At 32.4% G+C, this 241,436-nt stretch overlaps 7 protein-coding genes across 16 annotated transcripts in view; 4 read left to right on the forward strand and 3 right to left on the reverse strand.

Annotated features, from left to right (window-relative positions):
• Positions 1-15,535, reverse strand: part of LOC140040580 (von Willebrand factor D and EGF domain-containing protein-like) — a 20,221-nt gene extending 4,686 nt beyond the window's left edge. The window contains exons 1-15 of the mRNA XM_072086627.1: positions 15,451-15,535; positions 13,317-13,550; positions 12,572-12,604; positions 11,888-11,944; positions 11,233-11,492; positions 11,043-11,129; positions 10,254-10,622; positions 9,611-9,684; positions 8,230-8,293; positions 7,708-7,968; positions 7,103-7,344; positions 5,598-5,871; positions 4,866-5,030; positions 889-1,263; positions 488-745 (exon numbers count right to left, since the gene is read on the reverse strand). Of these exons, the coding sequence (XP_071942728.1) occupies positions 488-745; positions 889-1,263; positions 4,866-5,030; positions 5,598-5,871; positions 7,103-7,344; positions 7,708-7,968; positions 8,230-8,293; positions 9,611-9,684; positions 10,254-10,622; positions 11,043-11,129; positions 11,233-11,492; positions 11,888-11,944; positions 12,572-12,604; positions 13,317-13,550; positions 15,451-15,535 (2,838 nt within the window). The remainder of the gene's footprint in view (positions 1-487; positions 746-888; positions 1,264-4,865; positions 5,031-5,597; positions 5,872-7,102; positions 7,345-7,707; positions 7,969-8,229; positions 8,294-9,610; positions 9,685-10,253; positions 10,623-11,042; positions 11,130-11,232; positions 11,493-11,887; positions 11,945-12,571; positions 12,605-13,316; positions 13,551-15,450) is intronic.
• Positions 15,536-49,492: 33,957 nt separating this feature from the next.
• LOC140054716 (ubiquitin carboxyl-terminal hydrolase 40-like) lies at positions 49,493-70,282 on the forward strand. Its single transcript, XM_072099798.1, has 27 exons — positions 49,493-49,855; positions 50,100-50,167; positions 50,570-50,683; positions 50,815-50,940; positions 51,219-51,257; positions 51,372-51,518; positions 52,308-52,451; positions 53,044-53,169; positions 53,763-53,912; positions 54,330-54,398; positions 58,187-58,392; positions 58,669-58,817; positions 59,301-59,554; positions 60,130-60,291; positions 61,226-61,524; positions 62,147-62,282; positions 62,623-62,740; positions 63,407-63,495; positions 63,836-63,925; positions 64,290-64,391; positions 64,698-64,875; positions 65,035-65,269; positions 65,625-65,690; positions 66,671-66,887; positions 67,242-67,352; positions 67,636-67,736; positions 68,100-70,282. The coding sequence occupies exons 1-27, from the start codon at positions 49,633-49,635 to the stop codon at positions 68,212-68,214; spliced, it is 3,834 nt and encodes a 1,277-aa protein (XP_071955899.1). The 5' UTR covers positions 49,493-49,632; the 3' UTR covers positions 68,215-70,282.
• A 305-nt stretch (positions 70,283-70,587) lies between these two features.
• LOC140054728 (insulin-like growth factor 2 mRNA-binding protein 3) lies at positions 70,588-85,085 on the forward strand. Its single transcript, XM_072099807.1, has 12 exons — positions 70,588-70,938; positions 75,158-75,218; positions 76,156-76,316; positions 77,663-77,775; positions 78,557-78,663; positions 79,379-79,603; positions 79,966-80,085; positions 80,223-80,475; positions 80,885-80,971; positions 81,794-81,904; positions 82,342-82,692; positions 83,127-85,085. The coding sequence occupies exons 1-12, from the start codon at positions 70,743-70,745 to the stop codon at positions 83,262-83,264; spliced, it is 1,923 nt and encodes a 640-aa protein (XP_071955908.1). The 5' UTR covers positions 70,588-70,742; the 3' UTR covers positions 83,265-85,085.
• Positions 85,086-86,403: 1,318 nt separating this feature from the next.
• LOC140054739 (unconventional myosin-X-like) lies at positions 86,404-188,189 on the forward strand. 9 transcript variants are annotated; one of them, XM_072099818.1, is made up of 48 exons: positions 86,404-86,492; positions 99,548-99,745; positions 101,412-101,599; positions 116,038-116,166; positions 121,774-121,898; positions 129,291-129,304; positions 132,080-132,164; positions 132,850-132,953; positions 136,876-137,005; positions 138,515-138,633; positions 139,190-139,336; positions 140,589-140,756; positions 141,499-141,591; positions 142,129-142,280; positions 142,843-143,026; positions 143,208-143,332; positions 143,762-143,983; positions 148,178-148,232; positions 151,394-151,566; positions 158,430-158,490; positions 160,641-160,781; positions 161,556-161,593; positions 163,216-163,372; positions 164,820-164,867; positions 166,965-167,079; positions 167,491-167,626; positions 168,137-168,247; positions 168,603-168,701; positions 168,911-169,146; positions 169,962-170,213; positions 172,274-172,444; positions 173,902-174,018; positions 175,106-175,192; positions 176,570-176,727; positions 177,245-177,374; positions 177,743-177,843; positions 178,214-178,407; positions 178,708-178,828; positions 179,022-179,108; positions 179,358-179,494; positions 179,888-179,926; positions 181,337-181,460; positions 182,099-182,211; positions 182,878-182,983; positions 183,339-183,479; positions 183,590-183,792; positions 184,165-184,252; positions 184,377-188,189. In XM_072099818.1, exons 2-48 carry the CDS (start codon positions 99,617-99,619, stop codon positions 184,449-184,451), a joined length of 5,928 nt encoding a protein of 1,975 aa, XP_071955919.1. In that variant the 5' UTR covers positions 86,404-86,492; positions 99,548-99,616; the 3' UTR covers positions 184,452-188,189. The 9 variants fall into 9 exon arrangements, with proteins under 9 accessions (XP_071955919.1, XP_071955927.1, XP_071955950.1 ...); XM_072099826.1 differs by lacking the exon at positions 179,888-179,926; XM_072099849.1 differs by lacking the exon at positions 175,106-175,192.
• A 2,641-nt stretch (positions 188,190-190,830) lies between these two features.
• On the reverse strand, positions 190,831-193,666 carry LOC140046113 (galactosylceramide sulfotransferase-like). The gene is made up of 2 exons (XM_072090645.1): positions 193,552-193,666; positions 190,831-191,997 (listed from the first exon to the last, which is right to left on the reverse strand). The coding sequence occupies exons 1-2, from the start codon at positions 193,648-193,650 to the stop codon at positions 190,987-190,989; spliced, it is 1,110 nt and encodes a 369-aa protein (XP_071946746.1). The 5' UTR covers positions 193,651-193,666; the 3' UTR covers positions 190,831-190,986.
• Positions 193,667-195,360: 1,694 nt separating this feature from the next.
• LOC140054795 (uncharacterized) lies at positions 195,361-207,985 on the forward strand. 2 transcript variants are annotated; one of them, XM_072099890.1, is made up of 17 exons: positions 195,361-195,474; positions 195,970-196,067; positions 196,848-197,171; positions 199,249-199,338; positions 199,708-199,822; positions 200,567-200,708; positions 201,119-201,273; positions 201,822-202,036; positions 202,464-202,608; positions 203,081-203,165; positions 203,388-203,420; positions 203,704-203,952; positions 204,509-204,553; positions 205,035-205,193; positions 205,600-205,679; positions 206,178-206,352; positions 206,610-207,985. In XM_072099890.1, the coding sequence occupies exons 1-17, from the start codon at positions 195,383-195,385 to the stop codon at positions 206,670-206,672; spliced, it is 2,265 nt and encodes a 754-aa protein (XP_071955991.1). In that variant the 5' UTR covers positions 195,361-195,382; the 3' UTR covers positions 206,673-207,985. The 2 variants fall into 2 exon arrangements, with proteins under 2 accessions (XP_071955991.1, XP_071955999.1); XM_072099898.1 differs by having other exon boundaries at positions 201,831-202,036.
• Positions 207,986-211,929: 3,944 nt separating this feature from the next.
• On the reverse strand, positions 211,930-234,001 carry LOC140054809 (DNA mismatch repair protein Mlh1-like). Its single transcript, XM_072099907.1, has 18 exons — positions 233,877-234,001; positions 233,238-233,328; positions 232,991-233,089; positions 232,078-232,151; positions 231,902-231,974; positions 231,651-231,785; positions 231,264-231,352; positions 230,445-230,557; positions 228,728-228,821; positions 227,930-228,083; positions 227,301-227,593; positions 226,530-226,732; positions 224,455-224,563; positions 224,286-224,349; positions 218,417-218,581; positions 217,662-217,754; positions 217,255-217,344; positions 211,930-217,163 (listed from the first exon to the last, which is right to left on the reverse strand). Exons 1-18 carry the CDS (start codon positions 233,981-233,983, stop codon positions 216,984-216,986), a joined length of 2,226 nt encoding a protein of 741 aa, XP_071956008.1. The 5' UTR covers positions 233,984-234,001; the 3' UTR covers positions 211,930-216,983.
• Between the last annotated feature and the right edge of the window lie 7,435 nt (positions 234,002-241,436).

A 241,436-nucleotide genomic window follows, 5' to 3' on the forward strand; every position in this document is an offset into this window, starting at 1 on the left:
GCGTACTCATGGTTTGAAATCTTTGTTTACTTTCGCTCGTGACGATTTTCCAGATGAAATGTAATCAAACTAATTTACCTGTTAATTACGTAAACTTGTTGTTTTTGGCTCAAATTTTCGACTTAAAGTGAATAACTTTAATATTAATTTGATATGGCCACTTTAAATTTAGAATATTTTGACCTTCATTTTTTTGTGTTTCAAGGGACAATACATCTTTAAGTTTTTGAGAATATTAAATCTGATTTAGGCCTATTTTTAATAAATATTGAAACATTGGTTTTTATCGTATTTCAATAAAACGTATTTTGAAAGCAAAGTTGGTGTAAAGTTTTATATTCTAAAATATCTTAGAAGTTAGTTATTTCGAGATACGTTGGGATTACATAATTACAAAACAATTCTTTCAATAAGACATCTTAATGATATCTCTGTTTCTATTATTAGATTAATACATAGCTTTTCTAAATATAAAAAAACAATAAACCTTTAAGTGGCAGTCTCCTTCTGATGCGTTACATACTTGACAGACAGAATCGTATACAATCAGTATTGCCATTTCTTCACTTTTCAGTTCACCATCGTTACTAATTGATATCAGATAACCACTCGCTACAACACCTTCTCCTTGTGAATCTGGTTGCACTGCAGGTTCCGGCAATGGGCATTTTACTTCTTGATCAGTTCTGAAGATTCCTGATACTATGGAAGTTTCTTGAAGCAACGTTACTCCAATGTCACTCACCTAAATTGTTGAAATTATATTTACGTTATAAACTTAAAATAATAGAATACATGATTTGTACTATATTTGGCCTAATTCACTAATACGAATAAAAACGACCAATGCGTATTGCTTACTTTATAACTAAACAATACGAAACTTACATTAATGTTTTGGATGTGACAGGTAATATTTCCTCTTTCATCAAAATTGTCTCCATACACTTTAGCCGATCTACATGGTCTGCTACGAACATCACAAAGACCATCGCCAAGAACAGCAAATACTAAGGGTGGTTCAGCGAGTGAGATGGAGCAATCGCTTCCGCCAAAACCTTCGATACATTCACACGTCCCGTTTATACATTCTCCCTTATTGTTACAATCGTTCACACAGAGTTGTCCTAGCAATTCCACTGATGGCGCAAAAGTTCCATTTTCTGACACTTCCCAGTATTGTGGATTTGTTGTTAGTTCTAACTGACATTTATCTTGAAGATCTGTCACTGTTTCTTTAGCAATATATTCATCGTCTGTTACCTAATAAGAACACAAATCAAGGAAGAGTCTAAATAACAGTCGTCAGGGCACCTATTTAGTTTACGCATCTTACGTAAATCCACAGAAAAGCATAGGTCTAAAGAAAAAGCACATCTTAATTTTGGCGTTCTAAATGCACGTTCACTGCGTAACAAGTGTGATGAATTTGTGGACTTAGTTGTTAGCTATAATCTAGATGTAGTGGCGGTGTCTGAAACCTGGTTAAGACCAGACGATGATCTTGTGATTGGAGATTTAACTCCACTAGGATATCACTTTATGCATGTCCCTAGGGTGGACAAAACTGGGGGTGGTGTTGGAATTCTGTCTAAGTCAAGCTTAGTTGTTAACTTGAAAACGGATGTACATACATATGCATCATTTGAGGCTATACATGTGCATATTACGTCTAACTCGAAATCTCTTCGTTTAGTTAACATATATCGACCACCAACCTTGTCTGTTACAGAGTTCCTAAATGATTTTGAAAAAATGTTGTTTGACTTTATTCTCTTTTCGTCTGAAATTGTTTTCTGCGGAGACTTTAATATCCATATGGATAATAAAAAAAATGTGGCAGCGGATAGATTTAAAACACTGCTTAGATCGTTTGGTCTCCAGCAGCATATAAATGAACCCACACACTGTAGTGGGCACTGCCTCGACCTTATCATCACTAGAGATGATCTACTGGTCTCGGATGTAAAGATACACCCTGGCCTGTCAGATCATTTTGCCATATTTTGCAAGTTTGATCTTAAACGGCCCACAACACACAAAACTGTAAGAAAAAGTCGCAACCTAAAACAAATTGATATTGAGAAATTCACAAATGACATTAAAGCCTGTGTGTCTAATATAACCGATGTAAGTGTAATTCTTGAAGACAGTGTAGAAAGCTATTTTGATCTCAGAGCTGTACTTGATTTACATGCGCCAGTTCAGAACAAAACAATTAGGCAAAAAGAAGCTAAACCGTGGTATACCGATGAAATTCGATCTGAAAGGAAAGTACGTCGTCAACTTGAACGTAAATGGATGAAATCAAAGCTTCTTAAGGATAGACAGGAATACTGTGTTCAAAGATGCGTTGTAAATGGACTGATTGAAAAGGCCAAGACGCGGTATTACTCTAGTCTGGTTAGTGACTGCACAGGTGATCAAAAGAAACTTTTCAATATAGTAAATAAACTTTTACATCACTCCAAGTCATTGGTCCTTCCTTCGTCTGTCTCCGATGAAGCTCTTGCTGAAAGATTTTCTGTGTTTTTTGTAAATAAAAAAATAAAATTAAATCAATTCGTGATTCACTAGAAAATGAAAATACTGCCGAAGTTATAACTGCTTCTGATAAATGTAATATATCTTATGGTTTAACTAGGTCTATACGGTTTTCTCAGTTCGAACCTGCAAGTGATGAGGAAATTTTAAAAATTGTCAAAAATTCTCCCTCTAAATCGTGTGCACTTGACCCGGTACCAACTTCACTGATTAAGAAATGTACTTCTGCATTTATTCCATTAATCACACATATTGTTAATAAGTCTCTTGAAAGTGGTTCTTTCCCAGAGTCTCTAAAAGTCACCCATGTTCGACCCACATTGAAAAAAACAGGTCTAGATCCCGAGATTCTGAAAAACTACAGACCTATCTCGAATCTTAGTTTTTTAGGAAAAAATAATTGAGAAGGTTGTTTCTAAACGGATTTTGTCGCATGTACAAAAACATGGCCTACTTGATCCGTATCAATCTGCCTACAAAGCGCATCACAGTACTGAAACGGCATTACTTCGTGTAAATAATGACATCCTACGTGGGATGGATGATGGAAAGCTAACTGCTCTAGTATTATTAGATTTAAGTGCAGCATTTGATACGGTTGATCATTCTGTGTTGCTAAATAGACTCAGTACTTATATTGGTATTGAAGGAAATGCACTTGATTGGTGTCGGTCATATTTGGAAAAACGACCTCAACACGTATGTATTGGTGATGCTATTTCAAAAGCTTCTTTTCTAAACTTTTCGGTACCACAAGGATCTGTTCTTGGGCCGCAATGGTTTACTATTTATTTACACCCGATACGGGATATCATAAGTAAATATGATCTGTGCTATCATGTTTATGCTGATGATACTCAGATTTATATTTCTTTTAAACCTACTATGAAACACAGTGACATTTCTTTGGAATTGCTCCAACATTGTATCTATGAATTGCGTGTCTGGATGAAAAACAACTTTCTTAAATTAAATGATGAAAAAACAGAATTTGTTCTCTTTGGATCAAAACAGCAGTTGGAAAAACTGCCACCACGCTTTATTCACATTGGTGAAACCCAAATTGACCCGGCTAGGCAGGTTAGAAATCTTGGGGTTGAAATGGATGTGGGTATGACTATGATTTCTCATATCTCAAAAACTATTTCTGCGTCGTCTTTTCACTTGCGAAACATTCGAAGGATTCGCAAGTTTATAAATGAGACAGCAGCTAAACAACTTGTTCATGCTTTTGTCACTTCACGACTAGATATGGGAAGCTCTTTGCTATACGGGCTACCACAAAAACAACTCCACAGGCTCCAACTGATTCAAAATACAGCGGCACAAGTTGTTAAAAAATTACCAAGATATGGACACATATCAAATACTTTGGAAATATTGCATTGGCTCCCTGTTAGGTACCGCATTGTTTTTAAAATATTACTCTTTGTTTTTAAGTCTATAAATGGCATGGCTCCTGAGTATATTTCTGACATGCTTAGGCTGTATGTTCCCGGACGTAATCTGCGTTCTAGTGACTCGCTGCTTCTACATCAGCCTAAGTCTCACCACTCATGGGGTGACAGAGCATTCTCCGTTACTGCTCCTCGTCTGTGGAATGCTCTACCGAGCTCTATAAGATTTTGCAAAACTGTTGATACTTTTTAAAAATTATTAAAACACATTTATTCAATAAGGCATATGGAAATCATGAGGTTTCTTAAAGTTTTTTAGACTTAGAATTGTTTTGTATACCTTTTCCTGGCCAGCATTATCTTTGGAATGCCTCTGTCTTGGTTGTTGTCTCTGAACACCCGGTCGTCTGTGGCAAGGCAAATGTGTATCCTGCTCCTTTGTTTGGTCACCTAGGTAGGGGTCCGGGACCGCGACAGAACGACAACGGATGGGGACCCTCCAAAAAAATTGCATTTTATTTGTCAGGAATTTGTATGATTTATTTCTTTTTTATTTTTAAATGCGCCTTGAGCACTCTGGAGTGGTATGTGCGCTTAAAAAATCTTATTATTATTATATTAATTCATGGCATGGATGGACCGCAATTTATGGATCATATAATAATCTGGTTATCGTTAGTAATTTTATTGTGTCACGACACCTAGTTAACACTGAGTTAGCATACGTCGTCTTATCATTATACCACATGGTTATAAGTAATTCACTATGAAATTGGGAGTGCCCTGACGGATGATAGTTATTAAAGTCCGTCCGTCAGGTGTCGATTCACGATCTACGTGTATAATAATAATAATCCATCATAATAATTTATTTTAATTTATATTACTTTTATTTATCTAATAAGTTGCCCCATAAAAAATTACCATAATATCAACAATACATCCGTCAATAATGTCATCAATAGTAATAGATCCGTTGTTTATTGCCTTCGAGCAAACTTCATAAGTAGTCGAGTTCGACAAAGTTTCTGTGCAAAGTTTCCTTACGTATTCTTCAGTCAATCCACTAGGAGTAGGAAATGTCGGGACCTAAATCGTTAAAAACAAAACTGATAATCATAAAACCATAATTGATTCAACGTTTCGTTATCAAAGATCCATTCAATCAAATAAATAATAATTCGGTGAAAGCTGGGACAACAATCAAATGTTTGGATTGTTGTCTCGGGTAAAAGAAAAACTATGTGTACCATTTGCACTAATAAACATTCATTATTTGTAAAATGTTTCTAGAATATACTAGAATATACATAGTATAAGTATAATTTGGTAGTGGTCTTACAGAACATGCCTATTGAATTTTGTTAATCAGTTTATTGATAAAACAAATAAAAAAGGAAAAATCTGTATTCTCAGTGATACATACTGATGAATAAAGATCTCATTATACAATAGTCTCGCGTCAATGCCTGCACAAAATCCATCTAAGTTTTCAACATTTTATAGTATACACTTGTGTAAGAATGGAAGAAAGATATTGTAAATCAGTTTTGGTTTCGTTCTTTATGAATACATTTTCATATAAGGCCCTTTTCTCAAATGCAATATTCATTTTTACAGGTAAATGATCGGTCGATACCAAAACTAAAAGCCTACCTGTGGCACAAAATTAGGATCACCGTTGAATGGAGTGAATTCGTAATTTCCTGCTACATCATCAAGATCTATATCCTCTACTTCTCTCTTTTTTCTTCCTACATCGTTGTCCTCATCATTTTTAGTACCACATTCTAGATTATTGTCTTTGGCGTCAAGTCCATTGCAGTAACCACAATCAAAACCATTCTCTCCACATGTACAGTAACTTTCTATTGGATATGAAGTGTCAGTGTACAGCTTGCCTAGGAATATATTTTCTTCGTCACTAACTCTAAGAAAAATAAATACCATTATTAATAGACCTACTCAGTTGCATAAACATGATTCATTATTCTCAATAGTACCGGTACCATGAATTGTAAAATTACGCTTCTAAAATCTTAATTCTTTTTTACATTCTTTCTTGGAGATCCAAGAAACATTTATTATATATGGCCTTTGGCCCAAATAATATACAATGTAATACAATATTAAATAAATATCAGTTGAGTGCGTTTAAAAATTCTGTTCTACGTTTAAATGAAAAAAATAAATATTTTCCAAGTTTAACAATAAGATCAGTATTTGTGGCAGACATAAGATAAATATATTTTAATTTAGTTGGGTTGTTTGTATAAAAGGAAAACATATATTTAGTTCTAATATCTGAATAAAATGGACAAACTAAAGTGAAATGATATTCATCTTCAATTGATTGTAAAGCACATAATTTGCATAATCTTTCATTTCTATTTATACAATTCCATCTTCCTTTTTCAATTTCTAATTCTAAAATTCCTAGTCGTATCTTAGTCATAATTTGTCTATGTTTGTAATTTGTTACTTTTGTTAGATATTCTTCAATCCCAAACTTATATTTAACGTGCTTGTAATATTGGAGCTTAGAGTGTAGCCTAGTATCTTCGTAGAATTTCTGTCGTTCAATGTCTGTAAGCCTTTGTTTAAAATTTGAAATAAAAGTATATATATTATTAACCTGTTGTGAGTACCATATGTTACCAAATCCATTTATGCATAGTATTTGTTTTACGTCATTGGCCCAACATTGCTCATTTCTTTGAGCTTTTCTATATTGAAAATCATAACATTGTTTAATAAATTTGTCATTATCCATTTGGATTTAATAGAATTCACTATAATAATATTTAACTGCAAAAAAACGTGTTTGTACGTGATTGGAGACACAATCAAAATTACACTAATTCCGTGGCGAACATATCGTGATTCATCAGCGACCCAAGTAATCTACAATCACAATTTTGGCACACTTTTAAGTTGATTAATTTAACTAAGAAGCCCCATGTGTCTCAAGGAATCATCAATATGTTTCCTTACCTCCAACTATCGTAAAATTCACTCGGAGTATTTCAACTATTCGTAGTCTGTTCGCATTTTTCTAAATTTGTACATGTATAATTGGGAACACCGGGATGTCCGTGCTGTCCATCGTTTGTTTTGTCGTTTATTACATTTCACAAAATAAGACTTATGAGTTTACTTACTTCCAACTATTATAAAATGTCGATGAAACCCCATCTGTGTTTGTAATAGGTGGTTCGCATTCTGTGTTTCCACATTCATAGTCAGGATCAGGACCGTAGTGACCATCGTTTGTTTTTTCGTTATCAAAGTTACCGCACAAACCTTTGACGTTATCAAAATCATCCCATGATCCGGTTAAATATACGTTTAAATAGTTTCTCCAAAGACTAATTTTTATGATGGATCCCGTTGGAAGAAATACCTATAAAATAAAACATAAAAATATATTTTTTTTAATTTAGTGTATAAATAGAGGTACCAAATGATCTAATTAGATATGAAGAACAAATTGGCTTTTGAAAGTGCGCGGCCGTTAAGGGAGGTGGCCGCTTACGGGAGGTGGCCGTTCACAGAGGTTCAACTGTAGTAATACATACAAATAGAGTTGCGCATTCTAGAAATATACGATTCTATAAAGTACCAATTTATTAGTAATGAATTTAATAAAGATCACTGTAAATTATAAATGCCAAAATTGCAATGCAATACTGAAAACAAACTGAAAATAAAGCCTGATGGTCTCAATAATGAGAATAGCTAACAAAACAAGTAACAAGTATCTTACCTTGTAATGCTTATCTGTATATACAAGAGATGTGCCCGGAGTTCTTTCGCCATCTTTTAAGATGTCAGCAATAGTCACTTTCCTGTTGGCAGGAGTTCGTATCTCTTTCACCACTCCATCATGAGTTGCTTTAAATATTGTAAAAGTGTTATCGTGATCTGTGCATCGATCAACAATTAAATGAGTGTGACCAACTTGAACAGCAACTCCACATGTGCACGATACAGGTCGTCGTCCGCACTCTTTCAATCTAGTCTGAACCTGAGAAAATAACATTTCAGTAGAACTATTGGTATCGTTGCTGTTGCTACTGTGTTGGTATTGTTGCTACTGCTGTTGCAGCTGCCGATATTGTCACTGTTCTGCTTCTGTCGCTGCTGCCGTTGCTTTTCAAATAATGTTACTTATGACAGGCCCTGGGCCTAGGAATGAGGATTTAGTTTGAGAATGCGATGTTTTAGTGGCATTATTAGTATTGACCTTTTGATTTCAATTATTTAAATTAGTTTAAATTGTAGTTACCTTTATAGGCAAACTGTTATGCTCGTAAAATATGAAGTCTCCAATTCCATAAAGGTGATAATACCTGTATACAAAGTGGCATGAAATTAAGATAAAATAAATTTAAATGGGTTTAATAGTTAAATATATTCACATATTAAGTATTAGCTATACAGTAATAGTATATTTGCTTATTGTTTGGTTTCCACATACAGTACTTCTTTTACATATTAATACCAGGTTTATTCATCAGATCTATATCACAATTACCATTTAGGTATGAAAGAGAACGCCTTTAAAGTAAAAGTTGATTCTAACGAACAATTTTATTAAACAATGAATTCGTCCCTTTGACGAAAAATAAGTGATAATATATTCGTTATTAAAGATATTTTTCAGAAAATTAGGAGGATATTAAGAGGATTGAGCTGGAGAGCTTTAACAAGACATCATGATGGACCAATCAAGTGGCGGTCGTATGTCGTTATTTGACATTTAAGGGTTATGAAAATAAGAGGAATTTATGAAGAACAAATATCAACGAGTTTGAGTTCAGATTCTCGCGCAAAAAGAAACATTAGATAATTTTGAAATTTGAAGATCATTGAAATTGAAAAATTTAAGGTATACAATCGACACCCACAAACATATATAGAAATATTAAAGAAGAAAAAAAAATATCAAAGATTTTGTTCTATAAAAATAGAGGATAGTCAACATTATTATTATTAAATTAATTATTTAAGAAAAACAACGTTGAAATGTGTTTATTAAATAAAGGGAATGTATTATAGAATAAACTCTCCAGTGAACTTACAGACGCCACAAATGTTTATATGTTCACGAAAGTTAACAGCAATGTCTACTAGAAAATTATATAAACATTTAAAAATGTGTAAACCCATTATCAAAAAGGAGAAATAATTAAATGGTTTATTCTGTAGATAAATCATTGTTAGTTAAAGATTGAAAAAAATATTCATCGACAAAATACCATGTCGCGGCGCCTATGCTAATACACTGTGGTGTTTTTTCGGTGGTCTTTAAAAGGTGGAAAAAATGTTTTCAATCATACAGTTATGTAGTCCAATATTTTAAGAAAATTTTACCGTAACTTATTTTCTCATACGATCCTCTGTTCAGGAGGTACGTTTTTAAATTAACATGGTGTCCTGAAATCTCCTGAAAACGCTGTTATTTTTGTTTTTTTACGCTCGTCTGGTCACGACTGTTTGTCATCTCTGCAAGATGGCTTCCGTAGCACGAATATCTTGACATAGAACATTATTTTCAGAGGACAATATCTCTCAAGATAATATTATATCAATAATTATTAACATCAACAAATGCTAATAGACACTAATTATAACACGAAGAATAAATTATTGATAGAAAAACCTACCATCCGTCAAACGTTGTGTAATGTGGATCTCCCGTTGCAACACACCGCTTCGGTTCCACGCCTTTTGCAATTATCTTTTTTAAAATGTATAGATGAAGTGTGTTATATAATAGACAACATATAGTACAAGTAAGCTTGTAGAATTTATAAGGTCAAACCACAGCAGAATTAATTAACCAAAAATATAATGGTGACAATCCATCTGTAAGGTGAGATGAATGATGATGACCTGAACATTCAAGAATCACTCTTAACATTAAAGATGTAAAATACATGAAAAAATGAATATTATTAAAATCAAATTTTGAATAGGCCATTTTGTAGTTTTTATAAAGTTTTATCACTTCCGCAGAAAACAAAATTTATTTTAACTTTTAAAAAGACAAAACAAACATTAACCCATTGACTGGCAGCCAATTTGACTAATTTTTTTTATTTGCTTTAAATTTCGGTTTTTTCTATTATAGAACATAAAAATTGCATATTCAACAAAAACAATTTGAAAAAAAAAGTATTTGTTCAGATGGACATTATATCTTTAACAACAATAACATACTTAACGTTTTTGTGATAAAGTTAAAACAAATAATGTTCTTGAGTGAGTTAAACCACCTTGTTACAGCCAGGCCTGCTTTGTACATACTTTGAAAGTTGGGAAGTTTGTTGTGCCAGATTTCCATATATTGCTGACCATATTAAACGTGGTTACATCACCCTCAAATTTGATGTAGTTAGCTCTGTTTAAGTAATTGATGACAATATCCTTAGTTCCTGAGATACTAAAAGTTGCTGGAAAATCATTGGTTATTTTCTTATGACATGATGCTCTTACAGTTGCACCTTCCCCATTTGTTTCAGCTTTTATTACTACGTTGACCTCAGGGCAATAACCATTTCGCTGGCAAAATATATGATATGAACTTCCTCCAACAATCGGGATTGTTGACGACACTTTGAATTCAATTACTTCATTTACACCGATTACAAATTCAACTGTGTTATTTGGTTCAATCTTTAGAAGAAAACAAATCAATTTTCTTTTTGATACAAATTGAATTGATTATCAACTAAAATTGTTTTAATTTATATCTTTCGTAAAAGCAAAAATGAAATGAATGAAAAATAATTGATATGATATAGGTAAATAGTAAAAGTATCATTGACTCCAAAAGATCATCCCACCCCCCCCCCCCCACCTCTTATTTATTTATACTATAAACTTTAGTTATCGTAGGGCAGAATTAATTTAATTATGTTGCATAGTGAACAAAGCCATCTTTTGCTTTCTGTCCTATAATACTGTCAGCAATGACAATGACAAATTATGTCCTGTGCCTTATTCTCTGCTAGTTTTTGCAAAAATTAACAGAATAAAGAAACATGCTCATTCACAACAATAATTTAAAAACAGTTGTAAGAACAATATACTCACCATCAAACCCGCATAGAACGTAGTACTTCTTACGGGAGGTGAAAACGCGTCTTGATATTTGAATCTGAGACTAACCTCACATTGGATCTAATGAACAAAGAAACCCGTGCATTAAGAATTATACATTGGAAGTAAGTTCATATATGTCGTATTAAGGCATATGTTATACATTTTCTAGTTCAATACTTACGTATGAACCAAGTTTGTTGTTAAGGATACACTGATGAGGTTGGCCTCCTCCTGAGCATCCTGTCGTGCCTACGTCATACTCGTCACTAATTCTATGTTGGTTTATTTGTTCGTAAACCTTTTCGTCGTTTATATACCACCGTACGAAGAAATCAATCATATCGAGGGATTCCTCGTGGTTTATGTTGCAGAGTGCTGAAACACCTCTGTCCTCGGCTTTAAAAGTCACTATCGGCTCATCGTTAAATGTTGGAAAAACATCTGATTTGTAATGTTAACATATATTCTTGTGAGATTAGTCAAAATAAATAAACCTTTCAATAAGACTCTTACATAGCAGAATTACGTGGATTGCAAATTATGATGAAATAGAAAACATTTACTACGAAACTGAAGAAGCGGAATTGCAAATTAACTTCTCAGAAAGATTGTATAATTATTTTTCATATTTTATAATTTAAAAAATGGCTGCAGCGTAGATTTAAGAATTGATAAAGATAAGAAATTCTACCAGAGGAGAAATTGGATTCTTCTGTGTGATATGCTTACATTTAGGCCTACAGTTCGGCCATTCCAGGACATGTTTGGTAAGGTTTGATACAAATATAAATTAGCTGTAGCTTTGCATGTCTCGCCTAAAAGGAGGTAAAACTTACCATCACATGGTGGAAAACCAGTTGATGTCAAATTATTAGCACATGGTAAAAGAGAATCTTAAAATAAACAAGAAATATTACTTACAAAAAACGACTTTTTGACTTAACAGATTTAATTATTGTTCTTTCTTCAGTAAATGATCTATTATTCTCTAGGTTCTAAGGTTTTGTAGTGACCCACACAATAAACAACATACATTTTAGACTTTCCCCGAGAACGTTCGTCGTATAGACGCCGACAAACGTACTCACTTTATCTACCTAACTATTGCCAAAATAAAATAGTGACACCAATAGAGGAATTAGATTGTTTTAACCATTATTCGTCGATATTTTCTGACGATATTATACCCGACCTCCGTTGACAGCCAAAACGAAGTAATTGTTTATTGAACATGGTCTTACAAACATCTCATAGACTATCTTGTCCAAGGAGTGCGTTGAGTGTGCGTTTGAGTTTAAAAATTCCTATTTAAACTCTCTCCCCAGTCGTGCTTTTTTTCTGTTCTCTTTTTTCAGTCTTATAAACTATAAGTTTCCGCGTGATACAGTTTCCTAATGATTCCGTTCTCATGAGTATACCTGCCTATCGGCGCGGCGCGAAAAAAACGAGAATTATTTATAATATCAAAGCGTTTTTATTGGCTTTGTTCACATTTTGTTTAGTATTTCATAAGCTCTTACCTGTGCAGTATGCCATTGAAGTTCCCGGCGTATCTGTGAGATAATGAACAAAATATAATTCTGATTCCATAGAACAAGCTTTAATGCAAAGATCAATCAAATATTTACAATCCTCTTCGAATGTATGTACACAGCCAGTGACACTTTTTACGTCGTCTCCAAGTTCTGGATATATACCTATAGAATTTGATAAATTAGATATGGTTACTATCTCTCTACAGTTGACAGGACACCCCGTCGTCAGCCGATATAGGGACGCATTTCATCGGAGTTCTCAATACAAGGTAATTCTCTATTTTTCAGGCACTAAAGTTTGTTTCACTAAATCGTTTAAGATCAAAACTTGAAGACTATATTTTGTTTTCTTTTAGAAAATAACTCAAATTAAGAAACTTTGTTAAAGAACTAGTATGTTATTACAGTTTTACTCAATACTAAATTACGGTAGGCGTAATCCATAACTTTAAGCCAGAAAAATTAAATTTAGCAAAACGATTTGCATTATTACATTTCATTCCCATATGCACAATTTTATGAGTAACATTTTTCGAACTCAAAATACTCCCAGCTAAGGTGCATGCCTAGAATATTATAAGATGTTATTACCTTATGTAATGAATATTCATGTTTCCCAACCCTAACATTTAATTTCTCTCGTAGTTTACGACACTAACCCTCTAACTATCTCTCCAAAACAATGATATTAATATTATGATTAATAAATGTGTCTCATTAAATAACAAACCATCAATCCATACTGGATATAAAGTTCCACATTTAAACAATCCTGGTGAAGAGGTTGGCATTCTAATATCTAGCCTATCACCCTCATTTCTAATCTTGTACCAGCCGTCCTGTATAAAGTCATCAGATATTATGATTTCCGATCCTGTATCATACAGCTTACTGCGATGCCAGTCTGTAAGCACAAGGGGAGTATCACATGGTTCACCCTCAGTTGCCCGACAGTTTTCGTTCCCTATGAATATAAAATATAATGACAAGCTTACCCGAAAGATTTTTTAATTGAAATAAATTATTAGGTTCTTCATAATCCTCACAGCTCAATAACTTATGTAATAACACTATAACAAAATAACAATAGTCTTAAAACAATTAAAATTACCCAGTATAAATAAATAACAAAACAAGTGTCCGCTTAGCGGTTAACAATGATTTGATTTGAATTTATTAGGAAAATCATCATAAAAAATACATACAAAGTGATAACATAAATTACTGACATTACAAATAATACTTTTATAAGAGATTTTCCAGGATAACAATGTCAACTAATTAAAAAATGATATTAGAACATTACTATACCGTTTGCGGAAATAACAATTGATAAAATCCAAATAAACTTTATAAACAATTTCATTTTGTAAACAATTCGGTATAATTGTTATAAACAACAAATAAAACTAATGTCGTTTTCTCGAGTTCAAATTGTGTGTAACTATAAATTTTGCAAACGTCCAGTTATATACATACAAGTGACGCATGCGTAGTAAGAGTTATTCATTGTCACGTTAACTCAAAACTGGATACCGCTTCTAAAAGCACGATCAACAATTTTAAATCTATAAACAATTATTGTTATGCACTTCACTTTAGCTTGTTGTTTATGTCTGTTTCTTAGAAACGATTTCCTTCAAACATTATCAACAATACCGATAACGATGGAAAACAATTATCATTGCTAAATTGATTGATTCCCGTTTATAACTAATAATATAAACTAAAAATTGCTTAAATGTCACACTTGTATACTCGATGGTAGATTTACAAAAACCATTAGAATATAACAATAATCTAAGATAATAAACCAGCAAATTTTGCTTAAGTTCAAATTTACATAGTTATATATCTTTGTTTGTTTTTTTGTTGGTGACAAAAACAAAATCAGGGTAATTTGTTTTACTTATGACAACATACTCTAATAAGGTGGTTTTTGGAATCTGTTTGCAGATATACAATAATTATTAAAATTAAACATAACATACTAATCTTTTAAACTTCTAGACTTTTTATTCGATAAAATCTTCCAAGAAATTATAATTTATATATTTTTCTTGATCTAAAGTTACATCAGTAAATACAATTCCCTTCGTAATTCTTATTGTTATCAACAATAGCTTTGTTCATTTAAAGTATATTTGTTCTGCCTACCGTATATTGGTTAACAATGTACCCGTGTGCGTAATTGTTGTCTTAAAGATGTTGTTTTCTATAAGCATCAAATAACTTTTGTTATCATTTAAACGAAGTGTCATTCACCGGTGGAATGACATAATTCTACTAATTTGGGAAATTCTTCCTTTTCTACCACATCTAATCCGTTGAGAAAAACAACACGAAACGTTTTTGTTACGGTTCATTATAGTTTACCAATAAACTACTGAAAAACTGTAGGCTATCTATTTGACTCGATTAGATGAATATCTTAGTGCAAATAAATATGTACCCAGTGAGGTGTTTTTCTATTCTTCATGCCACTTTCTTGTGTCAAACTGTAGTACATGTAAAATATATTTGTTGGCGCAGTTAGGAGAATTGAAATAATAAGTGAATAGATATATAATAATGTACAAGTCTATCTTGACTTCGAAGAATTAGGAAAAAACTGTATTTATTTGTAGGCCCTGAATCTCTTATTTATCTTTTCATATTGTTGTCTGATGAATTGCCTACATCATATTATTTTGTGTAATGCCAATTTTGATTAACTTATTTACCTGAAAATAAGGTAATACTGCTTGTTAGTACATTCTAGATGTTCACAGCAATTAGACTGGTCCAAACCAGATCATTACTACCAACACTTTTTTACCCAAATCGGCGCCAAGATGTCGGCCACACAATCCTCTCACACTAACATTCACTTGATGTACCAAACGCTTTCCAACATAAGCATTTAGAATGCACGGAGAAATTAGTGTCCTCGAATGATTCGTGGGCCATTTTAGTTTTAGATGTTTATATTCAACATTTCTTCGCATAGTATAAAATACATGGTTTAAAATTATTCTAGCTCACTATATGTATCATGGTATAGGCCCGAACTGTTTAAAACTCTAGGTAAGCACAGTCGTATGCCTAAATGAAAAAAATATGTTATGTGAAAAAAAAATTGCTATACTAGACTGTAGATTATCGCATCCCATCAGTTATCTTGTAAATAGGTTTTGTTCATTAAGTAAATATTTGTACGCAAAGATATTTACCATCTTACCTTACACTAGTTTTCGTTGTAAGAATTGACATCAACAATACTTTTTCATTTGTTAAAAGTAAATATTAGTGTACTGGGAATTACATATATAGTGCTATATGTGTCTAATAATGTTTTGGGGAATTACCGCATCTATACCAGATATAATACATAAGAGGAAAACATGGACACGTTTATTACTATGTATTGGTTTACAAATAAAGCACTAACAATAGTTGTTGTGTAGGTCTTTGTTTAACATGGAACATATTGTTGTGTTATTAAAGTGTATTAACTGCTAGCAGCCAGCAGCTAGTTGAACACAGATATTAAGAAACAGTAAGTAACCAAGTAACCCAATATTGTTATGCAATTAAAAGAATATTATTATGAATTGGTAAAACTGGCATGAAGATATGAAAGCAAAATATTCACTTACTCAATATTCTATGTGTGAAAGTCGCTGGCAAAGGGAAATTAAGTTATTGACTATAGATTACCTTTAATGAAATATATATTCCAAGAAAACACATGATTTACTTTATATACGGTTACACAGTACATATAATTTCTTAGTCATTGTTATCAACATTAGTTGTTCATTAAAAAGTAAAAGTTTGCTGGTTCACATTGGTGATATTACTTTACAGATTTCCTAATAAGTGTCATCAACAACAGCTATTGTTCGTCATTTATAAGTAAATGTTAATCTACTTGGAATTAATTGTTATTTCGTATTGAGTTGATATATCGTAGCCGGAGACCTTATGAAAGTCAAAACAAAGTAGAAATACCGGTACATATATAATAGGTAACCGTTTATTTTGTTACTATTGTAATTCAAAGCTTGTACACAAATTAATTTTTCTTATTTATAGGAATTCCAGCAACATGATGTACAGGAGTTAAATCAGATCCTTTTTTGGGTTATAGACGCTTCACTTGTCGGAATTTTAAATCAAAGGATCCATTGTAAACAAAGTATGTATTAATGTTAAGGCTTAAAAAAATATTTATAAAAAAACAGAATTTGTTCAAAAGACTATCAGCATGCTGATATAATACAGTGGACTGTGGACTAGGAACATTAACATTACATGTCTACAGTGCCAATAGAAAATAAATTGCATACACAGCAGTTCTCCAATAATAAACTCCTGATAGAAGATGATAATATATCGGACTAGCATGTGATAGGCATGGGTTCAAGCAAGATGTTTTACTCTCATTACCATGTCCTTCGGTTAGGACGTACATCCAGGATAGTTCTTGCTAGATATGTAATTGCCCTAATACATTGGTTTTTATTAGCTTATACATAACATATATGTGTTACATCTGTGTATATATGTTACATTCCAACTAATATTTCGTATACGGTAACTTAACATAATGTATAAAAAGTGAAACTATACAGTTAGGTATTTTAGCGCCATATTTACGTTGTTTGGGTCATGGTAATAGTATATTTAAATCATTATATATTAGAGTATCACAATCAGAACATTAATAATTAATTGTAAATAATATAATTATTAACTAGTAATATAACAAAAATGTTGTTTGTGATCATCATAATCAGCATATATAAGCAAAACTTGAAGCTTCCAAAATTTCCTCACCACATTTTCAATCGATATAAGCATAAGTGAGATTCTCTATGTCCACGCTATCTTAAAGTTTGATTCCAGCTCAAGGAATTTACTTCTGTAATGATCATAACCATAAGCATGTATAATACGTTCACAAGTTAGAAAAACAAAAATAATGTAGTAAGAACAAAACCCATTACAAATATGTACTACATAATTATGGTTGGTTAAAATCAAGTATAAATAACATAACAATTATAAGTATTTTACTCAACTGCATAGTTGTAAGTACTGTATATAAAACATACATTTATTATTTATATAATATCAAAGTAAATTGGTATCTGAGTATAAATGAATTAAATTATCTTCTTCTAAGCCATATTTTAAGAAAGACGACATTTTCATATAGTTGATTAGCGTTCCTACTGTAGTTTGTTCAGACAAACTCACAACGTGCCTTTATAATTGAGTCATATTTGTTGACTCAATGTTCTGTTTAGTAATATTTGCAATGTGCAATGTTTCATTGCAGCTTTTTATGTACTAATTAAAGTTTTGATATCATACAGTAGTTGACATAAAAGAAAATTCACTTGTTTTTAAAGAAAATATAGCCTTTGGAAGACATTTTGATAACGACTTAGTTAACACTTTTCCTTAGTTGGTGTCGGTGGTACCGTCGGACTTCCTGCCAAACTTGATGCAATGAACAAACTTCCAAAGGAATCTATTGTTTAAATAAAATTGATATTAGGTATACTTGTAACTGTAGATTGATTTAAGAATGCATAACATGGGCATTCAATATTATGCTTAATTTATATTATCTTAATAACCCTCAATGTTGTCGAAGTGTTTGATGTTGTAATGATGAATATTTTTTGTTTACCAACTCCAACTCGGGAATATGTTTGTACACGTTGTATATTTAGGCCTATATATTTTGTTTTAATTTAATTTCATGTTGTGGTGGTTAATTTTATACTATAATATTTGGTGCGAATGGATAAATGAGATATGCAAATTGGCAGGCAGAGAAGTAATTGTTAGAGTGGTTATTAAGGTAGAGAAGATGGTTGGTGAGTGCCATAGGTCGGTAGAGTGGTTGTCACGACTGATTGAATGTATCTTGGATGGCGAAAGCCACACAATTAGGTCTATACAACATGCAGTGAAATGTTGCAAATACACTTCACAACAGAATCATTATTTGGACTACCAAAGTGCGACTCAAAATGTGGTAAAACGACAAATGAAATATTTCGGACACATAATTAAGAAGGAGAGGAAAAGGCTGTTGACACTATGAGGAAAAGTAGAAAGAAGTAATCGTGGACATTCCTCTCTGTGATCATGAACACCGACAATAGACATGATAAGAGGTTAAGCAATGTAATCTTTCTTATTGCATAATTTCTATATACAGTACCTACCTGATGAAATTGATTTTGGATCATCAGCGTCATTTGTTGTAGCGGAAGGAGGAAACGGAGTGCAAACAACCTTGTTTTTTATTTGGCCTGGTCGATGATGCCTTAATTAATGAAAATATCAATAGTTTGCAATCAACGGTTTATGAATGGTTTTCTATCAAGAACGTTTGACAAAAAATATAATACCTACCATTTGTATATTCCAAAAACACAAAAAACAATGAAAACTGCAAAAGAGCAAACTGCAATGACTATGAATACAGTAGATGATTGTGTATCATCAGCAGGACTTTCGTCTTCTTTATTAGAATAAATGGAGACATCTGTAATTTCCATCTGAATAGCAGTTTCAATGCTCTTTTTTTCTTGATCAATCGACGATTTCACAACTTCAGAAGGAATATATTCTAAAATAATGTTATTTAATAATGATTAAAAATCGACATTATTACTACTAATAAATAAATAATGATACAAAAAAAAAATGTGTCACTATCTCTCCTACAGTAATTCCCTCACTCAATTAATTTATTCACAGTAATTTAGCTAGTGTGCTCAATAGCGTTTAGCTTACCATTGATATCAGTATTTCTGCGGGAAATATGTCTGAGCGATTGCTCTTTGTGTTCAACTCTCTTACGTCTATTGACAGTGTTCTCAGAACATGTTTTAATATAGTCTTTATATTCAACTGCTAGAACGATGTTACTCTGGTTTTCTTCGGTGTCTTCGATCAGCATTACATTATTGGATGTTGTAATATTGCTATGTAAGCCATTTCTTATGGTAAAACAGAATAGTGTATTAGTAATACTGCTGTGATTTTTTTTTGACCATGTGGAAATATGTGCATATATGCACATTACTTGATCTTGATATACAGGTATGTAAGATCCTCGTGTTATGGTGGATTTTAAGAATGATACTAAAGGTGGATTTTATGATCTGTGTTTACATGAATTTTCATTAACTCACTTGTTTACATCTGTCCACAAACAGCAAAGAGCTGCATTTGAATTACAGTAGGTATTCACGGCATTCGAAACGCTTGATTGAAATTTTTCTTTTACAGCAATCCACTATGAATTAAAAAAAATAATTGAATATGAATGAGATTCTAATTTGAAGATTTAGCACTTTTTTGAATCTGTAATAATTATGTTGGAAGTCACAATTTAAAATAGTTAATGATAATTTTAATATGAGATTACTAATCCATTACCTTTAGAAGACTTTTATTCTTATGACATAGAAATAGACATAACTGTATTGGTCATAAAACATATTAAGAGGTACATTTTTTTCTTCCTCGGCATAACATAAGATAGAAAATAATAAAGTACATGTAAAATACCTATATATTACAATATTGCAATATTTAAATTACGATATTATTATTACTCTTACGCTTTATCCTATCAATTCTGTTTTTTTACATACCTGATTTTGTTGAGTAATTACTACTAATGAAACGGCTTCTTTATAGATTTCGATGGTGTCTATAAGAAAATAGGCACGTTCATAATTATAAACTACCGTGACTAATTATATCATGATCTATTATCGTGGTCAGCTTAGGACGATAAAGATAAGCCGTTCACATAGCAATTATATCTTGATCCATTTATGCTAATGAGCTGTTTTTTGTGTTTATAAAATCTGCACAAATATAGGCCCTACTTCAAAATCTGGTTGATTCTATCTTAAGAATAAGTTAGACCTGTTTATATCCGGTGTGGTCCATGATTAAGCTGATCACGTTATTTGATATTGAAGATTCACATACAATATGGCTGGCTTGATCATGAAACTATGATTGTAAACCTCCTAATGACATTTGTTATTTGGTGTGGGTCTTTTTTTGTTGGCCATCTTGAATTATGAAAATTCATCGCCGGGTTGATTTAATGTTCCTACAATTGTCTATAATCGTCGGTAATATCTCTTAACATTATTATAAACAGTACTACTTACTATAAACAGTTGTTGATGATCCAGCCTCTGTTTTCATCACTGAGTAAGTTGTTTCGACGGGCTTGTTGGTAAAATTAGGTTCATTAGAAACATATGTTTGATCAGTTTCTAATTTAATCATTGGTTCCGTTGCTACGCTGGGTGCAGTAGAATCTTGGTCTTCAGACCTACTGTCTGATTGTGGTGTCGATATCAATGTAGTATCTTGTTTATTATCATTCGTTGTAAATTCATAACTATAGCTTCCAACCAGTGTAGTTATTTCTTCTTTTGGAACTAAAGGTTCACTACTCAATGACGTACTATGTTCAGTTTGAATTTGTTTATAGTCTGTGGATGTTTGAACGTTGTTTGATACACTAATCTTTCGAGACGTACTTTCATGTGTGGTTGAAAATTGCACTTCTTCAGACACAGACAAAGTTGATTCAATTCCTGACAATGTAGGCCTAGTCTTAACATCATCTGTGGTTGCTGTAATGTCCGATGTACTTGATGTTGGCACCGCTGGAGATTTGCTATATTCGTTTGTTGAATCTGATATGGTAACTCCAATATTGTCTGGAGATGTAGTACTGATTGTAAGTGAATCTGTAGCTCCGTTGGAAGTCAAATGAGTCACTTCAGTTACTGAAAATATATACAAGAAGAACGTCATTATGCAAATATACTGTACTGACAAAAACGTAGTTTAAAGGTTACATTTTGGTAAATTGGTGATTTTACACATTAATAACATTATTTGCTAGGGGGAAAATCAGCTGTTGTTGAGTTATTTACGTTTTGTTATAATTATTATAGCATGCTGCTTACCATCCAAAGGTAGATCACACTCATATAAACTGGATCCGTTTACAAAAGCGCAAATTTCACCATGTTCGCATTTGCAAACATCAACGCTGAAATTTACAGTTGCAGTAAATCCACACGTGTCTTGCATAATGATTTCAAACACTGATTCATGATGTGACATTGAAGTTACAGGTGTCCAACTAAACTCTCCGGACAAAGAAAGTGTTGCATTTTCGTCTCCAGATATCTTACTCCATGTCACGTCACAATCTTCTGGATCACTTATGTCGAATGTAAATGTGATTGGCATTTGGTAGATTGCTGGATATGGGTTAGACGTGAAAATGGTGGGAGGAACATCATCTATATTTTTAAAGATACGCAAACATCAATAATACACACATCAATAACAAATCAGTTTAACTACGTTTCGTTCATTTATGTTAGGTATAGTGTATGATGCGATTTCATGTTTTATTTATATTCTAACCTTGGCGAGTTAACCAGCTGTCTACAGACAAGTCTGGTAAACATTGTTGACAACAATCCTCTGTATTTACATCAAATTCAGCGTAACAATGTCCATTAATGATACACGAATTATTCTAAAAAGCAACATTATTATAAATTCGATGACACAGAAACGTCCATATAGTATATAAATTATTTAAGTAGTTAAAGAAAAACTTCCTATTGATAGGCTAAGTGATCTGATTTGTATTTTTCTTTACTCTATCTTTATATTGATATTATACTGTAAATACTCAACCTTTAGGTAACATTCTCCTTCCGATGCATTGCATACTTGACAGACAGAATCGTATACAATCAATATTGCCATTTCTTTACTTTTCAATTCACCATCATTACTAATTGATATCAGATAACCACTCGCCACAACACCTTCTCCTGGTGAGTCTGGTTGAACTGCAGGTTCCGGTAATGGACATTTGACTTCTTGATCAGTTCTGAAGATTCCTGATACTATGGAAGTTTCTGGAAGCAATGTTATGCCAATGTCACTCACCTAGTTGAATCAATATTTGTACAATAGGCTTAAATCACTATTGCGAATATAATAACCTTATTTTATACTGCTTGCTGTAAAAATAAAATAATGCGAAACTTACATTAATGTTTTGAATATGACAGGTAATATTTCCTCTTTCATCAAAATTTTCTCCATACACTTTAGCCGATCTACAAGGTCTGCTACGGATATCACAAAGACCATTGCCAAGAACAGCAAATACTGTTGGTGGTTCAGCGAGTGAGATGGAGCAATCGCTTCCGCCAAAACCTTTGATGCATTCACACGATCCATTTATACATTCTCCATTTTTGTTGCATTCGTTCACACAGAGTTTGCCTAACATTTCTGTTGGTAGCGCAATAGTTCCATTTTCTGACACTTCCCAGTATTGTGGATTTGTTGTTAGTTCCAATTCGCATCTATGTTGTAGTCCTGTCACTGTTTGTTTAGCAATAGTCTCATCATCTGCAACCTAAAAGTAATGCAAAACTGTATACCGTCAAAAATAAATCCATTTTGTGAACGAGAGAAAAACATTTACATAAAGTGTTGGAAACTTGGGCATTCACCATTCTCCTGCATTTCCCTTGTTTTTTTTTATTATTTTTGTTTTAATTTTTTATAAATTATCCAAAACCAAACTGTAACGAACTGTTAATAAATAGAATAGACAAACATCACCAAAATGTCAATAATGCATCCATCAATGATGTCATCAATAGTGATCGATCCATTATTGATTGCATTCAAACAAACTTCATAAGTAGTCGAGTTCAGCAATGTTTCTGTACAAAGTGTCCTTGTATATGCTTCTGTCAATCCATTTGGAGTTGGAAATGTTGGAACCTAAAACATGATTAGTACATTATTAGTGTATTTTGATTTGGTAAATTAAGAAACAAAGAAAAAAAAAGAAAATATACTCAAATACATATACTGTAGGCCTATGATTTAAGCTTTGTTTTTAAATCAAAGCATAAGATGATCATGTCTATATTTAAATAATAAGACATTATGAATATAACAAATGCTTGTGTTAATACTTGTGGCTCAAAATCAGGATCCTCGTTGAATTCAGTAAATTCATAATTTCCAGCCAGGTCATCAAGATCTATCTCCTCTACTTCTCTCTTTCTTCTTTCTGCATCATTGGTCTCGCCACAGCCTAGCTTATTATTTTTGGCATTAAGTCCATTGCAGTAACCACATTCAAAACCATTAGCTCCACATGTACATTTACTTTCAATTGGATACGTATCACCATCGTATAGCTTCCCCATAAATATATTTTCATTGTTATTAACTCTGATTGATATAAAACAAATTGCAATAATGATTAATCTTATTATAAACTTCACTACTAAGATTGTATTTTTCCTCCGTCATTCTTTAAGAAATAGGACATTAATAATAATTACATTTATAAGGTAACTTACTTCCAACTATCATGGAATTTCGGTGAAACCTCTCCACTGTGAGTAGTCGGTTCGCATTCTGTGTTTCCACATTTATAATCAGGATCAGGACCGTAGTGACCATCGTTTGTTATGTTGTTATCAAAGTTACCACACAAACCTTTGACATTCTCAAAATCATCCCAAGATCCGGTTAGAAATATGTTTATATAATGGCGTCCGTGTTCAGTAATCTTTATGACGGATCCCGTTGGAAGGAAAATCTATGTTATAAATTATATACTATTTTGTTAGAAATCAGCAATACTGATACAAATCAAGATTACGTGTAATAGATAATAAAATTAATGTTTTCTTCTGCCTTTCAGTGTCACAAAATACGATTAAATAAACACTACAGTATTTTCCACCTACTTTGAATTCTTTATTACTATATCTGAGCTCTGTGCCAGGAGTTCTTTCACCATCTTTTAATATTTCAGCCGTTGACACTTTCGTATTATCAGGAGTCCGCACCTCTTTTACTAATCCGTCGTGTGTAGCTTTAAATATTGTGTAAGTGTTACCTGCTTTACATCGATCAACAATTAAGTGAGTATGGCCAACTTGAACGGCAACTCCACATGCACACGATACGGTACCACACTTGGCCAAACGAGTTTGAATCTAAGGAAGTAGCTTTGTTTTAGTTTATTATTTTTATTTTATAACATTGATCTTTAGATGTCGAGTAGTCGTTGGAACTAGTTGAAATCAGTAGGCATATGTATGAGTAATTGATGAATGAAAAATTGTTGAAAAAATTGAAAAAAAAAACCATTAAAAACAAAATATATAATTGAATGCCTTCAACAGTTGCTAAACAACCATGCTAACATAAAATACAGTGATGTTAACGAGCAGAATTATACTACACGTGACACACCAAACACGTCAGATGGACTGTCTGTTTCAGGTAAGCCCACTGATAATTTAACCTTACCGTCATAAGTCATTCCTCACATTCAAAATCTATTCTTTTAATTAACAAACATTTCCTTTTTCTACATTCTATACTACTTTTTCATATTCTACCATATTATATACCTATGTTATATTTTCGATCTTCTACTACTATATACGATACACTTATAAACATACACTATTGTACAACTCTGCATCGCGCACATCGTACGCACGCATTTCATTCTATTACGCACACGCACTAATATCGAACATAGAGTATTTTAAACTAAAACCATACAACAACAAGACATCCACCGGTTCAGTTCAAAACCATTTTAAGGTAAATTTTTAATTAATTAATTTCTATCCACTCTACCATTTTCATATAAAGATACCATGGAACCACGTCAGGTCAAGTTCAATATTGAATATCGAAACGTGGCAGGCTATATGGCGCTTGACCTTTGACAAGATCGCCTAAAATTTATAATTTAAATCTACGATACTTTAGTATTGTATATTCAGGAATAGCCGCTCCATAGTCTCTTTGCTTTTCTTCCTTATATCTTATTCTTATTAACTCAAAATTATTTTTACTAACAAACATTACTATTTGTATGCCTAGTGTGTAAACATTATTGACATAATTTCATAAACATCTTCATGTCGTACAACTACTCGTAACATTTTTTCTCAACTTCCTATCATCTAAAGTCGTAGTTAGTCATGCCTCGGGTCACATTCTATGGTCTCCATACAGGTAGGCTACTACATCAGTACTTCTATGAATGGATGACTAGCCGGTGACAATAACGCTAGTTGGTCATACACAGTACCGTTTTTGATTTTACGATCATTCGGGAAACCACCTCACGACGATTATACAGGCCTAGGAGCCGACATAGATCTCTAGTGGGATCTAACCGTCATAAGTCATTCCTCACATTCAAAATCTATTCTTTTAATTAACAAACATTTCCTTTTTCTACATTCTATACTACTTTTTCATATTCTACCATATTATATACCTATGTTATATTTTCGATCTTCTACTACTATATACGATACACTTATAAACATACACTATTGTACAACTCTGCATCGCGCACATCGTACGCACGCATTTCATTCTATTACGCACACGCACTAATATCAAACATAGAGTATTTTAAACTAAAACCATACAACAACAAGACATCCACCGGTTCAGTTCAAAACCATTTTAAGGTAAATTTTTAATTAATTAATTTCTATCCACTCTACCATTTTCATATAAAGATACCATGGAACCACGTCAGGTCAAGTTCAATATTGAATATCGAAACGTGGCAGGCTATATGGCGCTTGACCTTTGACAAGATCGCCTAAAATTTATAATTTAAATCTACGATACTTTAGTATTGTATATTCAGGAATAGCCGCTCCATAGTCTCTTTGCTTTTCTTCCTTATATCTTATTCTTATTAACTCAAAATTATTTTTACTAACAAACATTACTATTTGTATGCCTAGTGTGTAAACATTATTGACATAATTTCATAAACATCTTCATGTCGTACAACTACTCGTAACATTTTTTCTCAACTTCCTATCATCTAAAGTCGTAGTTAGTCATGCCTCGGGTCACATTCTATGGTCTCCGTACAGGTAGGCTACTACATCAGTACTTCTATGAATGGATGACTAGCCGGTGACAATAACGCTAGTTGGTCATACACAGTACCGTTTTTGATTTTACGATCATTCGGGAAACCACCTCACGACGATTATACAGGCCTAGGAGCCGACATAGATCTCTAGTGGGATCTAACCGTCATAAGTCATTCCTCACATTCAAAATCTATTCTTTTAATTAACAAACATTTCCTTTTTCTACATTCTATACTACTTTTTCATATTCTACCATATTATATACCTATGTTATATTTTCGATCTTCTACTACTATATACGATACACTTATAAACATACACTATTGTACAACTCTGCATCGCGCACATCGTACGCACGCATTTCATTCTATTACGCACACGCACTAATATCGAACATAGAGTATTTTAAACTAAAACCATACAACAACAAGACATCCACCGGTTCAGTTCAAAACCATTTTAAGGTAAATTTTTAATTAATTAATTTCTATCCACTCTACCATTTTCATATAAAGATACCATGGAACCACGTCAGGTCAAGTTCAATATTGAATATCGAAACGTGGCAGGCTATATGGCGCTTGACCTTTGACAAGATCGCCTAAAATTTATAATTTAAATCTACGATACTTTAGTATTGTATATTCAGGAATAGCCGCTCCATAGTCTCTTTGCTTTTCTTCCTTATATCTTATTCTTATTAACTCAAAATTATTTTTACTAACAAACATTACTATTTGTATGCCTAGTGTGTAAACATTATTGACATAATTTCATAAACATCTTCATGTCGTACAACTACTCGTAACATTTTTTCTCAACTTCCTATCATCTAAAGTCGTAGTTAGTCATGCCTCGGGTCACATTCTATGGTCTCCGTACAGGTAGGCTACTACATCAGTACTTCTATGAATGGATGACTAGCCGGTGACAATAACGCTAGTTGGTCATACACAGTACCGTTTTTGATTTTACGATCATTCGGGAAACCACCTCACGACGATTATACAGGCCTAGGAGCCGACATAGATCTCTAGTGGGATCTAACCGTCATAAGTCATTCCTCACATTCAAAATCTATTCTTTTAATTAACAAACATTTCCTTTTTCTACATTCTATACTACTTTTTCATATTCTACCATATTATATACCTATGTTATATTTTCGATCTTCTACTACTATATACGATACACTTATAAACATACACTATTGTACAACTCTGCATCGCGCACATCGTACGCACGCATTTCATTCTATTACGCACACGCACTAATATCGAACATAGAGTATTTTAAACTAAAACCATACAACAACAAGACATCCACCGGTTCAGTTCAAAACCATTTTAAGGTAAATTTTTAATTAATTAATTTCTATCCACTCTACCATTTTCATATAAAGATACCATGGAACCACGTCAGGTCAAGTTCAATATTGAATATCGAAACGTGGCAGGCTATATGGCGCTTGACCTTTGACAAGATCGCCTAAAATTTATAATTTAAATCTACGATACTTTAGTATTGTATATTCAGGAATAGCCGCTCCATAGTCTCTTTGCTTTTCTTCCTTATATCTTATTCTTATTAACTCAAAATTATTTTTACTAACAAACATTACTATTTGTATGCCTAGTGTGTAAACATTATTGACATAATTTCATAAACATCTTCATGTCGTACAACTACTCGTAACATTTTTTCTCAACTTCCTATCATCTAAAGTCGTAGTTAGTCATGCCTCGGGTCACATTCTATGGTCTCCGTACAGGTAGGCTACTACATCAGTACTTCTATGAATGGATGACTAGCCGGTGACAATAACGCTAGTTGGTCATACACAGTACCGTTTTTGATTTTACGATCATTCGGGAAACCACCTCACGACGATTATACAGGCCTAGGAGCCGACATAGATCTCTAGTGGGATCTAACCGTCATAAGTCATTCCTCACATTCAAAATCTATTCTTTTAATTAACAAACATTTCCTTTTTCTACATTCTATACTACTTTTTCATATTCTACCATATTATATACCTATGTTATATTTTCGATCTTCTACTACTATATACGATACACTTATAAACATACACTATTGTACAACTCTGCATCGCGCACATCGTACGCACGCATTTCATTCTATTACGCACACGCACTAATATCGAACATAGAGTATTTTAAACTAAAACCATACAACAACAAGACATCCACCGGTTCAGTTCAAAACCATTTTAAGGTAAATTTTTAATTAATTAATTTCTATCCACTCTACCATTTTCATATAAAGATACCATGGAACCACGTCAGGTCAAGTTCAATATTGAATATCGAAACGTGGCAGGCTATATGGCGCTTGACCTTTGACAAGATCGCCTAAAATTTATAATTTAAATCTACGATACTTTAGTATTGTATATTCAGGAATAGCCGCTCCATAGTCTCTTTGCTTTTCTTCCTTATATCTTATTCTTATTAACTCAAAATTATTTTTACTAACAAACATTACTATTTGTATGCCTAGTGTGTAAACATTATTGACATAATTTCATAAACATCTTCATGTCGTACAACTACTCGTAACATTTTTTCTCAACTTCCTATCATCTAAAGTCGTAGTTAGTCATGCCTCGGGTCACATTCTATGGTCTCCGTACAGGTAGGCTACTACATCAGTACTTCTATGAATGGATGACTAGCCGGTGACAATAACGCTAGTTGGTCATACACAGTACCGTTTTTGATTTTACGATCATTCGGGAAACCACCTCACGACGATTATACAGGCCTAGGAGCCGACATAGATCTCTAGTGGGATCTAACCGTCATAAGTCATTCCTCACATTCAAAATCTATTCTTTTAATTAACAAACATTTCCTTTTTCTACATTCTATACTACTTTTTCATATTCTACCATATTATATACCTATGTTATATTTTCGATCTTCTACTACTATATACGATACACTTATAAACATACACTATTGTACAACTCTGCATCGCGCACATCGTACGCACGCATTTCATTCTATTACGCACACGCACTAATATCGAACATAGAGTATTTTAAACTAAAACCATACAACAACAAGACATCCACCGGTTCAGTTCAAAACCATTTTAAGGTAAATTTTTAATTAATTAATTTCTATCCACTCTACCATTTTCATATAAAGATACCATGGAACCACGTCAGGTCAAGTTCAATATTGAATATCGAAACGTGGCAGGCTATATGGCGCTTGACCTTTGACAAGATCGCCTAAAATTTATAATTTAAATCTACGATACTTTAGTATTGTATATTCAGGAATAGCCGCTCCATAGTCTCTTTGCTTTTCTTCCTTATATCTTATTCTTATTAACTCAAAATTATTTTTACTAACAAACATTACTATTTGTATGCCTAGTGTGTAAACATTATTGACATAATTTCATAAACATCTTCATGTCGTACAACTACTCGTAACATTTTTTCTCAACTTCCTATCATCTAAAGTCGTAGTTAGTCATGCCTCGGGTCACATTCTATGGTCTCCGTACAGGTAGGCTACTACATCAGTACTTCTATGAATGGATGACTAGCCGGTGACAATAACGCTAGTTGGTCATACACAGTACCGTTTTTGATTTTACGATCATTCGGGAAACCACCTCACGATGACTGAAACGCACTGCACATCGGAGATTCAATTTTAGAGATATAAATCCAAGAGGACTAGGATAATACAAAAGCATGCCTACGAAGTGCCAAGGTAAATGACATTGTAAAAGATATTGTAAAGAAAGCCAAAGACAATGAAATACAACAGTCCAACAATATTCATTAGAGGTGCCATTTAGTATTATATGTATTGTATGTATTACATAGTATTATGTGGAATATTTACCTTAATGGGCAAAGTATTATGCTCGTAAAATAAAAAGGAACCGACTGCGTAAATGTGATAATACCTGTAAGACAATAAAATAAAATATAAAAATGAATTATAAATTGTTTTATTATTAATTAATTTATAAACAAAAAGAGAAAACTCAAATTTAAAATAAATATCAAAACAAAATAAGTGGCACACACACAAAATCAGACATAGGTTGGACTTTTCAAAATTGAGATTTTCACAAATACTGAAACTACATAATCCAAGATTTAAAATACTGAAAAAATATCTTAATACCATATTTACTTCCAGAGATAATCACAGTCTAAAGTTTTGGTTATTACGATCAGTGTTTTGAGAAAAATGCTTTTAATGTTAACCAACAATGATGACAAGTACAAACAAAAAAAACATGGCATTTAAGTTTACGCCTTAATAAAGGGGTATTTCAATTAAACTTCGCACCTTTGTTTCATTATGTTGAAGTATTAAACCTGATTTTGATGATGAACGACTGCGATGAATAATAAATACATACGAATGTGATAAATGTACCATAACAACTTACCATCCATCAAACGTTGTGTAATGAGGATCACCCCATCCAGAACACTCCCTCGGTTTCGGGGCTTTTGTATTTACCTATGTATATAAAATTAGTATTTTATAACATATGTATTATTATTATTATTGGAATCATATAATCATAGACCAATAAAATGTGTTCCCTGTTTATTGCATATCCTGTGTGCGATATTGGCTGTAGGAACTTGTTTTCCAACAGATCGTTCACTAGATAATGATTTATTTTTGTTACAGAAAGTGGCCTCAATGAATCTATTGAATAATTTCAAGATTAGAGAGTAGGATTGGATATGATGTAATGAAGACACGTTGGAAGACGCTGTCTGTTAAATATACTGTTTCTTTCCATGAGGAGCGAAAACCATTCGATCAGCTCTTCTATTCTTATTATCTGCTGATAATTTTTTTTAATACCTACTTTGAAAGTTGGAAAACGCGGTGATTGTCCTTTCCATATATTACTAGCTCTGTTAAACGTGGTGCTCTCACGCTCAAATGTAATGTAACTTGCTTTATTTAAGAAATTGATCATAGTGTCCTTAGTTTCTGAGATCATAAACGTTGCTGGTGAAGCATTGGTTATTGATTTTTGACATGAATTCCCTACAATCACGCCTTCACCAGTATTTGCTACATTTATCTTTACTTCCTCTTCAAAGCAAAATGATGGGTAAGTTTGGCAATTGTCTTGATATGTTTTTCCATAAACAATTGGGATTGTCGATGAAACATGAAATTCAATAACTTCATTTACACCGATTACAAAATCAATTGTGTTATTTGGTTCAATCTTGAAAAATACAACAATTATTATTATCAACAAATTTGAACAGAATATAACAATGTTCAATTACCAATATTTTAAGGATGCGCTGTCTCTCCTAAATAATGTGGAATCCTAGTATTGTAATTATTGGGGTATATCTCCGCATAAAGAAACACACACAATAAGATTGTTGCATAAAACTAAAATATGTTCGCGTTTACCTTTTATAAGTGCACATGTATAGTTCTCGGAAACTGTAATAATGCCTCGGGTAAACTTGCCATATGTACCATTAATAATAATAATTAATTAATAACATTGAATCTACACTACACTACATTTACACTCTGTCAATTAATAATAAAATAGTAACAACCACGTACGTATTTATTACATTTTAACAATTTAGGCACTTTTCGATTTATACGTTCACTATGTCAATGATATCCTATGACGTAATATTTATGAAAGGCGCATGCGCAATTCAATTGGCACGTCCACTGCCAAAATTGAGAACTTTTATTTTGTTTCTCCCTGCTCTGACTGAGTACACATGGACGTATGACGTAATGACACTGTTAAAGAGAATTACGATTAAAAAGAAAAATATAATTCACGTTGTGGAGGATATCACATTTAGTGACGTCAGACCTGACACTACAATTTGTTCGATCCTCGAAACGATAGTCACGTGATGCCATTTCGACCTATCACATCGACCTATGTCATAAGCTATAATAACAATTATCTCACCGTCAAACCTGCATAGAATGTGTTACTCCTTACAGCGGGTGACAACGCAGCTTGATCCTTGAATCGAAGGCTCACGTCACATTGAATCTACATAGAGAATCAAGCGTCTCAGAAATTATTTAAACGAACGTATTTTTATATAAGGATGTTGTGCAGCTTTGGAAAAACAGATTTTTAGGGAATTGTTTTAAAATGTATGAACAATCTAATATTGTCAGGGCTATAAACTAAGGGAATGTTAACTATAATCCTCCTTTTTTCGCAAAGAAAATAAAAGTAGAAAATAGGATTATTAAGAACGATAGGATGGATTGATAATACTTAATGATAACCATAATAATAATAATAATAATAATAAGCTTTATTTAATCACGGATACTTAACTCAACTGAAAGTTGTTTTTCAGTAAGACCGTGTTTAAAGAAAAACACCAACAAAAATAAATGTAAAAAGACCTTAATTACTATCAAAACAGATAATAAAACAATTACAATTAAATAAAATGAAACAAGGATACACTTACTAACTATAAAATTAAATAATACACTACATTTAAATAAAGCTACATGAAATTAGCAGTTAACAGTTTCTTTAAAAGAGAGACAGTGTTCACATTTTTAATATCTTCATTCCAAACCTTGGCACCTCTAGCCTATATGATAAGCTACGTTTTTTGTAGTTTGTTTTTGGTTTTGGTACTATTAAATTTGGCTTAGTTCTAATATTATAGTAATTGTTTTTGATATTGAACTTATTTATTAAATATGGAGGTGCAAGGTTGTTCATAATCTTAAACATAACAATAGCTTCAATTATATATAATCTTTCATCTAAGTTCATCAAATTTAGACTTTGTAGAGCTTGAGTACTAGAGTCGGTTTGAGATTTGTTTGTAATAACTTTTGCTGTGCGATTTTGAAGAACTTGTAGTGTTTTACTTATATTTGAACGTCCCCAAACAACATGGCAATACTCAAGATGAGGAGCCATAAGTGATTTGTATAATTTGCATTGAATTTCTTTTGGAAATATATTATTAGTCTTTTTTAAGTAGTACAAGCTCTACAAAGCCTTAGATTTAACATTATCGATTTGTGAGCACCAAGAAAGATTACTATCTAATATCACACCAAGGTGTTTACATTTATTTACACGAGAGATTGGTTCTCCATCTACGTTAATGTTGACTTGTAAGTCAGATAGCTTATTTAACCTCTGCCTCGTTCCAATTAACATAAATTCAGTTTTTTTAACATTGAGGCTAATAAGAGTCCAAACAATCTACAAGTCCAAGATACAGTTCAGATATCAACTTATTAAGAAAAATGAAACTGAAATGAATGGGGTTGTTATGAGAACATAAACAAAGGTCACTGTTAATTTCTTTCCATGATATGTTTTAATAAGTTTTATCGCTAATGTAGAAAATATGATTATTAAAATATTATTATTATTATTATTATTATTGTTGGTGGTGTTATTATTATTATTATTATTATTATTATTATTATGTAGTATGTCAAGTTTAATTATCGCTATTTCTATATATGATTATCAGAAGATACGAATCACAATCAAATATCTACTGCTTCAAGGCACAGTGAACAATAAAGGATAATAGTTTGAACATTAAAAATGAACAAAGAATGTATCGAGTGTGTTGGAGTGCAGCTGCCACTCCAATACTTACATAAGACCCAAGTCTTCTGCTGAGAATACACTGATGAGGTTCGCCTTTTTTGCAATTTATATTGTTATCTTTATCAACTCCATCTACATCATATTCGTCACTGATTTCGTTTTCGCTAACATTTTTAGGCTTATAGACCATTTCATCGTCTATATACCATCGGACATAGAATTCTATGTCATCAGGTGCTTCAGTTGTGTTTATGTTGCAGACTGCTGACACACCGAATTCCTTGGTCTTAAACGTTATCATGGGCTCCTCTTTATGTGTAGGAAATATGTCTGGTTTTTAGATTAAAATAAATGTTATGGTCATTAATTAATTTTATTTAAACATTTTATAATAATAATCGAAGACTATATGGATTACACAGTGGACCCTCAGATGCGGCATTTACTTACCATCACATGGTGGGAAACCGGTTGATGAAGTAGTGTTACCCTCACAAAGTAAAAGAGAATCTGATCAAAAACAATATATTTATTTAGTAGAACATCTTAACCTAGCAAGAACATTTAGAATGATCATTTTCTAAAAGTATTCAAATAAATAATTTTATTTATAAACAATTTGGTATCAATAATTTGTTTACTCCTAATACATAGGTGTTTTAGATCCGACAAGCTTCCGATATGCTACTAGTATAATTTCTTCTTAACTAGATGGTACGCTCGCTTCGCTCGCGTACCATCTAGGTCGTGCCCACCATCTAGGTCATGCCCACAGATGGTTCTTGAATACATAATAATTTCAGCAATTCTAATAATTTCAGTACAATAATACATGTCGTTTACTGGAACGAAAAAAATAGACACTGATTTATGTACTCAACTAAAATTAGCACCCTGGGAATTACTTCCGAAAGAGAAACTTGTCACATAATGAGACCAATTGTTTAAGTCAAATTTAAACAAACTTAATTTGTGTTTTGTATGTAACATTAGGGTTGAGGGATGGGGAAGAGGATGGGTGCAAAGAGGAACAATTTTTAAATATATTCTTTATCCATTTAGTAACGAAATATTAATTGTTTTCATGTTTTACAAATAATATACCACTAAACACAGTAAAACATTGCGATGTAATACTTTGTTGAAACTATCACCGTCCTAGTCGATTGAAATAGTACATGATACATCACTACGACATGTTTATATAATGTAAAACAATTTGTGAAAACCACTTCTATTCGGGGAAAATCATAAATTCGATTTAATCGTCAATAAATATTAAATTATCTAACTCAACTTAATTAGTAGGCCTAATGGTTTTCAATTGTTTTTTAGAGCCAATTCATACTTAAGTTGGTTCCTACCCTACCCACCAAAGTTGTTCTGCGTTTATGGCATGTGATGCACCGTAGGCCTATCCTCTACTGGCTTTAAAACGCTACTCATGCCAGTGAGGGAAGGGTGATGATGTGGGTGGTTTAACTGCAATAATAAAGATTGGAACATAATATACGGCAACTGAAAACGCTAGCTCATTATCCGTTAAAAAAAAATGTATATCCAACCTCTGCAGCTGCACAGATTGAAAAAGAAAATGGATCGAATTTCTGTTATATGAGTCATAGGGCCCGTTCGGACGGGACTGAAACTACCGTGTACTTCCAACTGTGAGGTCGCGTGTGGCAATTAACTTACGCCTCTGGCTATAAAAAATTAGAAAACCATCTGGACGAAAAATCCACCAACTTTACTGGTTATTTCAATCCCATTCCAATTACACGCTGCCTCGGGGTATAATTAATCAAGCGTTAACGGGATCATGTCAAATCGCGACCTCAAATAAGCTTTCTGATTGTTTAACAATTATTGTTTAAAATGTTCTTTTTCGTTAATGCGAATGTATATCTATTGTTTTGTAAAATTATATATAAATAATCAACTCGTTGGTTTTTTTCCGGTGACCTGAACTTGCGAATCGGTGGCTTATAATGTACATGTAACGGCAGGGAGTTCTGTATTGTGGTAGCCTGGTGTCTGTGAATTACCACATCAACCGTTCGGCTCGCACGATAAGAGGGGTACAGTGCGTGTTAAATGGAATTTTTACAACAATAGTTCGGCTCGCACGATGAATACACGTGGTGATTTTTACAAAAGGGGTACAGTGCGTGTACATTAAATGGAATTTTCACAACAATAGTTCGGCTCGCACGATAAATACACGTGGTGATTTTTACAAGAGGGGTACAGTGCGTGTACATTAAATGGAATTTCCACAACAATAGTTCGGCTCGCACGATAAATACACGTGGTGATTTTTACAAGAGGGGTACAGTGCGTGTACATTAAATGGAATTTCCATAACAATAGTTCGGCTCACACGATAAATACACGTGGTCAACAAACAACATACGTTAGCAGGATTTTCGATCAATATTTATTTAAAAAGTAAATTGTATTCGATGTATTATAAATATATAGGTCTGGTTGTCGATTGAAAAATAATAATTGAACGATTCGCGCGCGAAACGACATGCAATATCCAGTTGAATTTGTCAACACGCCATGTCAATTGATATGGGTCGACGCACAGAGGGCGCTTTTTGACCTAAGAATTCCGATCTTAATTGGTTTCGTGTCAGCTTACCGGTACTTTAATTATTCGTACGAACGTCGTATGGGTTTTACCCCAAGGGTAAAAACCAAATAAACGTGTATTTCAATCGCCGTACGAACACGGTCATACAGTACTTGCCTTTACGACGCCTGAGGGAATAGACACTTGTGGAACAGAGATTGGAATGTTCCATTCATCGCAAATCAATACATTTGTATAAACGTATATTAAATCTATCAAAATAGAATTTTTAAAAGAAAATCGGCCTGTCTTCAACATTATGATGCTGTACTCGAGCTGTTCAGCCGGTTTTCAGCCATTAAAAACAACTATCGTAGGAGGAGATAGGAAAATGCGAAGCATCCTTGTATTATTGTCTGCGGGTATTTTTCAAGACGGACATCCATTAGACAGTGTATACCACGATCTAAAAACACCCCTATTTGGGGCAAATCGTTGAACCTAAATTCGTTTTAATCGTCAATAACTAATTATCGAACTCAATTAAATTAGTAAACAGGGTTACATCAGCTGGTTAAAATCAGTACCGAAAGTACGAACCAACTTTACATACCATCGAGTAAACATTCTAGAAATAACGCGCGATTTATAGAATTTTGCCCTTACGTAAATTTATATATAGATTATAGTCTCAGTGGTTTTAAATTGAAATAATGATACTGTTTAGTTTCAATATGGCACATTCTAGCTTAATTTTTTTTTTATAGTTTCAGTGATTTTTGATAAATTATTCTTGTAATTTGTTTTTCTACTTGATGCAGGCGTTTACCTGTACAGTAACTCATTTGTGTTCCTGGAGTGTCTGTGAGATAATGAACAAAATACAACTCTTCGGGGTCTCCACATGCTTTGATGCAAAGATCTATTGAATATTCACACGTCGATGCGAAGGTATGTACGCAGCCAATAACAGTTTCTACATCGTCTTCAAGTGCTGGATATGCACCTGTACAATAAAATCAAGATTGAATACCTCTATCTGTCTATTGAAATATGTGTAGGTGTTCAATTTACACATTTAGAAAAAACATCGATATTCGTAGACTTGTCTAATAAGTAGTGAAATATATGGAAGGCAATATATGGAAGGCAATCGCCGCCAAAAAAAGTAAAACAAAGAACGTACTTTCACAAACGAACAACGTACTTTCACAAACGAACGATCTAAATTTAAACAAAGAACGTACTTTCACAAACGAACAACCTACTTTTACGCGAACAACATATTTTTTACAAACGGACAACGTACATTGGTAAACGAACAACGTGCTTTACCAAACGATGTAGACTCGTTCATTTTTTATTTTTGTATTGTTGGCGGAGATTGCCTTCCATAGTGGTGATATTCACAATGTCGTGCATGTCGCACAATTGTAAATACCCTCGAGTGCGCCGCATATCCACTAACGCACTCTGACTATAATAAAGCTCTATCTACACTATCAAACTTTGTGTGACAACAAAAAACGTGATGTGTCCAAATTTGGTAGTCATATGATGCTATCGTGTCCATATAACATGGGCACATCAAAGCTTAGGAAACCATCATTGTATACACAATATACACAAGTATGTTCATGGAATAATTTGAACTTTAGCTTTAATTATCTCGCTCTTCAATGTTATTAGAAATATTCCTACTATTATTATTGGTTTCATCCCTGGAAGATCGTGTCAGACCAACCTCGCATTGCTTCTTTCTACAGCATGCAATGCTTTGAATAACAAGAAGCAATGTGATGTGGTCTGCACTGATTTTTCTAAAGCATTTGACTCAGTCCCTTATGATTTACTTGTATTTAAGATTTCAAAGTTTGGTTTAAAAGGCAATCTTCTTAAATGGTTTTCAGATTATTTGAAATTGATAGGAATCAGAGGGTAGTCATCATTGGAAACTGTTCTGAGTGGATTCTTGTACTTTCTGGGGTTTGGCCCCTTGCTTTTTAATTTGTATATTAATTCTTCCTTCTGTTTTAAGTTTTCACAATCACTTCTGTTTACTGATGACCTTAAGTTGTTTAAAGTAATCTCTTCAACTGACGACGCTCTTCTGCTGCAAGAGGATCTGGGCTGAGACATGGAAACTTTCTTTAACAAGGCCATATAGATGGCTGCAGTCGCGTGCTCAAGTTAGTGTTTACCGACCGACCGACCAACCAACCGACCAACCGACCGAAATTGCTGAACATGTTTAAAAATGTGCGTAGCCTGTCACTTTTGACGTGCTCGTATAACGTAATTTCGAGTTGAAAAGTAAGTCAAGAAAACAGAAATCTGGCAAAAAGAGTGCGTATTAACATTTAACGCGCAAAAATTGCCTAAAACGTACTCTTATTTCATCGAAAATAAATTTTGAAAATTTTAAGCGCGCGTCTGCATGCGTTACATGCGCTACGCACGAAATTTATGAGTACCAAATTTTATTTAATTGTGATTCATGCTTGTGCTTGTGCTTATTTTTCAGCGGTTCCTAACACATTTAATAGTGTGCTTGTTACTTGTTTGAATATTGATTTATTTTATGATAGTTTAAATGTATTTAAGGGTAAAATTGTTATTGTTGCTTATTTGAATTTATTATAATAGTTTATTATGTTTAGATTCAACCTGTTAGTGGCGGTTTCATCGCTGTTGGTTGTGAACTCAATAAAATAAAATAATCAAAGAATAGTTATTAGTATTCTTAATATAAATATAATTATTTAAACAAACCATTAATCCAAACTGGGAATAAAGTTCCACATTTAAACAACCCTGGCGAAGAGGTTGGCATTGTAATATTTATCCTATCACCCTCATTTCTCAGCGTGTACCAGCCATCTACTATAAAATCATCAGATATTATAAACCCAGGCTCTGTGTCATATCGAATGCTACGATGCCAGTCTGTAAGCACAAGGTCAGTATCACATGGGTCACCCTCAGTTGCAAGGCAGTCTTCATTCCCTATAATATATTTATGAACGTTATTACAAATGTAAGTTTTATTTAAAAACTGTCCTTAAGTAAGGTTTATAACAAATATAGCCATATAACATATCATTAGCAATATTTGTAGGCAATGATTGAATGTTTAAACATTATAGGCCTACTACTTACAATTATCCACGAACTTTAACTAAAATTAATATTTTATTCTAGTGAAATAGTCTCCGACGAAAAGGAAGTGAACCAAATAGCCCTTGATTACTGGGAAACATTAGGTAAAACTAATTTGGCCGAAACTGATGAACGAAGTAAACAAATTAATACCCTTATTAATAACATTAAAACCACAAAAATGCCCACGACGACAATGATGAATTTCTCTCAGACATTGAATTAAATTTAGATATTGTTGAAACCGCAATTTTAAGGTCAAAGAACAATAAATCACATGGAATTGACACGATCACATTTTTAAAAACAGTGGTAAATGTTTAAATATGTCAATTCTTTCTTTATTTAATAGAATCATTGATTTAGGAAAAGTTCCAAATGACTGGAATAAACTAAACTACAGGGGGATTTCCCTTACTCCATGTATCTCGAAAATATTTAACCGAATCATTGCAAATAATATTTATGACTTCCTGGAAGATAAAAATGTGTTGTCAGAAGTATAGGGAGGGTTTAGACCTTCACAACGATGTGAGGATCACATATTTACCCTCAAAAGCATAGCTTCCTGTCGTCTGCTTGAGGACAAAAAAACTTCATGGCCGACTTAGATTTTACAAAAGCATTCGATACGGGTTGGAGGGAAGGAATACTAATGACAGCATGGAATATTGGGATTAGAGGTCGTCTATGAAAATTAATCAATAGTTTATATCACGATGTGCAAGGTAAAGTAAGATTTGGTAAAATAGACACTAAATTCTTTAATATTGATGGAGGAGTTAAACAGGGATCTTCCTACAATAAATTATGCTTGTTAAGTGTGGGTCAGCCAAAGCAGGAAAGATATTGATAAAATTGAGTCACTTCAATTACAAATGGCGCGGTACATTTTAAAAGGCCTTGTATGGGGATTCAATTCAATTCAATTCAATTTTGCTGTAAGCCCAACAGGTTACTCGAACTTCCCGCCTGTTTCTAAACGCAGACCCGTGGTAGACGGGGTGGGAAAAGAGCTAGACACAGGAGAAGACGATATAGTCTACCCTTACCAAATATTGTTATAGGGAATGTTAGATCTCTTCCCAACAAAATGGAAGAATTACGCGAATGTGTAAGATATTTGTACGAGTATCGGGAAGCCAATGTTATTTGTCTGTCCGAAACCTGGGTAAATGAAAACATTCCAGATGAAATAGTTAATATTGAGAACTTTGATTTATTTAGAGGTGATAGAACAGCAGAGTCCGGTAAAACAAAAGGAGGTGGTGCGTGTATATTTATAAATACATTATGGTGTACTAATTCGTTCCTAAAAGAACGTATGTGTAATAAGAATATGGAGCTAATTACAATCGGTCTAAGACCGTTTTATCTTCCCCGAGAATTTAATAAGATATATGTTATAGTGACATACGTTCATGACAAAGCAAACAACAAAGATGCTGCAAAGGAGATTTCAATGAGGGTACGTGAAATCGAAAATGAATTCCCAGATGCACCTGTTTTTATTGTCGGAGACCTAAACTCATGTTGTTTGGAAAAATATCTACCAACGTTTAAACAGTTTGTCGACAAGCCACCAGACAAAACAACATTCTTGACAAATGTTATGCAAAGTCCTGGTGTAAATATTCAACAAAAATCTGTTCGCAGCTTGGAGGTTCTGACCATAATATGGTAATGATGATTCCTGAATATAAACAAAGAATTAAACGAATTAAACCTGTTACCAAACAAACAATGATTTGGTTGAACGATTCTATTGAAAAGCTACGCGGTGCATTCGAGTGCACCGATTGGTCAGTGTTTGAAAATGACCGTGGTGATATAAATGAAACTGTGGAAGCTATCAGTGAATATATCAAGTTCTGTACAGACTCTATTATTCCAAGAAAATTAAAAGTGATTTACCCAAATAATAAAAAATGGTTTACGAAAGATCTTAAAGCACTGCTTTCTGAAAGGAAATACGCTTTCTCAAAGGGACATACTGATATAGTGAAAGAAAAGCAAAAACAGATTGCGTTAGAAATAGAAAAGAATAAGGCAAAGTACAAAAGAAAGTTAGAACGAAGTTTTAAAGAAAACGATGTTAAAGCGGCTTGGCAAACCATGCACTGGCTATGGTAGTCAAAATAAAAGGAAGTCGTCACAGCCAAAAAATGAGTCGAATACTACAGATGATCTTAACACATTTTTTTGCCGTTTTGATCAGCATGACTTTTCAAAAAAGATAGATGATTTAAAGGAACAATTAAATAAGGAAAAGGCGGTGAGAGGAAAAATCGTAATAAATGAAGGAGAGGTTCGATCGAGTTTTAAGAAAGTTAAAATAAATAAGGCGACAGGTCCAGACTATGTTCCAAATCGGGTTCTAAAGTCATGCTGTGACCAACTGTCGGGAGTTTTCTGCGATATTTTTAATACATCAATGGAATGTGGAAAAATTCCAAAGATCTGGAAAACTTCAGAAATTAGACCGATTCCGAAAATAAAATATCCAGTAACCCCAAAACGATCACCGACCAGTCGCAATCACTTCAAATGTTATGAAGTGTTTTGAACGCATTATTTTGAATCGTATACTTGACCAAGAGGGCGTATCGATTGATCCTACTCAATTTGCCTACCGACCCAAGAGAGGAACTGATGACGCTATTATTCTTTTCTTGCATAATATTTTTCAGCATATTGACACTAGGAATACGTTTGTCAGGGCACTCTTCGTTGACTTTTCGAGCGCTTTTAATTGCTTACAACCGCATTTGTTGATTAGAAAATTACGAGGGATGGATATTAATCCCAACCTTTCACTTCTGACCATGGACTTTCTGCAACAGAGACCTCAATACGTTCGCATGGACAGCAACGTTTCCAGCACAACGCTCTGCAATACGGGAGCACTACAGGGATGCGTCCTTTCGCCGTTTTTGTTTTCACTATATACTTCCGACTATGAAACGTTAGGCAGTACAACCTCAATGATAAAATACGCGGATGATACTGTAATCTCCGGTTATCTTGGTGGAGCAGATGCGTCACCGTACACAAATGAGGTTGACAAATTTGTGGACTGGTGTGATAAAAACTACCTACAACTAAATAAAAACAAAACTAAAGAAATAGTATTTGATACAAGACGAAAAATGTTTGGACATGATAAGTTAATTATTAAAGGTGTAGAAATAGATCAAGTAGACGAACAAAAATACTTAGGAACCACTATTGACAAAGGTCTCAAATTTAATACTCAAATAAATACCGTGTTTAAAAAAGCAAATCAAAGGCTATATTTCTTAAGAAAACTAAAACTATATAAAATTCATAATACTATATTAACGTTATTTTATAGGGCTATAGTGCAAAGTGTTTTAACTATTAGTTTAATATCGTTGTTTTTTGATCTTACAAATGAGAACAAAGAAAAATTAGAACGAGTCAGGAAGCGTGCAGGCAAAATTATTGGCTCTGACCTACCAACTATTCAACAAATATATGAAAAAAGAGTATTACACCCACTAAATAAATACTATGTTTTAAACAGATCTGGTATCAGGCTACGTCCACTAAGAGGAGATTATGATCGTCTTCGAAAGTCATTTGTTCCAAATTCTTGCCATTTATATAACGCAACTATTAAAAGATAGATTGAATATGTAATTTGTATGTAATCTGTATATAATACTGCTAATATATATATATATATATATATATATATATATTTATATATCTTATATGTTACGATATATATTTTTTATATTCTTGTCTTTTTGATGTTTATTCGTATTTTTATAAGATCTTGTATTTTTGTATTCATGACTTTTTATATATTTTTAATTAATTGTTTGAAAGCTTGTTTAACGAAACGAATTTCCTTTTGGACCAATAAATTTCTGTATTCTGTATTCTGTATTCTAACTTTATGCTTAATACGTGTCTAAGTTCAACTACAAATGTAGAACCACGCTATAAACTGATCCCCAGTTTTGTTGAGACGTCTATTAATATGGACATCGACTCGATTTTCGAAACTTCCCACCTTGGCAATGACCCTAGTCATTGGTTTAAGAGATTTATGCCTAAAGAGGTGATGTATGACACAAACATTGCATTTTGGAAAAGTGAAATGCTAAGAAAATCGTCACTTCAGACATATTCTCTTATTAAGTCTAATCCCTGCCTTGAAAATATTTATTGGATTGTATTGTACAAACTTTCTAGGATTGAAGAATATACAAAATTAGAATATATGTTAATCGTTGTTAATCAGATGTATGGGAAGATTTATCTCTGATGACCTGAACACCAAATTAAATCTTGTATTAGGTGGAACTGATAACTACTATTATATGATTGACGTCGATTCCATATCAAATGTCTTTGGTCGTTACTGTAAGCACTATGTTAAAAGAGCATGGGCACACAGATGTGTTGTTCTATGCGAGTAATGTTCATATCAATTAAACCAAATGATTGATATCTATCTCATTATAGGGTTAGGTCTACATTGTTGTTGCCCAATTCATTTTATATTGTACAGTTCCTAACTTACCGTATTCTATATGTTTATTACTTGTACTTTTGTATTTTTAGGTGTCAGTGGATTTCCTGCTGCTGTAGTGATAATTATCAATGGTATTGTTGTTACTGTAATCGAATTGTTTTGAAATGTTGACCTACATCGTTTTTTTATTGTAATTGTTGTTTACTATATCATGTTTTTTTGTGTATATTTCTTATGGATGCACCTTCCATTTGGTCGATAACAATATTAAATACAACATTTTACACTTTATTTTAAATACACTTGCAAGTAATCTGAAGTTCAGAAAGAAAGTCAACTGTTATTTACGAATTCGAAAGTACTGTATTGCTAGAATATATTGAAAGAATTTTGAAAATTTACAACTGTGGCACTCGACAATCCCGAATACGATGATACAATAGGTATCCGTCATGCAAACTGATGTAAGCACTTCAAAGTAAAATGAAAATGCATTATTATATACTTGTTGATTACAAATTAGGAAATCAAAAAGTAGCCGTAATTGTAATTAAGATTTTGTACCAAACGATAAGCTGGTAATTATTCGGCGGATTAGTAGAATAATGAAGAATACTACATTCAAACCTCAGGTATAACATAGGATTGTGTAGGGACGGTCAGAGTGTTTTATTTATATATATAGATTTTATGTATGGCAAATGAGCATACAGCAATGAAAAACTAAACACATCTGTTTCTATATACTCCTAATAATAATAATGAAAAATACTGTACCGTTTGTACAAATAGCAAGTGATAAAATCCAAGTAAATATAAACAGTTTCATTTTGTATTTCATCATATGCAGTACCCACTGTCCAGGCAACTCATACAAGTGAAGTAAATTTGTCTGTGCTTATGTATATGTATAAACTACGCATGCGTTAAACATTTTACCGATCGTAACACTTCAAAGTGCCTCGTACTATGTGCGATAATATTCAACATTGTATACATCAGCTAATTATTGTTATATAGATTTTTAAAAATACCTGTAGTTTGTTGTTCATGTTTTGAGCATATTACATAGCGGAGAACTGGAGAACAGTGACTTAGTTGAATCTGGTAGAATATTCTTGTAGTGTACTGTTGTTCAGTTTAATGTCTTGATTTATGGTGGTAAGAATGTTTGGTGGTTTGTCTTTAAGATGAACGATAATTAATGTATGTTTTCTAGTGGTGTAGGTCTAATTAGAAAGTGGTAAATATGATTGTAACTTCATCCTCCTTGTTTGTACCTCCTACACCTCTTGAAAATAAATTACATAAAACGAACAATTAAAAATCCCCCAAAAATAACAAACATAATGTTAGCATAATAATGTATTTCACAATATTTCATATCTCTGAAAATGGAATTTACTTTTCTGAAATATCATGCAAACTGGCAAACAAATTAGTACAAACGGCAATTATCACCTCTGCAAAAATGTAAATGCGCGTTTATACAGCAGTGTCTATCTAGCAATTTGTTGTCGACAAGATTAAAAAGTAATCAATGGTCTACCTTAATAACTCTCTTTTTAAAAAACGGGGGAAATCCCTGTACAAGTACCAGTGTATATCTATATGCGGTTGCGTCAAATTTGACTCAACTGTCAATGGGCATCTCATTCTGGTGGAATTAGTTAGTACCAATTAGTACATTTCAGGGCCCAATGTCTATATCCATTTTTACTGACAATTCAGATTACCCTTACGCACATGATGAGCAATCAAGTATGAACAAAATCATCTGGATAGTTCAAATTACAATTCACAAAACAACTATATTTATTGTTTTAAATGTTTACATGGCGAAATCAAATGTTGATATAAAGTTTGCTGAAAAGAACTGTTGAGTTTCTCGACGTTTCGATCAACATATCGCAAACTTTTTTTTTGTTTATGTAAAAAATGTATTGTATGTGCAGGTATGCATTCTCGTAGCGTATATTATTATTTCCACTACAGTACGTGCTTCGCTCATCCCGTAACAATAATACTGGTGTGGTATATCCTATTGTTTTAAATAAACATATTTGTAGCATTATTTTAAATGGTTTTATAGTCTTTCAATTGCATAATATTATATTTAATAAATAAAAATTACAGATTGAAATAATTTTAATTAAAATATCCACTAAACCTTCTTTCGAAATGAAAGCACTATTTGAATTTGTAACAACACATGTTTCCTACTTGGTATCAAACTTTAGGTACACTTAAATATGTTATGATGTTCTTTTGAAAATTCCTAATGCCAGTGAGATTAAAATCACTACTGACTCTGATCCACCAACACCGGTTTTGAAACGCGTTTTATATCTCTTCTTTTTCTTTTATTGATGACTCTTCATTACATTAAGTCATAATGTGAGTAATTGTTTAGATTGTATTAGTTTTTAGTTTAGTTTAGGCTTTTTCGAAATATCATGTACATTGGTAAATATAGAAATATACAGAGTGAAAACATTAGTAATCTCCTACCGCGAAGGTAGTTTACAAGTGTTTGAACGAAAGTGTTTTATTATGTTGTTAACACTAATGCAATTAATGAATTTCAATATATTGTATTAATAAAATCAGTTTGTTTAAAAAACGGGGAAATCCCGGTATAGGTACCGATATACATAGGTTGATATTCATTCGTATGTATAGGCGTAATTGCCTCCTGTGTCAATATTACCCAGAACAAATATGCCATCAGTACCGGAGAAATACGTGATACCGTAGAGTAAAACAACAATTGCTTAAAAAATATTTTAGTTAAGGCGGATAATAGTGTTTAATAACAACTGAAATTTATGAAACATAGACATTTTCTGGATGGAGATCCACCTTAACACCTTCGACGTGTCAATTCTTTTATTAGTTTCCAGTTTGCAAAGATGCAGCAAAGGGGATGTCCCTTGGACAAACAATAGGCCTAAAGTCATAATAATATTATACAATGGTTTGAAGTAAATAGACAAATGTCAGTAAATCAACAAAGCCATAATAATAATAATAATATACTAATAATATCCTGGCGTTATAGCGCCTAATGTTGTAAAACATCTAAGCGCTGAACATTATTCATTTTTTAAACACGTATGTAAATATACTCCCATAATGCAGCCTAGTAATCAGCGCAAAGTTGTGTCTTGATCTAATAATATCTATATTAAGTAAATAAATATTAATCGATACTGTACGCTAAAAGGCAACATGATTTAGTACCAATGATTCTGTAAGTGTTAGTAATCAAACGTTATGCAGCAAAATTACAGGGAAATCCCTATTATTTTTTTTAAGAGTCTGTAATTTATATGTAACTTTTAACGCTATTATGGAAAAGAACGCCCAGCGTCACTGGTTACTTATACTTATCGTAGTCAACTACACAAACAACTGAGCTAGAAAACGTTAATCCATGTTTTTTTTTTCAACAGAGATTATCTTCCTACCCAGTGGAATACAGAAACATACAGTATATTGTTTTATTGATGAAAATCATATTGCTGGTAATAAGGGAAATAGTATCGTTGTTCTTTAATTACTAGACCTATTTTATAAAACAATACAATTTTGTTTTGTTTCGCAATCATATGTCTTCCGTCCTAATCTTATTCACATGAAATAATTATACAGCCATACAAAAGAAAACTATAATAACACATTTTTTTACTTACATATTTTTGTTGAACGTCCAGCAGAGGCAAAAAATAGATGCACTCGTAATTCAATTGGACATTAGTATTCATTGCTGCATGTATCATTGTTTCATTTTATTAGGCCTACACTATAAAATCCCATTTAACAGCACTTCACAGACAATGGACTTATCAGACAATGCCCTTTTTTGAGGTTGACGAAATTGTAAGTACGTATGTTTATTGGATAGGCCTACTTGGTGAGTAGAGAATATCAATAACTTGAATGTTAATGATACCACACAATTTAAAATCATACAATATAATCATCTTGTTTATTTACATATCATTTCAAGTGTAGGCTAGATAGTAGGCCTACTCAGAAAAGTGAAAATAAGTAAACTTTTGCATACAAATTCTATATTTAAACACGTATTAGTATTAGGCCTACACATTATATATGATATAATTCATCTAAATAGGCCTAAGTGTTTATTAATTTATTTTATTTTTCCCAACCAACAGTAAATTCAAAGTTCACCACTTACAGGAAGGAACACAATTAAAACTATAAGGAAAAACGATTGCGGAGAATCCGAAGATAGCAAACCCGTCTGTGTCTTTTTAGAAATGATGATACAATCCGTAAGGTGACAGTGAAAAATCTATTAGGCCTATCGATGCTACCCTAAAACAATGGATAACAACAAAACTCCCGGGACAAATAGTCTTCCCGCTGAACTTAGATACAGTATTTTGAATAAACATTCAAGATTCGCTAATTAAACATTTTCAATTTTTCTAGCCTGGAATAAACGAGGCGTGTTTCGATAAAATGGAATTTGAAATTGAACGCAAAAAGCTGAAATCTATGAAGAAAAACATAATATTTCTGTTCTATTTGAGTAGACCTATTGTAAATGTTTGCATGTAATGTAGTAGTGAAGCACGATGGAGATCTAGAAACATTGAGCATTTGACGGGGCAGCATTTGATTTGAATACGGTAGTTTTGCGCAATGCAACAAAACATCTTATTAATTTAGCAAGATCATGATGTTTAGTATTTATATTTGTATCCTACGGTTTCTCATTATCGTGTTAAACTTATCATAATAGATTATTAGTCACGATGTTTTATTAACTTGGTTGCCTGGCCTATTGAAATAATAATATGGTTCTGTTTTCACAAAGATTTTATAGTCGAAGCTCATAACAACTCACTGTTTTTTTCATCAGATTTCATTAACGAGGAGCGCCGCGGCATTCAGAAACGGACGCGGCGCGCCGCCACCGTTTCCGAATTTCTTGATTTCTATAAGATGAGTGAGGGCGCAAATACAAACATGGCGACTTCCATTAATGTAAAGTATTATTTTTATAAAACAGCTAAATCAGACGGAAATCAACTTTTACAAAGGTGACCAGCTCTTTATTTTAAGCATATGACTAATTAAAGTTATGAAATAATAGTTATACCCTAAGATGTTTGGGATTGATAGATTGTTTGAAGAGGAAGACGATTCTTCACAAAATGGACCGTCAACATCATCGAGCAACAAGAAGAAGACTCAACAGCATCACGGCAGTGACTGTGGACCTCCATCTGCTAGGCCTACGACTGGGCTGTGTGGTATCAAGAATCAGGGAGCAACGTGCTACCTTAACGCATTGATACAAACATTGCTTTACACGCCTGAATTCAGAGGTAAATTTATCTGTAAAACAAAACAATTCACTCCTCCGTGTTTTCTCTGATCTTCAATCAACAGTACAGTAGGCCTGGCTAGGCTAGGCTAGTACTAGGCCTAGGCGGCCTACAGTAGTAGTAGATACTACTACTGCCTAGGCCTAGATAGCCTAGTCTAAGTACTTGTAGTAGGCCTAAAGGCCTAGGCCCTAGTTGTAAGTAATAAAATGTAACATGCCTATATTTTATAACCTATTTACAGAGGCACTGTTCAGACTTGATGCCCAGCAGCTAGGATGTTTAGAAGATCGAGAAAAACCAGGTTCAAAGGTATGTACTCAGAATGTCTGCTTTTCCTAGATTTCCAAGGGAAAAAAAAGTTGGGTTTGCAAATCTTGTTATTTTGTGTTTGATATTTCAAGATGAAAGTGTCAAACTTAACAAAAAACAGATCTTGTTCGTGTATTTAATCTAGTCATGCACCCTCTAGAAAAATGGATATACTTTAGGCTCACTGATTTGTGTATATTGCATTGTGTTCTAATTCGTAATTGACTTCAAAAGAAACATCAAAAGACTAGGCTACAGAACATCTATTAAATTAACCAATTGAATTCTCTAAATTACAGATCATGGTATCTAGCAACTTTAAAATGTCTAATCTAGTTTAAGATTATTTCATAAACTAAAATGTAATTCTATAATTTTCATTTGGTAAATTTAATATTGCAGGTTCGGGTAATACCAATCCAGCTTCAGAACTTATTCAGCCGCCTTTTATTACTGGATCAAGCCTCCGTCAGTACCACACAATTAACTGATAGCTTTGGATGGACAGGCTCTGAGGTAATGCTAAGATTACTAAAAGCAATAGAGCCCATATTAATTTGGTTCCCAATTTGTTTTATAGGTAAATGTCCCAAAGGAGGTGGTCATATTTATTATTTATTAACTTTAATTATATTTCTTATTAATAGGAATTTCAGCAACATGATGTACAGGAGTTAAATAGGATCCTTTTTAGTGCTATAGAAGATTCACTTGTCGGAACTTCGGGAGAACAATTAATTCAGAATCTTTACAAAGGATCCATTGTAAACAAGGTATGTATTAATGTTAAGGCTACCAATCATATCACAAAAAAATATACTGCTGCTATAAAGTGGGCACATTATCAGCCTCTGAGAACACTTTACATTACACGCCTACAGTGCCAATAGAAAATAAATTGCATACACAGCAGTTGTCCGATTTGATAATAAACTTCTGTTAGGCGTTTATATGAAGCATCTAATATCATTTTGAAAGTGGAGTCAATGAAATAAACTTCTTAAGTATTAATAAGATTAAAATTACTTATATTTTGTATCCTTGCATACAGATTACTTGTGAAGAATGTGGAAGAATTAGTGAACGAATGGTAAGTTAATAGCGCTGGTGAAAAATTATGATCATTTTGGTCACCTTTTTTTTTGTCTCATGTCAATTAAGATCAATTTTTAATCATTTTTCTGTCATTTTTTCACTTTGGTAGGAAGATTTCTTTGATTTGACAGCAGCAGTCGCAAATTACAGTGGGTTAGAAGACTTCTTGACGAGTTGCTACCTAGAAACTGAAAGGTTTGAAGGGCGAAATAAATACAGATGTGAAGAGTGCAATAAGCTAGTTAATGCTACAAAGGTACTAATATGTGTGTGGCTATTTTCATTCAAGTTAACATTTATTTCTTTCAAAACAAAATAACAATAAAAAAAGAACATTTCTTTTAATTTACAAATATTTTATGAAATTAAAACAGACTGGAAAAGAAAGAAGTGTCATGATCACAAGTGTAGCTAAACATGTGGAACTGTAATCCATAACAAGTTCAAGGCTCACTCGCTCCATGTTTCTGATGGTAGAACAAGTCTTCTCGGATAACACCTATAATTAAACCGTATGCTTGTGTGTACTTTAAACAACCTAGTACATCCTTCGAGACATGTAGGGGATGTACTAGCTCACACAGCCACTGTTATGGACAGACGAGAGCACTACAATTGGCAGCACCGACATCAACATGATCCTTGGCCCGGTTGTGTTCTAGGTGGGAAACCATCTGAGTGCTATATATACTGTAGAGTGATGGTGTAATGATAATATCGGACTAGCATGACCTTCAGATGGGACGTAAAGCCGTTCGTTCTGTGTACATATGATGCATGTTATAGAACTTGGTACACTATTCGAAAAGAGTAGGGGGACCATCTCCCTGTGTGCAGATCTGGAAGACACTGCACTGATGGCTGTTGTGGGTCTGTAGAGAGCCTAATCTGAATTTCCTCAGTTTCCAGTTAAACTTGAGGATGACAATATATACCCTTTTCTTTAAATGCTTGTCCCAACTTATTACTGCGAGTCATGTGTCTTTTGACTGTGGTATCCGAGTGCACATTGTGTTTCTTATGATGCGTTTGTTTATTCTTGCAGGGTGCCAAGCTACGGTCATTACCACAAATTCTATCTATTTCACTTCTAAGGTTTAGTTTCGATTATGAGAAAATGCAACGTTATAAGGAGACCAGCAAGTATAACTTTCCCCTACAACTTGATCTCAGCTTGTTCTGTGAAAAGGTAAATCAATATTATTTTACGATCATTCGGGAAACCACCTCACGGCATCAATTTTATTTTTGGCAGTAATTAAACTCGTCGGTAAGTCACTCGTGGTAATGTGCAAAATGCAAGCAAATTACGTGATTTTTATAATTTCGGGTTAAGTTGTTTAAGAATAAATATTCTTTCTATGGAAAATCAACTTTAATACTTTAATTAACAATAAGAAATCATGATGAAACATTTTTTCTTATTAGAAATAATAAAACCCCCTCCATTGAAAAGGTGGTTCCTTTGGGACAGGACAACTTGTGGGGTTTCTGTATTTCTAATTGTAGGGTTGTTAGCCCATTATGGTGATGAATGAAGTGGCTGATATAGACCATCACTGGCGTGCACCCCCTACAGACGCAGATGCACTGGACCTGGACCACAGATTTTAAGTTCTTTATACGAGAAAACCTGTTCTACCAGCTCACCGAGGGAGTGTCTGGAACCTGTGCTGTTATTTTAGCTGTGGTTTGGCTCAGCCACTAAACATTACCTCAATTTGAATACAACTATTTAATTTCGTTTTATAAAAACCTTTTATCTATCTATATTTTAATAGGAAGAGTCAGAAGAAACCACACTTTATGAATTGTATTCTGTTGTCATCCATCGTGGTAGTTGCTATGGAGGTCATTACCATGCCTACATCAAGGATGTTGACGGGTTGGGTCATTGGAATCCACCAGTGAGTATAAGAGGGAGTTTATCAAATTAGTTTGGTTGTCTCTTAATCCTCAGATTTATTTGCTTTTGTTGTTTATTTATTTTTTCTGTCCCCCTGAACAGCTTCCTAATATCAAACACCTGAACCTAACCCTTTCAATATCCCGGCCAGTGTTACACATAAAAAACTAATACATCAAGCCAGACTTAAACGAGGGATACATCGTATCAAACACATGGCATTATTCCACCCTGTAACACTGCCCTGTAACACCCTAGGCTAAAGCTGTGATGTATATGGACACAATGATGTCATATCTCTACCATATCTGAGCATATCGCTACCATATTTGGGCACATTACCTTTTTTTGTCACATTCACTTTGATGGTGTAGACAGAGCTTAACATGCTAGAAGCATGTTGCCTTGTTCTTTATTGTTTTGCATCTACAATCTCTTGATTCATGAATAATTCACGAGGCAAAAACAAATTGTGAAGTAAACATTTGCCAACCAATTTTAGTCACCGAAATCATTCCCTGTAGTGACCTTTGAACCATGTGCTGTAGAAATATTAAATATTATCAATTTGATTTCAAATGTTTTTACTATTAGATTGAAGAGTATTCTGTTATACCACCAAAGTCCACTACAGAGAAAGAGAATGATAAAATGATATTTGGATCACCAATGGAGTGTCTATCTATGATTCTTGCCGAACAAGGTGGGCCTGGCTTCAGTATGGCTGTGGATAAACTGTGCCAGGTATGGCATCAATGTAATTACTTGCTGAGATTAGCAGATAAGATATAAATTATAAAGTTTTTGTTCAAGCTCATCCCCTCTGCTCAAGTACAACCATTTTGGTATTTAAAGTAATTGTGGTGGTGCAGCACATACAATACCTACCCTTCCCGATTCCCTCTCTCTCTCTCTCTCACCTATAAGGTACATATTAACCCCTCTTTCTGATGAAAGGGAAAAAAGGGGATAATGATATTAAAATTATCATTGAATTGTAAATAATTAGAATTTTTAAATTGTTTTTTCTATTATGTATTTATATTGTTTTGTCCGGTTTTTTGGATTTTTGTCCTTGATGGCATCAGTAACGTATAAAATTGAAAATTACAATATAACTAGGATATAAAATGTTAAGTTATAAAACGTTTTTGTTTGTAGGCACTGATTCAGACGACTGGTGTTTCATGGAACAAGCAATTCAAGAAGCAACATGGAACACTCACCAAGGTCAGCCAAACACAATTTTTAATCACTTTTAACATCTTTTCTTGCCATTTTATTTGTTGTGGAGTGGTCCTTGACCACATATCTATAATAATAATAATAAATAACATTTATAAAGCGCAAGAGACAAAGGTTTCAAAGCGCTGTGTTTTCCAAGATCAGTGCAAGTAGTAGCGTGCGATTATGCTTCTCTGAAGAGATGAGTTTTGAGTTTAGTTTTAAATGTGAAAACAGATTTTGATGAGCGTATTTCGAGTGGTAGAGTGTTCCAGAGTTTTGGGGCTGCGACAGCGAAAAGCACGATCACCGTAAAACCGAGTTCTGGAACGGGGTCAAGGTTTTAGAAGAAGTCTGCTGGATGAACGAAGCGAAGAGTTGGTTGACGGAGTAATGATGTCACATATGTAGGCTGGAGCACATCCGTTGATGGCCTTATATGTCAGCAACAGGATTTTAAAACGAATGCGCTGATCAACAGGCAACCAGTGTAAGTCACGTAAAACGGGAGAAATATGTTCATGTCGTTTAGTGCCAGTGATAAGTCTTGCGGCGGAATTTTGGATTCGTTGAAGAGGAGACAGATAAGAAGTTGGTAGGCCGTACAGAAGCGAGTTATTACAGTCCAGACGAGATGAAACAAAAGCATGAACAAGACGTTCAGTTGATGTTTTGTCAAGGTACTTACGAATCTGGCCGATCTGGTAAATTCCAAAGGAAGCACCACGGCAAACATTACGAATGTGTTCTTTTAAACCGAGGCTGTTGTCTAGTTGGACGCCTAGATTTCTGGCTGAGCTGGAGGTAGAGACACTAGTATCTCCGATATGGACCAAAGGAAATGATGATGCCTCACGGAACTTTGAATGAAAATGGAACATTTCAGTCTTGGAGTCGTTGAGCATGAGTTTATTTTGAATGGCCCATGAGCGAACATCTGCAATGCATGATTCAAGGCTGTTAACAGATTCAGAGTGATGTGTAGGTTTCATGATTAAATATAGTTGAGTGTCATCTGCATAGATCATATGACGAACTTCCGGGTGGGAATCAATGATGTTGCTGAGTGGTCCAGTGTATAAGATGAAATCGAGTGGACCTTTTACGGATCCCTGTGGTACACCCCAGGGTAGAGCGAACTCATCAGACATCGAATCACCCACAATGATTGCTTGTCTACGATTCTCAAAATATGAAATAAACCATTTCAATGCGGTTCCGCTTATGCCGTATCTTTTATGAAGACGTTGAAATAATAAATCATGATTGATAGTGTCAAATGCAGCGGAGTAGTCGAGTAGAATAAGTACCGCTTCATTACCTTTGTCTAAAGCAAGTAGTAGATCGTTGGTAACACGTAATAAAGCGGTTTCAGTTGAGTGGAAGCGGCGGTAGGCTGATTGGACTTTTGAAAACAGGAAATGTTCATCCATATATGCTTTTATCTGAGCAGTTGCAATTCTTTCCAAGACTTTAAAAAGGAAGGGAAGATTTGCTATTGGTCTATAATTTTGTAGGACGTTGGAGTCGAGATTTTGCTTTTTCAACAGTGGCATAACGAGGGACAATTTAAATGCAGATGGTACAGTACCTGATGACAGCGACATGTTGACGATTTTAGTGATATGCGGTAGTAGAGCGTCAATGCAGTTTTTTAGTAACCGTGTTGGAATTGGGTCAAGTCTACTGGACTTAGATGCGCTTTCAGCGATGACTTTGCGTACCGTATCTCTCGTCGACATTGACAGTTATTAGTGGAGTGTTTATGGAGTTAAGTTTCTTGCAAATTTTCAGAATCTTTTCATTAAAGAAACAGCCAAACTGGTTTGCGAGATCCATTGAAGATGTGTGTTTTGGCAGAACAGGAGAAGAATCGACCGAGTACAGTTTACTTATGATGCGGAAAAGGTTCTTGTCATCCGCATTAGCGATTTCATTGCGATGATAATTGCATTTTGCTAGATCTAGCATATCTTTATATGCTTTGCATTCCAACTTGTACCTCTGTTTGTCGATATCCAAACCAGATTTCAACATTCTGCGTTCTGATCTCCGTTTGACGCACTTCGCTTCACGGAGTTCATTCGTGTACCATGGTGCCCGTGGTCTAATGGTGACCAGTTTAGTTGTTAACGGAGCATGTTGGTCAAGGATGTACTGCAATACATTATTGTATTGGTCAGCGAGATCGGAGACATTATCTTCCGGTGCGCAGACGAGCGGGGAATTCATTATATCTTCCACAAAACAATTTAGATCAATGTTACGAAGTTTGCGGTAAGAGGTTGTCCGCGTTGGTTGTTTAGGATGTGATAAATCCACAAAGCTGATGACAGCCATATGGTCGGATGGTAGTCCTTGTTTGACAGTGGTTTGTTTTATTATGTTGTCGTTTTTTCGAGAGATTAGAAGGTCCAGTGTGTGCCCGCTAACGTGAGTGGGGCCTTGGACGTGTTGATGAAGACAACTCGTGTAAAGCAGTTCATCAAATCGCTTGGTGTGGTTGTCCAAGAGGTCATCTGTGTGAATATTGAAATCACCAACTATCAGAAGGTTTTTGGTGCAAGAGACTGATTCAAGAAGTGATGAGAATTCAGTGATGAACAAGTCAAAGGTAAGTTTGTTTTTGGTCGATGGTGGTGGTCTGTAAATTGAAATCAAGTTAATTACAGATGAATTGGAAGTGATCTTGATATCCATATGTTCGAAAGACCGGAAACTTGTTGAAACATTTGGTGTTATTTGAAGTCCACGGTGCGAAATGATGCATATTCCACCTCCGCGTCCACCTGTAGGGCGTGGCTCATGTGACACCACGAAATTTGGGAGGGTGTTACTCACGTCCGCAATAAAGTGGTTGTCACTTGCATCACCTTTCAACCAACTTTCGGTAATTACTAAAATGTCTAATTCAACATCCAAAATAAAATCACAAACGTGAACAGTTTTATTTCTTATAGAACGCGCATTCCACAGTCCAAAACAGATGGAACTCGAACTACGAGATTGTTCAGTATCCACGGAAACAGGTCTGCGAGGTTGAGAGATGTGTTCAGTGGCGGCAGAGATAAGCTTGCTTCGTCGTCGACCAGCCTTCTTTCCTCTATGTGTTTTTCGAGTTGAGAATGCTCGGCATGTGGTAAAGGCATTGATATTCAAACGATTTATAGTGTCAATTTCTGATGGAGTCAACGATGACTTTAAGTTTCCTGATAATCTGAGAAGTTGATCACGATCGTAGTAAATCATAGACGCAATAGATGAACTGACAGGTTGAATTAAAGTCAATGAACACCCGTTATGATAAGACGATTCGGTTCTGTGAAGTAAGCCGACTACTACAATCCTAGGCCTACCGTAGTTGACAAATCCGGCAAAGAATGTTGAATGAACCGTGGATACGGCTGACCGCGAAGGCTGACTGCACAGGAATGTGAGTAGACAGGCAAACGAAACTGGCCTAGGAAAACGGAACATTAGTTTCGCTAGTAGACCAACGATGTTATCTTCACAAATACATACAACGGTCAGTAATAACCAGGAAAAGTTCGATGTGGCATTAAACACACAGATTTCAGTATACAGAAACTGTAATTTTACAGAAACTTGGAGAACAGATCAGACTGGCCGCTTGTAAGGCGCACACGTCTATCAATATTTTCATTTTGGGAAAGATCTTGTAATTACTTATTGAGTAATCCTGCTAACAAACAAATGAACAGACACATGTGATCGACTACATATGTACCTCCTTGGCTGAGTTAAATAATTAATTATTTATCATTTATTTTCAGTTTCTGAGGAAGTACAATGATCTGTTTACACTGGATTCAAGTAGCAATATTGTGTCATTACAAAAGAATCATACACAGTCACAGGACACAACTGATGTTAAGTCACATGATGTAAAATCACATGATCATAGTGATTTAAGCAATACCAAACGGAGCAATAAAAAAGATCTCAACTCTGTGAAAGAAAAAGGAGTCTTGAACAAACAGTAAGTGGTTTTCAGATTCAGAGTATATAAATGGCGTTGATAATTTAGAGTTTGTTGCGTAGTGGTTTCTATGAGTGTACTGGTACTGGTAACCGTCTACATCTGGTAGCCATTGACATAAAGTTGTCATTTAGATTAATGCTACTTTTAATTGTACACAATATTTTTGTTACCAAACTAAATTAAGGTTAAAAAGCCTAAAAAATATTCTTTGCAGTGTTAGTAAAATAAAAGTATAACTATTTAAGTTGTTCATATTAATACATTATTTTGTAGGCCAAACTTAAAAACTAAAAATTGGTTTGACTTTAATGACTCGTATGTGAGGCCAATAAACGAAAAGGAAATACATAACCAATTTTCTGGACGGGAGAGTGCATACATGTTATTCTACAGAAGGAAATCGCTACAGAGGCCTAAAGAAGGTAACACATTTCATAAACATTTGTTTGAATGGCAAAGAAACGCTAGTAAAATTAGGTTTTCCGTACACCATGGAATTACAAAAAAAGGAATTCAAGTTGACATTTCAGCCAATATCCGGAAAAGTAATTTTGTCAAATTTATATAGTTCTTTTAACAATGTGCAGATTGTACAACATATATCGGCTGTACAACAAAAAAAAGGTTAAACATCACATAGTGTAATGTACAGCAAACCTTACTTACTTACTAGTGTTTCATAAATTATTCAGCATTTTATATGTATGTATATTGAAAATCTATTTTTTTTTTATATACACTTCTGATTCAAAGTTTTTTAACAACCTGCATAGGAAACACTATTCATTCAAACATGACTAATTTGTATGTGGATCGAATTGTAATTAGATGTTCTTAACAATTTGATGCCAAAAACACCAAGCAAAGTAACTAATATAAAACTGTCGTTATTTTACTTTTTCTAGCTTTTGGTAACCCTGATTATGGTCTTCCAATGTCTATCATTCAGCAAATAGCCAAGTTGAACTCTGAACTTTCAATCCAGCGAATAGAACATGATGTTGAGCTTAATACAATAGCAGTTTCTATACATCAGAGCCAGCACTATGAGTACAGGTTTGGAAGACTGAACTTGAAGAATGATGTTAATAGTTATACAACAACACTGAATATAGACAGAAGGAAAGAGGTTACCGATCTTATAATTGCAGTACAAGAGGTAGTGTATCTTGGATGTACTGGCCGTTCTTTTTTACTATTAAAAACATATTCAGAATACCAGACTTTACAGAAACCCATTTTAAGTTGGGCTAATGGTGTCTGGTATTGGGAGATCTGATTTGTGATATGCAAGGGGATTGTTGACTGACTGCTTGATTTATTTATTTTTGCATCAAATGTCACAGAACATGAACATTTACAATTAAAAGTTATAAACATTCAAGAAAAAAACAGAACAAAAGATGTCAAGGATAACCCATAAACGCCCTCAAGATGAGCCAGACTGGAGTCATAGGGAGAATTTACTAAACATCGCCAATTTAATAACATGTGCTGTGCAGAATTGCTGGATAGTTGGCTTAATAATTACTGTATTATAAATTATTATTTTATTGATAAACATTTACTGCACAGTAAAGTACAACATTTGTTTTTGTTTTACTCTTTCCATTCTTTGAAAGATTAAATTATACAATATTCTTTGCCTTTAATCTTACAAACATTCATTACTTGTTATATATTTCACACTTTTTGTACCTTTAAGTTTTAACACTTTTTTGTTTATTTTGCTAGGTACTAGGTGAAGCCTTTCTTGAAGGTAGTCATTTGAGTATTGTAAAGGAACTACCAGCTGGGCTGCATCTATATGACATGATAAGTCGGAACCCTTCTTGCACTGTCAGTGATGCAGGAATTGTTGAAGGCTCACAACTTTTCCTATGGGATGGAAATGCTGTACGTATAATAACAATCGTCTATATCCAAATATAAGGATTTTATTTTTAAAATAGAACATTCCTTTATTGCAACTTTTGTTAATACAATATTTGTATTTTAAAAATGTTAGTTTTTCAAAACTAATTATAGATTTAACAAAACGTTTATAGCTTAATTACTTTAAAAGTACATTTTTGCAATTTAAATATCAGAAATCAAAATCTTTAAAGACTGCTGTTTACTATGTCATTTGACTTTTTTGCTCCAGGGACCATGGGCTTAGCCAGTGACAGCTCATAGCCATTACGACACTGAGTTACTTCCTGCCAATAGTTTTATAGTTGCTGGCTTAAAGATGTATTGTCCCTTGAAACACAAAAAATAAGATAAAAATATTCTAAATTTAAACTAGCCATATCAAAGTAATATTAAAGTTATTCACTTTAAGTCGAAAAATCGAGCCAAAAACAACAAGTTTACGTAATTAACAGGTAAATTAATTAGATTACATTTCGTCTGGGAAATCGTTGCAAGCGAAAGTAAACAAAGATTTCAAACCATGAGTATGCATTATGCATGATGCTAATTAGGATTGTTTACAACTCGTCACGGTTGAGAAGGTGTTTTCACACAGATCGCGAAGAAGTTTTATGATTATGCATACAGAGTAGCCAAACAAGCGCGTTGCATTATGGGATATGTTTTGATATAAAACTTTGACTGTATTTCGGTTAAATTATTTTTTTTTTTCGACTAATTTTTTGTGAAAGTTAATAACTATTATGATACTTCAAAATGACCCCTTTTTTTTCAAAATTTAAAAAAAAAAGTTTTGGAATTAGTCAAAGGGACAATACATCTTTAAATATATGATTATAGAAAATACCATGAAGTATGGATCTTTTTCTTTTGTTTACCAATCACAAGAACTCACAAATTATTGCTTTTACAGGTAGATGGACATGAAATGAAGACTGGTGAGAACGCTGAATCAATCCTATTAAACATCACCTTTGTGGATGCAAATGGCAAAAAACAGCAAATCTCACATGCTTTTCCTAAACATTCCAAGTTCAGAGAAGTGCGATTAATAATCAGCCGTCTGACTGAAGTACAACCAGACTTTTTACTGATTACTAGAATAATCTCCAAACCTGTTGCCATGTCTACTTCTGATGATGCGCTGTCATTATTGGAGCTAAAGCTACTGAACTGTGACACTATTTCTGCTGAGGCTAAATCCAGAGTAGGGTAAGATATAAATTCACCTGACTTGCTTGATTGTCACTGCTGGGAATAGTTTCGCCAGTGTAGCATAGCAAAAAGCTATACAAAACAACCTTATTGCTACACATTTCTAAAATTATGTAGCAAAAAATACAATAGAATACTATGTTTCTCGACTCAAAAATCAGTTTGATTAGCAATTGCTAAATAAAATTTTAAAATGAAATGTTTCCCTTCACTGTGTGCATTGTGTATTGTGCTAATTTATAGCTCCATGGTTCAACTGTGAGTACCACGATGGATAATAAAAACATATGGTAGAATCGGCAGACCATTTCATTTTTTTTTAATAATGAAGAATATAATGTGAAGTACAAAATAAGTATACGGAAAAATTCAGTATATGATTGCTTCACCTATGTTTTGCACACGTAACATATGGCGCTCACATTTGTGAGCCAGACGTAGAACTTCTGCCTCAGTTCGATGGTGCACACCATTCCCCTATCCATGCTCCTGCCATCCTAATCACACGTCATTGCCAACAGCTTTTGTGTATTTACATGAGTTCAGGTTAAAAAAAACTATTCAGTTCTCTTGGCTACATGTAGAAGCCTCTGATTTTAAATCTATTTTTATTTTTTAGAAAACCAGTTATTGTAGAATCTACATTGAAAACGAAGGAGAAACTTGTCAAAGTTCATATTGAGAATCGATGTACTGAAAATAAAGAGCAAGAAGATGATTGGCCAGTAATAGAAGTTGAAACAGAATCTAGTCAAGTTAGTTTAAGCCTTGTGATGTGCCCATATATGGACATGATGATGTCATATCACTACCATATTTAGGCATACCACTACCATGTTTGGGCACATCATACCTTTTTTGTAAAACTAGTTTAATAGTGTAGACCGAGCTTTACTCTTAAGCTCCTTTCCCACATTCTCGAATTTGGCTACGAATGAACACGAAATTTACAAGAACAAGTCTATTATTAATTAAGGCACGATTTTTGTTTTACATTTAAAAGTGACGTTAATATCATAATGTACTTAGCATGATAATTTAATTTGTATTTAATATTAGTTTAGTAAATTTTTTAATAACATTTTCAATTCACAGACAATAGAAAAACTTAAGTCTGTAATATTAAAGAAAATTGGCTTAACTGGCAACAAAAAGCCCGAGGGAGGTGGACGACTCCGTAGATGTAGTGAAACAGCTGGATGTCAACCACCCTGTAAGTTCAACATTCTCTATTAATTTTTACTTTTGACCAAGTACACGTAAAGAATACAAACTTGTATGTATTGTATTTGAACTTGTCAAATACCTCAAATTTCAACCATGTACTGTAATGTGTGTTTGAGTGGAATAATAATAAATGAAATGTGCCCATGTAGGTATATTTGCCCAAAGTTATTCCTATGTTTTTAGTATTCCTTTACGGGCCCAACCAGCTGATTTTTGTCCATGACTACAGCCTCTTGTTAAATAAAATGTCAAATGTGTAGTTGAATGTGTCATGTATGATTAGCATGGCATATTTGGCTAATTTTAATGAGAGTGAGTGAATAGCCGAGTAGTTAAGACAGTGGAACCATAATTACGTAGCCATAACATTGGCAAGGGTTCGAGGCTCACTCGCTCCATGGTTCTGGTGGTAGAACGAGTCTATATAAACCGTAGGTCTAGTGTACACATCATGTACACTTTAAAGAACCTGTACTTCTCTTGAGATGAGTAGGGGGTTACGCCGGTGTACTAGTGCACACACACAGCCACTGTTCATAACTGGGCTCATTGTGCAATTGGGACTGGTTTACCACCTGTTGGTCCCATCCTTCACTAATAAAGATCTTAGTGAGAAGTTGAATAAATAAAAAAAAATGATTTTTTGTTTCAGTATTTGAACAGCAGAGTGTTGGTGCTGCTGAGATAAAGCACAATTCTTGCCTTACATTAGAACCTGGTGCTCCACCAAAACACAATCAGGTATTCACCAAACAATTACCTCTGTCAAAAGTTTTAGGTCAATAGCCTATTTAAATAATTGTTATTATCCACTGTCTACTTGTTTATAATGCATTGCTCCTAAAAAATATCTAATAATTATAAAAAAATTATTATTATTGCCCATATAGAATCTGTATCTATTAGCAGGTTTCCCCTCAACAGCTGGTCTGGTCTGGTCTGCCCTGCGTTTTGTGTAAATGATCATAAGAAATAACATAGATTCCTTTTTTTTTTACCGCTTACAACTCGACTATAAATTGGTCTTAATTGTGAAAGAGTAAAACTCTTTGAGTATCTCATGCTCTATTTGTCATTCTAGATAACAGTAACTTTCAGCCTGGGTAACCAACCTGCAAAATCAGATGGTAGGAAGGAGATAATAGTCAATAAAACAATTACAGTTGAAAAGGTAATTTTGACGTAAGAAATTTTCCCCCTTTTTTTTTTGTTCTCTTTATTAAGTAATCAATGTATAATAATGATTACAGCAACCTAAACAAATAACATTTATAAAATAAAAAGTTAAAGATGGTGCGCACAACAAGTTCATTTCCAAACACAAACATTCTCAAAATGTTTACAGAAAGCTGAACATGCATTAGATCACATTAATTATCCCTATTAGATATCACTTTTTCGTTAGATAGGGCTAATTCCAAATGTCACGTGATCCGTAATTGACTAATCAAATTGCAAGAATACAATCAGTTGTGTTATATGTTTAATAAAAACATTATCATCAGGAATGTTTCACCTTTCTTTTTTATATTCAGTGTTTAAATACAATGTTGACAAACCTTGATCTGAAGGGTCAACTGTATCACTTGCAGAAAACAAATTGGCTTGGAGAGACAGCAGACGTTATGGATGATTTGGTAAAACATTATTTTTTCATAAAGATTTGACAATTCCTACAGATTATCTACTGTAATGCAAAGAATAATAATCATATATAATAATAATATAATAATAATCAATCATAACCACTTTTGATGCCCACTGAACTAGTATTAATAATAATATTGTTATATTAATGTTCTAATAATGTTTTCGTTATGTGTATTAAGGCTTTTTTCCAGTTGAATTTTCAAATTTCACATCAATTTTTTTGGCTTTGTACTTTCATTGGGCTCCATATTAATACTAATAATTGCTTATATTGTTGTTATTCTGCTATTAAGGATGCCTCTCTCGATCAAGAAAATGTAAAAGATGGAGATCATCTTCTAGTGCAGGCGGGTAAAGTACCTCCAAGAGGCTTTCTATGCTTACCTGTTTGGATGTACCCACCACCATACATTCCAGATACTGAAACTGAAGAACCTAGTCTACTGAATTGGATTTCAACCGTTATGAAAGGTACAGTATTTTTTCTGAAAGTGTTTTAAAGAGTAGAAAAAAAAATGTTGTTGTAAGTAACGCTAATTTCACAGATGATTTTTATCCCTAGAACAATGCTTCATTCAAATGAAAATCATTTTTGAGTCCCACTGTCCAATCACTACTTTTAATTGATAGGACTCTTCAACAACACAGACGAAGATGAAGCAATGTCTGAAATGGACCAAACAAATGTTTTTCTTGATAACGTTGAGATATCACAAGATTTGACCGTAGACACCTTAAAGACATCGATCTTGAAGCAGATCAATTCTCTTGACATGAAAGTGCCTTCTACACACCACATACGATTACGTCAGGTGGAGAACTCAATGATGACCAAAGTTTTCAGAAGTAATGAGCAAACACTCAGGTAGTTTACCAATGGAGTACTGTACACTCCCATAAGAACTCACAGAATTTGAAGCTTATTACACTGTGGGTGTATCACAGAAGAAAGTGGGTGAATCACAGAAGAATAACGAAAATATTAATCCGCGCGCAATTCATGTTGGGATTTATAGCTTAAATTATTAGAATCAACTTATTTTTAAACGTTGAAAGACGAAAAAAGTTATCGCAATAGGACCATGTAGTATTTATTTTTACAATTAATGTAGTTTAATTATGACCTTAAATTAGAGCTAAAAAACATTAGGAATGGGACTTTTTTACTTTAACGCATAACTCTTTTTGTCAATAATGAACTTTTCTTTTTATTTTAATAGACGACAAAAAATCAACTCTGCGACAAAACTTGCTGTGCAAGTTTTACAAGAAGAAGAAAATCTAAAGTAAATATATAAAAATAATTTATATCTTGTTTAATCACTTTCTCTATCATTGTTTTTTTAATATAAGTTTTCCATGTTTCTATTCAATATTTAGATTTTACTGTATTTATTTTGAATATGTGTTTAAGTAAATTGAGAAAGAGAAAGTTTTCATTGGTTGTTACTATTTCATGTTTGCCTTCTAATCCTAAGGTCAAGGTTCAATCCTAAGGTCAAGGTTCAATCCTAAGGTCAAGGTTCAATCCTGATCAGTCCTAGTCAAATGTGTTTATTATATTCACATGCTGTAATTGGCGAGTTTACTGTGCATTTTTAAAAGATCTAAGTTTTGCCTCATACACTTATAAAACTTATTTTAAAGCTCAGGTACAGGCATGAATTTTAAATATAATATCTGGTTAATTGTACATTAATCAAATATTTGTAACAGAAATCAAGACGAAAAAACATGAATTTCCCTTAATATGGTCAAATACAAAATTTGGCAAAATTCTGCCATAAAAACCAGGGAGACTTTTTTTCAGTAGTTAGGTAGTTTAACCTAATGTAAAAACATGTCTGGTGACTCCCTAGAAGGTGAAAAAAGTTGGTGGATAATTTTTGCTACAGCATGAAAATAAAAATCTGAAGTTGAATAAAATTACCAGAAAAAGAAAATTCAAGTTATTATATTTAGTCATCTGATAACATTTTTTACCACACCGTTTATTTTTCATAGCTTTTTAAAATGCCTCTCTATTTACAAAATTTGTGTACAAAAGAATAGAGATTTTACTGTGTAATTTGAACTATCCCCCCCCACTGATAAGAAAGTGCCTATTTTCAACAAGCTCGTGTAACACAAATAAAATCAAATAAATTATGAAACATAATAATGAGAAACTATAGATCGATAATTATTGGAATGTATGATCAATAGAAATGTTTTGCCTGCACCAGTCCTTTAAATAAAATTATATTTTTTTAATTCCATTATAAAGGCAAAACACTATAGTACTAGTTATCCAAAGGCGTAATGTTATATCTAGAAGTTACAACAGAAGTGAGGAATTGATTTGGGACACAACTCGGTCACAGACCCCAGAGTCATTAAAGCAAGCTGTTAGTGACAGACTTAAGATTCCTGTAGACAGATTAATGATTGCTAAACATCATTTAGACAAATTCAACTGGACAGTAATTCCAAGTAGTTCACAAGTAAGTTTTGATCAAATCAAAAATTGTATTAATTGGTCAATAACAGAATAGATATTATTATATTCAAACTTTATTTGACCATGATATAAATAATATGTTTAAGTCCTGCATGCATGTACACAAAATAGAAAATAATATATATAATAAAAATAATTCAAACCAACATTTTCTGTTAAAAGAATTAATTTTAATTTAGGGTTTTTAATAATTATTGTGCCGTCGTCTATGTAACAAGTGAATAAGAAATTTAAAGCGTTAAGTTGAAATGTGTTCTTTCAATTTTTCTGCCTTACCATGTTGGGAATATTTTTTAAATGTTGCCTGACATACAGTTTCTATGTATTTCTTTCACAGTGGCAGAAAACTAGTGGTCAAAAAGGAAAGAAAAAGGGTGGACAGAACCAAAAACTGAACCTGAAACAGGCCCCTTACCAACTCAAAGATGGTGATGTGATTGGTGTAAAGGTAAGAATTAAGTTTTACAGCAAGATTACTTATCAATCACAGGTATTACCTTTAATTAACGCCTAGTAGATCCAAGGCAATCTAATAACTAGAGCTTTGTTAGATCAAAGGTTTTATGTGTGGCTGCGACACGATCAGTTCCACGCCCTAAACAGAAACTGGAGAATGATGTACTTAGTACTGTAACCACAATTAGTTTGAATTTGTTGCAGCCAGACATAAGATCAAAGGATGGTTAAAAATGAATAATTTTGATTTATTTGTTTTTTCTTTATTTTTTAAGGACATTCAGGATGATCCGGAGAACAAAGATGATTTTTCTACTCAAGAAGATGATATTGGGAAAGAGAAATTAAGACAAATTGCTGAAGCAAAACGAAAAATGTAAGTGATTTGCAATATGTGGTAATTCATTTTTGTTGGAAGGATTCTTATTTAATTTGTTATTTGTTGGCATTATTGTAGTCTATAACTTTTGTATTGATAAAGTATGTTGTGGTTTAACTCAACCTGTAGTCAGGATTCAGGATCGTTGCAAATAACTAGCCAGCCTGATGATGTGTGGTCACCTCGTCTAAATTGTTCTGTCTAGCATGCGACTGCAACACATACCCAGTATAATAATAGAATTTGTATAGAGTTATAGAGCCCTTTTACAATATGTCTTTCCATTATTCAATGCATTTTTTTCTTCGATTTATAATTCTTATACCTGTAAATAATCTAAATAGTAAACTTATTTTATAGGCGAAAAGAAACAAAAGACAGGAATGTTGAAGATCCACCTTGGGAAAAAAAGAAACACAAAAAGGAACGAAGAAAAGAAGTCGCATTAGTTATCAAAGTGGACGACTTTAAATGATAATTTAGTCCACCTATCTTTCATAACATTTTTAAGGTTTTTTTTTTTAACATTTTTACAAAATAGTCATTTTAAATAGATATTATATTTGATTATTCAAGATTAATACTTAATTATGTAGAGAGAAATTATAATTGTATTGTATTCAAAGTATTATTATGAAATGATATGTTTCTTTCATATTATACAGAATGTTTTATATTCATACAATGGTACAAATAATGAATGTTTTATATTCATTCAATGGTACAAATAATGAATCTTTTATATTCATACAATGGTACAAATAATGAATCTTTTATATTCATACAATGGTACAAATAATGAATGTTTTATATTCATACAATGGTACAAATAATGAATGTTTTATATTCATACAATGGTACAAATAATGAATGTTTTATATTCATTCAATGGTACAAATAATATCAAGGCGAAGTGAAAGATGAAAATATAACCAATTTTTATCTTTCCCTGAATGAAATTGTAAGAATTTATAAAAAATTAATTCATGAACGTGCAAACCGAACTTGCAGTACTCGCATAACGTCATTGTACACTCGAAGTAATTAAGAGTGCAATAGAAAATTTATTTAATATGTGATACAAAATCTTCCAATCAAATGACAAGAATTATCATAGATAATGCAATGTAGGTATGAACACAATTCTAATTAATTCAAATTGCAATAGTATGCTGACAGCATTTGTTTTGTCACAAACCACAAATGATGGTCTGTGCTACATCTGGTAATTCAAAATCATGATGAGTGCATATGATAATCACCATTTAATAATAACCAGATATTTTTCGCTAACCAAATTATATTTTTTTTATGAAAGCTGCTTTGTGCCACTATTAACTATAAATTATTGAATTACTATGTTGAAATTTTAAACTGAAACAAAGTAAAAATGTTGACTGTAGTAAGTAACAAATTTAATTTGCAAAAGATTTTATTTGTTTGCCCATCATTTCCAAAACAATTAAGTCCCTAAGTACACTTTTCTTTTAAAAAAAATGAAGTTTTGTGATGTAGGTCATATCCTATCAGATATTGGTTTTTTTTCACCTAACAAAACAACTCTACTCAGAAAGCAAAGGTTTTGCTTATCTAGATCATTTTGTGTGTATGTTGACATTGTGAATAGAGTCACCTGTATATCGAGACAGTGAACAAATGATAGTCCGAGGCAATGTCCCTAAATAAGAAGAAAAATAATAAAGTAAATTTAGTTAAAGAAGAAATTAAAACCTAATAAACTGTCTTGCTGTCAACCAACAGACACCCTAACTCCTTAAAAATAATTGTTCACATACTACACAATTTCCTATTTTTTAAATGTTTAAATAAACCCCTTTTCAGACTAGCATTCTGCATTATATTTGTATTCATATTGTCCACATACTGCACAATTTTCATTTTTTTTTATTTTCAAATAAACCCCTTTTCACACTAGCATTCTGCATTATATTTGTATACATATTGGCCATTTAATTGTTTTTAAAAAATCTGTTTTTTTGTTATTTTTATGATGCAAAAATGGTTACTATATGTGATCAATTGTTCCACAGTGAAGGGAGACAATAAAATCACAGAATCATTATTTTATTATTAAAAAATAATAAAATTTACATAACAGTGACCTGTAGGTGTTTTGCATTTATTTGTTTCTGCTTGTTAAGATCAACGTGCTAATTTTACATATTTTCCAAGGAACCAAAGATACAAGATACAATCAAAGTACAGTACAGAGTTTTTGGAATAAATATAATATGAGGCTTGATATAATTAAAGATTGTAAGGTCCATACACAATTGTACATATATTCCTTTGACATTCAAATATATCTTGAAAAGAATACCATCTTGAAATGAAGCCCAGTGGGCTTTTTTTTTTTCGAGATTACCTTTGCAAACCACAGAGGGGCTTCTTTTGAGATGGGCTTCTTTTCGAGGTTTACAATATGTTTGAAACATCAAAATGAACATTAAAATATAATGCTTTTGATATATTTATCTTTGTTTACTGTTATTTTCCTAATGAATTTACAGATTAGTTTTTATCAGTGGATTAGAATGTTTTATTTTCACATCTGCTCATGTATCTTTGTTTCTACTTTTTTGTATGAAAACACTCACGAATAAATTAAATCCTAAGAACATAAAAGCTCATTCAATATTCATCATCTTAGTTGTGATTCACGCTTATTACCAATAGTCGACTGTGATTGGCTATAATATATTAAGGCGGAGCTAATAGTTATCGATTCGCGAATTAGGAGACAAGGTTTTTAGTTTTTAATAAGATCGCGTCAATCATCGGTCACATGACTAGCCCACGTGTCCAAGGCAGAATTCGAGGTATTTACTGTCTTTTTAGAAGGCGGTGCTCCAATCAATCGCATCACACTCACAATCAGACTCTCTCAGTCCGGCAATTTTGCCTCTTTTCACCCCCAAATAACGCCTCTTAGGCTCATATTTCATCTGATAACTAAGCCGGGATACTTTTAAAACCCTCATAATGAACAAGATTTTTGTTGGAAATGTCAGTAACGAAGTTACAGAAGATAACCTACGCCGAATTTTCGAAGAAAATGGCGTTCCCCCAACAAGCGTGCTGATAAAGACACCAGTACAAGGAAAATCGGATAAAACCTTTGCATTCGTAGATGTAGATAGCCAAGAATTGGCTGATAAAGCTATTGAAAAATTAGATGGTAAGTAGTCAAGCGAACACATTGACGACTGAGCTTATTTTAATGTATCTATGTTGGCAATTTACGATCCTGTAACTGTACTCTGTATGTAGGCCCTAGTGTATTTTATATGAAACATGTGGTGCCAAATGCGGCAATGAAAATCGTTCCTGGAGCATTGTTGTATTGTTGTATAGGCCTATTGTACAATGAATGAATGAAATCACATGTGTATTGTTTGCATTATGCCTAGGCTAGTATATTAGGCCTATCTTCTATTCTAAAATGTCCATGTAGATCTAGGCCTAGAGATGACTATGGGTAAAATATCCCAATATTTTAAGCAAGTAGGCTAAATCAGTTTCAATTAATAGAGTTTTGTTGTATAGCCTACTAAGCTAGGCCTAAATGATGCATAATAATTAATATTATTACTAGGCCTATTTAATAATTAGCCATGTGTAAAAGAGGCCCAGAGAATAGGTTAAGCCTATTTTATTAGATTATTTATATACTACCTAGGTCTAGACCCTATTTTTCTGTCTTAATATGCTAAGCTAACGACACACTGTATCATTCATAATTGATTATAATCAAAATAGAATGTGACCAATCTTACTGTACCATATCTGTTACTCTGGCTGCTAAAAGTATGGTATTGAGAATCCAGCCTCTCTAAGCAATGGTGAGAAAAGGGATGATGGTGGCCTAGTGAGTAAAAGAAAATAAATTTAGGTACTGACGAGTTTAGAACTCCTACACCGTGCGATCATGCAGCTGGCTTGCAGAATACCATTGGCATAATTTTTATTTATGCTTGCATAGCGCCCCCTATAATTACCGTACCTTTAGTAGCAAATGGATACGATACCATAGTTCAAGTACAGTCAACTCTCCCAATACCGGACACCCTTGGGCGGGCATATATTTTCCGGTTTTTCGAAAGTCTGGTTTCCTGAAAACATATTTTTAAAGTCATCACGTTGTCACTGAAAATGCTTTGAATCACCGGTCCGAATGCTGCCCGGTACGGTCTAGCGTAGGGAAGGCCTAGGCTATGATTGTGTCAAGCTAGTTTTAATTAAATAAATACTGATAGGCCTAGGCCTACTTTATTAGTATTACTAAATAAATTTACCTTTTTTAAAAGTTACATTATTTACTGTACCAATAAAACATGTTACAGTAGTAAATTATTGTTTCTCAATGTGTTTTTAGCGGCAAAAAGGCTAGGCCTACGTACGTACGGTGAACATAATTTTGGTTGTTTATTGTTTATCGCGAGCAAGCAGCAGCATGGGTGATAAAAATAGCATCAATGCGCATGTGCAGAGGTGTCATAATCAAAAAACACCCACACTTAGACCACATGTTTTTTAAGCTCCTTTATTTTGACGTAATTTGATAGCAATAAACGAGCCAAGCAATAATGACACAATAATTAATTGGTAACATTTCAAAGTTTATTAACACTAGTCAAGTTCATTCCGTTTACGTTTTGCCATAATGATTTCCAAATTTATAATGATGCACATTTTTAGTGAAACATTCCTTTTTAAAGTCCTATTGCAAATTGTGAAATTAACAATAATTTAAACAAAACAAAGACACAAAGTGGAATGTAAATTGAACTTTATTAAAAAACAATTCATATGCTAAAAACAATAGACATTAAGACATAGCGCTTCACCGCAGTTCGATACGCAACAAAGCAATTGCCACCTCATGGGTTAACAATGAACTGACCTGTCAATCACAGTGTAGCGCTCCATGGCAACATTATTTGATCGTACCGCGAAACGTTGCGCACTTCATGCAAGGTCCGGTCCAGGGTATGGTTAAAAGCTTTTGTACATTGTGAATGTATTGAATCCGAGTCGGCGACGACGATGTTGCGTTGTTTTTGTAAATATTTGGAGTTTTTTAACTGTCAGTCCTGTTTTCAGACGCTAATTTTCGTGTTTTGTACTTCATAATTTGTCCGGATTCCGGAATTGGGTATTCCGGTTTTCATAATAAATTACAGTACATTTAGAATAGGGACAAATTGGGCCCTCCAAAAAAGTCCGGTTTTCCGTGAATTCCGATTTTGAGAGAGTCCGGTATTGGGAGAGTTGACTGTATAGGAAACTGATAAATTTGTAGTTTTCCAGTCAGTGAGGCAATTTTGTTGCTCACCATAGTCAGCACTGCCAATTAAAGACCCCTTCCCTGCAATTTTGGACGTTTTTTTGAAAATAATACATATATATCACTTTAAACACATTAAACCATGTCATTCCTTGTCTTAAATGTACGTTTTATGGTAAATTATGATAAAAAGTGAGAAACAATGCACTACCTAAGTAGCTCGCGGCAATCGACCTCTCATGGACGGTCTTAGGCCTAGCCTAGCTAGGCTTAGTTTTGTAGACAAACATCGTACGCTAGCTACAGGCCTTGTCTTTTAAGGCGAGTGAGAGTGATCACTCACCTAACACACTCCTATTCCTAAACTGCGCTTGAGGAGTGCGATTTACAACACGCCTAAATTTGGTAAACTTCTACACACCAAAGTACAAACAGCACAATTACAGCACCCCTGAATGTGATGAGGAGTGCAATTTGTAGCACACCTACAATTTTGAAAATACAAGGCCTGTAGCTACATACCTAGCCTGACGTTGTATAGTTGCTGCATTAATTGTCTTTCTATTTTTGCCAGACTCGGTTGATACCAATTGGGGAAAACCCGGTATTTTCGCTGAAAAGTTAGTCTTCCATTTGTTTTGGGCCTCACGATCGATCGAAAAGTGGGCGAATTACAGGTGAAAAACAAAAATATCAATCCGCGCGCAATGCATTTTGGCATTTATAGCGGGCCGCTATAATTATTAGAATCGACTTATTTTCCACAATTTTAACCGTTTAAAGACGAAAAAAGTTATCGCAATAGGACCATATAGTATATTTTTACATTAAATATAGTTTGTGATCTTAAATTAGATCTAAAAAACGTAGGGAAGGGGCTTTTTTAAGTAAGATTAGAATTTGAGATAGCTGTGTTATGTAGACAACAAGAAAATAATTTTGCTGGTTTCAGAATGTATTAAATCATTGTCTCAATAATGAGTTTTTATGGAAGATGACTCAAAACTCAAATTGATAGTAAGGAGTTATTACTGTAAAATATTATTCACATGAGATCTTTTGTAAACAATTATTTATTATAATTTATGAATGGCTTAATAAGAATACTCTGATCATATGAGCCTTCGTCGTAAAGCTAATTACTGTATATTAAAATCAAAGTGTAGCATTGAGAAATAATTCTCCATACTGTAGGGTTTTAAAGTCATACAGTAATTATGGTTTACAGTAAGTAGTACTACAGTAGTACTAGTAGTGATGAAGTCAACAGTACACTATCCTATTCAGGAGAGGAATCCATACAATGTATAGTTATTTACGTGGTTTTAATTTAGTGGCCTGTGAAATAAGAAAAAGAAATGGTACCCTGCTGTTCAATGTATTATCCAGTCACTAAGCTACAGTACTTATTGTATGACCTTTATTTTACCTTTTCTCCAAGGAATTGTATGATAAAAATAAATGGAATTAACATGTTTGAGAACATCCTATACCAAAATACAGTAGAAGCTTCGTTTTTATATCCCCGGATTTTATGTACGCACAAAATGACCGATTTTAGTATTTAACCATAATAATGTCTTATTTTCTTGCATTGAGGACACAATTTAACAACAAAATTGTGGGACCAAAATTTTTACAAAGGTGATGATGGGGCTACAGTACATTGATTGAATGATTGATTGAAATTTATTATTATACTGGGTAACCTCTTCAGTCAAAGACTGGTTTCCCAGAGGGCCCAGTTAGTGATCAGTGGCTGTGATGTACTAATTAATACACCGTGGTAACTCCCTACTCGTCTCGAAAGATGTACTATTGTACAGTAGGTCCTTTAAAGTGCACACAAGCTTCAATAAATATTTTTAAAGTGTAGCATGTCACTGTATGTGGACCAGGCATACAGTAATACTAATAGAATAGTACATTAATCTAAGCATAAATAAAGTAATTCTAATAATTGGCAGGTTGGTGGCAAATGCACAGCAATACCAGACTAATTGCCTCTATTACAACATCTAGTGATGATAATGCCAGTGCTTGTGAAAACATTTTCAGTTTTTGCCAACTACATGCAGCTTTGAAATCATTCTTTGTCTTCCTTGTCTAGGTTATAATCTTCTTGGATCTGTAATCGCTGTTGAGCACTCGGTTCCCAAAAGAGGAAGAAAGTAAGTAAACAATTTGTATTATAAAGCATGTGAAACTAACTGTGTATCCAGTAGTTTCTACTGTAATTGTGTGGGATTTTCTATCTGAAAATTAACTATAAAAAGATGAAATAAACAAACAGCATTCCAATAATTAAGTAACAAGTAATAAATATTTATTACAATTTTTATGGATCATTTACTTTGATGTACTTTGTAACCCCAAAAAATATCCCACCATTGAAGAAATATATATCAAATGAGGGTTTTAAAGTATGTTATAGAATTAACTGCAAGGTTTTGCAGTTATAATTGATATGGATAGACATATAGATTGTTTTACATACTGAAAGGGTCAAAAGGTCAGACATACTGAGAACAGGAAAAGGGTTGGATGTAAAATGTAGGCTGCAGCCTGCTACTCATCCTGGCAGACTGCCTTTAAACATGTTGCCTATTCAGTCACAAAAGGGTGAATCTGTGACTAACCCATCTTGACTAAAATACCACTAAACAAAAATCAATAAAATATAATAATGCATAAATAAATGTAGATTTAATTTAATTCTAGTGAGGAAGATAAGTGATCTTGCAAAATAATGATTTTTTATGAACAATTGAATTATATCATTTACAGTATAAAATAATATAAAATTTGTCTAAATATGGTACAACATTTAAGAGGATGTCTCATCATTTGTCATTAGCAATCAACCATGAAAGTCTACGGATAGTACACCACTACAAAACTGATGGAGAGGAGAGCATAGTAATATCTTTGTTCAATGCATAATATGATTAAATATTTAACAAATGTTTATTGATCACCTCATTGTGTTATTTTGTTTTTTCTGCCTTTATTTTATATGTTCAGCATGTGCTATTAGGTCAGTCACCATCAATCAACAAGGTTCAATAAAATAATAATTAAAAAAAACAATTCTTGTTGCTTATACAGTAGTCAAGCTGGTAACAACGGTGGTGGACAAAACGCTCAGAATGGTGTCCCACGTAAACCAACCATGGAGGTTAGACTTCACAACATCCCTCTACAAGTATCTGTGCAAGATGTTGAAAGGTTACTAAACACTTTTGGATCCGTTTCTAAATGCGACAAAGGTAACTATAATGTAATGCCATCCCCCCCCCCCCTCCCCCCCCCAGAATGTAGGTAGATCCACAAAGTGTAGCATAGCCAAATACTATACACAAACTGCTAAACAGAATTGTGCTTCCTACTCCAAATTCGGATGTATCAGCAGGCTAATCAAATTGAAAAGGTTCCCCGATGCATTTAGTATGTAACACAGATTAAAACATTAAATGCTAATTATAATGAAATGATGGTGACCTTTTGCTGAATAACCAACCAGGAAAACTTGATTCATTGTAATAGGCCTAGCCATGAATATAGTAGGCCTACCAATGTAATAAGCCAATGCATTGTTGCACTGATGGCTGGGTGGCCGACCACTCATTTATAGAAATGTTGATTATTTTGTGAATATACAGTATTGAACTGTTTAAAAACAATTGTATAATGTACTGTGGGTGTTATTCAAATACCAGTTGTTTGTAAAATAATCAGTATTTGAAAACATGTTTTTTTCTTATTAGATTCTAATGCCTCTTTAAGTCTATACTAATCTGAACACTTGATCTGTTTACCAGAAACAAAATTGTGATTTACATATAAATATTTAATTTAAACTTATTTGCACTGTTTATTATATTCACTTTATAACCTTTTTTTTTTGCGTAGTACTACTAGTAGTATTGGCATACATAAAATATTGTTAAATGTCAAGAAGCTTGAATGATACGAAGCATAATATGTTAATGTGCCTGATTCTCCTCGTTAAGCATGCTTATGTATGGATAAGAGCTGTTCTGCATGGCAGCCATTGTGCTTAAACATAAAATATGTTACACAAGTCTACTTTACTTGGCTAACATAAAATATTTTGCACTAAGTCTACTTTACTTGGCTTATAGATAATTTGTTTAAACTTTGCCCTATTACAGTACATTCAGTACTCAATGATTATATTAAACATTTTTTTGTGTAAAATAATCTATTTTAGTGATTTTGTATAAATCATGTCATTTTTAATGTAAAGCCAATTTAACAGGTTGTGAAGTAGGTAACAATAACATTAGATTAGAACCAGTTTTTTGCTTCCAGCTCATTAAACACAGTCTAGACAAAATTAGTTGGTGAAATTTAAATCTATTTTATGTCACAACATTTATTGCTTGCAACATTGCTTGAAAATTATTTTGAGAAAGCTAGTTTCTATCTGATTATCAAATTTTTCCAATTTCTACTGCCAAGAAAAAAAAAGATAATTTATTCGCACATTATTGAAGCAGGCCCTTATAATTAATACACAATCAAATTGGTTAAATAAGCCCAATATTAGAATTTCTGGTTCTTATTTGCTTATTGTTTTATTCATTTTTAGGGGCAGAAGGTAAAAATGGCTACACAGTATATGCTACATACAAGGCCCCAGAACAAGCACAACAAGCTGTTCACCAACTAAATGGTTATGAATATGAAGGCTCAAATCTTAAGGTATGTTTTCTTTGTTGTGTATTTACTGTAGTATGAGAAATGTGAAACCAGATTGGGAATTTGTAAGAGAAAAAACTTGTACTAGCTTGAAGACATTGTCTAGCTTATACATCACAACTAATATACAAATGGTTGCCGATCATGTTAACTACTGTATTAATGATCTCTTTTTAATTTCCTGTTTGTAATGGCTTTCTAGTCCACAAGAATAATGCCTTGCCACATCACCATTGACACCTGACTTAACAACATTATAAAGATGTTTAAGCAGTCATTTAGCCATAGCAACTATCGCCAACAAGACTTGTTTCTTGTATTATTACTGTGGTAATTTTATTTTGGAAAATAAAAATATGGCCATGGGAAAACTGTCTTGGCTTGTCTTGAAACATAATGCAAGATTCTCGTCGTTCTTTGCGTCGTAAAATGATCCGGTTATTAATTTGAAAATGCATCGCTTCAGTTGATTTTTTTCATCAAATTTTCTACTTAAAGCAATAATTCATGTGCGATGTTCCATCATTGTACTCTCCTCATTTAGATGTTTACTCTTGGGTTTTAGATTGTGGAAAAAAGGAATTCTAATAATTCATTTGAATATGTTTATATGTATACAAATAAGAACTGTAATATCAAATTGTAACCTGAAGCATTTTATTCAATTCAAATTTACAATTAGTTGCAAAAAATGCATGTTTTCATCTGTCTTGTTTTTATGGCCAGCTAAATCATACATAATAATTGTTTCATCGAATGGCATGTATTTTTTTTATCTTCGTAGGTAAGATATCACAATGGCCCTCGTGGACAACGACGCTACCGTAACCAATCTGGATTTATGAATAACCAACGTGGTTCAGGACGCAGTAAACCAGACTTTTTAATTAGGTATATCTTTAGTTTTATCTATTTTAATTTTACATAATACAATTAACTAGTGCAATCAGAAATGCTGTTAAAATCAAATGAGGTTATCGACAATACTGCCAGTAGTCAATATATATTGGCTCAGTCAATGTAATTGGTCCTATCAACACGATAACCTCGCCATCTAATACCTTTGTTTTCTATCAGTAAAGTTGACTTTACATTAGATGTCCACCGTGCCATAAAATCATTCGACAATCTGTAAATATTATTTCCTTTAAACGTGAACTTAAAGAATTTATTTCCAGTTAATATTGTTTGTACTGTGTATATATATTTTTTTATCTGTCAACGATTTTAACTTCTATATGAATTTTATATAATCATTGTAAATTTATTGGCCTATATTATGTCATTTGAATATTTAATTTAATTTAATATTTTATGTGTTGTACTGTATGTATGTTTTATCGAGGGCCCTAAATGATCAGTTCTATTAGGAACTGGATAGGCTACCCTCGGTAAAGATGGAAATAAATAAATAAATAAAACTTGTCAATTTGTGCATTATATAAACTGTATACCTAGCCACAAGGCTATAGTAGATAAGCAATTTGAATTAAGCAGTGTATGAATTGGTTTGAACATCCTGTAACATCAGGATCTCTGCTTCTTTTAAGTGTGCATAATCAGTGTGTCTTAGCATTATTATTATTATTTCATGCTTTCTATTCAGGATGCTCGTCCCAAGTGAACTAGTTGGCGCCATCATTGGTAAAGGAGGTGCTAAAATACAAGAAACCTCAAACACAACCAGTACAAGAATCGATGTACACCGTAAGGAGAACCCTGGCTCTGCTGAGAAGGCTGTCACTATATTTGGGCTGCCAGAAAACTGTGCTAAGGCTAGCTCAAAGATACACACAACAATGGTAACAGAGAGCCAGAGTAACAACAAAGGGTAACATGCATTTTATTTTTACATACATTCATTGATTGCCAGAACATTAACAGCACAAATACATTCATCAAAAACAAAAGTAGAGGAGGAAACTGGTACAAGCTCACTGCCTTTTTAAATCACTAAAGGTACTAATTATACCATGAGAACGCTCAGTATAAGCCATGCTAGTTGCTGGATCTTATGCAGTAAACATACTGTTGTTTGGTATGTTACTATGTGAACTGGACTTGTGTAAAGCCACCATCGGCTTTTAAAAAACAAATTGTCCACTTTTAATTAAACAAAGCTGGCGTGTTCGAAAAGAATTGATATAATATTGTCCAACATAAAATTATTTACTTTTTTTTCCTTACCTTTAGAACGGATGTTCCACTTAAACTATTAGTACACAATGCCCTCGTAGGGAGACTGATCGGTGTTGGTGGACGAACATTGAAAAAAATAATCGATGACACAAAGGCTACCATCAGAATCTCCCCGTAAGTATTGTGTGAATCGACAAATCATTTATTAATTTCAACAGAGAATATGCATTCAATCCGCATACAGTTTAAATAGTAACGGCTCATAAAGGCAGCATTTTTGCACCATTATAACAGGAGTTTATTTCCAATAGAATATATGAAATGACCTATATCAAACCAGAGAGGACAGTCTTTATTCGTGGCTCAGATGAACAATGTGAAGCCGCAGTGAAAGAAGTGACACAGAAGCTGTTTGAGATATATCAGAACCATGTACAGAATGTGCAGCAGCAACAACAGCATAATCTCTTCCCTGGCCTAGATCACATGGCGTTGTTCTCTGGAATGGGCAATATGCCACAATACAACAATATGTACAACGGTGGATTTAACATGAATGATATGGTAAGCTAAGCACAGTGCTTCAATCACACAATATCCTTGAGTTTGGGTCTCTCTCTTCATTGTAAACACAAAGTTCACATGGAAATAGTTTTGTGTATGTTGGGCTGCCCGACATTTCAATAGACATTTTACTTGTATTATGCATTTCATAACAATTTTCAAACGTGGTTTTACTGTGGATAACTGTATGATGAATACATTGAGCCAATCCTGTGAGAGAATCGGTGATATAAAAAACAATGTTTTTCCTGATGGCTATCCACCACTGTTTTTGTGTTTATTATTGCAGTAAATAAATGTTTAAATCAATTAAATTATAAGCGAAAGCAACTATTATTGCACATCCAGCATTTAAATTTTAATTGAATATAATAGTAATTGATTTTAATGTGTGCATTTGTATTTTCAGGCTCCAAATCAAGGTGGTATTTTACCAGGGTTATACTACCCACAAGGTGGCCAGAATAACCAGAGTCAACAACATCCACAAGTTAGTGTAAGTAATGCAACCACTATCGGTGGTGTCATGTTTAGCCTGCTGCAGCTATTTTTGAGAACCTGGGGAAAATCTAGGGACCAGCCTAGCACTTCAGACCAATGAGCATTATATTGTTACTTCCCCTAGGCCTAATTAATATTAATAATGTATGATTTTTTTTTTGCTACTGATCGAATAAATAATATTCATTGTGTAACCACTGTGCACAGTGATACAAATTTGATGAAAAGAATCCCACAAAATTGTAACTATAATAATGAACAAAAAAATGTCATTCTATGCATTTCGACAAGTTTATGAATTCATTTTGAATTATGTGCACTTTAGTAATGCTTGGATAACTGAATGATGAATACATTGAGCCAATCCTGTGAGAGAACCAGTGATGTAAAAAACAATGTTTATCCTGACTGTTATCACGGTTTGATGCAGTGCACTATAACAATCTGATACTAGCAGCTGCACAAGTATGGCAATCCCACTTGTGGATGCCTTGAGATGTTTCTATGCAGCGTTCACAATAACACTGGTCCACCGGCCAATGTCATTGAAATCGAAGACGAAATATCAATATTTTTACTCAATTCACCTTTTCACAATTTCCTTGCAAAACATTTCACAACTAGACTTGAATTTATTTAGTATAGTTTTTAATTGGAACTTGTGTGTTATGTTTACACTAAGCTAACTGAATGACCTTAAAATAAGCTTTCTGGGTGGGTGGAAGATTTTTAAAGGATCCCGCCCACCTCCACCCACAATTAATTACATGCGTGTTGTTGCAGTATCTTTTATTTGAAGTCTTTTTCTTTTGCACAGTCAAATGAGACCGCTTTCCTGTACATTCCCAAAGATTCAGTAGGTGCTCTAATTGGTGTCAAGGGTAAACACATTCAGGAAATTGCACGCAAGTCTAGTGCATCCATCAAGGTAAGATGCCTTCCACATGCTATTGTTGAATTTGTTCAACCTTTATTGAGATTACCCAAAATTACCTTGAATGTGCCAAACATATTTATTGCAAGCCTTGCATATCTGTTTACCAGATCCAAAAAATAATTGAAATTGCAAAGCCTAGTTATTTTTTTAACTGAACCCTCTTTCAGATATTTATCTTAAATGTTATAATAGTAAAACTGAAGCTTTTTATTTATCTTCCACTCCATGCATAATGTGCGGTCTTTGTAGACTGTTCCATTTTGATTGCAGAACTATATAAATGTACATTAAAGCAGGATGTTGGGATTGCCCTAACTAATCTCAATGCAATGTAAATTAATCATAAACCTCGTTTTAACTTTATTAAAACCTTTCTCATAAATATAGTGTACATATAGTCATAGTTTTTGATCCAAATTTTTTTTAAGATTGCCCCAGCTGATGATGATACAAACATGGAACGAAAAGTGACAGTCATCGGCAGCCCAGAAGCACAATGGAAGGCACAATTCTACATCTATGACAAAATCAGGCGAGAAGGATTCTTCGGCAGTGACGAGGTTCGCCTGGCCTCCGAGGTTGCTGTTCCTGGACGTTTCGTTGGACATATCATTGGCAAGAAAGGACGCAATGTTCGTGAATTGCAGCGTGTGACAAGTGCTCGTGTTGAGGTGCCAAAGAACGATGTGAATAATGGTAGTGGAGATGCTGAGGAGACAACAGATGAGACAGAAAAGGAAGTGTGTGTTCGTATCTTTGGACACTTCTACTCAGCCCAAGTAAGTTAAACAGGAAGACATTTTAGTTCCAATAACCACTGTTCTGTAGTATGAAAATTTCCTTATACCATTAATGTAATTACGACCTAGTCATAAATGTAGCACCGAATGTTATTACAACAATCTATCAACCTGTATATGGGGTGGTATGACATTTGATGCAAATAACTAATGTATTAAGGCATAAATTTGCTGTAAACGAGCTGAATGCTCTATGCTTAGGCTCCTGCAAGGTTATGCCAGGAACCCTTTAATGTATTTTTTTCGATGAGTTGTGACAGTTGTCTTCAGTTGCTCGCCATTGATTGGTGCACTCGATAGATCGTTGAAAAGATAATTGTAAGATGTAAATAGCAGTTTAATGGCGCATGTTCTTACCTGTCAGTGTGGGAATACTATATGGCATAAAATCTGAATTGTTTTTCTTCTTCTAGGCCGCACAACGGCGTATCCGAAGAATGCTGCAGGACTTCTACATGAAATCATCTAGCTACCCACAGTATACTCCACGCCGAAATGCTGGACAAGGACCAGGACCAGGTCCAGTACCAGAGCAACCAGTCGAAGCTTAAACAACTGTCAAATGATTAAAATACAAAAACAAAATGTTTAAAAAATAAATTTAAAAAAGTTTTAAAAAAATAGCAAAATATAAAAAATACAAAAAAAAAGTAAAATACAAAAGGAGAACACATTAAGTAGTTCTAAGAGTCTGGACAGAGACTAATGGAACTTGCGATTTGTACTGCTTGTTTTTTAATGAACACGAGGCATCAATTCCCTGAAAGACAAAGAGACGAGAAAAAAAACAAAACCTTTTTTGGAACTTTTTTTTTTAACGAGAAGTATAAGAATTTTATTGTGTTCATTTGTATATGAGGCATATGCTTTTTGATAGTCTGAATTAAATTTTTATTTTTGATATCAAAAAGAAAAAAAAGGAAATTTGATTTTTGAATTTGGAGTAAGCAAAATATAAATACTTTACATTTAAATATGTAACTCTTTAAAAGTTACAATAAGATGCCGAACATTAGGAACACGATTTGGTGAATTCAAATTTAGCCAAATTTTTCCATATACTACCTTCTGGAATTGTATCCCAAAAAACCCAAACATTGCGCCATTTTTGACATGCTTAGAAATGACATCAAAGATGTGTTGACCCGTTTTAGCGTGTTCCGTAAAACCCAAATCATGTGTTTAAAACAAGCAGATAAATCTATAAAAAGAAAGGAAAAGCTGAAATATCTTCGGCAAGAGTTTCAACAACGATGACGAGGATCCTTGCCACGGACGTTTGTTGCTTTTCCTTTCCAAGAGAAATAAAACTGATAATTTACAAAGCAAATTTATGTTAACAAACATGCAAAAGAAGGTACGGTACTCGGAAATAGTAGTTTCTTGTGATGATAAATTAAAAATTCAAATGTATTAACAATAATAATTACAATAATAATTACATTAATTGAAGCATCTTGCCTGTAACATCAGAATATTTGAATTTTTTAAAGGTTGTCTTGAGCTAGCACACAAAACATCAATCATTTCCAAAGAACGAATATGTTAGGTTTTCAGCGGTAGCGGCATGTATTACTACTCAATGCAACTGGTTTCTCAAGGCGATAATCTGTACTGTTGCTAGGAATGCAAACGGGCTTTTCATCATAGTTGGACTATAAACACTTTAGCCATTTGTAGTCTTTTAGATCATGCATATATTAGTGGCGATATAACTGTTGTATTTTATCTTTATATGCATGTATTAAATTTAAAACAATTATTTCAGTTGAGAGAATTTATCAATGACATTACATAGCAATGTGGTTAGTCAATGAATTTTTTTTTTTTTGCATGTTGGTTTTCTAAAAAATATTAGTTATTAATTAAGCTTAAATCATTCTTTTTAATTAAAAAATGTTAATTTACATTTCGCGTTAATGTGATTTGTACTATGTAGGTGTAGAATTTTTGGCTGGTCTATCTTTAAACGCATTTTTGACTTTTCGGTTTAGAAAAGAAATTCTTTTTCTATCCTTAATCTTTAATATGCGTCATCTGCGTAAGATAACCATAATAGGTAATAGTCGTACAGTAATTAAGGTATATATAAGGTTTTTTTCGCAAAAAGTGCTAGCTCTCGACTTGTCAATCCCCACAAGAAACTACTCCTTCATATATTAAAACTGCCATAAATATATCAAAACTTGATTTCGGTTTGGTGCTTAAAATCGGATTATTAACGAATCCGATTACCGATCTTCTTTATATGCGTGTTTGCCGACTCTCATCGTCATCACATTATTGTTTACCGCCCGTTTGCAGTCTGAGAACACCGCATTTCACCGCATATCTTTCAGCGAAATAAAACAAGTATTTCTGTGAAATTCAAAGTGATTCAATTGTTTCTTTTTATTGTGTTATGTTCTGTTTAGTTGTGAATTAGTACCATCAACAAATGATTATTCTGGAACCTGTTGTATCACCAGTACAGTATTTCCAAATGAGTAGTGAATTTAGTAATGTTCTGTATTTATTTCAATACTTCCATAATTTCTGACTAGCCTATTGTAGTTCATAGAATAAAAAATTAATAAAATCGTGACACAATGTAAAATCCTTCCAAAAATGGATTCCTCCCATAATATGGTCCAATTTTCCCAATAGCAGACTAAATGCTTCAAACTCTCGCAAGGTTAAATGGTCCCAAACCAAATCGCAGTACAGTACACCACTTTGATGAAAACCAGACATAATATTAGGCGCGCCAGTCCAAAGGTGTCTTGTACTTAGAGAGTTAATCTTTAATTTATTCATCCACCAGGTCCAATCAGCAGCTGTATTTATTCATTTCCATCACAAACATTGTTGCATAATGGTGGTAGTTGTAACTCGTAAGCATATTGCCCATGACTAACATTTTTATTTCAATGATAATTCTTCATTATAGCAGTTGCTACACAGTTATCCTCCATAGAGATAGCTTAGTAGTTAGTTGAGTTTGTTCTCATACCTTTCAGAGTGATACGTCAAACACAAAATACTGTACAAGCAAACTCTATAAATAAAATAAACTAATAGTCCTGTATGTTTCTTTTTTTTTTCAATTATTTTATTAATTTATTTGGAATTACACCTTCAGATCAGTGGCACACTTAGCACAAAGGTGCCTCTTTTTATAATAACAATTATAAAATATAACCATTAATTTACATTAAAAGTATAAAAGGCAAAAACAACTGTCAAGCCCTACCTTATCCCCCACCCCTTCGCACAACCCCAACCAATGTAACGGATACATACAGTAGATCATTACTCTACGTAAAAATACAAAATTATTATTTTTTTATCATTTTTGCCTTTTGGAACAAAAGTGTAGGCTTATGTGGATTTGAATAAATACAAATCTGAAGACATAAATCACAATAAATAAACATAAATCGCAACAAAATGCAGTTAAATGCAGTATTCCCAAAAGGAAGATGAAATACAATACAGCCATAATGACTTACCTCACTTTTTTCGGAGTTATTAGATTGATCATCGATAAAATAGGTAGTACATTTAATAGTATTTTATCAATTTGGTAAAGTACGTACTTTACTGTGCTGTAGAGGGCGTAATTAAGTTAAAAGAGGAGGCAGTGGTTTTTTGCTATAGTCCAATCAAGTGGAAGTATTTTTTTCCCGAAGTGATGCTTGACTGAGCAAGATTTAACAAACGGAGTGGTTGTGTATTTTCTGGATGTTCTAATGATATATACAATTGTTGAGATGAGGATTTAATAATACTTTTCTAAGGTAAATTTATTTAATTTGTATGTAATAAATGAATGTATACTATGATCAATGATATAATTTAGTACTTTCTGTAAGCGAAAGTTGATGCGGCTGAAAAATATCGTTCCAAAGATGAGCACACACCGGGGATAAGCAAGTGTGATCAGCTGTGGAGACCACTAGGCCGGAAGCAGAAACGGTATATTCCAGGGCGGGGCACAAAGGCTTTTTCTGGTAGTGATTTAAACAGTAGGTGGTTATTCCAGGCCTACCCTGGGGCCTGGCCTTTTTCTTACATTATTTCTAATTAGTATATGTTTCAACATCAAATATGATACTTAAGTATTTTCCTGCTACCAGATAAGGCCAGAACATATTTTAGCATTTACTTTAGTAAAAATGATTTTATTTTGTATAATTATTAATATAAACATGATCATGCTGGCAGCAACCACCCCTGAACTGTATGAGATTTTAAAGTTCTTGGATACTTTTTTAAATTTCAAATTAGTGAGTCTAGATAATGTTCACAATGTATACCTACTTCTGGTCTAAAAAAATGGGTTTTACAATTTTTTATTTTTATTTTTTAATATGATGTTTAATGTTGGTTATTGTTGCCCTCCTCCTCCTCCTCCTAGTATTGATATGTGATATAGTCTAAAGGTATGACACTTGCATTTAGATAGATTAGTGGTTCAAATCCTGTCCTGTGATCTGTATTTTTATTATGTACAGGTACCTCTATGAAGTATCTAAAATAAACAATCAGAAGGTTTTTCCCTTCCAACAAGCGACATTTATGAAATACAGTATTTAATCCATAGAGTACAGCTGGTGACCCATTATACATTTAACAGATAAAAGTCTGCTCTATATAGAATAAAAGACCACCACTATCTCATTGGTCTTTTAATGGAGAGAAAGTTGTTTAAAAAAATGTGTTTCTAGTAGGCCTAATAATTTGATATTTATATCTGGCAAGCAATCTCATAGTTTGTCGGACTGTTGGCATTATGAACAGTCCAGTTAACGTGTCAGATGCATTCATTTGGAATCAATCAATGTTTAGTGATTGTGAATGGGAAATGATCTAATATACACCATTGCCTTTTACTATAGAACCATTACAACAGTGGTAATCATGTACCATTAAATTATCAGTTGTTATTTTTAAGAAATAGTTATCTGCCAATTTTATAGGAAGAATTATTTTAATTTCAATTTTAGCAAACTACAGTACTCCATGAATATGAATACTGATGAGTTTATAGAATGAAAAACTTGATTGTTATTTTATAGAAGTCAGCATTACACATTTTATTCCTCTAAATTTTAAATGTATATAGTATAGTTACTGTAGTGCAGTAAAGACAACTGTTTTGTAATTCATTTACAAACAAAACTGCTGTATTATTGAAACTCTACAATGTATTTCAGATATTATCCTTGCCTTTGCTTTCTGGGTTCCTTTCTAACTGCAAGCAATGATAATGTGATTAAAAGCCATCTTTCAACATTCATCCATACATACTGTACAGTCATCTGAAGTTGAAAAACAATTTAGAACTGTATGGCACAGTACATCAAGACCAAGCGAGAATTGCATTTTTTTTTAAAGTATACTGTAGATTATGACCCTAATATAAACCTGGGAGAAAATATGATAAAACTGCAAGCATGGTGTCAGGCCAGAGGACAAGTAAATAAATTGGAATCTCTCGGCCAAAAGAGAAAGTTGGCATGTATGTTACTATCATTGAAAATACAGTACCTGTAGTAGTAGTTTTTTTTTCTTGAAACTTTCGTTTTTAACTCAAATTGTTAACTGTACTTCTTGAACTGCTATGTCTGAGCACTTGACTTGATTCAAAACTGTAACTCCATCTTAAAGTGCCTACTTATAGTTCTAATAGAAAGTACATGGTTTTTAAGCATATCCTGTAATGTGTACACCGCTCATCAAAGCTCATGAATGTTTGTCAATACAATATACACCGTTATTGCTGTCAGTAACTGCAGCAGAGTGCGTGTTTGTCTAATTACTTGTTGTTGAATCTAAGAAGGTAATCATTGCCAATAATGAGTGGGTGTTTGATAATTACTGATACAGTATGTGAATCATGAAATGATTTCTTTTCTGTGATGAAACAGTTGTCAAGAAAGAGATAATTGTCCTTGTGGTGTTTTGATTCATTAGTAGAAACCACAGTTGGAGATGTTGACACCAGTGTTATAGGCCTACAGCACTGCAGAATTAACTTTTTATTGTCCAACTTCTGAAATCCTGCTATTACTGCCCAAGGCTAGGAACGTTTTAATAAAGGTCTTTAAAGAGAATCTTTGTTCAATAATCAAAATGGAATGTGCTCAGGTTATATTCATTGTTCTTATTTTTAAAAAAAATAAAGGTTATATCAGTAAACGTGTTTGTGACATCACTTTTTTAATTCATTGTCAATTGTTGCAATGTCGGATTTCTTATGTTATTGAATACTGCAATGTTAATGACCAGTTTTCATTACAGTTTAAGTTTAAGCATTGTCGTTGAGTTTCAAAGCAAATTTACTAAATAATTTTAGCTAAATGCCCAATGCCAATTAGTCTATAAAATATACATTTGTGTAATTAATGTAAATAGGCATGTTACATATCTGATGATAATCAGATGAATATTGTACTTATCATGTTTTGATATGTACTTTATAGTACAACCTGATATCATTATGAGTCACTAGTTGGAATACAGTGAACTCATGGGAGAATCATCAAAGTTTTAGTTAATTATTTTTATACCATCTTTGTTAGTAAAGGTCAGATATTATCTGGTAATAGTGTACAACTCAGTGTATCCTTACCATTTGATTGATTCATTTTGTCTGCATGTAATATTTTGTTTTTCAACTGTTCAGATGGAGCTCTCACGGCGTACAGTACACGACTACACCATGAGGGTCCCTAATGATCAGCTTATGCTGGATGGATCACCCTCATTAAATATTGTTCAAAATAAAATAAAAAAATACATAGGTCTGAAATAGAAATTTAAGTGGAAGCAACCTCTAACTGAATTTTGTTTGTTTAAAGGTTAAAGTCAATGTATGAGGCTTATGATACATAACCCCAAATTCATTTTAACCCCAACCAACCAAACTCAATAACGGATTTCTTCCTCCCTCTTCCTTTCTGCAGTTTATATGAAAGCTAGCGTCATTGATTTACTTTGCTGTATGATATTATGACCTTGCTTTACGATATAAAATGAAAGCATACTGAACTCCATACGTACTGTGTACAGACAGTACTGTACAGTACCTACTGATGATTTCATCTCACATGTGTTGCACCCCTGTATGCTTGTTTACCTGTCAATCACAAAATCAGTAATGCATGGAAAGGAAATAATTAATAATCATTCAAATTTAGGTGAAAATTGAATTAGGAATAGTACTAACTGTAGCTACATTTCACTGGTGGTTGTTGTAGTGCAATTGTTTTCCACCAGGTTTAATAATAACCATTGGTCTACACCTATGGGTTACACAGATTGTATCATGGTATGTCCATGGTTCTGGTCAAACTGGACATCCAGTGTACACATGTGCATCTTTCGATAGAGTATATACTTCAGAATACTGGACTATCTCAGTCCCTGTCGCTGCGGTAAAATGAGTGACGAATAACAGCTGTATGATACAGTACATCATCCACACATCTGTGTACAGTACAATTCAGCCCAGTTAGAACGGGATTTTCCCAATCCCACATCAGCAGTTTACATTTTTTAAATCAATTATTTGTTGTGGAATTCTCCTTGGATATATAAGGCCAATCTTTGTTTATCCAGGTAAACGAAATCATACTTTGGGGTTTGTAATGGAAAAATACTGTACAATACATTGTACTGTATGTCTGCATAGTACTTGATTACTTTATTGATGTGTAGAAGATGTGTCCAAAATTTGTCCATTATACTGTAGTATTATTGTTATTTCAACACAATTGTCCCTAGGGTTACACATGTGTTGAAAATATAAAATCATTTGTGACAAAACAGCAGTTGTTCTATGTGGGTTAGTATTGTTTCATTAAAATAAATAATCTTTAAAAAAGTTTTTAAAGGATCCAGATCTATGTCATGTCACAGTTGTTTGCACTAGCCTGATTGTGTACAAAGCCATGTGATCTGATGTTTTTAATAAACAAAAGTCCCCCCTTTTTTAGCTTCACTTATAAAGTAAACATTGGCCCAATTATAATATTTTAATTCCGCATTCTTGTAATCCTGTAAAATAAGCAACCAAAACAAGACGTTTATAGAATCTCTGAAAGGTACAACACAATGCTGTGCTGAATAAGGTAGGGTCTATTATAAAATTATAATCATTGTCAGAAACACTGTAATTTGTGAATTAGTTTCACTACTGTAGTAGTTTACTAACAAGGGCATGAAAAAACAGTGTGCCAATGTATAGTTAAGCATTCTGTGTTATTTTACTTACCAGGAATAACAGTAGAACTACAGTAATTTTCCTGAGGACAGAAAGACTTTATAATTATCAAGCTTTACTGAATTGCTCGACAAGACCTATTAAGATATTGAGTTGAAAAGAAATATGCAATCTTTCCATGATTGTCGTGAAACTAAGAAAATTGATTTTGATGTATGAGTGGTGTTTGCCTTTTTAGGTCGGAGACAAAAGAGGTCCAATAATTAAATAAAGAGAATCATGAAATAGTAATGGACTATGTGTAAAAACCTTATCTTTTGAATCCATGCATTATCCTACAGTATGCCTTGTGTATAGCCACGCCAGTCTTATGCTATACATGTTCATCAACCTTTATTTTAGAAAGTATTAAAAAATGAAACACCAAAGTGTTTATTTATTCTTTTACAATTCTGTGTACATTGTATGTTGTTTTCACAATACAATTTCAATATTCTTTCATTAAGTGTTATTATAAACAGCTATCAAGATCTATTTTGCCTTTGGGAATCTGACTTTTTAAGACCCCTTTTAAGTCTTTAGGCACAAACTTATCTGTGTATTAAAATACCTGTAGTCAACATCAATGACTGCCTGTACTTTGTGACACTTTGAGCTAGAAAAACACTAAAACCAGCTTAAGGCTACAGTATTTATAGTGCCATCAGTTTCCAGGCTAGCTTTTTGACATTTAACTGTGATTTCTACCAGCAACTTCGATGTTATAATCACGTATCATGATTAAAATTTCACTAATTTATTAAGTAACTACTATTATATGATAGGGAATGGGTATTTTCTACAGAGATTAAATGATATTTCCAATATCATTAATTTTAATTTCATTCATTTTAACATTCATGTTGTGTCTTTTGTATGTATAATTTCATTTGCAACTTCCTTTTATGGATAAACAACCAATAGATTAAAACCAATTTTTGTTTTGTCTAAACATTATTTATCAATTGTTTCTCAGTCTCAATGTATACAGTTCTTGGAAATATAGGAAAAACTGTTGAACTATACGAATGACATTAATAATACGTTCCAATATTTATATATGTACATACCGGTAAATATTAACCAATTTGATAGTGCTTTTATTTTTGTCTATCAATGATTGCATTGTTTCTCAGTCTCAATGTATACAGTACTTGGAAATATAGGAAAAACTGTTGAACTATAGAAATGACGTTAATACATTTCAAAGTTATTTATACCGGTATATTAACCAATCTGTTTTTTAAATTTAAATATCGATTGTTTCTCATTTTCAATTCTTAGTATACTTGGAAATACAGTATAGGAAAAATGTCAATATAAAAAAAAAAAAACAATGATAATTATATCATTTTTAATATATTATTTCCTTTTGAATTCCAAGCTGTTAAAATTCTTCCTTTCATGAAGGTTAAAACGATTGCTAAAAAATTAAATCAGGTCATATTAAATTTGTAAGAGTATTACACCTATACAGTACTGTACATCTGTGTTTTCTATTCACAATACCGTATTTATTTGAATAAACTCCCTGCTTTTTAATCAATTTTCCCTCAAATAAACACCTCCCATAGAAAATTATTTAGAATAAATGCTCCAGGATGTTGTTTTTTTTCAAACGATCATGTTTATATAATTTTTACTGTATTTTATTACTTTTTGATATGATTGGTGTTGTATCTCTAGGGGGCATTTATGGAGCTTTATGTGATTACATGTACAGTATGTTACCATTTTACACCCAAAAAAATACCTAAAATATTTTATGCTTACCTCCCTATGATTCTACCATGTTATAAACTTTGTATTATTATAGAGGTGTCTGTTAGCTTTTGTTCCCTTTGTTTTTAATTGTTTACCACGTCCAAAATGTCCTGCCAATTCAACAATTACTATTTTAGTCCAAGCTAAATATTTGAACTTAAACTTCCCTTATTAAAAAATTAGAACAGATTTAATATTTAAAATATTTCAGTTGTCGTGTTAAATCCAAATGTTTTCAACAAGATTTGTTTAGTTGTTAATTTGTTCTTCACACTATAATTAAAAGTGTGAAAAAAATCAACCAAGAATTAATCAAACTTAAAGTCTTCTGATCGTGATCGTATAGAAACCTATCCATTATATTACATTAATTAGCAACACATTTTCTTAGTATAGATTAAAATAATCTTCTGAATTTATAGCTAAAAGTTAAACTTGTATTACAAACCAAATGTTCAAATGGTTTTTAAAGCCTCTAAAGCAGTCTGTGGTAGAAGTCAAGCCCTTGGATTACTATGTTGTGTGGATCTATTTCTTCCTGTCTAAGTTCCGGGTTACAAGTAATATCCATAAAAGTCAGTAAAAGGTGCAACACAGGGCAAGGGCAATGTCCTGCTTACATTATTTGGTATTTTCTAGTTACCAGCTAGATTAAAGATGTGTACTGTAAATCAAGGATTTAGAGAATAGGGTCCTTGTAGAGGGCCACTGGACTGGAACCTATTACCTCTTACATTATTTTGCAACAGTGACACTCAACTTCACTCTCTATGTCTAACATAGTATTATATAGAGGAAGAAGTGAAATGCTGTAGAATCTTGACGTGGGGCTCAAACTACAGTAATTTAGGTCAATAGACCTACTTTTGATAATAGGTTGGAGGTTGAAAGTATACTGTATATGTTCTTCATGTACAGTATGACGTACGGTTGTAAATTGCCAAACAAACTCCTTCTTTGAACCAACTTACTCTTGCTACTTTGATCAAAACCGGATGGTACTAAAGCCTGTTACATTAGTACAGATCTATTGTATGCTTTTAGAAATGGGAAAATTTATCCATAAGAGAGACAAGTTCATTTTCTTTTGAAAGATGGGAGGCAACCTAAAAGACATCAACAACACTGTCCATGGTTATCCAAGTAGAGAATGTATGCATCGCATACCTCGTGGTACTAAATTGTGAATGAAAAAATGAGTGTTTCTTAACCATTACCAGCCTACATATTCAGACGTTCCAACACCCAACAATTTCGGGGGTTTAAATTGTTAACCAGATTTGGCACGTTTTTAACAGATTTAATGCGTCTTCACATATTCTAGCAACTAATTAAATGTAATTATTTATAAAACAATAATTTTTCTAAAAAACAGAATTCAGGGTTTGAAAAATTTGTTTAAGCTAAAACCAAAATTTTGAGGATATTAGATGAAAATTAGGGAGACTGCTGGAGAAATCGAGATAGTTGGAAGTTTATAGTATGAATTTTGTACAGTTTAGAAAGCATGATGTACCCTTTTGCATGGTGATGTTTAAGAAAATAAAAAAGTAGAGTTGTTTATAGAGTGATGTACAGTAGTGATAGTGTAAAGTAAGTAGCTTTAAATACTATTACTAGCACTGTAGGCCTGTGCTGCTCTTGAAAGATAAATTAATATTTGAGTATTTTCATACGATGACTCACTGTGTAACATTTGCATCCAATGTTATTATGATTCATGATATAATTATGTATCCAGAAATTCCTTCACTGAACATACATCAATCATATTTTAATAGAATTCTACACTAAACTACTTATGTACTGAGTGTTGTATATTTCCTGAATTATATAACAAAGCTAGTCAGGTAGAATATTTAATCAACAGCAAATTAAATTCTATGCCTACTTTTCATATATGCTTGTTTGTTACTTGCTAAATAAACATACATCACATTGGATGTTGTTGCCCTATTTAGTGGGGTGTTTACTCAATCATACAGTAGTACCTGATGCTTTTGTATTGAAAATTGTTAAGTTTCAAGTCCATTTTTTTGTTGCAAATTTTATTATTAGGGGAGCCTTTAATACTGTGGTATAGCTAATTTTGATATACCAACAGGATAATAATAGTCTAATAAAGGCCAATTGGTCAGTGATTGAGTGGCTGAGCGGTTAAAACACTGGAACCGTAATTACGTAGCCATAACATCGGTAGGGGTTCGAGGCTCACTCACTCCATGGTTCTGGTGGTAGAACGAGTCTTCTCGGAGAAGGACTATAAACCGTAGGTCCAGTGTACACATCTAGCTCGTGTGCACTTTAAAGAACCTAGTACATCTTTTGAGACGAGTAGGGGGTTACCCCGGTGTATTAGTACATTACAGCCACTGATCACCAACTGATATAATTGTAACGCTAATAACAATATACTGTAGAATAAGTTATTCCTTATGAACATTTACACAAAGCGCGGAGCAGACAAGCTGAGGATAGATACAGATCCTACGTGGGATATGCTTTTTTCCACATACCTTTACCGCTCGTCTGTGTAAATTAATCGTCGTTAAGATGACTCAACATGGAATACTTGACAAGAACCATTGTGAAAATTTAGTTATATATAATTTATTGTGAAACTTTCAAATAAAGATTGGTCAGTTATCTACCTCTGAATTCACTTTTTTAGAAGATTCGACAGTTAGTTTTGAAAAAACAGAATAAGTCACAAACCTTCAAGGGATTACTTTTTCCAATATCTCATAGATTTAAGAAATTTAGAGTATTACAGGTTCTGTAATAATTATTTATGGATTGATGATTTGATACTACAGTACGCCCACTAGGTTACTAACTGTTACTCCCACTCCTGAAAACATTAATTAGTCATGTTGTATCTTGGAGTAATTACAGTAGGCCTAAGTTGCTTAATGGTTGTACTCATCAGTTCTCATCAATGGAAATCTATTCCTATGCATTGAATATAAATTTTGTCAAATTGTTTGGTTTTATTTATTTTTTTTAAATTATTTTATTAGAGAGAAACAGCCAATTAGATGTGCCACTCCAATAAAAAAGTAAAACGTACAGAAATGAAAATAAATTCATAATAAAATTATATAATTCTTAAATAATTTCTTTAAATATCTTTAAAATGTATCCAACTTTTGCCTAGAAGAAATGAATTTCTAATATCAGCAGTTATGGTAGACAATTATTACATTGCATTCAGGGAAGGATCCAGAATCCATAATGATGAGAGTCTGTCAAAAATTGAGCAGCCGTTCACATATTAAATGGACCACTTATTTTAGCCAATCAACAGATCAGTAGCTACCCAAGACATGTGAATGTGCTGTATGAGTGTTGTTTTACAACAGTGTACAAACTTTTGATATTTGTGTTTATTCAGTGAATCACTCTAAATTCATTGATAAGCTACAATAATACAACAAATCAAATATTACTGTACATTTTAATTGTTTAAATATTGTATTGAACTCCTGATACATTGTTCTCTTAAGTTTATGATTATATTTATAATATTTTTGCCTTTCCTATCGCCTTTCACTATCACAAACAACTAAATAAAATGTCGAGAAATAAAACAAAACAAAATACCAATGAAACCAAGATGTGATTAGAATATTCTAAAGATCTACAAGGATAAACATTTCCTCACCTACTGTACAAAATCTTTCCCTAACAGAACAAACTGGAGAATAGTCGAAAGCATATGTCGTAAAAGGTATTAACAAATCTTTCTGGTGAAACTGATACGCTCAACAAAAATAAAATTCAGAGAACAACCAAATAAATAAAACTAATAATACTACTGCTTTACTTTTGATTATGTTATGAATGTTATGTTGCAATCTGTATGTATTTGTTGGTCAATGTTGGTTTATACAGATAGACACGATTTCTATTCCTTGTTAGCATCTCTTCATTCAGAACCATGTCTGCAAAACTTATGGTTGTGTGTTGAGATGCTCCCTCCAGGGTTCATTGAATGTACTATTGTGTGATAGGGATGTTTATGTATAGTAATTGGGTTGTTGGGAGTTCAGAGAAATAGGCCAATGTCGGTTTATCCAGGTAAAGCAGACTACCAACACCACTTTAGACAGATGAATACCCTGATAATGATGTTTTGAAATTGAGAAAACCTACAGTAGAGAACCAGGTGAAGTGAGATGATTTGAAGATAGACACATTTTGATTCTATTAAAGTTATATATAAACTATAAGCGTCTAATTTTAGTAATATAATAACTACATTTATATGTTTGAGTGAAAGTAATTGATTACATTCATCTATGTTAAAGTTCATTCTGCAACAGGAACAACTGGAGACTATGAGTTCATTAATGTATTATAAATGTTTATATTAAAACGTTTAATGGTATCAAATGTTAAAAGAGGAAAATGTAAATTTAATAGGACAAAATTAATTTGTATAATACACAAAAAACAATTGGCACTCATGTTCCAGGTGGTCACATGCAGACATTTCCATATAGAGTATAAGGTTAAGGCCAATAACCCTTAAAAAAAATGTTCAAAAAGAATAGGGAATTACCCTCATGTTTTTCCCCTAACCCAACCATCAGATTTAACCTCTGAACGTGCAGGTTTCTAAGACATGAAATAACCCCAGCTAGAGCCTACAGTATCCTTTTTCATTCAACTGATGTAATATAATCATTTTCATTTACTGCAACACTGTACACTTCAGTTTAAACCCTTTCTCACAGATGTGCTTGCAACATGATGGTATACAGTAGATGCCTCAGTGCATTGTTACTGGATATTCACATAGGACTTTAGATGCTAGAAATAAACCAGTATATATACTGACTATCTGTGAAAACAAGTTGATGTACCCGGTCAATAAAATGTGTCCGCAAACATCTCTTTATTGAGAGCATCCTTGTTTATTAAAAAAATGACAATGAATTCAACTGTACATGCATTGTACTTGCCCACTATGCATTTAAGGCTACTACCAGTATAGTACTTTGTTTGTATGTACGTTTATAATAATCTTTGTGTAATATTATGTGTAGATATGCTAGGAATGCAGTAAGTACAGCAGGAGGTATACCCTGTTATTTCCTAGACAGATACAGTACAATCAACAAGTTGTAATGTTTGAAAACAATGCATTATCAGTTTGCAAACATGTGTGATATAAATAAAACAATGCCACTAGTTAATTGACATAAATAGTAATTTTTTTTATCATTCAAGACAACATTGTAAATGTGTATAAATCATAATAGTAACAAATGTAAAATTGTATGTATACTTATTTTTAATTCCACTGTGGAAATACCTTAAATTATATTAAAGTCTTTTAAATATTCATTGTACACTAATTTTCCCTGTGTATGGCAAGAGATTCCTAATTACTGTATATTAGAGAACATTCTTGATTTAGTTTTAACACATTTGTGACAGCTCTCCAGTCTTATGTCAGGCAACTTTAAACTTTTTTTTTTTTATCTTTAAACAATCATTTTTATCTGTATATTTAATAATATTTATATATATATATATTTTTTAGATTGAATTTTAATGATTGTTCAATTTGATGCCTCGCAATTTTTTAATTTTTATATCTTTGTATTTTGATTGTTCAAGTGCAGTCATGGCAATCCTCAGGGTATGCACCGCTGTCTTGTTGTCAGGTATTTTTGTGCCTGAAAATTGAATAAAATAAAATAAAAAATAAAATAAGTGTAAATTTAAGGCATAAACTATGTTTGTATTCAGCGAGCAAACAATTATTTCTAATTTAATAAATATAATAAAATATCAATGAAACTGAACTACAATCATTATACTGACTGATGTTTTTTTTTATATTTGTTCTAGTATTAGATAAATTAAATCATAGTAAAAATTGAGTAAGAAATTCCTTCTCAATTAGTATACAGTAGAACCATTCAGAAAATAAATTCTATATAGTCTTTATCTCTCTGTTTCAAGCCTGGGGTATGAAATGCTGGCTGTCTAGTGATTTCTGGTCAATTTTAATAGAATGAATTGTCTGTGTTTATATAAATATTAATACGAATATTAATTAATGTAGATCCAGGAAATCCTTTGTGTATAAAACCACTAACCAATTTAACTCAATTAAATCAGATTATAATACTTTATGTAATTTTCTTTTGAATTATGTCTATTTTTTTTCTGTGTTATTAGTACACAAACGTCATGCCCATGATGGACTGACGCGATCTTGTTGCAGTATTTACTTTAAAATACTTTATTTTTCAAACACTAAAAAAATGCCAATGTAAATGATTTGCGAAAGTTTTATGTTACAAAAGTTTCTGGTTGTACTGTACAGTACAAGCCAGGACTAGAAACCTGTTGAAAACACCTGCAATATTTAAATATCTTCTTATTATAAATGTCCGAGTTCCTTGGGCCTTAATGATTCTAAGGTTTTGCTTAATAGCAGGCATTCATACTGTAGCAAAAGGATGTAGGCATAGCTTATAGATGTGAGGGTAACTGGGTTGAGAAAAATAAAACGGTACAAAACTAAGATACTCGGAGGTTTCAGAGTGTGTGCTATGTTGAAAATTATACAATCTAACCAGTGGCGCAATGCAGAGGCCTGAGGCCCTCGTTTAGTCACTCTAAATGACCTTTTAATGCTGAAGGCTTCTGCAATTTTTACCCTTTTAATCTTTTTTCTCCTTTCTTAGGGGCCCCTATAAGTTCCGGGGCCCCTAGCCAGTGAGCACTCTCATAGCCATAATTTAAATAATTACATTTAATAATTATGTTATTAATAACAAACTTTTAAATTATTTCTTTCAGATACATGACGGAATATTATAACTACATTCCATTTTCTGCTTCGAAGTGACTTGCATTTCCTAAATCAAAATGGCCGAAACTGTAAAAATATTGCAGGCGCCACAGGCAGGCCTGTCGGATATGGCCAAACTACAAGACCTCAATGTTGAAAGCATTCTGGAAAATATCCGGCAACGATTTGAAGCAGATCAGATTTATGTAAGTGAAACTGGTTTACTTTGATGGTCTAGGAGTATGGTTTAGTTCTGTGATCTGGAGATAGTAGGTTCGATATTCCACTGGGTGGTTTAAATATTAATTATGGATATTTTTTAATATTAATTACTGGAGATCCAGGAAATTCTTTGTGTATAATTAAAACCGCCATCTAATTTAACTCAACATTCTACAATTAAATTAGAATCTGCATAATACTTTATGTAATTTTCTTTTGAATTATGTCTGTATTTTTTTTTCATGTGTTACTAGTAGGTTTGATACACTTTTCGAGTTCAATTTAACTTCAGATAAAATGGTATCAGCAACATTCATAATTGTATTGTTATGACTATTATGATGAAGAAATATAATACAGTGTTGTTTAAATCTTGCTTAACAAATACAATACATTGTCACAATTAATGTACTGTATTTGATCAAAATTCACGGATTTTCTCTCTTCTTTATTAAATTATAATACTATGCTTAAACAGCAATCATATTTATTTACCATCATCTACATCATTATCAATGGCATCAGTATTGTAAGCATCATTACAGAATCTCCATTTCGATTTAAACGTAACCTCAAGTGTCCTCAGTAACTGATCCAGGATTTTAAAATAAGGGGACTAGGGTCTAAAAATGGTGAAATGAAGGGCTGAGCTTAACTTGATGTCCTTGTACTTGGTTATATAGTACAGCAGGAAGATTGCATAAAGTCTACCATATTTGGTCTTATTTGCACAGATTTTCTTAATTTATACTGTTCCACATCTTCATGACATGAGAAGAATTGTAATTCCACACATCTCATTCATAAATGCAATAACCACTTTTGAGGCATTTGTAAATTTATGCTGAAAGATTTAGCCTTGGTATCAGAGATAATGGAATGCAATCAATTTACAAGGCTTTTGGCCATTAAACCCAGCATAGGTGAAAGCAAATCAATTTTCTTTCAATTATTGTCACTAATGAAAAGTCTAGGATTATGGTGTAATTGATTATTATAAACATGGTACAAAAGTAAACGACTTTAAATATTGTATCTGTACATGTGATTGTGTTGGATTGAGATGTGCGGGGACACCCACATTTCACCCACCTTAACCTAGCTTAATAAACTGGTGGGTCAAACCTGAATTCTTCCTGGATGCCATCTGAATATCCAGGTCTACATAATCCTTAAATTTTCTCTTGAAGTACTAGTACACTACAACACCATTTGTATCCATTATTTTCTTTTTCCATTGAAATGGCTGCTAAATTGTGAATGAACAATTTCTTGGCAACTCTTGGGGTGCCTTATACAAGCTTCGTTTTGGGCTGCCTTATACAAGCTTCGCTTTGGGCTGCCTTATACAAGCTTCGCTTTGGGCTGCCTTATACAAGCTTTGCTTTTTTGGAATGTTGCCCCTCTTATTTTAATCATATTTACTGTTAATTTTTATATTCTATGAAAGAGAAGAAGAGAAATAAATGTTACTTTGATTGATTGATTGATTGAAACAGGACAAATTTTCAATAACTGATAACCAAAAACTATTGACTTAGCAGTTAGGATATCAACAAAAATTTAACCAAGCTATAATGACCAAACAACCAAAACATAGATTAGGCCTAACAAATGTCAAATGTATTTATATTTATTTTTTTTTTTCAGACATACATTGGTTCCATATTGGCAGCAGTTAATCCATACAAGACCATTCCAAACCTGTATGATTTTGAAGTAATGGAAGCGTACGATAAACGACACATTGGTGATCTACCTCCGCACATCTACGCCATAGCAAACGACGCATATTATTCAATGTGGAAACAAACAGCAAATCAGTGTGTTCTTATCAGGTGAGTTCCGCATTTCCTTTATACTGAAGAAGGCACACCTATAACCATTTAATTTAGCACACACTTCCAAATAACATTAAAATGATATAAGCCATTATGTGAATTTGTCTTTTTTGTGTCTAGCTTACCATACCAGAATATAGGATTGTTATCCTACAGTAGGGAAGAGCTGTCTAAAAAAAAACCTGTGTTTTGCAGTTGTTTGCAATTTCCGCCTTCCCTTTATTTTGAGCTGCCATGAATGAATGGATTGGGTGTGTGGTTGAGTGGCAGTGTTTATAGGCCATACCATCTATTCTTAGGGTGTTCTCATTCATAATTGTTTTCCTTTGTTGAAATAACACCAATGTCAGGATGAAGTTTAGCAGTCAGACGAATAAAACCATCTATCACTTACCGTATTTATTCAAATAAACGCCTCCCCAATAAAAGAAAATCTAAAACAAAAACAATAAAAATAAAATAAATACAATATAAGCATGATAAAAAGATGATTAAGTACAGTATTCAGATGGATAGTGAGTAGTATTTTACTAATGTTTTAAAAGTAACAGAAAGTTTTATTTTTGTAGAGAAGTCATTCCATAGTTTGGGTCCCTTAATCTAGTGAGTACTTTAGTCGATATCCATGTCTACAAATACTTTAACACGCCCTAATGTGATGAATGAAAAATTATTACATTTCCAATATTGTCTCAAAGGAGCATGCTTTGCATTTGCCCAAATTAGACAGCCATGCAGATAATGAGGCATTTACTTAATTAACTGATGTTGATATGGATGAATGCACAAAGCCTTGCTCTGATTTATCAACCAATCATCTTTAAACTATTTAAATTTAGCATTTCTGTTTTAATGATCAGTCTCAGATTTGTAGATTTGTTCGAAATTAAAATAGAAACTATAATGATAGTAAGTTAATAAAAAGATGATGGATACTAGTTAATTTAGTTAATTTAGATATTTAAAGGAAACACTGTACAGTATTGCTAAGTATTAGATTTTAATTAGCATCTAATTATATATAAAATAATGAACTTTCGCTTTCTCATTCAAGGAGTGGCAAAGAAAATTAACCATTCTTATAATACTGTTTCAGTAGAGTCAATGGCCGAGCAGTTTAGGCAGGTGCGCCGTTTACCGTACTTTAAGAGCCAACAATATCGGCAGAGTTCGACTTGCGCCTAGTTCTGGTGGTGGAACAAGTCTTCTCAGATAAGGACTATAAACTGTAGGTCCGGTGTACAGATATAACCTGTGTGGTTCACAAATAGCCCCTGTATCATGAGGTTTACCTACCTATCTAATGATTAATTTAATACTATTGGTAGTCCTTGGCCACATGCCCCTAGACATAAAAAAAAAAAATTTAGTTTTTACCAGCTAAGTGAGAGTGGACCATTAAATAACGACGATCATTGATATCATATTTTGTTTCACACTAAAAGTAAAACACTAAAAATATCCTGATTCAGACCTATGCATATTATATGACAGTAAAGAAACTAGTATAATATCAATACAAGTTTTTTCATAGAGCATGGTACTGTATTTCCATATACTGTACTACCTGGAATCAAAACCACAAGCACTAATTGACTGCAGTGGTTTCCTACAATAACAGCAAATCGTCTTTAATTGTTAAAGTTGATACAGAGTGTGTGGTCAGTGTATCATTAGTATGGGCCCGTTTCTGCTGCCAACCCAAAATATACCGTATAAATATACCGTATAAATATACCGTATATGAAATTCGTGCACCGTTTCCGCTGCACATACTTCGTGGGTGGGTTGTAAAAAAGTTGGCTTTCATTACCCAAAATGCATTTCGTGAGACGGAAGTATGGATTGACCTAGAGTCTCGTGTAGTGAGGTTACATGACAGCATTGCTTTCTATTTTAAATCTAATGAGCAGAAGTGGCAACGAATTTACACCGCACATACAAGCACAATCTAGAAATGTCACTATAAATAAACTCTGTTATTCAAATTGAGTTTATATTATGCTATATTATCCTATATTGCCGTTTTAATTTCCATTTTCTATTATACAGTATTTTACCATGATTTTACATCACGTTGTTGTCGTGTAAGAACATTCGATTTATGGTAATTAAAATCTCGGTATCTCTTCTGTTGCCATGCAGTCTCCCCCCCAACCTTCGCTTCCCCCCACAATTGAATTGCAAAAATAGTGATTTGTTCGGTCCACAGTGACATTTTGATCTGTTGCTTGCTTTTACACGTGTGTTTCAACTTTCAATGCAGCAGAAAAACCAAAACAAACGCGTCGCGCTCTGTTAGTTTTTGACCTCGTGTCACGAGTCGGGTCACATTTACGGTATATTTTGAGTGCAGCAGAAATGGGGTACGAAATATACGGTATATTTTGGAATATACCGTATAATATCCACAAACGATGGGGATATTTATACGGTATATATACCGCATATATATACGGTATATTTTTTATGAGACCCATTTCTGCTGCCAAAAAATATACCGTATATAAAATATACCGTATATATACGGTATATTTTTGGCAGCAGAAACGGGGCCTATGTTCATGTTTACCACCCACAAAGAAGGAAACAAAATACTAATTATGATAAGATAGATCAATTCATGGTCATTTATTCATTAGCAACTGACTGATGTTTCTCTGATACAAGGAAAAGCAGATTATGAAATAATTATAGATCTGAAACTGTCTTTAACAAAATCAAATGTTTTGTTAAATTGTAATGTCCATATGTCTGTTGTTTTTAATTACAAGTTTGACTTCGATGACATGAAATGGCAACTTTATATGATTTGACAACAATTTAACAAAAACAACAAACAAGGAAACAACATAATAATAATACTAGTAGAAGGCCTCTAAACTTAAATTATTACAAAATTGTCAAACTTCAGAGTTGTCTAAAGGTTAATTTATTTATAAATGATATATTCTTCAAAAAAAACAATTGTATGAATGGCATTTCTAGAATAAAACAGGAAAGCAACAGGAGAGCAAAGAAGTACATTAATCCAGGGAAGAGTTAAATTACATTGTAATTTAACTCTTCCCTGATTAATCATACCTAGCCAGGTCTATGCCATAAATAATCTTTTCTTTATTAACTCCCTTTGTCCATAGTGCTGCCTTTGTCTTAACTTTAAGGCAAACCCCACCCAGTTCTTCTTCCTTAATTATTCAGTTACAACAAGATAAGCAACCGAAAATATGACTTCACCAAACTGGCAACCCCCTTTCCTTTCAAAATCCTGGCTTCAGTGAAGAAGGCCAAAATGTATTAACTGTACTTGTTAAAAGTACTATACATAATATAGATCATCGACATTGATTTATGCTACCATTTTGAATTTGAAATAAACTGACTTCAAAAACATCAACAAATGAATCTTTACATTCATTCTCAACTTCAAGAAAACCACACTGTACATTTATAGGCCTAAACCTACGAAACGAATGTTACGATTTTATCGGAATATTTTTTTTTTGTCATTTGTAAAAAATTTAGAAAAAAATAGAGGAGGCTCGGAAATCAGGAGAAGGCCTAGAAACTTAGCAACTATATACTTTTTACTACATTTCTCCATGCATAAGTAACCAATTGTTTTGTTGTGAAGAAGAAATGAGTTCAATATACCATGTGTCATGTGTGACACACTAAATACATCTAGTTTAATCAAACACAGATAAATGATAACACACAAATATTTATCTTCAGTAGAACAATGTGATACAATCCATCTGTAATGTATTGAATCTGTAAATTTATCCAAAGTGACATTCCAATTGACAGTTGGATATAAAGTGGTAATGATGGTAAACACACATGAACATGATGTCACTGGATAATGTCAACACCTTATGTTGTTAATGTAAACAAAATAATGTTGTAAGTGAGATGTAAAGATTTAAGTTATGTCATTAGGAAATGTGTAGACATGATGTAATTAGCACTACTAAAGGTATGTTCAGACTCACGGAGTCACGGTGGAGTTATCTACGCAAGGCGTACGGTAATCCGTGGCGTTAAAAGCCAAGGTGTTTAGACACAACGATCAACATTCCAATGCCTAGTCTGTGTTCCAGACGGAGTTTTGTCTTAATATTAGTAAAAAGATATTTATTTTGGCACATATGGCGTTTCATACGTATACTACTTGATTTTGGATACTCCGGCTGGGGAAACACGCACAAGTCATGTGGTTTGACACCAAGAATTCTTGGTGCATACGATTATCCGGTTTACTTGTTTCAGCTGCATGCGATTGGCTACTCACTCGTACACCGTTTTAATATTCATATTTTAGAATTTCAAAGACTCAACAACTAAGATGATGCGCATGCGCTATGTTACGTACGGTACTTGGGTACATTGATGAAAGTTTCTGAAGGCTAGAAATTATTTTATATGCCTAGTAGTCTGGTAAACATTTGATGGGATTTTTCCCAAGAACATGAAAACTCGTCTTGATATGATAGGCTAGCTTCTCCGCAAATCAAACATTGAATGGATCATTTATTACGCGGAGATAATTTTGATTTAATTCCCACCCAGACCCTGTCCTGTTCTGTGTGGTGGTGTAGCCCTGTTGTGTGCCGGTGGTGGTATGTAGGCCTACTTTATTGGCTCTTTTATTTGGCAGGTCATACGTTCGAGTTGAGTAGGACCTACGAGGGAGGCCTAGGCCAAGGACTAAACAATTAATAAACAAAAAACTTGGCATTACGATTTTATATTTCAACAGTCTCGATCAGCACTGTACGTACTCGATCTTTTTCATTTTGAAACAAAATGATAATTGCTTGATTTGAAATCCATATTTACATACCGCCCACCCCATATAGCCAAATACGGTATGATAACCTACGTCATTCTTATCAGATGTTTGCGGTCTGCAAATCGATTTCTATACGTGTTTCACAGGTCTGTATTTTCAGACAAAAATCGCGGTCGAAATAAAAACAAATAAATAAAAAAAAAAGATAATACAGACTTGGGGCAAGTCTACCCAATGCCTTGTGTTTTAAAACACTCTGATCAGGTCAAAGCAGATAGAACTATATGTATACATTCATAAAAATGCATAAAAGTTTACATCGTTTACATTGGTTTTTTTTAAATTTTTATTTATATAATGTTTACCTTCAATTATACTGATTTGTTCTTACTACTTGTAGAATTGCATTTTAATTCAAAATAATTTAAAACGTAATTGTTACACGGACAATTATCTGATTAATTGATTTAATTTATGAGATATCATATTACTGACGCCAACTTTAATGTTCTTAAAAATCAGAACCCGAAAATACATTTGACATAACAATTTCGCTGTCATATCATAGGGTACGGGTATGTAGTGGTTGTCTGCTAATCGTGGTCGTGTATTTTCATTAGATAAGGTTAAAATCACTGATGCATCACTGGATTAGCGTTATGAAATCTACCCTCTTCCGCTAGAGTTATTAACGCCACTGGCGCGGAGTAACAGCTTCATAATGCTAATCCGCGGCATGGTTCAGACACAAAAATATGTACGCCGCTTACATAACTCCACCGTAACTCCGTGAGTCCGAACATACCCTAAGATTTACTACTTCATCAAAGTCCTTTATTTTAGCACAATCTTAGATTTTCACAAATTTTAATAAAAAATGATTCAGTTACAGATTTAAAGAATGTTATTATTTATTTTTTTATTCTTTATACTGGGTAGCCTCTTCAGTATAAAACTGTTCTCCCAAAGAAAAAACATTAAATTTACTTGATCAGAATGAATGCATAGAAATGGAATAAAGTCCCAAAGTTGTCTATGCATTGTCAATTGGAAAATAGTAAACATCAACCAGATCCTTGCTGTTGTATGAATGAATTCTGTATATTGTAGCGCCATTCCAATGAGAGATTGTTTGTGGCAAGATACAGTAGGCCCAAAACAGAATACATTGATAACATACCGGTACGTAAGAGGGTGCGAGAATATCCCAGTACAAGTAGAGCATGCAGTACAATGACATGATGTGAGAGCATACTTTACCAGACTTAAATGGTGCAAGCATAGTATGCAGTAGGATAACATACAATATGAGGGCAAAAGATATGAGAACATGCAATATGGGCGCTTGAGGTCCGAGAGCATACAGTTTGAATGCATACAATTGGGGGCTTTATGTATACAGTAAATAGATGTATATGGTACAAAGGCATGCTGGCTACAGAGGACATTATTAATAATTATAGTATAGTGGATACGATGTGAAGGCATACTGCGAGAGAACATAGTACAATGGACATTAGTGCTTACAGTAGGATGTGTGCAACAAGGAATATGTTGTAGGGCATATACAATAACAGGCAATGCGATGGCATATGGTTGAGGGAATACAGTAAAGTGCTAGTAGTATGAGGCTGTGCAATATGTATCGGAATCTGAAAATCTTAATTCAAAAATTTATTGGAATTCACCAGCATCGGTTATCAGGGCTGATAGTAGGATGGTTGCTACTTTCTTAACATCACATTAATGCAACACCTTGTCAATCATAAGTTTTAGTGCGATTGTCGGCTTGTAATTAAAGAGACATAGAACGTGTACATCACTCTCATTTTAATACTAATCTCCATGATGACATGACACATGTTGTTTAATCATGGAGTAATATTGTTGGTTTAAAACTTAATGGACAGTGTAAACACTTTGAAATGTCATTTGTTATTATTAGGATGTGGACTATTAAACACATCAAGTGCTATGTCATTTTAAGCTGTGTGGCTATTCACTTTGTCATTATCTTGATATTTACAATCACTTAAATGTAATATATATCTCACTTTAGGTCAGATTAAGTATGCTTTATTATATGTTTATATATTCAATAAAGATGTTTGATTGATTGATTTGATTGAATGTCATGTTAAAATATCAAAGGATACATGGGAGGAGTCTCTTTCTGTTGCCATTACCAGAATCTATAGGTATAGTATATTGTTAAGATTACAATCAAGAAATCATTATTGCAATTTTCATAATCAGTGCATTTGAATAGATATTATGTCAATCCTTTGTTTTGAATTGGGATGGTTTCACACTGGAATCCTTTTAGTCAAATTAACCAGTCGCTGACTAAATTGAAAAAAAAAATGTCGAATTTAAACACTGGCTACAAATCCATCAGGGTGCAGTAGAATTATCATGGTCTCGATAAAACTAAACATGCTGACTAAAACGTCCACTCGGGTAAACTGCAGGACAGGACTTTTACCATTTTAAATTTGGTCAAACCAATGGTAAACTAAAACTAACATTGTGAAGTTTTCCAAGTGTGAACAATGGGCAAATTTATTAATGGCCTTGGGTAAAGTTACCATGGTTAAATTTACAATTTTCCACATCCAGTGCGAACAAGCCTTTAAATTATACTCCTTTATTTTAGGATATTATAGATAAAGATCCATTTTGTCTTATAATTAAATAGCCAAGGCAGTTGTTCTTGATTTCACTCATTACCGTAAATAGAAGGTTAAGCATCAGTACTTATGATGATGAGAATCCATGGTCAACTTTGTAAAAAACATTATTAGTTGATGATGCATTGGGACAGAAATACCTTTTCCACAGCTACCAATATATAATGGAAAAACATCACCACGACCAGCTGAATGAATGTTTACCAACTCCCTTGTACTATAGGTGGCAAATAACACTCCCTCTCATTCATAATGAGTGGAAAACATCAACAAGAACAATTGATATTTTAGGATTTTCTTATTCTTTAATGTGAATTATATGCACACAGGACCAACAAATTTACATTCCATCTGAACGACGAGGAAATGAGAGTAAAGCATCTTGCCTATATATAAAATTAGTATGGTACATATAGGCACGAACCCATGCCTATCACATGCTAGTCTGATATTATTAATTACACCATTCTTTCTGGTATATACAGCACCCCACATGATCCCAGATGATCTCCCATCCAGAACGCAACTGGGTCCAACGTTGCTTAACTTCAGTAACAAGAACCAGTGTTTCAACGCAGTATGGCCGTATATGAACAAATATTGTTTTGTTTGTATAATATTAATACATACATGCTTTTTAAAAGATAATATTCATAGTAGACACATGGTATAAAGCCTATGTTGAAACGCTTTGTTTACAACATTACACCATCACCAAAGACAAAGAATAATCTTTTAATCATCTGTGATTGGTCTAAACCTGTGAAGAACTACCATTCTTACTTCCACAGATTGTACATGATAGTATTAATGAATAATATACAATGCAGTATCACAGGTTAAGTATGTACTAAAACAAAGACACCTAAAATATTAATAACACGTTTTCATACGTTCTTAAATATGTTGTTTTTCCACAAAAAAATTGTATACGCTGCAAATAAAAAATTATTATTATTTTATATGATCCATTTTAACTAGAAACTAATTGGGATTTTAGCGAGCTTTACAGATGAAGAAGACAGTTTTGGAAAATGTTCGATATTATTATTTATTATGGATTGTTTGCTGCAGTGAAATTTATTTTGCACAACAACAACAACAGCAATTTCAAACCTGTTTTCTGTAAAATAATATTATCCTATTAAGTAGAGTGGAGTAGGTTTGTACAGTTTTGCACAGTTTAGAAATACTTGTTTTCTCTATGCTGTATAAAAAGTATTTCATAATGTATATGCTCACACAATAATTGACAGTTCAGAAAAATGGATTTGTGTCCAAGGTTGGCCAGAAATATTGAAAAGAGGAGATTGATTTTGCCTCAACCTGTGCTACAGATGGGATGGGTGATCACACCGATCGTGTCATCTTTTACGCTTCCATGATCACCCAGATCATCATAATTCATAATATCTATCCATGCTTAGGTAAACTTTGTATTGTTAACCACAGTGGTCAATTGAGTACAACTTTACATCTACTACAGTAGACAGACATCAAATGTGGGTCATAGTCCAATCCACAGAAAATGGACATTTGTCCTGTCTTCATGTATTTTGTAATGTACTGTACTATGGGTGACCGGTAAATAAGCTTTGTACTTGCGGTCATCCATTTGTTGTTATCATTTATAATGTAATAACAAAAAAAAAAATTGAAACTTTGTAGTTCTACACACTATCAAGTATAACTATTTGTGAGGCATCAAATATCAAAAATTAAGTTTAAACAAAAATCACACTAAAAATTGCTTAACATCAACATTTATAGTGTTAGTTGTCTGTAATGTAATGTAATGATCGCCTGTGCTTCCGACATCAAGCATCAAGGACACAGGCTTTTTTCCATTCTATTGCAATCAGGTTACCCCGTGTCTGGGTCCAGCTTCCCAGACCGTTGACTGATCCTAGAAAGCCCATCAGCCTTCATTAGAAAAGTTCATATTCATTTTGATTCGCTGTAACTGTATTTTGTCTTTTGTCTTTTATCTGGAAACTGACTGACGGCTCAGCTACAGTTCACTTAGGTTGACCCTGGTCTCCCCAATTTCAGTTTTTTTTTGTTATCAAATAGACCAAATAAATAATGAAATGAAATGAAATGTGCTTTGAAATGTTTTGATGCAAGGCGCAATATAAATGGTTTATGTATGGTATGTATCAAGAGAGGAACAACATTTGAAATAAAATGTTTCTCCCACAGCTGAAGTTAAAAAAGCATAAATACAATAAACTGAACATGGAAGGTTTAAGAAAGGAATGACAAAATCATTTCACATAGTTAGGGATCATGTCAAATTCTACTGCAGTTACTGCAGTAAACTTAATTAATCAATTTATTTAGCAAGTAATCACTGTTATTAGAGTGAATGCTTCATAAACTTCTACATTGAAACAGACTAAACCATACATTATTGCAAGGAATAAATGTAGTTAAGCCTACTGCAGTGAAACAGTAGAATAATTTCGACATTAAATATTTATTATTATTTTGACATTAATTTTGATCAAATAATGAAACAATTATGCTTATTTTAACTATAAAAACAAAAAAGGGATAGGAAGCTGGGGAGTGGCAAGTTATCTAGACATATTTAACATGTTGAATTTGTTTTGTAGAAATAGACAATTCTCGATGAAAATCCTACTTCTGTTATTATTCCTATATAATGGACAGTAAAATATAAAAAACTATATTAATCATATCCAGCTCGTGTCCACACTTTAATTTATATATTCACTTTCTATAATGTATTAATCAATTTAGATAAGCATGCATAATTAATTACAACATTCATTATGTTAATTACCAAATAAAAATCAAACATATCAAGTGTTTCTACAATAAATCACTACCTAAATGTTATGACATTTTTCTTATAAATGTTAATATGAAAGTTATTTAATATTGTGAAGACAAAAATATAGGAATTCAAAGTATTTTATTTCTTAATGTTCAGAATGTAAAATTCTCCTGAGAGAGTCTTGTTTATTCCTGGAATGCAAACTTGTATTGAATCTTAATGAATAAGAATTATGATAATGTTTATGATGACAATATGATATTTGATCTGACTGAAGCAAGGATATATAGAGTTTAAATGCATTAGCATATTCAAGGATAGATGAAAAGGGTGTGTGACATGATCTTTAAACAGTAGAAAGAGGTAGCAACTAAAGGCTGTGATTTATACAATATAAACACAATTATATATTTAATGCTATGTGTGTTGCAGGTCCACTTTTTATTAAAAAATCTCAAAAGAACTGTTTTCCGTTTTTGGTTGTTCGATCAGACTGCACTCAACATTTTAAAATAGAAGGGTGAAATTGCCAAAACCAGGGCCTAAACAAGTTTTTTTTTTAAATATTAAATGAAGTGCTGAACTAGCCTACTACTATATTTTGCATTGTATTACTGCCTCTCCCCTTTTTAGTTTTTATCCAACTAGGAAAATTATAATAAAAGTTTTAGTTTTCTCTGCACTTAATTTATTACTTACTTTAGGAAAGAATAATATTTCAAAATTTAATGAAGTGTAATTTTGTAATTGTTCTTGATTGAATTAACAAAATAATATCAATCAAAATGCATTATATACAGCAATAATGCTGCTACACATTACTGGATGAGCTAACCATAACTATGTTTATGGACATTAACCAATCAAATTATTTTGATGTTTATTGTTTTGGGACCAGTTGACCATATTTACTGCATACATCAAATAGACTGCCAATCAAGTCACTGTTTAACCAAGCTGCAGTTATTGACTCAATTACCTTGATTTAATTTAAGCTGGTTCAATATTGACACAATAAAATGGCTTCTGCCTGTAGTTGTTCTTAAAGTTGTTTCTCAGAATTGTAAATATTTTGTTTTAGACCTATTTACTTTTGGAATATTTGTATACTTACTGGGCTACCTTGCAGAATATAGTGAAGGACCATGGTCCATTGTAATTTGCCAAAACATTAGAAAACAAATATAAATGATTCTAAAGTAATATATTGTAAAATCACTCAAGAAAAAAAACCACCACGAGGTATGAACAAAAACAACAAAGATACTCTACTATTCTCAAAATAATTTTTTCTAAAACTTACAATTTAAAAGTTTTAGGTTTAAAAAAATAAATCTTTCACATATTTCATAACAGTTTACCATATTTAAAAAATATAAATATATTTTATTTTAATATGCAAATATTTTCTTGAATTTTAAAAGGGTCAAAAGAACAATTATTGATAACTATTGCTCATTTCGATTGAATTTTTCCTTTCACAAATTTACAGAATTCGTAGTAGAATATTCACTGTCAACGTTTTATATGGGAAAATGCATCGCAGCATGTGCATTAAAATTCTACACTAATGGTTTGATTTAATATTGTCTGTGATTGTGAATTATATATCGTCTTTGAATGATAATTATTGATTTGATACTTCATGGATTATTCATAACTAAAAAAATAATAGTATCTGAAAATATAACATTCCTGTTACAGTGTTGTTTTGCAGACAAATTTCAAACAATTTTGTATTTATTATATTAGACTACAGTAGAACCCCTATTAAGGGGACACTTTTGGGACCAAAAATAGTGTACCTTTATGGCTGTATTTGTAAGCGATTTGTTTGTAGAATTACTTTAGAATTTTGAAATGGGCCTATACCTTTGAGTTTGTATACTTCACCCATGGAGGAAAAAATAAATAAATATTTTTTCTTCCATGCTTAACCTCTCTAAATTATCAAACTTGTTGTGACAATAAAATGTGATGTGTCCATATATGGACATGATGATGTCATATCACTACCATATTTAGGCACATGACACTTTTTTTGTCAAACTAGTTTGATATGACATAACCATCCAGTTACTAAACAGAGCAGAGTCGGCTAGTAATGTTTTATTTTTAAATTTTTGTTGTGGGTATTTACTTCAGATATGTGATTATACAGGAAACAATCCATTAGTCTTGATATTTGTAACTGTTATTTAAGCTAATTTTACCATGACAACACAAACAATAAACCCCCAAGGTCTAGGTCCTTAGTAGCAATGTCAGTACTAACCACATTCATAACACATACAATGAGATCATACACAGGTGGACCACTCACCTTACCACAGGTGTGACTGACCACAATGGACAATTGACCTGGACAATCAACTGTATTCACTCAACAATTAGTCATGCTGTTATTCTGATACCTAGATAAATCCTGCTAATGTATTTCTTTGGGATTGTTTGTCAAACAGTTTGTGAATAAATTACCTAAATGTTCTGCTATACAATTTGCCGAATCCCAATTTGCCCAGTCCTGTTACTTTCCCACTTACAATGGTCTTTTAGTAAAGCATGCCTTTACTCGCCATCACTTAGAGATTTGTTTAAATAACATACTTAATAGTTATGCCATCATGCTATATTATATTATTAATTGCATGAAATAAAGTAAAATTGTTTTAGAAGTTGATTGTATTATATTTATTAAAAGTTTCAAACTTCTTAGTCAGCAAAGTGGACTTAGCAAATTAAGATTTATTATTAAAAATTGTCTTAGCACCAAACAGGACAAATTTCAAATGATTTGTTTTTTATAAGCTATTTAACTGGTAAATTGTTTGCAGCACAACAGGACTTTCATTCTTTATGATAATTGTTATAGCAGTACTTTACTGTTGTATGGAAAGGTGGAAGTAGGGTTTTAACAAGAGGGATTCACGTTAATGAGAATAACAGAAATTATAATAACAATAAGTATTTGATGTTATTCTTATTAGTCATAAATGTATACCGCAAATTATATTTTTACCTTCTGGTTCTTTGGGTCAAAGGTTACACAATCAAGTCAGCAGTGGAAACACTGTTTTATCCCAATCAAGACATTAGTAATGTTTGTACCATTTATCATTAGGTCAAATACAAATTTAAAGTTAAGCGGCTCTCCCTCCCCTGATTTTCGAGCCGCCTACTGTATGTTTTTTTTTTATTACATTTTTTTTTAAATTACAAAAAAAACGTAACATTCCTTCTTCTTAAGCATACATAAACAATTGTAGCATAAATCAATGTTGATGACCTATTAAAATACAGTAATAACAAAAAAATACAGTCCCCAAAAATGTATCCTGGGTCCCTGGGTTTAGCCAGTGAGCGCTCATGCTGTTACACCACTGTAGGAAATACACAATAATTGGTATGCTAGTCAACTTACATTATATATATTATTGATGCAGGGTTTTCTTCATATACAGTGCAGACATTGTAATCATTGTTAACAAATTTGTATCTACATTGTAATGAACTATTTATTAGTATTACCCTAGACATAAAGGCTCCAGATTCGTTGACAATTATTAATCCACACACATTTAAATGTTTATGTCAATGTTATGGTAGACACTGTAATTACACAACTTGTAAAGTTTCATCATCTAGTTCTATCCTGGTTTATCATTTAACTTCTACTGTACCGTAGTATTTGTTATAATACTGAAATTAGTGGTCAAATGTTAATTCATTGTATGATATATACACTGTATAGAAATTAATATAAATAAATATTTTATGCAATTCCTGTCTGGGAAGGTGTTTCTGAATGTGTTAATAAAACAGTCTTGGCATTCACAAAATTGTGTATAGAACTAGCTAATTCTATGTGTTTTAAATTTATTTTTTTAATAGGTTGAAAGCCTTTAAAAGTGTTGAGTTGTATAAATAGTTTTATTATTAAGTCTTGGTAAACAAATTCTACTTTATTATAATGGAATTGAAGTCAACAATTCAATAAGCAACTTTGTGTTTACCAGGCTTCATCAAAATCAATTTTGTTCACCATGTATCATTACACTATTAAATTCTTTACCAAGTTTACAATTCTTTGTGTTTAGTTATATCTTTATAACATAGCTAATTTTCACTATTGCTTTTATCTTCATAGCGGTGAAAGCGGTGCTGGTAAGACAGAGAGTACCAAGTTTATCCTGAATTATTTATCCAAGATGAGTCAAGCCTCTGCAGTTGAGACGGGCAATGATGTATCAGTTGAGAAATGCATTCTTCAAAGCAGGTATAGTTACAGAGTCGACTTATATAAGCCTAAACAATTTGTTTACTAAAATGTTATATCTCAAATATTATTAAACCGAAATTATTCCAAAAAAAGACAATGCTTGGGTATCAGTCACTGGATCTCAACAGAGATAGAAATGAAGTAAGCAAAAACGATAAAGTAAAACAGCCAGAAAGTGCCCAGCTTTTGATAAATGCTATTCCTTCCATCCTTAAAATTTATATTTTTAAATACATCACCGAAGAGATAAAAGGCTTTTTTTGACTTTGGTGCTATTGGTTTACTTTAATCCAACTTTTGTAGCATATATAGTCAGTCGCATTTTTCACTCAAGCTCACTATGTTCTTCTCCAGTGATCTATCAATTAGTAGATATAATTTAGAGCTGAAACGAGAAAGTGGTTCCTCTAGATCTTCGTTATTCGTTCATTTTATGATTACTTCATTCTTTTTTAGTGTGAACCACACTTGGAAATTCAATAAAGACAAACATCATTAATTTAATCTATGTAATTATAATTCAATCTAATTAAATGATAATATTAAATGCAAATAATTTAAGGTAATCAATGTTTACCTCAATAACAAAATATGGACAATGTTTTACAATTTGTCTGCAATATTTACAAATTTTCCAATTTAAATATAAGAATTGTAGAAATCTTCTTCGAAGCTAATGCGACCCGAAGGGTTAACAATCGGAAACTATCTTAATGATATGTGACTACGTAGACAAAGGTTTTTTTGCAATTATTCGTTCAGAATTCGTCCAAATCTATCTCATTCTACGTACGATTACCCCATTTAGCTATGCTGTGTACTAATCCTGTCTCTCCATCCATCACAGGGTTCAGTGAATGAAGTTCATTGAAGCATGACTAACGTCTCTTGTCAGCTGGGTTGTTGTTGAGTGGTTAGTTGAAATTATGTGCTGACTTTTCTGTAATTCAACTGCTCCCATCCTTTTGTTTATTTCTAATATTTCACACCTTTTCTGACACAATTAAATATAATACTTGGTAAACATGGGAATTTAGAGGGAAGAATCTGTGATCTTGTATGATGTCTCGATTACAAAGTTTTGCCATATTTTCAGTCGTTTTTTCATATATTATCTAAAATTATGCTTAATGGATAATGCAAATTTTTTTGTGAAAATAGATAGAGATTTTATGCTGTGTATGTTATTATACCAACCATATGTCCTTCTTTAGCAATATTTCCAGCGACGCCCTTTTAGATCACAAACAATTGGAGGCAATGATTAGAGAGAGTTTTTAATTAGTCAATTAATGGAAGACTTTAATGGAGTATTATTGTTTATAGTTAAATACATCTTTGTTTATTCAGATGGTATTGCAATTTCTTAAGTACCTCATTTGATGCATAAAATACCGCATATACTTACAACTCCACTGCTCCATGAAATTAATTTTAATCTGTAATCACAAACTCAAATGCATTATTTGAATAATTACGTTTATTTGTGGGATATGAACAATTCATTATTGCATAAGAAATCTATTAGGTGCTTTTGTTCGGCTGATTAAATGACTTATCCTAGTTGATCCGTTGGGAATTTATCCATGTCTGTTATTTTTGACATTTTACCATAAGGCCTCTTTATACTGCAAGAAAATAACCCATTAAATCTGTTTTCTTGGCGTCAGAACTTGGACATAATAACCAGTTAAATAGTATTCTCAAAATAGCGGTTAAAAAAAGCCAAGCGTGTGGTGGAACGCCATTTAAAACATTTATCGCTGTGAATAATGAAGTAGCAACAAATACTTTCTCCGGAGATATTGCAAGTTTCGTTTTGCGATGAAAATAGGTAATAAATCTGGACAATCTATGCAGTGTGAAAAGGGTATTAAGCCTACCTTGGAGATATTTAGCAGAAACGATTTTTTGTTTCATAAACATGGCTCACACATAGTTTATAATATAAGTGTCAATATTCCTTTTTTATGTAAACCATTTTAACTAAATTGGGATAAATTGAAAATGTGAATACAGGTAATTATATTATAGAACATATGGATAGAAGAATTTGCAGATGATCAATAAATATTGATATACTACCTGTACAGATACTGTACTAGGATTCTCCATATTGCTGTTCACTTAGAATAGTATAATTTACGATCCTCCAGTTTCATTCATAAATACACTATGATGCCATTAAATATCAATTCCCTGCAGTACTCCCAATAAAGCATCTGACCAATCAGATTTCAGTATGTGCTATGTATATCCATCATTGTTAAAGAGATGAGCATTGTTGTAAATAGCTTATTATTTTGTTCTGAATACATGTAGTATTTTGATTATTAATGTTTATAAAAAGATTTCTTGCTGCTTAAAAATAGTTGATACCTTTTCAATGCAATGCCTGTAAGTGCATCTTTGAAATCCTACATCAATATTGTCAGCTTTATATATAAATCTAATATGGTAAAAGAAGGATGGTCACTCATCATTTATAATTAAAATATTTTAGTTGAAACATGTTTATGTTACAATATAAACTTACAGACATAGAGAAATCCTAAACCACCCTAGATATACTGGAAATGAATATATTAATTTGTAAACCGTGAAACTGAGGAAATCTGCGAGAATGAGAAAATCTGCCTCAACTGAGATTCAAACCTGGTAGTTTAGACCACCAAGTTGAGTACCCCAGAAAAGAGTAAAATTACACTCTTTCCTGGCATTGATGCATGGAGGTAGAAATATATCTACATCTATAGAGACTCAGTTGTTTTGAGAGCTGTGTATGATATTAATAGTCGACCATAGATGTGTAAGATCTTGAATTGTACAGTATAGTAAGGTCTGTTTAGGAAAATGTGGAAGGTAGAGCTTACATACCCAATCAATACATTGTATTGTGGAAAAATATTTATACCTTTAATATATTTCTAATAAACAGTTTGTTGTGGAAGATGTGGGTAGGTACCTTATTACCTATTAAATATTTAATAAGTTAATAAAAGATTATTATGTAGATGTTATGTTAATTTAATATTTTATTAATGATCTTATAAGGTTATATGAAAATATTTCCTTGAAGAGATGAGTACACATTGTATATATATATTGTATATTACAATACTCGGGCTGAAAGCACCAAAAGAAGTAGTGTTTCATAAAAAAAATTGTTGTAATTAATAATAACCTTATTTGTGCGTTCCGACTTCCATAAAGACAGCCCATGTAGTTAATATTACCGTCACGATCTGGTCTGCTCTGTATTACCTGCTTATGCAGTGAAGCTTATTAAAATATGTTTGAAACATCCTATCAACAATTGTTCGTACCCTCTATTCGGTAAAGACACCTTTTATTGAACCCTGGTAATTACATTCTGTTTAAAGTCAGCCAGCTTGGGTCTAACTTTGGGAAAAATTACAGTTATAGTTATAGTGAATAGCATTTTCCAACATATTTTTGAAAATGAACATTTTTCAAATGAGTTCATATAATTTTAAGACACAATGACCAAAAGTCATCATCAGCTACTGTAAGGTAGGCCTCTTTCACTGCCTCTAGTTTCAAAAGAGCACTTCTGAATGAAAGGGGTGCGGTTGGGTATTTCAAACCCTCAAACAACATGACAGTGATCCCAAACAGTATTAGAAGCTAATGTACGCCAATTTAAATTAGTCTCGGCATTCTGTTTCTCATCACTCATGAAATTATGCATTCATTTGTGATTCAGCATCTCTCATATTGAGATACTGATTATTTGTGGTTGATAATGAGCTATCTATTGATGCATGGAATGTGTTTTGGTGTATCCATAAGGTTGTTAGGCTATCAAAAAGAAGATGAGTCAACATTTTGAAATCTTATATATTCATTCTTCATTAAAAATATTATCCTAGCCTCATAACAATAGTGACCTTGTATGCATATGCTATTATTCAATGACAGACTTTATGGAAATGAGTAAAGATTTTATAATTTGATAAATGATCTCAATAGTTATCATATCTACTGATTGTTTATTCTTATATATTCTCTCTTTTGTTTCTCTATCATCTTTCTTTTCTTCCTCAATCATCTCTCTTTCCTTTCTCTTTTATCTTCTCTCTTTCCTCAATAATATCTCCTTCTATTATCATCTCTCTTTCCTTCCTCTACCATCATTTCTCTGTCCTTCCTCTACCATCTCTCTTTCTTTCCTCAATCATCTTTCTCCTTTCTCTATCATCATCTCTCTTTCTCCTTTCTCTATCATCATCTCTCTTTCTCCTTTCTCTATCATATCTCTTTCTCCTTTCTCTATCATCATCTCTCTTTCTCCTTTCTCTATCATCATCTCTCTTTCTCCTTTCTCTATCATCTCTCTTTCTCCTTTCTCTATCATCATCTCTCTTTCTCCTTTCTCTATCATCATCTCTCTTTCTCCTTTCTCTATCATCATCTCTCTTTCTCCTTTCTCTATCATCATCTCTCTTTCTCTATCATCATCTCTCTTTCTCCTTTCTCTATCATCTCTCTTTCTCCTTTCTCTATCATCTCTCTTTCTCCTTTCTCTATCATCTCTCTTTCTCCTTTCTCTATCATCTCTCTTTCTCCTTTCTCTATCATCTCTCTTTCTCCTTTCTCTATCATCTCTCTTTCTCCTTTCTCTATCATCATCTCTCTTTCTTCTTTCTCTATCATCTCTCTTTCTCCTTTCTCTATCATCTCTCTTTCTCCTTTCTCTATCATCTCTCTTCCTCCTTTATATATCATCTTCTCTTTTATTTTCTGTATCACCATCTCTCTTTCTGCTTTCTCTATCATCTTCTCTCGTTTCTTTTTCTAACATCTTCACTCTTTCCTTTCTCTATCATCTCTCTTTCATTTTGCAATCACCATAATGTAATTTTCCTTAAACATGCTTTGCGGCTCTTTTTTGTTGTTACTCTGTTGTTTACTTTTCTTTCTATTGTACTTTCTTTTCTTCTTTATTATGCTTTAATGTTGTATCTATGTAATTTTGTTTGTCTTCTTCATTGTATACTTTTTTCATTTCACAATCTACTTTTCTTTTTATCATTATAATTGGCTAGCTTTCCCTTTCTCCATCATCTTCTATTGCTAACAGTATTATATTTCAACATTGAATATTGATTATTTGTATTTGGTATATTTCATTTTTTTATGAAAGTACAAAGCTGTAAACAAACAAAGAACATAAGAAAAGAGTTTGAAATAAATCACAGTCCACTATCTCACCAAAGTGGAAGAAGATAAGAGATTAAAAAATAATTTTTTTAATACAATATATTCGTAAACAAACTATAATCAATGAATAGTTTAAATTCTAAAATAATGTCTTGAGCTTCTAAAAATTATTACATTAAAAAAAATCCATGAATAAAAATCCAATTTTTATGCATATTTTCTAGATGTTTCTCTTTCATTTTCCTTTCTCCCATTCTTCCTTCCTTAGCATTGTTTCGTCTACCTCACAGAAACAATAAAATCAAATTTAAATTCTGCTCATTGGCAACACATTGAGAGCATATTACAGTCAATTTACCCATTAGCTAGTTGAAAGATGAAGACTAAATTACCTTAATATAAATGTCTTTATTATTTCAGTCCCATCTTAGAAGCTTTTGGAAATGCCAAGACTGTTTACAACAACAACTCAAGTCGATTTGGAAAGTTCATTCAACTAGCTTTCTCAAGTAGAGGTGTTATCGAAGGTGGAAAAGTACAAGACTGTATCCTTTTATTCATAGAGGTTTAGGTTCGAAGCGTGTAAATAGTTTGTTCTAATTGTCATAAAATATGGTACGGAAAAAGGACAAGTATATCAGTTGTGTCGGTTAGTATGTCAGGAACATACCGTATATTTCGGTGTATAAGTCGCACCTGTGTATAAGACGCACCCCCTAACTGAGAGTAAAATATCGGTATTTTTTATATCGTCGATGTATAAGACGCACCTTATATTTCATCAAAACAATGTTTTTTATATATTGTAATCAATCTTATTGTAATATATTTTGTTATATCTACAACGGCGTTTTTTATTTAGGTTTTTTCTTACCTAGGCTCGGCCGCGGCCAGCCTCAACAAGTTGTTTCTAACTTGTTGTTCATGAGTTTCGCACCCGTAACATCGAGTGCATGACCGTGTGTGTAACACGCACGTGTGTGGGCTAGCCTCGCTCGATCATTTCAAGAGGGCGCACGTTTTCACAGACAATCATATTCGATTAGTATCTATGTATCCGAGAAGTGTGTACGCTAGGTCCATGCTATAATCACCTGGAGAATATACTAGTCGAATACCGTACACCATGTGGCCGCCAAGAAGGGCTTGCGCTGGGGGTACGGCGATCGTGCGTATAACTACTGTATAAATAAATACTATTCCAATCGTACGTAAACGTCTACAAATGAAATTTTATCGCCATAATGAACAAATCTTTTCATCATATTTAGTATAACATCATGCTAAAATGCCTTGAAAACTAGGCAGAAGCAGGTTGCCGTTACGTTAGTTACTGTAGCTAGGCCTAGCCTACTCAGGCATAGCAAATGAGGTGACGATAGCCTAGGCTTAGGCTATGTACAATCTGTGTGGTGAGGCATTTATGTTCGGTGTATAAGACGCACCCTTAATTTAGAGGTCAAATTTGCTTGTGAAAAGTGCGACTTATACACCGAAATATACGGTACCTTCTAACTCACTTATACTCTAAACCTCTTCTGTATTACTTACATATCCTCTAGTATAGGTGTGATACGAGAGATATTTATTATGTTGGTTATTATTATAGATGGTACATTTTCCTGGGTCCTGGAGATTTCCCCCCTTCTACTGTATTGATATCAAGATTTTAACTAGAAAGAAATTGATGAATATGTTTTGATGGCTATTTACTTCATAATGAAATACATAATACAGAACTCAATATCAATTTTAATTATCCAGCATTATAATGAATAGAACAGCAAGTCTGTAAGGAAACCCAACGATCTAGTGAGTCATTCTGATGAGTGGAAATCATTGTAGAAATAGCTATTCTGATAAGAAAATCAATTTAAATATTCATGACTGTAATGATTACCTGATGTTGACGTTTTCTCATGAATATTCTAAAAAGTATACTAATAAATTCTACTAATGATAATAAATTATGTTTTGTTTTGTCTTTAATAATTAACTATTTAATACCACTGGGTTTTTAGGAATTAAGAATTTCTAATTTACTTATAAATTTGCTCATTAACTACTAATGACTCATATCAGGTTGCTTGTTTACTAGGTTTCCATAATTCAATTTAGGAGATATTGTGAAAAGATGGGTTTTATAGCTAATTTGCATATTCATGCTCATTTGCATATGAAGGTGGTGGTTGATGGAGTGTTGATTTGTTTTTAGTGATCAGGACAACATATACATGCTAGATTCAGTAGCCTATAATGACTCATATCAGATTGCTTGTTTACTAGGTTGCTTGTTTACTAGGTTTCTATTATTGAATTAGACCAATTGAACCAAGTTTTAAAACCAGGTTATTTATTATAAGTACCAACTAGGTTTACTCTTAACTAGGTTGCTATAAATGATACTGTGGGTATGTTCAGACTCACGGAGTTACGGTGGAGTTATGTACGCGGCGTACATATTTTTGTGTCTGAACCATGCCGCGGATTAGCGTTAGGGAGCTGTTACTCCGCGCCAGTGGCGTTAATAACTCCAGCGGAAGAGGGTAGATTTCATAAGGCTAATCCATTGATGCATCAGTGATTTCAACCTCCGGTCAACGTCAGCCAATGAAAAGACACGGCCGCAATTAGCAGCAGTCTATTCGCGAGGTTTTTTTTTAATAGCAAAACAATATACTATTCCTCGAGCTAGCCTAGATCAACAACAACATTCGAATTAAAATGAAACGTGTTACATGGAAAAGTACAGAAGTGGCTGATTTGATTTCATTATGGGGCAGCCCTGAATTTATAGACAAGATAGAAATTAGGAATTGGAAAGCTAGCGCCGGCAACAAGATGGCTGTTTTTAAAGAAATTGCATCTAAACTGCAAAATTCTTCCTGACGGTGACGAAGTTGGCGTCGGCGACATGATTTCACAAAATTAATTAAAATCATACAAATAATGGCAAAGTCATTGTCCGTGTAATAATTATGTTCGAAATTACTATCTTCTGTAAGGATTTGCAAAAAAATCGGCAAAAAAACCATTACATTTGAAGGTAACATTGTATTATATTGCTAGGCCTAGCTAGTGTTGTAAACTTTCGCGCGTTTCACTCTCAGCTCTCTGTTGTTGTTATTGTGTATGTATCCCATCGGCCGTTTCGGTATGACAGAACTTCCGCTTTAAACGCAAGACGTTTGGAATGCTAATCGTTGTGTCTGAACACCTTGACTTTTAACGCCACGGATTACCGTACGCCTTGCGTAGATAACTCCACCGTAACTCCGTGAGTCTGAACATACCCTGTGTTGATTTTTGCCATGGAGTAAAGAGTTTACTGGTCTTTATAGGACTTTTCCAGATTAAAATGGTTTTGTTCATTTCTGATTTAAGTTTAGCAACTTAACTAATAACTTAAATGGGTTATCTATGATATAATAGTTTGCTAGACTAGGTTTGTCCATCAACCATGTTTGAAATTAGGTTTACTTATACCAGGTTGGTTTTTAGTTTAGGCTAGGTTTTCTGTATTAATACTGTGCATGTATTTATTTTCATACAGTAGGTTTGCTAATATATTGTACCATCTTTCAACATCTTATTATCAAATATTTGATAAATGATCAAATTGTCAGGTTCAACTCATGTCCTTTGAATAATACCAGGTTTTTCTTTGGATTAGACCCTGTTTATATCTTAAAAATAGGTTTATTTAGATGTTTCATAACAATTTTTTATGTATGGTATTTGACAAGTTAAATTCACAATTCAAAATTAATTTATTATATATTAATTTATCATGAAAGTGGTGTTTCTACATTCTACAGAATGCATTATACAGTATTACCTACATAATTGTGGATGCAACATATTATTAAATATGGTCATACTGGTCATATCATATCTAATGTGATTCTGGACATGTCCTATTGAGCTTGATGACTAAGATGGTAGTTGATTTAACAGCTTACAATATGTCATTATTATTGACTGTTAACTTGCAAGTCGCATTTAGTTTAATTTGATTGCTGACAATACATTATAAGATAGATGGATTTAAGATGGAGATTAAATGTGGGAATGTTTTTATTTCTAAAATAGAATTTCCAGTTTATTCAGGAATATGCCCAGAAATATTGAAACTGGTCATTTTGAGAAATTGTTTTTCAATGACTGGACAGCAATTCCAGATTACAGTTGCATGCTTTTAAGCCGGAAATGTTTAGTAACAGGCATAGCCAAATAGCACCAGCCAGCTTGGGCAAATTTGAATTTAACAAACGGCAAACATACTTTTTTTTATATTACACACATAAATTACAAAATTATTTCGCCATGTTTTTTTTTTGTTTTTTGTTTTTTTTTTTAAACCATATTTAATGAGGGTGATCCATCCAGCTATTGCTGATCATTAGGGACCCTCAGAGGTTCACAAGACAAACATATACACAAGATGCTCTACATAAACAAAGTCTTATTACAAGTCTTTAGGAGTGGAGTAATTTGGTCCTTAGAAAAAATCCTGACATGTGACGGGACTTGAACCAAGGACCCTTGGAGTGGTAGCCAAATCAAACTCTGATTTTTATGTTTTACTTCATTTTCTGTAACTGGAGTTCTTATCTATTTTAAATTATATTCAGATTTAAAACCCTCTATTACAGATAAAATAAATCAAATTTTTTTCAATGTTTTTAAAATTTATATTTTTTATGTAAATCAAATTTGTTAAATTGTTCAGTGCTTTGATCTTTCTTTGGAAAGGCCATTTTATAAATAATGAATAATAAACAAATAATTAATATTACTAAAAACTATAAATGTTATCCTGTAACCAGAGCTGGTGTTATTTATGCCCAATGATAAAGATCACGTAAAGATAATTGTATCTACTATATCCGGTTTGCTTGTACCTGCTTATTGTTGGCGTCCACTAATTAAACTTAATTCATTCTCACTGGAGTACAAGTCATTGCACGCATAGACTAATCACCAATGATTCAAAAGTAGGAAGAAAACATTTCTATTCTCTCAGCTTTTTTTTTAACTATTTGAAGTAACATAATCTACATGAATGTTTAAAAATAGCATTTTTATAATAAAATAGCAGTTTGATTTTGAATTCATGCTAAAGGTGTTATTGATGAGTATAATTATGATGAAATAGAGGGATTCAAATGTATATTTCATCCGTTTTTTCCGTGGCAGTCCCTGTAAGGTACAAATATGTAATTTTTATGTCGCTATGGTCAATATTACACATGACCTTACCTAATTACATCATTAGTTTTCTTGTTTTTTTAGTATACCTTTTTTTGACGGTGTTACATATAGTGTTATGATAGTATGTCAACTGCTATACTTTAAATACTGTAGACTTCCAAGAAATTTGTCGTTACTTTCCAAAGTTTCCCGATATTAAGGGTTTCCCCAATTTTGATAACACATCCCTACCCAAGTACAATATGTCAAGCAACCATTTTACAATAGAAGTACAGTAAGTACAATAAAAATAATTTTAAATTATTACTAAAAGCAACAAAAATATACAAAATATTTGAAAGAATCCTGTTAAGCCGAACCCAGTTTTGTCGTTCAAGGTTTTCTATTGTGTTTGATTACCCGTGCCATTATTTTCCAAAATCATTATCATTTTATTACAATAAGAAATAATAGACTTGGAATTAAAGTTTTAGACTATCATTGATTTTTGTCTATAGTTTTAATATAGGATTGACCAGAGTCAAGGGTTAACTTTAATGTTTGTGGGTATTTTATCCTCTTTTCTACGAATGCTTGCGGTGTCATAGAATGAGTCACAAATAGAGCTGGTTTAACATTACAGTGCCCTATATTGGTAACAGAATTCTAGGTTCAATTCCAAGTATAACATGTTTATGGTACGATGAAAAAAGAAAAGAATATAGATTTTAATTAGTGAGATATTCAATAGCATTTATCAAACCACCAGTCTAGTGATATAAGTCCATCATTTGGTTAGTACTATATGATCTACCAACATAGAAATTTAAACTTTTTACATATATACTTGCAATGAATGACAAATGTGATGATGCAATTTCGATGGAAAAGTCTTTCAAACTTTTATTTATGGATTACACACATTTTAAAAATAAAATTAAAAGAATAGAATAGTTAAAGAAGATTTATTCATCTCCAAAATATTATTAGGGATACCGTAGGTGAAACTAATGGTCTTTTCAATTGGCCTTAAAACTATTGGTAAAATACTCGGTTAACTAAATACCAAACGGGAAAATAACAGGAGAACTAATGAAATGTGCAATCAAATATGGCAACAATTTGATTAGTTTTAAATTCCTTCAATCTGTTGATCAATTTAAAACATTTGCTCAGAAATCTGGATAATAATGTGAATATTTCTGACAGTTAATCAATCAATTAGCTACATTCATAATTCAAAATGTAGATTTTCTTTCTATAAATAACTAAAATTGAAAGTGATATATTTTGGTGGTTCAACTATAAAGTTATGAATACAGCATTTGTTGAAACTTATTTCTTGGTTTTGCTTTGATGTTTTTATGCCATATTAATAATTTCACAGAAATTGAAAGTAATGAAATAAAAGGACTATAGTAATTTATATATACATGAATGGTAATAAGGAAGTTAATGAAATGATATCAAATATATAGATTACTATTACACATAATGAATGTATGAGTGAAAATGGTAGAAATAATTCTATGAGGTGAAAACAAATTTTCATCTTTTTAAATGTAATTATATGTACCATTGTCACAAATGGCGGGTTATACGTTTAATAGAGTTGGAAACATCTAGATTATAGACAAAAATCTAAACACTGACAGGTGAACAACTTACAAAATACAATAACTAGAAACTTAAGGAAAGTGGCCACTGCCTGGTTTGGAAAAAGTGTTTACTTAAAGAGATGTGCCCAAGTCCATCTGATAAAAGGGCAAGCCAGTTTTGCAGAAATACAGCCTACAGTGTACAGTAGAGAGCCTCTCAAATTTTTAAGCATTGTAATTTATCGATATACATATCTTACTCTTTATCGTTGTTAGATATGGCGAGTTCTATTTCGTGCCATTCATTCCTGTCGTGGGTGGGGTTGAAGCAAGTGGGCCTAAATACATTTTTTTTTAAATCATTTTGTATTATTTTAGTTATTTTCTTTCGTCTTTGAATGAGTCTCTGTACTTCCTAGTTTGGACGGTATATTATTTGGAGGGCTTATTAGATGGCTGTACAAAATGGAATGATAAATAACTAATGAATAATTTAATTATATATCTTTACATTTTTGTTAAATTTGTTATAATTCAGTAAGAAAATGTATAATAGTCATAATAAATTAACAACATTCCAACCAATACATCAATCACTACATTTAGAGCAGTTGTCTGTAATTTATTCAACCATTTCATAATCATATTTGAAATTATTGAATAGCAAAATATTTTAATGGTCATCATTATTATCATCACTTACCGTGTCATCAAAATAAATTAAAATTCATTATTATATATAATATTTTTATTATCGTCAACATCATCAACATTATTAAAATACATAAATAATAAATAATAATAAAGAAATAGTAATAAATATAGTAAATAATAATAAAAAATAAATAATAATAAATTACACAGCATTCTCTTTCATTAATAATTATACTTGAAGCAAACCCATATAAATTTAAATAAATAAATAATTAAGGTATTTAGGTAAGTTTAATTAAAATGATGGTGACAATAAATAAAAACATTAATAATTCATGATTATGATGCTCCAATAAAGATTGAAATGTTGACATATATCTCATTATTTGGATTAAGTTTCGTACTTTTTATCTATTTATAACAGTTAAATATGTATTAAGTTTGTACAGATATCATCCATTTTCCTTAGCTTTCATTTTCTTCAACTACCAGACCTGCTTGAAAAGGTAAGAAAACATTAAGTTATCCTTGATTTCTTTGCTCTGTATAAAAATTATAATTCAGTGATGATAATAATTTAATTAACAAATGCATTATATGTACCAAAATTAAAGGACATCTTCGGCTTCTTTGAAAGGTCTATTTTCATTATAAATATATAAACCTTTGAAAGAATATTGATATTTAGAAACTGAGTGAGGGTGAGTGTTCAATTTACACAGAAGAGCATTAACGGAAAAACGCATAGATTGTCCTACATAGAATCTGTATCTATCCTGAGCAAAAACCGCCTGTCCTTTCCGTGTTGTGTGTAAATGGTCATAAGGAATAACATTACTAGTACTACTACTATTGTCTGTGTAAATTGATCCTAATTCTTAACACTCGTTGTGCTTCACCGCTGTCAAAAAATAAATGGTACCTTTGATATTTATGGATATTTTTTCAGTCAATTGAAAACAAATTCTGGAGTTTGGATTTTGAATTGTCTGTAAATCTGACTACGTTTTTCTTTTAATGAGCAATTAACATTTGCATATTTTCCAGATAAGGAAAGTACACGAGCATCTTTCAACTACATTGTATGCAATGTGTGCACGCACATTATTATAATGTGCATAATTTCATATCTTTAAAAGTTACAATATTTTGTAATAAACACTACTTTCCTGTTTTAAGTATTATTTCCTTTGTTGTTGCCATATATTTTTTGTTTCAATCAATAAATGCATTAACTGATCGCAGAGTGAAAAAAAAAGCTATAGTAGTGTATTACAATGTTACCATCCATTGAAAACAGTATATTAGTTGCATATGAGTCATCATCAACAACAAAGTAGTCATTTATAGTGTACTGGTAACTAAGTGTTGTATTATTTATATAGACATGTATTATAATTTATATTTGTAGCCTTTGTCTGCGATATCTGTAATTAAATTATTTCTTTTGATAACCATGTACACACTGGTATAACATAATTTATTATTTGTATAATAATCAGGCCCTGGGATATAGCCCATCGTCCTCTAATGTTGATTTCATGCTGTGTGAAATTTCTCCTTTCATTTCATTTATTTTGTCTCATACCTTTATTATAGGTATTGCAACTCTTCCCAATAAAACTAAACATAAAATGATTTTGTCATTCTATGGGATTCAATCAATCAATCAATCAATCAAAGTAACATTTATTTCTCTTCTTGTCTTTCATAGAAAATAAAAATGAACAGGTCGGATCGTTTATGGCCAAAATCGCCTGCAAGATTTTTAAAATTAAAAACCTAACTTATAGATAATCAACCGAAGACCACCTACATAATTAAACTACCAAGCGTATCAACTTAACCTTTTATATGCAACATAACCATATTTTAAGAAAATTAAAAAATCTGAATAATCTTATCATCAAAATTGTACGATCATGGTTCCATCTTGTGGACTGATTATAAATATAAAGACAATTGTTTTATTAAACAACTGTTTACCTAATTTCATATTTCAACCTGATTGAACTTTCACCAGATTTAGTAGATGCATACAAAGAACATAAGTTATACTTTGGTTCTAAATTAAAGTAATTCTAATTAATAATATCACGTTTGTATTCGTAAATAAGAGATCTAATGTTAAACAAGACAAAGAAAGAATTAAATCATTTATGCTTAAATTCATATATTTATGAATAGTGTATAGTATTAGTATCTTAACAAAGACTCTAATATTTTATTAAATAAATTCATTTATACTTAATTTCATATAAATTAATAATTTATGCTAATATTAAACAAAATAAACATAAACAGGCAGATGAAATAATAAATTTCAGGTAAATACATTTAAACTCATGGAACATTTTAATTATCTAAAAATCTAGTACATGACCTAAATTCTTGACCTTTCTTTCAGAATGTTCTCTCTTATGTTAATATATTTTTTAATGTAAATATTGAATTAATGTGTTTTCTCATAAATATTAACTTTATTATGCATATAATATTACATTTTACGAAGTAATCAGGTTTTCTTTGTACTTTGTTCGACAACAAAAGATATAGAAAGACTTGTTTTTCCAATTCCTTATAATTTATTCTACAGTAGCATGGAGAATATAGTTCTCCTAATTAAACCCCACTTTTTCAAAAAAACTTTTTATTGATTACATGAAATAAAATTTGAGGTTTTTCAGCATTTAGTCTGATTTATTATTAAACACAATTAAGTCCCCACTTTATAAGATAACCTTTTAGTTGTCTTAAAAAAATACAAGAAAGAAAATTGACTTCCATTGGCACAATTAAGTGACAATTCTTCCGTTCATTTCCAAGATGGCATGGGAACAATTGTTTGACATCCAATGATACCTTAGTTCATTTTCTTCTTTGTTGGAAAGAAGGGTTGTACCATTTAACCTCCAACCAATTTCCCAAGCGTTACCTAGTATTCAATCAAGGCAATCTAACAACAGGACACTGAGCTTTCCTTGCCAAGATAGGAACTCATAACAGTCCTTTGACCTTTTGTCTGGCTGTAACAAATACCAACAGTACTGTACTATACATTATTCGCCACGGCGCGATGTCTGTTATAGGCCATGGAACTGATCTTGTCGCAGCCACAGATAAACCCTTTGATCTCTGGAGCTCAGCATCCTGTTATTAGATTGCCTTGATTAAATTACCAATTCAGTTTTTGCACTCAATTCCTCTTATATAAGTTTTGGCAAATAAAATCATATTTATTAATTTTCCAATTAATTAATAAATCTTTCTTTCTTATTTAGAATCGAGTAGTTGGTCAGAACCCAGGCGAAAGAAATTACCACATCTTCTATGCATTAATACTAGGGGCTCCAGACGAAATGAAACGTAATTTGCTATCATTATTTATTATTTTGTATTGTTTTAATAGACACACTATATCATCATCATTAGTATAACATTGAATGAAGTATGTCACGTACAGAAAGTCTGCAATAAAATTTGGTGTTGAATATAGTTTATTGTTGTATGATAGAACAGAGTAGAGAAAGCTTTGCTTCCTAAATGAAATTTGTAGATGTACCTTGAATTTAGAAACGTATGAAGTCGTAGCTTCCGACTCTTTTCAAAACATTGTTCGATGTTTGGAGCAAACTTTTAGGTTAGGTTTAATATACAATTCTCCAGTTATACAGAAGATGTTTTGGCAGATTCTTTAAAACATTACCATCTCCTAATATATTAACTCTGGTTGTTAAATATTCAGCCAAAAGAAAAAGGAAATCAAAATTAATACATACTAAATTTGTTTAGGATTGTCAAAATTGTTACTTAAAGCATGATGGGGGAGTATTTGATTAAACTGAGTTTTACAGTGGTTATTCGATTCTTTAGATTTTTATATTATACTCCGCAAGCTAAAATATGCATTCATTTATCACAGTACAGTATATCATACAGATAACAAAATTGACTTCAAATATACAATTTTTTTTTGAATTCCAACTAATTATTGATGACCGCTTATATAAATTTCATAAACAATATCAAATATTGACTTTTATTTTTTTAGAAAAACTTGGACTAGGTGCACCAGAGAAATACAAATATATAAACCAGAGTGGATGTATAAAGGATCCAAATATCAATGATCAACAAATATACTCAGATGTTAACGTGAGTATTCAAATTGATGTTTTTGTATTATTATACACCAGTATACACTGGTGTGGATCGAGATCTCTCTTGAATAGGTAGGGTTATAAAAGGAAGCCTTCACCTCTGTTAGGGTGGAGGTAAGAACAGTGTTCACACACATACAAACAAATAACATTTTCAATACAAAAACTAGATTTGAACTTTGCATGGCAAAATCAATATATGGCCATGATGCACATCAATATCTGAGTGAGACTTCATTACCAATACTCCTCTCATGTTGTAGTTACAATTATGTGATATTTTTTCTTACAAATAATCTTCAAATTAACATGAAGATCATGTTAATAAAGTTAACTTCTAATAAATCAAATTACAATTTTCATGCGTTGTAAAATTTTACGAGGTTAAAACATTGTCACGTTTAAAGCGTTAAGTCCGGCATGACTCAACATAAATTTCATCATGATTTATACACGGTACAATAACATTTAACAGAAAAAAAAACATAAGTGCTAGAATTTAGTATCGTATTCTCAAAGCATCCATTTGAATCGTAAAATCACATGAGTTGGATTTCAGACTAGCGGTGTACATTAAAACAAGTGATTTTCATTGGTAGAAAGAATATAAATAACACTTTGTAGGAAGCTTTTAAACAAGTATCTCTTTAACGCAAACATTGTTAACATTATAGTGACTGTCGGATACATTAAACTAAAGTGTTGCAATCACACTAACACATTGTAAATAATGTAAAAATGTTCTAACAAGAAAAACACAATAACACATCTTAAGGTATGCGTAGCAGCGTACCACAACAGTTAGAAATGGTGACCTTGGTGAAATTTTATACAAAATCGGATAGTTTTTGTTTAAAAGATATTTGAAAAAAAAAACATAAAAATAACCGTAAGAAAATAATTACCTCTTATATTTCTTGTAGTACAGGTAAATTTAAATACATTTTTATAGACAATTTTATTAACTGAAAACGTAAATAAAGAGTGTCTTTTTGCCTACAAGAACAGAAGTACTAGGCCTAGCTGTGAGATTCCACTGTGGCTAAAATCTCTCACACACATTTGGCCTATTATACACTACACTGGTTTTTCATTGTTTTCTTCACTCCTTTCCCTAATCTGCCATATCCTATTAGTTATTTTGTTTAAAATTTAACTTGTGTTTTAAGTTATATTCTGTATTCGCCAGGAACTTAGCTTTACAACATAAACATTGAGAACGTTCCATGTGTAAACATTGGAAATTTAACATCCTCAGCGATTTATTACATTTACTAACATTTGTTCTCCCTCCTTTGATACTAAAGCTATTATGAAACATTCTTAATACAATATACAACATTACTTTGACACGAAATGTAATATTTTTTGTGCTATATTATACAGATTTCTGATAAAACACAGACACATTATTGAAAACATCAATTATCGCTTTGATACAAACATTGTAAATAACATACGCGAGATGAAATGGCAAACAGGCTGTAGAATTCACAGGCAGACTGAAAACTTCATTGTAAGAACAGAGACACAATGCATGATATCAATGGTCTCATTGGCATGTTGTAAATAACCGGAGAGAGGTGAAATGTCCAACACGCCATTGATGAGAGCAATAAGACACTCGTTTAAGCGCAAGAGTCCTCTGGTTACAAAAGTGATACTAACAACTTCTAGCAATTTCTAATTCAACTTATCCATTAGTAAAAGTGCTTTAAGCTATCACAATCTACCTTACTAGATTTTCTATGCATAGATTTAATATAAGCTCTTAGGCTGACAACAAAACTATATAAAAAATGAAGTTTTTTAATTAAAAAAAAAATATTATTATAATCAAGTAAGCCGGTGTTGACGATTTTAAAGTATTTAGTTTATGAGATTATGGTGCTTCTTCCTTATTTACAAAATTATTGAACAAGTATCATTGCCCTGTCCATTTATGTGCGCTTATCAAACTGTGCCACTTATTCAAGTTCACACAATTATATGCATTTTAGCAAATTTTAAATTCACATTAATTGGTTGTTTCGTCATCAACTAGTATCAATTAGGTAAAAAATTATTGTAATTTAATTGTTTGCATATACATATCCTGTTTTCACTGTTTTAATTATTAGGCATTTTTAAATTTAACTATGTGTTATATTATTGTAGTTAATATTTAAATATATAGTTTGTGTTAGTAAGTAGTAGGTGGAGGTTCATATCACTGTTGGGCTGGTAATGTTACCGGAGGGAATAAAGGACGCCTTGAAACTTTCATCCGTCGGGCTGGTAAAATGATTGGTCTGGAACTGCTTTCCTTTACCGATGTGCACCTAGAACACCTCCAGAAAGATTTCGAACGCATTGAGTCGGATGCCTCTCATCCTCTCCACAAAGTGATCATAGACCAACTTAATCCAAGTGGTAGATTGAGGCTCCTCAGTGTGAAAACAAATCAATTTGCTAAATCCTTTATTCCCTCCAGTATCATCCAGTACAACAGGAAGTCAAGAAGATAATTTTATCTTGTAATTTTTTAGATGTTTTTATATGAATGGTTTTATGCTATATTGTTTTTATTGTGTTTTCTTTGTTATTATGACGAGCAATGAATTTCCTTTTTGAGGATCAATAAAAGTTATCTTATCTTATCTTGTTGATAATAATGGCTCTTGTACTGAATCTTCCTATGGACTGCTATTTATCTGTTTTTGTATGACTTGTAATTGTTTTTCCTGAATAAATAATAAAAATGGAATAAAACAGATACAGCTGAACCTACCATAAACAGACATGCTTAAAATGAAATCTATAAACTAAACACTATGTTTTAACAAAAATAATTTTCGAATTTATTACTACTACTACTTACTTTATACAGTAGCATAACATAAATAGTTTAAACTCTAGTTTGTTTACGTTTTGTTTTTAGTCAAATTATTACTGCATCTGCAAGTCTGATATTTTTTATTTTCTGTATCAATGCTATGTTGATATTTTTTTCGCACCTTTAAAATACACACCTGTAAAATGACCTTGGTCATTCCATTTAATTTATTCAAAATAAAAAATCAATAGTGTATTATTTTATTCATTTTGTTGTAATATTTATAGATGTTTACCATTTTACAAGGGTAATCCAGTACCTGGAGGGATGCTGGAAAGAGAATAAGCATTGCTTAGTGCGAGATTTCTAGTAACACCCACAATCATGTCATACACATGTAAATTGAGTAATGAAAGCATAGAAAACCGAATATTTAATTATGTTTTACATCAAATAGAGTGTGGAAATTGTTTGTATGTGAGGTTTATAAATTATATTGTGATAAAAAAAAGTGTATGAATCACAATCATTATCATGTATAAAAGATGGCTGACGTAAACTACATTTATTGGAAAATATAATATACATATACGATAGTTTTTTCAAATGAATTTTTGCATAAGGGAATATACGACCCTAATGAATACATATACAGTACACTGTATTTATAGAATATGGTTTCTTCTGTGTGTTGAATAGAAGGAAAATCCTCCATGCACACACAGAGCCTTCATGGAACAATTAGCGCTAACTCTGGTTGGTGGATCACCAACAATATCCGGGAACACATCATGACATCACATAATTCAAAGGCATTTACTGATATTTTAAATGTATATATAGGTTTAATTTCTTCATGAGAAAAGATTTTTTTTTAAAGAACCTAGTACATCTTTCGAGACGAGTAGGGGTTACCCCGCTGTACTATACTAGTTCACACACAGCCACTGTCACAAACTCATCATATATATACACTGTGCCCTCTGGGAGAATAGTCTTAGACTGAAGAGGCTACCCAGTATAAAGAATGAATAGAAAGAACATTTGTTTGTGTCAATAAATATTTTATTTCTAAAAAATGTTTATTTCTGTATATTTTTAGGAAGCATTAAAAGACATGAAGTTAAATGATGAGCAGGTTTCAGATATGTTTGAGCTTCTAGGAGCCATCTTGCATATTGGTAACCTAGACTTTATCACGGCCGGTGGAGCACAAGTGTCATCTATGTCAGGTAAATATATATATACAAATAATGAATGTTTATCAGCGAAATGGTACAAATAATTTCATGAGGTGAAAGATGGAAGGTTATATTTTCACGAAACGGAAGCAGTACTCCATTGTATATAACGTCGAGTGTGCTATAGACCCACAATCGTCTTATAGTGTGTTATAAAATATACATCTGCTGTTAGTAATTTAACACCAACATTATGAATCGAGAACAATTGGCGCACATTTACTTGACAGTTAATACTGTCAAAATAATATGTTTGCAGAAATGCAGTCGATATATTGTATTAAATCTATTTAGAAATAAACGGTTTATTTGGTGCTGTGCCGCAAAAACAGATCTATACAAGTTTTGATTTCTAATTGTTTACACATTTCAAACCAGTTAGGATATTGGATGATTGTAATAAGATGCTCATGTATGTATGTTACCATGGCAATCAACATAAATAAATCCATGTACTAAATTTCATAGGTTTCTGATATCAAAGGTGTATGTACAGTTTTGAAATCGACTAACAAGAACCAAATTTAAATGTCAAAATTTGCTTTATTGTTCAAAGGTTTGCATGGTGAATAAACACTAGTAAAGTAAGGTTTGTGGTACACCATGTATTTCCAAAAGTCTCATGGCACAAGAAGCTAGGCGCAGGCCTAAACCATTCAAAAAGGCAGCACTCAAATTTTGGATGCAGAGTAGAACAATTATAGACAGCCACACTACTGCCTGATTTTCAAACGCGCTCAATCAACAGCCTAGCCATGTGTTGCGCATTTCTGTTTCTCACTGTGTAACAAAAATTGCACTCATATACCGAAATGGCATATTTGATGATGTAAGAGTTCAATGGAGTAATTATTTAATATCATCCAACCCACAACCCACAATTCAAATAACAAGAATCTACTCAGGTCTGTTTAAAACAAAATATACCACATTTCCTGATAAATATTTTATATTATAAAATTAAGAATTTAATTATGTAATATACTATAATATACTGTAAATAAAATGTTTGTCTATACCACCTATTAAAATAAGGAAGCTAACAAAGATGTAGACTTCCTCCCTAAAGTTTATCTTATTCACACCTTAATTTACATAACAATAAATAATGTATAGCATTACTACAGACTGGATCATCGCCAACTTAGTGGCTCCTCCAATCATGATACTGAGGACCGAGTTTTAAAAAAACTCCAAACTTAACACCAAATAAAGTGTTACCAATTGTAGGTCACATGTTTTTATGCTTTCTTCCATGAGAGAAACATATTTATGGAATATAGAACCTTTTATTTTTCAATAAATTTGTACACTTAATATTGCAACAAATTCTCTTTAATAGTAATATTGTTTTCAATCCATTTTAAACTTTTTTGAAGGATTTTATAAATTCTTATATAATGCCTGTTATGTTTGTATATTGCAGTACTGTATATTCCTATTTTTTCTATTAGTTGTTCTTGACTGATTTACTTTAATTAAAAATATTTCTATTTGCAGTGCTAAAGCAAGCAGCAGATTTACTAAGCGTTGATGAATATCAATTAGCCAATGCTCTCACAGAGAAGACTCGTCTACTCAGGGGAGAGCTTATTAGTACTCCACTTGATGAACATCAGGTAATTTATGAAATATTTGGTAGGCCTACTAGAGGTTTTTTAAAAAAACAAATTGGATTCTTTTGGATTGGTAATAGGGTATGTGAAGTGTAGAAAGTGGACTTCAGCGAGGGTCTCCATACTAAATTTTAAAATTTACAATGCAAAAGATATTTTCAGTTCTGGCACTTCATTTTCGGGTTTTTTTATATAAAAAAACGTATGGAAATATTCTTTCTGCAGCCAGTAATCAGCCTAACCAGGTACCCATTTGTACATCTGGGTACAGTGGAGAGAGGCAAATATAAGTAAAGTGTCTTGTCTAAGGAAACTGGCAATGCAACAAGCACACATTAAACTCAAACTCACAATCGCTCGATCACACACTACACCACACGCTCTCAGTATATACAGCACTCTATGCGATATTTCCAGATGGTCTTCTATCCTAACTTTGGTGATCTGACAAAGTTTCCATAATATAATGTCATTATATCATCAAAAACCTACTCAAATTATGTAAATATAATTAATGTTATTTAACAATTTAATCACTCTAATTTTTTATATTTTACAGGCACGTGACTCACGAGATTCGCTAGCAATGAATTTATATGCCAGATGCTTTCATTGGATTATTAGCAGAATTAATGTGAGAATTCGGACCAAACCTACATTCCATTCTGTTGGAGTTCTCGACATTTTTGGATTTGAGAATTTTGAGGTAAAAAATTATAATTCTGTTTACATTTATTAGTTATACATTTTAACTGAATTAATAATCAAGTTAAAATATGTAACAAAATTTATTAACAAATTTATTTAGAGAGCTATAATTAAATATATTACCAAAAGAGATGTTTCTTCCTTATATACATATTTGAAGGTTTTAAACTACTTTTGAAAATTATCCGCCATCGTAAATCCAACATAGGTTGTGTTTTGCTTATACAAAACATAAACTGACTATTTATCTCATATAAATATTTAATAGCAGAAATAGTTTTTGTCAGTAGTAGAATTTTGGAATTTGAGTAAAGAAAAAAAACATGGCTGAATCACTTATTCCTAATCACTTCCTATTAAAAATCTCATTTGTTTAATCATAATAAATGATTATAGATTAATTACTATTTGCTATGCAAACATTGATCTAGATCAACTTCCTTGTGGTAATCTCATGCATAGCGTACTGTCAGTCGTGAATTTCAATTTATTTCAAGCTTACAAGCAATTTTGTATTTTACAAATATTCAATATATTCCAATTTAAAATATAAGGAAATAAATAAATAAACTTTAAAAAAGTAAATAGACCCAATAAATAAATTGTTGCTCTGAAGATGTTGCCATTATTTGCACCCCTGACAACATAGTAGGTACAAAAACTAGATTTCAGGGGTGGGGGAATTTAAATACAATTCAAGGTTTTGATGGAATAAGAGACAATGTAATTTTACAGATTGACATATTGACATATTGTATGTACATGAAGGGTAACTCAAATAACATATACATTAATTGCTTACAAGTTCACACACACATTATATCTTTTGTCAATCTTTTCTTTTTTTCTTTTTTTTGGGTAAATTATACAAAATGAAAATCCTAGTAAGTATGGCAATAAATTATAAGGAATGAAAGAGGAAACCCAAGATGTAATATCAATTGCCAAATTCCAATTGTGAATAATAATAATAATAATTAAATACACATTATACTAATTCTAACACTACAAGAACACACACATCATATCAAACATTCATAGTGACTAACTATCACTTATGTACTTCTTATTGAAATAATCTAATACACTATCAGTATTTGAATAATGTGAATCGATTTGAGCAGTTTAACATCAACTTTGTCCATGAGAAGATCAAAATCATATTGACCAAGAGTATATTGACCAAGGGCTATCACTTGCCTACTTTATTTACATATTCTAACATAATATCAATATTTGAATATACACAGGTGAATCGATTTGAGCAGTTCAACATCAACTTTGCCAATGAGAAGCTGCAAGAGTATTTCAACAAACACATCTTCTCTCTTGAACAACATGAATACAACGCAGAAGGCCTAGATTGGGTTGACATTGATTGGCAAGACAATGGAGAATGTCTTGATCTTATTGTTAGGGTAAGAGCTTATCAATGTAGTGTACATCATTAAACACAAAAACACAAAACCATTCTGCCACAGCATAGGAAAATAACACAACATAGTGAAAAACATCATGTTGCGATATGAGAGATGTAACTGATAATAATACTTCATTCATCATTGTTTAAAAGTTTAAATTTGTTTTTAAAATTCACCTTTTTGACTATTTTACTTTTTGTGCTGTGCTGTGAAACCTTTTGGTAAAGAGCACCTTTTAAATATTCAGATTTTTATTATTATTTAGTTACTATTCTTGTAGCCGTCTTCTTCTGAAGACACATGGTCGTCATTGAAAGATACATATATTGGATGAGAATAAATTAAGAATCCTGCATATCTAAATTAACAAATTCTTTTTCAATTTCTACTAATGTAATTAAAAACCAATAATGAAAACAAACCAAAACAAGGAAATAAAATCCAATTTCTGAGAAAATATATTACAACCATTTCAATGGACAGCCTGTCTCACATATCAGCCAAGTGCCACTTGCTTACCTTTTCATGGCAGGGCAGTGCCACTCATACATATTCATGAAGTACCTCTCTATGTTACTGAGTGTAGTTTACATCCGGTTTTGTTTGAGAAACTGATTTCACAGTTTATTCCAAATCCAGACAGATAATAATGAACAACAGTTCTTAGTAAGTTTTAGGCACATTCAATCTACCATTCTTAATAAAATATTTTAAATAACAATCTTTGTCTTGCACACAGAAACTTGGATTGTTATCCTTGATAGATGAAGAAAGTCGATTTCCCAAAGGAACTGATGGAACCATGTTGGACAAGCTTCATAGCAACCATGCTGTATGTATTTACTCTCTTCTCTAGATATACCATGCTTTGAAATACAGACAATTACTGAATGAAAAACTTTTTTATATGCTACCCCAGTATATACATTTCTGTGACATTCACTTAATTCGGATTTTCTTTGTCTACATTTGAATTCTGAATCTGGGCCACTGTTGCCCATCTTTCTTTTCTGAAGTATTAATTACAATTAGGTATACATGATTGTCACAAAAAATCAATCTTCTTCCAAGCTAATGATATGTAGTGACTTCATACTTAAACTTCATAATGATAACAAAATGTGATGTGCCCATATATGGACATGATGATGTCATATCACTACCATATTTAAGCATATCATTACCATATTTGGGCATATTTTTTGTTGTCAAACTGGTTTAATATTATACAGAGCTTTAGAGTTGTGCAATGAGACTGATAAGAAACTTTATTTTATTTGAAGTTTTTGTGAACTGAAAAATAGAAGAAAACGATGGTTTAAGTAGATTTGAGTTAATTTTTATGAAAATGTATTCTGTATCTCCACAGAAAAATGGGTTCTATATCAAGCCCCGTGTGAACAATTCTAAGTTTGGGATCAAGCATTATGCTGGTGATGTATTTTATGAGACAACCGGCTTCCTAGAGAAAAACAGAGATACATTCAGAGATGAGATGCTGACAACAATAAAAGAAAGCAGGTTTGTATATTGTTTAATCATGGGCATTTTGAAATACACTGTGAATATAATCGAATCTTCAGGACCCAGAATTGGCATTGGTGGTAGTGGTAATACATGACATCATTTCTACAGTACTGCAAAGGGAATTCATGTGTGCCATTAACTCTCCCAAGTCTAAACTTTCATTCGTCCACAACCTTACAATTGTGTTGTTAACATTGTATTTTTGTTTAATAAAAAAATGTTAAATAAAATAAGTTGATCTGGCTCTATGGTTAAATTAAGTTGAATTAAATTGAACTCCCTGAAAATCTTTAATTTCAATTTCTATTTATTTCCACAATATAACAACAAGTATATAATATAAATAGCATTATGAGAAAATAGTAAATAGATAAATGTGAATAAAAATACAATGAAAAAGTAGCTCAGTGATGTGGAGGGAGAGTTAGAAATAATTCTAACTTACTATATATGACCAGTTCAAGGTGCTGACTGTAATGTGCAAGGACCCGCTAGAATAATATATTTATGTTGTTTTCAAAAAATAAATCAAATATTCTTTATATATTTTTTATAGGTCTGACTTCATATATGACTTGTTTGAAGACATGCAGGAATCATCTCAACCAAATGCCGCAAAGAAGAACAGAAAGAAACCAACCGTTAGCTCACAATTTCAAGAATCTCTCCACTCCCTCATGTCCACACTGAGTGCTTGCAATCCTTACTTTGTACGCTGCATTAAACCAAATTCCACAAAGGTATGTAAGTTTATTGAGTTGCTTTCTAGTCAAAAATCAAACAGGATTTTCGATGGTCGGATTCCTGCTTGATCCCGGCGCAATCCCACTTTATCGTTCCAGAAATCCCGGCGGTCAGGGTTCTATAAATAGTAATTGTGCCATATAACTTTAGTTTTTTATGGTATGTTTCTATCTTCAGGCTCCTAATGCATTTGAAAAAACTTTAACTCTCAATCAACTGCGATATTCTGGTATGTTAGAAACGGTCAAGATCAGACGGGCAGGCTTTCCTGTTAGAAGGTTATTTGATGACTTTGTTAGAAGGTAAGAGGAATAGATTTTGGTAAATGTTAATGTTCTTTATGTTTCATTCACAAATACCTACTTTCCTATGATAATGCGTTTCCATGATGCTCAAGCAAGTAGTAGTTAGTTATAAACTATTTTAAATGCTGCACAGGATGGTGTTATTGCTTTCAATTCTCTGAATTCGTGACTGATTAAAATTCTTTATTTTACTCTGAAAAACAATAAATATCAATTGTCATCTATGTAGTCTGGTTTCTGAGAGTATAGGCAGGATAGGAATTTGTGATCATGCTTTGAATGCTCAATTTGTAACAGTCACGGTTTTAGTTACTGGGTCGGTAAAATTGATCCTAAATTTAATTTCTAACGGTTTCCATTAGACTGTTATTTAAATTTATTTTAACATATTTTAACCAATGTTTAACCACTTTTCTTGTTCATTAGGTACCGACCATTATTAGGCAAAGATACACAATCATCGCACTCTCAACACAAATGTATTTCCTTACTGTCATCATACGAATCCACAAACCAGAAATGGCAAATAGGTCGCACTAAGGTCTTTCTGAAGGAGGACTTGGAGATCAAACTAGAGCGGGATCGTGCTGAGAGGGTGGAGACCCTTGTTACAAAAGCAAAGGCATGCTTTAAAGGCTACAGAGCAAGGTACGTTTAAACATTTAAAAAATGAATTATGATTTTATTCAATCTATTTTTTTTCTTTTATACACATCCAGCAGCAAGTAACTCAGTATTACAAGATGAATGAACCATATCCATCATGCTTTTAAATCTCATTTGAGGTTAAAGTTAGGTTCCCACAATAAAAACTATCAATAAGTATTATTATTAAAATATCAGTAATTATGTTATATGACATTATAGCATTGTTATAGCATCTTAATGGATTGACAAAAAACTTGAGCAATTGAGAAGTGAGCCCTCTATCACATTGCAAATATTGATATATATATATTTTGCAAAGAACGCTCGTTGAGCTTGTGCACTCTTTGTGTTCATAATCAGTGTACCATGTCCCGCATACCTGGCTCAGCCTATATATTGTGCCAGTTCTGCGGTACATTTCATTTCGAAACCTGAGCTGCACTGACGAGATCTAATAAGATCGAAACAGTACTGTCTGCAGATTGGCTATATATCTATATATAAATTTACGTAAGGGCAAAATTCGGTAAATCGCGCCTTACTTCTAGAATTTTTACTCGATGGTATATACAGTTGGTTCGTACTTTCGGTACTGATTTTAACCACCTGATGTAACCCTGTTTACTAATTAAATTAAGTTAGATAATTAGTTATTGACGATTAAAACGAATTTAGGTTCAACGATTTGCCCCAAATAGGGGTGTTTTCCGATCGTGGTATACACTGTCTAATGAATGTCCATGGAAAAATACCCGCATACAATAATACGAGGATGATTCGCATTTTCCTATCTCCTCCTACAATAATTGTTTTTAATGGCTGAAAACGGGTTGAACAGCTCGAGTACAGTATCATAATGTTGAAGACAGGCCGATTTTCTTAAAAAAATAATATTTTGATAGATTTAATATACGTTTATACAAATGTATTGATTTGCGATGAATGGAACATTCCAATCTCTGTTCGACAAGTTTCTCTCTGTTCCACAAGTGTCTATTCCCTCATGCGTCGTAAAGGCAAGTACTGTATACTCATAACAGAAATTCGATCCATTTTTTTTTCAATCTGTACTGCAGAGGTTGGATATAGATTTTTTTAAACGAATAATGAGCTAGCGTTTTCAGTCGCCGTATATTATGTACAAATCTTTATTATTGCAGTTAAACCACCCGCATCATCACCCTTCCCTCACTGGCATGAGTAGTAGTAGTAACTAATTAAGTTGAGTTAGATAATTTAATATTTATTGACGATCTTAAATCGAATTTATAATTTGCCCCGAATAGAGGTGGTTTTCACAAATTGTTTTACATTATATAAACATATACACGTCGTAGTGATGTATCGTTACATGTACTGTACACTTTCAATCGACTAGGACGGTGATAGTTTCAACAAAGTATTACATCGCAATGGTTTACTGTGTTTAGTGGTATATTATTTGTAAAACATGAAAACAATTAATATTTCCTTACTAAATGGGATAAAGAATATATTTAAAAATTTTTCCTCCTTGCACCCATCCTCTTCCCCATCCCTCAACACTAATGTTACATACAAAACACAACTTATTAAGTTTTAAACAGTTTCTCTTGCGGAAGGAATTCCCAGGGTGCTAATTTTAGTTGAGTACATAAATCAAAGTGTCTATTTATTCGTTCCTGCAATACGTACATTTGAAATCGCCAGTGTTTTAACGCTGAAATTATTATGTATTCAAGAACCATCTGTGGGCACGACCTAGATGGTACGCGAGCGAAGCGATATATATATATATATTTAATATTGAAGATAATCAATTACTAAGCAAAAAGCGCATGTTCCACACTTAATGTGGATGTATCTTTTAAACTAGGGTGCATGATGTGTGCATGCAAGGTTATTATGACATGTTTCCTCCCTCCCCACCTCGATCCATTTTGATGCTTTAGAGGCAAAAATCGATGACACATCGATTGACCTGACCTGGGTAGGTCGTTGGTCTTTGCAAAACAAATCTCCATATTCTTTGTGGTTCTTGACCTTTGGCTTTCATTAGAGGTTGCCTACATTTTGAATGATTTACATTAATATAATAAAACCTATTATCATCATCGTACATGCTAAATGTATCTGGCATTAAGTTTATCTGTTGTATTATGATCTGACCCTTGCAGCCTCATGGTTAAGTTCTGTGTGATAGTTTCTATGTTCAATTCAAGCCAGAGGTCATTTTAGCATCCACGTGTATTGAATATTTATGAACAAGATTGTTACACTTTTATTTACAATGATTTATGAAATAATGAATGCATTTATCAATACGACTAGCTTTTATCAAAGCCCTAGTGGCTTAATGGAAAGACTATATTCTAATTATATTTAATAAAGTTGAAGTTCAATCTCCTTTAAGTTTCTGAGCCATTGGGAGTTTGTGAATCCTCAGGAAGTTTCTGACATCCTTAGATTTCTAGTCCCCTCACTTGTAAACTGCATTAGGAACTCACAATTTTTGACCACTGGGAGTTTAAACATCCTCAGGAAGTTTCTGATATCTTAAGTTTAGTGTAATGATCCCCACATTTGTACACTGCATTTGTACTAAACTCACCATTCTGTTTTTGGCCAATGGGAGTTTAAAATCCTCAGTAGGTTTTTGATATCTTAAGTTTAGTGTAGCCCCTACATGTGTACCCTGCATTATAGGTACTGAACTCACCATTCAAGTTTGTGATATTCTGTGTAGTCCTCACATTTGTATACTGTACCATTATAGGTAATACAGTACTGCACTCCCCATTCTGTTTCTGACCCACTGGGGAGTAAGAATCCTCGGGACGTTTGTGATATCCTAAGATTTGTAGTCTCTCCTTATAGTTCTATACTGAACTCATCTTTCTGTTTCTGATATCTTAAGTTTATTGTAGTCACCAAATTTGTACACTGTATGTACCTGGTACTGCACTCACCATTCTGTTTTCTATGGACCATGAGAGTTTATAAATCATGAGGAAGTTTAAAATGTGAAATGTCCTGACCCAATGGGGATTTAAAGAATCTTTAGGAAGTTTGTGATATCCTGTGTAGTCCCCACATTCTATTACTAAAAAGATTAAAGATATATTGTCTCCCTGAATTTTTTTTTATGTTTTTGTTGAATATGACATTTTAATGTCACATAAATAGTAATTAACTTTGACCAAAAATTGAATCACAAAAAGAATTTACAGAATGACACCACAAGTTTAATCTAGCTGCGATTTTCTTTTTCCATGCGTGTTTGCTTTATTTCTTTGATTCGCATGAGTGCTCATTTCCTGAGCTTTGATTGGTTGCGCAAACTCTACTAATTTTCGCTGAAAAACTCAGAGAACTAAGATTCAGGGTTGGGAAGATGGAAATATGAATAAACAGGCATATACTGACACTTTCAAATTTGACTAGTGCAAAACAGGTTTGAGGTTTCAATCTCACCACATCATAGAATCTGTGGTTTAGTCTAATTAAACATCCGACAAATATAGACAGTTGAAGTCATTTTTGTTTTTCCTACATTTCCTTGTATAGTGTTTCTGCATTTCCTTAAGAACTAGCGGATGTTCCTTCATACATGAACATCGCACAATTGTGTCTGTTTGAACTTGTTAGCACCTGTTCCTAATCTAGAATGAAGTAGAAAAACTTCTGCAGTGTCTAAAAATAGATTAGCAGAAGAATCCTCCTGTGTGTACAACCCCTACCTTCAATGCTGAGGAAGACTAGAGAACCGCATTACATAAGTTGCCTCCAGGGACATGTGTCTAAGCAGCTCTATCCTCTGTTATGTAATTTTTATGTTAAGGATGACTCGTCAATATCTTATGCAAAATTATAGTTTATAAATAGAAAATTGAAAACGAATCAAGTATATTAATTTTTAACTCGAATTCATGTTACAAATATTTTTTTAAAGTATTACCGGTATTGTTTTTTTTTTGCTTGTTAATTTTTTTCCCATTGGAAATAAGTTCATCAGGATTTTTATGAGCTACCTGTAGTCTTTCTCAGCTTATTGAATATTTTGTACATTCTGATGTCCTTTGATATTTTGTTTTTATTGTAATTGTATAATATATCCATATCTTTAATATATATATTTTTTTTTTACTGAGATGATTTATGTATTGTACTATGAACTTACTATGAATTTACATGTTTTTTCTTATTATATTTCAGGAAAGCATACAAGGCGACAGTTGCAAAGATAGTGTTTGTACAAAAGTACTGTAGGGTAAGTATTAAAAAAAAGTGCATTCATTCCTATGATATAAGGGCTTTACCATTATCGCTAGTTCAACTAGTTAGTTAGTTAGTTTTTTATGCAGCAGTAGTAGACAGAAGAATCTTGGATATGGCAATTAATGAAGTTAATTTTAAAGCTTGTGAAGATTAATTGAATCAAACATTGGATTGTCCAATTATTGTCAGATGATGTTTAATGGAAAATGAAATTCTAAAATCTAACACAGTTCACAGTGTAGAAGAGGCTACATGTTTGCAGTTGACTGTTCAAAACAGTTGGCATTCCCAGGCTTTTGAGAGGTGAACATATCCCCTATTCCTATTTAAAGTTTCACATGTGCTTGGCTATACTCAACAACATATAAAGTATCTTCTTTATAAAACAATATGTAGATCAAAAAGGAATATTTTTAATTAATTAATTAATAGTATGAACAGAAAAGCCTTCAAAAACATGAACAATCTCCCCCCCCCCCCCCTCCCCCCATGGCACAATATATGAGTCACTTATATAGACTTAATGTGAACATGTATCAATAAGGATATGATTTTCCTAACTGTGGAAATAAATCTATTGAAACACTCCCGACTTGTGGCAGCCATCCAAAAACATTTATCAAGCCATGAGGAATAGATTGACAAATAAGGCCTAAACTTAGCAAGCCTCTTATATGTAATTTACAACGTCCGCGTACTTGACATATACATCTATATCATATGCTTACAGAAGTAATGATATAATGTCTGTAATTTGCAAATATCTATATCCATATTCAAGTCTTACAGATTATTTTGTTTACAGTTTTTTATATAAGGTTAGCTGTGTTTCTGAAAATCGCAACATTATAAATTCAATTTATCATTATTTTATTAGATATTATAGCTCATTTAAATGTAAGTTCACATACGTTAGAGATATATGACGATAATGTTTGGATTATGAAAATTAAATTATGAAGTAATCCTGTTTTCCCACAGAAAACAAATTAATGTTTTGATATCGTATCGATATTATATTGGTAAAATTTAAATCTAATATTTTCTGAATGAATGCCAAATTTGTTTTGAAATTTTAATAAACAATAAAATAAAAACATGATATTTAAATTTCATAGTGAATTAACTTCTCACTCGCTTCAAACTTTTACTTTTGACTTCAACAAAATGTGCATAATGATGATGTAATTTAGTTTGATCTATTTCAATATCCTAAAAAATAATAAATTTTAATATAAACAAAATATACAAGTCATCCCAGGGCACAGTTAGTTTCCATTTAATTTGGCTGTCTCAATGCTTAAGGTTATTCAGTCAATTCGCAGCATGCCATAAAGACGCCTGTTATCGCATTTCGTGAGGGTACTGACTTTGGGAAGCTTTGTGGTTTTTACAAGAAATACTTCAGAGAGGTTTATTTGTTGTCGAGGTATAATCTCTGTGCATTTGGTAAACAGGGGCTGATCCTTACATACTGTATTAATAATAGTCTGTCAAAAATAGATATCAAACGGTACTGTAGTTCATAACTTCATTTTAGCTGTCAAAGGTCAAAGTACAACCACTTGGATCTGCCCCTGGTAAAAAAACAATGTGTTTGAGGGGCTCTCAAAGAAATCCTTTTTCCCTACTCTTTTTCTTATTAATTGTTGTTTTTGCAGTATATGTATACATAGAGAGATGACAGAATGGACAAAACTCATATTTATAATTAATTACTTATAAAAATAATTTAATGAATGAAATGTATAATGTTAAATTAGCAAATTCAGTTGTTAACTGCAGAGTAATTTACCAGCATAGTTAGCATGATTCACAATCACTTTGACAGACTTTTAAAGGAAGCAAGGGTTTTGTCAAGATTACCATGCAATTAACTTTTTACCAGGTATGGTAAAAATAAAAAAAAGGACTTTAAATAAATAACGTTGGAAAGGATGCAACACTTTTCTAGGTTGAAATTGGTAATTTTTTATATTTTTATTTACACAAAGCAAACAAGCCCCTTGATTTATTGATGTATTCAAAGTGATTTGAAGCAAATTTTTACCTTAATATGTTTGTCTAGAAATGTTTGACAAATCACAGCTGACAGATTACGTAACATAGTATGAACACATAGTTTCTTTTGTACAGTGCAATCTTATTCTGCCTAACTTTAGTCAACCAATTGAAATTGGATTGCACTGGACTTGGTCAATCAGTCACAGGCTAATGTAGTTGACCAAAAAAGATTCCAATACGAATGCTGGCTAAAATTCCCTTTGAACTAATTTAACCAAACTTAACAGTAATCCCCAAATAACAGCCATCTTAAGAAAGCCTTCTAGAAAGATATCCCTTCACTATTATATTTTTGACACATATACTGTATCACTGTATAGGTTTATACCTTATATATTGTAGTTTTCCTGTGAGTATGTGTTAGGCCTGTGTGTTCACGATGCTCCATGCTGTCTGACCCAAGTAATTTGATTGAACTTTGGCATTTGCAGTTTTCTTTCTTTTTTGATATTTTAGATAACATTTTTAAGAATCATAATACAAATTTTAAAATATATATTTTTATTAATAATTATTAATAATCATTTTATTAAACCAAAATTAATCTTTTATTCTCAAAATAGCATTTTGCTATACAAGTTACCCATCTCAAGAAAATGTCTATACCCCACTCCACTTTTTCCATTTCTTTCAAATCCTATTAATGGACCAATAAGAAAATTATATTTAAAAACTTTACACATGCCCTATCCAATCAGAAATGAGTATATAGGTCATTGACCAATCAATTTGATCCAGGCTAGTCTGTGCGGCAATTCTCGAACTAAGTGTGCGTAGTCAGGAAATAAGTTGATATAAATAGTTTTCAAACAACTATCGCTTCTGTGACATTTTCAAATGATTGCGTTGATGGAATTCAGTTGCTGAGAGCAAGATAAAAGTTTGCATAATACAGAAAGTTTTGATAGGTGTTAGAAAGCTTGAGGCATCCCAAGGATTGGGAGCTTCTTTATGAAGTCACACCAGCAAATATTACATGTTTTACCTTGAATAGTGCATCAATATTGTAAACAATTTTAAAAAATGATTTTATTAGAAGAAGAATGCATATCTTATGTTTCTCTACTCGATTGTTACCTTGAATCGCAGATGTACCGACAGAGACGTCGATTTCTCAACCTCAAAGATGCCACCATTACTTTGCAAAGGTATGAGAGAGGCCGTAAGGCACGTCAACTCTTCCATGTGATGATGGAGGAAAGAAGGATGGAAGAAGAACGAAAACGAGAAGAGCAGCGAAGAAGAGCTGAGGAAGAGCAAAGGTTTGTTGTTTTTTTATTTACAAAAAGAAAATGTATATTTCATTTTTTCTTAAATACTGTGTTCATCACAAAAGTTGTTTTAAAATTATTATTATTATTTATTCCCTCTGTCTTGCAAAATGTTAGACTTGCTTATCCTGCTTTTTCAAATTTTTGTTTGGTATATCCCTTATAAAATGTTATTGAATAATTTTGATGATTAAGTAATTTGAATTCAAAAGATAAGAAGTCAGTGGCTTTCGAAAATGATTATCTCAATATGAAAATGTATTTGATATTTAAAAACAAAAAGGTATACTGTATAAAGCTACTTGGCTGTGTTTACTCCAAGAACTATTTATGTTCAGTTAAAATTGTGCCCTGTATGTATGCCACTGACATACTTATCTAATTTTCTAATCTCTAGCACTTAAGTAGTTAAATTAATCACAATCCAATTTACTAATTTCTAACCTAACTGCTAAGAATTTGCTAGTACAACTAATATTAAATGCTTTTTCCTATTTAATATTTTAGTTTAGAATGCTATACTAATTTTGCTTATAAACTGATTACTCAAGTCTTGGTATGTGTTGTCCATTACAAAATGTTAGATTATTTGTGTTTTGAAGATGTTTAAAATTCACTAAGTCAAAATGTTTAAAGAATGAAAAGAAAATACTGTAAAAAGCTGTAAAATATACTGTAAAAAAAGCTTTTTTCACAAATTGACATTTGGCGCATTTCACAGGTCGCTCTCATAAGCTTCTACTCACAAAAGATCTACTTATATATAGAAAAAGCAAAGAGTTTGAGGATCTAGATCTACAAAAACCAATCAAATAAGCCTTTACTGTATTTTCATTATTTAATTTGCTATATATAAAAAACAAGAACTTTAATATTTTTTGCAACCTGCTTTGTAATTACTTATTTTATTAAGTATAATAATGTTTACTGTGCCGGCAACTAACGCATCGCTCCTTCCATTTCACCGCCTCTAATATGCTAACTACTTGGTTGTAGGATTTTACGGTGAGTATAGTGTATAAAAACATAATAGTTAACCCATATATTCATCCAATAGTTACATAACATAATACATTTTCTACTAATTTCTACTCTCTCTCTGTTTATTTTTGTTTTCTTCTCAATCGTCAAAAATATTACTTCTTCTTTAATTTCTAATCGTCGTTTAAACACATCTTATCCAGAATATGGGATTCTACATTTTACCATGGTTTTACCGTTTTACCATGGATTCACCATTTTTATCTATAAACAAAATCTAAATTTAAAATCTCTAAAACTATTGTACTAAATTGTGAACACATACAAAAAACTAATTTACTCTAATTTAAACAAACTTGCAATACCTACCATTTCAGTGAATCTCCATGACTGGCAATTTTCTATCTGAAATTTGTATCTCAGTCACAGGCAAGACCGCATAGTGTCTCTCCATCTCTCAATTTCCTTTCTCAATTTCTAGCTCTATCAATATTTCATTTTAGTTGATTCTTCTCACCTGTTTTTGTTCAGTAATCACTCATTTAATCTCGATTGATTCAATACATACATCTAGTTCATATCTTGCATTTAGCATGCACCGCCATAAAACAAGGCTTAGCAGCTCTATAGTTTGTGTAGTTTATAGAGAAGTTTAAAACGAAGCATAAAATATTGTTGCATTGGTATGTTTGTTGGTGTATTGGTGATGGTGAAATTGGCGTTGAATTATGGGATGGTTCAGGGTACCTCTGGTTTTGGTATCGGCCTGCTTAATATTCATGTTTTAAACATATATATTCTTTATAAATGTAATACATGATTGATCGGTTGAAGAATGACAGTATAAGTGCTTCATACTGATAAATTATCTAATGGTTGTGATGTGGAGCATGTGTTGGTGTATAAATAGTGACATGTTGGAGGCAGTGCCAACAATTTTTACCAAAGATTGAGATGGTGCTTGACAGCAAACAAACGCATTTAAAACTTAATTTTCAGTTGAGGTTTGTGATACTGGGTTAGTGATAAAAATAATGATGAATGAAACTGTTGATGTATGGAATTATTATTAGTGGTTTAATAAAGTGGGTGGTAGAAAATGTTTTTTTGTGTGTGTGTTATTTTCAGTCTTAATTTGTGTTCGGGTATTGTAATATTATTATGCTTGTGCTTTTATTTTTATTCTGTATTATTTTGTAATTTGCATGTTTGATAAATTATTATTTACACTTTGCCTGTAATATTGCTGCTTGCAATATAAAATATTCCGAGCATAAAATAAAGCTAACAAAAGTAAGAATTTGTTTACTAATTACTGGCAATTATTTCTCAACTCAAATAAATTTAGATTGTTTCAATTGTTTTTTTTTTAATTATTTTTCAAATATTATTTATTTACATCATTATTTATTTTGTATTATGGTGTTATTGTTTTACAATTACATATGAGAGAAAGTCTTGCAATGTTGCTGAGCTTAGCATTTCAATCAATGTAGGCCTATCTTTAATTCATAACGAATATTATTAACATATAATTAAGCTGTTTTGATGAATTTTAATGAAGTGTATTAATGAATACAATGTGCTTGATTAATCACTATAATGAATCACAATCTAGTATTTGATTGTTTGATCCCATGTGACCCAGTTTAATAAGAGTATGTATGTATATGACAACTTTAAAATTGTTTTAATTGTAATTTGGTTTGTTAGTCTAGACTGAGCAATTGTTCAGTTCGTTTTATACGACTAAAAAATACTGAAACGCCTTCCTAATAATACATAACATAAACGGGATGTTTTAACTCTTTCTCTCAATTCAATCAACATCAGTGAGTCACATAGTTTAGGAAACACACCCTTCAGAAATTATTTAATTCTACATCTTCATCTGTAGATAATAATATTGTAGCAATATTACTTTAAATCATACTTAATTAAGACACAGATCATTATCTGAGACCAGTGTTTATCAGCACCTTTTCTTGAAATCTGACTGCCAACTGTGATTACGTTTTAGGGTCCATGTCAAAATTATTCCACTGCAGTTACTGCAGTAAACTATTTTGTTCACCCTTTAATTTGTTTATGTAATTATTCTGGCCTTTTTTTTTTTTTTTTGGAATCGTACATACTGTTTATTGTAGTGAATGAATCATTAAACTTCTTTGTTCAAACAAATTAAAACCATGCGTTATTGCAGTAAAAAATATAGTAGGTACATATTTACATGATTTCTTAGATTAATATCGAAGTATTTAAAGCCATCTTCAATTGGGTAGAAAATGTTATGTTTTATAACAACTTTCTCATATTAAAAAAGTAATGTAAGAAAAATTGTTTTCAAATGTGCTGTTTTTTTTTTTCATATGAAACTGTACCAATAAAATACTTTTTAAAAATGTTAATAATGTCATTGAAACAGGAAAACAAAACATCTTTCCTCTTTCTTTCGAGCTTATTAACATGAAATTATAAATATTTAATTATTATAAAGTAAGTTGTTGAAGAAGTCATGTTCAAAGGTGTTTGTAATTAGAACAGGTCCAATGTCAGGTCAATGTACTTAACCTAGGAAATGTGATTACATGATTGCCAGATGTTTAATAAGGAATGCAGGTGGTACATCAGATGTGCATGTCTAATATTGACCTTGAAGAAAAGTGGAAGTGGCCAAGATCAAAAGACAGATTCTCTCCTTTTATCTTGGCCACTTCCACTTTTATTCAAGGTCAATATTTTAGGACTTGTTTCTACTGCATAATATACTGATAATGATTGTTTCCAGTGCAATTGTACATCTAAGGCTAGGCCAAGAGGATAGGTCATTAAAAAAGTTTTGGTGAAACTTAAACTTCAGCAAAATATAGCATATTAGCAACTTATTTTAATTTATATTAAAATATATGTATGTTTACATATCTATAGATGCGTACACTAGCATTACATGCAAACTCTCTCTCTCTCTCTCTCTTTTAGTATATATTAGTAATTTTAGTTTTAAAAACATTGTTTGCCCTTTAATGCTACTGTAGACCATAGAGATATTATAATATCTCTATATGTAGACTTGTATTCTTAATGGACAAATCTATACTTCCGTCATCGTCATACCAAAATATTAGGTTTATATATCTCCTGAGAGCTGTTGAACATTAGAGATACCTGAAATGTTTATTACCGTTTAAGTAAATTTTTATGTTTAGATTGTGAAAAACTATTCAAAAATCTATCATTAATTTCAAGAAGGATAATATTTTTTTTATTGAAAAAAAAAGCATAATAATTGTAAATTGATATTTGTAATCTGATATTGAAACAAGAGATTTTTTACACATTTTATGTACAGATTGACTTTGACATGCCAATACTTTATTGAAAGTAATGTATTTTAATATTTATAAATATAGTATGATTCAATATATATATAAATCAATATATACATGCTCTCATATAATTTTATACACAGTTGGTTTATCTATTGACAGCATATTTTTTATAATTCTTGATTGATGTAAAAAGTAAAGTTGACATATAAAATCAAGATAATTGAATTATGACAAATTTCACTTGTAAGAGAGTTGACTGATAGATTGACGAGTGGCACTATGCAAATCTTAATTAGTGATCCCTCCTCTGTATGTATTTGCCTACAGGCAAGTTGAAGAACTTGAACCTTTAAGTAAGTTGTAAAAATGGATATCAAGATTTTATGTCAAAAAAGTTTGACTACCTTGTTGAAATTTAAGTATATATGTATACGTTTTGTTCGTAAACTATAAAAAAAATCTGTTTAATTTATTCAAATTTGAAGATAGCACATTTGAATAAATTGCATAATAGATATACTTTGTTGTGCGAACAAAATCAGTTACCATTGAACCACAAGAATAGGAGGATATTAGCTAAGCACCAACCTGAGTGCGTTTAGTAGCCGCTTATTCAAGTTTTTAAGAATTAATGTAGGAAAGTACTTGATGCACACCATAAAATATGGAAGATATAGTTTACCAAATGTTTGAAAGATTCAACCTGAGGGCGTTTAGTAGCTGCTTATCAAAATTTTAAGAATGAATATAGGAAAGTACACATTATAATATGAAAGATTTACCGAGCTTTACAAAGATTCTTCCCACATAGCTTCACATCTTATTTAATTCACCTTGTTATCTAGCGACATCTTCGTGCCAGGATGAAGAAACTTGACATTGACAGAACCAAGATGCTTTCCCAATGAAACTTTAGATAATGTCAAAGAAATGAAACTCATCAATTTGTCAGTATTTCGCTTTCTTTAAACAAATTTATACCATCTTGTCAGCAACGGTTTACTCAATCATTTAAGAAAAAGTTGAAAGTAATAAACCAATATTAGGTTCCTTTTAAAAAAATTATACCACCTTGATCATTTAAGAACAACATACTATTTTATTCGTTAAATTTTAAAATATGATAAAAACATAATGAAAGATAATTAATACTTGAAGTTTATAACACATTTTCTTCTTGTTCAGATATTAATTTTTAAAAACTTTTTAAATTATCTGGCACATATTTCTATTGTTGGAGCTTAAAAATTGTTAAAAGAAGAATGAGTATAATGAATAGAGTTTATGTAGCAAGTATATGTCATCAGTTTAGTAAATAGAATTGTATAATTATTACTATTAGTAGGCATATTTTTCTTTTTGCAAAGTACCCCTTTTACATTGCCTAGCAAAATTCATAGAGTTGATATAAAGTTTGTGGTACACCATGTAGGTTGTTCTAAAAATTTAACTTTTGAGGCAATCGAAGAGTGATCGCTCTGGTGTGTGTGTATATACTCCCGAGTATTGCTAGGCGATGTGAAAGTGGTATTAAAAAAGAAATAGAAAAGGGTTAATGTGCTTAGAACTAACTATGAATAAAACATTAATGCAAAGTTAAACTAACCTTGAAGCTAGGTTCTAGGTTAGCGCAATGCAAGTAATTTTACCAATCACGAAACCAATGGATTATCTGAACAGTTGCGTGTGATTGGTCAACTCACTTGCGTTGCACATACAGTACGCCATTTTATTGTTTCCAAGTGAAAACTTTAGCTTTAGGTGGAAATTCAGAATTAAGAATAGATTACCATCATCCAAAGCATGTGTGTGTTTTCACCCCTGTGCCTTAATATTTACACATTTTTATTTAATTTTGTGTAATTGTGAAATAAAATGTGGTTATGTTGCTTGCTTTTGTGCAATGGTATTATTTTTTGCTTTGTTTTATTTTATTTACAAGTAAATGTTTATTTTTTATATTTATTACTAAAATTAAAAATTGGATGATCGTCAACAAACAAATTATTAATATTAGGAAAGAAATTTTAATGTAGTATTTAAGTAATTTTTCATAAACAAAACAAGATTTCTGAAATGAAAATCTAATATATTTTACTGATCGTTTTTAAATGACAATTAATTTTATTCATATAAAAAAAAAAAAGTTTGAAAAAATACCTTTTTACTGATAAACATTTTGGAATTGCTATTTCTCAGAATCACCTGATTTAAAATGATCTAAGAAAAAAATGTTTGTTTCCTCTTTTGAAAATATGCTAAAACTATTTCTAAACCATATTTGCGAGGGTAACAGATAATAAACAGGATGTACCATATACACTGCATCTAGTCTGAAAGTGAAACACATTTATGGAGATTCCCACTCATCATTTCATAAAATTTATTAATAAATATTACATAAGGGGTTTTTTTATCATCTATAATTTCCTCCTTTAGTATTTTATTGTTTGTTGTGGTTATGATGAAGGTAAGACGTGGTATATTAAAGGTTAAGAAATCTGTTATTTTCGAAACTGAATATGGTTATTTTTTTCCTGGCAGGGAGTTGGAACGGTTAAAGGCTGAAGCCAAATTGAGAGAATTGGAGGAATTGCAGGCTAAGGTAATGATGAGCTTTTATATTATACTACGTACCCAGTTTTATTTTTATACACTATAAAATAATATTTTTTTTAAATAATTACAATACATTTTAATAAAAAAATGTATATATAGTAGGCCTCGATCCATCCCCATCAGAGTATGTGGTCTATTTTAAAATGTATATGGTTGAGATTGACACTTATCTGAAAATTCATCTGTAAAGTCTTTAAAATGTGTTGAAATTCAAAATTAGTTACATGTATTTCATTCAATTCTGATATTTTTTAGAGAAAAAGTTTAATTGGACAAACATTCAATGTACAAACGGAGATAACAAGCTCCTAATAATAATAATAATAATATTATATTATATTACATTTTTCAAATGTTCATAAAAAGTACATATCACAATTCATCTTGCCAGGAGCAAGTAATAGGCATGAGTCCAAACAGAAAACTACTCTTACTCCATCATTACTTATAAAATACAAAAATAACAAAACTAAACTAAAGTACCGTAAGTAGCACAAATTAAGTAAAAAAAAAAAAAAAAACAGTTTTTAATTAAGTTATAATGAGACACGCCAATTAAAAATAAGCTGCATTGAATGAACAATATAAACAATTACAACTCAATATTTTGAGATCAAATGTTTGGTGAGTTGGGCTTTAAAGTCTGAAATTGTAGCACATTGTTTAATTTAATTGGGAAGTTGTTCCCATAATCTATAAAATCCATAAAAATAAAAAACGATGAATTTTAAAATGTATTAGTCTTAGCCTTCCTAACACGCTAAAACAAAACAATGATTATAAAAACTTTACAATTATAGATCTTAATTATTTTGCGGAATAGATTTAGAGCCCTGTGATTTTAACAGTTACTTAATTATTATATATGAACAAATTTGAATCCATTGATGTGCTGTGTCTACTACAGTGCTTGCCATGGCGACCTACTTCGTATCAACAAATCAACTATAGACACTTAGTCATCTTTTTTATAAACTAATCCTTCGTGTTTCAATTATCTTGAATAAGTTTACTACTGTCAGGTTTAGAATACGTATCTAGTTATTAAGCAATGTTTTTTAATTGTAATTGACAAAGTTAATGCCATGTTGAAGTCACTGATTATTATGTTTGAAACAATCAGAAAAATGAAAGGCTGTTTTTTATATAGTCTGAACTTAATTTGTTATCAGTCAAATCTAATAATGAAATTTGAGATATACAAACATATAATGAATATTATAACACATTACATTAACCTCAATAGTTATTAGCAACCATTCCAAGTTGTAGTTTTGATAAAGAAGTGATTGCATCCCTAGCCTAGCTACTTCTCTCTTTGAAGAACAATGTTGCTAAAATAGTGTTCCCACACAAATAGAGTTATGGAAAAATGTGTTCTTCAGGATAAGCGTGGAACTGGCAAACAACACTATTTAATGATTTAATGCTTCCTAATACTGTGAATTCAGGCAGATTGTAAACCAATCATTACAATGTGTTGCAAATTGGTAATGTTGCCCTGAACACTTAATTCCATGTTCTTGATGAAATCGCCCTACTACCAGTGTGTCGGCAACTGCTCTTGAACTTTTCAATCAGTTTTTAAGAATATTATTATCAAGTTAGATAATCTCAGAAAATGGCCTTGGAACAATGGGATGTTATCCTCATTTGTACTGTAAAATCGGTTTGAAGCAGTCATTTAGTGTTGGGAGCTGGATCAGACTAAACTTGGGAGTTCTTTAGTTTATCATGATAGATATCGGAATTAGTGCCATCATTATAAAGGTAGTATAGTTACAGTTCCTTACTGATATTGGCTTTTCATCAGTTGACACTAGTACTCATCCGGATAATATTGCTGGAAAAATATACATTCTGTTTAGTAACTTCCTAAAAAAACTTTGTTTGAATCCAACTTCACATTGCTGATGAAATTTAATGACATAATTAATATTAAATATTTTATTGAAATTACTCTAAATCAAATATTTTAGAGGTATTTATCTGTAATGATATACTTTGTATCGGCTCTATTTAGCTTTCAATAGTATATTAGCCCAATTTATGGCCTTGAATGACGTTTTTTTCTTAATCAGAGTGTTTATGATTATGATGATGATAAGAATAAAGTATCTTTAATTTTATTTGCAGCTTGAGGAAGATGCCCGCATCAAAGCAGAAGAGGAGGCTGCTAAGAAAAAGAGAGAAGAAGAAGAAAGGCAAAGAGTATTAGAGAAAGCAAAGGCAATAGAGGCAGCTAAACGTCTGGAAGAAGAACAGGCTAAAATTAGGGTAAATCTATATTATAAGACTAGAAAAAGCGTTTTTACATTTGTTCATCACATTTTTCCTACTGCAGACATCTATGTCAAAATGTAATTGGGAAAGTTTAAAACCTGGCAACTACCCTGGGTGGGAGGGAGTGGTATATTTCCTAACTTTATATATTTTATTGATTAAAAATGTAATTAATTACCATGTTGATAAAATGAAAAGAGGTCAAGTTTGAGTCTAAGTTGACATGTTTTGATTTTTGCATATTTTTTATATATTTAATATATAATATTAGTTTTCCAACAAAATGTATTATTATTATTATTATTATTATTATTTGATAATACTGATTTCATCTGAAAAAACATGTTTCTCTCTATTTTTCAGTCTTTTCTCCATATATTTATTACTTAATTATTATTTATTTAAACTTTAATAACCGTAATATGAAAAGGAAAAGAGATAGGAATTAGAAATACATAGAAAGCACCTGATAGGAAATGCTATGTGTAGGTGTGTATTTGGAAATGTACTTAAGTGTGGAACTTAAATGTTGTATTTCATCTCTAATTATTTGAAACTTGAAAATGTCCCAAATTTTCCCCTAATATTTAGGATTCAGAAAATGTTTCCCAGGTTTCAGAAAAGAGCATAAGCTTTTTGAACTAGACAGGCTAGTAGTGCATTAACCACCAAGCTACAGTCCCACTTCAATCAAATCACTATGGTTATATTATAATTATAAAAGTCAGAGTAATGACTTCATGTATGTGCTATTTGTTTTTCTTTCAGGCTGAGGAAGAAAGACTAAAATTAGAGAATGAATTGAGGTTTGTAATTATAAATGTATTCAACTTCTTAGTATATACACAAAAAAATTATCATTTTAAACAATTTCTACAATTTTATATCTATAGTTACTCCCAAGAAAAATAAAGAAAACAAATGTATACCGTGAACCCCCATTTAACTGATAAAAAAGTGCTTTTTATAACCCAAAATTTAGGAAACATAGGGAAAACACATGAATGTATGACGAATAGGAATGCCTGCACCTGCCCTTTACCTCTTAATATGCTCCAGTACCTTCCTGGATTTTCCCGTTTTCCATTACCAAATTATTTTGAGACAACATAATCTCCTTGATTTCCTGTTCATTTTTTCTTTTTGAATATCATTCATAATAACAAAAACAAAAATAGATTATCTATGATCAACATTGTTTTAATATAGTAATTATATTAAAAAGGTTTTTCATGTTATTAGGAGTTAAATCAATCAATCAATCAAATATGTTATAAAAAAGGGTTTTTTCTATTTAAAATTTACCTATTAATTATTATAATAATCAAATTTGTTCTACTTATATTGATACTATTAATTTCAATGTAAATTGCTAGGGCAATGTACAGTATATTATAATCATGTTGGCATTTTGTGCCATTTTAATACCAAAACACAGTCAGAAATATTACAAATTTATTACTGTTATTTATCTTAATGTTTCACATACCTCAACTGTGTCCTGTGTGTAGCCAAACAGTCTTTGATCTAATCCCCCTGATGATGATTAAAGCCAGCCAATGTTACATGTCTGCTAACAAGTGCTTGTTGTAGTAATAATCGGTTCCTGTCGGCAATTTGCAGTACATTTTATCTATATAGCACTTTGTGTACTTCTCGATTTGCTTTTAACGATTTTTGTTTTCACACATATGTTTTGCAATTCATTTTCATATAAATAAAACCAAAATGTTTGAAATTGTTTTATAGAAATAATCAAATTTAAAGTACTCTAATTGAATAATTATCAGAAACTATGATCGTTTGCACATTTCAATACTAAACTGTAAGCTGGACAGCTGTTGATTACTGGATACATACAATTGATGTAATTTGCCTAAATTTCAAACAAATAAACTATTTTTCAACCTACAAAAATATAGCCTACTCCAACAATAAAATACACACCATCATGATAGTATTCAATATGTCAACATTATGTCATCATTGAAAACAAACTGATTATTGTTTATTTATTGCAATAACCATAATGCCGAACCCTTTGTAAACCATGCCCCCACTGGTTAAATCTAGGAGCCCCAGATTTTGAGCAGAAATTACCCAGTGTTGAAGGGGCCTCTTAAGAGGGCTAAACCAGGGGCCTTTGTTCTTGCGTTACGCCACTGCATGCCCCATGGTCGTGCCGGGTGTTTACCCTATTTTACAATGTGTTTGTAGATCAACTTGGCTGAACATAAGTTAGGCATTTCTCATCTACCTTTACACATCACATATTCAGTGTGTGCAGAGAAGTTTAAAATACCCAAGTAAACCTAGTGTCGTGTGCAATATGCGATTGAGATTTTGAACTTAAGCACATTTGCTATTGATACCAACCATAAATATCAAATTGAAATTATAAAAAAATTTTCATAATGTTAATTTCTAGAATTCGACGTGAAGAAGAAGCATTGAGACTGGAGAAGGAGGAGGCAGAACGTCTTGTCGAGGAGAAACGACTTGAAGAGGAAGTTCGTAGGCGTGAGGAGGAGTTAGCGTATGCTATGCAACAGGTCATGACTCACTTTGATGATAGTATTGCACAGGTATCCATCTGCTTGGCTTCTATATCTTTACATAATTCTTTCTCATTTCGTTTGTTTGTTTGTTTGCTTCTTGTTCCTGTATACCCAAATTATAATATACACATAAGGTGGCTGTGAACAGTGTGCTTCGTGTGTTGAGGGTTCAATGTTTTTCAGTTATTGAAACATGATATTTAGATAAATAGATAATTAGTTTACCAAAATGTATTAAGAATTTGTCTCTTGCACAACTTTTCGCCAAAGACAGTACCGTATTACGATCGTCTGCACATGTCTAATAGACCAACATACCTAGTGCGCTTCTAATATTCGGGATTCATGTTCAATGTGATGAGATTCAATCAAAATGTTGATTGGTTTGTGAGCATGTACACATTTGTTATACTCCAGCTTTGAATTGGTACAATGTTGTGTGAATTAAAACAATTTCGGTAACTTACATTTCTAAGATTTAATGAGTGAGTTATTATAAAAGTAGATTAAGGTTGTTAGGTTGATACAAACAATCTATTATATCTGATAGAATAGAAACACCTTTTTAATCAATTTAGTATTAATAATAACTATTATTATAATAAAATAGTTAAACTACTAGAAGAATCTATAAACTTGCAAAAAAACAAATTTTTAGTTTGCACTTAATAATATTATTTTATTTAAACAATACTTATTTTAAAAACATCTAAAAATATAAATCCACTTTTTAGAAGTAGTATTCAATGACTAACTACAGATGCTAATGCATATAAAAGTATTATTGTTTTCAGCTAATACACCCCACAAAAACAGAACACATGCCCACAAAATATCACTTGATGGTGATGGTATTTCACAAAAGTTGATTTATAATATATATTTTTTTTAAATCACAAGAAAAAAATATTATCACTTTAAGCTCATCTGAGGAGGTAAACCTACTTCTAACTAAGCAAATTATTCAGCCAAAAATTTTGAAATTCAAGTATAAACCCATGTCCTAAATTAATTATTCTGTATATAATTCTTCACTTTACGCATGAAAAAGACCTAAAATTCAACCAATCCAACTCTCTTTTTCCATAAATTAATAATTATAAATAAGTATTATAGTTTTTTAATTATATAATAGTTATAATATAATCATTATCTTCATTAATTAAAGTACCTTAGTATTGCTATTAGTAGATAAGGTGTGGCACTACCATTTAATAATATGGGAATAATAAAGCCGCCTGACAATTTTTCACTGCCAAACTTTTTCAGTTAAGAGAAATCATGTGTAGAAATTTGGCAGGACAATTAATTAGAGCAACTATTTGGGGGGGGGGGGGGGGTAATTCATCCCAATACAGAGGTCTCAGTAGACTAGACCTACTACAGATAGTGCCACCCCTGTTGTAATAGATTGTTTTTTAGGCCAATATTATATTTTATGCATTTTACATGTAATTCATTTACTTACTTACAGTTGAATTCTCCCTCCGATCTAAATTTAGACAAATATTATGGTGACATGGTAAGAATAGTAGAAACATTACCTACATCTTTAGCAATCTAGTGTTCTGGTCTTGAAAAAAAAATAACCATTCATTTTACTGTTTGAATTAATCTATTTTAATCTTTAGAATCAGTATTTTTGCTGAAATCATTATCCATACCCTTACCACACAAAAGATAAATTCAACTTGGTTGATAACCTCTGACATGGGAAGTGTGATTTGCACTAGATTTTCTCTAAAAAAAATTGGGAAAACTCACCCATGGATTGTTGTTACTTGATATTTTCATTGACAAATATATTTCTTTACTGAAGTATGTATTTCTCTTTGGAGGATACAGGCTTCACTGACAGTCTGTGTATCCCTCAACTGTACCTGCTACCTCGTAGGCTCATGTAGCCTTTATTTCCTTTAAAAATTATAAAAAGAATGATATAAAAGACAAAAATGTATCACAAATGAGTAGACTTATTTTCCACTCAAGGTTTGTTGCTAAGGTGAATTTTAATGTGTGGCTTAACTTTTTTTTCATCCGTGTGTTTATTATAGCTATTCTAGATTCCTTGTAGGCCTATACTTCCAGTTTAATTAATAACTAATTAACACATTAATTAATAATTAGAATACGACTAAAAGTTCTCTCTTTTTTAATGTTAAAAGTAGTGTGTGTTTTCCTGACGTTGTTTGTTTTTATTGTTTGTCAGATATATTCTAACAAATTAGATTGCAGTTCTTCCTGTAGACATCAAATGTTTGTATATAAATGTATTTTGGAAATGTTTCTATGATCTTCCATTACTCTCTCTCATTACTGCTTTGCTGACACATATATATATAATGCACCTAAGTAGATAGTTTGAAATGCCTTCATAGTTTGAAATCACACTCACCTACAAGTATAGCTCTAGTATAATAACTCACCCACTTTTCACAATTAATCAGGTGTGTGCTCACTCTATATTGAATCCTAATAATACATTTCTACTGGATTTAACTTGAGATCTCTGCAGCTATCATTCTTTACTTCTTACATGATTAGAGTGTTGCTGCAGTAATTATTCTTCCTGCAGTAGCCTAAATGGTGCAAATTTGAGCATTATCTTCATTTCAATAAACAGAATTGTAGGCCTAGGCCTGGTAAACTGCCTCAAGCATTGTAATTAGTATGGTGGTTTAAATTAGTTATTCTTGACCTGGACTCTTATTGTCTAATATTGTGGTGGATCTCTGCTTAACTTTAAGGCTAAAGCAACTTATCAGTACGCTATTGAGTATGCGGTCATATACTCCAATTCACATACTATGTCTGTACTATGAAATGCCTAGTGCAAACATATATACTGTGTTCAGATCAGCATCTGTACAATAATAAAGTATAAATTACCAACATATCCATGCACATACCTACATCTATCTTATTGATGCTATGCAATCTTATTTGTATACATCTGAACATCTCTAAATTCACTTCATATACTTTCATACAATCAAATCAATCAAAATGTGATATGTTTAATACTGACTATATTATGATAAACTTTGAAAGTGGTCAGTTGCAATGCTATCACAACACAGAGTGTGTGTATTCTTTTGTACATTATAAATTGATCAAAACATACTTCTTATTAAAATCCCTTTAGCATGCATTGCTTTATATCAAAATATGTATTTACTAATATTATATGATGCAGTATGTTTGTTATGAATATTAATTTATATTTACAGCTTGGTAGTTTTATTAATTAATATTTTTCAATGAATATAATAATTTGTATGTTGTATAACCACTGTCGCATTTAATACAATTTTATACTGTGATAAATACCAGTGACCTTTGAACTTCTACCCATCATCCTTTAGTGTGTTTTTTTATTGATCTCTTTGCACAGTGTTATGATAGTTGTTGTAATTAACCAGTTGATATTTAACTACATTGTTGTTTAAAACAAGATACTATTACCGGTATAATTAGTATTTTAACACAATTAAAAATATTATGTTAACCCAAATGATTCCATTTTTGACATAGGCCTACTTATAAACGTAAATAATGTCTCTCCCTGATATAAAAAGGGTCAATATTGATGACTTTTTATTGATTTTGATCATGATAGTTTGAGGAAGCAGATCAGGATTCCGAATACCAAGATGATGATCCAGATGAAGACAGTGTCTCTCGTAAATCTGATGACCTCCAGTACTGGGAGGGATATCTTAATATGAAATGTGGTACAGTGCTGAAATTAGTTTATTCTTATTAAAATAGATAATCGATAATAATCAATGAAAATCGATAGTCCTTTTTGTTAATAAGAGAGGTTATGGCGTAATGGATACAATAACATATATATATTGCTAGTATCCTTCCTATACTTTAGGTAAAGTGATTTCTAATAATAGTGTACCGTGATATTCAATGCATTTAAATACCATACAAAACAGCTTAACTTACCGTAATAAAAATAAAGTATTTGAAAAAGTAGACGATCACCTCTCATTTTGCTGCACTGTAACTGTGGGTACAAAAGTCTGAGAAATATATTTACATTTTTACCATGATCAAATTTGGTAGAAAATCCTGTATATCAAAGTTACTCTATGAGTTAATTTCTACATTTCTACAACTCTGTTGTCTGTCAGGTGGAATGGTAAATACCTGGAAGAAGCGTTATTGTGTCCTTCGTGATGAGACACTGATGTGGTTCCGTGCCAAGCAGGAAGCACTGAAATCAGGATGGCTGATGAAGAAAGGTGGTGGAACAAGTACATTATCAAGGTAAGTTAACTGCACTAGAAAGAGGCACATCACACATGTTTTGCCTAACTAGTTTGATAGTGTAGCTTTAAGAATTAAATACTTTCACCATTTTGTTGAATACTTTTCTTCCTCTTTCTATTTTCATTTAAAGAGATGGGAAATTAACATCACTCATGGAAATCATGCCACAATTCATGCAACATATCTCTCCCTACCGTGTACTTTCTGCTTTTTTGTAGTGTTGTTCATGGCAGAAAAAAATAGATATTAGAGTATTTTTCATGGCAGAAAAGAAATGGATTTAGAGTGTTGTCCATAACAGATCTGAAATAGACATTTAGATAGTTGTCCAAGGCAGAACAGAAATGGAAGAGTGTCAATATGTTTAATCCAGTACTGGGACTAAAACTTGTGCGCACATACTTGCATGGGACTATACAGGCTGTTTGTAACAATTTAATGACATATATGTTATATGTTATTGCTTGGATTGTATCTTATATTTTCATACTTTACTTGTGTTCTTAGACGGAATTGGAGGAAGAGATTTTTTGTATTAAAGGGCATTGAACTAGCATACTATGAATCTGACAGTGATGGAGCACCTTGTAAAGGAATTATTAACATTAAACAAACAAAGTTAGTATTCAATGTTGTTATAATGCAGATTTTTTTTTTTTAAATTTATCTAAAACGTTAAAGCATTTATACCATAACTGGATGCATCCTATATGATCTCATTTATCTTGTTGTGTCTGAAGTAGGCCCTCTTTTAGTCACCCATTCAACAGGATATCAGGGAAGCCCCTACTCTTCTGAAAGATAAACTGAAAGCCAGAAACTTATCGAAGAACATTGTTCTAGCACCGTTTATCAACGTCAGAATTATTCATTTCATCTACTTTCAATTTTTTCCAAGTGGCTTTACTTTTGTTCTTATCTTCATATGTTAAAGAAGAGAATGTATGTTTTGATTGATTGATTGATTTTACAGAGATATACTTGATAGCAGTTTTGGCAGAGAGAGTTCATTGGACATTATCACTGACAAGAGAACTTACCACATTGTTGCAGACAATGCTGATGATTTGAGGTAAATTAATACATTGTCATTTGTTGGTAGAACATTAACACCTTCGGCATTTATCTTTTACCATAAAATGATTTCTCTTTGTGATTTTCACTTTCTTTACTGCCTTCCTTGGTCCATAAAGAATTTAATAAAAAGGTTGTACCACAACAAAATGTCCCCTAAATATTCAACTGTATTCATATTATAAAAATATCTTTACATCATTTTAGTGAGTGGTTTAGTATATTGATGCGAGTAAAGAACGCTAATGAATACGAACTCAAACAAATGCAAGATGAGGATGCGAATCCAAAGAACGCTATCGGCACACTTGATGTTGCCGTCATTGACTCTGTGGTACCAGTACACCTTCAGACAAAACCGAATGCGTTTGCAATTATCACAGCTGAAAGGGTCTTCAATATGTCTGCAGATTCACCAGAAGACATGAATGGATGGTTAAAAGGTATTTGTATAAAATATAATAAATAAAATCCAGTAAGATATTTATAATAGCCAATAGGGAGGAAAGCCTGTATCAAGTTTTCCACAAAGCTAAGAATCAAAAGCGTCATCTTAGAAGCATAGATAGTCATATTTCCACCTTCCAAATCCCACATTCTATTCTATTCTACAAAGAAAAGAGTGCCTAACAATACTTAGTAATTAATTACAAAGAAAAGTTTTAAGTTGACCTTTAAATAGAGGTGTCGAATTCGCTCCATTCTGGTTCATTCAATTTGTTGCTTCATCAAAATTAATAGTTTGATAAATGCATCTACTTTCTTCAAAGCTAAAGATTTAACAACCAATCGTATTGCACATAATGAGTTATGACATGCTCATGAGCACTCATGCGAATCAAACACCTAAGGAAACATATTTTATCCATTTATTTTATATTGACACTGTTGATTCGTCTATTTGTTATTTAAATATTTTTATATAGTTTATTATATATCATTGTTGTTACTTTGGGAGTACGGAACCTGAACTCTTGTTATAGTGATTAGGTTCACTTTTAGGTTCCTGCCTACTCCCTTAGTTTCTGTGTTTTTGTTTGTTTGTATCTGGTTTTTGGCAATAAATAATAATAATAATAATAATCAGGATGAAAATCATAGTTATTATGAAATGGTAGCAAGAATTTTCTCTGCAAGTAGAAGGATGAAATACATATTAGGCTTGCTGATATAATCTTAGAAAGAAGAATTATTAAATTGTTCTTTAGTCAAATAAATATATATTTATAATTAAATTTGTTTTTGTTTTGCCTGTTAGCTCTAACTCAGTACCATAAAGGTCAAAGGACGTACAGTAAGGAAGAGATCCTCATGAGTGGTTGGCTGACCAAAGAAAATACGGGAACAATTTCACGTCCTGGCATCACGCGTAAAAAACGATACTTTATTCTCACTAGCCATTCCTTAGACATCTACAAGAGCGTCGACCTTCAGCATAAACTTGGTGCAATAGCACTAAATCGGTTATGTTCAGTAACCGTCCCAGACGATAAGATGTTTAAAGAGATTGGTAAGTTGATCTACTTATTTACTATCCAAAACTTGAAATACATATACAGTTCTTGATTGACAATAAAACAATAATACGTGTGGTTTCTTTTCGGTGGTAAATATAGGTGGAGGAATTAGGGTGCAATGTTTGTGGATTTACATAAATCATAGATTTTAGATTATATTGAATAAAAAAACAAGAAATATACCGGTATTTCAAAATTCCAGAGTATGAAATTTTTTTGTGGCCAGATTCAATATTGCATATCTTCCCAATTTAATATATATAATATATAATCCTTTTGTCAATTGAAGTGATTGTTTGTCATCATGTGGGTGACTGGCGGGTACAGTGGCTGTCCAGAACAGTGTTGTCTGGAGTAATTGTCTAGTGGTTGTCCTACAATGTCTCCATTAAAAATTCTAAACAGTCAAATTTACTGTCGGTGATTACTGCATTTTTCATTGAAATATATGAAATAAAATATAATTCATATATATACAAATTAAATTAAATAACAATAAAACCATCAACATCATACAACAAAAAATGGTAAACTTGAATGGGAAATTTATTCCCTATAAATATCATAAGGAATAATTATGCTGGATTAACAGGTTTGTAGAACATGAATGGTGTGGTTTGCTGGTCATGACGGCATGTTGGAATAATGCTATCCCATAATGCATAAACATGTTCATTCTATATTTAACAAAGGAATGCAGTTTGTGGTGTTTGCTATTTACTGGGTTTAATAGTGCTTTTACTTAGAATTTGAACTGATAACTTAACTAACACCTTTAATGTCTAATTTATACTAAATTTATTCAATATTTTACACTTTCCAAAGATTCACACATTGTTTATACACTTCTACATTTTCAACCTTGTAAACTATACTTTTTTTGTTATGCATTTACATTTGCACTTTTTATTGATCAATCAGTAATAACTAAATCTACAAAATACTGATTTAAACTTAAAATGAGTAGTGTATTTAAGAAAAGTTAATTTGAAAAATTACGAAAATTACAAATTTTAGTAAATTACATGATTTGGTTAAAGCATGGATGTTATCAATCTAGCATTGTGTTTCATAATTTCATATAGAGTATGTTAGTATTATTTTCCATACAAACTGGCTCTATGGCACTCTAGCTTATCCTGGAGTTCTATGGTCTATTTAAGTCCTGGGAAAATTTTTTTTTAATTAATACGATTTTGAGCATGAAAATAACAATGTCTTCCTAGAAAATAATGGAAAACTAGTTACGGGAGAACACTCGTGATGACTGTATTTTAGTTACATTGAGTTGAGATCAGCTGCTCAGAGAGCTTCATGCTGCCCAGTTGAGTTGAGTTCCTTGTTGAATGACAAACCTTAATAGAATAATTATAAATACTAAAAAATGAAATTATGATACAAAATATCCCGTCATTGTACTTGTTTCATAATGTTACCTTATATTCATATACATGTTACAGTATTTATATATAATCATAGCATATATTTTAAAATATGTATACATTTTTAGACTAGTTATTTGTTCCATTTTTTTACCCTGTCCCTGATAGCTATATCCTATATTATAGTTTTTATTTTGTAGTTAATCATTATTTATATATCATTGTTTGATGTAACTTATACTATCCATAGCACATACCATATTTATTGCATCTCGTATTTAAATCTTATTTTATCAACTTCCTTTCATTTAAATATATTATATATTATATTTCACATTATATGCACCAGTTGATATTATATATTTTAAGATTTTGCAAATGAAGGAGGACAAGTATACATTGGTAAACTAATTTTTTAAAAGTCATGAAGTAAAATGACCAACTAAAGCTATATTGAATTCAATTTTAGAATAATGAATGCTTAACTTCAGTTACATTTGACAAAATTAATTTTAATTAAACATGTTTACATTTGAGAAATCATAAAAATGTATAATATATTAGAAAAATCTTTAATGTAAATCATAATATAAAAAACTGTAATTTAAATTATAAACATTTTTGGTTTTTAAACAAATATATTAAGTAATAATTACCTGAACACCTTGCAGACTACCCACCAGAGTTGGTGATTATGAACGGTAACAGACGATCCCCTCCCTCCGGTAACCCCGAAACAAACCGTAGAAGCTCGTTTAGTTTTGGCCGCAAAAGCTCTATCAGTGGATTGGCAACTTTAAGCCGTCCACGTTCCAACAGTAGACCATACGTTAGAGATTATGGTAGGTATTGTGGGTAGGTAGTGGCATGTCGAATTTAGGAACATCAAAAACGCACGCTTTTTTTGCACGTTTTGCATGGCTCTTAAACGATTAACAATTTTTATGTGCTGGGAAAACAATGAAATGTTTGGTGTATTTTTTCTGTATTAAGTTTTGGGTTTGTGTGCAGTTTTAAAATCAATATATTTTATTGGTTTTGTAGGTAAAATCCACACTAATTTCAACTTACATTTACTTAAATTCATGTTCATTTCAAAATAATACATTATAATCATAATTTATTCACAGCAGTTAAACAATTATATTGTCATTACAGAGTTTTAGCATAGCACAGGTGTTCTAATATACAAATATGCAAATGAACAAACATTATAATACAAGTGTAAATCAACACATTTCTAACTTTTAAATGTTTAGATTCATTTGCAAATAAATTGCATTCCTTCAGTATGAATATGGAAGTTTAAATGAAGGTGTCATTGCACAAATCTAAATGTTGCATATATTTTTTAATTACGTCTAGTGTCATGAAATATTTCAATTTTGTCTGGTAGCATTTTGTTTCAAACAAAACTTCACCTATACCTTGTATAATGTATTTTTTGCCTTAATAGGATTAATTAATTTTGAATAACATAGGAATAGATAAGAATTTGAGAGATTTTATCATTATTTTGTTTACATCATCAAAAAAAAGATTTTTACACGATATGATTTGATTATCAGGGACCGAATTGCTTTCATTATCTAACTATTCATAAATGATAATGTAAATTAAAAAACTCAAGATTCATGATTAACCAGTAATCTATCCATCTTCATTTTAATAACTTCATGTTTTTGCCTTTTTAGGGAATCATCTTCTCATTCAGAGATTTTATCATTATTTTGTTTACATCATCAAAAAAAGATTTTTACACGATATGATTTGATTATTAGGGACCGAATTGCTTTCATTATCTAACTATTCATAAATGATAATGTAAATTAAAAAACTTAAGATTCATGATTAACCAGCTCTCCATCTTCATTTTAATAACTTCATGTTTTTGCCTTTTTAGGGAATCATCTTCTCATTCTTTACTTAAAGTTCATTCACTTAATTGCTTATTGAAAGTATATTTTACTCTTTTACTCCAATAATGATAAATTGTATATGGAACAGAATTGTATATGGAACAGAACATATTTCAACATGAATTTCATAAGCTCTGCTCATGTACTGTACAATGAATTGGTTTGATGTTATTTAATCAATGCAAATTATGCAAATTTTTCAAGACTCATTTGCATTTGGACATTGTATCTAACGTGTTGTTTTGTCCAATACAGTTTAACGAGTTAAAATGAACTTTAAATAAAGTGAATGCCTGGTATTCTAACAGCTTTTCTCTAACTAACAATTGTTACTTTTGTATTTTTCTTCCCTTATCTATCAAATTTGATGTCGTGTTCAGATCTTCCACTTCCAACAAACTCTCCAGTGGCGTCTCCGACGATGAGGAGACGGAAATTAAGCTGGGGCAAAAAGAGTAAAATTAAAATGGACCTAAGAACGGCTATGTTTCAGGGTGGTATGTTCACTGAATGTTAGTGTAGATATTATCCCGACGTCTCAACCTAGACAACAATGCACACCAGTTGCTATATTGCAATGCTTTTTTGGTCTTTTCACGTTTCCTTATTCCCACCAAATTGATAACCTCTTGTGATTTTGGTTATTCTGTGCCATTTAATATACTCTTGTAGTTCTGTTGTATAGAATTGTATACACCACCCATTATTATTGCATGTTCGTTTACTATACCCATTTGTATATTGTAACTCTGTCGTGGTTTTTGAATTTTTACCCACCGTTTTTATTCCTGTTATTTTTTTGGTGTTTTAATTAAAATCAGCATTCAGGCATTTTAGTAGGCCTACTCTTCCATCTGTTATCTAGTGTTGTTCATTTACCATTATTATAGTAGTAATATTAAATTTTTGCATGTACACATGTAGATTTTATTTTTAAATATATATTTAGGTGTCAGTAAGATAACAATTTTTAAAAAATATCATTTTTTCAATCATTTTCAATGTTTGTTTTAATCATCATCATTGTTATATCTCTATTCGAAACAGAGCTTTTTAAAATCATTATTTTGCATTTGTTTTAGTATACTGTACGTCTCCCAATACCAAACCCATGGGCTGATCAAATATGTTTGGTTTTCCATAAATTCTGGAAATCTTTTCAAAAACTTAGTCTTAATGAGTTTGTATCAGGAAAGGTGACTGTATTAATTTACATTAATATTGAGATCTACAAAACTTCCTGCTTTAAGTAGTCTGTAACTATCAATATCATTTGACTGTTTTAGGAAAAATTATTGGAAAACCATAATTATCATTAACTATTGCTACTAATAAATCTCTCAAATTTCATCGAATAGATTACTAGCCCAACTAATTTGTGAGCTTTATTCTTTATCATTTAAGAAAATGGTTAAGTTACCTTTTCCCTCCAATTACCGTCACAGTTCATGTTCTTCCCACATTTTACATCTTTCCATCACACATATTATTATTTCTAACCTCAGTCTGCACATAATTTTATTTTGGTTTTTATTTTAATCACATTATTTTATTTTTTCCTGCACTTTAACCTTTACACCTAAGGTCGAAGGCACACATGGAGTTCCAAGATGATGCGAAACTTGTTTCGTTGTTATCCACGTAGTAAACCTTGGTGGCTACATGATCTACGTGAGAAATTACAAATTAAATGAATTTTGCATTCGAACTGGTTCTTCTTTTTCTTGCTCTTGATTGCTTCTTTTGCATCTTTAATTTGTACGTCCTCATTTCCTTAATAAATTATAATTAGTTTTGATGACCCTGATATTTTTTTGATACTTTCAAAATTCATCAAGAAATTGAAATTGAATTGGCAAAATATAATAATAGTAATAATATGAATAGATAACCTTATATAAACCATCAGTAGTCCTACTTTATGTGTATGATACTAAAAATCATTCAAAAAATTGAAAATTACTTTAAATAAAGTTGATTAGAAATTAAAAGTACTGTATATATTTAAATTCTATCTTACCTGAAATAAAATTGTCTTTCTCATGCATCAATGATTCCTTCCCTTTATGTTGTGTGAATAATTGATCATTCATTATTGATTATTTATTATCTAGTTAATTTTTTTTACTTTCTTGTATTTTAATTTTTTTTTTTTTCATTTTTTATATTTATGTTTTCAGTTGGATTGTAGTAGTTGAGTCACTTTATAAATTAAATGTTTTGTAGCATGTTGTGTGCACAACAATACAGTATTTATGTTTCCTCATAAAGTTAGTACAAAATGTGTATTTAAAATTTAAAACAGGTATTATGTTATATGTATGAATGAATCAAAGCCAATAGTAGAAACTACTCTGTTTTGTCATAAAGTAATGTTGTTTTCCGCTATTTTAAAATTCTGTTTGTGTTTACAATTATCTGACTTGTCAAACTTTCAAACTTGTCATTGTGTTTCTGTACATTTTGTTTTACATATTTATTGTTATATAATTGTATTTTTATTTATTAAATGTGATAAACCTTACAATTCAAATGTTTTGGTATCATAATTAGTTTAGTTATATCATGTGACTAATATAAACCATACTGATTGGTCATTTTCATTTAGTTTAAGTCAATATTTTTATCATCAAATAAGTCTTTTCACTTATCAATCATATCCAAGATTTGTTTTTACATGATGGAAAATTCCAATACTTGTTTTATGACTACTAAAATGACCATATCCGAAAAAGAGCTTTCGGCTTTCTGCATATTCCTTGTGGTTTATGATTAAAACTTTGAAAAGGCTTTAATACATTGATTTAAATAAAGAGAGCTTTGTCTCAAACTTGACCAATGCATGATAATGGTGATGGGTAAAAAGAGGGCAGCAGTCAAGTATTAAATATGATTTTGCCTGCTTTGCACACAAACAACATCCGTTATACATACTTTTTTTTTAGTATCTTTACTTTTCAAGATAAAGAGATTTTTATTATTCTATTTATTTATTTTACTATTCAAAGAAATAATGTATTGTTTAAAAATGTTATCTTCGTTTTTTAGGCACATGGAAATTTACTATACACAGTAGACGTTATTCGTACAATCTGTTCACACCTTCGAATGACGAAGCTTGGAAATGGACTTACGCAATTCAAGAAGTCATCGACAGTAAGCCACCGATTGAAACGCCCTCTCAGATTCTGATCAAAGAATTAAGGGTGAGATATTTTTAAACATTTAAAACAATTTTTTTTTTTCATTTTTACTGAGGTTAAAATTCAATTTTTGATGATGTTCAAAGATATACCTTCATTCAACAAACTTTTTAAACTGGTAAGAAAAAATAAGGAAACATATTTACATAAAAGAATTTTGTTCCGGTTTAAGGAGTGTTCTATATGTATTTTAGATTTGTTCTTATATTTTGAGCTTTAATTCTTCAACTACATTAATGTATAGCACTTGAAATTAGAAAAATTTTTACAATTTAGAAACTTGTTTTAAAAAAGAACGATTTTTTTATTCAACTTTATTTACCCACAGAGACTTAACTTAAAAATCAACTTTAAACAATCTTAAAATATTATGCACAGCATAAACATTTTAAAAAGCATATACGATTAGTGACTTTCCTCTCTCAACAGATGAGTACTGTAAGTCAGATTATTATAACATTCCCATGAATATATAGCTCTTTTTAATATTATTACTGTACTTATTTTTTTTCTAATACAGGAAGCCAGTTTAAATGGTTATAATGACGAAATAGATAAGATTTACAAGTTAAACCCAATCCTACGAAATGTACCTTACATGTTGAAATCACCACTTCTTCCACTGCCCTATGGACAGATTATGAGTTCAAGTAAGTAATGTTAATTAAAGCGCTCAGAAAAAAAACATTCTCATCCTGAGGACGATCAAAGTATATTGATGGAAATGTTGAGAAACTCAACAGTTCTTTTCAGAACTGTACGTGGTATACCACAAACTTTATATCAACAACCTAATGAAATAGTTGCAAAAGGGGAAGGATTACTAAAATCCAACTCTATAAAATGGCATGACCAGCAACACATAAACAATTACATTTCTAAAAATAGGAACGCCAATATATAAATACTATACTTTGGTAATATTGAGATGAATGTGTTTTCATATAAATTTAATGGAAATATTGTGTCTATTATACATGTACTTATTAAATAAATGTTTATTGATAACGTTTTTTAGATTTAGACAAAGGTTATACCACATTGCAAGATGAAGCAGTCAAGATATTTAACGTATTACAGGGGTCTGAGCAATTACCAGATCCAATGCCAGTGATACAGGTAGGAACATCAATGTCGTCATGTTATTAATAATAATATTATCTCCAGCATATACAGTATATATCATGTTAACTGTATATAAACACAATAGTGACAGAATAAATTCTAAACCGCTTGGTGATATACTGAAAATATATTATTAAGCCTATATCAACATCACCATAATCATCCGCAATATTATCAATATCATCAATTATATTATCATCAAAATTACAACACACAAGATAAATTATTAACATCACCATAATCATTAACAATGTTATCAATATTATCAATAATCTTATTTTAATCCTCATCATTAAAATAGATTAACATAATCATCAATTTCCTCATCAATAAAGTATTCATTTTTCATTCATTATCATCACAGGGTATTCTCCAAACATGTCAAGATCTAAAACCACTTCAAGATGAGGTATACTGCCAACTGGTGAAGCAGACCACATGGGTGAAGGATGCAGACAACCTGAACAATCTACGCAATTGGCAGATCCTCTGTTGCATGTGCTGCACGTTCATTCCATCCAGAAGCATCCTCAGATATGTCCGTTTCCACATCAAACGGTAAGAGCCAACTTAGCACAATGTTGTTTATACAAATGCTTAAGCATTAAGGTATTGAATATATACAGGGTTGTAGCAACCAGTACAGCCTGACCACTTTTCACAGAGGCCTTTGACAACCCAGTGGCTTGAACAAAGATTGTTTCCTTTCTTCTTACTTTCTTGTGTCTCACTGATATATTGGATATCTATATGAAATATATTGAAATAATCACAGAAAATTCTTAAAAAATCATAAATTTCAAATTAGTAGTAGTGTAAAATAAAACTTGTATTGATGATTTTTGTTTTGTTTTGTAGACAAGTAGAATTGTCACCCAAGACTCAAATGGCTGCATATGCCGGCTATGCACTTGAAGCTCTGAAAAGAACAAGAACTAGAGAATTTGTGCCTTCCAGAGATGAAATTATTGCAATATTGGTAAGAAAATTACATTATACTTTGTACCTAATAGTTGTGGTCCCTGCAAAGCTAAGGTTTCTCACTCAACAGACTTATTTCAAATAAGTTTTATCATAGAGTTGATTTTCGGTAGTATAATATAAAAAAAAAAATTTTCTTTTCTTTTCTAAATTTGACAACATACAGTACTATTTGAAATGCTTTTTTGTAGGGTCGACGAGATATGAATGCTACAGTGTTTTGTCACGGCGGAGGATCATGTCAAATATCAATCAACTCTTCAACTACAGCAGGGCAGGTAAGATGTATAAAGGTCAAAGGTGAGGGAGTTGAAACCGATGATAAAAATAAGCAATCTAATAAGCATATTAATCAGATACTTTAATTATGACTATAATTTTTATGTGTTTAAATTTTAAATGTAAATATGTATAATTATGTTTGTATGATGTAGTATGTTTAAGTGGATATTAGCCCTTGATGGCATTTGCAGCAATAAAGAAATTGAATTGAATTGAATTTAATAATAAACAATGTATTTTTTTAGGTTATTCATACGTTGGTAAAAGGTATGAATCTAGATTCATGTTACAATCGTTTTTCACTTTACGAGAAGAGCGGTCTTGTCGAAAAAGCAATAGACGATAGATCAGTTGTTGCAGACATACTAGCGAAATTTGAAAGGTTAGTATTTAGAAATAAACAATTTGAATAGCAATTGAGTTTGAATAAACATATAGGTTATAAACTTTAAAAAAAACATGGTGAAAAGTAACTCTGAGGCAACCACATCCAGTATATTTTTAATCAATCAACTTATTTCTTTTCCATCTTAGAAGCCAAACATGTGTCACAGAAAAAGGCTTATTGTTGCACTACAAAACCTTTTTTTTTTTTTCACTACAAAACTTGTTCCTAGTGGAAAAAATTCATGCAAATTGTTGATTTTTTTGTTTGTTGAAAACACTTTTATTCACCAATAAGAAGCCAGATTATTATAAATGTTGGTGCAAATGTTACATATTAAACAAGATATTTTAACATCCAAAGTTAAATTGTTAGATTTGTGTTTTTTAGCCTAAATGCACAAAATGATGATGGAAATAAAGATTCAAGGTATATCAGCATGTAATTTAATGCATCTTGGAAACAGATTTAAAAAATAACTAAAATTGAAAACTTATTGATAATTTTGTTACCATACTCGCATACATTAAAGGTATATTTTCCTCTTGAAAAAAATAGGCTAATTTAATGTCACAAAAATATTCATTTGAAATTTCTTTACCTGATAAAACCATAATTTAAAGGAAAAACTGGAAGCCAATTGTCTAAACTAACTTTTTATTTACTGTTATTTTTATAATATTTCTACAAAATGGGTTATTAAAGGATTTAAATTGTTTTTATTCATCTTTATTTTTCAAAAATCTTTGGAAACCTAAAAGTATCATTTTAATTTTGGTTCCTGTAATTAATATATTTTACAATAAGGTTTTATCAACGTACTAAAATTTCCAATGCTTTTTGTGCGAGTATGGCAATTTGTTTTATCCTAACCTTTTTATCCGACTAAATTTTTAAATGACAGGAAGTGGATTGTGTTTAATTAGCAGATAATTCATCATGGACTTGATAATAATCATCATTATAACATTATTGCCTTAAGATTGGTTTCATAATTAGAATAAAGACTGTAGTGTTTAGTGTGGGTCTAAATATCATTAACCCACCCTGCTGAACTTAATCACCAATCCCAGATATATCCTGCTTTAATATTCAATACCTCTACAGATATTACTATACATTAATGCACAGAACATAAAAATACTAGGGTGTATGCAAACTTGCTATTAATTAATTAATTAATTAACACAACGATTCAGATGCATTGTAGCATTGTAATTCAAACATATTCTACTGTTTTATTTGAACCACTTAAGATACATTTTTAATTGTCTCTTTTCAATAAAAGATGTTTAATCAGAGACTACTTTTATGGGCCACAGATAAACAGATTAAAATCAACTCGCCAATTTGGTTTTATTTATTTTTTTCAATTTTCTTTTGGTCTTTAAAATGCTTTTCAACATATCCATTCATTGTTTTAAATACACTCATTTTCAGGGCAGTGTTGTAATTGTTAATCCAATCCACATGAACGCTTACCTATTATCGTAGGTAGTTTGCAAAGCATGACATAATTATTAACATAATTTCCCATAATGCATCTTGTAAGCTACATTTTTCTGTAGATGAACCATTTTTTTCATCAGCTCCTGTGAATAGATAATAAATACAAAATAATAACTAGATGATGAAATAAAAAAAAAATAAATAACTAGGCCTAGGTGTGAAAATTTAAATTTAGCAATGTTTTGTTTGTGGGTTGCTGTGTTCCATTGAAAAACTACCAAAACTATCTAACATTTGATCATAGATATAATATAGGATACATAAATCTAATTACAGAGGATAAACCTATTATTATTATTATTTTTTTATTATAATTTATGTTCACTTTAGGTTTCGGGCTCGTGGTCTCAGTGACCGAGGAAAACCTTGGCAGCTATTCTTCAAACTTTTCTGTTTTCTCGATACTCAGAGTGTCAAGCCAGATAGCATTGAATACAGTTTTCTTTTTGAGCAGGTAAAAAATACATTGTTATATTTTCTTTTCTTATCTGCCAAAATTATATTTAAATCTTTACATTTGTGTACAAAACAAAAACAAAATTCCCGAACTCTTCTTTAAGCTTGGATGATTCAGAAATTGTCATTGTTGACTAAACATTAAATGCCTATATCAACATTCATTGCAGTAGTTGAGTGGTTATGACACTTGACTAACATATAGAAAGACCTGGGTTCAATTCCGATTAGAATAACTCCTAGTCCACTCAGCTGAATATCTGGTTGAAAAATTTGGCACAGTTCCCTTACGTTCAGAATGAATACGTGACTCTACCATCAGTATTATTATTTTGTTCAATTTGTTAAAAATAAGCATGTGTTTGCTATGTACATGATATGTTGTTTTTGTTGTATACAAATATGGTATTCACCCAATGTTCAAACACTTTCAGTTTCAATAATTTTAGGTAACTGAGTTTGATCTTGTGTATACAATTTTTGTATGAGCAGCCGAGTGGTTAGGACACCTGACTGTCATACAAAGAGACCAGGGGTTCAATTCTTGACAACTCCCAGTCCACTCAGCTGTAAATGAGTACCTGGTTGAAAATACTAGAATGAATACAGAACTCACCTTTACCTTTACTTTTTCAGGCGCATGAGGAGGTAATCAGAGGTAAATTCCCAGCCACAGATGAACAACTCATACACCTATCAGCTCTCAGAATGCAGTTTGACAAAGGAGACTATGTTCACGGTGACTGGATGTAAGTTATTATTGTTTAAATAGGTTTGCATGTCGAGGAAATTAATGCTTGCAGTACATCATTTGATTCCTAAAATACAATCACTACCTTGAAATTATTCTTTTTTCCAAACCGATAATTAGTAAAAACTAACCTTGACAGTTTCGCTGTCCTGATCGGACAGCTTCTTCAGAAATAAAAACAGAAACTGTCAAGGTTAGTTTTTACTAATTATTGGTTTGGAAAAAAGAATAATTTCAATATACGTATACCTACAAACCAGATGAACATTTTCAATCAATCACTACCTTGATTAATCACTATTATATCAGGAAAGTTGAACAAAGTTTAACCTTGTCTGCAACAAATCTTAACCACTGGCCAATCAAAACACTGAGTTTATCAGTGGAATATTTAGGATGTTGCACAATCCTTCAATGTGTTCTGCGCAGCCAGTGCAAGGAAAATCTACAAGGGTTTCCATGTAATTGCCACCAAATATCACCTGACTACATCTATCACTGTCACGCAGATGCAATATAGCGATTATTACATTCAGAAAACAGGTTAATATAATGCAAATAATCTATTATAGAAGAAGTCAGTAGATATAATGTGTATTGTACATGAATAATAATGTTTGTTTTATTATTACAAGAAGTAAACAGTATGTTTTGTTTTTTTTAGAAATGACTTAACTGAAGTATACCCAGTAGACAGGTTAAAAGTTAAACCCAAGGAGGATAATGATTTTGGTTTCCAACAAAGAGATCGAAAAGACACATTTATTTCGGTAATAATATGGTACTAGTTTGCACAGTTTGGCATCTATAATTTTAAAAACACATAATGTAATGTATTGTACTGAGTGTTGAGTTCTTATCGCAGCATTCCAACAAATGGATCATTGCTCATTGCACTGTGGATGTTACACTTTTCAAATACATGGTTTTCTTCTAATAAGGATAACCTAATGACATTGCAGGCACTCTCTCATTTGTCCACAACTGGGTGAGCTAGAGCACAGCAGGATAACCTTTGAAAGATGTACTAGGTTCTTTAAAGTGCACATTTCGTACAAAGTGTGAATGAATTTGAAGAACTTGTACTGTGCTGTCAATCTCTTATTGTTATATTGTTTTTAATAGGGCACTTTAAGAGGAATTGGTGAGAAGACATTAAAACGTTTGCAGAAGTCTGCTTCTGATGATAACATCTTGGAGTCTGTTTACAGGGACGACGTATCTGCAACTATTACAGCAATTATAGATAAATGGAGAACATTAAAGGTACTTTTTTGGTAAAACTTACCTATAATACATATTGTAATCATTACAAATATTATTCTTTATCCATTCTTTATCTGCATTATCATCACAATCATTCGTTTGTCTATCAGGGTACAAGTGCTGAACGCGCCCAGAATATCTACATGAGTTTTATGCGATCTTGGAAGTACTTTGGCTCTCGATTGTTTGAGGTTGAATGTCATGACGGCCGACAGGCGTATCCAAAGAGTATCTGGTTATCAGTGAATAAAAGCATGGTAGCAGTGCATAAGATTAATGATCCTAACCCATTAGATGAGTTCCCATATGAAAAGTAAGTGATAACTAGTTTATTGCAGTCAAATCTCCCAATACTGTGAAATGTCTGAAACCTGGAATCTTTCCCCAAAATCAGAAGTTTCTTGAGGTCTAAGAGGTCCCAAATTCCTTACAAACACATTCAGATTACCAGACATATAATTAGCCCAGCCAAAGGTATTAGGAGAGTTAACTTTGATTGACTGTGATTTTTGGAGGAAGGTAACAGCTGTGGTGATGGCAACTATCATAATGATTTTGATAGAGTGATAATGAGGTTGATGATATAAACTTCGTTTTAAGCTCACCTGCTATGCTTAAATAATGCATGTCTGGTCTTTTGCCATCATTTCTAAATTTCTTTACTGGTATTTTACATAATTTTTAGAATTCTGTCATTTGGTGCACCAATTCCAAATGAATACAAAATTATTGTTGAAGGAAGGAGGTCAGAGTTGACGTTTGACACAACTGAAGTAAGTGTTTTTAGTTTTTAAAACTTTGATAGCTATGTTTTTCATTATACTGTATACATTTTTTTTGTGAAAAATTTTTATGAGGTCCCTTTTTTAAAATTATGCAAACAAACTTGCTTTACAGGTTTTTGAAATAGCCAAACTCATGAAAGCCTACATCAATGAAATAGTTAAAAAGAGGAATATGATTCCAGCATAGAAAAAGAAGTTACACCAGTTTAGAGATTGCAGCAATTACACCAGCCTAGAAATAGTAAGAAAATCAGCCTAGGTAGCAGTAACACCAACTGAAAGACACATGATCCAGTAATATTAGTACTGATGTTCCAGAAACACCAGCCTAGAAGTAGCAGCTGTACTAGCCTAGAGATAGAAGAAACAACAGTTTAAAGACTGCAATAATGCCAGCCAGTGACAGCCTAGAAAGTACAGTAACACGAGCCTAGTGTGCAGGGATGGTCACTGGTAAAATCACCAGAGATGCAGAATTAGTACCTGCTTATAGATCATGATGACATCACCTTATAGTTTTTTCAGTTTCAAGGTGTAAGCAAACTTAAAACTTTGCTGTCTTAACTCTACTGTATGCAGTGAAGTAACATAGTTTAATTGTGTTATAATACAATACACTGCAGCCTACAATAAGGTGGTTTTAACTTTTACTAATTTATACTAACAATTATATAGACTATGTTCATATTAGTTGATTTGGGTTTATCAGAATTTTGAGTGGTCACCTGTGAGTAGATCGTTGTAATTTATTCCTTTAATACAAAGTTGTAAAAACAGTATATAAATAGCGATGACATCATGACAACCAGGGGTAGAGCTAATCAATGGGTTTATGGTAAAATCACTTTAGCAACTGTTGATGTATCAGACATCAAACCACTCTGGGCATAGTCATAATGCCACTAGTGTAAAGGAAGCAGCCCATCTGTTTTGGTGATGGTACAAATTTGATATGTGGGACCAGCCAAATGTAAGGGTACTGCTGCATTATGGGATCATCTATTCTGTAGTTATGGCATAAAATGTGATGCCGGCCACCCAAGTATTAATGATGACGTGTTATTTAGTGGTGCCATCCAGAACCACCCAAAAGATAGTGTAATCATACCATCTAAGTGGCATTAATGAAGGCTATTATTTTCAACTGCTATTTTAAACTGAATACAAAATGGCCATCATCACCAAATATCCACTTTAGTATTGGACAATTTTATCTAGAAAACAAATGAGTTAATTATGGCACACTGGAAGTACACATGATGCCAATACAGGTTGCTTGTTCGAGTCCCTACCATCTATATAAAATTCTCATTTAATTGAATAAAAATATTTAATATTATTTCAATTGATAGATTAAAATTGTACTATTTTATTAATTATTGTATTTTCCCAAAGTGTTGCGTAGATCTTCCTTGTGTAGGCTTTAGTAAGATATGTACAGACATGATTTATTAGCTAAGATGTTCGATGATAATATAGAAAGAAATAAGATTTCTATGACGTTGTGGTGCCTTTTTATAAAGATTTAGTTATTATTATGTAAGTTTAAATTTGTTTGTACACATAGCATCTTCATAAATACAGTAAGTTATCTTAATGTTTGATCTGTTCACACGGTAAATACAAACTGAAGAATAGTGCTGTACCAAATAATTTGCATTGTTAATCTTTTTGTATTATTATTGTTAATCATTTATTTGTTTATAAATTACATTTACATAAACATTTATTTTAAAATTTTATATTTTATTTATCTCCAAGTTCGAATTATTACACAATCCTAATTCATAGAAATGTATTATTTTTATATATTGCATATTATCATTGGACAGAATTCAGAATATTTCTATTTTTGTGTGTATACATTACATTTACGTAAACCTTTATTTAAAATTTTATATTTTATTTATCTCCTCGTTAGAATGATTACAAAATCCTAAACATTTATTATTTTGATGATATATTGCATAGTTTCATTGTTTAAATAAACAAGTCATGTTTATTTATAGTAGTATCAAACACTAATTTATTGAGGCCTACAAAAACCTGTGAATTATATGTAGTAAAGATATAGTGAATGTGTTATATATGGTAAAGGTGAAAGAAAGGTTTAAAATGTTTATTTTTAAACTATGGGTTTTGAAAAGTTTATAGACATAATATGCTATTCTTCTCAAGTTTATACTTAACCAAAAAAATATATACTAATTCCTTTACATTTTGTAAATTCAATATTGTGAAAAATATAAGTGATGTGATATATATGTGAAAGTAATTGCAAAGGTATACAAGTTATATAAAATGTTTACGTAGGCCTAAAGGTAAAATTTAAATTGGAAATATTGAACTTACTGAATCAACAAGAGAATACCCAGATTTTTTTTTGTAGCTAAAATTCTCGATGCTTTTGCGTCTTACCCCGGATCTTGAATGTCTCACATTGTGGGTCCTGACGTGTCGCGAAAATACATATTTTACCTTAATCTTATATTTTATATAAATATTGGCTGATTTCGTGATTATATTACAAACATTTTTCGAGTGGAAGTGAGTGCATTTTTGCTTCATATATAAAGAAATATTTCTGTTCCTCACGTGTCACACGCGTGTCTTACCCGTGGTTAGAATATCGGCAATATCATTCAATTGAAATTCATTATACTTTTTCTACTATAAAGAAAATTGTTGAGCGTTTCCGAAAGTCAGATTATGACAATGTCAGCGTATTTTAGGAAATAGTTAAGGTTGCCTGTTTCGAGCGGTGCTTAATTACATTTCAACGAGCGAGGACAAAAATGCTAAAATAACACAAATATAAACTAAACTAATTTTAGTTATTGTATATGTTATCCACTTGCCACGAATAATGCTGTTGTAAAATAGAAAAGTTCATCAAGAAATGTTTCAAGATATAGGCCTAGCAATTAGCATGATAATTAAATTATAATATACTCCAACGTTAAACTTTTAAACCGTTATTTTCAAAACATTTTTTCCTAAAAATCACACGAATATATAATGTACAAGATATATCTTTGCTAATGTGTAAATCTTGTACATATAAGTAAATCTTCTATTTGGTAACCGATTTGTTACCATATCCGATATTTTTTTTTACAGTTTTAATGCCATCCAATCAGGTATTAGTAACGTATTAATTAGCTTTAATAATTACTAATTTTGATTTAATTTAGAGTTTTACTTCTCTGACTGATAAGAATGATTTTATACACTTGCTTACATAAATTATTTGGTTAAAATATTAAGATTTTATAATAAAATTAAGCTTATTATAAAATTGTTCAATGAGTGATAGTTATAAAAGAAGAGATAATTTTGTAAATATTTCATATTTTTTGTAAAAAAAAAACTTAAACGAAACTAACATAGTTTAAGTATTTGTCAAAGTATAGATGTTAGGATTATAAAGAGTCATGCGCAAACAAATTACAATGATAACGCTATAAATTGCATAATATAATATTCTTTCTTCTGTTATGCGTTTTACTATGAACGTGTTGCATCATTTTCGTTATGCAGGCGCCGACAGAACTACCTCCGCCGCTTTAGTACGACTTTAAAATCAAACTGTTGGTTCGTTTTACCATATTTACATTTGTTTTGATTGTACTGCCGACCTAGTACATTTACTATTAAATGAAATATCAATTGAAATGGTTGTTATTATTCTGATTAATGGATAGTAATGTTGCATTTTATGATAACATGTATTAGTACCGGTAGTATACGACACTGGTTTCAACTGGTCAAATCTACCTGAAGGACAATACACTTAGTTATCTGCAATCAATTGCAGATATGGCTTCAACTTACCAAGCCTAACTGGAATTAAAAAATAATCTAGTTTTAACTTTATTTTTGTCTGTGTCACCAGACCATAAAATCATAATAAACTGTTTTAAATTTACTTTCCACCTACAAATCCTTATAATAAATCCTAATAAATTAATAAAATAATATATTTCCGGACAATGTAGTAATATAAATTAACATTAAAATGAATTATTATTAATAGCAGAGGAATTTGGTAGTATTAAGAGGCAGGTCCATCCATCCATTTAACCTTTCTTTGGGGCAAAATAAACAAGTATCGCAACATTATTTTAAGTCCTATTTAAATATATATATATATATATATATATATATATATTACGCTCCTACTTTCTGCTATATACATATATAGTATGTTGTTTTGTAGAGCACTCTTCAGTTCGAAACGGTGCATTTTTGTTGTGAATACTATTAGCATTTTGCAAAGCACGCTCGTTGAGCTTGTGCACTCTTTGTGTTCATAATTAGTGTACTATGTCCCGCATACCTGGCTCAGCCTATATATTGTGCCAGTTCTGCGGTACATTTCATTTCGAAACCTGAGCTGCACTGACGAGATCTAATAAGATCGAAACAGTACTGTCTGCAGATTGGGTGTATATATATATATATATATATATATATTGTTTGTTTTTTTTTGTTTCGGTTGATTTTGCATTACATTTGATAATTTTCAGTTTTGTAAACCACTGTCAATGTTTATAATAAATTACGAAAATTATTAGATTTTTTTTTTAATTTTCTTTTAATTTTGTTAATTAAATTTTGCAGAAACTCTGGAAGAAAGGTAGGCCTATATCGGAAAGTCATGCCTATATCGGAAAGTCGAATTTAGTAATATTGGTTGTGTATTGAAGATAATTTAATTTTGCGGGAAAGGACAGAATTGAAGTACCCGCTGATACGTAAATATGATTTATAATTATTTTGGTAACAAAAGAACAAAAGCAAAATATAACGAGATTAAGCCTTATAAAAGACCAAGGTTCTTTAAGCCTGGTTTCACCTGAACAAAAGAGCTTTTTTAAAAAGATGACAAAAGAGTATAATACATAAATAAAACTTCAAATTTGGTTAAAAGCATGGAACAATTAAATTCCTTTGAACTGGTCAACCGTACATCAGAAACACGTAAAAATAATAGATATGAACCTATTGAGCGAACCTTCAAAATAGAAACAAAAATGCATTAATATGATATTTACTGCGATATTGGTGATTTAACATCACTACAGTCTCACAAATATTTATTTTTAAAACATATGCAGTGTTTCTGGGATGCACGGTTTTTTAGGAATCGGGCATTATCTGAGGTCAAAGGTCAATTGACCTCAAATCTTAAAGGTTGTAATACCAAGTTTTATGCCTCTAACCAAATTTGAAGTATGTTGGGTCACTGACTCTGTCTACACTATCAAACGAGTTTGACAAAAAAAGTGTGATGTGCCTAATTATAGCAGTGATGTGCTTAAATATGGTAGTGATAATGACATCATCATATCCATATATGGGCACATCACACTTTTTTTGTCACATAAAGTTTGATGGTGTAGACAGAGCTTATGGAGCCCCACTATACACATTTAAGTAAAAGATAAGAACAGAAAAGTAGTAGTAATCAATACAAATATTTTAAAAATGTACTTTTTTAAAAGAGGTCAAAAGAGTATAATACATGAATAAAATCAAAAGAAAAAAAAGCACGGGCTGATGGGTAGCTAAATAACAACTCGAATGGTGATAAATATTGATTCAGTTTTACTTTGTTACTATTTCTCATTGTTTTGTAGACATATGGAAATTTTCTGTACTATTCTTTCTTTCCGTATTTTCTTGTCTCGCGTTTCTCTAAAGTGTGTAAATCAAACGTTTCATACTCTACACTCAATACAAATAAAAGGAGGTGAGCCTACTTCACTTAATAATCTAAAACCTGATTCAGATACAGATTAAGAACCAGGATGGTACCATTTATCAGACCCATCACAATCAATAAATTCATCCTTTCCTATGTGCGCATGTTCTAACGTACGTGCGGTTGACGTTTGTTGTGCGGATAACTAACTTTTCATAATTCAGCTGACGAAATAGTCATAATAATGATAACCATAACAATAAACATAGTACTGTGATTTTTACATAATTATTATTACTGTATAAAGACAGTGATTATTTACAATAATAATACACATTTTGGGAACACGCCGAAAGTAGTTTATATCAGCTGCTTCTTTTACTGATTTTTTTCGAGAGCTTCTCAAACTTCTCTTTTTCAAAAGGCCTTGATTTTGACACCACCGACGTCTTTATAGTGATTATTTACAAGTACATCTTATTAAAGATGATAAATAACAAGAACATTATTATAATAATTTAGAAAAGTAATGATGAAGCACAAGTAATACCGAATAATAAAATACTAAATCAATATTGTTTCATTTTATTCCATCATTTTATGAATATTTAAGGATTTCGACTTACCGATTTCTTACAAGAATAATGAAAAACGAAAACAGAATGTTAATTTGTATAGGGCTATATAAATATTTGTTGATGGATTCAAACATGTACTACAAATGGAGAGAAGCATTATATACCAATAGATTTTGGTCCTCTCTCCTTCATCTTTTTTTGTCGTCAAATGTATTATACCATATGGACAATTGTCTGAAATAAAAGTTGAATTGAATTGGTCTAAGTTACCATGGGTGCTATAATAAGCAATACAAAATGATAAACAATGTGCAAAGGATGATAATAAATTTTAAAAAAACATTTTGATCGGGTGCACTGATTAGGTTCGATTTTTTATCGTCATTTATTATTCTAGAAATGTTTTCTTTTATGTTTAACTGGGCGTATAGGTATGGTTAGGCTAGAAACAGGGACTCTAATATGTCTGTATTTATTTTTGAATCCATCAGTTTCATAAAAACAGTAGCATCTTTAATAAGATTTGCACAAAATTGATTTTCTCTTGGTGTTAAGTATTGACGGATTTGTGGGCTGCGAAGTAGACCGTCACTATATCCACCAATGCACTTCTCCGTTGTTTCTTTCTTCAACTCTATAAAATGTTCCAGATCGGCCGAAAACGAATCGCCGTATTCCGATACTTTTCTCCAAAATGTTTGATTAAAATAATTGTATAAAGTGACGTCTGCGCTATTCCAAGCTCGAATCTTTTCTCTTAGTTGTCTACTCATCATGGTTCTTTTATTTCTTATCTTCTTTGAAATGTAAAGCATATCTTTGAATTGCCAACATAATAATTTTCTTAATAGTATTAAAGATTCGTCAAAATATTCATTCATCAACACCAAGTCGAATTCGAATTCTAGTTGTTTTAATTTATACTGAATAAATGATTTATCTGCATACCTTGATTTTGGCAAAGCAAGTAGCCTGAATTGATCGTTCTGGGTTTTCAAGGATTGTTTAAAACCAGGCGTACGCATATATTTATTCGGGACACGCATGAACTCTTCTATTGGATTTTCAAAGTGTTCAATGTTTAGTTCTTTAGCCATTTCAAAGAAAACAAACGAAGATTCGAATTGTGCTGAAGGCTCTCGAAGTATTGTAATATAAATTGCGTTTCCAAACACAAAGTTCATCTCTGGCTTATTGTATATTGTGTGACTAGCTAATATTTTTAGATTGCTTTGGCTTTTCATCATGTCTCTGTTGAACGCTATACGATTCGTTGTTGATTTATACCTTGGCATTTTTAGGTTCCATTTGTAAGCATACCGTGCGAGTATTGAAGAGACCGTTGAACCTCCAGTTTTGTGAGTCTTTAAAAATACAATTCTTGTCGCTGGAGAACACTGTTTATTTGTCGTATTTGAAGAAAGTATGGGCCTAGATGGCAATATGGGCTGGAAAATATACGAAAACAGGGTAAAATACACAGTTATAAATGATAATTGAATTGAATTGAATCCAATATGTTATATATTTTTAGTTGCGTGGAAGCGACTCTATAGTTCACTATGTCGGTCGGTCGGTCTGTCTGTCTGTCTGTCTGTCTGTCGGTCTGTCTGTCGGTCTGTCTGTCGGTCTGTCTGTCTGTCTGTCTGTCTGTCGGTCCGGTATCACTATGCGTTTTATCGCTTTCTGACCTTATCTTGATATCAGTTTAATCTAGCTAGGTCAATTTTTCACAGTATATTCCTTATGGCCAGGAATCAATGTGGTTATGTTTTCACGGTGCGCAATAAAAAATTACGCGGTCTACGCACGATTTAACGAAATCACGTTTGTAATCATATCTTCACAATCATGAATCACAATTAAATAAAATTTGGTACTCATAAATTTCAGGGCATAAATCATCATATGGCAATACAATTACGTGCGTAGCGCATGTAACGCATGCGCAAGCGCGCTTAACATTTTCAAAATTTATTTTCGATGAAATAAGAGTACATTTCAGGCAATTTTAAGCGTTTACAAAATTGCCATGAGTGCGCATATTTTTGCGCGCGCACTGCGCGTTAAATGTTATTGCGCACTCTTTTTGCCCGATTTCTGTTTTCTTGACTTACTTTTCAACTCGAAATTACGTTATACGAGCACGTCGAAAGTGACAGGCTACGCACGTGTAAATTTTAAAAAAATAAATGTTTTTAAACATTTCAACATTTTTAAACATGTTCAGTAATTTCGGTCAGTATAGTTCACTATGTCGGTCGGTCGGTCTCTCTGTCTGTCTGTCTGTCGGTCTGTCTGTCGGTCTGTCGGTCTGTCTGTCGGTCCGGTATCACTATGCATTGTAGCACGCGACTTAATGGCTGTTGGCCTTGTTTATAGAGAGAGAGGTAGGCCTACAAAGGAGAGGGAAGAGAGAACCTATTATATTGTTGATTCGTCTATTTGTTTTTTAAATATTTTTATATAGTTTATTTTATATCATTGTTGTTACTTTGGGAGTACGGAACCTGAACTTTTGTTATAGTGATTAGGTTCACTTTTAGGTTCCTGCCTACTCCCTTAGTTTCTGTGTTTTGTTTGTTTGTAACTGGTTTTTGGCAATAAATAATAATAATAATAATAATATTGTATACTGTCGTAAAAGTAATCATTCATTATACCACAAAGTGGTAAACCATGCTTAGTAAAGTCCATTGTATTGTATACAAAATTGATAATACAGGCTTGTTTGATAATATAAAGTTTGCTGTACACCATTAATTTTGATCCAAATTTATTTAAACCAGATTTAATTTTTCTTAATTCGATTCAATTAAGAACAATATGACAATATAAACAATAATAACCGTTTGTAAATGTTGAAGCATGATTATATTTTTATCATTGCGCTTATATTATGATAGCGTACCGTATTCTTTTTTCTAAAATACTATAGCCCTTAACAGTACACAAATAACCTAACTTACAACCATACAACCATAATGTAATGTACAACGTACCTTTTTGCTGTCATTTATAACGCTGTAACTGTACATAAATGAAGCTATTATTAAAAAAACGATGATTAGACTCCCTCCTGTCATAAATACCCGTGTCATCTTTAACAGACTTCTTTCAGCCACAGAGCACATAATACACCGTGATTATGACGGATTGACGGATTGTAGGCCTATCATTATACGCTTTGCTAGGGTTACTACTACTAGTCAATAGAGGACGCACTACATTCAGTTTTGTTGAAGACACTTCTACGACATTTATTCCGATTAGGACTACTGTATCTTTTTTATTGAGGAGATAAGATGTCGTGGGTCCAACTCTGTATTTAAAGTGCAGAGAAAGTACTCAATATATTAATCCTGGTCAGAATAAAGGCAAAGTTACCGTATCGTGAATTGTTATTGAATAATAAATCGAATGGAATGGCTCATTCCACATACAAAGTTCATTAATTCAAGAAAGCTACCCATGATCTTCAATGAACAAGTATTCCATGGAGTAGGAGTTTCACCACAGTTAAAAGAAGAATTAGAATATCTCTTCGTTCGGTAATTGGTTGATTAACAGGAAAGCAACTGAATGAACTCTCTCACTCTCGCAACATGTATCTAACTCACCTAACGTGATGCTTACTTTAAGTGAAATAACGAGTATTACTCGTTTAAGCTGCCTCCTCTAATAGTAATAGATTTTGCGTTTTGGATGTAAAGAATTCCCGGTGTGTTTATGATACGTGTATCAAAGAAAAGAGCTCTCACTAAAGGTAACCCAAGATTTACACAACTTAAGGACGACCTCGTGTAAAATTTGGCAAGAAGAATTTTTAAAGTTTTAAAAAAATGGAGTTACGAACATTTTCAAAACCATGTCACCTCTTCTGCTTATATCTTAGAGAAGATAGACCCAATATAGAAAGCATTTCCTTTGCAAAAAAGGTTTAGTATCTGGCTCTAAATAACCTTCGTTCGCCATGCGTTAATCATGATTGAACAGAAAACTTCATAGGATGAACTAAAGTCTTGTATAAGGCAAGACAACTTTCAAAATCCACACAAGTAAAGGCTGCCTACCTTATAATTTCATTTTGCAACAATCTTACTAACATGCACCGAAAACTTATCCCAAGAAAGCTATGTTACTGCTTTGACGTCACAGGGCTTGGACGCGCTTCGCTGAACATCGCCGGGGGCGGGGCTTAGAAAAATATTAAAATTATGTATTTTCGGCAATTTCCGATTGTTAATAACAAAAAATTATATCAAATATGTGTTCAGCACAAAAAGTACTTCAAAAATCAACAACTCATATAGGTGTATCTGTGATATTCTTTAAGGCAGGTGTTTTATGTATTTGTTTTGGATTGATAATCGGTAACTAATAACTAATTTGATTAATTACAGTTTTCAGGTAAATCAATTTTTCTGTTTATAAAGAAGTAAATAATCATGTGATGTTTGAATGACATATTCAACAAACTGTTTTGGTTTTTTTCATTATCTTTAATACAAGCCAAGCGGTGGCAGTAGACATAATAAAAATGAAAGCCAACCTGTGGGTGTTTTTGTCAGCATTTGCCCGCCATATCCACAAGAAGAACAGAGTACAGCCTCAGTCATACGTATATTTTAACCGAAATTATAATCATTGAGAAATAAAAATTTGATACAATTTATCTATAAATAAATATACTTTTCTCTTATATTTGTTATTCTAATCATTATTTATCTTTCAAATATGTAATAATTATTAATTAGAATATTGTTAATATTATGTTTATTGTGTCATTTTCATTTCTGCCATCGTCCATGTTGAATTTCGCGCTTGTTTCCAATGGTGTCGAAATTAAAGAGCGTTTTTAATACATTTCTGGGTCCTGAAAGACCCAACGTTTCAACCACAACACGAAAACGGAGTTTAGATGAGTATGTTTATGGTTTGATTATATATTTCTATGTAAAAAAATTGATTTTTAGACATTAAATCTATAGAAGTCTAGGCCTTACACGGACGTTTGTATTGTTGTTTGATGTTTGTTCCGAGCGGGACACTCACTGCTGATAACGATGTGTATGCACATGTCATGTTGTACGCTAGGTGGGCCTACGTAAATCGAAGGCCTGTTTAGCCTTCCTTCTAGGCTATTTTATTCGGTTATGTTAACATTACCTCCTAGTCGTATGATGAAAAACGTTGGAAATAAAAATTTTAAAAAGTAAGCACAGCATTTTTTATTCGCGTTTTTTATTTTCACGCAGATTTTAATATTATTTTTAAAAACTAGACATTCTGTACCTGGCCTGGTTCGGTAGGCATAGCCTACTGTAAGCCTAGGCCTACCATGTTTTACTAATAATTATTAAATTCATCAAATTGCTCTTACTTTAAATTTATTTTTGAATAATTTATCTTATTCTTAGAGAGGTCAGTGAAGATGAAGAAGATGACTATGTGACCCCTAATCTGAAGCGTCCTAAACTTCACATGTCCCCTAAAGATGCCCCTCCGATAATTAACGGTAAGTTATCCATGTCAATAAGTGACTCCTGCTCTATAATATTGGGTTTGTAGGTACTGTATAGTATAGCTGAATATATCATTTATCAATGTTATGCACTTGTCAATTGTATGACCCACTATACGACCCCCGGGAGAGGTGCGTCATTTTTCCGATGTGCGTCATACTTTTGAATACCATGACGCACCCGTGCATCAAAAAGGTGACTTACCTTTAGGTGACCATGACGCACCCATTTTGACGCACTGTGACCATGTTGTTTATGATATGGTGGGTGGTAAAGTGACGGACATTGACACACCTTGTTCATTGATGCGACGTACCATCTAGGTTTTTTGACGCACACCTGCGTCAGTAATTATTTGTAAATGACGCACCCATGACGCACCTCTCCCGGGGGTCATATAGTGGGTCATACAATTGACAAGTGCATTAATGTTATTGAAACACAAAAAGTACCTTACTGTAGATGCAATAAAGTAGGCAGTGGCCAAATTTCGAATTACATTTACAATTCAATTTATTGAGAAATGCATGTACACAGGACATTTTAAAACACAGTTATTTATTTATTGTGTTCTTTCTTGGCTAAATACTGTACTGTTTGATAATGGAATGCGTAGCATTTGTCTATTTTACACTTTTATGAAAGATAGTTGTAGTAAATGCATTTAAATTATATTACTGTACTGTATTACAAATTAAAAAAGAAAATTGAATACAGGTAATATTTGTATATTTTGTTAATTTTTAATAAATGTTTTATAATTAATTAATTAGGTATAGAAAACGGTACAGAACAAAGTCCACTTGTACGAGTTGCGGAGTGGGTGAAGCAAAAAGCACTGTCATTTAGCGAGAGTTACTTCTACAGTAAACGTGGTGAAAAACGTATTACAAATACTGTCCCTCGCAATCGGAAGCGTAATTTTGAAGAAATGTATATCTGCAAGCCCAAACATAACGGTAGCAGGAGACATCAAACTCCCACAAAATTGTTTGTCGGAGCAAATCGTAAGATCCGGATGTCTGAAGTCATTGTAGAAGATGAACAATCTGATTCAGAGCAATCATTGTCTGATGAAAATCCTAATCAAAAAGAAGGTTAGATCTCTTTATTTAAAGAATTATTGGATGCATGTTTGATAAATGGTAACAATATTAATACTAACTTTGATATTTCTTAAGTGGGAATTGAACCCAAACCTTCAAATTACTGGTGTTCATGCCTCTAGAGCACCGAACTTGTGCTGATGACTAGGGGTTAAAGTGGAGCTCCACCCAGAAAATTACTATTTTTCATACATTTCAACTATTATTTTAAAATATCATCCCCCATACTTCATATTTTTTTTAAATTGTTTTCAATGAGTACGAGTTTCTTGAAAATCACACCTTTTTGCGTTTTGGGGGGATACCTTCTAATTTCCTATTCTTTTACATGCAAAAGGGGGGTATATTTGAATAATCCTACAAAATTAATTTCTTCAAAAAAAAAAAATTTTTTAATGTAGTTTTATGTAATTTTTCCAGATCTTTCTATTTCTGGTATTGTTATCGTGTATACATTGCGCCATTTTGCGTAAATAGACACTTTCCCCCGTTCGGGTCCAATTGGGTTTTTTATTTTGCTAGGGAGTATGATCACGTGACATTTTTCACAATCACACTACTGCAGCTGGCGATCTGTTATTTTGTCGCGATGTTATTTTTGACGGGCAAAAAGTATATTAAAACATTCTGAATGTGACCCTATCATGTTTCACAGTGTAATAATGTGATTATGAGACTATTACTAAAATTTCAAATTTAACGAGATTTAAGAAAGATCTGGTTATATATTCAATAAAGCTAGGCCTAGGCCTACTAGAGTGTAGGTGTGTACCGATGCTGCTTGGCCTCTAGCTAGGCTTACACTCAGCAGTGAAGTTTGTTCTGCTGGCACCCAACCTCGGCCTACCCATATGGGCCATGATAGGGTGCCTGAATAGTTGCTTTTCAGTCAGGCCTAAGCTTCCACATCGCTTTACTACACTTTACTACTCTTGTTCTGTATAGGATTTTGTGTTTAACAATTCTTAATGTGCGAGAAAACCCAGGAATGATAAATGGGGCGAAACGACCATGAATTTTCAAACCCATAAATGCATATAGGCCTAGACAAAAATTCAAGGCTAGCTAGGCTGAGTGCCCTGAGCAGATGGCTTAGCTAGGCCTAGGTTAAAGTTAATAAGCAATCTGATAAGATTATTATGCTGTTGTTGTTGCAAATCATGAGGTTACAATACATGTAATTATATTGACATTTTTATCGGAAATATTACTAAGGCCTAAACAAATCGTATTAATTGTGTGTATAAAATTGATTCCCCATTTTTCGACACATAATTTACCAAAGGGGACCCATTTCACCCATGCGCCGTTCACCGGCGACTAAAACCCGTCAGTTGCTAAGTGTAACGCGTTTCGCGACGTATTGTAAACTAATAACCCCTAAGTTACTGAAAAAGTGTAATGTATTAAAAAACATTTTCTGACCGATTTTTTAGAAAAGAGTTTTTGGAAAATATTCCGTATTTTCCTTGTTTTTTTTATGTAATCACTTTCAATTAAACATACTTAAACGTAATATAAGCTGAGAAAGTCTGAGTGTAGCTCCACTTTAAGCTCTGTCTACACTATCAAAGTAGTAATACAACAAAAGTGTGATGTGCCCAAATATGGTAGTGATATGCTTAAATATGGTAGTGATACTGTATGCTTAAATATTGTAGTGATACTGTATGCTTAAATATTGTAGTGATATGCTTAAATATGGTAGTGATATGACATAATCGTGGCTATATATGGCTATTTTTTGTCATATAAAGTTATAATATAATGTAATGTACAGAAGACAGAGCTTTAGATTTAAGCCTGCTGCAGCAGCAGGATGATAATTGTACTGGGAAGTAGCTTGGTGTTCATGGAGCTAAGTAATTGGTCAGATGTTTGCTGAAGTAGATGCATACTTAAAGCAGTTGCAAAAAAGGAAGCTGTGACTACTTCAGCAACATTAACTACTGTACAAGTACTCTCAACAATATATGTACTTGACATAAAATGCAAATATTTTTTGTTACTGTAGATCTTCAAAAAGAAACAAACAATTTAAGATTTAAACTTTGTTGTTAATTTTTAGTTCTGTCTAGGGTAAGTGGTGGAGGTGGCGATGCTGATAGTCGTTCATGCCAAACATACAATGCAGTCCAACCACAATCAGACTTAGCAGGTAAGAATAAACAAAGACATTTAGCAAATGAGAACTTTGTTTAATTAAATGTACTACTACTGATAGTATCAGTTAAAATTGTGCTTAAATATTGGTAATATAATACAAATAATATTTGAGTGCAATGTTACAAATAATTTAATGAGGTTGAAAGAGAACATTTCATCTTTCTTCAATTATTTGTTTCATTGCATGAATACAGTATCAAACATTTATTATTTGTTTATAACATAACTTTATCATGTGACCCTCAATCCAATAAACTGACAAGAAGCTACCAATGTTTGTTATAAAGCCCACCAATAAATGCATGAAATATAAAAAATCCCCAATTACACATGTCTTTAAATGTATGTGTTTTTTTTTTAGATTTACCAACTGCGTCTGACTTACCTCATCACCAAATTGATGCTACTGATTCTAAATATACTTTTCAAAAACCAATCCATGTTCCGTCGCATTTAGCAAATTCTTCAAAACAAATGTAAGCATTTAACTGCAGTGAGACAAAACATTTCATTTAACTGCTAATTGTATTATTCTATAATAGAAGTAGAGCAGATTTAATATTATTTTGTAAGTGTTAATTCATGTCTACCACTGTATCAATTGTAATGCAGCCTGTTATTTGAGGAACTTCTTAAGGGTTTATAGATGTGGTAAGCTAGTCCTTAGGTCCGAGATAGATCACAGATTGGATCACTATCTTAAAAAGCAAACCTCTGGTAATAATATTTTTATGAAATTTGGACTTCTGTGTGAGATCCGGGAACAGAAAATTTAAAAAAGCCCTTAAAACATATATTTCCTAAGAAGTAACTCTTTTTTCTTTTGGAAAAGCACTATATATTTTCAAAATCGTTTGCACTGAACAGTATTATATTTGGTAATCAGGTGTAAACCATTGACTAGCGAAAGCTATTTGTTTATACCGTTTTGCCTTTGGTGAATAAAGAATTATGAAATATAAATAAAACAATAATAATTTATTAAATATTTAAGATGTACCTTACTGTAAAAAATGTGGTTGAAGTGAACAAGCAAAATTCAATCGTTGGTATCCAAGGCCGCTCCAGAATCAATAAAAATAAAATTGGGTCAGATTCAGCGTGTTTACACTTCCAAACCAGTGTTCTATTTATTTCTCAAGCTATTTGTCTTGTTTTTCCATACCAACTCATTTGGTGGTACCTTGTTCACGATTTATATTGTGTGTTATTTCTTTCAGAAAAACACAAATTTCATCCAGGCAGTCTAATTTTGAACCAACAGCTGTCCGTTTAACGACGTCGTACTCTAACATATTTCCCAAGTCTTCTCAATTTCGCAATCGTCTTCAAAATCACAAAGTGTCGTACACAGTCAAGGAGGTATGGACTGGTTATTTTAACCATATTAAAAAAAGTGATGTTTTTTAATCTTCTCAATACTGTACAGGGAACTCGTAACCATAATTTCTTTCATTTGTATAAGGAAAGAAAGGATAAATACCCTTTACACATTAGCTTAAATATTTGGAGCAACTTCTTACCAGGTTTGGATAGTGTGATTGCAATTTGGTGAAAATCTTTAAAAATGTACATATCGGAAGAAAAAGACACCAAAAAAAAGTAATTGTGTGAAAATGGAAATTTAGGATTTACAGGGTTTAGGGTTTTGCTTCCGGAAATGTTTCTGTTTAAATGAATTTAATTATTATTATATATTATTAACTGTTCATTATTATAATGTTTGTTTCGTGCCATTATTGGATAACATAGAAAGATGTGTTCAATTTCAGAGTATACGATTACAACACAGAGATGAATATCAACAGCTTTTACAACAGTTTACCACGGCTGATGTTAACTTCTTCAGACCAGCCTCACCACCTGTGGAAGTTAATCAAACACAAGAAGAGACAATACACAATGATGATAAAGAAGTACCAAGAGTGTAAGTTTATAGCATTTTGATATATTTATTTAAAAAAATATTTCATACAGAAAGTTTGACTTGCCAATTACAGAATGGATAAAGTCTAATTTGAGGTTTTAGGCATTAGAAAAGTTGCGAGTTACAACCCTGGCATTAGATCTGGATTGGACCCTAGACCTTGAGATTGGAAGGCAAACATATTTATGTTAAATATGTTAATATTAAAGTAATAAAATTACTATGGAGTAAAATGACCTGGGTATTAAACAATTATAAGGTATATAATGAGAGCATTTGAAAAGAAACACATTAAAATCTAACAGAAAGTATGCAGAGGTGTAAATAGAGGGAACCATTTAGGAATAGGTGAGGAAAACCAAACCAGTATATTTGCAGGAACTCCCAAAGATTTCTGAAGACCTTAAAAAATAATCTTTAGATTGGGTGATTTTGAAGGTGGGTATACCCACCTAATTCCACCCAGCACGGTTACATCCATGAATAGGATTTTGTACTTTGATATTATGAAGATTTTAAAATGTTTACATGTTTTTCATATTTTATAGATATTACAGACCCAAAGTGAACAGTACATTCTCAATACATGCAGTGCAAACTCGTAAGGAAGTTCGAGGAGAGCGCATCCTCACTCATAACTACACCAGTCATCGTGAAATACGTGAAGCAGCTCGGCAGCGACTCCATGCACCTACCAGTGAACTTAGTGTTTGTGTAACCCCTCCAAATGAAAGAAACTCAATAGCAACCCCAACTCAACCAGGTTAATATTCTTTCTTGTTTATATTTTGTTTTGAAGTACCAACAATAGTTTTCTCTATGGATTACAATAAAGCCTAGATTACACTTGGGTCAAATTAAGTGAGTCACTGGCTATATTGAACAAGAAAATTCCAATCTGAATATGATTCCCTCGGACTAACCAAGATCAATGGTTAATTTTACTGACCAATGGTGAAATTTACTAATGGTCTTGCGTGAGGTTTTCTTGACGTCCATTGTATGTCATAGAGAATTCTAGATTTGGGAGGCTCACAGGTATCCATCTTTGCGAATGTTTAATTTGGTATGTTCAAAACACCAAACTAAATGTCCAGATTCAATTTTGAGACAAAATATTTCTATTTGCTAATTTTTATTTAATATTTTTTCTGTACAATGGATAATTGATTTATTTTTTACAATATTAGACTTTGATCGATCAGAATCTCCAATCATCACCGGAGTACACATGCCATCAAAAGGTTGGACATCAACAAGTTCTAGAGAATTATCAAGTTTTCAACAAAATTTATCCAAATCAGTAGTAGCCAAAGAAGACTGGATTAAAGACTTGTAAGTTATTTCTATTTAAACCAAGGTGGCCCCAAAATCGGTCTTTACTTGGAGGTTTTCATAATAATATCTCTTATATATTCTCGCTGTGACAGTTTGTGAGTCTTTATTGACATTTCCAAATTTTTTTAGAGTTTGTAAGTATAACCCAGAAAATGTATCAACTGTTTGCAATTAAAATTATTGCCATATAAATTGTAATCAAAAGAGAGCATTCTTAAACTCTGTCTACACTATCTTGACTTTATGTAATAATGTTTTGTGCCCATGGACATGATAATGTCGTAACACCACCATATTTGGGCACATCATACTTTTTTTGTAAAACTTGTTTGATAGTGTAGTGTAGACACCTTTAGCCCAAACAATATTATAAATAATTTACTCTATAGTATAGTGTGTTTATTCATGGATAAAAGACAGATTTGAATCAATCTCTTACTTTCTCTCTTTTCTTTTTTTCAATCAACAGAAAACTAAAGTTTGAATCTAGTACCCGAGAAAGAATTCGCCGGGCAGAAGAAGAAAGAATTAAAACTAAAATATATGAAGAACGAGTATGTATACTATAGTAATATTTTTAGTCAATAAAATTGCCCAAATTTACCTTACTTTTTTTTTTATTGAAAAAGTCCACATACCTGGATAAACAAATATATGCATACATCTTTTGAAATGATGGATATAAAACACACCTCTGAGTGAATGAAATAATCCCTTACCCTGTATGCAAAGATGTTGACATATCTTTTTTCATTGTTTTTTTCTCTTGTTTTTAGCGTATGCAAGAAATGTGCAAGATTGAACAAACTGTAAGGATTTATATATTAAATTATGTTAATATTATGTTAAAACATATAGACAAATTAAAAATGTAGTTTTTACACATTGTGTTAATGTATTAATTAAAGAAATCATATAAAAATAATTACTGAAAAAGTAGTAGTGGCTGGATCTCAATGGAGATAAAAATAAAAAAAGTCAAAAAGCTAAATTAAAATAGTAATGTAAAACAGCCAGAAAGAAGGGGTCCAAGCTTTTTGAAAACACTATTTCTTGGTCAGTGTTAATTATATATATATATTGTTTGTACAGATCAGAAAGCGAATGCTTATAGCTGAAAGTGAGCCCCCGGTGTTGCCAGAGGTTGCTGAGCCAGAAATATCCGAAGATGAATTGGACGAAACAGAAGACTTGCCAATGCTTACAGACGAGATGGAGGACGTGATTGATGCAGCGTTTGCACCTGATCCTCCAAATGAAACCCTAGTTCAAGGCTTCAAGTGTACCCTAACCAGGAGTAATATACAAACATTAAATGGCCTCAACTGGCTTAATGATGAGGTTGGTTCAAAATTATGTTTCTTTGTGGAGTGACTTTTTTTAAAGCTCATGAGTACAATCGGAGCATCATTATGCACTTGTCAATTGTATAACCCCTGGGAGAGGTGGATCATTTGTCCAATGTGTGTCATGATGCCATGAATACCATGATGCACCACTGCGTCCAAAAAGTGACTTCCTTTAGCTGACCATGATGCATCCATTTTGAAGACCAATGACACATTGTGACCATATTCACGATATGGTGTGTGGTGATGTGTCGGCATTTAGGGTTTTTTTTAAGCACCCCCTGCGTCAATAATTTTTTGTAAATGACGCCCCTCTCCCGTGTTTGTATAGTGGGTCATACAATTGACAAGTGCATTAACACCAGGTACAATTGGGAACTTTACCCTTCAGTATTTCAAACGTTAAGTACTATACTCAATGAACAAGCCTTTGTTAACATTGTTAACATTTTCCACTTGAAAAATATATATAATTACTAATTTTCTGTTGAGCACAAAGGTTTCTCAATCAAATACACCAATTAATTTGAATACATTTTTTTTTGTAGGTTATTAATTTTTACATGAGCTTATTGGTTGAAAGGAGTGAAAATGTAAGTGACTTCATTTCTTCTGTATTGTCCTTGAAAGGATCTGGTTAATTTTTAAAGCCATTTTAATTCAACTCGACAATAAATTGTAAAATAATGTAAATATTAAAAGATATATAAAGTTTGCGCTACACCACGTATATAGTTCTGAAAAGAGCTGTTGAGTTCTTTAACGTTTTAATCAACATACTTCAATTCTCACTCCTGAGGATGGTCAAAGTATATTGATGATCGAAACTACCTTTCTATTTGCCTGTACATAAACACATCATAACTTCCTGAGCTCTGGTTGTGGAATTAAATCAACATATAAGTGTCGGAAAATAAGCGTAATGCTTGTGAAAATGGAATACCTTGTAAATAGATAAAATATATTGAAACTTTGTTTGAATAGAAACTGATTTGATGCCATTTAAAATAAATCGATGTATAAAGACGGTAAGAATTTTTAATAAATTGAAATAACATATTTATATATTGACAGGATAATTATCCAAAGGCTCACAACTTCAACACCTTCTTCTATCCTAAATTACTACAAGGAGGCCACAAACCAATACGACGCTGGACAAAGAAAGTTGATATCTTTTCAAAACATTTGATTCTTGTTCCGGTTCATTTAGGAATGCATTGGTGTTTGGCTGTAAGTCGATCACGTTTGTTTTTGTGTGTTTATTTCTATCTATATTTGTGCAGAATTACTCAAAAAGTTATTGCCAGTTAGCTGTATGGGAACACATCAATAAATTTTCGTATGCCTAGACGGATTTTTGCACTCTCTGAGACTGAGAGCTCTTCTAGTTGTAGTTAGTTTCTCTTAAAATAGATTTACATTGGAACCCTCTTTAAGGAACACCTTATATTTTGTCCTCATTAAAGCTACCTAGATGTTTGTTACGATGAACGTTCACTCATTTTATGAAAGTCATAATTTAAAACGTCTAGAAACAGTCAATCTTGAATCGACTAAAAGCCATTCAAAAGGTATACTGATTGACATTGTGTTTTTTAGATTTCATATATGTTCAATTCTCTTAATTTAATTTCAGATTATTGATATGCGTAAAAAGACAATATCATATTATGACTCTATGGGCAATGGCAATCCTAAATGTTTGCAAGCTTTAAAGTAAGTATAGTAGCAAATATGCGTTGAAATGCATTCAGATCACCAAAGTTAAGCAATGTTGGACCCAGTTGCGGATGGGAGACTATCTGGAATATCGCATCTGGTGCTTTATCGACCGGAGAGTGATGGTGTAATCATAAGGGACTTAGACTAGCATGTGATAGACATGGGTTCAAACCTATCTGTACCATACTGATTGCTTAGGCAAGATGCTTTACTTTCATTGCCTTGTCCTTTGGCTGTTCGTCCTGTGTACATATGGTGTACGTTAAAGAACAACTTGGTACACTATTCGAAAAGAGTAGTGGATCATCTCCTGGTGTACTGATCTGGGTAGGAACTGCAATGCTGATTGCCGTGGGTCCATAGACTGCCTAATCGAAATTTCCTCAGTTTCCAGTTAAGCTTGAGAGTGATAATAAATGCCTATGTATAGTTATGCTTATCTAGTTTTATATGGTCTTATACCCTCAAACTTTTTTTATTCTAATTTGCTAGGCAATATTTATATGATGAGCATGTTGATAAGAAGCAATCAGAGTTGGATATGACAGGCTGGAAGTTGATAACTTGTTCAAATTTACCACAGCAGATGAATGGCAGCGACTGTGGTATGTTTGCTTGTAAATATGCTGAATACATTTGTAGAGATGCTCCTATTACATTTACCCAGGTAGGTTTTTTTTTTCAGTTTATTTTCCATATGATAAACAATAACAAAGGGTTTTACAAACTTAAAATCGGCGACCTGTTGCCAGTTTTGCAAAAGCAAATTTCACCTTTTGGATCGAACACATATTTAAACGATTCGACCTAATTGCAACACACGCTTGGAGGTCTAGAGGTACATAACCTAGGCTACTGATCTGGTGAGCTTAACTAATTTACTAAAAACTTACTAATTGAATTATGATTTTGATTCTTTTTAAGGAGGATATGCCGTATTTCAGGAGAAGAATGGTCTGGGAAATTATCAACAAACAACTATTATAACAAAAGCTGATATTATTGTATATAGATATATATAGATATAAAAAAAACAAGAAAATCAGGAGTAACTATAAAATTGTATTAGAAAATTATAGGAATGTGGAGCATTCAATTTGCAATGACCTTTGCCCCCATGTGAAATGTCATGTGACACATTTAGCTTCCAGTTAATAATTACATTATTTTATTTTTCTATCCATTTTTTGTTGAATTATTAAAATGTTTGATTTATTTTTGAGAGGGACAGTGTATTTATCTAAATTATAATTAATATAATTAATTTTTTTATATATATATTTTGTAACTCAATTATTTTAGACAGTACAAATGCATCTCTTTAGAAATGTTGTTTTTGAATAGGCCATTATTTATTTTTGCAAAAGTTATTCAGGTGTTTGCAAATTGAATGCTCCTTAATAATTGGGATTTTTTTCTGGAAAAAGTATTTCAATTATAAATATGAAATATTCTAGAATTAAGAAACTGTAGACATACTTTATAAAGAAAATAGTCAAACTGTGGTGATTTTTTAGAAATCATAATGTTAAAGGTCACAGAAAGATCCCTGTTAAAATGTGACCATTTACACACAAACTTTGAAATGCGCGATAATTGTCCCATGGGTTTATTGTGTTATCCTATTGAGGTAATTGTCTTTCCTAGTTGGATAATTTTCACATGGGTGTTAAATAAGGGATAATTTTCACATGGGTGTTAAATAAGGGATAATTTTCCAAGAGGTATTAAGGATGTATCATATAATATTGTAAATAATTTCAACTGATTGCTGATGTTAACAATAGAAGGTTGCACTTATACATTTCTTTTTTTACTGTTCTTATGTTGAGGATACATGTATAGTTTTCTTTCATTTCCTGTTATAATAGTTTTTATAAAATAAACCCCATTCCCAACTTAACCGATTTTATGTTGATAACTGATTTTTACACAAATTATGCGGGCCATTTTGTTTGGTAAATATACATTCTATTCTTATAGTGATGTTAGAAATGTAACTAAAAATATGCTATATTATTTACACACATAATAAAAATTAATTTGCAAATTAAGATAAGATTTTTCAGTCAAAATTTAGACTTTGTTTGGGGAATGGGCGGGGGAGATTAGGGGTGGAGAAAGGAGATTTTTGTATGAAAGTGGTTGCGTTGTGCACATCCTATTGTATGTGTGGCTTGCTTCCAAAGGTGCTTTATATGTTTGATTAGTTTTATTTGTCTCATTATTTGTACTAAGAAAACTTTTTTAGTTAAAACAAAATGTCATAAGGTAAATAAAAATTAATCTTGTTTAAAGAGGTTTTAGGCTGTTACATTTGATGTATATGCTTGTTATAGAATGTAATTATATTTAGGTTAACATCGTCTATCTTAAAACCTGGTATTTTACTGTCCAATGGTATCAGAACAATTTATATAATAATAAATGATTGAAATTTGTACGTTCTACACCTAATCACCTAAAATATGAACACTTCAGAAGCCGATTGTAATATTTGTATATATTTCTATGTGCTCGTCATTTTATAAAACAAAAATTAAATAAAAATTTGAAATTCATTTTTTTACAGGAACTTTTCAGAATGATTTAATGTGATAGTTGTGCATGTATATATATCACATTATGGCTTTAACTCATACTTTTCCAGTCTAGACTATCAAACTAGTTTGACAAAAAAAGTGTGATGTGCCCAAATATATGGTAGTGATATATCATGTACATATATGGGCACCAAATGTTTTTGTCACATAAAGTTTGATAGATAAAAACGACTTTGTATATTGAGGTAACGGGCAGATAACATGTGATTCTGTACATGTCATAAATTAAAAGGGCCGAAATTTGGCCATTTTAAAAATAAATTTCCCTTTAATGTTCAGGGATTTTTTGTTGAAAAATGGCAAAGAACCAACTTTATAAAATATCCTATTAACACCTATTTTGTCATAGGAAACCCATTCAAGTGCACAACAATGGTGTTAATTGCACAGCAAGCTGTGTAATGATGATGTTTTAAACATAAAATAATTTGGTACTACCCTACGAATAATTGTCAATAATTATTTTATTCAATACTCACTTAAACGTGTTTAGTTATTATTAGAGTATTAATTTTATTTCTGGAATATTTAGAATTAAATACCCTGGAGAGACTATGTGAACACCGTATTGATACTTAAAACTAAAGTAAAAATACAAGACACATACATATGACATGAAACAATTTACTATAGCACAATTGGCATGCGCAGAACGCATTATTTGTCTCTGCGCATGTTTATTATGCAATAGTAACCATTTATGTCAAAAAATAAAAGGGTCGAAAATTGGCCATTTTTCGGAAATTTCCCTGTACTATAGTACAGGGATTTTTTCACAAAAATGGCCAATTTTCGACCTTTTTATTTTTCGATAAAACTGGTCACTATAGCACAATTGGCATGCGCAGAACGAATTATTCGTCTCTGCGCATGTTTAATATGGTATAGTAACCATTTATGTCAAAACTGGTTACTATAGCACAATTGACATGTGCAGAACCCATTATTCGTCTCTGCGCATGTTTATTATGCTATAGTAACCATTTATGTCAAAACTGGTTACTATAGCACAATTGACATGCGCAGACCCCATTATTCGTCTCTGCGCATTTATGTAAAAGTAACCAGTTTTGACTTAAATGGTTACTATAGTATAATAAACATGCGTAGAGTCGAATAATGGGTTCTGCGCATGTCAATTGTGCTATAGTAACCATTTACGTCAAATATGGTTATGAAAGCACAATTGATATGCGTAGAACACATTACTCGCCTCTGCGCATGTTTATTATGCTATAGTAACTATAATTTATGTCAAAAAATAAAAGGGTAGAAAATCGGCCATTTTTCGAAAATTTCCCTGTACGAATAATGGGTTCAGGGATTTTTTCCAAAAAATTGCCAATTTTCGACCTTTTTATTTTTCGATAAATCTGGTTACTATAGCACAATTGGCATGCGTAGAACCAATTACTCGCCTCTGCGCATGTTTATTATGCTATAGTAACCATTTATGTCAAAAAATAAAAGGGTAGAAAATCGGCCATTTTTCGAAAATTTCCCTGTACTATAGTACAGGGATTTTTTCAAAAAAATGGCAAATTTTCGACCTTTTTATTTTTCGATAAAACTGGTTACTATAGCACAATTGGCATGCGCAGAACCAATTATTTGTCTCTGCGCATGTTTATTATGCTATAGTAACCATTTATGTCAAAACTGGTTACTATAGCACAATTGAAATGCGCAGAACCCATTATTTGTCTCTGGACATTTATGTAAAAGTAACCAGTTTTGAAATAAATGGTTACTATAGCATAATAAACATGCGTAGAGTCGAATAATGGGTTCTGCGCATGTCAATTGTGCTATAGTAACCATTTATGTCAAAACTGGTTACTATAGCACAATTGACATGCGCAGAACCTATTTTTCGTCTCTGCGCATTTATGTAAAAGTAACCACTTTTGACATAAATGGTTACTATAGCATAATAAACATGCGTAGAGTCGAACAATGGGTCGAAAATCGGCAATTTTTCAAAAATGTCCATGTACTATAGTACAGGGATTTTTTCCAAAAAATGGCCAATTTTCGACCTTTTTATTTATTCGTCTCTGCGCATGTTTAATATGCTATAGTAACCATTTATGTCAAAACTGGTTACTATAGCACAATTGACATGCGCAGAACCCATTATTCGTCATGTTTATTATGCTATAGTAAACATTTATGTCAAAACTGGTTACTATAGCACATTGACATGCGCAGAACCCATTATTCGTCATGTTTATTATGCTATAGTAAACATTTATGTCAAAACTGGTTACTATAGCACAATTGACATGCGCAGAACCCATTATTCGTCATGTTTATTATGCTATAGTAAACATTTATGTCAAAACTGGTTACTATAGCACAATTGACATGCGCAGAACCCATTATTCGTCATGTTTATTATGCTATAGTAACCATTTATGTCAAAACTGGTTACTATAGCACAATTGACATGCGCAGAACCCATTATTCGTCATGTTTATTATGCTATAGTAAACATTTATGTCAAATATGGTTACTAGCACAATTGACATGCGCAGAACCCATTATTCGTCATTTTTATTATGCTATAGTAAACATTTATGTCAAAACTGGTTACTATAGCACAATTGACATGCGCAGAACCCATTATTCGTCATGTTTATTATGCTATAGTAACCATTTATGTCAAAACTGGTTACTATAGCACAATTGACATGCGCAGAACCCATTATTCGTCATGTTTATTATGCTATAGTAACCATTTATGTCAAAACTGGTTACTATAGCACAATTGACATGCGTAGAACCCATTACTCGCCTCTGCGCATGTTTATTATGCTATAGTAACTATTTATGTCAAAAAATAAAAGGGTAGAAAATCGGCCATTTTTCGAAAATTTCCCTGTACTATAGTTCAGGGATTTTTTCAAAAAATGACCAATTTTCGACCTTTTTATTTTTCGATAAAACTGGTTGCTATAGCACAATGGACATGCGCATAACCCATTATTCGTCTCTGCGCATGTTTATTATGCTATAGTAACCATTTATGTCAAAACTGGTTACTATAGCACAATTGACATGCGCAGAACCCATTATTCGTCTCTGCGCATTTATGTAAAAGTAACCACTTTTGACATAAATGGTTACTATAGCATAATAAACATGCGTAGAGACGAATAATGGGTTCTGCGCATGTCCATTGTGCTATTGTAATCATTTACGTCAAATATGGTTACTATAGCACAATTGACATTCGTAGAACCCATTACTCGCCTCTGCGCATGTTTATTATGCTATAGTAACCATTTATGTCAAAAAATAAAAGGGTAGAAAATCGACTCTGCGCATTTATGTAAAAGTAACTATGATCATATATAGCAATATTATCGCATAATAATTGAATATAAAAAACTTGTTATTATGGCCATTTTTCGAATAGGAAACCCATCCATTCAAGTACACAATTCCCACAACAATGGTGTTTACTGTACAGCAATCTGTGATTTTAAACGTTAAATAATTTTTTACTGCCCTTCTATTAATTGTCAATAATTATTATTATTTTATTCAATACCCACTCACTTAAACTTGTTTAGTTAATTATTATTAGAGTATTACGGTAATTTAATTTTTCGAATATTCAGGATTAAACACCCAGGAGAGACTATGTGAACACCGTTAAGATATATATTGAATATTATCTCTCGTAAATTACTCATTAATAAAGCTAATGACAAATAAAAGAAACATGAAAACAAATATTTTAAACTTATTTTTAGTTAAAAATCTATGCACACACTAAATATATACAGAAAAGTGGAAATATTATTGCTAGCAATGCATTAACGGTGTCCGGACGTACAAAAATTATTCCAAAATGAACTTGTACTTGTACAAACTTCAACAACAATTGTTTGTTCAATTTCTATATATTTATTTTAAGACCGCACCGTGTATGAACGTGTTCCACCGTTGTAGGTGTAGCTTCAATAAATATTATTATTAGTAGGACTAGTATGCTTTAATATACAGTTTTTTTAAACACGGCCATGTGCAATTTATTGCGGTTCAATGAAAATAATATAGTAAGTAAAAAAATACAGTAAACTAAAACATAGTGAGGTTGAATTAACAAAAGCACATAAATTGTTAAGTGTTTATTTATTATTGCCTCACCCTATGATATAACAAAAGTCCAGCCAAACTGACACTTAAAACTATTCAGTTGAATATGGCATATAAAGTAGGCAAACGCTTTTCTTGTTCTGCAAATTTATCAATTTTGGCCGTATTATTGTATGGATGATGTAGAGATGGTTCCGTAGATCCGTAGGGGAATTAAAGATCAAACAAGTATAGTTTCATAGGGGAACTAATATTAGATAAAAACGGTTTAGGTGTAGGCTAGTCTGGGTTCCAGGCGGAGTTTTGTCTTATTTTAGTAAAAAGATAAATATTTTCACACATATGGCGTTACATATTCATAATAATAATAAATAAAGACAATGAATACAGATTTGGGGCAGGTCTAAGTGTAGGCCTACTCGGAGGGCTCAGAAATGTCGAAAGAAAACAAAGATACTTTGAAAGAGTTATTACTTGTGCGTCGTAGTGCATTCAAGAAAGATCAATGAAATAAAGCTGGAAGCAAGATAAAATGGACCAGTTTAACTGGTTTAACCCATGCTATAGGCCTACTAGGAGAAGCCTGGAATACTCAGAGTTGGTGGCAGTAATTGCCACATGACAGTAGACACCCTGTGTTTGTCTGGGAATTCCCGCATAACATGATTGTGAGAGATGCGTAAAGGAAGTCTGTCATCTAGGAACAAAAATCCTCACATCTAATGGACAATTTTGGCAGGAAATTACAGTGGTTTTGTTTTGGAAACGTTTCATTGAACACTGCACTATAATCGTTGAAACATTTCCACTTGAATTAAGTCAACACATCAGGCCATATATCAACCAACTGTAGTGTTTGATGGATATGTTGGCACTTCGACAAAGGCTGCCGAACAGAGACGTAGAGCAGAGCAGATATCTTATTTGATGATAACATGCCGACCACAACTACACAAGCAATATGTTTGGCTAACAATAACAATAAGAAGAAGAATTAATACACCATTTAGCTGATAAAATGCTAGCAGGTGGCATACACGTCAAACAAGCAGAGGCAGACACACTAATCGTTTCAACAGCGTACAGACACACAGTGGGTAATCATGTACAGTACATGTCATCATATTGGTGTCTCGGGGAACTCCTACAACTACAACCGATGTTGTGTTGCTGTCTACAATATTAATGAAATTCAGCGACACTAAGGATCACTTGATGTTTGTACATGCTGTGACACGGTTTCTGCAATCTATCGTCAAGGAAAGCGTAAAGCATTCAACAAGATTCATAAAAGACAAGAATATGAATTGATGGACACATTCACAAATAAAAGTAGTCATGATAAGGTGAGAAGAGCTGAAGAAACGTTCATTCTTAAACTATATGTAGCAGCTGAATTTAAATCACATGACGAATGCCGGCACATTGCATAAAAACGGGCAATCTGTCGCAGTTCCTGAAGTTCAGAATTTCAGTTAGCAAGTCTACCTCCAACTACTGCGGCAGCAAAGCATTATCGTACCGCACTTATTTAACAATTCAAGATTGGATGTGCCGAACACTACTTCATACAGAATGGGGACGGAGATTTCACCAATTGAACAGAACTTTCTGTTGCTCCTGATACTTTGCTTAATGTTGTATCATATGGTTGCAAAGAGGATGGCCATTGAAGAATTAATTGCATGTACAGTAGTTGCAAAAAACTTGGGACTATTTTGCACCTCTATGTGCATTAAATATTTTGGGCAAACATGCAACAACACCCAACCAATAATATTAGATGATGGGCGCGAAGCAATAAACACCAATTAAATGTTGAAGATGCAACATCAGATGATGTATGATTGACTGTAACAAATGCCCATGCAGCTGGTTTTTATTATCATCATCAGTGCAATTGTACACAATTAAAGAGATTCTGCCCAGGCTACTGAGCGACTCAAAGATGTTTCTCCTGCATTTTTACCATTTGATTCTATATGCCTAGCAATATGTGCTCAAATTTGAGCCATAATTGAAAATTCTAAAACTACAGTATTCAAGCTTTCAGAGCTGCGTGAAACCTAATGTGCGATAATGGATACCGCGAAAACAAATTCTGGCGCAACTCTAAGACCACATTTTCAGCTTTCTTCCTGAATGGAATGAATTCTCAACACAAAATTACGGTAGAACAGATACATTACCAAGAACCAATAGCAGTGCAATGGTGCACTAACAGAGTGATACGTCCAACCTAGACAAGCTCGTCCAAACCGAAATTGGTACAGATGCCAGAAATGAAGGTACAGTAAAAGTATATAGGCCTACTGTACAGGTAATTTTAGCCAGAAGTTTACTGCATTGGGCAATTACCAACACACCATTTTACTTACCTGGATTTTACTTTACATTTAGATTGCCAGTATTTATAAAGAAGATATTGAATTCTGTGTTTATATTTGTGTTGTTCTGGGTAAACAAACTTTACCTTGCCAGCCAGCTACAGTACACTCATTTCATCTAATTGTAGTCATATTTAAAGTAACAACAACTGTCTGAGAGAGGAAGATGACCGCGAAGGGTTTAGAATATGGATACCAACTCAAACAGCAGGCCTTTGAAACTGAGCGTAGGAAGTTGAGAAGAATGATTGTAGCAGTTAGTGATGCCCAGAGCAATAATAGGTGGTTTTTCGTCAAACCTATTCTCAATTATTATCTCTTTTAGATAAAGAGGAATCAGCTACCTGCCACAGTATTATTGTTGAATTTATACACAGTAAAGTAAAAGTGCAAAAGACAGCGGAAAAAAGTCATTTAACAGTAGGGATCGAGAAAATGAAAGCGAAAGTTTGATTCGATCTCATTCCTCAAGGTATTCTTCTTATTCTAAAACTTCAAGGCATTTTTCTCATTTTTCAGGCTACAAGAAGAAGCCAAAGCTGCATCGATAAAAGCAAAACTAGTAAGATTGAGAAGCTCAAAATTAATAGAGGAGCAGCAGAGCAGAAACTTAAAATAGAAGAGGCGGCAACCGTAGTCGAGTAAAAAAAAAGTTGGCAAAAAGAGAAGCTATCTAGAAGTCTTGACAAGGGAAATTAGTATCTTTAATGTCACTTGCATCAGTCGGAAGGTTAAAATACTTTCAGTTACCATATGCAGTGAAAAGTGGAAATGGAAACATTTATTTTAAGTTTTCTTGTGTGCATCCGGTCTTGACAGAAAACAGGACAAGCAGATAGTAATCTGTTTGTTAAACAGGACAAGCAGATAGTAATCTGTTTGTTAAACAGGACAAGCAGATAGTAATCTGTTTGTTAAACAGGACAAGCAGATAGTAATCTGTTTGTTAAACAGGACAAGCAGATAGTAATCTGTTTGTTAAACAGGACAAGCAGATAGTAATCTGTTTGTTAAACAGGACAAGCAGATAGTAATCTGTTTGTTAAACAGGACAAGCAGATAGTAATCTGTTTGTTAAACAGGACAAGCAGATAGTAATCTGTTTGTTAAACAGGACAAGCAGATAGTAATCTGTTTGTTAAACAGGACAAGCAGATAGTAATCTGTTTGTTAAACAGGACAAGCAGATAGTAATCTGTTTGTTAAACAGGACAAGCAGATAGTAATCTGTTTGTTAAACAGGACAAGCAGATAGTAATCTGTTTGTTAAACCTGATTGGATCACATTGCTATAAAGGCAAATGCCCAGCATTTACTACAAAATGTCAAAAGGACACTATTCCAGGATGTGTCGCACAAAGCTCCATAAAATTTAAGATTCTGAACGGCAAAGAATTTGAATCAGAACAGAACTATATGTAAACACTATAAAGCAGGTTAAAAACAACTCTACTCAAGAGATTGGCATATAAAAGCAAAGGTAATAATATTGACTTTAAACTTGATACAGGCAGTAAAGTAAACACTATGCCACAAGATGTTTTTAACATACAGGGTTAAATACTAAGGCTGAAATTAAACCAACAAAAGTAAAGCTCATTGATTATTCGAATACCACATCCCACTTTTGTTTTTCCAAGTTGTAATTTGATCTACTACTACAAGAATTAGCAAGTAGAGACACAACCGAAGAATTGAGTGGATTGCATGCTTTTTGGGTTGATTTTTCAGATGTTTCACAGGCCCACTGGTCCCTTGGACTAGGCCTACCAGGTGCACATGATGGCTCAAGCAACTAGAAAAGTTCGCACGAGAGAGTAATAAAAAGTCAAAGGGAAAGCCAGGAAAGGATAGGTCTGCTAAAAATAACAATCTATGTGGAAGCTGTTTTAAGGACGTACTTGACATTGATAAAGCTTTAGAATATAACTCAGTAGATAATGGCATCATTTTACTATAAGAATAGTTCTGATAAGCTGTATACCATCTTGACTGAACTGGAAATCAATTCGAACTTTACCTTCAAACTTGCCAAGTTTGTGTTTATTTATATTATAATCATTTAGCAATAACTATAACATTTATAAGACCATGGATACGATATAACCAGCTTTACATTCAGAAGAAGGTGATTTAATTCACACCTGGTCTTGGAAATGCATTTTATGTTGAGTGAACTGTACTGTAGGTCTATAGAGATGTCAGCAACGCTCAAACACTTTATAAAGATCTGGTAGATTGGCTATTTGTAAGAAGCTTGAGGTTTCTACGAGTCTATGAGGGGGCAATAGGAGGTTTCTGAATGCTGGATACAGTACATGCTCAATAGTCCAGCTCCAGTTGTACGATGGAAACTCTTCATTTTTTTCTTTTTTATTTTCCTGAAAAAGAAATTTATTCAAAGTGAAAGATAAATTTACTTCCAAAATATTTATTAGTATTATGTTATTTAAAATGTGTTACAGTACTTACTTTCAAAGGTAGGTCTTTCTGTACTGCATAAAAGCTACTACACTCCTGACAAAAAGTATCAAAGCACTCTTTCTCACTATCCCAGCAAACCTGTGAAATGCAAATTTGAAATAATTGGCATAAATTATGAAAATTAAATCCATACTTTATTTATACAACATGAAATATGCTAAATTCAACCAATTACATACAGGCCAACACTTCCGTTTTGGCCGGTAGACTCCCGCCTGACCTATCATTGTACTTCCAGTTTTTCACATTTTCTCCCGGATAGCAAAGATCACTAAATGTTGATGTACACTTAAACTCAAGTCAAATTTAGATATTGCAATCAATTTAATTTTTTACCATATTGTTTAAATGACAATAAATATTATCATATTGTATAATACCATTGTTAATCTTACCTCAGTCGCTAATCTAAGTATAAACATGGGCAAACCTTGCAAAGGAGGAACGTAATCATCAAGTAGTAAAGGTATAGAACATAACATTTCTTCCTGAAATGTAATTGATAATTGAAAAGTAATATAAAACAGTAATATTATGACATAAGATAAGTTTTCCAACCCTTACAAATAAGGAGCTTTATGAATGCAAGAAATGTAAACAGAACTGATCACAGTAGATGAAGTGAGGCAAGCCATAAGCAACAATTTAAAAACTCGGGTACTGATCTAGATTGAGATGGTGATTTTAACTGCTCTATTTCTTTTCAGTTCAGCATCTAACAAGGCCTCTCCAAACCTAGTTTCTACAATGGTTTTAACTATTCAAACCCCTAGACTGTGCCACATGTTCCATCAATTGTAAAAAGCAGTAAATGCTGGATGGAGCACTTTATGAATGCAAGAGAGGTAAACAGAACTGATCATAGTAGATGAAGTGAGGCAAGCCATAAGCAACAATTTAAATCCTTGGGTACTAATGGGTATTGATTCAGATGTAATTATAGGTAATACATAGACCAACAAAAGAGGGTAAATACAATTGCTTGCATCCAGTGCTACTGGACAGTTTACTCCAAACACGATACCATTTTAAACAACACATTCTATTTTTGTTTATAAGACAACCTAATATCAAATAAATAGAGGCAGTATTGAAGACTTTTCTCGCACTTCTATGATATTTTGGAAATGTAATACAAGTTCTAACATACCTGGTTGATTTCAATGGAGAAATATTCTTTCATCATTTCTGCTTTAGATGTCAGAAGATCTTTGATGTAAGTGGCTAGCTCTTCTTTGGTGCCATCAGCCTCTGTCCAGCCACTTTCATCTGATTCTAGGGCTAACATAGCAAGTTCATGTATGGGCGCTGGGGTCTACACAATGGAAATTCATTAATTACAATTTTTTAAAGTAATATGTATTCATGTATTTTTTTAAAACTTTTTTTATTTTCAATACCATTCAGCCATGTCTATATTATTTTGAACGCCTACAATAAATCTGATGTGAATACAGTGGATAGACCTTACCACATAAACTACTGTGTAATTAATTACCTGATGCTTAAACTAAGCTACCTACTGTACCCAACTACTCGGACCTCTCTCTAGGCCTCAAAAGTACCCGAGCAGTCTAGGCTATACCGGGGCAAACAGAATTTTTAACCACTTCGCATTGGTGGCTCAGGGGCACTCCCTAAGCCTAAGTAAAACAACGAAACCAATTGGTGGATTAATGGCCTTTTAATTGCGTTTTTCTCTTCGCATCGTAGTACTTCAACTACACAACGAAGCCACTTGGTGGATAATCAACGCTTTATTAGTCTACGGTTTCAGCAAGGTAAGCGTATTTGACTTCTCACACCTGAAACCAGGAAAAAATGTACATAACCAAAGATTAACATTTTCCGACGAAGCCTTTTGGTGGATAACTTTTCTGTTATTTTATCGGATGAATCGTTTTTTGATGTTTCTATTTTCACTTTTAACATTAACTGTATCGGTATTTTATATACCATTGGGTTGCTGAATTCTTGGAATTCCATTTGATTGAATTGTGGATACGCTTACAATTGTATTTTGTAACGTGGACGGATACAGACGAGCTCAACACGAGCTATTTTTCGAGCAACGCGATCTTTTTGCTGGTCAGATACGGCATACAGATAACCTTCCAATATGACTTTTAGTATGGCTTCCTTTATTATCCATGCATCAGTGCTTGTTCTTTTGATTAACAATGTGAAGCATTTTCAACTTGTTGACCAATTTTTTAACGCAACCGCCGAAGAGAGATACGACATATCAGCCATTTTTACCAGGTGCAAACATTCCAACGCTAACTTTGCGGTCGCTGCAACAAGTGTCATTTTTGTATCGCCTGCCTATATTTACAGTTCCGGAAATTATCAAACAAGGAAGAATACGTCCCACATACACCGGACTTTTGATCTTAGAGGGAAAGGCTTACTCTTTGCTATCTTGCTTAAATGTGGTGATATTTCTCCAAACCCGGGACCCGGAATCCATCTCAATGTGGAGGAAGACTTCAATGTTTTTAAAGAAAAGGGCCTTCACTTCATTCATCTTAACGTAAGGTCAATACTGCCAAAGATGTCTGAACTCCGCCTACTCGCAATAAAAACCAATGCAGCCGTTATCTCTATATGTGAAACTATGTTGGATAATACTGTTCCTGATGCGGAGCTCAACATTGAAGGATACAACGTTTTCCGTCGAGATCGAAATCGGTCTGGAGGAGGTGTTTGTTTTTTTGTCAAGGAAAGACTATCTATACGCGAACGCCGGGACCTGGATTCTGAAAGTATTGAATCAATTTGGATGGAAATTTTGCTTCCGAGGACGCGTCCTATTGTTGTTGGATCAATTTATCGTCCACCAAGTCAATCATATAAGCTATTTATTGACTCGTTTGAAAATATATTGGCTGCTATTCGACCAGATGTCGAAGTTATTGTCCTTGGTGACTTCAATATTAATTTGAAAAATGAATCTGCATCAATATACAAAATGTTAGAAACAACTCTTGAAACTTTTAGCTTTACCCATCTGATAAAGGAACCAACTCGAATTACTAAGTATACATCAACAGTTTTAGATATTATCATATGTAACCATTCGCAAAAAATTTTGCAATCGGGTGTCATCCATGTAGGCATTAGTGACCACAGCCTAACGTTTTGTACTCGTAAATCTTTAAAATATAAATTTAACCAACATAAAACTATCAAAATTCGTTCACTTAAGAACTACGATGTTAATATTTTTAATGAGCAATTGACACAATCTGATTGGTCGCCTGTTCTCGATTCATCAGATGTGGACTTTGCCTGGTGCTCTTTTAAAAAAATATTTTTGTCTCTTATAAACAGAATGGCTCCTCTCAAACAGGTGCGCCTAAAACAAAAATCTGAAGAGTGGATGACACCGGAAATATTAAGTGCCATAAAAGAAAGAGACTCGATATTAAATAAGTTCAAGAATAACCCAAATAGGCCAGACCTTTACGATGCATTTCGTAAGTTACGTAATCGCATACAAAAGGACATAAAGAAAGCAAAATCTGAATGTTTTTTAAATAAGGTAGAAGTTAACAAAAATAATCCCAATAAACTCTGGAAATGCCTTAAAGATTTGGGATATAAAAATAAGCCACAAAAGGGTAGCACTGTTTCGTTAGATGTTAATGGGAATCTTTGCCATAATGAAAGCGAAGTTTCAAATTATTTCAATAAATACTTCGCAAATATTGCTTCCGATTTAATGAAGAAATTGCCTTCTCCCAGTAACCTTTTTAGTGTGGGTTCGAATGCCTTTAAAAATTACTATAATAGCAAAATCAAACATGTTTCTGGTTTTTCTCTCGAAGAAATTGACGAGAGCCTTATCGAAGAGGAATTGAGAAATCTCAACCCATCTAAAAGTGTAGGCCTTGATCAGATTCCTGCAAAATTTCTTAGAGACGGAGCTCCTAATATTAAAATACCAATAACACATATAATTAACCTCTCCATTAAATACGAACGTATTCCCTCGGATTTTAAACTCGCAAAAGTCACGCCCCTTCATAAAAAGAATTCCAGAACTGAGGCTAACAATTACAGACCTATAAGCATTCTCTCCTCAGTTTCGAAAATTCTGGAGAAGGTGGTATATATACAAGTTTCCGATTACCTTGAAAGGAATCAACTTATCTACGATCATCAATCCGGTTTTCGTAGATCATTTTCTACCGACACATGTCTTATCCATCTTAGAGATCACCTTAGAGTTCAAATGTCAAATGGTTTATTTACGGGTATGGTTTTACTCGATGTCCAAAAGGCCTTTGACTCGGTCAATCATGATATTTTGTGTAAAAAACTTAAGTATCTAGGATGCCGGTCTATCGGTTGGTTTCAAGCGTACCTGTCTGGGCGAAATCAGATTGTCGATATTAAAGGAACCAAATCAAACTCTATTGAGATTGGATGTGGAGTCCCCCAGGGTAGCCTTTTGGGTCCTCTCTTGTTTCTTATTTACGTGAATGACCTACCATCTAGTATCGAAAGTGATTGTAAAGTTGTTTTGTACGCTGACGATTGTGCAATTTTTTACTCCCATAAAGATCCAATCGCAATCCAATCTAAACTCCAAAACAATCTCGTATCATGCAATAATTGGCTGATCGACAATCAACTTTCGCTTCATATGGGTAAGACCGAATGCATCCTGTTTGGTTCTAAACGTAGATTAAGCAAAGTAAACGAATTCTATATTGATTGCTTTGGAACGACTATAAATGGATCAAAATCTATCAAATATCTAGGTATTGAGATTGACCAAAATGTATCAGGTGACGTCATTGCCCGCTCTGTTATAAACAAAGCAAACGGCAGACTGAAATTTCTGTACCGACAATCATCATTTCTTAATTCACATTGTCGCAAAATTCTTAGTTTTGCTTTAATCCAACCGATGTTCGATTATTCGGTTTGCTCATGGTCTTCTACGGTAAATAAAAATTTAAAATCAAAATTACAAACGACTCAAAACAAAATGGTTCGTTTTATAAAAAAGTTAGGTCCCCGATCTCATGTTGGTCAATCTCAGCTAAACGACGTTGGTATGTTAAAAGTCCAAGACCGTGTCGAATTTCTTAGAGCCTGTCATGTTTTTAAAATATATAATCATTGTTGTCCACCTTATTTATGCAATCGTTTTATTAGAATTTCAGACAGTCATAATTACAATACTAGGGGATGCAATTTTAATTTTAGAATCCCAACTATCAAGCCAATGGCACATGTGACCTTTTTTTACAATGCTATTAAAGAATGGAATAATTTACCAATTAACATTAAGGAATCACAAACTGTTTGTTGTTTTAAAAGTAAAGTTAAAAAGTATCTACAGGAACGTTCACTAGCTCTAGAAACTTTAAATTAGCGCTTCTTCTTTTTTCGATTGTCCTTTTTGCTGTTTTTTGTCATTTTTATTATGTTGCTTTGTTTGTCTTTTTTGCTGTTCTTTCAAAGGACCTCATTGGAAACAAGTCCGTAGAGGACTTTTATGAGTTATCCTTGGCATCCTTGTTTTATATTGGTATTTTTATATTTGTCAATTTTAATTGTATGTCTGTGATATTTTATGTACTGATGCCGAAATAAATCAAATCAAATCAAATCAACTAGAAGTGGACGCCTTTAAGACCATAAAAAGTATCCACTTACGAAAGTAGGCCACATTACAGAATTTTGCAACACTCTCAATGCAAAAGACATTCAATTTTTCATAAATTTCTTTAAAAACTTAATTATTTACAAAGGGTACATTTTTATACAAGAAATTGAAAATGTTAAATCAAAAATTGTGGAAACATACCAATAGGTATCAAAATTAAAAAATAACAGACTTTTGAGGGCATGTTCATTATGGGGTAACAGTTCACAATGGGAGATTCAACAATATAGTATACAATATATTTTAATAAAACAATTTAAATTAAAATTGTTACTACCCTAGATGGTACGCTCGCTTCGCTCGCGCACCATCTAGGTCGTGCCCACATATGGTTCTCGAATACATAATAATTTCAGCGTTAAAAAACTGACAATTTCAAATGTACGTACAATAATACATGTCGTTTACAGAAACGAATAAATAGACACTGATTTATGTACTCAACTAAAATTAGCACCCTGGGAATTACTTCCGAAAGAGAAACTTGTCACAAAATGAGACCAATTGTTGGTTTTCAATTGTTTCTTAGAGCCAATTCATACTTAAGTTGGTTCCTACCCTACCCACCAAAGTTGTTTTGCGTTTAGGGCATATGATGCACCGTTGGCCTATCAGGCTCTATTATGGCTTTACAACGCTACTCATGCCAGTGAGGGAAGGGTGATGATATGGGTGGTTTAACTGCAATAATAAAGATTTGTACATAATAAATATACGGCGACTGAAAACGCTAGCACCAGCTCATTATCCGTTTAAAAAAAATTATATCCAACCTCTGCAGCACAGATTGAAAAACAAATGGATCGAATTTCTGTTATGAGTATACAGTACTTTCCTTTACGACGCCTGATGGAATAGACACTTGTGGAACGACAGAGATTGGAATGTTCCATTCATTGCAAATCAATACATTTGTATAAACGTATATTAAAAATCTATCAAAATAGTATTTTTTTAAGAAAATTGGCCTGTCTTCAACATCATGATATTGTACTCGAGCTGTTCAACCGGTTTTCAGCTATTAAAAACAATTATCGTAGGAGGAGATAGGAAAATGCGAAGCCTCCTCGAATTTTTGTGGCAGGTATTTTTCAAGATTGACATCCATTAGACAGTGTATACCACGATCGGAAAACACCCCTATTGGGGGCAAATCGTTGAACCTAAATTCGTTTTATCTAACTTAATTTAATTAGTAAACAGGGTTAGATCAGGTGGTTAAAATCAGTACCGAAAGTACGAACCAACTTTATATACCATCGAGTAAAAATTCTAAAAGTAAGGCGCGATTTACCGAATTTTGCCCTTACGTAAATTTATATATAGATTTACTTACAGAAAGTCGCATAAAGCCAAAGTTTCCAAAATCGAATAATAGAAGTTGATGAAAAAGCTCTTTGCTAGAAAAAAAATCAGAGAAATATATATATTCAAATATAAATAAATGTTACTATTTATTTGTAAATATATCCCTTTTATTGAAAAATGTCTTAATATTACAATACCTCAGTTTTGCAGTGTCAACTAAATACAGTTTGGTCTGATGTTGTAACAGTGCATGCTGGGAGCTGACACAGCCAACAAATGTATGGTGTTTGACAATTTCTCTCAGACCTAAAATACATAGAATTAATTAACTCATATAAATATACACATTTAGTTTAAATTTTTTTTTTAAACCATATTTAATGAGGGTGATCCATCCAGCTGTTGCTGATCATTAGGGACCCTCAGAGGTTCACAAGACAAACATATACACATATATTACAAGTCTTTGGGAGTGGGGTAATTTGGTCCTTAGAAAAAATCCTGACATGTGACGGGACTTGAACCCAGGACCCTTTATACATTATACATACATATACATTATACATACATATACATTATACATACATATACATTATACATACATATACATTATACATACATATACATTATACAGACCTTATATTATTTTTATTATTTAATTCCTTTATTGCATCAAGTAAGCAGTGATGGTGTTGACATAAATATAATAGTAAATATGTAAACACATAGTATAACACAGTCCAAACAAGTAATACTAAAATAAATCATAGTCCACAAATCAGTCTTTCAATGGCCATCATAGTACATCCAGTAACACAAACCAATAGGGGTTCACAATTTGCTTATCATAACTCAGTTACTGATCATTCACCAATCATTGAAAACTCCGTGGAAAGTAATGAAGTTTTTTGTGCGTTGTGTCCGGACTTTGGGGAGGGTGAACGATCTAACGCGTCCTTGATTTAACCTTGATTTATAAATATAAGAGGAGAGCTCCTAATGGCTCTCCTCAATATGTTGAGGAGAGCCATTATTTTGATTAAGTATTCGAGGCACAGGCCCACCATGGTTGGGCCTGTGGCGAGCCGAATTTTGATAAATGACACCTCTAGATGGCCGGAAATGGTACTCTCGCACGTAAAATTCATCGTAGGTCATTGTTCTCTGAACGTAGTCTACGATGTATTGTTATGATAATTATCTACGCGTCGATCGTAGGGTGGTTCGTAGGGTTAGTAAACAAATGTCATCGCCTTTAGAAGCATTGACAATGCAAACAAACAATGTATTGTTTGCTAATTAAAATCCTATCTAAAGATAGTAGACGTCAATTTTTGTAGCCACCCTAGCTAGGCCTACGCATCGGTTATCCTAATTTGGACGAAACTCCGCTGACGAGACGACATCGGGTCCGTGGACCTCTCAGCTCATGCAGAGAGAGAGAGAGTCGAGGCTATCTATCTAGTCTAGGCGGCCTACACTATAAATTATTTAATCCTACCTTGTCCTTGGGTCAGCGAATTATAAAAACAACGACACCTAGGCTAGGACACCAACAAAATATATGCAAAATAAATATATATTCCATATTAATTACTATAAGATTTAACATAAAGGCGACATGTGTATAAGAAAAGGCCCGACCAGAATTTGGAGGGGAAAACATGTGAGCAGTTATTAAGATCAGAGAGAGTATTATGTTTCATGTCATGTGACACAAAATCCAGGTACACGATCTTAATTACTGTTTATCGTCGGCAACCACCCTCACATACTGAGTTAAAAAAAAAAACATGTGAGATGTTGCGGTAAAGCAGAGAGTATCGCGTTTCATGCCATGTGACCAAAAAAACTAGGTCTGTATAATTACGGTCTTCTGACGGCAGTCTTTTTGAGCTACCGATTGAACGTTCTGATACTATATTTAGAATGAATTGTTTACGATATTTTTCTCGCAACATCAAAGATCGTATGCGCGCCTAGCCTATCGGGGGTGGCCATAACAAAGATCGTTTGCACGACTATATATAGACTGTGTGTTGTATTCGGGGTTAATATTCTTATCATTATATATATTTTTATGACGCAATGTAACAGGTTGGGGAGCGCTATTTTAGGCGCTCCTTTGATCGTTTTCAGGAGCGCCAAAGAGCGTCAGCGCCATGGCGCTCCTTTTAAATCAAGGTCTGCATTATATATATACTGTATCTGAATTTGAAGTGACAAATTTGTAATTAAATAGAGAAACTTTTGACAAATATCTAAGTCGTACCTTTATGTAACTTATCTTCTACATCTTGCTGTAACTGTAGTACACTCGTCAAACGCACTGGGCTATGATGGGAACGATTATGAAGGTCATCTGCATTTCCTGCTTCAGTTGAGGTTGTGTTTGTAGGAATAGTACTGTCTTGCATTTCAATATCATCCTCCTCTTCTTCTTCGCAGCAAAGCTCATGCGGTCGTTTTCTGACGCTGTTAAAAAATGTGTTTTATCTTATTCTTAATCACTTCCAACAGCAAGACCATAGGTAGACAGATATCTTAAAATGTATTTATTGTTACAGTATAAGTAGTGCAGTTTGGTACTGCATAGGTACAAGCCTGGACTTTGGATTAAAATGCCAATACACTGTATTTAATCACCAAACCTCTCCACTGAGGAATACAGTTTGTATGAGAAAGGTAAAACTGACTTAACATAGGGATAAGTGTATGTTTCAGATGTTCTGGTTCGGGAATCATCAACAAGTAATTTATGTGTAACCCTGATTAGGGGTTGGTCATACAGTAGTGGTAAAACAGACATTGCCCCTTGTTCATTTCATGAGAAAGTATTCTTAATAGAATTGTCCTAAAGGAGACCAAATAAGATAATACACAGTTCTCAAAACCAACAATTTGAAACAACTTGCCGGAATAAATTGAAACTTTACACATGCATTCACATGTTCACATTCACTGTTGATAATTCTTGCACTGATCCTGATCAAGGAACTCAGTTTATTTTAAACCAAAATTATCAAACAATGTGATACTGTACCTGCTAGTTACAGGAGGGTCTATAACCATTTTATCAGATTGACTACTTTCATTGCTATAGTAAACGGCCTTGCTGCTATGGCCGCCATCTTGATTTTTTGCCTGTTGCTGTCCGTCATCTGTAGACTGAACAACTTGCATGCTTGACTTCTCACCAGCCATAAATGCATCAAGTTTCTGTAACTTGTCATCGGTACGAACCATCTGATGTGCATAAACTTTATCCTTTGAACTTTGACCTTCAGAGTTCTTGATAGGCTCTTTGACATTTATTTGAGAACTGGGTAAAAGAGTCTAAAATAAACATGAATATCTATACAATGAATTTATATATTTAATACTGAAGTATACATAGCTAGTTCTAAAGGTAAGGTAATGATTTATGAACAAATGTCCATTTTCTTAGCATTTGTTATTGTTCTAAAACCTGCTTTGGGCATCTGGACAGGAAATGGTGAACTGAATTGATATATTTAATCATGATACTTGGATGATAGATGAAGACTGAACGTTTAAATCGACTTGATACCACCCTGAAAATGATGTTTATTCTAAGCTTATACGCATGTACTGATTATTAATCATTTGAAGAAAAAACTAATATTATTTTACAAATACTATATACATTACCTGTGCAAAGAAAGTGCGAGAAGCATTGCAACCAATCAGTTTTTGTTCTACGCATTTTTGTATATCTTCTATAATAGCGCCCTCATGCAGAAAATGTACTTCATATTTGGTTGGATGAACATTTACATCAATGTTTGCAGGATTTATTTCCAAACTGGAACAAAATTAAAACATTATAACGCTTTGTTACACTGGTGACAATAATATAGTGCATCATCATAATATCTGTCCGCATGGTCACATCCATTAACCAACTTTCACAAATTTGGACCCTGTTAATTACTAAAAAGTGGTAGATCTGCAGTTATAAATGTACTTCACATTTAGATGGATGAATATTTATATCAATATTTGCAGGATTTATTTCCAAACTGGAACAAAATTAAAACAACAGAAATTAAACATAACGCTTCATTACACTGGTGACAATAATATATTGCAGAACTGTCCGCATGGTCACATCCATTAACCGACATCACAAAAATGGACCCTGCTATAAGAGGTTAATTAAGCTGCTATTTTGTGGAAATAGTTCACTGAATTGAAATACAGTTACATCTTTTAGAAATCAGTCTTTATTTGGGCTGGCTCACATTGTCAAGATTTTCAATATTTAATTTATGATTTTCAAATTTGAGTTTTTCCAATATATAAACAACAATAATAACTCACACGATTACAAATATCAGATAAAAAGCAGAACAATATCTATACTATCTATTTTTTGTTTCCTTCATTCTCTTTTTTTTTTAATATTTGAATCTACAAAATATAAAATACATTTTTTAGAAATGTTACCTCATATACATAAATGGATGCATGTGTTTTGGTAGGTAAGCAGAATACACCGTTTCAATCGCCTTCTTCAAAGGTGAACAATCAACAAGACGATCTGCAGAAATAATCAATAATACCAACTGAAAATGTTGTCATATTATCTCTATGTGTCTGTCATGTGCTTTAGGCAGGTAAGAGTTTAAGCAGAGATATTCCCTCAAAATGTTACAATTATACGTTGACATGTGTTTGGGACTTGCCATTTATGCTGTTTATAAGGTGACTTTTAGTTTATTTCTTTTGTTTATTTATATCAAGGTGAATTTATTCACTATCCTTTTTAAAGGAGTAAATCCTGTTCACAAGATAAACATGTACAAGATACTACATAAAGTCGTATTACAAGTATTTGGGAGTGGCATTGTATATTGTCATTAGAAAGTCCTGAAATATGACAGGACTTAACTCAGGACCCTTGGATTGGTAGCCAAGCATCATAACCACCAAGCCACACCTCCAATCTTTATAGCTGTTTACCTCTAACTATATATTAGGCAATCATTACCATGAACATGACTTGACATGATTAAAGAGTAGGAACTGGGTCTATACAAGGTTGCAATCAAATTTGGCCCCGTTTCTGCTGCCAAAAATATACCGTATCAGGGAATAATTTCGCCAGTGTAGCATAGCAAAAAGCTATACAAAACAACCTTATTGCTACACATTTGTACAATTGTGTAGCAAAAAATACAATACAAAACTATATGTTTCTCGAATCAAAAATCAGTTTGATTAGCAATATTGCTAAACAAAATTTTGAAATGAAATTTTTCCCTGCGTATATATACGGTATATTTTATATACGGTATATTTTTTGGCAGCAGAAATGGGTCCCATAAAAAATATACCGTATATATATGCGGTATATATACCGCATAAATATCCCCATCGTTTGTGGATATTATACGGTATATTCCAAAATATACCGTATATTTCGTACCCCGTATATTTCGTACCCCGTTTCTGCTGCACTCAAAATATACCGTATATGTGACCCGGCCCATGACACAAGGTCAAAAACTAACAGAGCGTGACGCGTTTGTTTGGTTTTTCTGCTGCATTGACACACATATGTATAAGCAAGCAACAGATCAAAATATCACTGTGGACTGAAGAAATAACTATTTTTGCAATTCAATTGTGGGGAGAAGCGAAGGTTGGGGGAGACTGCATGGTAACAGAAGAGATACCGAGATTTACAAAAGTAAAAGCAGAATTTGTGGTAGACTTAATAACGCCAAAGTTATCGGCAAACATCGTCATCTTCTTTGCATAAATCTAGTCAATGCCCATTCTACATTTCTAGATTGTTTGTGCGGTGTAAATTCGTTGCCACTTCTGCTCATTAGATTTAAAATAGAAAGCAATGCTACGACGTTTTGAGAAACCATCATTGTTTTGTTTTTGTCATGTAACCTCACTACACGAGACTCTAGGTCAATCCATACTTCCGTCTAACGAAATGCTTTTTGGGTAATGAAAGCCTACTTTTTTACAGCCCACCCACGAAGTATGTGCAGCGGAAACGGTGCACGAATTTCATATACGGTATATTTATACGGTATAGTTGGGATTGGCAGTAGAAACAGGGCCCATTAATGAGTTTTCAAGGACCGTTATATAAATGTACAATCTTTTTTAGTCAATAACTGCATCTGGTAATTATTTCACTTACGGTTAATGAAAAGTAAAAAAATACACTTTTTCATGGAGTAATTAGCATTGGTAATTTGACCTTTCATTTTATATCCTAATTTGGGATTTTCTTGTGATACTTCCAACAGCTCTCTGCAAAAAAAAAAACAAAAGATATATTAATGTGCAGCTCGCACCGTAAAGACTTTGTCTTAAGCTCTGTCTACACTGCCAAACTTTATGTGACAAAAAAATTTGATGTGCCCAAATATGGACATGATGATGTCATATCACTACACTATCATGTTTGGGCACATCACACTTCTTTTTAGTTTGATGGTGTAGACAGCTTAAATAAGCTAGGTAAACTGGACATCACATGCTCTGAACATACCCTAAGATTCATATCCACCGCCACTAAAGTGAGCTCACATCATCAGCCCCTTCTCATAGAACTAACCCACTAATCATGAAAAAAAAAGGTTTGAGTATTTTTAGCAAGAGCCCTATGATCGAGATAACAATTTTCAGGGACCTAGGCACTCATTTTATAATTTTGGCCAACAAGGGGTGTTTTTTTGTCTTTCATCCAAGATTGAAATATGAAATGACAACTATTGCTAATTTTCACACTCACACTAGAAACCCATTCTACTCATATAAGTCATCCGAAAGTGTCATCCATCACTAAAACTTCCTAATCAAATTAATTAATTAAAGCATAATCATTAATAATTAAATAATAAAAACTGAATATGGATTTTTTGAATTTATTTAAAAACTTGTTTTTTTTAATAATTGTTCATTCAAGTTGAACTTTCACCCATTTGAATAATAAAATTATAATTTCTGAATTCACCTAGCAACAGAAGGTCCATAAATAATTCTGATGTTGTCAACAATAGTGGCATTCTGGGATGTGCGGACATCAGCTGTACTTTCACCTTGCTATTGAAAATTAGAAAAAAAAAAACTATTAATAAAAAAACTACTGTATTAATAACTTATAGTAAACCCAATGTTGAAAGCAAAATATGTGATGATAATAATCAAATGGCAAGGATATGTTAACAATTTTCTGTGTACAGCACTTTGGTTTATTGGAAAAGCACTTAATAAATAATAATAATTGATATTCAATTGTTTCATATTATTATAAGTGATTACTAAGGTTTCTATTCCGTCTCTTACCACATTCTCGCATTACCCCTGAAGAGAAAACAAAAACATAAACATTTGTTGGTACCTTTTTAAGCGTGAAGCTAACACCTGAATTGTGAATGGCGTATTTACTGACGACCTCTGTGACCTTGGCGTGCTCTTCACTTGGACTCTTCAACGCTTTTCTTCTGGTGGCTATGTTGTAGAACAGATCTTCTACCTTAATTATCAATAAATAATTGAATTAATAATCACTGTAAAAAATGGAAAAACAAATTATAAAACCTCTGTCTTAGAGTGATAATTTGTGGAAACCATTTGCAAATAAATACTTACTGTAATCTGTGTCCCTTTATTGCCAGCACAAGGTTTTAATACAGACTTCAGCTTGCCATCTAAATACGATCCTCTAGAAAATCATCAAAATAGAATAATTCTCTGAATAAATATTAACAAATAAATCTAAATAAATTTTGTATAAGACGTTTTGAGCAAATTATTGCAATACTTACTTGTATGCACATTTTGAATCTTGGGTTTTGGTTGTTATAGCAACATGAGCAACGTGGCTAATACTAGCAAGGGCCTAGATAGGAAAGAAAGATGTTTATAATAATAATAATATTTATTCGGTCATCAATGTAAAAATAACCAGGAATGAGAATAGGCTAAAGCCCAAACAGATTCTGCACTCACTCCATACAATACAAACAGTTAAGATAAAACCATATACAAGAAAAATACAAATAAACTATACATAACATGAAATATAGTGTTTTGTTAGAGCAGCCTTAAATATTGAAATGGTTTGTGAATCTTTTATGTCATTTGGTATTTGCTCCCATAGTCTAGGAAAGGAAACAAATACAGAATTATGAAAAGTATTGCCTTTTTTGTCAACTATATTAACATAATAACCTTTTAAAAATGTGATAAACGTCCATTACACCGAGATTATGTATGGTTAAGGTCAGGAAAGCGACTACGTAGCACACTATGTAGAACAGATATCTAAATTCATTAGTTTCTTTTTCCATCCATGCTTTCAATGCATTGAAAAATACTGTTAAATCACATTGTAGTTTATTTTGTGTAGTGTATCTTTATTACAAATCTTTACTTGTTTATATTTATTTTAATTATTTATATTTTATTATTGTATTTTTATGTGACCGATTGTGCCTGTCATGAATTACCGCAAGGACCAAATGAAATAAAAGTTTAGGGGCTCAGTGAAAAAAATGATACTTTCAAGTATAAATAACTTTCATGTACCGTAAATGTTATATTAACAGTGGAAAGCTTAAAATAAAGATGGGTGGGTATTGCCGTTCACCTCCACCTTGCACAATTACACCCTTGACATGGTAATGGTAATTGGTGGAGCATCTATATAAATTTTAATTTGTGGTGTTATTATTGTACCTCTCCTCTAAAACCGTACGTTGAGATGCTCGTTAGGTCCTCAAAATGTCTCAATTTACTAGTGGTAAAGCGCTCGCACACGATTTCCATATCTTCTTTCTGTAATGAAAATGTAAAAACAATAGAGATAGAATGTGAACTATGGTAACATCATTAAAAATTGACGAGTTGGGTAGTCAATTTTCCATGTTTCTCCCTCTATTACAAGCTTTGCATTTTACCAGCAGGAACACACACACATACTTACTCGTATACCTGTGCCATTATCCTGAATCTGCAGTAATTTCAGACCACCAGATTTGACAGTTACCTGAATACTTGTAGCCTTGGCATCCAAACTATAAAGCAAACGTATAATTTACCAATTATAGTTTGTAGAATGTATATTTGCCTGAATAAATAAATAATATTAATAAACACTAAGAAATAAAATTCAGAATAAGCATGGCTAAAGGGATCATTTATACTACTACTGGAGATGACAGGTACCATTCTCAAAACACCCCTAAAAAGAAAGTAGAAGAGTCCAGGAAAACTTGTAGCCTTTTCACACTACATGTTATAAGTTGTATACAAACCTCCTGAGATATTGTATTGTTTTCACACATGATGACAATCGCTTTGAAATCTCAGTAGTCAACAATTTGTTTGGGGGAGGGAGGGAGGGAGGGAGGGGGGGGGGGGGGGAGGGGGTGGCTGTATTGTGTGAACTGTAGGCCTATCAGTACCAAATAAAAGTGGATATTTTTAACATGGACATTCCAATGAACAAAGTATATATTTAAATGTATATGCACTGAGGAGTGTTGTATTGTTTTGAATGTAGGCCTATCAATACTAGACAAGTGGATATTCTAATAAATAAAAACATAACATTATCTTTTACCAATTTTCAATCATCTCTTTGAGGGCATTTGCTGGTCTTTGTATTACCTCGCCTGCTGCTATGCGATTCACAACAGTTTCATCAAGTTTTCGGATTACTTCAGCCATTTTAACTTGTCTGCTTTACTTTACTAAAACAAAATGTAAAATCTTCAGGGTTAAGAATAAGATGATAGCGGTCAAGAATAAGATGATAGCGGTCACATTTGAAATCAACAGTTTTTATTTTAGATGCGATAAAATCAACTTCTGGTATTTTTATCTAAAGTATTGTTAGGATAAATTAGTTATTTTACCAACACCATGTGGATATTATTTATTTAGTAACTGAATATTTTATAAATAATATTCATATTTACTTTTTAAAATAATACAGAGGTTTAAAAACTTTTTAATCTCAATATAGGCCTAGGCCTATTATTTGAATTTCTATATTAAAGGCGAATTTAAATAAAATACAGCATGCCCCATGCAAATTAGCACTAAAAAATAAAACAATTTTGTAATTGCGATTATTTTGTTTTATAATGACTATACTTTTCTTGTCTTTTGAATGTATATTGTTCCTTACCATGCAATTCAGCAGATTTGCTGCCAATTGGTTTGTTTTTAATAAAGAATAAATAATAATAATAAAAAAAACGTGAACTGATTTCAAACGCCACCGATATGATAAACAGCGTACGTAGGAGGCCTATCTAATCTCCTAGGCTAAATAGATCGGTTTGTTGATTTTTACGCGACCAAAATAAAATGTGACCGATATTATTATAGATTAGTAGATGCGTCTAATAAGAGGCTTTCTAAAACGACTCCAAGCTATAGGTCTATTTAGAAATATAGGCTACCTACTAGGCCTAGCCTAAGACTATTCAGTTTTGCTACTAAACTTGTCATGCCCCATGGCTACCCCTCTCTCTAGACTCTAGCAAGCTAGGCCTAGGCCTAGCCTGTTGTTGACAACACTATCCTATTATTGACTGTTGTGTTGTTGTTGTTGGCAGCAGTGGGTGTTACTTGGGTCCATTACAGGTTCTAGCCAGCAGGTGGTATTTAGTTTACCTGCTTGAAAAGCATACTAATTAACTAAGTTACATTAAATCTAGGCCGAGGCCTAGGCCTAGACCTTCATAATTTATGAATTTAGACTTCTGTATTTTACCGCCATGCTTGTTTGTGTTTTTATTGAATGTTATGATTTTTTCTTCAACACAGAGGGCGCATTTGTAAATCAAAGATCAGAACCATTTGACCTCGGAGGTATATTCAGAGTGTCATTCTGACGACTGAAGCATTCTCTACTTCTCTACGGAGCGCCATTTATGCCTTTACTAACTTCAATAATAGAAATAGTACTGTAACGGTAACTGCTCAAGTGGACCAAATTTAGCACCAGGGTAGCACAGTGATATAAAATAGAAATAAAAGTCACTACTTTTAATATCGTTTCGTATATAGCCATATCACAAACTGACAAACAGAAACATCTTGGCATTCACATTGATTAAAATTTATCTTTTTCTCAATGTAAATAAACTCCGTTCCAAACTGGCTTGTCCATCTCCATCTTATCGCGTGCTCGGTCATTTTATTAATAAACACACATCCATACTCCTCTATAACACTATAATCCTCCCACACATTGACTATTGATGTAGTGTTTGGGGAATCAGATCGAATATTGACCGAATACAGACCATTCAAAATAGAGCACTTCGCATTATCCTTAATTAGCTCATCCTCTCACACCACGAACTAACATTTACAACACCTTAAATCTTCATACAGTCCAAGATAGCATGCATCTACAACTGGGCTGCCTTGCCTACAGGTCTGCAAATGGTCTTGCTCCGGAATACCTTGCCCTGCGTCTTGCCAGAATTCCAAATCATCGATGTACCCGAAGTGTCGTCAGTGAGAGGAAATTTGTCGTCCCTTTCCCTAAAACTGAAACTTTTAGCTAAACTAAACTAAGAAATGCGGTAACAATAAATAATTTTAAGTCTGCTCTAATATTTAATCCCAAAAGAAAAAACTCAACGTTTTGTATAGTATTGTAGGCTATATTTTTGTATTTAAGTACATATATATTATATATTTTTATATTTTTTTAACATAGCTAGTTCATCCGTTTTTTCATATATGTTTTTTTGACTGTCTGCATATGCTGTTTAGGGTCACCCTCACAAAATAAGGTTTAATAAAAGAATAAAATAGAAATAAAGTCCCTAAATTTAAATATCTTTTCGTATGTTAATACAATGTGCTCAAGTGGACCCAATTTGGCCCCAGTGGAGCACAGTGATATAAAATAGAAATAAAGTCACTAAATTTTTAATATCTTTTCGTATAAAACACTGTGCTCAAGTGGACACAATTTAGTACCAGAGGAGCAGTGATATAAAATAGAAATAAAGTCACTCAAGTTTCAATCTTTTCGTATGTTAATACACTGTGCTCAAGTGGACCCAATTTGGCGCCAGTGGATTTTTTTTTAATGAAAAATAATGAATATGGTTTTTCTTTTATTTTGAAAGAGAGATATTTTGAGGATTGTAAATGTCAAGTGGAACTTTTTTAAAATCAGAAACAAAGTTTAATGGCATTATTTTCCATTAAATAGACTGCCATAAAACCATGTGCTCTTTCATTTTTCGTACGCGTACTCTTGGGTGGGCTTTTTTTCCACATGGAGTTCTTTTCGAGATGACTAACGAGGGGAACTGCTAGCTTCCCGCCCGAAAAATATTTTATTTACATGATTTGAAAAATCTTCTAATGTAAATGATTAACAGCATCAAAATTTAACAGTGTGGCGTGTTGACCGCGAATGACTAACATACCATCTTTACCATAATACACCTGCACAGACTCATTTGCATAACAACGCACGCACATACCAAACTGTTTAAAATAGAGCTACAAGGTACCCGAAAATGACATCTATTATGTTTTCAAACAACATGCATAAGAATCTTCAGTACCCACCATGCTTGGGGCTAAGCAAAGACAATTTTGAAAAAAAAGAGCTGTATACAGTAGGTTCCCGCCCGAAAAAATAGCGTTTCATGATTTGAATGAAACAAACTATAAGACTCACCAGGACAATATATGAGCTTGTCCCCGGAAAGTGCACCTATTCCAGTACCCAGTACTAGCCCATCCATGGTTGAGGCAGAGCAATGCACTTACTTTTATACTTATTACTATACATAGTCACCTATGATAATTATGATAATGTTAAAATTTCAACTATTTAGATGCGACTTCAACATTTTAGGTGGGGTTTTCTACTTTTTTTAAACTCGACTTCGTATATGTCTAAGGCCTAGCCCGGCGGCGGAATTAGTCTAAGCTTCGAAATTGGTCTGGAAATCGGCATCTTTGCAAATGTTCTATATTTGATCTTATTTCACTCTCCATTAACCTCACACAAAAACCATCGGAGACTATCTGTTTAAAACATGTTTATTCTGGGACGGTGCGGCCATACACACCAACTACTATGAAGAATCGGATATTTCGCTACTAATGTTGCAACATTGATTAACAAAATCAAAATTTAACAGTGGGGCGCGTTGACCGCGAATGACTAACAATACCATCTTTCCCACTACACCTGCACACACTCATTTGTATAACAACGAACGGCATACCAAATACATTCCCTTCTCAACACCTAACGCGTAACGAAGATAATTAATTCCTTTTTTACATTAAAATTGAGGCCGCTAAACATAAAATTGGGGCTGAGCAAAGACAATTTTGAAAAAATATTTATTGAAATATGAAATTAAATATTAAGTCTCCAGTTAAGCTCACCATGGTTGGGGCAGAGCTAAGAATGAAAGCTTATTCCTCGGAAATTATGAAACGAAATAATATATAAGTCTTCAGGACCAGCCATACAATGGTGATTGTTTCCCAAGTGTGAGACATGCAATGCACGCGGCCGTAATTTCACAAAACAAAATTATGAAATACCAACAGAGCTAGCACACAAAAGCCTACTTACTAATTTTAATATTTCTATAATTTAGAAAACAATTATCACCTTTGATAATTATAATGTTAAATTTCAACTATCCAGATGCGAATTTTAGGTTGGGTTTAAAAAAACTTCATATGCTTCAATTTCGAAGATCTTCTACCATAAAGTTTTATTCACAACATAATATCAGTAGGCCTACAATACAATATCTTGCATGAAACGGATATTTAAAAATACACTATAATGTGCAACGGTAGAATTATAATTATAATGTAAAAGATTAACAAAATAAACATTGAACAGTGTTGTGTGTTGATCGCGAATGACTAAAAATACCATCTTTCCCACAGCACATGTGCACACTCATTTGCATAACAAACGCACGGCATACCAAACTACGATGAGATAAAATTAATTCTCTTCTAAACGAAGAGAATTAATTCCCTTTTTTTTTACATTAAAATAAATTGATGGCGCTAAACATAAAATTTAAACCATCAAAGCAGTTGACGAGAGCCAAAAAAAAAAGATGGTAAATGTGCTCTTTCTGCCTCAGCACTAAGGCCCTGCCACAGCCTTTTGGGGTCGTTTCCACCACATCACCAGATGCATTGATGTTTTCGCCTCATGATGGGTGGTGGAAAGGGGGACGTATGATCTGTGAACCCCAAACACAGTGGCTCGCATAGCCTTAACTCTATTCCACCGACCAGCGTGGGAATCGAACCCACGACATACGTGTTGTTAACACGACGCTCAGACGACTGAGCTAACTGATCATTTTGGTTTTAGCAAGGTTAATAGGATATTTATGACGTAATGATCAATTACGTAATACACGTATAAATAGACTATTATCAGCTTTTCAGTCATCTGCTTGGTGGCGTAACGGGTAATGCTCCGTTTTGAATGCTATCGGCTGGGGTTCGAACCTCGACGGATATTTTTTTTTTTTTTTAATATTGTTTTTTTTTTTAAATTGAGGTATGTGACACTGTATTGTCGAACACGTATGGTACCATACCGGTAGGTATTCAAATGTGCTTAATACGAAAAGATATTAAAATTCAGTGACTTATTTTTATTTTATATCACTGTGCTCCACTGGCTCCAAGTTGGGTCCACTTGAGCACAGTGTATTAATAACGAAAATATATTAAAATTCCGTGAATTATTTCTATTTTATATCACTGTGCTCGCCTAGTGCCAAATTGGGTACACTTGAGTACATTGTATTAAAATACGAAAAGATATTACAATTCAGTGACATATTTCTATTTTATATCACTGTGCTCCACTGACTCCAAATTAGGTCCACTTAATCACAGTGTATTAAAATACGAAAAGATATTACAATTCAGTGACCTATTTCTATTTTATATCACTGTGCTCCTCACTGGCGCCAAATTGTGTCCACTTGGGCACAGTGTATTAACATACGAAAAGATATTAACATTATTGACTTATTTCTATTTTATATCACTGTGTTCCACTGGTGCTAAATTTGGTCCACTGAACCAGTTACCGTAGTACTATTTCTATTTCGGAAGTAAATAAAGGCATAAATGGCGCTCCGTAGAAGTAGAGAATGCTCGATCGTCGAAATGACGCTCTGAATATACCTCCCATTTGAGTGGTTTTAATTGGCATCCAATATTATATATTAGGCCTAGTATCAAATTATTCAGATATAAACAATATTAAACATAGCAGCAACAATTCTGAATTGAGTTTTAATTTAAATGAGAGAAAAACATCTAAATGTAAAAAAGTTTAACAGATATAAAATGCATTCATATAATTATTTTATTACATAAACATTCATTCAAAAATAAAATCATTGTAGGCCTACACCCATTTTTAAAAATCCATTGATCACTTAAATTTAAGCATTGTTCGTTCAAGATATGGGAACACATTTCACCCATTTATTTGCATATTTCATCTTGATGAAGTTAATAAAATTGTATTTTTATTATTGTTTTGAATCATAACAGAAAGTAAACATAGGCCTCCATAATTAGATCTCAGGTCTATAAGGCACGTATTTTCACTGCTCTATAAATGTGATTAGATATGGTAGGCCTATAACGATGTTAAAAAACAATTTATTTATTTACAAAGACAATTTATTAATAATAAATTAGTGGTGATGTTAATTTTGCAATGGATTGTTGCAATTGTCGAGGCTGACTTGAACACAGGATTTCCCATCCCACCTTGAACCTTAGTCTTCGAAGTAGTCAAAATAACTTCCGCAATTCAAGTTAGTGTAGATTAAATACTGAACCCCTTCAAAAACGGGGTGCATTTCTTATTATCTTTGTCAAAATATGCCCACAAGTCTAAGATCTCCATTACTGCAAATAAGGCTTTTTTTCTTATTTTGGCAGAAGCAGAATATATATACAGAGAAAAGAGCAACCAATTATTTATCTCATCGAGAGAAGGAGGCAACTCAAAGATGTGAACGATTTAAAATATCTAGTCATTTGTAGAATTAGAGAGTAAGACAGATTTCAATTTCAGAAAGGCAAGCATGGGCTGCTTATCACTGACAAACCACCTTTCCGAGCAAACAAAATTGCCATTCTTCAGAGTAGAAACTATTCTCTTGTTGTGAAACCTGTAAGCGTTGAACATTATTAGCCTACCCCAGTCATTTTTTTTGCATCAAACACGTATGGAAACATACTTCCATAATGCAGCTAGTAATCAGCGCAAAGTTGTGTCTTGATTTAACCAGGTACCCATTTATACACCTGGGTGTAGAGAGGCAAACGTAAGTATCTTGCCTAATACAAGCAATGCTCCGAGAGTTGGATTCGAACCACGATCTCACGATCAGTATACAAAATAAAGACAATTAAAGCACTTAACATAAGGTTTTTTATGGTATTTTTATTTACTTTCCTTGAATAAAGTTTGCTTCCTTCCTTCCCCATCTTATTGTAAACTTGAAAATAACGATGTTTTTTTTTTAAACTGGCACAGGTCCATTAAATATTAATGGAATCAACTTGATGATAATATTAAAAATATACTGTTTGAAGGTTTGCATGGCGAAATCAAATGTTGATATAAAGTTTCCGGTACATCAAGGATATTAGTTCTGAAAAGAACTGTTGAGTTTCTTATCATATTAATGATATTAGAACCTGGCCTATATCTAATATACATAAAACGACATAAACAACTACTTACGTTTAATAAATCTATCCAAACTGCAATAGTGTTATTCTAATAACTCAACAGTTTCTTTTCAGAAATAATATACGTGGTGTACCGCAAACTGTATATCAATATTAACAAGGCCAACAGCCATAAGTCGCGTGCTAAAACGCATAGTGATACCAGACCGACAGACCGACAGAACGACAGAACGACCGACCGACATAGTGAACTATAGAGTCGCGTCCACGCGACTGAATGCTAAATCCCTATCATACAAATTTAAAAAGGTTTTAATTTCAAAATTGCGATTTATTACTACAGTATATGGTTTATTTTATAAGATTACTTATTTATTATAAAATAAATATCCAATGTTAGTGCAATAACAATTCGGCC

The sequence above is a fragment of the Antedon mediterranea genome, chromosome 1 (genome assembly GCF_964355755.1).
Source record: "Antedon mediterranea chromosome 1, ecAntMedi1.1, whole genome shotgun sequence".
Classification (NCBI taxonomy): domain Eukaryota; kingdom Metazoa; phylum Echinodermata; class Crinoidea; order Comatulida; family Antedonidae; genus Antedon; species Antedon mediterranea.

Coding starts and splice junctions, on each gene's coding strand:
- LOC140054716 (XM_072099798.1), top strand. CDS start 49,633: ATGTTTGGGATTGATAGATTGTTTGAAGAGGAAGACGATTCTTCACAA. Junction 51,519..52,307: donor AGCTAGTTAATGCTACAAAG/GTACTAATATGT, acceptor TTATTCTTGCAG/GGTGCCAAGCTACGGTCATT. Junction 64,876..65,034: donor GATTTCAACCGTTATGAAAG/GTACAGTATTTT, acceptor TTTAATTGATAG/GACTCTTCAACAACACAGAC.
- LOC140054728 (XM_072099807.1), top strand. CDS start 70,743: ATGAACAAGATTTTTGTTGGAAATGTCAGTAACGAAGTTACAGAAGAT. Junction 79,604..79,965: donor AGCCAGAGTAACAACAAAGG/GTAACATGCATT, acceptor CCTTACCTTTAG/AACGGATGTTCCACTTAAAC. Junction 80,086..80,222: donor GCTACCATCAGAATCTCCCC/GTAAGTATTGTG, acceptor TATTTCCAATAG/AATATATGAAATGACCTATA.
- LOC140054739 (XM_072099818.1), top strand. CDS start 99,617: ATGGCCGAAACTGTAAAAATATTGCAGGCGCCACAGGCAGGCCTGTCG. Junction 148,233..151,393: donor TTGTACAAAAGTACTGTAGG/GTAAGTATTAAA, acceptor CTTGAATCGCAG/ATGTACCGACAGAGACGTCG. Junction 183,793..184,164: donor GATGAGTTCCCATATGAAAA/GTAAGTGATAAC, acceptor CATAATTTTTAG/AATTCTGTCATTTGGTGCAC.
- LOC140046113 (XM_072090645.1), bottom strand. CDS start 193,650: ATGACACGGGTATTTATGACAGGAGGGAGTCTAATCATCGTTTTTTTA. Junction 191,998..193,551: donor TTATAAATGACAGCAAAAAG/GTACGTTGTACA, acceptor TATATTTTCCAG/CCCATATTGCCATCTAGGCC.
- LOC140054795 (XM_072099890.1), top strand. CDS start 195,383: ATGGTGTCGAAATTAAAGAGCGTTTTTAATACATTTCTGGGTCCTGAA. Junction 203,166..203,387: donor CTAAAATATATGAAGAACGA/GTATGTATACTA, acceptor TCTTGTTTTTAG/CGTATGCAAGAAATGTGCAA. Junction 205,194..205,599: donor GAATGCATTGGTGTTTGGCT/GTAAGTCGATCA, acceptor ATTTAATTTCAG/ATTATTGATATGCGTAAAAA.
- LOC140054809 (XM_072099907.1), bottom strand. CDS start 233,983: ATGGCTGAAGTAATCCGAAAACTTGATGAAACTGTTGTGAATCGCATA. Junction 228,084..228,727: donor CATCCATTTATGTATATGAG/GTAACATTTCTA, acceptor ATTTTGTTCCAG/TTTGGAAATAAATCCTGCAA. Junction 224,564..226,529: donor AGAAGATAAGTTACATAAAG/GTACGACTTAGA, acceptor TATGTATTTTAG/GTCTGAGAGAAATTGTCAAA.